A 282,681-nucleotide genomic window follows, 5' to 3' on the forward strand; every position below is an offset into this window, starting at 1 on the left:
AATGGTAGAATAGTCAAACGGTCAAGGATGCTATACGACCAACAAATTTAGTCAAACTTTGATTTTAAAAATTATAAAAATTTTAAAGGAATAAATTTCAAATATTTTAATATTTATAGGAAAAATATATATTTTAATCTTTTAAAAATAATTATTTGGTAACATGACATCAATGCCTGAGGCCTGAGCCCCTGAGAGGATGCTGCCAGTTAATATCATATAGATTTCATTCTTGATTTCCTGTAACTTCATAAAAGAATATGATACTTTTGTTTACTGAGCTTTGCTTTTCTTGTGGGAAATTAATTTTTTTTTTTAAAAAAAATTTGTTTCAAAGATTAAATTTAAAAAAGGTCATTAGTGGAGATAAAAAGAAGTTAATTAGATAAAAAAAAGAGTAAGACAATAATTTTCAACAATTTTAAGAATAGTTCTAACAAAAACTGTAAATATGGACATCTTTAATAGTAAATAGGTTTTTAAATTTTTGGAGGCAAATTCCAAATGATTAGGTTGTCCACTGGTGCACCAAAAATAAAAGGCAGTTGGATTTGAAATTGAGAAATATGGTAAAACACCCTAAATCTTTCAATGTGAGACCGCTGATATAGGGATTAGAGCATTTTGCTTACCCTAAACACTAAATCGCAAACTCCCTTGTTCCAGATTTGTTATAGATTTTGCAGATTTGGATTGCGATTTGTTATAGATTTTGCAGATTTGGATTTCAATTTGTTTCAGATATGGACTGCGATTAGTTACAGATTTGGGCTTCGATTTGTTTTGGGTTTGAGTTGCAATTTGACTTGCGATTTGTTTTCCGAGTCCCAAATCTCGCACCAACTACGGGGAAAGTAACGAAAACACGTTCAAATTTTATGAAATGCCAGTGTGTTGAGGATGATTAATTGAGTTGATTAAGTTAAGATTTTGGTTAATTTATTTGATTAGCTTGACAAGGTTGGTATTTGAGTGTGTTTAAGATGATGTTGTATTTTAAACCCAAACAAAGGCAGTGTTGTAGAAGGTTGTTTCCTATTTTCCTCATCGCAAAGTTAGCCCTTAACCACACCAAACACAACAGAAAAACCACTTATATTGTAGGCATCTTACATACACCTAATCTATTCTTTCAAGATTGTAACACTGTTCAACGTAAAATTCGTAGAACGCTCCCATAATTGGATTGAGTTATATGATATCTTTGTCGAATCAAAAACTCAAAAGCGTGCTATACTGCTATCAAAATTAGTTGGCACTGTCTGATCAAACCTGTAATATATTCCATATTGGATTGGATTGCTTGTTACTTGTTGTATTGAAAATATAATCTCTCTTCTTTTTTATTTTAATGCAGGGTCTTTTTTATCTCGATAAAAAAATTAGAGATTAATTCATTTAAGAATTAGAGATTTTTTTTTAATTTATTTATAGAAATCTAACTCAGGTACAACATGTTTACAACCAATTGAGTTAAACATTTTTAGTATGTTTCTGAGTGAATTATGCGCTGTAAATTTTCTGGACTATTTTAAAATATAATAAATATTAACAATTTCAATACGTTTCTAAACTTTGTAAAATATCGATTTTTAATTTTTGAACAAAACTTTAAACTCCATTGAATAATTAAAAAAACAACACAGGGCAGTCATTAAGATCACAACATCACCATTTAGGGAACAAATGGTTGGTAAAATAAGTTATGAAAGAAAAGATTAAAGATTAAAACTAATTAAAAAAACTTTTATTTAAAGACTAAAAATTAAATTATTAAAATTTATCAACTAAGAATTTAGTTAATCCTACATATAAATAAATTTAACTAATTTTTATCATATTTGATTATATTATCTGTAAAACACTCTTTATTTAATAATGATTAATTTTTTTATTCTAGTTATAAGTTTGAATGAAAGAAATTTTAGAAAAATATATTTTAATTAAAATTAAAAGAGGTTAATTATTTTTTAGTTAATATGAAATAAATTTTTTTGTTTATATTTGAGTTGGAAGGAAATAATTATTTAATTAGTGTGAATTATTAGATTTTGAGCATGTGTACGAATCGTCTTAAACAGATCAGACTTGGTTGGACAGTCAAGTATTGCGGATAGAAAAGGCTAACGATAATTACGATATACTAGAAAAATAGAAAATCGACTCTTTTATTCGTGGAAACCCCAATCAAAATTTTAGACAATATTATCCCATTTATCATATCCAGCCTGTTCAAGTATCATTTGCATTAAAAAAAGGTCCCGTATGATTTACATTAAATTAAATAACACGTGCATCATAATCAAATAGTTTTCTAGATCTCTCCTTCTGGTAGAACACCAATTAAATATTTAATATAATGTTCAGAGGAAAAAAAATTATATACTGATATAAAAATATTTCATGATAATTTATTATGTATTATAAATTTATTAATTTATAAAATAATTATATTAAAGTATTTCAAATAGTAATTTATGATTAGGTGACACTCTAAAATTGTACATATACATTAAATTCTAATATTTATTATATTAATAAAATTATATATCTATTCCTATAAGTAAATTAGTTTGACCTTATATACAATTGTAATTTTGGTATTTATAGTTTTCTAAATTTACAATTTTGATTTTCTTAATTAATTTTTAATTGTAAATTTGATTTCTTATTTGTATAAATTAATAATTTTGATTCCTGGATTGGATTATTAACTAACATGTGATTAGTAGAATTGACACGTTAGTTATAACTTAAAATTTTAAAATAATTAGTAATTTTTAATTAATTTATATTTAATTTTGGTAAAAAATAATAATTTGTAATTAACTTATTAACTCTATTAATCACAATTATTAATTATTACTTAATAATCTAACAAACGAATTGAAATCATGAATTTATAAAATCAAAAGATGAAATTTATAATTTAACCAAATATTTAAACTCAATAAGTCAATATGACTCAATTATATGCTTTAAGATCGATCGATTGTACTTTTGTTTCCTTCAAAAATTAACGTGGCACTAAGTTATAATTATTTTTCATGTACACAATTTGTTGGTTAAAAAAGCTTATTTATTGAATAATTAAATAAGTTTTTCTACTAAAAAAAATTAAAAATTAACTTAAATAAATTATCCAACATAATATTTGTAAAGAGGATTTATAGAGGTAAATGTGACATTTTAATGTTAAATGCAATGGGTAAAATGATATTTCAATTCAAATTTAAATAGTTATTAATAACGTACAAAGTCTAGCTCTGAAGGTGATTATTGCAACTTTCACAAGAAGCTAGGATCGATGCCCAACCATAGAATGTCATAGTCCTATCTAAGACTTATATAAAAAAAATGAATAGACCAGTGTGAAGGGGAGAAGCTGGGTGCATATGCGTCAAATAGAAACCCCAAATACTTCCTAATTATATAAAGAAACCCCAAATAGTGAATTTTATAGTTTATCTTCTGAAACACACAACTCGCACTTTAGAATAATAGACTCTTTTCTTTTTCTGGTATGGCTGCGGCGAAAATCAAATATTTTCTATAAGATCGAGTCTGGATGCGATCGATAATACCGGCCGGCAGTATATAATTTCGTGCAATGAGCAAATATTTTGCCTCTATTTTTCAGAGAAATCATGTGGTCTCGATCTAAATTATGTTCCATTATTCACCATGAGTAGCAATTTATCAATAAAAAAATCCCCTCGTGGTTCATCACTGAGCAGATAGGAGTAAAAATATACAACATGTCCAATAATAATTTTATAATCGGAACTAATTTTGACATAATAGCAACATGTTCAGCATTTATTGATTAATTAGTATGTTATCAATTTCCAATTTGACTCAAAAATCGATACGCGAAGGAATATACGAATCACTAGAAATTCTTAGCATGCTGTGAATTACTATTACTTATTATTATTATAAATTATATTTATTAAATAAAACTAAACCCTGATAATTTATACTCATTATCGTTTATGGTAGGAATTAAGTTATTTAACAATAATTTGTATTCGAGTAGTAGTTTGTAATAGAGTTATTTTCTTCAATAACTTTTCATAAATATTGAGTTTTATCTATTTAATCGTTCGATTTTTTTTATTTATAGATTGTATTAAGTCTAAGTATTTACAAAATATTAACTATCAAACGTTTTCACTAAAAGAAACTATCAAACGATTTTTTTAATGTTTAATATTTATTTTAAAAATATAAGTGTATATTAACTAAAATATAATCTCAATATAATAATCTAATTGACTTAAAATTTGACAAGCATTATCATTGAAATAATACTAAAATATTTAATAGTTATATTATTTAAATTTAATAGAAACAAAGAGTTTTTTTTTTGCTGAAAAAATGTCTTCTATCAATTATTAATTATTAAATGAAAGTAATAATCTAAACCTATTTGATAGTTGATTATATATTTTTTTAGAAATAATACACTTACAATAATTTATACAAAATCTCTCTCCTCCTTCTTATAATTTATTATATTTTAAATTCACATTTATATTCTTTTATTTTCTTTTTCTCCCTTAATTATATATTTTGTTGTATAATAAGTAAAAAAAAATCTATTTTTTATTGACATATATTAGTTTGTAAAAAATGTGAGTAGAGATTTGAATCCGTGACATTCTCTCTCCTTCCTTTTTTTACACTTTTTAATTTTTATTCCCAATTATTAGATCAATTTTATATATCTAATAATTAATTATATTTGATTTGGAAAATATACAAATTAAATCAAATATAATTTTAGGGTTAGCTACGGGTTATATTTGGAGATAGTCTAACTCAATATTAATATTATACGTTGTTTTAAGGCATACTATTGTTTAAAAAAAACACTAAATTATAAGAATTGCAGTATTAACTTAAAATAATGTAATTTCATAATATTTTTATATTGATATAATTTATTTAACTATAATTATTTTATTTTCCTAATTCTAGAAGTTTTTGAGTAGTTCATCATAAATAATTTTTAAATCTAAAAAATTGATCTGGATCCTTATTTAAACATTATCACGACAAATTATTAGTCGACTCATCATTTCTTCTTCTTCTGAGAATTAGTCGTCATATAACAATAGCTAATAAGTTAACCCCATTCAAATATGGTGTACTATCCAAAATACAATGCATATAATAAATTATTTCATAGCAATTTCGAAAGAAATTTAAGTCACTGAAGTAAAAATTAAGTGTTCGTTTAAAATATATACAACTCTCACCAACATATTGTTATATTTTTTTTCTCAAAAACAGTTGTCACGCAGTTTTTTTTCAAATTGTTTAAAAATTCCCAAAAAAATTAATTTAACGTAGCAGATGATTTCATACGGAAGACAAATTTTATCGGCTTAAAAAGTGGCAAAACATAAATTATTCACGTGTTGTGATTTTAATGGACTGAACACGAGAAGTTCTGTTTGATATAATTGGTATAAATTATTGGTTAAAATAATATAGAATGGGAGGCAGTGTGTATTTAAGGGCTGAAGGGAGAGCTTCCACTCCACACAGCAAAGCCAGCTAGGGCTTGAGATCTCATATATCATGGCTACCTCCATGGTGAAGCTTATGCTTTTCTCTGCTCTCATACTCTTGTCCTTGCAAGCAGTTGTGTCTGTAACACCACTGCATTTTCAACATCCACTAGACCCTTTAACCAAACAAGAGATAAGTCTTGTCCAAACCATAGTCCAAAACAAGTACCCAAGCTCAAGTAACAGGTTGAGCTTCCACTACATTGGACTCGACGAACCTGAAAAGGATGCCATCCTCAAATGGGAATCCATCAAACCAACTGTTATAACTGTCCCTCGCAAAGCCTTGGCCATTGTTATAATCAACAGCCAAACCCACGAGATCTTAATTGATCTAAAGGCAAGGCGCATTGTCTCCGACAATATTCACTCCGGGAATGGCTTCCCTACCCTTTCCGTTGATGAACAAGTCGTTGCCATAGAGCTGCCACTGAAATACGGTCCATTCATTGAGTCAGTGAACAAGAGAGGGCTGAACCTCTCTGAGGTGGTGTGTTCCACATTCACAATGGGGTGGTTTGGAGAAACCAAGGACAGAAGGACAGTGAGAGTGGAATGCTTCATGAAAGAAAGCAGCCCCAATATCTGGGTGAGGCCTATCAGTGGACTCACAATGGTGGTTGACCTTGAACTCATGAAGATCGTTCAGTATCACGACGGTGGCATTATACCAGTACCAACTGCCGACAACACTGAATACCGCTTTTCACATCAGAACCCACCATTCGGTCCAAGACAACATAGTCTAGCAACCCATCAACCACAGGGTCCAGGCTTCCAAATCAACGGACACAGTATTAGGTACTTACTACTTAGCTACGTAACTAATTAATGTTCTTTATTTATGCATGCAAGTATTTATTATTTCGTTAATTTGTTGATCGATCAGTTGGGCCAACTGGAAGTTCCATATTGGATTTGATCCACGTGCCGGAATTGTAATATCACTGGCATCCATTTATGATTTGGAGAAGCACAAATCTCGTAGAGTGTTATACAAAGGTTACATTTCTGAGCTGTTTGTGCCATACCAAGACCCAACAGATGATTTTTACTATAAGACTTTCTTTGATGCTGGAGAGTTTGGGTTTGGTCTCTCCACGGTCTCATTGGTGCCCAACCGTGATTGCCCATCGAATGCTCAGTTCCTAGATACATATGTTCACGCTGCTGATGGTACTCCGTTACTCATCAAGAACGCAATCTGTGTCTTTGAACAATATGGCAGCATCATGTGGCGTCACACCGAAACAGGCATTCCCAATGAATCGGTACGTGTCTTTTTTGTAGTATTATTAATAATACTGATCCTCCTTACTAGATAGCTAGTAACACATTTGTCTTTTTTCTAGTATTATTAATTATTTTGATTTTAAATAATTAATTTTACGTGTTGGCTTTTGACAGTTCGAAGAAACGAGAACGGAAGTCAACTTAGTGGTAAGAACTGTTGTTACCGTGGGCAACTACGATAACATCATTGATTGGGAGTTTAAAACAAGTGGCTCAATCAAACCCTCGGTATGTATAATTATAATTTCCTATAATGTATATAGCACGTTGGGATAACAAATTTAATCTATTAATTGAAGCCATAGCACAAATAACAAATGTTATAATCGATCTTACTATTATTTAAACATTTAAAAAAACGGTATATTTACTGTCTTGATTATTCTTTACGAAATGTTATTTTATTAAGAAAATAGACGGTCCACTAGGATCCATTATTTCTGTAGTTGATCATGTACAATGTATAGACACCACGTGATTCACGTACGAACCCCGAGGGACTTTGCCTCGCATGCCATTTGAACTGTGCATGCGTGCATGCTTGAATGTGTTTACCCGAGAGCACAGATGATTAAAAATCTAATTTTTAAAATTAAAATGCTTTGTCTAGTCTCTAATTATATTACTACTCCTCTAATTAATCCTTGAACATATATATTCAAATACAGATTGCTCTCTCGGGTATATTGGAAATTAAGGGAGTGGATATTAAGCACAAGAGTGAGATCAAGAGCGATCAACATGGTATCTTGGTGTCGGCAAACAGCATTGGTGTTTACCACGACCACTTCTACATTTACCATCTTGACCTTGACATTGATGGTGTTGCCAACTCTTTTGAGAAGACAAGTTTGAAGACTGTAAGAGTGACAGATGGAAGTTCGAAGAGGAAAAGCTATTGGACAACTGAGGTTGAAACTGCCAAGACTGAAAATGATGCAAAGATAATACTTGGGTTGAGCCCTGGTGAGCTTTCAGTGGTGAATCCTAACAAGAAAACCTCTGTTGGAAATGATGTGGGATACCGTTTGATTCCAGCAATCCCAGCTCATCCTCTTCTCACAGATGACGATTATCCACAAATACGTGGCGCTTTTACCAATTTCAATGTGTGGGTCACTCCATACAATAGGACTGAGAAGTGGGCTGGTGGACTCTACGTTGATCACAGCCATGGAGATGATACTTTAGCCGTTTGGACCAAAAAGTATATATGATGATCAATTATTTTTTAGTTATTTTTAAACTTTCAAATTAGTTTTTAGTGTCTTAATTGATCAGATATATATGTATGATTGAACTCAACAACTTACACACTGACTTTATTATATTTTAATTGAAAATGATTGCAGGAATAGAGACATTAACAACAAGGACATTGTGCTGTGGCACGTTGTGGGAATTCATCATGTTCCAGCACAGGAAGACTTCCCCATAATGCCATTATTGAGCACTGCATTCGAGCTCAGGCCAACCAATTTCTTCGAGAGGAATCCGGTTCTTAAAACACTTTCTCCCCCGGATGTCCAATGGCCTGGTTGCCCCAAGTAAAACTAGCTAGCCAGCCATTTCCATTATATTAGTGTGCTTCGAGTGCTACAACTAGATGTGTTCCTTGGATAATGTGAAATGCGATCTGCTTATTGCATGTGCAAGAATAATGATTTGATATGTATTGCTTATTATTATATCAATGAGAAGTTTACTTGAACTTGACACCGATTTGGCTATCCAGTTAAAAAAATACAGTATTTATTTTACATAACTAAATTTATAATAAAAAATGTTTAAATATATGTTTGAATATTCCTCAAATAATGACTTTTTTTATGTTTTAATACTCTTGAATTAGACCTTTTTATGACATGATCTAGCAATAAGAATAATTTTTAAAATGAAATTTAAATTCAAAGAAAATACTTTATATGAAATACCACGTATATGAAGGTGTGAAATTCAGGTATTTAATTGTTCCTTAAATAAACCACACTGATATGATATAATATAAGATTTTTAGGTACTTTCTAAGCAACTGCTAGCAAAACCTTTTTCTCACCAAAGCATCAATAACAATATAATATAAATTGCTCTAATATATGCAAAATCAATGAACACTTGAAAGCATATATGTTCAGATTTTAATTTCTTAATAACGAGCTTTTCTTCCTGGTTACTAACCAGAAAATCGGCTCGATCTCTTTGGTTGGGTTATAGATCTCCTAGCCTCTCTTTTGCTCCTATTAATTTCTCTTATATACTACAAATTTGATTGTAGGATGTCTAATCTACTTGTGATCTGCTAACACATGCATACCGATATGCTATATAGCATCAAAACAGCATTGATCAAACCGTGATAAAAGTAGGAAGAAATCATGGGTAGCTCCAACTTCTTTTTTCCCCTTATCTCTGTCGATGCATGTAGATGAAGCTACAAAACTACCATTAATAAAATTAAGAGGGAAATGATAAAGCATAAAGATTAATATTCTTCCTTCATATCCCTTTAACAATTGCTACACAATGTTAAAAAGTCTCCAACCAAAAAAAAAAAAAAAAGAAACCAAGAGGAAAAGAGCATCAACCAACCATGCATCCATGGGTCAACATCTAGTTTAGGAAATTCAAAATTAAAAGAAAATACATAATAATATTAAATATCTAATAAAAATAAATTGTTTATAGCCTTTTGGGCCTTTCTTCACCATCTATTTGGTCCATTGCATTTAGAGGCCTATAATTATCACCAATGAAGAACCAGAAAGCTAGACACAGACTAAATGCCAAAAATGGATATATGAATAGCATTTTCCATTTAATAATTAACTAGCGGAGAAGCTGAAGCCTTGGTGTCCTTCAGCCGCAGAAGATCATCAATCAGGTTCGGTAAATTGTTGTAGGATGAAGCCCCTTCTCCAACAGCTTCTCTGGCCTTTCTTACAAACTCTTCTGCACGCCGTCTGATTTCTAGAGCTTCATCACCACCGTCCATCAACCGCCTCACAGCCTTCTCAATACTATCTCCGCTCACCAACTTGCTTCTTGAGCTGTGACTCCAGCATCAACTTCAGGGATCATGCATGTCATCATGACCTGCTGCAAGGTAATGGATGAAGTAGACTTTGAGTTTGAGTGACTCCATATCATCGTGCTAGACAACTCTGATTCTGAACTTAACAGCCACTCACTCAGATTGCATTGCTTTATTATAGGACCCTGTAGCGTACCGGAACCTGTCCTGTCATCTGGGGATGAGAATCGAAGCTCAATTTATCGTTTTTTAGATGCTCTTCACCTACCAGTATTTACTACTACAAATTCCGTTTCATACGTGTATGTGAAAAGGTTTTTTTAATACTACTATAAACAATCAAAATTATTTTTTGTAGTATTACGTTAAAAATTAAAATGATCCTTTTTTCTGATGTTTATTTATTTATAACTGAATACTTATTAGTTATTATAGATTGGGGACTTACTATTACTTTCAAGTTCACACTTACACAGTTTTACTTTTGGATTGAAATATAAGTAAAAACTAGTATGATATCCTTCTGTTTACACGAGTTACTTTCATTTTCATGCATATTTGAAATATATTTGTTTTAAAAAATATTTTTATATTAAGATAAAATAATTAGTTATTTATATTCTCTAAAAAATAATAAAAGTATTCAAACAGATAAAGTAATTCATTCAAATCCTGATTTTTTAAGCAAGTCAAGTCATGAACTATTATAGGATATTTGAAAATTGGAGACCAATATTCATGTTCCTATCCGTTTCCATTTTAATAGAATTTATATTTATTATGTATTATGTAAAAATTAATTATTTTATATTAAATTATTAAAAATTTATTTGTTAATAATATTAACATTTTAACAAAACTAACAGCTAATATGAGTTGATAAAAAACCTAAAAATACATTTATTTAAATAAAATATCATATAATAAGTAAGGACATGCAAATAGATATATATCCAACCAAATATTTATTTAAAAAATCAGATAATGTTTACATCTAATCAAAGTACATATTTTTCGTCAAAGACAAGATAGGTTCAGGTAGACTGCACGGGTTTGTGTTTTTTGTCTGGCATAATTGAAGATTTTTTATGTAATAAAAAAATTTAGAAACATTTTATTTACAATATTAGTTGAATTTATTTTTTAATAAATATTTTTAAAATAAAATTTATTTCAATACATTTCTAATGCATTCATCTAAGAAAATTTATCATTGTTATAAAAATATTTGTTTTTGACAAAAAAGACCAAAAAAATCTTAAAAAAGAACAGCCGTCAAAATTTGAATAGAGGTTAATATAGTTAGTAATTTAAGTTATATATTGATTTATTACTTAGATAATAGAATGTGCGGAGAGGCAAGGCCAAGATCTGTTCAGTAGGGCAAAGTCGAAAAGGAACTACACCGAAAATTTTAGCACTGCCACTTAAAAGACTATATTTACTTCAACAAAGGATATGACTCCACGAGATAGTATGTTATGAGAGCTAAGAACGTGATGCCTCGTGGGAAGTTTCTCCGAGTCAAGTTGAGAGGAATTAGTTTTTTTTTTCATGTAAATGTATTATAATGTAATTAACTTGCAATCTTTTTTTAGTTGTGTTGATTTTAGTACAATCAGAATCACTCTTCCAATTAGTGTGAAAGTTTTGTGTAGGTGTTTACAAAATTTTAATTTACAGATAAAATCGCTCTACTTATGTGATTCTATGTATTAAATGATTATCAAAATTATGAATTTATAAAGTGATTATTTTTCTTAACGTATAAAATTTTAAAATAATAAAAGATATATAAAAGAAAATTTTCTTTTGTGATATATTATGTATTTGGTCATCCCAAATAAAATATTGCTTGAGGTACTGCAGCCTGAAGATTACTAACACAACTCTCGCATGAAATCATTAGGGAACAAGAATAGGATTTTCAAATTGATCCAATTTTAGTACTTCAAGGAAAAAAGGGCTGTTAGTGGTTGTTACAGTGGATGGATCAGATTTTTTTAATAGCAGAAGCTTTTCTTCCTCCACTTGTACTTGGTTACCAACCAGAAAGGTTGGCTCTCTGTTGCTGTGTTATAGATCTCCTTGTCTTTCTTTTTTGCTCCTATTTATTACTTCAAATTTAATTCTAGGAAGTTTAATCTACTTGTGAGCTGCTATACGTACGGTAATGATTAGTTAGTGTCAGTGTCATAGTACTGAAAAGGTAATTAGGTAAGGTAAGATAAACCCAAGAGAAAACAAAACAGATCAGAGTCTGACAAATGTAGGAATAAACCATGTTTAGTTCTAACTTCTAACTCTCAGTAAAAACAGGAATGTTATATTAGAAAAGGGCAAAGCTATATCAGACATTAGAATATGCTTGCTGAGAAAGAATTAGGAATGAACTTTCTTACGTCGCAAAGTTCATCATGTCTTTGAGCTTCACCATCGTCCACTTCTGACTTCTCCATCCTAATGTTTGAAAAGCCGGAAGACATTTCAATTGCCAAAGGTACAATAGCAACAAAGAAATCTAGAAAAATTCAGCAATATAGAATAACAAGTGTTGTACATCAACCTTATTATTTTATTTTTCTGGTCTGGTTCTGGCATCTGTTAAATGATATCAAGCAATGGATATCAGACTCTTTAAGTAATGGGTAAAATAGATCAGAGTGTGTATAAACAAATGGGAAACTGATTTTTTTTTTTTAAAATAGTTTCAAAGATTAAATTAAAAAAGGTCACTTAATATTTTCCTTTAACCATGTCGCTATCTACCACAAAATGTTAAGTGACCTTTTTTTAATTTAATCTTTGAAACTATTTTCTTAAAACAAAATTCAGTTTCCCATTTGCTTATACACAGTCTGATCTATTTTACCCTTTACTTAAAAGACTTTGATCCATTGCTTAATATTATTTAACAGGTGCCAGCACCAGACCAGAAAAATAAAATAAGATTTTCAAATTGATCCAATTTTGTTCAAGAAATAAAGGGCTTTTAGTGGTTGTTAAAGGGGATAGTTCAGATTTTCTAAATATCAGGAGCTTTTCTTGCTTGTACTTGGTTACTAACCAGAAGGTTGGCTGTGTTATATATCTCCTTGTCTTTCTTTATTGTTCCTATCTTAATCTTAATATATATAAAGCAAGAATCTTCTCCAAATATTAATGCCAGAAGTTTATGTTTTCGTGTTTCAAACAATGACAATGCATATCTATTTTGTTGGTTACTCATTATCTCCGCAATCAAAGGATGAGGCTTTCGTTAATTAGTCATGCTATTTATGGAAACAACTCATAATTCTGCATGAAATCTATGCACATCATACATGATTGCACATCTTAAATAAATATATCTGACAAGTTATCTTTCTAAAAAAAATTCAATTTTTATGATTTGACAATTTTTAAATTATTTTAATTATGATGAAATAAAAATTATGATTGCTGCATTTCACTATAAAATTATACATCATTATATGAACATAATATATATTTTTGTAAAATGCCTCTTACAACAAGCCCTTGCAACGCAAGAGTCGACGATCTAGTTTATCTTATATACTACAAATTTGAATCTAGGATGTCTTATCTACTTGTGGTCTGCTAATACTGATATGAGTACTGAAAAAGTAAGGGAAGATAATTAAACCCAAGAAAACAAAACTGATCCCAGAACGTGATAAAAGTAGGAATAAACATAGTATCTCTGGAAAAAACAGTAATGTTATCCTAGATCAGAACAAAGCTAAATACATCAGAATATCCTTGTTGAGACAAGATAGGGAATGGACTTTCTTAGGTCACTAATTAAGGCTCATCATGCCTGTGAGCTTCCTCATCATCCACTTTTCCATGCTAAATGTTTGAAAAGCCAGAAGACATTTCAGTAGCCAAAGGTTTAAGAGAAAGAAAGAAATGTAGACAAACTCAGCAACATATAGAATAACAAGTGTTGCACATCAACCTTATTATTTTACTTTTCTGGTCTGGTTCTGACACCTGTTAAAATGATATCAGGCAAGTGAAATAGACCAGAATGTGGATAAGCAAATGGGAGGAATACACCTTATTTTCATCCTCCTCGTATGGGGGTAAAAGTCCCAATAACCACAGTTGTTAGGCAATGGGGGTTGGAACATGCCAACAAATTTTTATTGTTTTTATCATTAATTTTATTAATATCTGAGAAAGAGGCAACCATTACTAGCAGATAGCACAAACAACACAGTAATTTGAAAGAAAGGTCATCTCGGGTTACTGGTGAACTGTGTTTCTTCTTAAAACTGATCGAAAGATACTTTTTGCTTTGTGTTTCTTAGGAGAAAAGAGAGAAAACCTGTTGCCTTAATGTGCTTAACTGCTTATAGACAAAGAGAGTTGAGAAAATTGACTATTGAGTATATCTAAATATTCAAAGCTTTGAACTCACCAAAGTAGCTACGGTGCAAATATAGCAATAGATAGGTATCTGCCCAAGACCACACATGCTTTTTGCGAGCTCAAACAAGTATCACCGTAGGAAATAAAAAGAAAGACAATACTTGAATGAAAAATTTAGCAAAACATTTTGCATTTGAGTAAAGCAATCTATATAACTATTGAAGTCCTTACCCAGTACGTACTAGTATAATTTTGTGTAATTTTTTAATTTTTCCATTTAAATATTTATAAAACATCAACATCGAAGTAAATCATAGTAAGATTTGAATGTCCCGACTGACTAGACGGGGTCAACGCAGCCAAATATATTAACGAGCAGGGCAACAAACTTAGAAATTGTGTCATTGACGTAAGAGACTTTGGTAACAAAGAAAAATACGTATGTTTCTTTTCTGATTAATGAAAAATACGTGTTACAATCAATCAGTAATCATATACCAGTTTATTTTTTTAGGTTTTCCTTATCAATGTGGATGCATTTATGACCATTGAAGAAGCAACTAAATGCGAAAAATACATATATTAATGAGTATTTGATTAAGCGAGAAGCCTGGCGTGCCTGAGAAGTATAAGATGATGAATCAGGGCCGTTAAATTGTTGTGAGATGAACCTCCTTCTAGAACAGCTTGTCTGGCCTTTTGGGCAAAGTCTTTTGCTCGCCGTCTAATTTCTAGAGCTTCATCAGAAGCGTCCATCAAGCGTCTGACACCCTTCTGAATATGATCTCTGGTGACCAAGTTGAGTCTATCACCAATCCCAATGGGGGTCCACTCCACAGCTCCAACCTCCACCCCAATCCCCCTAACCTCTGTTATCAGCTTTTCGTTGTAAAACTGTTCTCCATGCACAGGCCAAGTCAGCATCGGAATCCCCGCACTCACCGCCTCCACCGTCGAGTTCCAGCCGCAGTGCGTGAGGAAGGCACCAATGGCCGGGTGCCCAAGTATAATCATCTGTGGGGCCCATCCCCTTATAATCATCCCCTTGTCTTCATTTGTCTCTTCAAAACCCTTGGGCAGCCACTTCTCCTTCTCTTCCTCCTTCTCATGCTCTTTCCCTTTCTTCTCCGGAACCACCCATATGAAATCATGTCCCGATGCTTGGATCCCGCATGCTATCTCGTATAGTTGTTTATCCTGGAAATAGCAAAGGCTTCCGAAGCATATGTAGACGACCGAGTTTTCTCTCTTTGAGTCAAGCCAAGCCACACACTCGTGCATACTCACCACGCTCTTCTGTCCCCTCTCTGCTTTCTCTTGAGCGGTTCTGCCTATTAGAGAGGCAGGGCCAAGATGCCAAGCCTTGTGGCCCGTGGTTTTCTCGTAGTAGCGGGTGTACTCTTCTCCATCGAGTTCCGTAAAGCTGTTGACGATGAGGCCATAGCTTTTGAGCTCTGTCTCCAGCACGGTTTCAAGGAATTTGGTCAATTCCTTTGGCGGTGTTGCGTTGAGGGTGATGGGGTGAGGGAGACTCTGAATGATGGGAGAATCGGAAGACTCGGAGGAGGAGTGTATGGCGCAGATGGTGAAGAGGGAGAAGCCGTTGAAGGCAAGTCTGGGGATGCGAAGCTTTTTGGCCAAGTCATCCACCCAGGGGAAGAGAAAGTCGGCGACGATGCAATCGGGTGGCTGCTGCTCCACGAAGTCCTCGATGGGGGGTTGGAGCATGGCGGTGGCACTGAACACCTTGCCGAGGCTGTCCAAGTCGGAGACGGCGGAGATGTTTTCGATGCCGTCGGGAAGACCCACCTCATGGGAGGGGAACTGAACGGTGTGGAGGCGGAGGAGAGGGTGGGAGGGGAGGGATTTGCGGAGGATTTGGGCGTTGGAGGGGGTGGTGATGATGGTGACGTGGTGGCCGCGAGTGGAGAAGAGTGTGGCCATGTCGCAGAGAGGGATCATGTGACCCGCTGCTAGGAAATGAATGAAGTAGAGTTTGAGTGGCTTTCTTTCCTCCATCGCCCTCACGCTTCAGAAGATAATATAACTCTTAATTGCATTTGTCTTCCTCATACTAGTACTGTTTTATACAAGAGAATATTTTGCTGTAGCATAGTGCTCCAAATGGAAAAAATACAACCAACAATAGATACTGACGCTTATACAACATTCACTTAAGAATTATCGTATTCGTATTTAATTTACGATTATTAATTTACAAAATCTAGTTATACTTGTGCCGTATACGGTAGGAGAGGATCTGAATTCCTAAACAACTGTGGATCGAGGTGTCAATAGTCTAATAGTAAGAAACGAACTCGATCATGTCTAAAAAAAATATATATGTTGGATTTTATTATCAAATATGAAAGATTTTGTTCATAGACAATATGTTATATTTAAAAAATTCCTTCACAAAAACAAAATTTAAGTCGAGAGGTGTGATTTATCTAATACAAGTAAGTTTTTAAAATAAATATATGTACTTTAATAATTTTAAACATTGTCAAAATATAAGTCTTATGACCCAATCAAAGTAGTTAAATTTTTGAGAAAATATATACTTAAGTTTGATTCTTACATAATATTGGAAATGAATAAAAAATTTAAATATGATTAAATTTTAAATTAGTCTTATAATCCTATGGAAAAGCCAAAATTTTTAATTAAGTGATTAAAAAAAAGTACAAACCATATATACATATATTAAGAAAGTGACTAATTTCAAACATGATGATTTAATAGAAATTAATTTTTAAACATTGAAAAAGTGTATATACCTTGAGAAAAATAAGATAAAAGAAAACATATTTAATTGAAAAGATCCATTATATAATGTAATAGAAAAAAAAATAAAAAATATTTATTAAATGTTAATATTTTGTTGAAAATAGGACTCTAATACCATCTAAGAGTTTATAATGTTAGAGATCTAATTCAACTCCAAAAATTAATTTAAGGAATAAGAGTTGTCTCTCATTTATATATTTTAATGTAAGATTAGTTTTAGTCGTGGGACTTGAATTATTTTTATAATATTTTTTTTGATGTTCAAATATCACACCACTATCTTAAGCAACTTTATATATACTTGATGAAATTTAAGTCAGCAACTCTGGATTTGACAATTTATTTGAGTTTTTGTTTCATCAACAGCACATGATGTTACTTTCCAGGCCATTGACTATAGGAAAAATATAGGGACTATCGAACAGTAGGAAGTTGCCACATGGCTGTGTCGAATAGCACTCTGGCTTATTTTCTAGCCGCCACCATTCTTAATGTGAACAAACCAAGTCAGCTAAATCACAGTAAACCTTTTGACCCCAAATAGCAAGTTTGATTGAGTTGCCGATCTATTTGGATAATTAAACAATCTTTTAAACCAATAGTTCAAGGACGATGGCTAGGGTGTCACAGTTGAAAAAACTTTGGCACCGTGCCATAGTTGATATGAACGGTTCAGATGTTGCACCCACTATTCAAGGACTGATTAATTTTATTGGTTTATGAAAATAAGAATGATTTTGTAATTTTTTTAATCCCATATAATATTACACGTAACTCAATTCCATATTGAAATCTGATTTACAAACTGGCCGCCAATTACAAGGTGGTGAAGTTACAGCGATATTTTTTTGCAAAAATTTAGGAGCTAAGAAGGGTGCATGATTGGTAAGCCATTCAAAATGTATTGCTATAACTCAGCATCAATATTTTTCTAATAACCACGAGTACTCTAAGGGAGCATATAAAATTAAAATATTTTGTTGTGAAAGAAGAAGTTTAGAAATAAAGGGTATAAATATAATATATTATTACAAACCTTATGATAGATGACCTTTTAATAAAGGAATTAACGTTCAAGATATCTATAAAATATACTGAAAGTATGTGTATTATTGCTATTATTATTATTAATGATCATGAAGCATAATTTATCTTGTGTATTTAGATACATTCTAAGCTCATTTATGATATGTTTTAAATTACCTGTACTCTGTGTTTGGATGTATATCTGTATTAGAGTAATATTACTAGTTTTTGCCTTTAATAAAAACATTATGTTAGACCAATTATATATTCCTAACTAAGGATTATATTAAGGGAAAATTTAATTTGTACTACGTAAAAATGACTATATTGATTAAGTGATATACAATCGTTATGACTCGAATTAGTTTTTATTCTTAATATTGAAATTATGATATACCTAATATATAAAATAATTTAGTCATTTTAATGTGTATTATGTTAGTTTAATCTATTTATTTATTTAGTCCATAATGTTTAATAATATTATATGACTCAAGTGGAAGAATGTTAGAATTAATGTTTCAAAGACATTTGATTTATGTAAGGACTAATAAATAAATAATTAATAATTAAGAACTAAATTATAATTGAATTAAATAGGAAATTTTTTTACAAGTAATTATTACTTGATGGAAGTAATAATTAAAAAGGAATCAAACAAATAAGTATTCTATCTCATCTCTTCTCAATCACAATCATAAATAAACAGAAAAAATTGTCAAGAGAAAAATTTATGAAGAAATATATACAATATTTATTCATTATTTATGAGAATAATGGATTTAAAAATCCAGTTTATTTCCAATAACTATTAATATAGAAAAGCCTTGTAATTTTAAGATTTACGGTCTCTGAATTGTTTAAGATAATGAATGAGGGAGGTTAAGTTATTGTATGATGAGCCACCCTCTTGAACAGCATTTGCAGCCGTTTTCTGAAAGTTTAGTGCTTGGCGTCTGATTTGCTGAGCCTCAGCAGCACCGTCCATGAGCCTCCTCACAGCCTTCTCTATGCGATCTCTTCCCACCAGCTTCTGACTCTGGAAATAAGCACTGAGGGTCCACTCCTCTACACCCACCTCCACCCCAATACCCCGCACCTGTGTTATTAACTTCTCGTTGTAGAACTGATCGCTGTGCACCGGCCACGTAATCATGGGAACCCCAGCACTCACCGCCTCCACCGTGGAGTTCCACCCACAATGCGTCAAAAACGCACCGACAGCAGGGTGCTCCAGAATCAGCACCTGTGGGGCCCACCCCTTGATAATCATCCCCTTCTTCCTCTCTTCAAAACCCTCTGGCAGCCACTTCTCCTTCTCTTCCTCGCTCTCGTCTTCCTTCCCTTTCTTCTCCGGAACCACCCATATGAATTCATAACCCGATGCTTCCATCCCGCATGCAATCTCGTAAAGCTGTTTATCCGGAAAATAGCAGAGGGTCCCAAAACTTATGTACACCACCGAGTTGTCTCGCTTGGAGTCGAGCCAACTCAGGCACTCGTTCGCACTCACCACGCTCTTCTGGCCCCTCTCTGCTTTCTCCAGAGCGGTTCTGCGAACGAGGGACGCTGGGCCAAGGTGCCAGGCCCTGTGGCCCGTGGTTTTCTCGTAGTGGCGGAGGTACTCTTCACCGTCAAGCTCGGCGAAGTTGTTGATGATGAAACCGTTGCTCTTGAGCGCCACCGTGAGAAGGGGTTCCAAGAAATCACGCGCGTCCTTGGGTGGGGCTGAGTTGATGGTGATGTGGTGAGGGAAATCTGGAATGACGAAGGGACCATCGATGCGGTGCGTTTTGACGGACTCCATGGCGCAAATGGCGAAGAGGGAGAATCCGTTGAAGACCAGCCTAGGGATGCGGAGCCTGTTTGCCAAGTCATCCACCCAGTAGTACATGAAATCGGCGACTATGCAGTCCGGTGGGTCCCGCTCCACGAAACTCTCGATGGGTTCGCGGAGCAGTATGGTGGCGGCGACGTAGATTCTGTAGAATTTTTCGAGGTCGGTGACGGTGAATATGTTTTCGACGCCGTCAGGGAGGCCTGCTTCTTGAGAAGGGAACTCGAAGGTGTGGACGCGCAAGTTTTTGGACTGGTGAAGGATTTGGGCGTTGGAAGGGGTGGTGATGATGGTCACGTGGTGGCCACGTGAGGCGAAGAATTGGGCTATGTCGCATAGAGGGATCATGTGACCCGCTGCCAGGTATGGAATGAAGTAAAGTTTTAGTGGCTGTTCTTTCAAGTCCATTTTGATAAAACAGAACAGAAAACTCTTTTGCCTTCAGCTTTTTTCCTTTGCATGCTACTTTATACTTGAAACTTTTTTGGAAACAAGTTTTGATAAACCATGGTTCTTGTCGTTGATCGATCCACCTTCGCTCCATCCATATGTGATAAACACTGAAGTTCTTGTGTTAAAGACACTTGTCCATTTTATTGATGCATGTTACAGACTGACTTACAGAAAAGGTGAAGTTAGGAGAATTCGTTTCTTCCACATATGGAATTAGGTGGAAAAACAGTTAATTAAACAAAGTAAACCCAAGAAATTTGAATGAGTCAATTTGGAATTCATTTATCAACAGATTTTTTTTTTCTTCCATATTGAATTAATTTCAATAATCCTTTTAGTTGTTTTTTGATAGATGTAACTGTGGTGGCTTGCTAATAAGAAATTTTTAGAATTAAAAATATAAACCAAAATTCAAATTTTTTTTTTGTTAGATTTTATCAAATATTTTTTGTTGTTGAATTCTATGTGAATGAAAGCTAATATTTTTTAAAACAGGAGGACAAGACAAAACATGTAAGTTGGCTAATGACGCCTTTGTTTCTAGAATCAATGGAGACTGTGTCTACATTAACAATTTAGAGTAGGCGTAGGCTAGGATGGTCAACGAATCAAATTTGTGTTGGGTGGTGAGGTAATAAAAAATAATTTATTGACCGTTGGATTTATGAATATTATAATGGACAGTTAAATATATTTTAATAGACAGTTGTTTTTGTATTGTTTTACCCCTTAACTATTTTAAATATAAATAGTCATGAACATAAAATTGTCTTAGTATCTCGACCTTTTGTTAACATAAATCATTAATTAGAATGACTGACAAATGATTAAAGAGTTAGTTTTTTGATTTAGTGGTTGTTGTAATTCCCTTTCATCCGATTGTTGCGTGTCCTTCTCTCTCTGCTATCAAATCTGGATTAGAATTTTTAATTTTCCCAAAAGAGAACAGAAGCTGAAAGTGAAGATGGGCAATGGGGATCGGGTGGATGATGAGGTTGCAGGACTTCTACGACGTAAATCCACATATCCCTTATCAAGTCAAGATCAATATAATCTATCACTGTAAACCACCGCAATCCTAAATAGAGCCAACCAAAAATAACAAATATTAAAAGGAAGGGTACAAAGAGAATAAAAAAAATCCCAAATCTTGAAAAAGACTCAAGGAGGATACGGCCAATTAGTACTGTAGAGGAATTAGGTTAAAAATATTAATTTAAATTCACTAAAAAAATAATTTAAATATATAAATATTAACGAGTACAATTCTCTTTCTATCTCAATGGGCAAAATAGTAATTAAATTACACAAAGAACAAAAATGTCTTTAAAAAACTCAAAATACGAACAGAATTTTACAACTGGATTACATTTCTTTGTCCTTCCTGAAGAGCCTGTTTTGCCTTTTGAGCGGCTTCTGATGTTGTGAGCTTCATCGGAATCGTCCATCAACCTCTGAATGCTATCTCTGCTCACCATTCACCAGCTTCTCCCTCTCCCCATAACTAATGCCAAGCCACTCTGTGGCACCCACCTCCACCCCAATCCCATGCATCTCTCATCGGAACCCCAGCAGTAACAGCCTCCAAGGGCTGGATTTGCGAAGGATTTGGGCGTAGGAGGGAGTGGTAATCACCGTCACGTGCTGCCCGCGTGAGGCGAAGAGTGTTGCTATGTTGCAGAGAGGGATCAAATGCCCCTGTGACAGGTAAGGAATAAAAGTGAAGTTTCAGTGGTCGTTGTTGAAGATCCATGGCTAACACACCAATTTCACGCTTATATATATACTTTTTTGTTTTTTTGTAAATGAGGTTGAAAACGATAAGAGAACTAGATTTTATTTTCAGCAACCCATTGTAGCGGACAAGGTTACGGTATGACTCAAGCTAAAGCTTCCCACCGAGCAAATTTACATAACTAGGGTAATTTTTAAAAAAAAATTATAAAAAGTAAATAAATTTTGAAAATATTATAAAATATGAATAAACTTATTTTAAATCACCACTTCATATAAAAAAAAGTCGTCTTTTAAAATATGATCTAAAACTGTAATTTTTTTTTTAATATTGAAATTGTAATTTGAAACACAATTTCAAGTATTTTACATTTAAAAAATACTGAAATTATGTTTCAAATATGACTCAAAATATTTTATATTTTATTTTTAAAAAATTATGACATTGTATTTTAAAGCCCAACTTGAAGTCGCATTTTTAAAAAAATTACCCAGTTATGTAGGATGCGTAAGCGTGAAACTCGCTATCATTTTGGATGGTATTAGAATTCAAAAATTTAAATGATATTGTCGTAGTTATAATAGGATGGTGAAATAAATAAAAAATTGTTTTCCAAGAAATAAAAAACTTTGGGAGTCGTGTTCAACCTTTATTTAAGAAAAATATCAAAAAAAAAAATAGTCTATGATTTGAGAAAAAAGATTCAGAAGTTGTTTACACACGAAGAAAATATTAATATCCCACACTTTGGTCATGAAGACGTTACCTTTAAATTAAGTGTGCTAAAAAAAAAATGATTTTCAAAGTCAAAGGATTCATTTGGAATTAGTCAATTGATAGAGTACTGACATGGTGAGTCTAGTCACCATTCTAAGTGACAGAAATGCACATATAAAGAAGAAGGTGTAACCATTCATTTTATTTTGTTTTAAATTTTACAAAATAAATAGATTGTGTCCAAAATGAAAAAGGTGCATGTGTTAGAAAAAAGTGGTGTAAATAGTTGTGTTCATTTTATTTCAAACTAGGCCCAGAACAAAAAAGGGGTGCATGTATGAAAGACCTGGTGTGAAGAACGTTTCTATTTTGTTTCAGATTTTGCTAAAACCGACCACGCCCAAAACGAAAAGAAAAAGGTGCATGTAATAAAAACAAGTTGTAAACATCAATTGTTTGATGCTGCAAAGCTTTAATAATAATGTCACACAACTTCAAATCAAGCCCCGACAATGGTGGCTTTCGAACAAACAAATAAAACCCCTTTGCTCAATGGCGCATTATTCTTAATAAATTCGAAAAAAGAAAAAAAAAAGTAAGAGGTTACTGTTTGAGTTCTTGAAAGAATGCTGCTGCGTAGAAAGGTGCGTCTGCAATGAGAGAAGGGATGAGCTATTTTTTTATATGGGTGGAGAAGAGGGAGGAACCTTGGAATTGGGAGAGGAGGGGGAACAGGTAGAGGGGTCTCTCCCTTCACCTCCATGCTATTCCTTTTTCTTTTTACTTTTATCTTATGTTGTCTCATGATCTAATCAATTCTCTTTAAGAGTTTAATAGATTATAAAATGTATTTTTTTTCTTTTATTAGTTATTATTTTTTCTAAAATTTTAGACTTTTTCTTCTTTTTTTTTCTTTTTCATTTTTTTCTCTCTTTTACGTTTTCTTGTTTCCTTTTTTTTTTTTTGCTTCTTACTTATTTTCCACTTTTTTTTTACGTTTTCTTTCTTTTTTTCCTTCTTTTTCTTTCTTTCTTTTTTTCTTTTCATTTTTTATACGTTTTCTTTTTTTTTCTCTTCTCATTTCTTTACGTTTTTTTTTCTATTACGTTTTCTTTCTTCTTTTTTTCTTTTCTTTTTTATCTCTTTTTTCTTTTCTTTATTTTTTTGTTTTCTCTGTTTTTTTTTTTACTTTTTTTTTAATCCAGATAAAATTAGAGTATGACAAATATGGTTAATATTGAACTAATAAGATTAAAATGATTATGTTCATGAAAATGTTACCCTAAATTTAAATATTATATTTTTTATGTAACATTTTTTCATCTAATTTTAACTAACATATGTTGATTTTATATGTACAGTGATACAATTCATATATCTATAAAAAAAATATCAATAAATTTCGGAAATTACTTAAAGAAAAAAACACGTATTTTATCTAAAAATGATTTAAAGTTCAAGTTTATAAATGACAAATGATTTTGCAAAGGCCGTTTCGGATTGTAGAGACCATAAACCATGCTCTGCCATAGTTCATATGATTTATCTAACCTACTACATCACTCCTAAGACTATCTTTTATTTACTAAGGTAGTTTTGTATTCTGCCTCTGGCATGATTGTTACGTCTGCACTGATAATATATATGGAAGGCATTGATGTGCATTACTGGCATTGAATCTCCTACTGTTGTTCTTGTTTGATTCATATTAATACATATTTGAATATAAAATGGAGATTTATGGAAAATAATTGGGTCATAGATGGCTAAGGGAAAGCTAATATTATATAAATGTTGGTAAAAAGCAGATTATCATGGTCTGTGTAAATTTTACCATCTGTTTATAGATAGCTGTTTTTGTGTTTTTGGTTATATTAATATCTTTCCTGTTTTCTCATCATGCAACAACAATGATAGATGAGCTTCAGTTGTGACATTCAAGTGGCAACTATTTTTGATGATGCAGGGATTATTTGTTATTGAAGGGGCTATTTTCTAAATTTAGCTTTCAAATTATTGTCTTGTATTTTGGTGTCTTAAATTTTACTTTGTATCCTGTGAGATTTAATTTGGTATACATTGGTTATATTAGTGAGATTCAATTCGGTAGACTTGATAAAGTAAAAAGAAAAGAAAAAAAAGAGAGAGAGATTCAATTTGGTATATGGTTATATTAGTGAGATTCAAACTAGTTTTTTTTTTTTTATGTGAACATTTATTATAGTTAGCATCATATCTTTAGGAATTACTATAGTAAAATTATGTTTTTAGTGGTAGTTAACAATCTGTGATCTTTGTTACTTTGCAGAAATTCATGGCATATATGGAAGGCTTAGAAAAGTCATTTCTTTCAAGGACTACTTTTTGCGGAAAAGTCATTGTCTTTTTGCCAATGCAGGTACTATTTTTTTTAAACTATTATATTATGTTTTGGTGTCTTAAATTGTACTTCGGATTTAGTGAGATTAAACTTGTTTGTTTGTGGTGAGCTTATGGTTACATGAGATTCAAACTAATTTTATGTTTCAATTTTCATTTGTTGGAAAATATATATATTTCATGTTTAGTTCTAAATTTATATTTTTAAAATATAATTGGAGAAAAATATATTTATAATTGTGAAATTTGAGTTAATTTAATAGTCAATTTTGATTAATAATGATAATAATTTATTCACTTTATTATCGATTTTAATAAAATAACAAATAAATTAATATTTTTATAATTTTTTATTAGCATAAGTCAAAAGAAAAAGATTTTCAGCACTTTAAAGGAAATTAATAAAAAATCTGAAAGAAAAAACATTGAAAAAGGATTGAACAGCAAGCAATACAGGCTTAGCGTGCACCCTTGCTTAGCGGACAAGTTTAGGCTTAGCGCACACTCTCGCTTAGTGGGCAAGTTCATGCTTGGAGTGCAGTCTCACTCAGAGCGCAACCCAAACTTAGCGCGAGAAAGTCCACGAGGAAGCCCAGATACGCACTTAGCACGAAAGTCTGCACTTAGCACGAGGTTAGCGTGAAAAGTAAGTTACCTCAGACCTATAAAAGAAGTATGAAACATAAGGAAAATACACAGAGTCTCAGAGTTATCCAAAGTCTGAGTCTATCCTTTAGGAGAAACTCTCATCCTTAGTTATTTCACTTTTTTTTAGCTATTAGTCATCCCGTCTCTTCTTCTATTAGCCCTGAAATGTAAAGCCTATCATCACTATAAGAAGCTAAACCCCTTTTGTTGAGAGTCTAGAAGCCAAACTCTTGTAATTCTTTCCTATTATCTATTTAGTGCAATTCTGTTTCTATTATTCTTTTATGTGTTTTTTTGTCATTATGGTGTGATTATCCATATAATGTTTAAAGGATAATGAATTGAAAAATAATTATTTTCTAAAAAACTCGGAAAAGGTATCTAAATAAATTTATTATTAGAAATAGATTGACATTTGTTTTTCCTACAATAATTTTTGCATTTCTTATCTTAATGTGGTTTGTTATTATTGTCCTTGCATAAAAATTTGGGGGAAAATGATAAATAAACTAGATCTTTCGTGCGAGAAATCAAAGATTATTGTATTCTAACTTCATCTTTTCGTATTTAAACTATTATTTCTTTTTTTTTTGTTATCTTTCTTCTTCTTTTTTTTACCCCCAATTTTCACACTTACAATTTTTTTTCTCTTATATTTTTTCTCATTGTTTAATAATTAAGTTTACATTATACAACCAAATTCTCACATGTGAATTCGACACTTGGACTTTTATTTTAATATTTACTACTTGTAATAAAATTAGTACGTTTGCCATAAGTTAACATATATAAATGCAGAAAGTGTAATTATTTAATTTTGAATTAAAGATTTTATAAATGAAATATTTCTAATTATTTGATTAAATTACAAATTTTAGAGGAAATTTGGATATTTTATAAATAAAAAAATTATATCTATTCTCTTTTTTCGGTTGTTTTTTTTTTGGAAAATTTTTAGAGCGAGGAACTTTTACCAAAAAGTGAAAACAATTTGATTTTTTACATTTGAAGTGATTTTAAATTATTACTAAAGAGAAGATATAAGTCGTAATAGATGTTACGATAGTAAAAGAAAATAGTAACATTTGTTATTTTTTTTAATTGAACTTGTAATTTTTATTATTTCAGTTTAATTTTTTATTTTATTCATGTCTTTAAAGTTGTAAATTTTTTTAACTTAACACTTTGAATTTTTCTTTTATGACTTTGAATTTTTATTGTTTGCTGTAGGAGAAAAGGAAGGACATGAACGGACAAAAGGTGAAGAGAATTTGAGAAGTGAGATGAGAATGAAATCGCCTCAAGTCATAAGTATTTCGTTTTACGTTTAATTATTATGTGGACTGATTATTTACTAAATTTTTAATTAGATCTATGATTTATTATTAAATTCTTAAATTTTTAATTATTTTTTAATTAGGTCTCTACGTTAAGGATTAATTAAAAAATACAGATTTAAAGATCTAATTAAAATTGTAAAATAGTTAGACATGCAATCAGATTAATCAAACTTTTTTTATTATTTTTTTCATATTTAATTTAAAAGTATATGAGAAGGGATTGAGAGAAATCAGTTTGGGTTGGGTGGTATACATGATGAGAATATTGAGATGTCTGTAGTGTTTGTCTTCGGGCATATCCAATCCAGGTGGATTTGCTTCGTAAGTAACCGAGAATATATAAAAAAAATAAAACAAAAATATCAAATGACTCCAGGAGAATTTGAATTTTTGCAATCTAGATTTCATTGTTTGGATGTTTATCGTAAAGAATTTAAAATTTTGAAATTTTAAAACAGAATTTTAAACAACTTGAAATCGAGAATTTCAATTTCTTTCTAGTGAGAAATAGCGTCTTGAAATGAAATATCGTTCAGGCCTGCGAACATAGAGGAACACGTATAACTAGCACATTAATTATATTTTTTTTCATTCATTTTTTTTTCACCCTCGTAATTTTAACTTTTTTTTATCCAAACACAAAATTTTAAAAGAATTTCAATGGAAGTATTTAAAATTCTTAAAATTTAAAATCCAACCCACACAATTAGTTCTTTATACAAAATATTCGAAGATACCCTATTCCTCGACAGTGGTGACAAGGGAAATTGTATGTTTACTGTTGGATAATAAGTGTGCTATATCCATTATCGGAATTCTTCTTACATTAATTGATCTGGTTATTTCAATTTTTTTTTTTGTTGAACTATCTTCTAATTTTAATATTATATGGTACTTCTTTTTTATTGGAAATATTGTAAGGTACATAAATGACGATGCGTCTGCCTCCTTGATATTGTATGCACTATGGCACTATGCCGGGAACCCAGATATAACAATGATTATATCGTGCAATCTATTATGAAAATCATCACCCAATAAGGCGTTACTATAGTATTCGCATGGGTTTCATTTTGTAGTAAAATATATATTTTTACATTACATAATGGGTTTGATCTGATATTTATTGAAATGAAAATGTGGTGATGCTATTGATGAAGCGACTTACGGTCCCTGAATAGCTTGAGATGATGAATGAGGGCTTTGAAGTTGGTGTGAGATGATCCACCTTCTTGAACAGCACGTGCAGCCATGATCGAATAGTGATTGGTACGACGTCTGATTGCGAGAGCTTCATCACCACCGTCCATCAACCTCCGGACAGCCTTCTCTATGGAATTTCTTGGCACTAAGTGTTTCCTCTCCCCAAAGCCAAGGATGCTCCATTCCTTGGCCCCCACCTCCACCCCAATCCCACTCACCTCAGTTATCAGCTTCTCGTTGTAGAACTGTTCGTCATGCACCGGCCACGTGATCATTGGAACTCCAGCGCTAACTGCCTCCACCGTCGAGTTCCACCCGCAGTGCGTCAGGAACGCCCCAATTGCCGGGTGCCCCAGTATAACCACCTGCGGTGCCCACCCCTTTATAATCATCCCCTTCTCTGCATTTCTCTCTTCAAACCCCTTCGGTAGCCATTTCTCCTCCTTTTTCCCTTTCTTCTCTGGAACCACCCATATGAAGTCATGCCCTGATGCTTCCATCCCGCTTGCAATCTCGTATAGTTGTTTATCCTGGAAATGACACATGCTCCCAAAGCATATGTACACCACCGATTTCACTCTCTTCCCGTTGAGCCATCTCATGCACTCGTCCGCTCCCACCACACTCTTCTGTCCCCTCTCCGCTTTCTCTTCAAGGCTTCTTTTGCACATAAGAGACGCTGGCCCAATATGCCACGCCTTGTGACCCGTGGTTTGCTCATAGTGCTCGATGTACTCTTCTCCTCCGAGTTCCGCAAAGTCGTTGACGATTAAGCCGTAGCTTTTGAGCTCTGTTTCCAGCAGTGGCTTCATGAACTCGGTCAATATCTTCGGTGGTGTTGCGTTTAACGTGATAGGATGCGGAAGATTCGGAATGAAAGAGGAATATTCCTCAGAGTTAGTATTGTTAGACTGTAACTTGTCAATGGCGCAGACGGCAAAGAGAGAGAAACCGTTGAAGGCCAGTCTGGGGATGTTAAGCTTGTTGGCCACGTCATCCACCCATGGGAACAGAAAGTCAGCGATGATGCAATCGGGTAGGTGGTGCTCCACGAATTGCTCGATGGGGCAGCGGAGGAGGGCGGTGGCTTGGTGGACCTTGGCAGCGTTTACTAGGTCGGAGACTGCGGAGAGGTTTTCAATGCCCTCCGGGAGGCCCACTTCATTGGAAGGGAAGGGAACGGTGTGAAGGTGGAGGCGGCGGTGGGGAGGGATGGATTTGTGAAGGATTTGGGCGTTGGAGGGAGTGGTGATGATGGTAACTTCGTGGCCGCTTGAGGCGAAGAGTGTGGATATGTCGCAGAGAGGGATCATATGGCCAGGTGCAGGGTAGGGAATGAAGTGAAGTTTCAGTGGCCGTTCTCCGAGGTAAGTAGCACCCATATTGTACGTGGTAAGCAAGAAAGACCTCAAATTACTCTATTTTGACACCGATATCAGCCCTTGTCCTTGTCACGTTCAAGCACTGTTATTTATAGACAACTTCAATTATTATAATCTCAACTCAATGTTGCATTTTCCTTTTTTATTCTCTTTAAAACCAGATAGTAAAAATGTCTGAATGTACAAGGAAAGGGAAGCCTAATTTTTTTAAACCAATAAATTGTCAACTTCATTTCTTATACAATTTTAAAAGAGACATTAATATTTAATACACCTACTTATGCGTGCTGTTCTTTATTGAATTGTGGTTTAGGTCTCACATATGGGCGGAACTTTTACTAAAAGGTATAATTTTTATTTTTTTATTTATTTGGGGTGAATTGTAAATTGCATTAAGATTTATCCCATTTTCAACAATAATTTAAAATTAATCCTTAAATGATTTTTTCTTAAAAAAAAAAATTAACCCTTTTGATAAAAGTCCCCATATTGGCGGCTGGACTATGGAATGACGTGGAATGTTCTAATGAGATGGTATGGGGAAAACTAAATGCTCAAGTGCTTCGAAGCAAAAAATAAATATTAAGTGAATATATGCAATTGGGTATGAGAAACTGGCCAACGCCCATTAACTACAGGAGTCTAGCAGCAGAAATCTTATAAAAATTTATTCGCATGATTAATTTCCCTAAAATCTATTATGAAAATCATCACCCAATAAAGCATCATTATATTTGTGTGTGTGTCTTTGGGGAATATGCCTTGGTTATTGTCGGCTGTAGCATGAGTTTGTGGATGGATATTTGCAAGTTTTGTCTGTAGGCCTGTTGTCCTCTCTTGTAGATGGTTTCTCCCCTCTTTCACCAATGCTCCTTTTGGGTTATGATTTTCTTTGGTTATATTGTCTGCGACGCTAACAACCTGGTCAAAAGGGTTCACCTATGACGGTTACATTGGGGCCTCAGTCACTCTATCTAGATTATTTGATATACTTATTCCTTACATTGGGTTCACCTATAATTATATTTATTTGTAATTTTAATACTTAATATTTTTAACTTATTTTTACAAGAAAACATTTAGTTCTTTTATAAAAATTACTTTTAAACTTTTGAAATTTATATATAAATTACTGTAAAATATAAAAAAGTTTCATAAGGTTAATATGGAATTACACATAGAAAGATCAAATTAGTAGTATTTCAGTATATATTTCAGCCTTTTTTAAACTACTCATTGTAAATTGGTTTTTTGAATATATTAACCCATATGGGAACTACCTCCTTTGTAGCCTCACTAAATAAGTAGGAAATATTCGAAGATACCCTATTCCTCGACAGTGGTGACAAGGAAAATTGTATGTTTACTGTTGGATATAAGTGTGATATATACATTGTGGGAATTCTTCTTACATTTTTCTGGTAATTTCATTGTTTTGTGGAAATATTTTAAGGTACATAGATCGTGACACCTCTGCGACAAATATACGAGTTATGTTGTTGGCTATATCCTACAACTTTCGGCCTTTGAATAGAAAAATTTAATTAGAATATTTACATAAATTGTTTCTCAGACCAATATAAGGTAAGGAACTTGTTATCCTTCAATAAATCCAACTTGCGGACCTGGATGAGATAATCTTTTTCTTTTTTGACTTGGACATGAATGATAGTTATTTTTTTTAAGGAGACATGAATGATAGTTACAATAAAATTTTCTTTTCATAATTCTTATGGGACAATTTTTGAATTCTTGAATAAGTTAACAAGAGTTTCACGATTTCATGTTAACAATCAAAATGTTAACAATCAAAAATTTTTGAATTCTTATGGGACATGAATGATGGTTGTATTCTTGCTTTACTTATGAATAAAAAGTCATAACCTTTCGTTCTTTAAAAACAATGTGTGCTATTTTCTTAGGTTTGGAAGTTTTTTTTTTCAAGTTCATATATATAAAAAATGAAACAAAATAAAAAAAAGATATAAATATAAATATAGTGTCTAATATAATATAATCATTTTATATTTAAAAATAAAGAATTTAATTTTCATTTAATGTTAGTATAAATATTATTTTTAATTTACATTGTTAATCAGTTAGAAATATATATATACTACGTTATATGTTTTACATAAACACTTGGAACTATATATGTTTCTTACATTTTTAGCCAATCAGCAAATTGTAATACCACCAAATTCAGTCTTTTTTTATCAACCCAAAGGCAGTCTTGGACTCCCACATCTCAATGTATATATGTCACGGTTCAGGCTTGGGTTTTATTTCGTAGTAAATAACCACGGTGAATATAAATGAAAAATGGTACTAGGAGATGAATAATTAATTCACATTGAAAAGAAACTTTGTACGGAAATTTGCTTCCCATAAAAATAGCAACCGAAAAATAGAAAAAGAACTGAAAATTGTAACATTTTTCCATGTGGTTCATCTAATCCAACATTAGTTATTTTGACCAGGTTGCGGCCTCATAAACCTGAATGGAAATCTGATGTCATCTTAAATCACATATAAAAAAGAAAATCAATTCCAATATGATTTTTTATCTTTATGAATTAAAACCTTCAAAAACAGAATGTTCACATCTCAATAAAACAAAACAAGGTATGCTTGCCAAAACAAAAGCAAAATAGAGGCAAAGATGACTTTGTTATAGACCTTTTTCAGCTTTTACAGTTTTAGTTTTCTAAACCTTCACTCATTCAAACTAAATGATGTGTTTTATCTAAAGAGTTCTAATAGCAGATAATTCTATTTATAGAGTTTTATCCATCACAAAACTCAACAACTCAACAATGGTGAACATGGGTATATTTAAGATATTAAAAAAAGATCATGAATTGTTGCTAAACATGGTTAGAATGTGGACAAAAAATGGACTATGTACAAAAACCAGAAAAGAAAAACAAAATGTGCAAAAAGAAAAGAAAATTCCAACACCACTCCCTGATAATCATCATCTTCTCTGTGTTCCTCTCGGTAGCCCTTTTCTTCTCTGGAACCACCCATATGAACTCCTGACCCGATGCTTCCATCCCGTCGAGTTCAACAAAGTTGTTAACAACGGTGGTTTCATGAACTTGTTGAAGGTCAACCTTGGAATGTTAAGCTTGTTGGCCACGTCATGCACCCATGGCGGAGTCGCCGTTGATGAAAAGGATAGGAGAGAGAATGAAGGAAGAAAGGGGGAAAGAAAGTAATGGGCGTCGATGATTGGTCACAACGGGTCTCCATCTCTGGCAGCGGTTCTATTTCTTCTCTAGCAACAAGGGCTTTCATGATGAACTTGTGTCCAAGCAGTGACAGTTTTTTTTTTATTGATAGTGTGACCATTTTGTTTGAAACCAGGTCCCCAGTAGTGTCAATTTTTATTGAGCCCATAGTCATGGCAGTAGCAATTAATGGGTTGTGTTTATGGTCTAATGGCAGTGAAGATTCAGACATTAGTGGTGGACTGGTGGCGAGAGTACTTGAGCTATGATTGGGTTCTTCTTATTTGAAAACTTAGAAAATAAAAAACCACCCCATAGGGTCCGTAATTTTTAGTTGTAGGTTTCTAAAATTTTAAAAAGACTTAAATATTTTGAATCCATGATAAATTAATAAATTTTTATTTGTGTTCTTAATATTTTTTTTTTTGCCTTAATTGTGCTAATATATTTATTTTTTCATTTCAGTATGTTGATTTTGTATTAGTCTTTTCGAAAATTATTTAATTGAGACTAATAACAAATGTTACTTTGATTGTGACACCACAAAACATTCTAATGTTGAAATAAGAATCTAATATAAAAATAAGTTAAGCCAAAATCTTAGTTGAGGTAGGAGTCCTTGGATATAAAAATATTTTGGTCACAAAAGTTGTTAGGTTGATTAGATGTCAGGTGAGAAGCCATATGGCTAGATATATGTTGAGTATTTGATTGCTTGAGTTTGTTTATCACTTGAAATCCGAGATAGCAAAATTGATATTCTCATGTTTAGGGGTTCTTAAGGTGATTTTTGATGGTCAAAATCGCCTATGTAAAATGGGGATAATTTGACAATATTTGATGGTGTATTTAGCACATGGTGTTGGTTAGAGTGAAACCCGAAGGAATGTGGAGCAGGGCAGATTGGAGTGGAGCAGGGCAATTTTAAGGCCGTTGTATTTGCTGCATTCTATTATTCTCTTGTGAATGAATTACAAAACCAAAAAACACCCCTTTCTCTAACATATCCATCCTCTCACGCAATGCGAGGCCACGATTGGATCAATTCCTGCTTTCCCGACGAGTTAATCGTTGAAATCTTCTCCCGCCTCCACTCCAAGTCCACCCGCGACGCTTGCTCCCTCGTTTGCCGCCGCTGGTTCCGCCTCGAGCGCCGAACCCGAACAACCCTCCGAATCGGCGCCACCCACCTCTTCCTCCACCGTCTCCCCTCCCGTTTCTCCAATATCAGAAATCTCTACATCGACGAACGCCTTTCCATTCCCCTCCACCTCGTCCGTCCGATCAATCTCCTCCCATTCTTACATCTCAATTTGAATTTGAATTTGAATTTCATTTTCATTTTCATTTTTTTCCAGGGGAAAAGACGCCCGAACGACGAAGAGGGCGATCTCGATTCTCTCTGTTTATCAGATGCTGGTCTATCTGCTCTTGGCGAAGGCTTCCCCAAGCTCCACAAATTGGGCTTAATCTGGTGTTCCAACGTCTCTAGCGATGGTTTGACATCCCTAGCTCGGAAATGCACTTCTCTCAAAGCCTTGGACTTACAAGTAAGCTTAATTAATCACCACTGATATTTAGTTATGCATTGTTTGCCTTAGCATTCCTGAGATTTATCTTGTAGGGTTGTTATGTTGGGGATCAAGGTCTGGCTGCTGTTGGACAGTGTTGCAAGCAGCTTGAAGACTTGAATCTGCGATTCTGCGAAGGATTGACTGATACTGGTCTGGTTGAATTAGCCTTAGGTGTGGGGAAGTCGTTGAAATCTCTTGGTGTGGCAGCTTGTGCCAAGATAACTGATATCTCAATGGAGGCTGTAGGGTCACATTGCAGGTCCCTTGAGACCTTGTCGTTGGACTCTGAGTGCATCCACAATAAAGGGCTGCTTGCTGTGGCACAAGGATGTCCAACTTTGAAGGTTCTAAAGCTGCAATGTATTAATGTTACAGATGATGCTTTGCAAGCTGTAGGCGCTAACTGTCTGTCTCTGGAGTTACTGGCACTATACAGTTTTCAGAGATTTACTGATAAGTGAGTTGCTCTCCTTCAAATTCATTTTTAGACTCATTGAACTTAGTCCTAATTGAAAATCCTTGTCTAAACTGCAATATGATTGTTGCACACACGGGAGCATAAACTATTGTCATATGTGTCTGATCATATATTATGCACACCCTTTATAATTCTTTCAAGATTTTTTTGCTTTATTCAGTAATTCTTTTATAATAATGTCTTATATCCAGGGGGTTGCGTGGCATTGGGAATGGATGTAAGAAGTTAAAGAATTTGACTTTGATTGATTGCTATTTCATAAGTGATAAGGGTTTGGAAGCAATTGCTAATGGTTGCAAGGAACTTACACATCTTGAAGTCAATGGATGTCACAACATTGGAACTTTGGGGCTAGAATACATTGGGAGATCTTGCCAGTATGTTTTTCTTTAAGCTAAATTACATGCGGAAATGTTATGAATAGTGTATGCATCTAACTTAGTGGATGCCTAGTAATTTATCAGGTTGAAAGTTTCCCTAGAATCATATTAATGCATTTGGTCTCTCTTTAAATGGTCACTCAATAAAGCATCACAGCAAGTAGAAGTTTTGTTTTGTAAGGTGAATGTGCCAAGACAATTGTTTGGCCATAGCATGTGTTTCTTGATGCTCCACCAAGGTCTGTTTCTGCTTGTTCTGGTTGATGAAGGATTGTTTTAACACGCATGTAACTTTTCAGTAAATTTAGTGGAATAATGATATTACACATTTAGGCTTCCTAGTGTAAAAACATAAAAGCACAAAATGTAATTTAAACTAAAAAGTGAAAAACACAGTATATACACTTGCAATCAAGCATTCCTAATATAAACAAAAAATGAACCTCTCGTTACCTCACTAATATAAAAGAGAGTGAACTGCTTCTAATGACTTTGATGTGGGTTTTGTTGGGGCTTCTATCAGGGTCACATTAATGCACAGCGGTAAATTCTTCAAATGACACGCTTTTGAAATTGGTGTAAACGAGTAATATGCAAAATTGTTTTAAACAGCTTGCTAAAATTAAAAATTTGTCTTGAACTGTAGGATTTTGTGCATTTAACTATTAATCTTGCATGCACTTCAATCAATTCATCATCTCATCATTCATTTTTTCTTTGTCGATCACCGATTTCCGGTTTTGAAGAAATTGCTAAATCTGGCAGATGAATTCATGCTGTGAACCTTTCACCTACATGGGAATGTTAGCTCCTGATATTCGGGTTATCCTTGATGGCACTAGTTGCAAAAATGATGAATTATTTCCATTGGTCTTCCAATATGGTGCTAATCCCAGCTTTTTATTACGTACAGGTATCTCACTGAGTTAGCATTGCTTTACTGCCATAGAATAGGTGATGTTAGCCTTCTTGAGGTGGGAAAGGGGTGCAAATTCTTGCAAGTTCTTCACTTGGTAGATTGCTCAAGCATCGGAGATGATGCCATGTGTAGTATAGCTAATGGCTGCAGGAATCTAAAGAAGCTTCATATTCGTCGTTGTTACAAGGTAACAAATCTTCAGGATTTTGTAGTTTTTATGAAACTGGCATGAATGTCACCATTTTTTTGGGTTCCAACTCCCAAGACAGATTATAATCAATTAATTGTACAAGCTAATTAATGTACTGTTTCCTTTTTTTAAAAATAAATTTTAAGACAACATACTATCCTTGACTGTTTTGCATCTTAGCTAACTGTTTTTCATTATTTACTCATTTTTAACTCTATGTCCATCATAACGACTATGATATTGTTGCATTATATACTTTCTTTTTCCCTCCTAAGAAAATTGGAAGGGTAGTAATTGAAAATGAATGTCAATGATAGATCCCTGTTATAGACTGGTATATAAGTGATGTAACCTACTTTATATGGTTGATTAATTAACATTTTTAGGATAGAGTCTTTTATGCTTATTGCTTGCTCTCCTTTTGTTGTTACTAGATTGGGAACAAGGGACTCATTGCTGTTGGCAAGCATTGTAAGTCACTAACAGATCTTAGCATTCGATTCTGCGATAGGTAAAATCTTATTCATTTCTTTTATACTCTTCTGCGAAGAATATATTATATATTATATATATAGAGAGAGAGAGAGTTTTAGTTCTTTAATTTCATTTCTTATTCACTGATTTTATACTCTCCTATGAAGAATATGTGTGTGTGTGTGAGAGAGAGAGAGAGACTTTTAGTTCTTTTTTATCTTCTGTAATTTTTTTTTTCTGTTGATGAGAAATTTCTGAACTCTGGATTATTCAGAACATACTAAATATTGTTAATTGTTCAGAATGTCTGTTTTAATGTTTGTTATCAAATTGCTAGGGTGGGAGACGGGGCTCTTACTGCAATAGCTGAGGGCTGTTCCCTTCATTATCTGAATGTTAGTGGTTGTCACCAAATTGGAGATGCTGGAGTGATAGCCATCGCAAGGGGTTGTCCTCAACTCTGTTACTTAGACGTGAGTGTACTGCAGGTACGTACCTTTCTATGTCTCTCATTTTGTATACCAAAAGCACATTAGTTTTTTAGTTTTCCATGTTTTTTCTCTTTTAATTGTATGGCATGGTTTCCTGATTTTGTCATTGTTGTTTCACTTAATATCGTACATCACATATATTCACATGGTTAGAGACTGCATATATATTCCCCATATATCTTGCCATCAACCTTTTGCTTGTGGCATATATATTAGTATGGATGTTACCTGTCAAGGGTTTAAATTGCGGTCGTAGTTTTGTTGCAATCCTTGATGTTGTGGACAAATGCAACCACAATTGCGGTTGTGATGAGTCAAAGTCTTGACATTGTGGCTGAAATTGCAGTCACAAACCTTTTTTTAAACCATGTCTGCTGTAAACAGTTTTCTGAAATACATTACGTAATCATGTAATATCTATATGGAAGAGCTTAGTATTTCATATTTTCTTTATACATACGAAAATTAGTTGTGGAGAATCTCTAAATTAGTCAACCTTCTAATAACTATAACCTTGCGAAACTTTATTTGCTTTTCATTCTACTTTCCCTGTCTTGTTTGATTACATTTCTCATTATAATTTCAGAATCTGGGTGATATGGCAATGGCTGAGTTGGGAGAACACTGCACATTGCTTAAAGAAATTGTGCTTTCACACTGCCGTCAAATTACTGATGTTGGACTGACACATCTTGTGAAAAGTTGCACATTGTTGGAGTCTTGTCAAATGGTTTATTGCTCAGGTATAACTTCAGCTGGGGTGGCCACCGTTGTTTCTAGCTGTCCCAACATGAAGAAAGTCCTGGTTGAGAAGTGGAAGGTTAGCCAACGGACAAAGCGACGAGCTGGCTCTGTAATTGCCTGCTTGTGTGTGGACCTTTAGACCATATACATTTATATATATATGACCTTGAGCCTTTTTCTGTTTGATTTGTGAATATACAAAAAGCTGCCGGCAACTCTCAATCTAATCTTATGGGTATGAAAGATGAGGCAAAGTAGGGTGCCTGGCTTTATAGGAGTTGTAACATGAGTATCAAGAGTGCAGAAAGCAATGGTTTAGATAAATAAATGTTGTTTATAATAGCATGGTCTATAGGTAGATATAAAAAAAGTATTAGGACCCTCATATTGATTTAACACGTTAGGGAGAAATCTTATTAAGCAAAACTACTTTGTTTATATCTTATTGCTCCAAGTAAAAAGCCACAATTGTTCGAGAGATCTTGTTCTTTGCTTGGAACTTGGATTCTTTGTTGAAGTAGGGATTTGTGCATGGTTTCTGTAATGTCTTCCCTTTCTGTTGCTCCTGTCACCCCTCCAATTCCTGCCCCCTTACCCCATCCAGACACTGCAGTTTATCAGATGACTTACATGAGCAAGTCAGTTTTCTTTCTGGTATAACGAGAAGGTCACTGCAACCTGAGCCACACTGTTACTCGAATATAGTTTATCTTATCATATAGAGATTGTTGCAAATTGTTCTATGCAGGTCATAAATATTTGGTGAAAAAAACAATTTGTGATGTTTATTTATTTCCTTCTGTTCTTTATAATTCATTTATCCGTGTAACCCATCTCGCTTAGTGAGATAAGACTTTTGTTGTTCTTTATAATTTATTTATTTCTGTAATCGGCACCACCCTGCGTTCGGGGTCTCTGTTCTTTTATCTCTTCTGTTTCATTCAGTTGAATGTGGGAAACTGGGAATGCAGTTCGTTATCTTATTACAGAGGCAGCTGCTCTACTATATCATGGAAAATAAATAAATAAATCATAGGTGACTTTTTCTTCAAAGATTAAAATGACTGATTTTTTGACAATTTAAAGATTTTTTTAAAGATTAAAATGACTAATAATTGATTCAATGTTTTTATAACATATGAATATGCTTTATACAAAAACTTATGAAGATATAAAACTCCATGTTAATATCTATGATCATTTCATTAATTTCAGTAATTACGACTAATAAATAAACTTCAATGCTTAATTTTTTTAATATATTTGTAATTATACATAGGGTATCGAACATAAAATAACATCTTAAATTGAGTAGATTTAGAGAAGTTTAATGCACAATAAATAAACATACTTTACATTTAAAGATATATCATAACATTGTTAATTAATTTAGATATTTTATTTTATTAATCTAAAATAAATAGTATTTTAGAAAATAAATTTTATAACTATTAACATTAATACAATTTCAAAATTTGTATTTACAGCATATTTTTAAAATTAACAACGGTAACTTTATTTTATAAAATATACAATTTATTTATATATAAATTCACTTAATAAATATAACTTAATTAACAATATACTTTAAATTTATGAGAAAAATATTGAATTTAATTCTTGAAAAACACATACTTAGAAGGATGAAAAGTTTAAAATGTATGGTAACTTCGAATCGAATATTAATCTTATGGTTATATAAGCCCTAATTATAATAGTAAAAAAGACTTAAATTTTTTTTAGTTTTTATAATTTAATTTTTTATTTTATTTTTAGTCATTACAAATTATTTATTTTATTTTTCACATGTATAAGACTTTAGATAATATTTTCTTTTGTTATTCAAAACATTATTTAAAATACTTTAAAGACTAAAAATAAAATCAATATAATTTGTAAAAACTAAAATAAAACCAAAAAATAATCTTGCAAAAACGAAAAATTAAAAAAATACTAATTGTAATGAATAAAAATATGTTTAAAACTAAGAAAAATCATAACACAGCATCATAAAATAGAGAAATAGATTTCTATGAAAAAAGATAGAGAAATAGATAACAGCCCAATCACTGTGAATAAAAGATTTTTCGTAGTTAAATAAAACAGAGAATTGAATTGGGAAAAGATAATTTGAATCCATCATAGAGGAGCGGTGCGTTATGGAGGAATGATCGGAGTAGCAGCCATGCCCAGTGGATGTAGCATCAGAGCAATATGGATTCTCAACAACCTTGACGGCGTCGTTTTTTCCCGGTACCTTCTTCTCCTTCTCCTTCTCCTTCCTTTTTCCCTCAACAACTCAAACTTATTATTATTATTACTCATTAGGAGGTTTCCGGTGGTAGAGAAGCGTTGGCGAGCTGCTTGCAACTCAAACGCCCACAATGATACCCATCAAATCTTCTCTTCCTTACCCACTGACTCCGACCTCGCTGATGCTTTTCTCGACCGAAAGCATAGGTTTGTTTTGTTTACTTTACTTTCTCACATTTCTGCTTTCAATTTCATTTTTAATAGGCCAAAAGCGTTTACAGATCCCACGACCAAATCATTTCCACTCACTTTTTTTTGTTTTGATTTCAATATTTTTTTATTTCTCCTCGATGTTTGATTAATAATTATCTGATGAGTTAAGGAACCTTTGTCTTTTGAAAGTTTTTTCGTGGTGACTTTCCTGCTTCTGTTTAGGGAGGGATCTGCACGAGGATTTGGCATACGAAAGAGTAACTCAACTCTGGGATCGGATTCTTGGGTGGATGATCCCATTACTCGCCATATCATCGGTCTTTACATTAGCAGAGAAGGGGAGGAAAATAAGAATCTATTGTGGCCTTTAATCTTGCACACAAAGGGCCTTTACAGTATTCTTATTCTGCCATTGGTTGAGCCTATCCATTTAAATGCATATGCAAGGTTGTGTAAAAGACCTGATTGTGGAGCTGCTCTTGGTATGGATGACGGCCTGTCTTCCCTCTTACTGGATCTTCCATCAGTAACAGGGTATGCTAAGTTACTTGTAAATGCCACTAACATTTGGGAATCATACCTAACAAGAAAATTATCTCTTACTTGTAGGTTTAGATTGGTTAGCTGTTATTAGTATTATAATTTTGTTTTTAATTGGATTGCTCATTTATTTTTTGGGTAACTCGACGTGGAAGAGATTTTGAAAACATGTACGAGAATATTACCTCATTTTGCTACAGAATGCTATGTAGAATGAGGTTTTGTTCAGTTTGTATTGGCATTGGACTCCTTTCCCTTTAAGGTTGGGGTAGAGGGGGAGAATATAGCTTCAGTTTTCATTTATTTTGCATATACGCTTGCTGTATTGTTTGGGAATATAGAAAGCCCCTAACCATTAATCCTCCTTACATTGCACTTAAAGTACCTTCTATGTATTTTGTTTATTTATTTACGGAATTAATTGCATTTGCACTGCCATTGCTCCCAAGAGAGCTTGTTTGCAGTAGTGATGGTACTGGGGTCTTACTTTGTAGTATGTACTTTTAATCATATATCCCATGCTATTTCACAGGGCATTTATGATAGCGCATGCCATTGGTGACATAATTACTGGCGACACAGTAGAACCTGAAGTGATTGTAAGTGCAGCTCCCTCTGTTGGAGGGCTGTTTGATTCACTCACTGGTAGTATAGGCATCTCTTCCAGGGCAAAACCTGTGGCCCCACCTGTTGCTTCTTCCTCCCCTTCTAGTGCAGCTGTACCAGGATCAGTTACAGCAGATGCTCCAAAAATGGGGTCTAGGTTATTGGATAAAGATGCACTCAGAACATTTATCAGTAGTTCAATGCCCTTTGGTTGGTACCTTTTATTATGGTATTTTTCATCTCATATTTTTGCAGTGGATTTTCAAGTAAACTGTCAGTTACGCATTGCTTGTAAATTTATTTTATTAATGTATACTTTTGTACAGGCACACCCTTGGACCTTAATTATTCCAATATTATTACCATAAAGACCAACGGCTTTTCGGCAACAGATTTGCCTCCTGCGGACCAGAAGCAGCCAGCTTGGAAACCATATTTATACAAAGGAAAGCAGAGAATGTTGTTTACAATTCATGAGATTATTCATGCTGCTCTGTATGATAGAGATGAGATTCCGGATACTATATCAGTTTCTGGTCAAATAAATTGTCGAGCTGACTTGGAAGGGTTGCCAGATGTGTCATTTCACTTGGCTGGATTGAACACAGCAAACCTTGAAGTTTTATCGTATCATCCTTGTGCTCAAGTTTCAGATCAAGGTTTGGATAAGCAAGGAGTGATGTTTTCTCCGCCATTAGGTAATTTTGTGTTGATGCGTTATCAGGCAGCTTATGCCCTTGGACCCCCCATAAAGGGATTCTATCAGTTGTCAATGGTTTCTGAGGATAAAGGTGCATTTCTATTCAAGTTGCATTTAATGGAAGGATATAAGGCTCCTTTGACAATGGAATTCTGTACTGTGACTATGCCCTTTCCTAGGAGGAGGATTGTATCTTTGGATGGGACTCCTTCTGTGGGAACAGTTTCAACTTCAGAGCACTCTGTTGAATGGAAAATTGTGACAAGTGGCCGAGGGCTTACTGGAAAAAGTATTGAAGTGACTTTCCCTGGAACAGTTAAGTTTGCACCTTGGCAAACCCAAAGGTTGTCTTCCTCTAGGTCATCCTTTGGAATCACTGCTGACGAGGATAGTGATAATGAGGCAGAAAATGCTAGTAACATGGTTAATGAAGAACATTTGATGGGGAAAATGAACAAGGGTCTTCCTCCAGTCGATTTAGAGGAGCCATTTTGCTGGCAGGCATACAATTATGCTAAAGTATGTGCCTTTCTGTTCTTATTTTTTATCTTTTAGTAAGACATCTACTTTATCTCTTAATATTTTATAAATTTGTATTTTTTTTATTGACTGAAGTTTGCTTTGTTTTTTCTGTTGGTTTTTTATCAGTTGATGCTTTTGGTTATGTCATATAATCAGATTCTTACTGCTGAAATTTAGGGATTAGATGGTGAATAGAAAAAAAAAAGGAATATATTTCACTAATAGGACTTCGAATAACTCTGCTGCTGTGATAATGCAAAAATGTTGACCCAATATTCCTATTTCTACTAATATTGTAGGCCACTAAGGCCAGATACAAATAGTTGGACCTCTAACATAACTAGACTTCTTGCACACTAATAATGTTAACATTCTAACATATTTTGAACAATTTTTCCAATTTCCTAAATATTCTATCTGTTGAATTTGTTACAAGATTTATCCAGCCTTCAGTATTTGAAGTTTATAATTTCTCCTATGTGATCTGATCACCATAGGAATATTAGGCATTTAAGAATTTGGTTTCTTCTCTAATATCCCAAAGCAAATAGCTGTTGGCATATTGTATAATCTAGTGCTATCTTATGTAATAGTTTACTCGTTTATTATTTTTTATTTTTTTATCTGTTGAAGTATTTTTTTCTCTGTTAGCTTTTTATGCCAGTCTTGGCACTCCTTGATGTTTTGAATTTCATTCATAATCTTACCATGTTTACCAATTAATAATTATCAATTAGTTCATGCCCCCCGGTGTGTGTGGTTGGCTTCTTTTTAGCTGGTTATACTTTTATGTGCTTTAGATTGAATGTTGTTAACAGATTGAAAAATGTATCAATTTTATCACAAGTAGTAAAGATTAAAATGGAAGTCCAAGTGTCGAATCCACAGAAACTTTGGTTGTACTTAAGTAAGTGATGCAAATCCAATTATTAAACAATGAAATGAAAGAGAAGGAGACAGAGACAACAAATTGTAAATGTGAAATTTGAAGTTAAAAGGACAAAAGGAAAAGATAACAAGAAAATTAAACAATAGCTTAAATGCAAAAGATGAGTTCAGAATGTGATAATGTTGAGGCCTAGTATGGCTAACTACCCTTGATGCAAGATTCATGGTTTTCTCTGTTAAATGCTTTCTCAATCTCCACCCACATCTACTAATGTGCTCAACCCGGATTCCTCATGCTGAAGAGCCTAATTTATGTATTCTCTCTCCCAAATCCCTTTGCAAAGATGGGATAATAAACAACATTAAGTACAAAGATGTATGCAGAGGCACAACAAAGTAACTCTATCCCTAGAAATGCAATGTTGAGATGTTTTTTTTCAGTTCGTTAGACATTATCATTTTCCAATGAATAATCCCTAAAAACATATGCATGGATGGTCAAATCACACAATAACAATGAAAACCAAGAGAGAACAATAGAAATTGAAATTGCATTAATAGATAAGAAGAGTCTTTACATTACAAGGGGGCTTTGGCTGCTAGGCTCCAACTGAGGGGGTTTAGCCTCTCATAGTCATGAGAAACTTTACACTTCAAAGGTTAATAGAAGATAGTGATAGATGACTAGTAACAAGCCAAAAGGGGAATGACTAAGAGAGAGAGGGTTTCCCCTAAGGGATAGACCCAGTGTGTGGGTTGTGGGTCTTTTTCGCGCTTAGTGTGTGTTGTGCGTTGAGCGAGAGTGCGCGTTGGGTCTGTCTTGCTCCCTAAGTTGGCTTTTCAATTCTTTCAATTTTTCTTCAAGGTTTTTTCTTTCAGTTTTTGCATCAATTTTTCTTCTAAATCACTTGAAATCTTCTTCTTTTGAATTTTGCTAATAAAAAATAACAAAGATGTTAATTTCTTCATTATTTCATTAAAAACAATAATAAAGTAAGAAATTATACCCACTCATTAATCCAAATTGACTATCAAATTAGCGTATACTTAGTAGTTATCAAATGCACTGATCCTAGTTAATTACTATTTTGGTTGGTCAGTTAAGCTTTTCATGTAATAAATATGCACTTGAGCTGTGTTCTATCAAAACTTTTGAGAAAATAGACATTGTTTATGCTGCTTAAACTATCTTTGCATGGATTGAATATATACAAAATTAGTAAATTCGATGAATATGTATTCGATTAGATTACAATACTACATATCTTGAAAGTATGTTAAAGTCTTTAATTCCATAAAGATTAGATCTTCCTATATTAATATTTTCATTATTATAGGTATCGTTCAAGATTGTTGGGGCATCAGTATCTGGAGTTGCCGTTGATCCTAAATCTGTGAGTTTACCAATCTATTTTGGCCGACATTTCTTTTTAGATAAACAATTTAGATTCATATAATATTGATTCAGTATCTCAAATTTATGCTATTTTAGTACAATGGATTATAAACTTATGTTTCCATGTCTTTTGGTTGTTGCACAGCCATTTCTTGTAGTTTATTTATCGTACTTGTCCTCTTTACTCCACGGAATCTCTAATTTTTACTTCAAAGGATATATATCAAGAAGAGGACTGATCGACCATGCTGAATTCTCTATGCTTTGAAACTCTCTTCCTATTCCGTATGTTGTCTATCTGATAATTTGCATATTTTGTAGGTGAGCATCTATCCAGCTGTAAAAGCACCTATGGAGTTTTCAACTCAGGTATTTGTTTGTGTAGGATCAGTGATTCATACTTCAAGCGAACCCTACTGAATAAGACAAATTTCCTAAAATTTTCTGCTCCTTTCAGTTTCAGTGTCAATGATATCTTTTCATGTCTTTTATTATTTCTGGTCATAACCAGGTTACTTCTGGGGACTACATTCTGTGGAATACTCTTGGTAAGTGCCCACATGTTGCCACAATAAAAAGGTGAAGTATGAATGGCCACCGAGGGATATCTAAATGTGACGGGAACACCATCAGATATCTGATGGAAAGAAAACTCTGGAATGATGTTTTTTATTCGTTGCCAAGTATTGTGGAGACACATGATTGAATCTTGCTCCCTAGTGGCTAATTTAGAAAATAAGAAATGTTTTTGGTATTGTAATTAGTGACGGGATTCGTTGCCAAACATTTGCACATTTCATTTGTTGTAAAGTTTACCATAGAAGCATAGCATTTTTGTTAAGTGTTTTTTTTTATTCCTTAGCTATGATTTGGGAGCACAAAATAGGAAATACGTTTTTATTATTCCAATTGAGGCATTCATGGTTAGTATCGGAAATAAAATTGTATTGCTTAATAGTTTTTTCGCCCACGTTATGAAATTCACGTTATGATTTTGAGGGACTAACGTTTCGGTAGGGTTTGAATTTGAATTATAGGTAGGTATCTTCTATTAGTAGATTTTTTTTATTTGTATTAAAATTTATTGCCTGTCTATTAAGAACAAATCATTGTTGAATAATAATAAAGAAAAAAATTTCGGTTGATAAAATCTTTTAATTCAATTTTTAATGTAATTACATAAATTTCTTATAAATTTTAGTTATTAAATTAATTATTAAAGGTTTAAAATATAATAAAATTATTTTTTAAAAAGTGTTATCAAAATAATTTTATAAAGTTTTAAGAAATTTATCATGTTTGTTTTCATGGAAGTTTAAATAATGATAACCGTTTTATTATTAAAAATTTAATGAAAATTATCATGATAATTTTATATAATATAATGATATACTGTATTTAAAATTTTAGAAAAGCATTATTAAATAATTACTTTTTTATTGTTGAAAAAGTAATTATTTTATAAAAATTAAATATAATAGTGTTTGTTTAAATGTTTTTTCTGAAAAATAAATTTCAATGTATAAAAGAATATTTTATTTTGAATGTTTTTTATAAACAACTTTAAAAAATGTTTTTATTTCTGTACCCAAAAAAAAGGCTTTTATTGTAAAAATTAATTATTATTTTAGCTTTTTATAATCTACTCAAAATGAATTTTTGAAATAACTTTCAAAACTTTTTAAAATTTTATTTTAAAACAAAACTTCTAAAGGAAAAATAATATATTATCTAAAAAAGTTAAAATAAACCGACTCAATGTGCTATGTCCTGCATCCAACACGTGTTGCACATAAATATCTCATGAATTAAGAAAAATAATTAATTTAATTTATAATAACAAATTTATCCTCAATTTATATATTTTTTTAAATTAACATTGTAATTAATAGAATCTTGGATATATAATTACATTAAATACTTAAAAAATATTATTATTTACAATAATTTTATTCATCTGGAACAAAATTATCTAGGATAGAAAGTACATTAAAAAATAAACACTACTTTTACTTTGAGTCTTATAAATAAAAATAAATAATATTTTGAATTCTAATCTTATAAATAAGAATGCAGGTACCTTCGTCCCCAGGGATGGACCGATGTATGCTGAATTTTTATTTCTTTAAAGTATATATATATATATATATATATATATATATATATATTATTTTTATTTAGGTTTTTTATTATGTAAATAATATAAGTTTAATTATTTTTTTTTTATAAAAAAGGCTTAATTATGTAAATAATACCATTTAAATACTACATAAAAAGAATTCATTAAAGTCTTATTTATTTATTCTACTTTTTAACAAAATATTACATTCTTCTATAGTATTTATTGTAGATATAATTGTATTTTTCTTATTTTAGATTAAATATTTGAGTATTATATAATTTTATTTCTAACACTTAATATGTTGTTATTATTTTAAAAGTTATAAATAATTTGAGAATTAAAGATTATTTATTATCCTTTCTCAACAACTGAAACTTAATCACTAACACCATATAAGAAATTGATAAGTTAATTTTTAAGAAATATTCTATCTTCTAATTATCACTTATTTATATTCTATTTTTTCATCTTTGTCTTTATTCTTCTTATTCATGTTTGAGAGGTTCCACCATGCTTTTACTAGTTGTCAAGTGCAAGAGTGTGTTATCAAATATCTACCATAAAGTTGTAACCTTTTTCATGATACAATATTTTTCTTCTTCCATTTTTCAACCATGACAAAATAAAATCTTCTATTCAACTATATGAAAGTAAATTATTCTTCAATGTTGGTGGCTACTATTTTTGTAAAAGAAAATTTTGTGAACAACATAATTTATTATAATTTAGTAGATTTGTTGAACATAATAAGATTTTTTGTTTAAAAAAATGCCTAACAATAATATCAATTTTGACTAAAATTCATCAGGGTTCTTGGTGATATATGAAATTAGTGATTGTCATTTATAATTTTGAGTCTTTTAAAAAATATTTAATTTATTTCCATAAATATATTTTTTTACTATATGTTCTTAGATGAATTTTAAAATCACATCATTATGAATCCATAGTATAAATTTTAATGCTAGTTAATATATTTTTAAGATGAATTATAATTTTCATATTTGGCACCCTAGTTGTTAAATCTTGGGTTTACCCGTATTTGTTCTTATACAAGATCATTTCAACCCATTCATATCCGTTAAGAAAAATAATTAATTTAATTAATTATATTAAATTTGTCTAGCTACTCTTTCAATACCATCCATTATTTCTCTATAATTAATTATTGCTCAACCTAATTAATTAATGTGACTTCTTTTATTATCCAGTCCTAATAAAAGAAAGTGTAATTAAATAAGGGTATTATAAAAGACAAATAATTAATTTACCAAAGAATTTAAAGAATGCCTTATAAAAAAAGGACAAACAATAAAATAAAAATGATCTTATATACTCCCTATGTCACTCTCTTTGTAAATGTAAGACTTTCTTTTATTTGTTTCTTTTTATAATACTCTTTTTACATTGTCTCTTGCATTAATTATTTTTTACTCAAATATTTTTTATTAGTTTATAATAAATGCTATATATTTAAAAGATAAATACATTATCTATTTTATAATGATTGAATAAGAAGATTAACACATATTAACTAATTAAGTGTGAAAATAATTAAGTGAAAGAGATTGATTACGAGTGTCAATAAACTTAAGAATAATTTTAGTAAAATAATATAAATTATTAATAAATTTATTGTTCCTAATTATATAAATAAACTTTCTTGAAGGAAGTTAAAAAAAAATCTTATATTTATATTTAGGAAGAGAGAATATAGGAACCAAAACAAAATTTGGGTTTAATTATCAATTTAATCCTTGTTGATTTTTAAATTTATTCTTTGTAGTTCTTAATATTATTTAGTAGTTAAAGTTTATATTTTAATTCTTAAAATGTTTTTGTTATTAAAAAATTTTAACTAAAAGATTTAAAAAAATTTAACCAGAGGAGCCTTTTGGTATTTAAGATCTAAACTTAAAAAATTAAAAAAATCACTTATTAAATTTTAGAGACTAAAAAATTTATATCAAAAAATAAAATATAAGTTTAAAACTATGTAGTATTTATTTATCTAAAACTAAGTTGAAGCTAGGTCGAAAAGACGAAAACAAGGCTGAAAAACTAGGGCTGACGTGATATGAAGCCTATTTATTTTGGTGTTATGTGGATCTGAAAATCAAGAAGCCGAACGAAGGAACACAAATTTATATTAGATCTGAAAGAAAAGAGAAGAGTTTTAGGTTTGTGGGAGAAGAAGAAGATGAAGAAGATGAGGCGCAGTTGTCCTCTTCACTTGAAATCAAATTCAAGACCGCTTTGCCTTCCTTTTCAGTACATTCCATTTCGAATGGAAACAGTGCTTTGCTATTTTCATTTTTAAAATAGACATTGGGCTTCTTCTTGTTCCTCTTTTTTCCTTCCAATTCCGATTTGGTCCTAATGCCTATTTTAAAATGAAAACAATGATACACTGCTTTTGTTTGAAACTATTGTTAAGGAAGATAACGCCGACGAGTTCTTCAATTTGATTTTAGCTGACGAGGACTTTTTTATTCATCCACAGTCTCTGAATCTGTACGACTAAACAAGGTTTTCTCCATTGACTCCTAATTTTATGAGCTACTCATTGAATTTGTGTCTGTGTGTTTTAGCGATGCACATTTCAAACATAATTACAGTCTCAATTGATTTTCTCTGCTCTGATGGACTTTAGCCCAAGGGAGCTTTTTAATTGTCCCTCTTTTCTATCTACCTTCCCCTATATACCCAAAACTTAAGAACTGCACGCTTTTTGTCTTTTCTTTTCTGCTTGCTCCTCTTTCTTCTTTAACACTTTTTAGTGTGAAACAAACATGCTAGTTTAAGGAAATACTATTTGTTGAAAATATGCATGTGCTCAACCACTATCTTGTAATCATGGAGCAAACAGAAAAAAAAAAGTTGTAACGTTCGAGATAATTTCTGGGGAGTGAACACTTCCTATCATGATTCGCTTATACCTTTGCAGATCAACGGTATTGAAATTTCCAGCTCTCATAATGTGTTTTGTAACCACCAGTGAGATTAATTATCTTTCTATTGTATCATAAATCACTTTTTAAAAAATTTACCCACACAAAAATTAATTCTAATTATAATCGATTTATTGAATAATCTAATTTTCTCACACTTAAAATGTAATAAGGAACGTTACAAAAAAAAATGTAATAAGGAAGGATATTTTATGTACTACAACAAAAGCCTAATGGAGTTTTTTTATACAACATGAAAAGAATTCTGTGTCAAAAGAAGGGTATAAGTGTAATATGACAACAACAAAAGCTTTATGGAGTTTTCTGTAAATTGATCTGTCTTGTGCGGTCATAATTTAAAAGATAGTTTTGATTTGATTACAATTGTTTTGTTCTTCTCTAAGGACCTGTTTGTTTATTGTTTTCGAAACTTTATTTTGTTTTTAAACAAACAAAAAAACTCGTTTCATAACCGTGTCCTGTGAAGCTTCTAAAATATATACTTTTCAGTTTTATAAATTAAAAAACATGACTGAGTTGTTCTTGTTCTGCTTTTTACCTCTTTGTTCCCAAAGCAAAGAAAAACACGGAGAACAAAGGATGGACATCCTGTATTATTGGACAATAACATAACATGAGACATAGTCATCTTGGCTTCTCTCCTCCGCGCCCTCTCTCTCACTGGAACCTGACATCTATTACCTGCTTGTTGCCACCTTCGTTCAATCGTTCTGCTCAACACTATTCTTCTTGGCATGTGTTGGCAGTGTTCGATTTGCAGGGTTTATGAATTTGGTGGCGGGATGGCGTATTATAACATGTGGACGGTAAATGAAATAAATGTACTATGCCATGTAGTAATATAGTATATTAGAATTCATCTATTACAAATTTCTCTCTTTAAGTGTGTTGCTAACTGATGATAAAAATTGACATTTATTTTATTGTAATTGATCACTCAGCTACGAATGCAGAATACGTGGAGAACATGTGAGAAATTTCAGACATCTGTGGAATTTCAAAGTTGGCCGGATTTCGTTTTTTGAACTGGTTAATATTTGTTGTCTTTTGGAGCAGAGAAAAATAAAGCTGTGAAAAAAGGTTAAACATTATCGGGGTAAGTAGTTCAAGTTGACTTGAGTTTAATCTTAATATGCAACCCAATTCAATTATGTTTGATTGGGTTGAATTGGATAGTCGCAATTAAAAAAATACTACGGAAATTTTTAAAAAAATAATTGTCTTGTTGAGTGAAATCAAAATTAACTGCTGATCATAAAATTTTATTTTTTATTTTTATTATATATATTATTTTAGTTGGATAGGACCGAATTCATTATGTTTGAAGCTTATGAACCTTGTTACCAAACCAATTATAATTGGTACACTTGATAAAATTCACCGTATCTAATGCCTAACCCAACTTGTTAAAATGTAGTTGGGTTAAGTTGGACGATCCGCAGGTCGAGCGCTCAGTCTACTTTCACTCTTATTGTTAATGGTTGCATGATTAGTTTTATTATTTATTTGGTGCATTGGGCCCTTTCTTCAAAACAATGTTTGAAGAAACTTGAGAAATCTAGAAAGTAGAGAGGTTCATTGACAAGAATTCTGATATTATTTTCAGAATGAACATAACAAAAAAGAAGATTACATAATAGGATATGTAGAGACAAATTGCTTGCTCAGCTAGTTGATCAGGCTCTTACCCAACAATGGGAGAGCAACTACCAACTATTAGAGTTATATATGGAAACCAATAACAGAAACTAATAGTAAACTAACAGTCACATAGAGTCAGTAGTATATCTACCATTCATCCCTCAAACTCAGGGTGGCAATGAAAATATGGGTGCTTCTAAGGTGAAGAATCAATGAAGTGGTCATGGTGAAGTAGAAAAATATCGTAAAACTGATTAAAATATTAAATTGTTTGTTATTATATTTTATTTGGAAAAATTGAAGTTACTATTACACCCTTTTAAAAAGAACGAAAATGACATCTGTGCCCTGTGAATAGAGTTGCAGGTTTAAGGGCTGATTAAAAATAATAAAAAAACTCAATCTTTGTTGTCGTTGTGTTCTTTTGTTTGCGCCAGGAAGAACTGGGTCGTGCGGCGATTCCGTAGTTGAGGGTGTGATTGTCGGTGGAAGTTACTTTTTTGGGCAGATCCGTTGGCTGAGGAAGGTACAGAGCAATCGTAGAGGAGGTGGCGGCGCAACTGACGGAGTAGTAGTTGGGTGGCGGGCGCGGATCTGCGGCGGAGGAGGTGACGGTGCAACTGATGGAGTCGTGGTTGGGTGGCCCGCGTGCGGATCTGAAGGAAGGAAGTGGTGGCGCCATAAGGAGGAAAATGGGTTGCCGAATTCTTAAACATTCAAGGAGGGACAACACAGTCTTTCAAGCTTGAGGCAAAAACGTCATTTCATATTTCTTATTAATTTAATAAATAAACAAAGAAATACGTCACCATCAAATGACAGTCCAATCTTTTTTACCGTTCACATTTAAATACTATATATCCAACGGCTGATAACAAACTTCCTCATCCATGGACCACTTTCAACAAACTTCAGCAAAGTTTTCCACCTGTTCACCACTTGGTTGGTGGTTCACCCTAGATTTCCACAAGAATATATTGCGGTTGTGATGAGTCCAAAAGCCTGAACATTACCACGCCTTGAGTTTGTCTCAAATTTGTTGAAATCTTAGCTTAGAGGTTTGCTGAGAAATTTCATGTCATTTGTTGTGGCATTTTAATTTGATAAACCTTGTGCCTAAATCTGATAAATTCCATGTCGTGCCATTTGGAAAATATATGGTGAACAACTTTATATTTATATTCGTTCATTTCTTTCTACAATGCTCTCACAAAGTCACAGCTAGATTTGATTTGTGCTTCTCTTGAGAAATCATTGCAAATTATTCTTGTCAGAGATATCGTATGGTAAAACTTTCTGGGATGCTTCAACTGATACCATATAACCAAAACAAGTGAAACACCATTGATGTATTAAGAAAGTAGCTTTCATATTTGTGACTTGGCCGAACCCTTTAGGATTGTCTGCAAGTTAATTTTTATATATTTCTTGTGTATTGCAGAAATTTTCACTAAGATTTTTTCATCAAACAAATGAGATGATTGATGTCTATAATACCTCCTCTTTACCTTTGGTTTCTTAAAAGATGATATTCCGACTGAATTTATAGTCATTTCAGTTGTCTGTCTCCTCACAAGGGCTGCTATTTTTTTGTGGATAATGCAATTGAATCTGGAATGTAACTTCTGCTCTGTGATGTATTTCCTTGGAGATAGTCCTGTTTCTCCCTTCTTGAAAGTGTCGGTGGATGAAAGCATGCATGACAAAAGTACTCGTGGAAAAACTGTTGTATCTTTTGAGAAAATTTCATGCATCCATGTTTTCTTAAAATAGTTCGATCTTTGAATGTATTGCTGCAGCGTATTTTTTCATTTCCCATTTATGTACAATGGGAATCTGTCCTTGGTTCCAGTTTTACTTTTTTAGTGATTTAAAATATTTGATTTGGCCATTAATATACACTTTTTCATGCCAAGTTGACCTATTCTGATGCGCTATTTCTTAGAAAAAAACACTACTAATCGCATGACCTATTCTGATGTACTATTTCTTAGAAAGAAACACTTCATTAGAATCATCATCACCTTAATTCTCTGACCAAAACTACATCTACTTTGTCCTGGCATATTCCACTTGGTTGATAATTGGATCCTAGTCTTAGCATATTCAACTTAGAACTTGGTTGATTGGAAAGTAATCACGTCAAAGTGCATATTAAAGTCTCTTGGTCTTGGTATAATTACAAAATGTTTTTTTTGAGTTTGGTAGGCAGGGAACACCTCTTGCAACTAAGGGTCAAACAGACCGAAAGCCTGCCAGCTCCTTCTGGGATGTAGCCTAATTTAATATTTATTAAAAAGTTATCTATATAAAAAATCCTCCTTCTATCTTATATACAATAAACAAATTAAATATCTAATCCACGGAAAACGAATAAAACAGTTAAATTAATTAATTTTAATTAATAATATTATAAATTTAATTTTTATTCCAAAAACATCCTTAAAATTAAATAATTCAAGTGTTTCGTGTAATATTAAACGGTTTATTCAAGTCAATAAGCCTGTCACCCTAGATTTTAATCATGTCAAGCTTTTAAACCAAATCTTCAAACAAAGCCTATCACAAACAATAGGTTAAACTCTTTTATCTTTTTAACGAAAGTCAGGTTCAAGTCTACCAACGTCTGTAATGTTTCCATTCCTAAGTTGCATCCTAAAACTTATTCAAATATACAAAATTTTATTTTATATTAATAAAATCTACCAAAATCACTTGATATTTTTATTTTTAAAAGCTGTTAAAAAAATTGACTTGTTCAAATCAGTTATAATTATTTAATTGGTTTCATTTGTAGGAAGACCCTTCCCCAACTACTTCTACCCTCATGTTGAGGGATAGCTCCCTGTAATCTTTCTTTTTATTATTCCAATGAAGTAAAAAAAAACTACATAAAAAATCATTTATAAAATAAAAATTCCTAAATCAAACGAGCTTTATGCAATTATACTTGTAAAACATTCTTAGAAATTTTCAAAGTAAACTTTTTGGGTTCTTTCTAGTTCTTAAAATTATTTTAAACAATGTTATTAAATTGTTTTTTTCCTTCTTTTCTTTTAAAATATAGTTCTTTAAATGACTTTAGACAACGGTTTTATATATATAAAGCATAATCAACCCCACCTAAGCCAGTCATAGGATCGATATAGATAAGAATAATGCTTTGTGAACACTCATTGCATATAATTGATATAATAAGTTGGAGGCTTAGTTATATTTTTTCTTTGTAATTTTATATTTTTTTCATTTTTGTTGCTACAATTTTTCTTTTAATGTGTTTGTCTTTTTTTCGTCCATAAAGTGTTTTAGATAAATTTTTTTACCGTTCAAAACATTTTTTTATTATCCAAAATGTTATCTAAAACACTTTTAGGATGAAAAATAAAATAAACATATTTTAAAAAGACTAAAATGAAGAAAAAAAATATAATTTGCTGAAATGAAAATGAAAAAAGTGCTAATTTACCGGAACCAACAATTATTTAAATCCAAGTTATATGACATGGTAAGAAAAGAAACAGAAAGAAATAAATACTAAATAGGTGTTTATCAACATGTGGTTAGTTTGAATAGAATATTAGATCAAATTTTTCAAACAAAATGCCAAATTGGAGTCTTGCATGTGGATGAATAAATGTGATTGAAATGAAACATTCTACTTGAGATAATTTGTTAAATTACTTGATAAAAATTAATCATGGTTAAGAAAAGATATTTATGATATCGAATGTCTATCTTTGTTACAACTTTTAACATAATGATTATAAAAAGGAAAAGAGTGTTTGTAACACTGAACTGTCCACTTATCAATGTTATACTCACAGTATAATGACCTATAACATGGAACTTGTGCATTACCTGATTATATATTTGATTGGAGTATACTGCTCGCGAACTTGAACTTGTATATGAGGGCGAGCCTGATGTAGCGGTAAAGTTGTGCTTTGGTGACTTGTTGGTCATGGATTCGAATCCGGAAACAGCCTCTTTGCATATGCAAGGGTAAGGCTGCGTACAACATCTCTCCCCCATAAATTTTTTTATACTGCTCGCGAACTGATCCTGTGCACTAAGAAGCAGAGGAACTTGAAACCTGTTAGTATGATCAGATAAAATCTAAATTGGAACAATGGGACCTAACAAGACTTGGCAAGCTACGCCATCAGCCAGAGCCACGGGTTTTCATGCGGCAAAATAAATTTTTTTTTTTATCGGCGTAGCAATTGTATGTTATGTTAGCAGAAAGATTTGAATCCATGACTACGTCCATCTTATCACTTCAATTCTTATGTTCCTCCTCCAATCACTTAACCAGCTTATGACTCCCAAAATAAAACTCGGTGCTACATAAAAATGAAGAAATGTCATAATATATATTTACAGACTAATCAGCATAATTTTATATTGTGATGCTTCTAAGATGAAATTACAGTGAATCATATCACACCAAAATTGGGTACGGACGTACTGTTTTGCAAAAAGTTGAACTGTTAGCATTAACCCAACCAATACACAATTTTCTGAGTTTTACACTAATCAGCATAATTTGTATATTATTGTGATGCTTCTAAGATCAATACGAACCAAAAAAAAAAAAAAGAATAAAAGAATACTGAACCAAAGAAAGGAAAAAAAATGAATTTACAACTCCACTGCTTCCTACGATGATGGAGGTTTTAGCTGGTTCCTTTCTGGTCAGCCAAATTTGAGTTAGAAAACTGAAAAAAAAATAATGATGATATTATCCGGCAGCACCCCTCTCTCTCGATCTCTCTCTCTCTGATTGAAAGAAATACTTGAATCCCCTGGTTTATATATGGATGGTTGGTTCTATTCTTCAAAAAAGTGTCTAGAGGATCGATATAGATCATAAGGAGCCCATAGATGGTCCACTATGCATGGCTTCCTAGAATCTAATCTCAACCAGGGTTTACCCTTCCCACTCCAATGCAACAAACTAATGGGCCCAGGGTGCAGGCTTCTACATTTTCCTTCGAAGTTATCTCCACCCAAACCATGCTGGTTCCATCTATGATCAACCGCTTTTATGTTCCCCGCCAAAACCAACAGAAACGGCGGAAGAGACCCCAAATGATAGATCCTCTTCTGCTGTTTCTGCACCGCCATCCACTCCTCCACCTTCTCCGTGTACCTCTCCTTCCTCCACGTGTCCACGTCCATCACCATCACCCCCGTGTTGAAATAGCACGGCTTCCTTCCCCTGAACGTCTTGGCAAGAACCGGGTCCGACCAAAAATTATCCGTGAAATACAGCGTGAAGTTTGCATGACAATATTCCGGCGCAGCCACGACTTTTCCTTTCATATCAACACCATAAAGCTTGGCTATGTCGTCAACCACCACCAGGTCAGAGTCCAAATATATCACACGTTTCACGTTTTCTGGTATGGTATCGGCCAGGTATATTCTGGCGTAATTCAGGGGCTGGTCCAAGGCCTGTCGAATGGACTTGGATATCTTGCCGCGGACCCTGTTGGAGTCAAACGGGTAAATCTTCATCTTGAGGTAAGGGAAGGTAGACAAAATGCTGGAGAAGAGTTCGGGAGGGTCGTCATGGGAGGAGAGGAAGTGGAAGGCCAGGTTCTCGGGACACGTTGAATGTTGAAGCATGGAGAGCACCGCGGCCATGGTGCCACGAAGATAGTTAGTATCCAGGGTCATGGCTACGTTAATGGTGGCGGAAGGCGAGGAGCCGCAGTCCTCGCCGTTGCGGAAGGCAGGGGCCTCCCGGAAGAGAGGGAGCTCCGGGGAAGGACGGCGGACAAGGCCGAGGCGAATGGCGGAGGAGACGGAGAGGAGGAAGAGGAGGGACAGGAGGCCAATTAGGGAGGTGGAGCTCCGAAAGACCATCCTGTCGGAATGTTATATGTTTGTTGTTGTGTTTGTCCTCAACACAATCCTCCGGGGGGTGTCAGAGAGAATATAGCGAACAAGATATGATATGATATGAATTTAGAGAGGGAAATGAATGAGTCATTGCGTTGGGGATCAGATGAATGAGATACAAATTCTGAGGATGGGAGCAACTCTCGGGGCTATCTTTGACTTGGGATGGACTATTTTAGAAACCTGCACCTCAAATCTCTTAAATAACTCTTTTCTTTTCTTGGAATACTCTTTTTACAATTTAAAAGGTCTTGGTCTGCATCACAGACTAAAACAAGGGATCCTCCAATTTTCAATTCGTCAATTGTTGACTCCCCTAAGGCTGCTGATTGCTGAATATTGTCTGCGCGCAGTATTCCGGAGGAAACATAGTAAGACACAATACTGACTACTACTTTATTTGCACACACACAAAATCACTTTAATTTTTCACTTCCAAAATTTTATACTTATTTTATTTTTTATGTTTTTTCCTTACATCTATTATTTTCTCATTCTTTCCCTCTTATCTCTCATATTCACCCTTTAAAAAGAAAAGAAAAAAAAGTAAGTTAAGCATAAAATTAAAATATGAAAAAAAAAATGAAGGATTGTTATTTGCACTGCAATGCAAGAGACGAAAGTTCCTTCTAAGTTATAATAGCCCCAAGATACAAATAAGTTTAAAGATGTTTTTTTGATTTTAGATCAGTGTTTTTTCATTGGTTTTTATAAGTATTTTATTAATTTTAGTTCTTGTAATTTTGCGTATTTTTAATTTTAATTTTTATAAGATATTTTACTTATTTTTAATTTGTTTGTTTGTATTTTTTTCAATTTTGATTCTTCTCAAGGTCAAATTTTAAAAAAAATATTACATGAACCAAAATTTTAAAAACACAAATTTACAAGAGAAAAAATAAATAGAATATTTTACAAAAACGAAATTGGAAAAACGACATCTTAAAATGATTAAAATTGATAAAATAAACTTACACCAAAAATAAAAATAAAAAGTATTGACTATTAAGATTTTAAAGTTGCTTATAATATGGATCAAATAAATAATTTTATGTCATATCATTAAATTTGGTCTCATCAGATTAGTCTCTAACCCATCAATATTTTGAAATGATCAAAATCATAAATTTTACAAAAGTAAAAACTAAATGTCTCTATTTAAAATAGAGGTATTAAATCTATAATTTTTTAAAAATATAAGGACTAATTGTTTTCATTTTAAAATAAAGAAACTAAATTTATGGATTTTAAAAAATAGGAGATCTAAATTACATTTAAGCCAAAGAAAAATATCATAAGCTTTTATAAAATACATAATGTCATGACAAATAAAATCCAAAATACTTAAGTTTCTATAAATCATAATTACCATGTATGTATTTTTATACTTTAAAAATATTCTATAACTTTTTTCATTTTTAATATTATATAAAATTAAAAGAATAAAGTAATAAAAGTAGTATCAATTTATTCACTTTATTTTATTTTTTATTATACAAATACAGTTGGAAAAATAATTGGACAAATAGTATTTTTGTACCTAAATGTGCAGAGCACCGACAAATTTATCACTGAAATATGAATATTCAAATTTTAATCCCTGAAAACAATAAAAGTAAAACAAATTCATTTATACATTAACTTTCATATGTTACCGTTAATGAAAAAGGCCATGTGATACATTCAGGGACAAATTTGTCAGTGTCCTACATATTCAAGGACAAAAATGACTATTCACTCAAAATATAATTTAATCTTCATCTTCTCCTCTTTTTTAATTATTGCAAGCATTATATTACAATAAATACTTAAAAAATAGAAAATCAAACATAAGTTAGAATAAACATAATAATAAGCATAACATAATATTGATTAATAAATATAATTTGTCTGGTGTTCTGAAATTTATATTGTGACAACATTAGATAGTGACAAAAGTTTGGTTTCATTTTTTTGTATGGAATGACTTATGGTTATGTATTTTTGTTTGAGTCTCATATTTTGTTTAAGTGTCATATTTTGGGTAAGGGAGAAAGATGAAAATTAAATTATATTTTGGATAAATAGTTATTTTTGTTCCTAAATATGTATAACTTTGACACATGTTCTTTCATTAATGTTAATGGATAAAAGTTAACAGGTAAATAAATATTTTACACTTTTTTAAGTTCGGAGATTAAAATTTAAATTTTTATTTTTCAAATTTTCTTTTATCAACACTCCATATATTAAGGAATGAAAAATGACTATTATCCAAAATAATTTATTTGAGCAATTGTCATTGGAGTCAAATTCAACATGCAAGTTAATAATTACTTTATTAATTTATGTGTATTGAAGAAGCGGACTAGTTATGCTTTCGCTGTTGCATGCATGTATTTTATTTGTACCTTCCCGTCCATGGGTGATTGTGTGTCTATTGCGCTTTCTCGGCTCGCCGCTGAAAGAGGAGATTTACTCTAATATGGCTCTATCAAGATAATTAAATTCAAACATTAAGTGCAAAAATAAAAAATCTTATAGAATTCATGCATCGAGAAGTTTTATTCCTAGAATCTCAATACAGGATAATCAAGCTCAGTTCCAACATACATACACAAGATCCCTCATTATGTTTATAGCTCAAAATCAGTTTTTAAGAAATTTAATTAATAATAAATAGTGTATTAGAAGACTTTTTATCAAACCTAATATCGAACTCTCTTTTTTTTTCTCTCTTGACGTTTATTGAAATTGATCAAACAATTATTTTTTTTTAGTTGTTGTTCAAACAATTACTCTAAACGCTACAATGCAACTAATTAACACAAAAGCTTTGCGTGATTTCATAGGTCAAATTGAGTAATCGAATTGCATTGTTCTTTATAACCTATTTTGCTTCAAACATGAAATCTTCATACTATAGCAATAATTGCTTAAAAGCTTCTAGTTATTGTATAGTCAGTTATTATTTTTCTTGAGCTTTGATAATTTATAACTATTAAAATTTATTTTTCTTATAATCAGAAGAGTTTTTATTTCTCAAAATATCATTAGACTGTCAGAAAATGGAAGATGAATTATTGATGCATTGTTTGCTAGTATATATTAAAGAAATTACTAAAAAATTTAATATAGATTCAATTATAGATGACTTTTGTAATATGCAAAAAAGTCGTTCTATGTTTTGATTTGATAAAATATTATTGTAATTAATGTTTTGAAACATGGACTTATCAATATTTTTCATGATATACATGTATTTTGTTTTTTTATTATTGTTCCCCCCTCATTTAAGCTTGTGACCGCCCTTGCCGACTAGTTTGACCTATTTTATCACCTTTATTGAACCACATCTTAAACTTTGAAGAATAAAATATTATTTTCTATCTAAAATTTATTATTGGATATTCAAGGTAAATTGTAATTTTGTGGTAATGACTTTTGTTAGGTTAAAAGACGATCTAAAGTCCTATGCTTTAATGACATAAAATGTAAGAGTATGTGTGGATGATAGAGAAACATAACAAAAACACGACAAGCATATATACAAGTATAAGACTTTAGAATGCATCAAAAGAATAAGATATAATTTTGAAAATAAAATCATGAAAATATATCTATTGTACTTCATAAATATAAAATTATACAAGCACGAATATAATATTAATTTTATAAATAAAATTATATATGCGTGTGTGAATAAATTTAAGAAAGATTAGAACCATTTTAAAATTTGAATTTAATAAAATATTTTTTTTATTTTTTATTATACTTTTAAGAAAAATTTAGATGCAATTGTGCTTTGAATATTGTTCTCTTGTTGAGTTGAAGTTTTATTTTCATAATTCTCCTAATAACTTTTTACATTAAAATTTCAGTGCAGTTAGAAAATAACACCAAAAACTAATAAGTTGTTAGTATGGGAGGACTGATTTCTTGATTCCCCTAATGTCTTATGTTGTTTGAGTTTTAAGAATAAAAAAATATGATTGATATAAGATATTTTATTAAAAATAATCAATTAATTTTTTTGGTAAAAACTAGTCACTAATAAAGTCGTTAAATAATTCAAAATGTCATGGTGGAAAAAAAAACATCAAAAACACTTAAACAATTGTATATAAGTTTTTTTTTCAATAAAAAAACATTTTTCCTCCATATTTTTATGAATTGCATTAAATAAGATAGATTTATCAAATTTCCTAAATCTCACCTAATAAGTGTACCTCAATTGATAATAAAGAGTTTGTGAAAAATGACCATACACAATACACTTTTGATAAGGAATGAGAAACCTTAAATGTGATTAAGTCTGCATTGATTGATTATCATTGTGGTAAATAAAAAATAAATACCCTGATCAAGTTGCAGCAAGTTCAAATCATGATCAGAACTCAGAACTCAGGAGAATACAAACACAGCACAATGTAGCCACTAAACAACAAAGTTGCAATATAAACTCTCTCCTTTATAGTAAAAGCATGAAGATCAACCTTGTGAAGTGGTAGTGGCAAGGTCCTACTCCTACCAACCACTTGAAAATTGAAATAGTTACATCCATGACCTCCATTCCAATATCGTAGACACCATGAAATGGCTGTGCAAGATTTGTATCCTTTCAGCACGAGGGCCACACACTTCCTTGTCTCTATAGCAACTCCAAAAAAATGCTTCCTCTGCCTCTCTCTGTACTTAAACGGTTACAACTCCAATCACAAAGGTCAAACCAAAGACACAAGCATGACAACATTCGAAGCTTCTCCGGTCTCCACCCACTTCACATACAAAGTCTCCCATCTGCAAGGCCGTGTGGTTTTGTCATGGTAACATGTGATGTCATGTCATGTCCCATGTAAGCGCCACGTCAACCCCTCATATGGCCACTATATCCTCTTGCTGCTGCCACCTCAAATATTGCTTAGTGGATTTTGTTAATTGTAATTACTTCTGTAATCAAAAGTGGAGTAAGATTTTCCTTAAATTGCAGAATTATTTTTATGGAAGAAAACTTGGGAAATCTAAACATATCTAGCACATGAATTTGAGTGTGCAGTGAGGTGAAAGAGGCCATGATTGGGTATGACTCCTCTGTATAGCATACTTGTATTGTACGGGAAAGTAAACCAATATGAAGGACAGAGCAGACAACAGGACAAGGAGGAGAGAGAGAGAGAGAAGCGTACAGGGAAGGCAGTGAGGGTCACGCAGCAGAATGATGCTTGGGGTGAAGCAATCAAGAGAGATTCGAATTTTGCAAGAAAAAAAAAGAAGATAAAAACATGCATTTGTATTCAAAATAAGAGAGGTTTGGTTAGGTTAAAGCACGAGAGGAATGATGTGGCGTGTGTGGGAGGGGGGGATTTATCATATGGTGTATCTCTCTCTCTCTCTCTCTCTCTCTCTCTATTTGTATGGTTATGTTCATATTTCGAGATAGATTTAGCCCTGGCATTGGCAGGGCTCGAGGTATCACATTATTATTCCTTACAAAAGAACTACAATAATTTGGTCACCTTGGCTTGTGGTAAGGGACCATGGTCTCTCTCTCTATTTTTGTTATCGTTATCGTGGGACTTCCTAAGAGATCGGCCACTTAAAAGTTCAGAGAATGTCTTGTTTGCTTAAAAAAAATCTTAAGCACACCTATGAGGAATGATTCTTGTGGGAGCCATCTTTTGTAGTTCTAGATTACTAGTATTTACTTTCTTTTTTTAATTTTTGATCGGTTACTAGTATTTACTACTGTTACCCTTTTTTTAAATTTATAAATGTCCTTTTTCAATACAATATGGACCATTATATTGTCTCCTCTAATTAAGTTCATACTTCTTTAATAAATTATTAAAAAAAAAACAAGCCAATCCAACTCTGCTTCGGATGAGGCCTCTTTATTTTATATTTGCATGGCTGATTTTCCCAAAAATTTCCTTAAGCATGTTCATACAATCATCAAAAGCCTACTTTGATCACAATTGTCACAAGTCACAACTGACACCTGGGACATAATGAAAAGAATAAAAAAATAAAGAGGAAGCAATATCTAATGTCTATCGGGAATGTTTTGGGCATAGAAAATTCAATTTGTTCGTTTTCGTCCAATTGGTTGTACCACTAAGTGCACGGGATTAAAGTCCTGTTTATCCTGCACTACACACACATGATGTTTTTCTTTTCTTTTATACAACAATTGGGAAAAGTCAATGGAAAGGAATAAGACCTATCAGACAGACCCACACTAATGAAACTCTATCTATCCAATGATCTTGACTCCTCGAAAGCTTGAGAAGAATGTGCCTAGATACAAAGATAAACATGAATACAACTTTCATGGCTTCTTAAGTCTCTGGCACTAACTCATATTAAAAACATGATAAGGGAACCCTTTCCGAATTTTGGGTTGCAGCATGGTGGGCACCCTGGCAAGCATTTTTGCCAATATTTGTGCGCATGATACAGTAGCACTTCTGTGATGCTCATTAGTTATGCTTTTGCACACTCAAAAAATAATTCCCAAACCCATATAGACATATACTAGTACTATATACGAACCCGTTTGTGTGCCAATTCGCCGCATGTGTGCCAAAATCTACGCGTGCTAGCAACTATGGCGGCTTAAGCCCGCTTGCGCCTTGCCAACTAATGCCACTGTCTCGCAGCTTAGGGCATGGTGGGGACCACATGTCTCCCAAATCTAATTAACACTTGAAACAAAGATGGGCCCCGGTGTTCCATGAAGTTGGACACACACTAGATGATGTGTAGTCCTATGGGACCATCCATGGTGCTTGTCGGGGGGCAATTAGTGGGACCAATCATGGGTTTGGGGTTTGTATTATTAGGATGATTTGGGCTAAGGAATGAGAATTGAGAATTAGTTGTAGGATGGGGTGATGTGGAGGAGGACGTGGCATTCAAGCTTGCTGAGCTTTAGAAAAGGTGTGACTATTTTTAGTGGGGTCAAATTTTTGGATTAAGGAGGTTTTGTTTCGAGTTTCAACTCTCCAACTTTTAACTCTTTTTTGTTTTTGACATATCCTTTTCTATGTCTCTTTAAATTACCAAAGTCCTCCTCGCCAACAATTAATTCTGAGGTCTAAGATATTCGGCATGAAACTTTTTTATGTAAAAAGGTGGGTTGTTTGTTTGAGAGTTTTAAAGAAAGATATGATTCGGCAACTTGGTTGACCATTTTCTTTTCTTTTCTATTGTGATGCGGGGATGTTGCGAGGGAGTGACTGTATATGCAAAATTGTAAAGCGTGTGTGACTTGTGTTAGTGAGTGTTGGTATGTTGGGGTTGGCTACCTTGCGTGTGAGAGTGACAGTGTGTGAAAGTGTGGGCTTAGGAGATACTAGTGTTTGAGTTTGGTGGTGCGCGTGCATTACCAAGAGGTGGATTGTGGTCATAATGGAGGCTGCCAGCCACACCCATAAATTTTATTCATGTGGCCATACATTCTGCATCATTTCTACCTCTCAAAACTGAATTTTGATTCTGAACTCACAAATTTTCATCATTGCCTTGCCTTCCCCCAACCTTTCTCTACTCCTTTTTACCGTCAAGTTTTGTTTATTCATTCCCCTCCTACCATTTGGTTCCAGTGTACAAGCTTTATGTATATTTTCTTTTCTTTTTAAAATAATTAACTCTTGCTACGTACTTATCTTTACACTAATTGAGGGGAGGCTTCTGTGATAGTGATTATGCTGAATAATTGATACTATAATCTTGACAATACTCTTAAATTGGAAGTTAAGGAGACCACTTACATGATGAGGAAGATAGTTTTAGGTATAGGCTGAGACCGGCTAGCAAAACTTCCTCTAAAAGACCATAAAAGTACTAATTACTCCCTTTTACTTCGCAATTACTGTTCCTCCCTAATCAAACTAGTTAAACATTATGATCCAAATCAACTTAAGGCCCGGTTTTTTGGAAGAGAGTTATTATAATTGAATAGGGTTGGTCAGAAAAAGAAAAAAAAATTGCAAACTGAACAGCGTTTGTAAGCTATGTCCAACAGAAAACAATAAGAATTAAAAATAAAACTGTTAGAATCAGATGTATCCCATGGTATATTATCATAATTCATAAGTCACCAGAATATTTTAAAAAAAAATTAAAGAACATCAATTGTTTTCTATATCTCACGCTTTTTGAAATCGATCACTTGGAGGATACAGAGAATCCTTTTTTTAAATTTCGATGCTGATATGGTTGCATGCATGCTTGATAAATACAAAAAACAAGTTGATAAAATAGATAAAATAATGATAATGCCACTTAGCTACATGAAATTGCATGAAGAATAAAAATGATGTGAGTGCCTTTTCATTTCACGTACGGGCCTCCCTCATTCAAGGATATTCTCATTATTTGCATGCCACGCCTGATTCCTTTTGTTTTTTTTTCTTCTTCTTTTTTCTCTCCTTTCCTTTTTTTTTTTTTTTTATCTTCTGCATAATAATAATAATAATTATAATTCTAACCCCAAATATGGATGACATTTTGGGCACGTCAAGTTTTTTGTTAATTGACGCCTGCTCTCCTGGGAATAGACAATGTTGTCTCCATCATCTGAGATGTTTTCACCTTTCCATTATGCAGTAGCCATTATATTTATCGGTACTAGCTAGGGTGTGCTCATATCAAACAAACTCCCCAAGTGATTGGTACTTTTATTTCCAATTTCACTTTTTGGTTGCAATTTAACAGAGTTTTGCTGTGTTTTTAACCTCTTCTGCTAGTAATGTAGCTCTAATTAGAATGATCTATTACCTCAACAGAGCCAATAATTATTGTCCTGCAGAACAACAATACAACATCTAGCTCTAGTTTATGATTATGTTTCAATTTTATTGGAACTATCATTCAAATAGTTATGTTTGAATGCTGAATTTTGACTCATGAATCCAAATTCCTTTGAATGACCACGATCTAGAACACTTACTAAATTTGCTTTGTCATTTTGAAAAGAATTTTATCATGTGGTTTCAATGCAGTTATGCTTGGCCTGACATTTCCCTGCATCACTTCAACCAATTATTATCGTCAAAACAGCTCCCCCCCCCACCCTAACCTTCAAATTTAATTAAATTTCCTCCCTAGATAAAATTCTTAATAACAAGAAAGAGAACTAACTTTACACACCCGAAAGCCCAAAATGTACAAAAAAAATCGATCTTTAAAACGTTAACTTTTTTCTTAAACCACTAAAAAGACAGTTAATTGGTAATAATGTTAGACTAACATATCATGAGCAAGTAAGTTGGAGAACTGTTTGAAGTGATGATTGAGCATCTTTAAATAATTTTAATTGAATCCTAAATCTATTTGGGAGAAAGAAAAGACAGAAAAGGCACTGTTACTAAGTACTATTGGTAACTAGCTAGAGGGAGAACTAGAAATCTAGAACAGTGAGAGAGGTTAGTGGAGAATAGAGAGATAGAATAGTAATAGTGAGTGACAAAGGAGCAAAAAAATGGTAAGCGTGGGCTTAAATTCCGTTGCCTGTTGCTTTCCCGGATGGAAGAGAAGATTGCACTAAAAAAACTTAACAAATTGTAGCACATCATCATCCTATTCACTTCATTATGCCTACAATCATGATTCTTGGTTCCATCATCCGCATGCTTTCTTCCAAACACCCTCACTAGTCACTACTACATCCTACACACTCTCATTCTGATTCGCACACACCTATAAATCCCATTGACCCCCCAATCCTTTCTCTCACCTTAACCTCAACCTCAACCTCCCTCTCTCAAACTACTTCCTTATCATATAGTATCTTTTCTTTCCCCTGTTACATCCCCTTCCTCTTAGCTAGTCCTAACACACACACACACACACACATCCAAAATTCCAAAATTCCAAATGGCTGTCTCTGGTTTTGAAGGGTTTGAGAAAAGATTGGAGCTTCATTTCTTTGGTGATGATCCAGCCATGTTCCCACTTGGTCTAAGGAAGCTTGAGTTCGACTCAATAGAACAAGTCCTTGAAGCTGTCCAATGCACTGTGGTTTCAGCAGTTGGAAACTCATACTTTGATGCCTACGTGTTATCAGAATCAAGCCTCTTTGTTTACCCAACAAAGATCATCATCAAAACTTGTGGCACAACCCAACTTCTGAAATCCATTCTTCCCTTGATCCACTACGCTGATCACCACTTAGGCCTCACCCTCTCCTCTTGCCGCTACACCAGAGGAAGCTTCATCTTCCCCAAAGCACAACCTTTCCCTCACACCAGCTTCAAGGACGAAGTCACCTACTTGCAAGACACAATACCTTCAAGCCTCTGCTTCAGAAAAGCCTCCATCATGCCCTCCAAATCCTCCTCTCACTCATGGCACGTTTTCACTGCCAATGACAACACACACACACACACCCACTCTCCCATGCCTTATGATCATGACAATGAGTTATTATTCACCATGGAGATCTGCATGACCGAGCTGGACCCCATCCTGGCCCGCAAGTTTTTCCGGCGACCGGACGACGAGAAATCCGGAGACTCTGCCGGGAAGGAGATGACGGAGCTCACCGGAATAAACGAAATAAACCCGGACGCACTTATATGCGACTTTGCGTTCGACCCATGTGGGTATTCGATGAATGGCATGGACGGGGACTGGTACTCCACCATCCACGTGACTCCAGAGGACGGTTTCAGCTACGCGAGCTTCGAGTGTGTGGGCTCCGTCGACAACGGCAACATAGGACACGTATTGATGAAGGTGGTTCAGATTTTCCGTCCTGGGACTATGTCCATATCGACCACGTGCAATGGCTTCAGCAGCAACGACGTCATGTGGACGGAGATGGCAAGCGCGGTGGAGCCTCTCGGCTTCAAATGTAGGAGTTGGGCAATGGACCAATTCCCTAACGCGGGTACCGTTGTGTTTCAAACGTTCACTTCTCGCCGGAAAAGTGTTTAAAGCCGGAGAAATTAAAATAAAGCAGAGCGACGGTGGCGGCGGCGGTGAAAAAGAAAGATATAATAGGTAGGAAGTTAGAGTTAGTTGAAAATTGTAGGGGGTGGTGACGTGACAGAATGCGATTGGTTGTGAAAGATGATGAATGTGGGATTGACTGATAGAAGTGGGTGGTAAGTAGAGGAGGATGGAGATGGAGGAGGGATTCATTCATCTTTGGAATATAATCAAAAAAGGGTTGGGATACTGGGATGATCATGATAATGCACCCCACTTAGGCTTGTCACGCCTAAGATTTTTGGAGATGTGTAGTGGGTGTAAAAGTGCTCTTGTTTCAGCTTATATTCAACCTTTTTTTTCTTTTCTTTCCTTCCCTCCCCTTTTTCCGTCTACCTCTCTTGTCTTTTATGTTTTGTTTGTAGAGTATTAAAGAACAAAATCACACTTTTTTTGCTACATTTTTTTATTAACTAATATAAGTGTGTATATTTATCATTTCTATTTGCTCTGCTACGCTATGTTCTGGGATCTCAGCAATCAAAAAGAGCATAGGTGCATGTGGCATTACCAGAATTATACGTGATAAAGTTGCGTTGTCATATCGTATCACTTTTTTTTTTAATTTTTTTTATGGCTTTTGTCATTATACAAGTGCACAAGCATAAGATCAGCAAGGTTCAATAAAATCTCAAACAAATAATATTATAGAAGCCGGGTGGGTGTCTGTATTTTTAGAAAATGTTCCTCATTACATACATAAATAAAGACATTTTATTATATTCTGAGGAATTTGAAGAAGTTAACAGAGCTACGTATGCATTGTGTAGATTTAAGATCTAGCACGTAACAAAGGTTGGTGTGATGGTGGTGGCATTTCCTGAGCGTTATGAAACTTAAAGTGCATGTCGCCATAATTGCATGCCATATAGAAGGCAAGTAGATAATAAAAGTAGGAGACAAGTACAGAAACCACAATAATATGCTCCAAATTCATGGTTCCCCTTTTATAAACTAGGAGATCCTACGAAAAAGTTTCATAAGTATACCTGTTTGGTATAATATACAAGTTTGAAGTTACTCAATGAAAGCCTGAAAGCACAAATACAATTCAATGAATTGACGGTATATAATTTAAATGCTGCATTCTATAATCTACCATTATTCTTTTACATTATTATTCAAACAGGAATTATGTATTTTTTTTGTTGCATAGATTGTTATGTATGATATAATTATTGAATTTTATAATAATTGTTTTAAAATTTATAGTTATAGTGATTTTTAATTGATTGATAATATTCTTTTTACAACAGTTGATTGACCATGTTAAAAAATATATATTAAAAATAAATAAAAAAACAAAAAAAAACTCTTTTAACAATTATAATTTTTGGGTCTGATTTTATTTGATTCATTTTTTTAAATTACTTATGTATTAATATAATTATGAGTTTAATTTTTATATAATTTTAAAGTAACTATTATAAAGGTCATTAATTTTATTATATATGATAATTTATGATTGTGTGACAATATAAAAAATATTATATTGTTAACATAATATTTAAACTCGATCCTATCAATTATATTGTATATAATTAATAATTTTGTATTTAAATTGATATGTATTTATATTAATACTAATTAATGGATAGTATATATCATACATTAAATAAATAACCAAAAATTTATTAATGATATAAAATATTAATTCAATATTAAACATTTTAATAATTTTATATTCATTTAACGTATTATATGATTATGTTCATAATCTTATACATTAACTTATTATTATGTATTATACTAAATATGTTAAAATTTTATTTATTTATAATATAAATGAAATATTCTAAATTTTAATTTTAATATTATTTGTCTTTTTTGTTATGTATTATATATAATTATGTTTGAATTTCAGTTATTTATTTTTTAAAGATGAAAAATATATAAAATAAAAATTTTGGCCAATAATTTAATAGACAATACCCATATCATACAAAGGAAATGTCAGAATAATCCAAGAAGGATTGTTTCCCATGAAAATACATGTGACCTCTGAAAAAAAAAATTACAACACATTACTCTATAAACCTTTAATCATGACTAGACGAGTGAATTGTTAGTAAAGTACTCATGTGTAATTTTTAGAATTAATTGAGAATATTTTAAAGCTTGTGATGTTAATTTGTAAAACAGTCAAATTTGAGATTGTATACTTCACTTCCAATTTTAGGACAAGTTTAATTGTGTGGAAGAAAAAAGAATTAAAGAAAATTAAGAAAAAAAGATTTAAATTAAGATCTAGAGGAAAAAAAATGTGAGATCCATTTAAAAAACAAAATCCTTTCTATTTTTTCTCAACAAAACAAACACTTCATTGGATATGCAATGGTTTGGTTAATTTTCTAGTCAATGTTCTTTTGTTTATAAATTATAAGGGCCAAGTCAAAAACTTTTTTGGATTGGTCCAAGTTCATCAGTGTGAAAATTAAGAACCCTCCAAAAATCCACCCAGAAACTAACCCATTATATCCAGGGTCCATCACGCGCTCAATGCATAAAAAAATAAATCTCCTAAATTTCACACATCTAAATGCTAATTAATAATTTATTATTAGATTAGTGTATAAACTACTATTGCAATTTGTATTTTCATTATAATTTACTTTTTTAATTTGAGCAAATTCATGTTCCGTATTAAATTCAGCCCAAAATATTATGAAAACGATTCAAACAAATATATTATTATTATAATTATTGAGATTTTTTAATTTTTACTTTTCTTACCTTTTTATTATATCTCTCATTCATTCTTTTTATGATGAGTTACGATTAGATGAAATTTTTTAAACGCAGTAAATGTCAGTGTATAATTTTTTTTCCGTATAATCCTTTTTCTGGAAAAAAAAATCTTTTTTTACCTTCTTAGACCTATATCTCTTGATATAAATTTTACAATGAAAACTCATAACTGCTGCAGGGTATTATTTAATATGTTAAGAAAAATGAGCGTTGTCCCTTTCTGGTCTTTGATAATTAATTAAAAATTGATTGTGCAAAGTTTCATGGAGGGTGGGGGCACTGAAGCAAACGCAGCCATACCCATAGAGTAGAAGAATAGAATCTCAATTCAATTCCTCTCTGTCCCTCTCAATCTCTTTTTGTAAACTTGTCTTTGGACTCTTCCTTTTGCATCCGATGCTCCCCCCTTCTCTGCACCCAACGAAAAGCACGATTCTTTTTCTCCTTTTCGATAACCCCATCACACATTTTTCTGCGTCTAAAATGCTAAAATTAAACCTTCTTGCTGGACTTCTCCCTTTAGACTTCTTTTCTCCACACCAATCGCACAAGACAATTCCCTGCTCAAAATCCTGACTATGTCTCTAGGTTTTGTGAACGAACTATCCTCAAAATCTGTTTCCCACGTTGTGGAGGAGTTCCGGAAGCATCTAACACTGTAGTTCTTACCTAAACATTATTACTCTTTGAACTGCTTCAGTGAGTGCTTTCTGTTGTTGTTGTTGTCGTTGTTGTTTCCAAGATGGGTTGTGTCCATGGCAAGTGTTGCTGTGGTGACAGTTCTTCATCAGATGATGGTTCTAGGGATTACCGAGAACTTGACTTCATTAATGGCCACAGGAAGAACGTGCTCGCTCAGCGGTCATTGAAGCATGTTCCTGTTCCTTCCCACAACTTCATTTTGGAATACACTTTTCTCACTCAGCGGGGGTACTACCCTGACTCACCTGATAAAGAAAACCAAGATAGTTTCTGCATTACTACACAACTCCAAAGTAACCCCAATGTCCATTTCTTTGGTGTCTATGATGGGCATGGCCAATTTGGTAGCCAGTGTTCCAATTTCGTTAAGGATAGGTTGGTAGAGAAGTTGTCAAATGACCCTGCATTGTTGGAGGACCCTGCTCAGGCTTACAATTCTGCATTCGTGGCAACGAATCAAGAATTGCGTAGTACTAGTGAGATTGATGATTCTATGAGTGGCACCACCGCGATTACGGTGCTTGTTATTGGTGACACTCTTTATGTTGCTAATGTTGGTGATTCAAGAGCGGTGCTGGCCGTTAAGGATGGCAATCACATTGTTGCCCAGGACTTGTCCTCTGACCAGACGCCATTTCGGAGAGATGAATATCAGAGAGTGAAACTTTGTGGGGCAAGGGTGTTGAGTGTTGATCAAGTGGAAGGGCTAAAGGATCCAGATATCCAGCATTGGGGTGATGAAGAGAGTTGGGGTGGTGATCCTCCTAGATTGTGGGTTCCTAATGGGATGTATCCTGGAACTGCATTTACAAGGAGTATAGGGGATAGTTTGGCGGAGACTGTTGGTGTCATTGCTATTCCGGAGGTGAAAGCGGTTCAGCTTACACCTAATCATCTTTTCTTTGTTGTGGCAAGTGATGGCATATTTGAATTCCTGACAAGCCAAACTGTTGTTGATATGGTATGACTTGCTACCTGTTTTCTTTCTTAGTTTTTTTTCTCCTTGCTCTTTTATTGTGTGATAATGTTTTCACTGGTTTAACTAACTGATTGAATGATTTAATTTAACTTAAGTTGTAATGAATACAGAATCTATCATCCACTTCTGTTGATGGAAATAATGATGTTATCTGTTATAGGTATACAAGTTGCAATTAAAGACTGACTTGAAAATCTGAACAAATTTATGTTAGTTTGTGTGGAAGTTGTGTTTGTGGCTTATCTAATGAAGTGCTATTATAATATTATATTTTAATTCCTTCATTTTCCACATGTCTACACAAATATAATTGAAATAGAAAGCATAAGAAAAATTACTGGCCCACTAGTTGATCATATAGGAGTGTGGTGTATCGCTTAAGCTCACTTCACATGCTTTAGTTAGGTTTTTCCACTTACTATATATATTAACTGTCATAATTATGTGAACTTTATACGGTTCATGGTAAAAAAATGCTAATTGGAATAGTTCTTTTGCATCCCAAGTGTTTACACAATCCTTGTAATAGTAAGTTAGTTGTTCAGTAGAGAAACTTCAAATTTTGGTGCTTGCTGCTGATCAAACTTGCAGCACCATAGATAAGCTTGTAACTTTGATAAGATTCCCCTTTTTGAAAAATCTGTGATTTATTTTATGGTGTAGGCAGCAAGCTATATGGATCCTCATGATGCATGTGCAGCTATTGCAGAGAAGTCGTATAAACTATGGTTGGAACTTGAGAACAGAACAGATGATATAACAATCATCATTGTTCAGATCAAAGGTCTTTCTAATGTATGGATTCTTTATATTCCTTTAGTTTCATTTGCTTTTCATTCTAGTTTGTTTATAGATTTTAAATTTGTAATATTATATGATCATCTTATCCCTTGAAAAATAATAACAACAAACTCTCAATACATAAAGCGGGGTCAGTTATGAATTGATTAATTGACACCATTAGACTTTATGAAAAACCTTTTTTTTGTAAAATCACGCATTGGTCTTCTCACAAGATGTAAAATCTAAATTTTGCTACTGATGGTTCAATAAATACGTTTATCTTCATTGAATGACTTGTTTATCTAATTGTTAGTCCAATGCTGTAGTCAGGTACATCTGGAGTTGGATCAGATGAGATCAATGGTGGTACTGTAATGAATTTCAGGACAGGAACTCCTGAGATATCTGCTACCCCTGGATCTAATGTTTATTGTTCAGTCAGAACCAGTTTCTCTGATTTGCACTCCGGTCAGGATGCGGCTTCAGTGACGAGTGCAGTCATAGAGGTTCACTCTCCAGCATGTCCAAGACCAATTGAATGAGTATGATATCAATCTCAAGAACACTGTTGATTTGTTTTATATTAATCATTTGATCATGACCTATATAATTACTTCTTCTCCCCCCCCCCCCCCTTTTCTTTATAGTGATTGAAGAGAGAGGCTTTACTGAAGCTTCACCAAGTCTCTTTGCAGTTTCTACCAAGTGGTATATTTCCACGTTCCATCTTCCTGAGCATTGTGCATTACTGTTGTATATTTACTGGTCCCTACATTTTAGGCTGCCAACTTGCCAGTTTGAGGTGCATTATCTTGGCAGCAAAAAGAATTTGTTCAGAATTTAAAAATCACAGTTGGTATTTGGTAAAAAATCACAGAGGAGAACACTTGTGCTCATCTTCCTGTGACGCCATTGCACCTCCACTCTACATATTTGATCTTCGGAAGGGAATCAATGATGAGCTTGAAATAAAACGAGATTGAATTGTGACTATCATTTGCATTGAATCCTGGAAGAAACTCATAGGATGGTCGCTGGTCAACTTTGGAGGCAGACAGATGCTACTCAGCATTTAAATTCATTGCCCTCATTATCATGTAGATGCTGGATCCAACCTTTGTCTGGATTATTGATTGATAGAATTTCAAGATTAATTTCATATTGACAAAAAACAGAGTAATTACGCGTCCTTACTTTAAATTCATGACTGGATCACGGGTTGAGACAATAGCCGATAAGACTTGTAGTTTATTTTCATCTGTTATGCTCAGGACTTCGTTAAATGTGGGGAAAAAAATGAAATGACTGGTAAGTATATTTTCATCTGCTGACCACAGGACTGTGTTTCATTCACTATGGAACTATCAACAGTGCATTGGATTGGATTGTTTGAGAGAAAAGTCATCATTTGATTAAATGCTATGTTTTTTCCCCGTCTAATTAGTTTTGATTTCAAATTCAATTCAACACAAGTAATTAAAGCAAATTCTAGATATTAGTAAATAAACTATATAATACATAGGAATGGAAATGAGTCAAGCCAAACTTTACTAGGGAGTTGAATATATAAGGCTTGAGTTGAATATGTAAGGCTTGAGTTTTACTCATTACCTGTCATAGCCTTTTTTTTTTTTTTAAGGTTCGACTCGGCTTACATAAAAGTCTGGCTTGGCCCGAGTCTATTTAAAAACTTGCTTAAAGACGTCTTTGATTAATTAATTATTTTAAAACCTAGTGAAATACTAACTAAAAAAATAAACTTATAAAATTTCGTACAAGTAATGTACAAATCCAAAAATAATTGATAAACAAAATTATATTGAATTCAAGTCCTTAAAGCATAAAGTATATCAAAAGAAAATAAAAAGAGCATAATATTAAAAAAATGTATGGATTAAGTCCTCAACCCCAAAGCTTACCGATCTATGTTAAGTTCAAGCTCATAAATAAAATAAAATAAAATCTAGATAAGATAAAAATAAGATGGGATGAAATAAAATCTGGACGAAATAAAATCTAGATGGAATAAAATCTAGATAAAATAAAATCTAGATGGAATAAAATCTGAATAAGATAAGATTTGATAAAATAAAGTTATTATTATTATTATTATTGTTAGTTAAACAGACCGGCTTATCAAGTTTAACAAGTTTTTTTTATAGTTTGGGCTTGACTTTTTTTTTTATCTAAACAGACGTTTTAAAAAGCTTCAACTTGACTTTTATAATAAACAAGTCGAGCCGAGTCGAACCTTACATAGGCCTGAACCAAAGATCCTTGACAAACTGCTCGACTCATTTCCACCCCTAATAATACACCATGAAAAAAATATTTCAAAGTATTTTTATAATTAGTGTTTTTAAGTTACAAATTTATTTTTGTTATAATTTATTTTACGGCTTTATTAAAGACATCGTATCATATTTTATCTCTTATTCATTTTTATTAAAACTTATCTTCTAATATAAAACAAGAGACAGTTAAAACTTATCTTCTAATATAAAAACAAGAGACAAAAAAGTAGGTAGAGTAATTTGAAAAGATGTAAAAAAAAAATATAAAACATAAGTTAGTATAATAAAAGAGATCAAGAGACAAAAAAAAAAATCAAACTTAGAACTTACAAAGAATATTAAAATAATAAGGTGTAAAATAGAAATAAGGTTAAGGGAAAAAATAGGTAGAGTCTAAATTAAATTGGGTTAGTTTCAAAATTAGATTTAATTTTAAAAAATCAGTTTTTATTTCTTTTGTTTCATGATATTTGATTTATTTTCTGTAATTTACATTAGATTGAATTGATGAAGAAACATTATTTTCTTTGAGTGCTTTTATACTTTAGATTTTATCTTCGTCACTTCAATATTCATCTCAATCTTTGTTTAAACTTTCAAGGTTTTATTTATTTATATTTATTACAAGAGTACTTATAAATTACTCACTAATAAAATTTTCACATGCATTAAGATTAAACTCATATTTTCATGAAATATGAATTAATTTCTTACTAATAATATTTATTGGTGTATTATTTACTTTTGAATCTCATAACAATTTATACAACATTTTTTTTAACGATACTAGTAAATTAGGAGTGCATAAAGGTAAGATAGGCATCTGGCTGATGGGTACATGAGATTGAGAATTAGAAATACGTTCAGCCCAAAATTACCATTTATTATTATTATTATTATTATTATTCGGGAGGAAGAGAGACGTTCAATGCTTAAAGCCTCCAAGCTCCCAAGCCTCAGCATCTGCAGAAAGATAAACAAACAAATAAATAAAGGAGAAAAAAACGACGACAAAAAAAGTGTGAATTTTCTTTCTGATTCTCCAATTTTCTACGTCGATCGTATCTTTGGTTATTGGAAAAATTGCTCCAATCGGGTACGTATCGATCATCTAATACTGATTACAAGTCTTGTATCTGGGATCTTCTGCGTATCAGTTGCTCCGTTTGCTATTATAATATTTGAAACGTTTTGTTTTCATTACTTTTGTGATCCGTGGATGTGTTTTGAGTATTGATATGTATTGCGATTCATTTGGGTGCTTTCAATTTCCTATTTTTTCAACCGGGTATGCTCCTTTCGCTGAGATTACTGCATATATGTTTTCGGGTAGTTGATTAATTTATTCATTGCTTTTCCTCCTTTATCTGGACCATTCAGGACGTTTAATATTGCTTGTGGCAATACTGAAATTCATAGGTGATTAAATGCATGCCAATCTGCAATGCCACATAATACAGTTTATTGCAAATTTCATTCATTTAGGAGAACAATATTTGCACTCTTTTCTGAATTTTCCTCATCAATGTTATTCACATATACATATTTTTGTTTTCAAATTCATGGAATTTGATTCTGGAATAAGTAAATAATGGATGTTTGTGAATAGATGCAAGATAAAACTTAACAAGTGTGTTCATCCTCTATTTTTCTTCTTATTTTTGGATTGCAGCTAAAATAATTTCTTTGCTTGCCAGTTGTAGCAGTCAAATGTCTCCTTCAGTTTCTTCTCAAGAAAAAGGAAGTAGGAATAAGCGAAAATTCAGAGCTGATCCACCTCTAGGGGAGCCAAATAAGTTTATTCCTGCACCTCAACTCGAGTGCCTCAGTTATGAATTCTCTGCTGAGAAGTTTGAAATAACCCCAGGTCACAGGCAAGTCGCTGCTTGTGACCTGTGTGGTCTTAGCCAAGATCATTCTGATGGACTGAAACTTGGCCTTGGATTGTATAGTCCTGGAACATCTGAGGTCGGGCCTAGTCAATCTAAGGACAAACCTGAGACAGATGAAATTAACGATGCAGATTGGAGCGATCTCACAGAAGCCCAGCTGGAAGAACTTGTCCTGACTAACTTGGACATCATTCTCAAGAGTGCAATTAAAAAAATTGTAGCATGTGGCTACACTGAAGAAGTTGCCACTAAGGCCATTTTAAGACCTGGCATCTGTTATGGATGTAAAGATACTTTGTCTAATATTGTTGATAATACTTTAGCATTTCTTAGAAATGCCCAAGAGATTGATACATTACGAGAGCACTATTTTGAAGATCTAGTGCAGCTTGAGAAGTATGTCTTGGCTGAATTAGTTTGTGTTCTTCAGGAGGTTAGGCCATTCTTCAGTGTTGGGGATGCAATGTGGTGTTTGTTAATTTGTGACATGAATGTGTCACATGCTTGTGCAATGGACTGTAACCCATTAAGTAGTTTAGGTAATGATAATACTACTAGTGCTGGTTCTTCTAGCCAAGCAGAACCACAATCAAAAGCAGAAACCAAATGTCCTGAACTGAGTCTTCTAAGTCCCAGTAAATCAATTCCTGCAGGTTCTCATTATTCTCAATCAAAGAAACCCTTTGTGACTGGAATTCCTGTTGTGAACAACTTGAATTCTCAAATTATTGGTGGAACCTCAGAGAAGGAGGGCGCCAGTTGTGGATCTGAGTGCATTAATAAAGCATTCAGTGCTGCAGGAACATCTCAATCTGGCCTGATGGAAGAAAAGCGTGGAACAGTTAGAAAGGTTCATTCTGGTAGCACCATGAGAGACTACGTTCTTCGACACAAGTCATTTCACGTAGAAAAAAAATTTCGTACTTATGAATTAAAAGGATCTTCAAGAGGAGGAAAGGTTAATGGCCTGAGTGGTTTAGTCTTGGATAAAAAACTTAAATCTGTGTCAGAATCTTCTACCATAAACTTAAAGAGTGCATCCTTACAGATAAGTAAGGCAATGGGCATTGATACTACTCAAGACAATATTAATGTTAACTTCTCCAGTAATGCTGGGACTTCTACCTCCACTGCATTTAGCCCGGTGGATTCTTCTAATGCTGTTTGTAGATCAACCAATACTTCATTTGCAATAAATGCAGCACATACTATACCTTTATTCAGTTGTCCAGCTTCATTATCAGCTACCAATACAGATCTTTCTCTCTCATTGTCTTCAAAAATCAAGCCTTCTACGGAATCTGTCTGCAGTAATAATGAAGCACCTAATAGTAGTTATATGGGAATACCGTATAATAATATTAAGTCCCCAAGGCAGTGGATACCACAGGATGGAAAGGATGAGATGCTTTTAAAACTGTTTCCAAGGGTTCAGGAGCTGCAAAATCAGCTTCAAGAATGGACAGAGTGGGCCAATCAGAAGGTTATGCAAGCTGCTTGTCGTCTGAGTAAGGAAAAGGCTGAGCTTCAGACACTAAGGCAAGAGAAAGAGGAAGTTGAACGTCTAAAAAAAGAGAAGCAATCTCTAGAGGAAAATACCTTGAAGAAGCTTTCTGAGATGGAAAATGCCCTGTGTAAAGTTAGTGGGCAGGTAGAGCGAGCTAATGCCGCTGTCCGGAAGCTCGAAGTGGAGAAGGCTGCATTGAGGAAAGAGATGGAGGCTGCTAAGATACATGCCACAGAAACCGCTGCAAGCTGTCAAGAGGTCTCAAGGAGGGAAAAGAAGGCACAAATAAAGTTTCAGTCATGGGAAAAGCAGAAATCCTTCTTTAAGGAAGAGCTAACGATTGAAAAACAAAAATTGGCTCAGCTGCTGCATGAATTAGAACAAGCTAGAGTGCAACAGGAGCAAGTTGAGGTATGCTATTTTAAGTTTATTCCAACTTCTTTCTCATGTTTCTTTATATCTTGTAAGCACCCACTTGATATCTATACCAATGTAATATGGCTCAGGTTAGTTTGGTCTCATGGTATTTGTTTTTTTTAAAGGCATTTGGTCTCATGGTGTATTCTTATGATCTTATCAAATCGGAAGTTATGACGAGTGAGTAGTTCGTTATGTAAAGTTTCTTAGCTCTTCCACTCTCATTTTATTGCTACAATTACAACTACAAATAAAACCTGTTTTCACTAGATGGGTCAGTTACATGGATCAATGTCATTGTTTTTGTGTCAAAACTCAGTTCTTTAGAGAGACTGCTTAGGTTTAAATTCCTTTTAATGATTTCACCTTGAGAGTTTTTCTGGGCTAAACTGTCTGATCAACTCTCTTGACTGGGGCATTTATTGGTATTCAGTCTTCACTCCCATTTTATTCTCGGAATAAAATAAATGGATTGGTATGCTCTTGACACTAGTACTTGTTGTCCATTTCTATGCATCACTTGACTATGAATCTATGATATGATCAATTGATTCTAACGTAGAACAAATGGACCGTGCCTGTATGTTAAATGATATGGGTCTCAAACCAATTTCCTCCTTGCCAAGAGTGTTAGCTAATACCCATGACCATGGTAATAATAATATTAGCTTATCACCTTTTTAAAAGTCATGAACTAACCCCCAAGGCATTAATGTTCATTTGATGATCTATTTTATAAACAGTTGCTCAGACTCTATGATGACTCAAACTTTGCTTTGTTCCCCTACACTTTTATTATTTTGTTTTTCTTTGAAGCTTCTATCCGTCTTGTAGTTGCAACTCTCCTTAAACCTTTGACATCATCAGAACTAACATGAATATAGTTGTACTGAACAGAAACATGATAAAACAGTTATGGTACTTGGTAATCTTGTATCCACCAACAAGAAACTTAATAAACTTTTAATCCATGATACACGTGCTCCACTTGTGAGATTCCACAAATGCAACCATTCTTGTATCTAACATAGGTGCTAAATGAGATATGTTACTGGGTCTGTTCTCATTGTTAAGGGAAAATATCACAGGGTAGATGGCAGCAGGAAGCAAAGGCAAAGGAAGAACTTATCCTGCAGGCCAGTTCTATAAGAAAGGAAAGAGAACAAATTGAGGAATCAGGAAAGTCCAAGGAGGATGCGATCAAATTAAAAGCAGAGAGGAATCTGCAAAGTTACAGAGACGACATCCAAAAACTTGAAAAGGAAATTTCCCAACTAAGACTGAAGACTGACTCTTCAAAAATTGCTACACTGAGGATGGGCATTGATGGATGCTATGCCAGAAAATTCTTGGACATAAAAAATGGCACTGCTCAGAAGGAACCCTGGGCTTCTTTCATCTCAGAACTAGTCATTGACCACTCAGCAACTGGCAGTGTAAAACGGGAACGAGAATGTGTGATGTGTCTTTCAGAGGAGATGTCTGTTGTATTCCTCCCATGTGCTCATCAGGTTGTTTGCACACCATGTAATGAGCTCCATGAGAAGCAGGGTATGCAAGATTGTCCTTCTTGCAGGAGCCCTATCCAACAGCGTATTGCTGTGCGCTTTCCACGCTATTGATTTATTTATTTGCTTGAGTGAGTTAGGCATTTTTTAATAATAATAATAATAATGTCTATGGGATTCATGCTATGAATAATGCATTCATGTCATGCTTCTTGAGCTGAGACGCATTACTTTACTTCAATGGCAAGGTTGGTGCTGCCATTTTCTTCTGCTGTTTTGATGTTTTTCAGAATTTGTTTTGTTGAAGTTGCATTTGTCTTCTTTGCTTGTTTGATAGTATGTAATGGTCAGCTTCCCATGATGACCCTCTTAGTATTTTTTTTCTTCTTCTCGTAAGAGGGTCAAAACTGCTCAGCTCCATTACGAACAGTTGAAGTATGTGAATAGAATGAAGATATCTAAGTATCTTCCTTTGTCAATGATCGAAAACGTGTGGAACCTGAATAGAATGCGCAACTTGTTATCATCAACATCAATCCTTGTGAACACGATACACATCCACGCGACGACGAACATAAGTAACCAATCACATGTGCCATGTAATATTTTATTGAAGCAACAAAATCATGGGAAAAATGTAATGATCACTCTAAAGTTAAGAATCATGTTTGACTTAATCTCTAAACGTTAAAGAAAAAATCCTGTATTTTGATTCTTCAGATTTCTTACATGAGCAAATTTTCCTCCCGTTAAAATCAGTCTGTGAGAAACTTGATCACATGACTAGCAAGTGACTTTTTCTTTTCTTTTCAAAATTATAAAGATAAATGCTAATCAGTGTACAGTTAAAAAAGTAAAAGTATTTTAGTGGAATGTACAAAAATGTACTCTTCTATTATTTTTAAATGCTTTTCTATATGATTTTTAATAAAAAAAATTCTCTTTTAAGTCCTTAACCTTAGGAAACTAATTAGCAAAACTCAAATATAAATTAAAAATCTAAAGTACACATCAGTACTTAAAGTTTTAAAAATGTTTGTTTAATTTTTCTATTAAAATTTGACAAAATTTATTCGGTGATTGCTTTGGTAACGGTGCATTTTTTTATATCATGAACCAGCAAAAAAAATAATTGTGTACATTAAAATCACATTACAAATGAAATATTCTTTATTTTTTTTCTTTTTTAAAAAAGTGACATCTAACTCACTAATTTAGCAATTGAATTGAACAAAGTATATAAATTATTGTAAATCTTTTAATGTTTATCTTCAATTTTTAGGATGTAAAAAATACATAAGTAAATGGAAAGCAAATAAACACAATTATAATAAAAACACATAATTTTATAAGAATAAATAAAGAGTTTGATTTATATACATTTTTTTGTGTAAAACATTTTGTACGGATGGCTATTAAGAATTAATATCTGATCGTTTACTTCAATTAGAATGTGTGTAAATACTTTTTATACCATCATCTAATAGCATATATGGTAATGCTTAGAAATATCCAAGTATTTAAAAATATTTTAGCTTAATAATGTATATAAATTAAAATGATAAAACACTATAGAAGATAAGATTCCCAAAATAAAGGATGGTAATAGACTAGTAGTAGTTATGCTTTTCCATCTCCAAAAAAAGTCGTGTTTTTCTGTGTCTTCAGTCTTAGCCACGTGTCATCCTGTACTTGAATCCAAAGTATATTCCACTTGAGCTTCATGGGTCCCCATAACACTTTTCAGTCATCATCGTTGATATTATCGACCTAAAATTGATAGTGAAATCCCCACAATACTCATTATCATTATACTCTCTCAGTAGTATTTCTGTAAATTATACAATAGTTAAAGGCTAAAAAGTTTCATTAAATAGATGTTGTATTTCTGACTCTAATCTTTGGTATTTCTTATGCCAAGTTTTTTTCTGTGAAAAAATTTTCGTTTGGCCTTTAATAAAATTAGATAAATAGATGTGAATATTTTTTTTTTTGGGGGGGGGGGGGGGGGGGATTAAAGATAAGTTCGATAACTATCTAGAAGATTCCTCACTACGACATGTTACATGAGAATTCTTCAAGCCACATTTTATTCATTATTTTATATAAAATATCTTCAATACTTTTTTGATTTTGTATTTAATAAAGAAAAACTTCGGCATCTTGTATTTTCTCCTTTCTTTCTTTTTTATTTTTTTCTTCTTTGTAATTCTCCCGGCACGCACTTAAAACACACAACAAGAGTTTCATTTCATTACGGGCAAGGAACAGATGGGTACCTTTATCCTGTGCTTCGATTTGTGTGCCACGTACCCTTATCCTGCAGAAAGACAAAGGGCAAACTTGGCAATTCCGAAAAGAACAAAAGCTCCTCTCCTTTCTTCTTCTTCACATAATAACAAAGACAAACTGTTTTCATTGAACAAATTTTTATAATTTTTTTTCTTATAATCACCAGAAAGATCTAAAGGGAACACAAGTGTGTTTTGTGTTTCATATTAAATTTTATAGAGTTATATTAATTTTAGGTAAATTTTTATATATTTAATTTCATGTTAAAAAGTTCATTTTCATAAAATAAAATATATTAAGAAATTGAGTGCGAGTTAATTAAAACAACTTTAAGTTTTTTTTTTATAAAAAAATTCACAAATTCATTTATTTAAACAAAAATCATATAACTTCAAATTAATTTTAAGAAAAACCAATTATTAGAAAGAAGGCGAGTGATGTGATAAATAATAATAATAATAAATAAATAAAAGTTAAAAATTATTGTATGAATAACATAATCTAACAAATAAGCATTCGGAAGTCAAAAGTTAAGTTATGAAGACGACTTTGTTCCATAACCGTATTTTCGTCCACTCATTTCTCATCATACCCATTTCATATTTGCCTATTAAAACATTGAAATATAATAAAAATAAAACATAGAGAAAACAGGGAGGGAAAAGTACAACTACCATTTCCATTTTGAGAAGCTGCACTGTATATTAACTATTAACAAAGCTCTTCTTTCTCGTTATTTTCTATCTTCAGGTATTTGAATTTGATTGAATAATCACTATGCAGCTAAGTGACTTATTGACAATCTGTTACCCCTTCTTAGTTATTGGTAAATCTTTTTTATTTCGTCATTTGTTTTGATCGATCAAGAAGGAAAATATGGCTTGCTCAAAGTTACTAATATTTTTTTTCTCTCCCTTGTTTTTGATTATTTTTTCTTCTTTTATGGGTGGGGAGGCAGGGATTAAGTTAATTGAAAAACCGCGCATGTGTTCTGATGAAGTGAATATGAATATCTAATCTGATATGATGATTTTGCTTATATATGTGAATATGAATAATCACAACTAAACTTTGATGTTGTATGCATGAAACCAAAAATTGTTGAGTGAATAAAAAAAGAAGAAGAAGAAGAAGAAGAATGAATGTATTGGTGTGATTGTTTTAGTGTATAGCAGCAGGAAGACAGATAAGAGATGTCTTCCATAGTGAAAGGCATATTCATAAGGAGCACAGCGGATGTGTGCAAGAATAGCATGGTTTTGAAGAAGCAGAGCGAAATTGTAGGGAGGAGAAGCACAAGAGTGCAGTGGCAGTTGCATCTTAGATCAAAATCAAACACATGGAAGAGAGGTAGTAGGAGATCATATCAGCCTCCAATACGTGGCCAGGCCATCCTTACCCCAGCAACACCACCAACCACCAAAAAGGTATACCCATTCATTATTTACGCTAAACACCATGATTGTATTGCTTTTAATGGTCATGTAAACGAGTGTCCTCAGAGTTTGGAAGGATTCAAATCTAAGTAACCAAGATGTTTTCTTAAGGTATAAAACGAATAGTAATTGCTTATGTATTAACTACTATCACATACATATGATAATAATATGTCAAAATATGCTTACTTCGTTATAAAACTATGATTAAAAAAATGTCATTCAGTATTCACTGCTAAAAAAAGCTTAGGAGAACTATTTGTGCCAATTCGAAGCATGGGCGCATGGCTCAACTTGGGTCATCATTCATTAGATTTTTGTTTTGTTCAAAGTTGTTGACAAGACACCTCAATAAAAAAAAAAAACAAAAAAAACAAGCTTGTCTTTGGACCACGAAAAGTATCTCAGACCTCAAAATATATTGTGAGGCCCAAAGGTTGTTAATAAGGCCGAAGTCGGTTCGCATCACCAAGAAAATTTAAGTGGACCAAGAATTCAAAGGAGGTTTCTCAATTTAATATTTACATTTTTATTGAATATAAATTAAATAAAAATGGACCAAAAAATAGAAATAAAATAATAAAATCTTCAACAATTTAAACCTGATAAATTATTCATCAAATTTAGAATGACTCTGATAAATAATAAACTTTATAACCAAATTTATGAATAAACTGTCATAAAATAAGAGATTAATCAAGTTGTTTATTTAAATGCATGTAAAGAATTAAACAATGATATATATCATAATAAAAGAGAAATTGCCCCCTCCCCCTTCCTCACAAGTCACATCCTGTTAGGCGTTAGCTATGAATTAACACATCCAGTGAACATAGCTCTAAGTTGAAACTTTTTAATGAGGTTATATCACATTTTTAAAAGTCAACTTGCCACCATTGTTTTAAAATTTGCATATGTTACTGTAAGTATAAATAGTTATAAGAGTGATCTGGAACTATGATTTCCCAACAGCATTTGTACCGTAACTTCTCTGCTTTTGTTTAAACAGCGGGTATTCACTTTTGGCAAAGGTAGAAGTGAAGGAAACAAGGCCATGAAGTCCTTGGTAAGCATTCTTTGTCTTTTCACATTTTTAAAAAAGAACAACATGGAAACTCAAATTATTTTCTCTTTGTTATGTTCTTGTTCATTAGAATTTTATTATTCTTCTGACATGATAAAACATTTACACATGTTAAGCTAAATAAGGTTGTCTGCTTTTCATGTGAGTGTGGCCTACATTTTCCCTTTGAATTGATGAACAATTGCATGTGTGCTAAATACAGTTGGGAGGAAAGGGAGCCAACCTTGCAGAAATGGCAACCATTGGCTTATCTGTGCCTCCTGGACTCACTATATCAACAGAAGCATGCCAAGAGTATCAACAAAATGGAAAGAAGCTACCAGATGGCTTGTGGGAGGAGGTACTTGAAGGCTTGCAATTTGTAGAGAATGAAATGGGAGCCATTCTTGGGAATCCTTTAAAACCTCTTCTCCTCTCTGTGCGCTCTGGTGCTGCGGTAAGAGGATTTTATATTTGGTTTTGTTTTGTTCTGTGTTCTTGTTAATTGCCTCAAACTAGGATCACCTTTGGAATTTGGAGTCACGTTTAGTAAGGGCATACAGAAAAATGGTAATAACCATACTGCTTATTTTGACATTGCCATCAGTTTCCAATGATGGAAAAACCATGCAAGAAAATGAACTTCCATTGTTGCTAGCATTGATTCAGCTCAATTTAAGTACTTAGCAACCTTTTCTTTTGATCTTCGTTCATAGTAAGATAATTTGAGTTGTAGGTGAGGAAATTCACTTGTTATGGTTGTTGAAACATTCAATTCTATTTATAGGTGTACTTTGATTTGATTTACATTTGATTTCTTATGTGGTGTGTATAACATGTTTATAGTATAAACTTACTTGTTTCCCTTACATTTACAAGATTTCCATGCCTGGGATGATGGACACAGTTCTCAACTTAGGATTGAATGATGAAGTGGTTGCTGGGTTGGCAGCAAAAAGTGGAGAGCGGTTTGCTTATGATTCTTATAGACGTTTCTTAGACATGTTTGGAGATGTTGTAAGTGGTTCTTTTACACCCTATGCATTGCTTGTGTTTGCTTACTTTTGTAGGTTGTCAACATTTCTTTAGAAACAAACTATCCAAATTGAAAAACTAGAATCCCTCATTCAACGAAATATGTTAGTATCTATTTCTAGAAGTAGAAAACCAAACTAAAATAGTTGTCTTCCATTGCTTTTGTTCTAACTGTTCTTTTATGTTACATTGAGGTTATGGACATTCCACACTCGTTATTTGAGGAGAAGTTAGAAAAGCTAAAGCATACAAAAGGTGTTAAACTTGACACTGATCTAACAACTTATGATCTCAAAGATCTAGTTGAGCAGTACAAGAATGTCTACCTTGAAGCCAGAGGAGAAAAGTTTCCCTCAGGTGCTGAAAGCAATACACCAACTTCTTCACGTTTTGTTTACTTTCTAGTCGTCCTAGCCATTGATCCATGTTCACTCTCTTGACCAAATTGTTTATAAGAACAAATATATATCTTGTTGTCTTTCTTATTCTTTTACCAATTACAGATCCAAAGAAGCAGTTAGAACTGGCTGTTAAAGCTGTTTTTAATTCTTGGGATAGCCCAAGGGCTATTAAGTATCGGAGCATTAATCAAATAACTGGGCTAAAGGGAACTGCTGTAAACATTCAGTCCATGGTGTTTGGTAACATGGGGAACACTTCCGGAACTGGCGTCCTTTTCACTAGAAATCCAAGCACTGGTGAAAACAAACTTTATGGCGAATTTCTAATTAATGCTCAGGTTACATATGATTTACTAGTTATTTTTCTTCCTTGTCATTGTCATCTCTGTTAATCTATGCTATGAATGTTATCAATTACTTTTGATGTTGATGTTTCTACAAATAAATGCCGAATTGTTTTTGTTAGGGAGAGGATGTAGTTGCTGGAATCAGGACACCTGAAGATTTGGAGGTCATGAAATCTTGCATGCCAGATGCTTATAAGGAACTTGAGGGGAACTGTGAAATTCTAGAGAAACATTACAAGGATATGATGGTAAATTTCAATCATAGTATATATTTTTCTGCTTTTATAGTTTATACTATTTGTACAAATAGACCGATAGGCAAAGCTTCTGAAATTGCTATTATATTTTAGGATATCGAATTCACTGTCCAAGAAAATAGGTTGTGGATGTTGCAATGTCGAAGCGGAAAACGTACTGGTAAAGGTGCATTCAAAATAGCTGTAGATATGGTTAATGAGGGGCTTGTTGATATTCGTTCTGCAATCAAGATGGTAGAGCCACAGCATCTTGATCAACTTCTCCACCCACAGGTATATGACTTCCTTTTGTACAAAAGGAAATGTTGACATTGGTTCTAAGAGTTCATTTTAAGCATATAAATCAATAATTTTTTATTAGAAAAGAAAGTCTTCATTACAGTTTTGTATTGTAATGAATGCTTTCTTTTCCCATAAAAGCTTAATACTTCATGTGCTTAAAATCAGTTCTAAGGGTTGATGTTAACAAAACTGATATATATATATATATATATATATATAATGCATTAACGGAAACAATTTGAGAGCATTAACTAACTTGCACAATTGTATTTAGAAGGATAAACAAGACTAGAGAAAAAATATAAAATATTAGTGATCAGAACCACATACATTATGTGTTTAATCAATATGTAACTTTATTTTCCATTTATATTTCTCCACGAACTTATCAGATTCAAATGTCTTGACTGCTCTAAGTATATTTGGTTAGTTTGAGGATCCATCTACTTACAAGGATAAAGTGATCGCCGTTGGTTTGCCTGCATCCCCTGGAGCCGCAGTAGGGCAGGTTGTATTCACTGCTGATGATGCTGAAGAATGGCATGCACAAGGAAAGAGTGTCATCTTGGTAGTCCATTTTTCCCTTTATAATTAATTTTCTTATCTTTTTGTTCCCTTTCTTGATAATCTACCTGTCCTCTTTTAGCTGGGAAAATCCAGAGTTGACTTAGGTGAAAAGTTCTTTGCATAAGATAGGAGTTTTTATGGTTTGGAAGTAAATGCTGTCCATGATTTAGTATCATTCATGGTTGGGTTCGCATTAGCAATCATTAAATGCTAATGCACTCTTGAACTGCTGAAGGTGAGGAATGAGACTAGTCCAGAGGATGTTGGGGGTATGCATGCAGCTACTGGAATCTTGACAGCTAGAGGTGGTATGACATCTCATGCTGCTGTTGTAGCCCGTGGATGGGGAAAGTGTTGTGTGTCTGGTTGCTCTGACATCCTTGTAAATGATGCTGAGAAGGTAAACTTGGATTTTCCATTTATTTAGTATACATACTAATAAAAGATCTTCATGTTGTGATTATGTATATTCTTAATTGATAATGTAGGTGTTTGTAGTTGGGGATAAGGTGATAGGAGAAGGAGAATGGATCTCACTGAATGGATCTACAGGTGAGGTGATACTGGGAAAGCAGCCACTTTCTCCTCCGGCTCTAAGTGATGATTTGGAAATTTTCATGTCTTGGGCTGATGAAATAAGGCATCTGAAGGTGCTGCATGTTCTTTATCTGCTGCAGAAGTTGAGTTGAATAAAAGAAAACTTGTTTTCTATAAATTCTCTCTCATGTTGTCTGTCAGGTTATGGCGAATGCTGACACACCTGAAGATGCAGTAACAGCTAGACAAAATGGTGCCCAAGGAATTGGACTTTGCAGGACAGAACATATGGTACAAATAAACATTCAACTCCTTGTTATATCAATGAGAAATGTGGATAGTGAATACATTGTTCTTAAATTGTGATTTTGCTGTAATAACATAGTTCAGCGATGTTCTCCTTAAAAAAATATGTGGAGCACAAGATAAAATAAAAGATATCATCCTTATAAGCTAAATATTGAATTAATGAATTTCATTTAACCTTTCTCCAAGGAATCCAAAAGCAAGAACACACATTCACTGGAACACCTGTCTAGTCATATGCATGAGCATGACACTTAAATGAACTTTTTCATTCCTTTTTTTAATAATTAACACAGAGTAGTTGCAAATTATATGATTTTTTTTGCATGTTTTGGTGTGTTGTAGTTTTTTGCTTCAGACGAGAGGATAAAGGCTGTGAGAATGATGATAATGGCAGTTACACCGGAGCAGAGAAAAGCTGCACTGGACCTGTTGCTACCTTATCAAAGATCAGATTTTGAGGGGATCTTTCGTGCAATGGATGGTCTGCCAGTAACAATCCGATTGTTAGATCCTCCACTTCATGAATTTCTTCCAGAGGGTGACCTTGAACACATTGTCAGGGAACTAACTTCTGACACAGGAATGAAAGAAGAAGAAATCTTCTCAAGGATAGAAAAACTATCAGAAGTGAATCCCATGCTTGGTTTTCGTGGCTGCAGGTTTGACCCATCTCATGATGTTTGTGTTCTGACAGATAAATTATAAATTTATAATTAGTGTTTGGTTGCCATTTCCTCATGTTTGGCAATTGAAATTCTTTGAATAGGTTGGGAATATCATACCCAGAACTGACTGAGATGCAGGCCCGTGCAATCTTTCAGGCTGCTGTTTCAGTGAGTAACCATGGCATTACAGTTCATCCAGAGATAATGGTTCCACTTATCGGTACACCTCAGGTCTGGTCCTTTTTATTGCTTATTTCTTCTCTTGTTTTTTGTCCTTTAATTTGCTTCACATGTATCTGATCATTTATGCATATATAATTTATGAGGAAAATAATCATTGCCTTGTATCCCTTTTTCCTTAACTATATGTCTCTTGAATTACGATGTGAATCACTATTTTAGGTTTTGATCTTAATGAAGCCACTTTGATGTTAGGACTACATGATATAAGCCCCCGAATTTTTAATTGGCAGGAATTAAGGCATCAAGTGAATTTAATAAGGAATGTTGCTGATAAAGTGTTGTCTGAGATGGGTTCTTCTTTAAGCTATAAGGTTGGAACTATGATTGAAGTTCCAAGGGCTGCACTAGTTGCAGATGAGGTAACATTTGTATCCTAATGTCTTGAAGATTCACTCTTAAACTCTAACAAAATATTTAAGGATGTGACAAAGAAAAATAGTCTTCTTTTCCCATTTCGCTCTTGTTATTTATTCTTTTTAATTTTATATTCGGTTAATCTAGATTGCAAAGGAAGCAGAGTTCTTTTCGTTTGGAACCAATGACCTTACTCAAATGACGTTTGGATATAGTAGAGATGATGTTGGCAAATTTCTTCCTATATACCTATCTGGTGGGATTCTGCAGCATGATCCATTCGAGGTTAGTTGCATAATGTTTCTCTGATCATTTGGTCATTATATGAAGGACGCTTGCTGAATTTGAATTGTTGACAACAATTGCAGGTACTTGACCAAAAAGGTGTGGGTCAACTCATCAAGATATGCACAGAAAAGGGTCGTGCTGCTAGGCCAAACTTAAAGGTAAGTAGCAGTTACCAGTAGAAATTTAAATTAATTTTTTTTGTTACACATCAAAGTTATTCTTACAAAATCAAATATGGTGTTAAAACATTAAATTGATTATCAGGTTGGAATATGCGGAGAGCATGGCGGGGAGCCTTCTTCGGTTGCATTTTTTGCTGAAATTGGACTTGACTATGTTTCATGTTCTCCTTTTAGGTCAGATTTTCAGTTCAACGTCATCTGAAAATGAAAATATAGCAATTTCCATTGACAAACTGAAACTCCGAGGACTCTTTTGCAGGGTTCCAATAGCTAGGCTTGCAGCAGCTCAAGTTGCAGTTTAAGAGGCAGTTACCAATGAATGGCATGTGAGAGGATTATTGACTCTCGACAACCGTAAATAACTCTGGTTCATCATAAGCCCGTATACATCAGAAATGGAACTCATAACATATAATTGTAAAAGTGAAAGCAAAGGAAAATTAATTTGCAAATGTTTGTTAATAAAAAAGAGAAAACATGGTGTACATGCAAATGTTTCTCTTATACCGTGTCTCGTCATAAAATAAGACAGATTCTTGTACATGTTGTATTTTATCACAATAAAATCTTTAAAAGATAGAAGATTCTTGTACGAAGAAGAAGTTGAAATAGCTGCTTTAGCATATGCCGTTTAATTTAACACGTATGTATGTGCTTGAATGCGATTGAACGTAGAAAAGAATGAAACACGGGAATATTTCTGGACTGGGTTGGGTTGGGTACAATATAATTGGGCCTGAGGGGAGGCGGGGCAATTGGGCCCATCTAGTAATTTCAATTTAGTCTGTGCCGTTTCGAACCCTGGGCAACTACAGCGGCGTTTGAAACTGAGAAAATAATGGGGTGGGAGAGCTTCGTGGTGGTGCACAACATAGCAAAGAGGCACAACGTGGGAACACTTGCTCGCAGTGCCACCGCGTTCGGCGTATCAGAACTCATCCTCGTTGGTCGAAGAGATTTCAACTGTTTCGGGAGCCATGGGTCCTCCTCCCACCTCCGATTTCGACACTTCCACTCCCTCCAAGACGCTCGCAAATTCCTCAAAGACAAAGACTTTGATATTTGCGGCGTTGAGATCACAACCGATTCTCTCCCCGTAAATCAACACCCTTTTACTAAGAGCACTGCATTCCTACTCGGCAACGAGGTACGCCTCTTTCTCTTACTCTTTTGCTTCAATTTCTAATTCCACTCTTTACTCTTCTACTCTCACTTTTTAATTTCTCTGTAGGGCACTGGTCTTTCTCCTAAGGAAATTGAGATATGCGACTTTTTCGTCTATATCCCTCAATATGGCGGTGGCACTGCTTCCTTGAATGTTACTGTAGCTGCTTCCATTGTTCTCCATCATTTCGGAGGTTCCTTTTCCCCCTCATTAGTCTGTATTAAAATAAGGATTGGCTTATTTTATTTATTATTTGCCCTTCTTTGCTGCTTATGCCAACCCTATTTCCATTAGTAGGTTAAACTATTTATTTCATCCTTATATTTCTTTTCCCATTTTAAGTTTTAGTCTCTATATGAGAATCTGCAAGTTTATGCATGTCTAACTAAGTTCTGGTCCCCTTCGCTAATATGGGGAAAACTTTCCTGCAGTATAAAATGGCTACGAAAAATTTCTGGGTGATAAACCACTACAAAAAATTGTATAGAAACTAAATTTTACAATTTTCTTTATTGGGACTGAAATTTAAAATCAAGACAATTGTATTAGAGACCGGTTTAACTATTGTAATATACATCTTCTGATGACTCTCACAAAATGATTGCTTCAGTGGTACTTCCCGTGCCTATTTTTTTAGTTACCGTAAGCTTTTGGAAAATTATATTTCACCATCTTTATGGAAGGTTCATTCCAACTCTAAACATTTGCTTCTGACAAAGAAACACAGACAGCAAGGCAATTAAATCAACTAAAGTATCCGAAGTGCCTTTTGTTACACAATCTAACTGATTTTCGTTATGATATTTAGTTCTGCATAGTACTGTAGTTTCTAAATTCTTTTTTTATTTTTGCCAGTTTGGGCAGGTTTTACTGAGAGATCTCGTGATGGAAATAAATTTGTTGTGGCTGAGAGACCCGTAAAACAGGGTGGACGTAATTACTGCACTGAAACAGAGGATTCTATCATTGAAGAGCGGAAAGCTAGAAGAGAAAATGCTGCCAATGGTTTCTTTGATGAGACTGAGAGTGGCAATTCATCTTCAAACCTCCTTGATGCATTATTTGTTGATGGTTGATGGAAAATGTGTGATTACTTTACAGTAATGATTAATTGATCTTTGGGATCGTAGGTTGAGGGCTTAAATGCTTAAGTTGCAACAGAGGATAACGAATAACTTCTCTACTTATTGGGGATTGGAAGAAAACTGATTACTGATTATTACATGGGCTGGCTTTATATATGTATGTACCATTTGAAAAAGAGCTATTAGCCGGGGGAAGGTTGCTACTGAGATTAGGTGTTTATATTGTAACTTATCAGTGAGTTTGCTGCAATTGCCACCCGTGACAGGGCATGAAGTTGTTAAAGCCAATATTGTTCTTGTAACATCAACACGGTACTGCCATTTGCTTTACTGATGATGATTATCAAAGCAGCTTAAATGATAAATTTGTCCTCCTGCTAGGTATGGATATTTCAGTCTCTCACTTTCTCTACCTGTATTATTGACTTCTATAGTTTCTGTGAAAATTATTCACCATACTCAGTGATACCTTTTTATAATATATCTCAGGATTAATAAAAAAAAGTAATAATGAAAAAATAATGTATCTCAAGAATCAGTATTTCTGGCTTACTGTGATGGATAATTCTACTCACCTAAATTTTATACAACAAATTTTAGAATTTAGGAGAGAAAGAGAAAAGAGAGGAAGTATTGGATAATTAGAGTGATGCAATCAAGATACAGAGTAAAGTGAATTGAGAAAAACTTATTTCAAGTGTAAATATTATTTCATATATATAAGACTTCCTCAATGTCGACTCTAGAAGCTGGGTCTTATTAGAATCACTTGTGGTTGGTTAGCCAGCATGTTTTAAAGTACTACAGTTTACCTTTTCGTGGTAGCTAAATTATCAATTTGTATTTTTTGTACATTATTTAAATGAGGTTATTACTATCGTGGGATGATAATTAAGTTGGATTCAAATCCCTCATTATTCCTCAAAATATTGATTATTAAAAAAAGTTTCGATCAAATGATTTACATATTTATATAATATTAGTATACAAAAAGTTGGCTACACATAGGAGTGCTCATGGTTTGATTATTTAAATAATGAGATTATAAGTGGTTATAATGATTATAATTGTCTCCTCAATGAATGTGTTTGACATCAATCATAGAGGTTATCAACTTCCCCTATTATTCACCAAATAAGCAGGAAATATGGTAGTGGACTAGCTTCTTTAACTTTCATGAACAATACTGGATAGAGGACTATCCTCACCAGATTTCTTTGTTAGTGTAATATGATATAATTACCTTCAATGACACCCTTTCATCTTAATAAAATGTGCTATAATCCTAAGAAAATACTATAATAATAACTAGTTATAATATGGTATAACTAGTTATTATTTTTACAAATAAATCATATAATAAGTTATATCTAAAATAAGTTATATAACTGGTTATAGATAAATAAAAATAAATTATTTGAAATAACTATTTCTATAAAATTGGTTATGATTTTATGAGTACTTTTATATAACTAGTTATTAATTTGGTTATTTTTTTAAAAAAATGGTTTTTTGAGCAGCGCTACCCTAGCTACACAAAATGATTAACAAGACCGGCCCAGTTTTAATCGATAAACAGAGCTGTCTAAGTCCAAGTCCCACCGCAGAAAAGCAAAAGATCATTCTTGACTTTGCAGGCAATAGAAAAAGCCTAGTACTATAACATTTCATACCATGCTGATGCAGGTACATACATAGCAAGCAGTAGCAGCATGCGCCAATATTTTCGAAGGCGCAAGTTGCTATAAGCCAACAACATCATTACCAGAAAAAAAAAGTAATGCCAAACAGTGTCGTTCAGAATTTGTGGAGGTGCGGTATCATTGAGTTTTGGGGAGGTGGTGTTAGAATCAGAAGTTAAAGGGTATCGAATTCCATGACGATTAGTGGGGGAAATAACGAAGTGTCCAGCCGCTAATACCCCAATAACTGTGGGCAACACCTGAAGCAGAAGCCTCTGAGTGTTGGTATCCAATAGCCCTAATACCGCAAACACTAACAAGGATAAAACGGCATGCACGAAATCTCCAAACTTGAGTCTGTCAGTTGCAGATTTCCAGGTACACATGCACATACGCGTATTATTCGCTTGTGTACACAAATACGGAGTTGGTGTAACAAATAAAAAATAAAAGAAGAGATAGGGGACTTGCTCGATTCTAAGTAAAATGGCTTCATTTCTCATTGTATTTGAATGATTCAGGCATTCGGTACCTTTGAACCTTCTTCTGCATTGTTTTCAAAGAATTTTTATTATAGCAAATCGCATTATGCAATGTCACGCCTATTGAACGATTCCAAAAATAAAAAATATAAAATCAGACCAGATAAAAGCACACACAAAAAAGTCTAACGAAAATCACGCTCACGCAAAGAATTTAATTGGTAATTTTTTTAGTCTTTCAATTTTGATAAATTATTTTTTAGTCTCTAACATAATAAATTGACATTTTATGTTTATTTTTAGTACTTTATGATAATTATTTTAGCACTTTGTAATAATTTTAAAATGGAAATTCAAAATAAATTAGTATTATGATTTAATTTGAAAAATCAATTCATTTACTTGTTAAACTAGTTTTAACAAATTTAAAAATAAGTATAAAAATTGATCTAAGGTATCAAAATTAATTTTAAATAAAGCTTAATTATTATTTTAGTTTCTGAATTTTGGGTGTGTATTTATTTTAGTCTCGAAAATTTAAAACTATTTTTTGTTGCAGAATTTTGATAAATTATTCTTTTTAGTTTTTTGGAATAATAAATTATTACTTTGTGATAATTTTTAATTGTTATAAATTAATTTTTATTTTTCAACCACTTGAATTTACATTTTAAAACTATCACAAAATATTAAAAACTGTCACAAAATGATAAAAAACAGTAATTAAGTGTTGTTTTTCATTTAAAAACAAAATATCTCTTTGTCATCAATTTAACTTTATTTATCCTTCTACTTAATTCTTTTGCTTCTACACGTTAATTATATATTTTCCTCACTATCACTTCCAGTTCCATCTATCTTTTAACTTAATGGAAGTAGCGTACAAGATAGTATATATTTAGCATCATTATAACTATATATATGTCATAAGTTTAACATTATTATTTCAACCACTTCTCTTTTTCCACCTCCACAAAACTTCGGCCATGAACTACTAGTAATACCCTATACAATCATAGTGTGTGAGATCTAAGACTAGGTTATGGCTTCGTTTTGGGTACAGAAAGAGAAAGGACATGTTTCTAAATTGCGTGAATTTGCGTTCGAGTCTTTGATGCTGATTGAGGTCGTATAGCAGCGATGGAGTATGGCTTAAGTGTGAGGATAGTTTGACTTGCATTCAAAAGCACTTATAAGAAAAGAAAAGAAAATGTAAAAATAAAATAAATTTCTCTATAAATTAAAATTAACGTAGACATAAATTAATTAAAGATAAACTAATAAAAAAGTCTTACAAATTGAGAAAATATTTTACATTATATCATAGATAATTTTGATATACTAAGTCTTCAACATCATTATATTCTAATTCCATCTTTTTACATTTAAATTATCGTTTACTTTTCTTGTTATCTTTTTTTTTTTTTTTTGTCTTCTTCCAAGACTCACACTTATAATAAGACATGTTGAACTCTCATATTGAATAAAGATAATGCTGAGATAAACTATATAAGTGAGAAACATGACTTGAAGTTACATAATAATATATTTAATGTAATTATTGATTAAAAACTTAAAATTAAAAATATAATAATATACATAACAATTTATAAAATTATTAGAATCTTAACTATTTGATATTTAATCAGTCTAAACTCGACAATTTTTTAAACGAGACTTGAAAAGTTTTAATCACTCCTCTTTTGTTCAATTTTCAAGTGCCTCATATGATGATGATCTTTAAAATCCGCAGCTAATCAGCGACTAGGTTTTGTTTTCATCTCAAGAAATATTCTTTTATAAATATTAAGAAGTTCAAGAAATGAAAATTTGTCTTGTAAGATTAAAACAAGTCACTGTGTGATCATTTTATCAGTACTGTTTAATATCTCCAAGTTCAGTCACGCTGCAGTATCATAAAGGAAAACTAATATGTATCAAGGTAAGTACCATTGCATTCAAGGATATAATTGTCAGCCAATTTCAATTAAACTTTAATTAATCCATTGATTGAAGTAATTAGTTCCTGAGAAAATCTCCACTCCTTGAATATTTTCTGCCATTTTCTTATTAGTTTTGAACTGAAGCATGAAACAACCAGATCTCGTATATTAGTTCCATGACGATTTAAGCTTCAAACAAATTAGGTTAGTTAATAGCCAGAATAGAAAATCATACAATTTCAGTTAGGTTAAGTTAAATATATATAAATCTCAATTTTTCTTCGAAGAAGGGGTGTTAATGACCAGTCCACTTTTTAAATCACATTCATGCACTTTTTTTTTTTTCCATCTTATTTTTCTTTTTATTTTAATCACATCATCTATTACTTTCTTTTTTTATCTTTATTCTTTTCTTTCTATCTTTCTCTTCACCCATTCACTCCAATTTGAAATTGTTCTTGTAATTAATTAAGTTTCATCTCAGATTTATAAGACCTAACCCAAAAGTACTCAATTGAGATAAGTGTAATCTACCTTCTTTGTTGGATTTTAGGGGTTCTTGTTGAGGTTGTCTTCCCCTACTTAGTAATCTTCCTTTTAACTCTTCATAAATCAATATTATTGAGTACCAAGTACGTTAATGTTATAATGGAATTCTTTGGACAATCATTACCATTATACAGGGGAGAATGGATTACTAACGAGCAGAGTTGGACCATGACGCGGTAATAAAGGCATTGACCTAGTCAACAAACAAAGGGTACTGTACACAGTACTCTCTAGTATCGAGCGTGTAAGCGTAAATAGGCTAGAATCGTTGAATCAACCAACGAACGATCGGTAGTCATCCACCCTCGAATGTGTGAACACCAAGAGCCTACAAGCATTAATACTGTCCATCAATTATTACTCGCGACTCTTTCTCTCATATTGGTGCCCACACATAGACTTTGAGTATTTTTCTTTCTTACTACAAATTTAGGGTATGTTTTTTTTTCGTAAGATAAAGACTTTTTGCTAAATTTAGGGTATGTTTATTTGGAGAGGAAGAGAATCTAAAAGAAGAGAAATGAGCAGTAAAATAATGTAAAATTTACACATTTATATTCTACTTTAAATTTAAAAAAATTATTTCAATTTATTTTCTTTTTCATTTTTCCTCCTCTCCCAAATGGTTCCTTTAGTAGTATTTCGTTCATTTTTTATTATAAGACTTTTTTTAAAAAATTGTTTATCATTTTTTATTAAAAAATTATAATTTATAGATACATTAATTATTTTATTCTCTACATAACCTTATTTTGCTATTTTTTTCTCTAAATATTAATAAGAAATAACTAAGTGAACAAAGAGAATAAAAGGATAAATTTAAAATATTAATATAAATAATTAATAAATTTAATGTAATAATTATTTTTTTAAGAAATACAAATTAATTAAAAGAGTTTTGATAGACGGAGGAGTATTAGAGAGGAAATTTTCCCCTTGGAATGTTCCTAAATCTGAAACAGATTAACCTGCTATGAAATAAACAGCAATACACAGTCCAAGTCGCTGCAAAGCAAGCAGGACAAACACACAACGCCAACCCAAGTTTCAACCAATAAGCAGTAGTTAATTATCATAGCCAAAGTGGCTGCAAAGCAAAAGACGATTCTTCACTTTACGGTTATAAGAAATAGAAAAGACTACTACAACGACATTTCATGCCGAGCAGGTAAATTATTTTCAGAGGCCCAAGTTTCTGCAGCAACATTAATTACCAAAAAAAACAACAAAAAGGAACAAACTATTTTGTTTATGAAAAGAAAGGATAATATCACTAAGCATTGTCAATCGGGGCGGTTTCATCAGATATATTAGAGGTGTGATTAGAATCAGAATTAGAATTCAAAGGGTATCCAATTCCATTTCGCTTGTCGGGGAAAATCATGAAAACCCCACCTGCAAAAACCCCAATAGCCGTGGGGAGCACCTGAAGCAGACTTTTCTGAGTAACCTCAAAGCCGGGGTAGAAGCAGTGCACAGTGTTGGTGTCCAACAGCCCCAACACCGCGAACACTAACAACGATAACGCAGCACGCACGAAGTCACCCAACCAGAGTTTGTCAACGGACTTGGACTTTTCTGGTTCGGAAAAAGGCCACAGTCCCTTGGGGGTTACGATGCCGTAATGCCTCTGGTTGTCGCTGCCTATGTAGCTATCGGTGAAGGAAGAAAATGCGCAACTCAACCCGCATGCAACGAGAACAATGCTGCTGAGCCACTTGTTGGTGGCGTTGCATTCACCGCTGTTAGTCACAACGGGGTTTAGGAATTGGAACACGAAGACAGTGCCTGTAGGGAGCAGCTTTATGAGGCTGCCAAATGCTGAGAATGTCGTGTTTGTCACGCCTTTACCTCCGTTTTTGCTGGTACTATTTGTTTTTCTAGTTGGATTGTCTGCGGCCATTTTTTTTGCTTTTCTGTTTTTCTAGTTGAAATGTCGTCTTTGTCACACACAATTTAGTGTATTCGCTTGTGTTTTTTTTTTTCTTGCTCTGCCTGCTGCTTGTACGTTTTGATCTTTATAAAGAAGCAGGAATTGGCTTATTTCTACGCAAAATGGCTTAAAAAGACCAAGATCTTTTATTATAGTAAGTTGCATTTGTGAGCTTTGAAACTTCTCCATAATTAATTAAGCTTAAAAAAGACCAAGACCTTTTATTACATACAGTTAATTGCATTATTATTCTATGTCATGCTCGTTGAACGAGTCCAAACGTTTTCAAAATGAAAAGTCTGACAAGGAAAAAACACACGTACACACACACTAAGTCAAATAAAAATTACACATACGAAGAGTATTAATTGGCATTTACAGTAACAGACACATTAAAGGTGGTTGTTTTTCCTTTTAAAACAAATATATCTTTCCTCAAGTTTGTAAATTCTCTTGTGATAAAATTTGTATTGTCTTACTCATAAAAAAAATAGTATTAATTGTCTCTTGAGCGATATATTAAACCTGACTATTTAATTTAGACTAACACATGAGACTATTTATTGGCTTCACTTAAATAAGGTGGGTAGGTATCACTGATTACCGTCGACGATGAAATTTGAGTAAGAAAGTGTTCAAACTTCAAATGACAAATCCAATAAAAATGGAGAAAATGACGATTCACGTGTGAAAGTGAAGAGAAAAACTAAACACAATAGAAGAAAAGGAAACCTGATGAAAATGGGTGACCAGTCCGCGTCTTTTTTTCTTTTTTGTGAGCTTCCTTCAAGTTTCCTCTCTTTTGCTATCTTCATAAATGGAGTTTGAAATAAAGCTAACTGCTTGAATTGACCATTTTGCCCGTATGAGTTTGGTAATTTCTTCCTAGAGGGAGAGGAACCTCCTCCTGGCTCCAATAATGAAGAGAAAAACAAACAAAATAATAACAGAGAATGACAAGAAATTAGAGGTGTGAAGGTCTCAATATTTTCCACTTTCTCTCACCCAAAAGTGGAATTACATATAACGCTTCTCAAAAAACAAGTATTTTCCCGGTCTTGAAATCAAATTTAAAAAATCACCCTAATTTAAAAAATTAACTAATGTCATTTATTTGTATTAATTTAATCTGAAAATGATATTTTTTTAAAAATTATCCTTCATGTATTACCAAAAAATTATCCTTCATGCAATCTTGATATCAAGAAAAAAAAATCATTAAAAAGAAGATCTTAATTAAATGAAGAATATATTTGAAATGATTTCCTCAAATAAGATAAAATTAATTTAAATTTACTTTATATTTGAAACTAAAACATAAGATTTTTTTTATATAAATTCGAGATAAAATACTTACTAACCAGTGAGCCCATAAATCAATTAGTATGGAGTTAGTTTAACTTAATGACTTCAAAATTGAATCTTGATATATAATATTTTAAATACTCTATAAAAAAAAAGTTTTTCCGGCCATAATAATTTTTGTCTCCTTATCATAATTGACTTTGATGAAAAATACATCTTGTCTACACATTTAAAAAAAAAACTATAAATTCAGACAACATGAAGTGCTAAAAACAAAACAGTTTTCATTGTTCACCGATAACATTGCTTCTCCCTCATACACTCCATGACATTTCAGTGTCGATCTTATCCACTAGGCTTGACATAATTCCTTTTGGGCCTTGCTTGAGGCATTTGTTTTCAGGTATTATGATCCATAAATTCTTCCAATACATGGCTCCCCTCAAAGCCCAATTATGGGTCAATAACTTATCAATTCGAGTAACCTTTAGATTGCTTCCTTACTTGTGATTTGTCGGGTTGTTTATTTACCAAGAAAATAAATTATTATTTTTATTGACTCTAATTACTATCTTTGACTTTCCGACAAAACTGCTAAGTATCTCTACAAACTTCAATCTGACCATTGCATTAATTCTCAATTCAAGATTGAAACTCAAATTTTCTTCACAAGTGTTACTACTTGACCTATGCGAACTACTATATGAAAATAAATTAATTACTTGTTTCTGACTTACGAAACTAATCAGAGATTAATCACACGATGATTTTAGCGGCGATCTTACAAACGCCACAACCCGCAATTTTTTTCGACCACAGATATATAGTGTGATAAGGTTTAAGTTTGTCAGAACATTTTATTTTTCTCAAATATATATCTCTTAAACTATTAACTCTGAACTATTTAGTCTTGATTCCTCAAGAATACAGTTTACCTTTCAACTTTAGTTTGTCCATATTTATTATATATGAACTAAAATAACCATATGTTGATAAATAAATAAAATATAATCAGTAAACTTGTCTTCATTCATAAATTTTGTCAAATAGAAAAAGTATTATTATATCTATAACTAAAATTTGGACATCTCATACTTAGAAAAATAATTTCTTTAATATTAAAAAATTATATACTATCGATACCACATATTACTGCATTAAATAAACAAACATAAAATGAAATGTCTATAATAATTAATCGATTTTAATTAAAGTTTAAGATCAAAACATTATTAGTAATATAAAAATATAACAAAATATTCTCACATGATAATGTAACATCTCACTTCATGATTCTTGACGTAAGATGCCTAGATACACTACATATTATTATTTTATTTTTATATATATTATGCAAATATTAATTGACCTATATTTCAAATTTACGAAAAGTAATTCCGAATAAAAATTACGAAAAGCATTTGTTTATTCTTCTCCAGATGCCCTTGCAAAACAAGAAAAAACTTAAAATGCATTTGAATAAAGAATTTTAACAAAAGAGAGTAATTTAACACAGAATATTTATTGTTTGGATGTTTTCTTGAAAAGAATTTAAAATTTTAAAATAAAATTTTAAACAACTAAAATATTAAATTTCAATTTTCTTTTAAAAATTAAAAAATTAAAATTCTCTTCTTAAGAATAAAAAAGATATCAATCATATTTTCTTTTTTTTCACCTCATAAGTTTAATTTGTTTTATTCAAATATATAATTTTAAAAATAAAAAAATTTCAATTTAAAATTCCTAAAATTTAAAATTTTTTAAAATTTTAAATTCTCCCATAAATTAAATCTGCTGAAATCTCCCCGAGTTAATAATTTACTCCACTTTACAAAAATAGCGTACAAGAAGCTGGCAAATTCACAACAGAACAAGAACCATTCACTTGTTGATCACTTCACACTGTTCATGGCTGAAACTGAAAGCCCAACCCACACAAAATTCAAACACTTTCTGGATTTTACAAAACTACGTTCCAGTTCCTCCTCTAGTTATCCCCCCTTCTTACTCAATTTTTTTTCCCACCCCTTTGAACTACAAAAACTAAAATTTATTTTAATGTTTTAATAAGCAACCCTAGAAATATGTTACAAGTTACATGTTACATCATCAAAGCCTCACGGCTTCAAACGCTACTCCAAACCTTTAAACATTTCACCCCCTAGTTCAGATCATCCACCCTTTCGTTTAAAAAAATCACAATCGGGTCAGAACTTCAAACCGGGACGGGCTTAAAGTTAACGGTTACGGAGAGAAGACGAGAAAGAGAATATTCTGGATAATAATAAGGTGAGAAAGAGAGACTGTAATATGGATCATTTGTCGGGGTCCGACCCGATCCAAATCCGGGACAGCAACCCGACTCGTTTTCATTCGAGCCGGAGCAGACGCCTCAGATCTCGCGTGGCGGAGTCATCAACCGCCGCCGAGGCCTGCTTCTTCGTCGAAAAAGACGGCAGAGGAAGCGCTTCCGGCGACGGAGACACAGCGAACGCCGATCCGGCGTACACGTCGCTCTTCACAGCCGAATCGAGCGACTGGCCCCTCCGTAGAATCGTCACCTTCTCCAAACCATTGCTCCTCGCCACCCTGGAATCATCACTGCTCGGTCTCCTAAACACCGCCGCCGAGGTCTCCGCCACCAGCGGCATGCCAGAAGCCGGAACAACCCGTTTCTTTTTATCGGGTCGGGCAACCGGCTTCCGGCACGACCTGGAAGTGGCAACATGGTTGCTGTGGTAATAATAATTACAGTAGTTACCGGAACTCCTCCGCCGGGAAAAGTCAGCGGGAGGAGACATGATTCGTTCTACGAAACAGTCCTGAGGCCGCAAAATCTGGGTTCCCATGGCAAAAGATTTAAACAATTTTTATGTTTAAAAAAAAAAAAAGAATAATAGTTATATACCTCCAGAGAAGTAAATGAAAATGAAGGAGGGAGAGAAGAATAAAACACAGTATGGTGTGGTAGGTGGTAGTGAATTGGAGCAAGGGGTTGATATATAGCGTATGAGAAAGGAGACAAGGGTGGGGTAGGATTGCCACCGACCTAGCAATAAACCAAAATGACGCGTGAAATAAATCAAGAGAGAGAAGAGAGACAGGTGTTGTTGGCTGACCAGACTAGCTCTTCGTTTGTAAACGGCGACTGTTACTCCTTGGTGAGGAGACCATGATTTCTTTTTTTTCCTTCCAGCTTTAGCTAATTGCTATTGGTAACGTCGTCAGGTTAGTTGTCCTCTTCCGCCTAGATTATTTACTTGCCTCATGTTGCCTACTAAAATATTCCTTTTTCTTTTTCTCAGTTATTATTCACCAATTTATTTTACTAAAAGAACAAAAAAAGAAAAAACTGGGCCCTGTACCAAAAAAGAAAGCTACTTTGGCTTAGTATAAAAGAAGGAAAACGACACCTGCGCAATGGAAAATTGTCTGGTGGCACTCAACAGTTTTCTAAAGTTAAAACCAGGTCACGGATTATCAAATAAAAAAATCAGTACATCAAATATTTACTTTTATTTTAATTATAAAATTTATTTTCAAGAAGAAGAAAAATCCAGAATTTTTTATTTTTTTAATTTATCAATTTTACCTGCAATTTTTTTAATAAAATCTTTTTTCTGTTAAACGTATTACGAAACCTGTCTGTTAAACTAACACAAGAGACTGCATGTTTGGCTTTCAAATATTTAAGTGACTTCAGATACAGACTTTTTTTTATCTTAAGAAATGTTTTAATGTTAAATTTTAATTAATTTAAATTCATACTCTAATTATGTTCAACAACTTGATTAATTCTATTAAACTTCAGAAGAAATTTTCGCATATTGTTTTCTTTTTTTGCCATGATTTGAAAGCAACTTTATCAGAGTGATAATGGCGAAATCCCAATTATCCTGTGAGTTAGAGCGCACTAATACTTTTCATTTCCCAGTTGTCCCTCACCTCAAAAGTTGCAACTTGCCTGGTACCCTGCGAGACTCAAAATGCTTAATTAAGGTAATTAATTATTCCTTGGAGCTAATAATAATTGAAAGCGGTACAATCTACTCAAATATAATTAATATAAAATGAAAAATAATATAGGCAACGATTTTGTATAGATCACGTGGCTTGTTCTTTCCAAATACCGAACCTTGAATATTTCTTATAGTTTTTCTAGAGCATATCATATGAAGTTGCCTGTTTCTTGGTCACACGCCCACACCCGTTTGTTTTTTAACTTAAGACATGCTCTAATTTTTATTCGTTCAATCAATTATTAATTATTATAATCAACAAAATCAAAAGAAAATCTTATTTTTCAAGGGATAAGAACTAAAATGGCCATGCAAAATAGTAGGAAAAAAAAAGAAAATAAGGGTTGAAACTTGAAAGGGATATTTACCCTTACTTTTATGTATTATCTTGGGCGTTAAAGAAATTAGTTAAAAATTAGTTGAGAATTAAAAATAATAATTAAATTATATTTTAGAAGTTTCTAATTAATTTAGAGAATTAAAAGTGTTTGACAATATTAATTATTAAACTGACTAAGAAATGCAAAATAATATTAAAAACATATTTATTTTCGGGTAATCATATCTTTTAACCTTTTTAGTTAATTTTAAACTTTTGTCACTTTTGTTTAGTAAACAACTAGTTGATTAAAAACTAAAAGCAAAATTATAATGTTAGAGAAAAAACTAAGTAAAAAGATAAATAAATGCACCGAGAGTAAAAAAAGAGTTGTAAAAATGTTATAATTAATATGATATTTTTTTATTGATTTTTTAATTTAATTATTTTACAAGTTAATTATTAATTAATTTATAATTTGTTGTAAATTTTTTAATGATTGTTTTTAATTCTTACCAATTAAAACAGTTAAAGATTATAAGACTGATTTCATAAAAAATTATAAATTTAAATTTTGATCACCAAAAACTAATAAAATAAATTTGGTGAATATAAAAATTATTAATTAATATTGACCGATAAAAAAATAAAAATAATTAAAGATAACTTTCTTATTATGTTAGCTAGTTTAGTCGAGCATTTCATCGTTACGCGCGGACGTTTGGCCCAGCTTCTATCTTGATCAACTTTTCCTCTGAAACAAAATCTTAATCGATTTTTATTATAATTATAAAAAAGATTAACTGTCGTCAGCGTTCAGATGAAAACATATTTGAACCAGTCATCATGTAATGCACGTATTTGATGTATTATCCTGCATTTTGTATTTAACACTGTAATGTTACGAGTGATTTGATATTTCATCTTACCAACAAGAGTTACGTTGTAGTGATCATAATAGATAAGATGGGTAGGGATGTATAGTAATTGTTTATATATTCATATTTTTTTAAAAATATGCATATTTCGATTTTATATCTATAGGGATAATAATTTTAATTTTCATTCCATATCTATTGGGTACGTATATGCTTATATAACCGCATTCGTGACTTATATTTTATTTATGCATAAAGTTAATAAATTAAAAAATTAATAAATAAATTAAAAATTCACTCTTAAATAATTTAAATATAACATTAAAAATATTTACACATAATATTAAAACAAACTATAATAACATTAAAAATATCTACGTATAATATTAATGCAGACAAACATAAAATATTAATCTAAATTTATAAATAAACTACATTACATAGAAAATTATTCGGCATAAAGATTCTTCAAGATAATTTTCTAATTACTTAACAAAATTTTCAATTAAACAACATGTGATGATAATCTTCTCCAAGACCTATTAACAAAGTCATAAATTTATACATAAAAATAAATAATAATTTAATATTATTAAATAAAGTGAAATAAATATAATATAATATATGTTAAACCTAATATCATTAATATTCGAGATTTGCAAGTCAATCAAAAATCAAAATATTATTTAAAAGTATAAGGATAGTATTGACTTTAATATAAAAATGCTAACATGAAATTTACATACAAAAATCATAAAAATCATAGTTGTATTTCACCATTCTAACTTAAAAATACTTACATAAAATAAAATTAATATGACACATTCTTAGTCCAATAATCTCAATTATAACATCAATACTTTAATTGGAAACCATGAAATATGACTTTAAAATATCAATTGAATTATAAAAATACAACTAATTTTTACATAAAAGTATAAATATAATATAAATTATATACTTCAATATCATATTTTTAATTACATAAATATATAGTATATATCATATGTGCGGGGCAGAGTGGGACAAGGCAGGATGGATACTATAATAACTGTGCCCGTACTTATTTTTACAAAAAAATATGGATAAATATTCATCTTATTCGTAATCTCAATAAATAAATAATCATTCTCTTTGCTTGCGAATATTTTTGCAGATTTTCATAGAATCTAGGTCCATTTTATCATAAAGTTATATTCATTCCATATTCACTCTTAGACTTATTCAGCTCATTTAAAATTATTGAATAAGGTTGTCTCTTTTTTTTTTCTTTCATGTATACCTGTTCAAATCGTTTACTGAACACATAAAGATTCGTTAAAAGTTCTCTTGTACTCGTTGTATTGAGAAATCTTTTGAGTGATTATCTTCAATGCAATTTTCCAAGTTGGATCTTTGTATTTTCTTAGAGATAGCGTAAGTTTTTTTTTTTTTTAAATTTGCAACGTTAATTGAGACATAGTGTAAGTTAGTTATGATATAATTAATTAATCATTTAAACTTAATACGTGTATGACAATTATGACTTAACTAAAATGAATTTGAGTGATAATATATGAATATTCATGTTTTTTAAATACCTAATAAATATTTTTTATTTTTTATGTCAAATCATATTATCTATAAAATTTATGTTTTTCTCACTATGTGCCTATTAGTATATTGGGTGTCCGTATGTGATTTTTCAATGAATTTACAGTCGTTAATCTTGTGCCTGTTAAAAAAAACTATACATGTCTGTTTTTTCAATTAATTTACTTGGGTGCATTTGTTGCAATACAAGGGATAACATAAGCAAACTGTGTATATGACTAATTGAGTCGCAATATAATTTTTATTTTTATTTTTATTCATCATTATGTTCGATGGTTGATATATAACACAAATAATTTTATATTATATAAATTGTTGTTGTGAAATCTTATTACTTGTAATGTCAACTAACATAAGCCGGTTTTTTTAGCTATTATTTGAAAGAAGAGACTATGTTTTTTTTTTATTTGAATGGATTTTTGGTTTATTCCAAAAAGTTTTTAAGCATATGTATTTTTTAGATTTTTATATTAAACTACTCCTAAACAAATTTATGGCTTTGGAATGTTATGAATGGCTAAAGTAAAGTGCTTGAAAGTAAAAAATGTATATTTAAAGACAATAAGAACAATAAAAGAAATTATAAAATTGAGCAAGTAGGATAATTTAATTTCTGAAGGTCGTAGACTTGTTTTACATCATCATAACTCTTTTTTTCTAGGAATAAGAATGGTTACATAGCATATTGGACTCCTAATCACTATCTCCAGGATCTAGGAGATCATGGTTTATAAGGTTTTAATTGTCAATCCTTTTGATCATCGCATCTCACTATTCTTGAGGCTTTTACACATTCAAATAACGAGCTCTATTCAATTATTTTTACACATTTTCCCTTTATCATTCTTGTTAGCTAAAATAGTGGTTGTAATGTCGGTTAATCCTAAATTGATATTTTTTGCCTATTAAAATTATATTTGACAATATATTTTTTAATTAATTTTTCATTTTTTTATTATCTAAAAAAATTATTTAATTGTTCAATAAATAATCTTTTAAAGTAATTTCTAACATTTCTTTAAACGTTACTTGAAGTAACATTTTTTAAAATATTAGTTTTTAGTTTTTTATATTTTATTTTATTTTTATCTTTAAAATATTTATTCATTTTTTTATTAAATTTTTTAATATATCAATTTATATTTTTTAATTATTTTAATAGTTAATTTTATATAACGCTTGTGATTTCATAAATTGACTTAAAAAAATTTAACTACCAACTAATTTTTTAAACTTCTAACTAAATCTCGAACTTTCAGTTGATTTTTCAACTCATTTTATCGTAACATCTCATAACTAACTATTTTAGTGTCAATAAATATCTATCATTTTCAATTATTTATTGAAAGCAAAGTTTTCTATTCTTATTTAATTTATTTTTATATTTTCTTTTTCATTTTCACGATCGCTTTTAAAATCAAATAAATAATAATAATTTTTATATTGTTGAATAAAAATCAAACATCACATTTTTATAATATAATTATATAAGGGTGAGAGAAATGGGAGAGAGAACATGGATAATAACACATTTTAGAGAGAAAAAAATGACATTGTCAAACATTAATACTTGATCATTGAACTCATAATCAAATCAATTATTATTATTATTACTATAAAATCTGTTAACTTTTACACATAAAAGTTGTTATTAACTCCGTGTTTTTTATACAAGTAAATAGTATACGTAATTCCCTGCACCCACCGGTGGACTGATTCCTTTCAATAATTTTCCACTAAAAAAGTAACAAAAAAGAAAAAGAAAACAGTGGGAAGAAATCTAGTATGCTTTTGTCCCATGTCTCCTTTTTCCTTGATTAAAAAAATTATAGACATGCTGAATTTTTCCTTGATTAAAAAAATTATAGACATGCTGAATATACCTCATACTTTTGGGTTCATATCCACAACCTCCCTAAAAAAAATAATAAATAAAACTATTTGGAAAGGAGTAGTGGAAACACCCTCCCAGACAAAAAAAAAAATGTTGCTGCAATAAACAATCAGAGTCTAGTTGAAGAATCATGGAAGTTACTTGCGCGCAAAGGAAGACTGAAGTTCCTGACCAATAAAAAGAGAGTCTCTGAAGTTGGGACTTAGTTGCCTTTTTTGACGTTTCTGTTTGATGAGCTACTTCAGAGTTCAGATTCGGTTGACCTAACACAAAAACATGATACTTTTGACTTTTAATTAAAATTAAAATTAATTAAATATACGTCTTTATGAAAATCAATCTTGTAATATTTGCTAAAAAAAAATCCTATTTTAATGTCTCATTTATTCAGGATATGCTGAGAAAACATTTTAGTTAATTTTTAATTTTTTTTACTAATTAAAATAGTTATTTGACTATTTGATATAATTTTTTTAATAATTTATGGATAGTTTCTAGTATTTTTTAAAATATTAAAAAAATTAGTTTCTATTTTCTTATATTTTCTTTCACTTTTATTCAACTACTTCAATAACTAATTTTATTAAATATTTTTAATTTAATAAAATAACTTTTCAACTTCCCATTACCCGCTAAATCAAATATATATGTGCACATCCAAAATGTTAAACTTCTTTATTTATTTTCATATTTCATTAAACTAATTTCGAATCTTTCCAAATTTAGTGAGTATGTTTAAATCAAAATAATAGGTTTTAAAGTTAATTTTTTTAAGTTAACTTTAAAAAGAGCAACCAACTGATAGAATTGAAGTGAGTTAAATAGGACTAAATTTTGTTGGCTTCTAAACTTTCGAATCCATATTGTTTTTAGCAGGTTAAACAACCTAACTCATCAAACCCAACCTATTTTAACAGGTCAAAAAACATTTTATGACTCTCCATTCTAGGATAAGAAACACTAATTGTATGGTTTAGAATTGTACTACTTCATAGCACGCAGCTTTCAAAATTGCTACCATTATATGAAATAATGTAGATCGTTAGACACCACATGTACCTGCAAAAGTTCCACCATGAAATGAAGGAATCTAGTTGGTTTCACACCACACGCACTTGCTAGGGACGCCAAGATCAGCAAACTAGCTACTACCATGATATTAATTCATTGAGCTTTTTTTTTTCTTCCAAATACTCGCCTTAAAGTTATGGTTGTAGCAGTACTCACTAATTATCTTTTGTGGTGTAGTTTTTGAAGTAAACCCAACGCGTATCATTTAAGATGTATGTCATGCATTGAATTATAACTATCATTTAACCATATCAATAAGTCGAATGGACGAAGAATTTGACTCTCAAATACATGAAGAGAAATATATATTTTTTTGTCTAAATTTCCAGGTGACAAACCAAAGTTGAAAGTTTGTATATATCTATTTTTTGATATGCATTAAATAGTTATTTAGGTCAAAGTATGTATTAAATATTTAACAGGCATGAAATAGTTAGGTTAGGGATCATGGTGCCTACCAAAACTTTAGCCCAGCCCACCTTAAAATAATGTTCAAGACCCATGTCGTGCAAAATTGCGGTGCTTACGATGGGCGTGATCCAATTGTAGTAGGAAAAAGATGGAGAACACTTATAACTTTCTTTCATCTACATTTACCCAATCCAACTCTTTATGTTTATGGACGATAATCAAATTAGTAGTACTAACTCTTTTGTCATCCCATATTTTCATTATTTTGAGTCAAAGGTGACAGATGTAATAAGCCAGCAAATCAGTAATCTCCTTTGTCTCTTCTCCGAATCCAATCCTATCCATCCTCGAACCTTGCAAAGCCACATATTTTGACATCAAATTAAAGAATATAAAAAACTTCATTATTAAAGGGGAAATAAAAAACTATATAGAACACCCCATCCATGTGATGAGACAATTCTTCTACCACCAAATCAACAATCTGCAAAGATAAAATAAACAAAAAGAACTCGAAAGAAGGAGGAAAACAAAAAGAAAAATTTAGTAACTACCGATACCATATAATAATAAGAATAGTATTATTAAAAGAGAAAGGGAAGGGAAGGTAACACGCTATGGCGGCGGAATCGGGTGGTACGCCGACAAACTTTGATCTTCCCGAGGAGGTGGTGCAAGTGCTACCGTCCGATCCCTTCCAGCAGCTCGATGTGGCTCGCAAGATCACTTCCATTGCTCTATCGACACGTGTCAACACCCTCGAATCAGAGCTGTCCTCGCTTCGCGCCCAGATCGCCGACAAAGACAACCTCATCGCCGACCTTCAATCTCAGCTCGACTCCCTCGACGCTTCCCTCTCCCAAATCGCCGACAAACTCCTCCAAACCGAACAAGATAAGGTTCCAATCATCTCTCTCTCTCTCTCTCTCTCTCTCTCTTATTCATAATATAATACTATATTTTGGTGGTTGTGGTCATAGGAGAGCTTGCTCCAGGAGAATGCTTCGCTTTCCAACACCGTCAAAAAGCTCAATCGAGATGTCTCCAAGGTAATTTAGTTATTCTAAATACTCAATTTCGATTGTAACCCATTTGTAGATGAAGTGAGGGCCGGATTGTTAAATTTAGTTGTTTTGGACTTACTTTGTGTAAATATATGTATGTATGCAGTTGGAGGTTTTCAGAAAGACGCTTATGCAATCACTTCAGGAGGAGGATGATAACTCTGTAAGTTCTGTGTTGGTTTACTTTTTACTTTCAATTTGATTAGGAGACTTCGGTATTCTGGTGTGAGTGTCATTGACTAGTTTAACCCATCAATGCCTTCATCATATCGTACTGAATTATAGCCATTGTCTTGTATGAATTGAATTATTTATGATACTACTACCTTGTGCTATTTTCTGTTTCTAAGGGTATTTACTTATGGAACATTTGGCTTTTACTAATATCTGGCTCAGGGAGCAGCTCCAGACATTGTTGCTAAAATACAGAGTCAAGCAAGTTTGACTTCCACGTCGCAGATTGGAGGTACTTTTAACTTGTATGGTATCTACCTCTACAACATTGCATTTCTGTTGATTCTTTGTGCACTATGTATATTGCATTTTCTTAATTCTTATAAGTTTTGTTTGATTTATTTGTTGTTCTTGTAAAATTATTTTTTTGTTTTTAGTCCTTACAAATTACGTTTTTTTTTTCAGTCCCTATAACGCTTTAGATAACATTTTTTTAAGGACTAAAAATAATAATAAAAAATTTACAAGGATGATTTTCTTTTTTTTAAATTACAAGGACTAAAAAGATATTTAAACCTTTATTTTATTCCTGCAATAAGTTTTAGTTCTATTTGGCAGTATAGACTTACAGGCAATGTAGCAACTTCAAATAATTGCAAGCTCATTTCCTTATCGTAAGGACTATATACATACACTTCAGAAAACTGCTGGCCAAAGACTCTGAAATATCGTTAAATACAACACTTTTATCCTTTGAATATGTAGTCTGCATCTTATTATTTGGATGTCTGCACTGGCACATATTGTGTTTCCAGTGGTTTAAACTCTTAATAATGGCAATGGTTATCGATTAACTGTTAAGATTTGGATCCTCTCCTTTTCCTTGGTGACCATGATAGTGCCATGTTTTGAGGGAAAACAACACAGTTTTTCCTGTACAACATTTCCTATGCAGGTGGTCACAAATCTTGCATAGGAGTTGTTTGCATCTTTCCCTATTTGGACAACACATTATTGTCACGCTGCTAAAGAAATTGAGAGGATCAATAAAGAGTGAAAATGGTTTATTGTGTTGTTAGTCTGGTTCTGTCATTAATGTTGTCTGACAATCCAATGCATAAGCTGTGTAAGTAAACCATTTGATGATTTTAATCAATCTGACCTCAATAAATTGTTTAAATTTGATGTACAGAACACGAACGGAAACAATTCAGGTTCTATTTGGAAGAGGGGGGAGAGAGTGATAGGGTCATAGGGAGATGAATGGAAGGAAACCTTTCTATTTTTAGTACGGACTGTAGCTTTCACCTTTCATAACCCTCCCCCTCCTGGTCTTGCACATAGACCCTCACAGTTGAGGTCCTTCAGCAGCACTTTTCTCATTTCCACCTTTGAGAGATTCTAATTTTATTGCAGATAATGATGTTTCATTGCCACCGTCTGTATCTTCTTCAACAGGAAATTCTTTTGCCAAGGATCATGAATCTGATGGTGAGTACTATAACTTGTAATGAAATGGATATACATACATTTCATTTTGCGTTAACGAAGACCATACAGTATGGTGTCTGTTTTTATGTTGCTGAAAAATGAACTGCTATAATTTTGTATGTGTACCCTGACCTTTCTTGTATCTTTTTTCTATTCCATTATTGCAGCCATAAGACCTAGAGTATCACAGAATCTCCTCTTAGCATCTCAAGGTTCCACCCCTCGGATTACTCCCCCTGGTTCCCCTCCTAGTTTGTCGGCATCAGTATCACCTACGAGAACATCTAAACCTGTATCACCACAGCGACATTCAATTTCCTTTGCAACCACAAGAGGCATGTATGATGACAGGTCTTCAATGTTTTCCTCAATGTCCTTAACTCATGGTTCAATATCAAGCTCTGATGCAGGAACAGGATCACAAACTGGTGAGTTTTTCCAACTCTGCTGTTGTCGTACTTGTGTAAATACATTGTATTTAGAAATGTTTTCATTAGATCGATCCGTAGATTTTCTTGGATCTTGCATGTATTCTAGGAATGAGATGCTTAATTAATATTTTTCAACATTGCAGCCCTATAAATAATGTTTTCATTTGACTACAGCTTTTTCCCTCATTTTATATTTTCTTACTGGGTATTATAGGACGAACACGGGTGGATGGGAAAGAGTTCTTTCGCCAAGTCAGGTGAGGGATCTTTGAAACTTTGAAAATTATGGAAAAATAACTTTTGAGCTAAATAGTTGAGTCCTCTATTTTTATCTCCTGTTTGTTATTGTTAGGAACCGTTTGTCTTATGAGCAATTTGGTGCATTCTTGGCTAATGTTAAAGAATTGAATTCCCATAAACAAACAAAAGAGGTATTTCCTCCTGCCTTGTCTCTTCTCTCACAATTGATACATATAATTTACCAAAAAAAAGTTAATTGATACATATCTGTCTGCTTAAAAATTACAGGAAACGCTACGGAAAGCTGATGAAATTTTTGGGCCTGAAAACAAGGATCTGTACACTATATTTGAGGGATTGATTAATCGCAATCTCCATTGACATTGTGCTTAAGAGATTCTTTCCAAATTTGTAATAACGGATACTATCGTGCATGTCTCCTTATTTATAGCAACTTTTTTTTCTCCCCTCTGTATAATACAATACTTTTTTTTGAACATGAAAACCGAATGACAGTCTTGGCAGGACTACAAGGTTGCAGTTGGTTTCCTTGCAGTAGGGATGGGAGGTACTCTAGTTTTAATGTTCAATGCTGAGCATAGGGTAATTCATTCTTCTCTTTTTTCCTTTTTTCCCCTTTCTCTTCTTTATCCAACAGCTACAAGTCGTATCGATAAAGGAAAGATTACTTCATAACCATTAACCAACCTCATTTTATCCTAACACTTAAAAAAAGTTAGAAGCATACCGTATGAAAAGAAATGACTTAAAAATTAATTATACTAACATTATGGGTAAGAGGTTAGTTACGTTGGTACTTAGTATTTGTTTACTTTTAATTTATTCCGTTATTTATATCTTTTTAGTTTAATTGATATTACTTTAATTTTTTAACCAGTCAACATGTCAATAGACCTTAAAATAAGGTGTGTTATTATTTTCAACCCATTCTCAAGATAACCCAACTCATTTTTTAATGGGTTAACAGTATGGTGGGATAGATCTCGGATCCATCTGTTATTTATTTATTTTGTCAACCCTGACATTTATCTTACCAAACAGAGAATTATGATTTTTAATTTACTTTTTTGAAACGAAAAATTCTTTCTGTGGCCTATCCTTCGCTTGAAAACCTTTGTTGAGTCTTACAAGTGCAAATATAGCTAAATAAATACATTTTTATATTTAAGTTTTGCTAACAGGCATGGTAAAAGCATTGGTTTAGAAGTGTGTAATATACTTAGTTAGATATTTTTAATTATTTAAAAAATAAGTTAATTTTATTTTACAAGTGATTAATATGTCACGAGGTTATTGACTACTAAACGCCGTTAATTACTTTGTATCATAAGTGATTAATAGTATTATGAGGTTATTAATTATTACATACTGTTGACTACATAAATAAATATGATTAACCTTATTTCACAACTCACAAGTACCCACATATGATTAATAGTAATAGTAATATGAAGTCATTGAAATATTTAATAAGGGTTTCTGTAATTCACCATGAGATTAATTAACCCATTTTTAATGACTAATAAAAGTTAGACATTTATTCTATTTTAGATTCTAACATCAATGATTATCATATTTAATGCATATATCCTTAATTTTTATCTCTCTTTTTTCTTATAGAATCCTTAGTTTGTGTAAAATATTTCTCAACTTTATAATTATACATGCAATATATGTGTTATATATTTTCCTTTATCACACACGCCTTTGTTATTTTTATTTTATTTATTTTATGACTTCTAAGTATAGTACTTTTTTTTCCAAAAAGTATAATACTTTTAAATCTTTTTCCAACATTTTTATTATAATTGTTAATTAAAAATTATAGATAAAGAGTATTATATTTTTTTAGAGAAGATAAAGAATATAATTGTGAATTAAAAATATTATAGATAGAGTATAGCTTTTAATTAAAAGTATAAAAATATAAGTTGTAAAATAAATAAAAAATAATATAGGGTGTGTATGATAAAGGAAAATATATAATATATATTGTATGTATAATTATAAGGTTTTAGGTTTTACAAATAAATAATGCGAGAGAAATTAAGGATTTTGTAAAAAAATGAAAAAAATTAATATATATTAAATGTGATAATTACTCTATTAATGACAGAATTTAGAATAAGATAAATGTATGATTTTTATTAGTCATTATTGAAAATGGAATCAATTAACTCATTTTCGGTTCAATTAGACAATCACATTTAATAATAACTAACCACAGATACAATTAACCACATATATTTTATATGTTATGAACCAAGTTTATCAAATAAACTGAAAAACATGAGGTAGATATTTTGGTACATACGAATATGATTACTCAAAATTAATGACAATGATTAAAGAAATTAAGTTAAGCAACCTGGTCCCACAGAAAAGTAAGAAAACAAAAAGCAACCTCCCGCTCGGCAACCTGGATTTGGAGTAGAAAGAGAAAGAGAAGAGAATAATAATTTTTCCGGGAAAATTCAAGTTCCAATCGGAATCGGAATCGGAATCTGAAATGAGTAGTAGGGTTTGGTTTCTACTATTCCTTCTGCTGATCTCGAAATGCCATCAAGTGTGGGGCTCCTACGCGGGTTCCGCTAGCTCCATCGTCAACCCTTCCAAGGTCAAACAGATTTCCTGGAAGCCAAGGTAGTAACCTCTCTTCTCTTTTGCACTCTTTCTCTCTGATTCCATATTTTAACTTCAAATCCTTATTATATATGCAGAGCTTTCGTTTATGAAGGTTTCCTCACGGATTTGGAATGCGACCACTTGATCTCTTTAGTGAGTATTCAGTCATCTCTACCTCTATGCAAAAACTATGAGGCTGTTTCTGTTAAGCAACTTAACTTACGGTTGTTGCTTTAGGCCAAATCGGAGCTTAAGAGATCTGCCGTAGCGGATAATCTCTCTGGAGAGAGCCAGTTAAGTGATGTTCGAACAAGCTCTGGAATGTTCATTTCCAAGAACAAGGTCTTTTCCTCTCTATCTTTCTCTGTTTGTGAATTAATTGTTCATTCTTCATTATTTCTTTTATTGAGTTTTTTTTTAATCTATAGGATCCTATTATTTCTGGTATTGAGGACAAGATTTCGTCATGGACCTTTCTTCCAAAAGGTACTACTCCGTATATAGAAAATCATCATGATATTCTTGTGAAGTTGGTATGAACTAATGTTTTCTTTCCTCCTACTCCAGATGCGTTTTCTTTTTCACTGTTTGCTAGTCGATTGGTAGTCGATCATTATACTACTTGGTGTTTATTAGCTTTCTCTAGTTCTATAATGTTTGATTTCTCATGATCCTGTGTGGGGAAATCACAATATATGAAAATAAATTTCACGATTTTCTGTGATCATCATTCATCACTTGCTGTTCTTGTAATTGCCTTCCTTGGCTTTAAAAGGAAGTTCGTTAATAAAAGGGAAGTAATAGATAAAAAGTAGATTGCTCTATTATAATCAAGTAATCATGACTACGCTCAGTTGTTCATCTGAATGAGAAAGTTAGCAATATTCGATGAACTGGTAAAAAAAGAAAAAAAAATCTGTTATGATTTAATTAAGAAAATTAAAATAGATGATCCACATTGAAAGTGATGCATTATTTCAGGATCAGAAGATTAATATACCCTTGATAACGTGTATCTGTATGACCAGTTGAATGATGAAAATGGTCCACATTCTTTTATAAACACACACAAGTGTGTATATATGTACAAACAAGCACTAATCAGTGTCCTTGTTATATTTTGTGATTGAATTTCAGAAAATGGGGAAGATATACAAGTACTGAGGTATGAGCATGGCCAGAAATATGACCCGCATTATGATTACTTCACTGATAAAGTTAACATTGCTCGGGGTGGACATCGCATTGCGACTGTTCTCATGTATCTCACTAATGTAACCAAAGGTGGTGAAACTGTGTTCCCTTCTGCCGAGGTTTGTATAGTAAATCAGTAGTAATTGATGCATGCCTTTCTCAGAAAATGAAGTGTATCTTTGAAAGATCATGTCATAGTTTGTCAAGATGTACTTTCCTTCATCGAATGCCCTAGTGTCCAGCTGGGTTCATTTAGTGTTGTTATATTATATTTTATCAGAATTATTGAGTGATTCTGTTTTCCATATGATTTTTTGCTCATATTTTGACTATATGCTGATATATTATGCTCTATTTCTGACACAAAATAATGGAAACCTTAGAAACTGAACAAAAAAAATTGGAGATAAAAGTTTTGTGTGTTTGACTAAGGGAACCCTTGGCTGGATACTCGGACAGGGAGTATATGGTTTAACTATACATGTAGAAGTACATATTATGCACACTGGCACTGCACATATTCATTTTTTGGTTGTGAGTGAGATACAATCTTTTGTCCATATGATATTCTCAAGATCCTCTTCTCTAGTTTCTTCTTGTTCTGTGTCTATCTTTTATTACCAATATCTAATTTTGCTTCTGAATTTTCGTTTTGCTTACAGGAACCTCCACGTCGCAGAGGTACTGAAACAAGTAGTGATCTTTCTGAATGTGCCAAGAAAGGAATAGCAGGTGAGCAACTGGATCAGTAATTACTTTTATGGGTTTTCCTCTGCATCATACTTTCATGTCATGTTTTCTGCCATTCAATTTGTGCTAAGTTGTTGTTCTCCTCTTCTTGCGTGGCATTGTATAGTGAAACCGCATAGAGGGGACGCACTTCTTTTCTTCAGTCTTCACACAAATGCTACCCCAGACACTAGCAGTCTCCATGCTGGATGCCCTGTAATCGAAGGTGAGAAATGGTCCGCAACGAAGTGGATTCATGTAGACTCGTTTGATAAGACTGTGGGAGCTGGAGGTGATTGTTCTGATCATCATGTAAGCTGTGAGAGATGGGCTTCACTTGGAGAATGCACTAAAAATCCTGAGTATATGATTGGATCTTCAGACGTTCCTGGCTATTGTAGGAAAAGCTGCAAGTCGTGTTAGAAATTTTACTGAATGCTTCCCAAGATACTACATGTTATCTCTGCCACGGGTTTCAAATTTCAACTAGTTCTTGATTATTTTTTCTTGGACTGTAAAGTAATTCTGCATTATTATAATGGTTATGGTTATTTTCTATGTATAAAACGATATAACAAATACAAATTAATTTTTTATTATCTCAATTTCTTATAATAATTGGAAGTTATTTGCAATGACTATTTGTATGTTTAAAAAAACAGAAAATGTAATTCACTTTACAATGTGAAACTAATAAGAGGAGTATTTTTCAACACCAGGCAAAAATGTTTACAAATTAAGTGGCAAGTAATGGTAAATGCAGTTACAAGCTTACTTTTTGGAGCGGCTATTCCAATTTTTTTATTTCTAAACTTAAACAAAACAAAACCAGTTTAAATAAAATGGATTTGAAATAGTTTTTAAATAAATTTCAAAATCATTTTATCTCATTTGTAAATAAAAAAAAGTTTTTCTAGCTTTAAATTTTTAGATGTTTTGTTCATTTTGATCATTTTTTCATCCTTCTCTCTACTTCCTTCTTGGTCTTCACTCTTTACCGTCTCCATTCAATTTTTACTAGAGGTGACAAGATGGGCTAAGATGGATCGATGATTGACGCAAGTTAAACTTGCCCAATGAAATGTAGGCTTCAACTTTAATTTTTAGCATTAATTAGTTTTGAACCTTTTAGCTCGATTTCATCATGTCTTAACTTGGGCTTAGTCTAATAAACCTCACTATTGAAATGTAGGCTTCAACTTTAATTTTGAACATTAATTAATTTTGGATCTTTTAACTCGATTTGATCATGTCTTGACTTGGGTTTAGCCCTATACACTTGTATAAATTGAGCTTTTATTTGGTTGGAGTCTCATTTTATAAGCTTTAATATAAATGAGTTATTATTGATCCCATGCAAATCACTCTTAGCTCCTATCAAAAGGTTGAGAATTTTTTTTTTTTTAGAATTATCCTTCTCACGGAATTATGATTCTATTGAATAAAATACACAATGAAATCATGATTCCGTCGTTATACAATTTTTTACCCGCTTTATTACACCAAAATCATGTTTTCGTTTTTATATTTTTTAGCACTTCTCTTAACACAATGAAATCACATTTCTTATAATAATTAATTTAATTACCTTTATAAATGGTAACTTGTATCCAATTAATTTAATTTTAATTAAAAAATATTGAGTGCTATTAAAAATGATAAATATATCATAATTAATTTAATTATTTTAAAAAAAATAACTTGCATTTATAATTAATAAAAAAATCATAAAAAAATAAAAATACAATAAAAATATAATTTTGTTGTGTATTTCAATAAAAATTACTATAAAATTGTGTTTCGGTTATATACTTAACACGAGATAAGGAGAAGAAGTGTGCAGGGGGGAAGAGTGCTGGAGCATTTGAATTGATCTTTTCCAGTTATTTTAAAGTTTTGTAAGAACCAAAAGCAATTAATTATGTAGGGGTCAACAGTAGCACCCTTAATATAATGCGGACATTTTCAGCCTAACCCTCTATATCCTATGATATGCATCGAGTAGCATGAGAAAAATGGCAGAGAAGGGACAAATGTGGTTGCGTCTTCTACTTTTTATCGTTAATCACATTGATCCAATCTCCACCGTTTCATAAAAACACACATTCATTATCTCGACCCAATCTCCATTGCTCCATGAAAGGATGGGCGGATTAAATGAGATGAGTAATCAACAGTAAACAAATATCTTCTACTCCTTTATGTATACTATCGACCTTATTGCACAACCCAATTTCTACCGTTTCACAAAAACACACATTCACTTTTCTCATTAATTGTCCTGACCCAATTTCCACCGCTTCACGAAGGGATGAATGGGTCTGACAAGAAGAGTAGTCAACAATAAAAATGCATCAGAAAAGTACTAGAGAAGTGACAACACTTATACCTATAATCGATTTTGCATGATGACATAATTGATTTTACATAACACTTTGTTAGTAACACTCACTTGCATCTTGAACCGTTGGATCAACCCACAATTCGTAGATCTTATTTTGACCTAATCTTCACGGTTTCATAAGAGCACACATTCACCAATCCCATCAATTGACCCGATCAAATCTCCACCGCTCCATGAAAGGATGGATGGATCAGACAAGAAAAGTAGTCAAGAATAAAAAATAAAAAAAGCATGAGAAGAGTACTCGAGAAGGAACAATAGTGATCGTGTCTTCTACTCCTCTCTCTCTCTCTATATATATATAAGAATTATGCTACATGATAATCAAGTGTCCTAAAATGAAGAGATACAGTCAAAGAATGCAGAAGACTGTGATTCTGCCACAGGATCTGGTCATTCAAATCTTACTAAGGTTGCCGGTGAAATCTCTTGTCCGTTTCAAATCTGTGTGTAAGTCATGGCTTTCCTTCATCTCTGATTCACACCTTTGGTTGTCACATTTTAAACTAGCAGCCGCTCCCACGGAAAGACTTGTGTTCTTTGAGTCTTCAACTTCGAAAACGCACGTTACAAATATGATTACTCTTTAGGGATAGCAAAATAAACCTTATTAAAACCCTTAAATTGATATAGCCAAGTTAAAAATAGTTTCAACAATAATAGTGGGATAAGGTTGGTGATTTTTATAAGACTTGTGAGTGATGCAAGACCAGACCAGGCAAAGTGTTTCGGTGGGGCTAGATCCAAGACTAGTGACATTGTTGTCATTACGTGGAAATGTACCATAAGTCATTAATTGGCATGAATTCATCGGTTAAAAAATATAGTGGTTGAAGATTGTGTTGTGAAGATATAAAATCACTTTATTTTGGAATATGAAACTGGGGAGGGACAACAGAAAATTCTTTTAAATTCGAGTTCAAAGATAAAGGGGAATCTGTAAAAGATATGATGCTTCACAAAATCAAACCAGTGTCCGGTGGTATTACCGTGTATGACACAGTGACACCTAATGGAGGAATACATGATTTATTATTTTTAAAATCACATGTATTTTTAGTTAAAATTATTACAGATGATAAACTTTTCTCGTTTATTTAATATTAAATGTAGCTGCATATATGGACCTGAATTCGAAATTATTGATTGAGTTGAAACAATTTAGGTCAGTGGATCTATGAATTATTTGAAATAAGAATAAAATTAATTTTAAATTATTAAAAAATAAAACAAAAGATCTATTTGATAGATAAAAAATATTTTGAGTAGTTATAATTTTATATTTTTAATTAATTTCAAACTTTTATTTTTAAAAAGAAATATTTTTATTAATTTAAAATAAATAATATAATAGCTAAAATAAATAGTATACTGTTAAAGAGCATTTTTATAAAAAAAAACATAACTAGTATACTATTATTGGAAAAAATGAGTAAATAATTTTATTAAAATGTTGAGGGAAAAAATAAAGTCATAAATTATGAACTTAAACATTACATAAAGTAGTGCACGGATAAATGGAATAAATTAATAAGATAAAACTGTTTATTAAATAATTTATTTTTGGTAAATATACTTATTAGCTAATTAAATAAATTGTTAAGTTAACTAAAATAATTTGCCAAAATATACTCTTAGGGAAGTTAGACACTATAGCAAATGAAAAATTTAATCATTTGAGTACGTAGTTTATTGAAGGAAAAGTTAAAAAGAATGAAATTAGGTTTTTCTATAAACTAAATTTAACTTATGCATAAATTAATTTATGCAAGTTCTCTTATTTAATTTTTCCATAAAATTATTTTAACTTATACATAAGTTATTTTTTCCAAAAAAAAAGGTTATTTTTAAAGTTATACAAGTTATTTCACAATTGGTATATATGCTCGGAGATCAAACGTCAAATATTAAATATATTTATCAGCTCTAGAATTCTAAATTGAAGGGGAAAGATATGACAGTCATTTGAGAAAATATTTTAAGTTTCAATAAACAATGTTTCTTCAATACAATGAAATTACTCCGTCGGATATTTCATTTTAGATGATAATTTATAGTATTAATACTAACAAAACAAAATAGTCGTGGAAACCATAAATAATGGCTATTGATGTAAAAAGTAGAATCAACCAGAATACGTGAAAACCTTGCTCTAATAAAGTGTCGGGATGATGAAAGGGATCATAAATTGAGTAATGATTCATGAATCACATTCTAAGTGAAGTGATCTCTAATTTATAATGTGAGGATGACTCCATTTTCTCCGCTGTTCCTCAAAGCTGCCTATCTTAGCTGATTGGTTCTCATCGCCAAGCTTTTTTGCATACAAACTATGATAAGCCTTTGCATCCACACTGCTTAAAATTCTCATTAGTTTTCCACCTTTCTCATCTACCACAGTTTTTCCATCACTTGATTCATTGCCATCAGCCAAAACTTTAACTGCCTTCGCCTCAAATTTTGGATTAAGACCTGAATGGCTCTCAGCCAAGACAACTGCGCCTAGAATTTCCCCCAAGAATGTGTCCTGCAAACACAAAGGCCATTAAATAATAGAAACAAAGCAGAAATCCTAATCTAGTTCTGCCTAATGCAATTTCTTAATTAATATTATTCTAAAGTTGGTTATTTTCCTTTTTTGTGTCACAAGTTATAGTTAAGTTTAAGAATAACTATTGAAGTTAAGATGTGAAAGAGGACTTAAAGCAAGGGAAAAAGAAATAATAGCTGTGGACAGGAACTCATACCATATGCTGATATCTGTTATGGGTTTGCTTTAAACGGTATAGCCTTGACAGCAGACGCTCAGAAAATACAGCCTCGGGTGTTCTTGGTGTTCTACGCAACTCGCCTATAATGGTTGAAAATGATCTTACTCTGCGCTGTGTGTTGAGTGGGATGAGTGTGATGTTAACTTCTGATTCAAACACTATCTTGGCTGCTAAAGGATCCAGGAACATATTGAATTCTGCATATTGGTTCGAAGGAACTGAAAAGATATCTCCTTTGTCATTGACATTGCTGCTTATGTGTCCCCCCACTACATATACCTCCTGCAACATTTGGAATTGTTATTCCATGCTATCAGTAAAATATGCATATTTTAATCATCTGCAGGCAAAATTTTAAGTGCAGAATTAAGTGTGTCCTTTTGGCTAATTTTACCAAAATGACTAGAAATTTTTTCTGGGGTTACTCTCAATTAAGCCTCACACATAGCAGCTTAATTATTGTTCTTGCGGATATACTATAACTCACCTGAATTCTTGAGCGTATGTTTTTCACCGATACAACCTTTGCCAGATTAGTCAAGGGTCCATTAGTCAATACTGTAATCTTAGACCTTGGTTTAGTTCTTTGCAATACAGAGTTCCAAACTTCCATGGCTAATGGTTGTCTGAGCTCAGGGTGATCTGTATCCCGAGGAGCCCCAAACTTCACAGAGTTCTCTGCTGTATACCTGAAATGGTTCATAATGTGTTTGTCAATTGCTGGTTACAAATACTGGAAATTTTTAAGCGCAACCAAGCCAATATATAGCCTTGTTACAAGGTGTCTAAGTTACAGAATGCATGGAATACTTTACAAAGTATAAGTAGCAATTATTAGTGATAAAGTTAAAAGAGTTACTTTTCACAAATTGAAATATTATTATAATACTACTACTATTCAAGAGAAATAATTCTTTCACATTTTTCCGTCTTCATGCCACTTTCTTTGCATATGAATCTGTTCTCATGGTAGGAAACACTTCTACAGTTCTAAACCAACAACACTCGTATACAGATGCTAAGTCGTTGATTTTTTTATCAGATTTTGTGTACCAACATGGCGTGGTGCATTTTAGATTTATCTAGTGGATAGTTTCAATTTCATTATGAGATAATCCCAGTCTAATTCATTTCTGAATAGCTTACACGATTTTAATAATAATAAGCCATAAAAGTAACTGAAAATCACCTTCTTGGACTGCGCGGTAGATCACGAGCAAGACCATAAAGAGTGTCAGAGTCCAGTAACCCCCCACTTCCATGGGGAATGGCTTTTACATACTTGCATTCTCCAACAGGTGGGAATATTGGATCTGACTGGTTCATTGCAAAAACATCTCCTAGACCAACTGGGATATCGTCACGACCCATCATGTGTAGTAAGTCATAGATGACATCTATTGTTGCTGAATTAGTCCATCCAGTAGGGCTCACAATGATTGCCTAAAGTGAAAGGTACAAGGAACCCGAATTAAAGGTGCTGTATGTTTAATAAAACTTGGATTGTCAAGTGTAAGGTGGTAAGTAACTAAAGTGCCCAAATTAAAAAGTATAAAGTTTCCTGATTGAGGTAAAGTGTAAAATCAATAAAAGTTTTTCATTTGGGTACCTTTCCTATCTTGGTTTCTATATTGGACTTAATGTAGAACAACAAGTAAATCAATAAAACAATAAAAAAAGAAAAGTAAGATTACCTTAAGGTCGATTACTTGAACAGGCACTTTTAGGAGGTAAAATAGAGCCAGAAAATCGCCTGCACTCATGTCCATATCAAACACAACAGGTTTCCCCGGTGTTTTATTTTCAAAATCTGGCTTGTAAGTTACTTCTTTGTAGTAAGGAAACTGTGTGGTGAAGTTGAACCTCCCAGTATTTTGTGGATGCTTCAGAACCTTTTTTCCCGACAAAAGACAAAAGGTCAGATTCATATACATTTATCACTTACAAATTTTCTAGTGTACTTATCACATAAATGCTCATTTTATGCCATATATATATATATAAAGAAAAAAAGTACAAGGGATTAATCTTCAAGAAGTTTGAATAACAACATACTGAAAAAGTAAACATACATTCAAGAAGCTTATGAAATATTCTCTGTCAAGTGAGCTCCCAACATCCTTGTTAGGCTTTGCTTTTGTGGCAACAAGTACCCTCACTGAGTCTGGACCACTCACCTCTGCTGTGTAACCATCCTATAGAACATGTTGCAGTACATGCATAGCACGTTAACATTTACTATATGTTGGTGTGAATGTGTACGTAACAAATTAAAGTTGGGAAAGTAATTAGCAATTACCTGACATTTCCCTTTCCCATTATTCACAAAGCAAAGTGGATCTCTAAGTCCTTGTTGAACATGGCCACTATGCACCCCACCTTTTTCTAGATTGAATTTAGGAACTCTTCGGCCATCAAAGAAAGGGTTGGAGCCATCAGATACCCCATATGGTTTGTTTGAAGTGATTACAGTTATGTTCATATATTCCATTTCTGCAAATTCATTTTCACCTTTTTGGTTGTTGGGCTTACTCATGATTGAGACGGCTATACCAGCTGCGAAAGAGTCCCACATAAAATAACTCTGCCACCAATGAGTTATTATGAATATTAGTTACTTTGTAACTTATCAAACAAAGTGGATTTTAAATTGTTATTAACAGAAAATAATTAATATGCATAAATAAATTCATAAAGAAATTAATTACCGAATAGAATTCGTTGTCAAACCAAGTATCACGGGCCATTTTCAAGGATTTGAAAATGTACTGTGCCTCATATGTGTCTTGACTCTTTTCAAATGCATCAAAGAATTGTTCGTTGATGGGGATTGTGTTTGTTGCATCAAGAGGAACAAGGGTGATAGGAATTCCAGAATGGATCACCTGAAAATCAGGATATATTTATTTTTTGTGATGAACATATTTTTTTGTCTGATTCAAGGTGTATTTGAATAAACTTAAAAATAAATAAAAATTTTATAATACTTTTTTTCAAATGCTACTTTACTAACCTTTTAAAAACATGTTGAAATAATTTGAGTTTTTTTAAAAAAAATTAATTATTATAAATTTTTAAAACGTGTTTCAAAATTCAAATTATTTATAAAAAAAAACTAATTCCGTAAATATAGGGGTGAGAATAGGTCAGGCCAGGCTTTAAAAGGCCTGAGCCTAGTCTATGATTAATTTTTGAGGCCTGAGCATGGCTTATAGCCTATCAAAGACTTTTATTTTGGCTCGGCTTGACCTTTTTAAAAGCCTAGTCTGGCCTGGTAGCCTATTTAAAAATCTTCTTCACATTAAATCTTTAATATTCCTAGTTATTTTTACCAAAAAAAATAAAATAACACACCTTCTACTTCTATAATAGGCTAAACAAGGCCTTAATATATAATTTGCCTTAATTTTTAATCTAACGTTAATTTAGTTGGTGGTCCTAAAAATATATTAATAATATAAACAAAAATCACCAAATGATATAAAATAATCTAAAACAAAAGAAAACCTCATACTTGAGGTAGTATCATCCAAGTCTACCAAACCAACATATTAATTATTACAATAAAAAAATAAAGCCTACATCTCCATTCTATTTGAACAGAATCGGTGCATAAGAGTAACGTGATTTATTATTAGCTCCTCCATATCCACTATAAGATAGGAGGATATGATAGGATATGATTTTTGTATAGAAACGTAATAGGATATGATAGGATATGATTTTTGTATAAAAATGTAGGATATGATAGGATATGATTTTTATTTGCTCTAGAATAAAGGAAACCTAATAAGAAAACTAATAAAAATAATAAGAAATATAAAGAAACTCACACCTTGTAATTAAAATTTTACTTAATTATAGGAATGAAATCTGCTAGTTTTTTTAAAAAATAATATTAATTGTATCCAAAAAATAATATATATATATATATATATATATATATATATATATATATATATATATGTGTCACCCTATCAGGCTTCTTATAAGGCTTTTTAATAAGTCTAAACCTGGCCTGTTTAATTTAATAGACTTTTAAAAAAGCCTGAGCCTAACCTTTTAATTAAATAGGTCAAGCCAGGCCAGACTTTATATAGGTCAGGTCGTAGGCCCTTGTAGGCCGACCTAGCCTATTCCCACCCCTACGTGAATATACACAAATAAACAGGTGCCAAGTTGAATGCAGATATCAAGGATAAAGTAAGCATTATTATATAGTTAGATATTTCAAATGAAATTTATTACTTAAGTAATATCAATAAATAGAACAATAAATGTACAATTTACAATTTGCAATATCTTAAATTTAATGAAATTAAAAAAAAATCATATATATAAAAGTAAATGAAAATGTCCTCAAAAAGTTGGAGAAAAAAAATAGCACAATTATCTGATTACCAACTAATAAGGTGTGTTAATAATTTACTTTTGAAGCAAGGATTTGGTTTTATGCATATCGAAATGTATGTCTGACCTGGTATGCTGCAAAAGGGTCTCCAAATATATTAAATTCTGCATAAGGGTTAGTATTATAATCTGTGAACATATTGCCACGGTCACCACACTGCCTTGGCACGCAGGTAGATGAAGCATTTTTGGGGCAACAACCTGTTGGGTTGCTTGATCTTACACCGCCGCCCATTATATAAATATGTTCCACATTTTTCTTTAGGTGTGGATTATTCATTAGGAAAATTGCAATGTTTGTATGCGCTCCAATCACAAGCAGAGTTATTGGACCTGCAGATATTTTTTCAATCAACACTTCCTGTGCAGTTGGCTGCTGTAGTGGAGTGTATTTCCTAGTTCCCTATTTTCATCATAAATTTTTAGCAAGCAAATGAGTGTAAGTAATTAGGCTATAGACAATTAAAACAAATGAATGAAGTGAATTACAAGCAAGCTTCTATAGAGAATTCAAGGTCAATAAAATATTAAAAGAGTACAATTATAAAGCTAAACAGAAAAAGTTATGTAAACGAAATGGGAAGCTTGCAATTAATAACAAGGTAATGGAAAAAAGCTTATTTTAACAGAAAATTCATTTCTTGTAAAGGGTAAAAGTTAAAATTAGTCATAAAATACTTATCTCAGTTAATTTAACTTGCAAACTAACTTGAGACACTGCCTTAATTAGTAGGTCATATATCAGTATTATAATTATATTTGTACTGTGTACCTGTGGTAGGAAAGCTTTCCTGATGCCATAATTGGCATCGATGTCTAAGCGCCCTCCAAGACCAACAGGAATGGCCCGCCTGTATCTGCAACCACCTACTGTTGTCATTCCCTGATTCAGTAATCAATTCACACATTAATATCATTAAATATTTTTTCTAATATGTTTTATTTATTAATTTAAATTTATTAATCTATAATTATTATATTTCTTTTTGGTTAAATTCTTCATTTGATTCTTATAGTTTTGTGATTTTTTTCCTTTTTAATTTTTATAGTTTGAAAATAATCTTTTTAGTCCTTATAATTTACATTTTAATTCTCTTTCAGTTTATGTAATTTTGAAAGTAATTTTTTTAATTCTTATAGTTTTATGATTTTTACCTTTTTTAATTTTTATAATTTTTAAATTACAAAAATTAAAAAATAATTAAAATGTAAATTATAAGGACTAAAAACACTTTTAAACTATAAATTATAATAACTACAAAAATCACTTTCAAAGTAAGAATCATGAACGAAATAATTTAACCTTTTTTTTTAATATTTTTATTCTCAATCATTATAAATTCTAATAACAATTAGATCTCTGGAGATAAGTTACATAATTTAGGACAAGAATATAGATACCTGTTCTATTATTGGAAGATATCCACCGACGTTAGGGAGTATAGTACCATTTTGTAGTATTCCACCCTCGCCTCCAACTCCAACGGCAACGTCATCTCGACCCATCATGTAAAGTAGATCATATATTTGATTAACAGCATGACCAGCACTCGTCCAAGCATTTGCACTGATGCTGATGCCCTGAACAAACATGCATGTGGCCATAACTAGTTAATAAACAAACTCGGAAATGGTTTATTACGTACCATAAAATATCCAAATTCCAAACCAATAAATCTATATTTTACCGTGATACTTCCTCTCAACTCTCAATGTTTCTTTCTTTTACTTCAAATTTATAACTTTTTATATTTTAGTATATCACTTTTTAAATAATTTTCTAACAAATAAATAGGAATTTGTGCATATTTTTTTTAATAACTAGGTACAGACAAGTTACCAAATTTAATAACTAGCTAGGTAGGTACACAACCAGCCCGGAAGAAACAAACTCTTCCATTCAAAATATCTAATATTTCCACCAAAATAACCAAAACACCATTAATTTTTTAGTGAAAAAGAAAATGAGCAACAAAGTGACGTGTGATAAAATTATGTATAAATTTTTCTAATATATATAGATTAGGGTTTAATGGCTACAACTTTTTAACCTTTTTTTTTAAAAGAAAAGTCTCTTACTTTTTAATTACCTTTTCATCTCTTTTTATCTTTCTTTGTTGGAGTGCTTTTCTCTTTTACTCTCCTTTATCTATCATTATATTATATTACCTTTTTCGCTTTCCGCTTATATTTTTCTTTTAATTTTTCGTTAAAACTCATCCAAAATATGTTGCTTACGTTGTATAAAATTAACTACAAAATTTATAATATAAGTTACAATATCTCTGAAAAAATTAATTAAATTTCCAACAAATATATGTCAAGATTTGAGTTATCTATAATTTTAAATTTCCAAAAATTTGCAGTAATTCGGTAATTCCTTGTCCACAATTTGTGGGATGTATGACTTCCATTGCACGTGGAGACACAAGCCCACACGGAGGAGTATTGACAACTGGGAAGACACACCTTTTGTTTTTATTATTGCTTTTATGATAAAAAAAAACGAAAGAAATAAAGAAAAACTTGTCAATTTAATTTGCTAGAGAACAATTGTATTGGTTGGGAAGTAATTAATAATATTAAAATACACAGCTCACTCAGTCGAGATAAAGTTTGTATTTTGTATAAATTTATCTAATGAAATTAAAAGAACTTTTTTATAAACTAAAATTAGATTATATATAAAGTAATAAAAAAACAGAGAAATTATTTTTAAAAAAAATCTATAAATTATCTTATGTATAAATTAATTGTACCTTACAAAAAACTTATTTCATTTTTTTAAAAATCTATTAAACCAGATTCAAAGTCTAAGCAATGATTCACAATAATAAATTAATAGGAAGGAGGAGGAGAGAAAGAGATGAAAGAACAGTATTATTGGTTAATATTGAATTAATTGATTGAAGGATTGGCAATTGGCAATTGGCAATTGGCATGGCTTACCTCCAATTGAAATTGTGAAGTGTTGAGCTTCAAGAGGTAGAGAAGAGCAAAGAAATCGTCAGTGTCAACATCTGTATCCACAAGAATCCGATGAGGCGCACAACCTCTACCTCCTCCTGTAATAATCAACGCTGTTACTGCAACTGCTACTGCTACCCAACACCTCATCGCCAACAACGTTCAAACATCAACAAGCTCTCTCTATCTATAAATTCACGTGGAGAATATATTTTTAGTAATAGAAAGAAAGAAAGAAGAATTAATATTTAAGCAGAGACTGTGACCAATTACCAAACAGATTGCTGAATAAGGAGGAACCAAATTACCGCCGCCTATGCACTCAGATCTGATGTGAGAATGAGAATGCTACGATACACAAATAAAATATAATTCGCGTGCTTACTGCAGGTACTTCAATTTTCACCACACACGCAAAATGTACTCCCACATCGAGAAAAAAAAAAACCCGGTGAAAGTGACATTAGATGCATGTGACTCGTACTCTAATCATCACATTCAAGAATTGAAAGATTAATAATACCTAAATATTTCTATATATTAGCATTTTATTATTCTCTCTAGAAATCGATTACTATCATTTGCTGTTTTTTTTTTTCCAAATTAGAAATACAGTAATTAATCATTTGGAAATAAAATAATGTCTTATGACTTTATGTACAAATAAGAAATTGGATTTCAAATATAGTTAAGGAATTTAAATATAGAACCGCTTGTATAATAATTTTTGGTATTTGCTGTCTATTTTCAGGCAAAAAGGATTATGCTCAGCCGCATTTACGTCCTGTACACTTATTTATTTATGAAACTGCATGGATCTAATTCACCCTTCTGTATTAAGTTTCTTTTGTAAACAAAATTTAAACAATTATGGGTAAATTAATACAAACCATTCAATACCATAGAAGATCCATAATTGAACTCCGGAGGCTCCATAATTCTTAGGGTAAGGAGAATGTTTTATGGATTTACAATGCTATTTTATATCTATAGTAAGAAAGAGAAAAAGAAAAAGAAAATATACAGGAGAATTGTTGTTGACCCAATGTCACATTTTGTTTTTTGAAAAGCATTTCTGAAATAACCTTGAGTTGTGTACAACTTCAAAGGAAACAAAGAGATAAAAAATAAATAATTAATTTGATTGATGATGTAATACGATAGAAAGAAAAAAAAATTATTGATTAAGTGTTTAAATTTTTTGTTATCAAAATATAATCGATCCATTTTTATACACATGGACAGTGGGCACAACTGCCAGTACATTAAATATACACTCTTATTATTATTATTATTATTATTATTATTCATGAATAAAAAACTTACAGTGGGTTTGATTGCATATTTTAAAGAAGATTTTCAGAAACTAATCATTATAGTTTTTATTTTTTTACTGTATAGTTTTGTATTTTAAACACTATTCATTCTTCTTAACGATATTCCAGATCATATGCTATTACTCCGATTATATAAAAACTTTACAAATTAGACACGCGCCTTAAACAAACACACGACACGAACTATGCATCGCTCCATAAATGGTGGTATGTCAAAGTCGAAGCTGTCAAAATTGACTAACTGAGACGTACTTAAGTTTAGGCTTTTTGCAAACGATGGTGTCGATCATATTTGGACGTTGGGTCCCACGCATGATTAAATATAGTTGACGTTGGGTTCCGTGCATAATTAAATGAAGGAGTAATTCGTTGTTTTTTTTACCGAAGAGTAATTCGTTGTAAAATCTTAATTAGTTCAATGTTTAATTTCAAATTATCTTTTAATAATCAGTAAAGAATTTATTGAAATTCCAGTATTTACTAATTAACTTCACTATTAATTCTTTTAAAAAGCAATTAAATGGAGATCAACAAGCCCCTACTGTGGTTGGGTTGCATGGACAGCAGCATTTACAAGAGCGTCACTCTCTGTTACTAAACTATACTAATAGATGTTTAAGGTTAGTGTACATCCACTACAAAATATTAATTGATATTTTGTTTAGATTAAAATATTTCTATTTAATCAAGTTATTGAGATCATCATTAATCATCTATATTTGGATAATGGAGAGAGTCTATAAATTATGTTAAGTAGATATTTTTATTGATGAGTGGTCAGCTATTGACCTGAATACTAGTATCTATTTTGGACAGCAATAAAAATTTAATACACTAATAATTGTAAACAAGCGAATTACATGTCTGTATATAACTATTTTTATTTCTTTCATGAACCTTTAAGATGTAACTACTGTCATTTTTTCCTAAAAAAAACTATCACTACTTTTTTTAACTACTTTTTTTTTTTTTTTTTAAATAAAGATAGAAACACAAAGTACCTCTCTTTTTCACCTAGTTATATGTAAAGGTAATTGAGTATTTTGGTGTAAATATTTTTATACCCATTTCATCCATATAACTACATCCATTATTACTATTTTATCCCTATAATAACTATTATCTTCACACACCATCATTAACTTTCATTATCTTTCTTTTTATTTAAAAAATACATAAAAAATCAGTTAGGCACGAAATGTGTTTCCCCTAGTATTATATAATGGAAACATATCTCCATGAGAAATATTAGTAACTCTTTGTCTCTCTAAGACTCTATTTCTAAGATTTTCTCTAACGTGTTAATAGGTTTTTCTAATTTGATAATTCTTCCTAATTTATATAAATGAGAAGTAAAACTCATCAAAATTAATGATTTTCAATAAATTTTAACCAATCATAAAGTAAATCTCTAAGGAAGATTGTCATAAAAAGTATAGCTGCTGACGTACCTCTATTTCCATTATGCATCTAAACCAGGTTTTGTTTTTTGTTTTTTTGTTTTATATAGATTCAAGCATTCTCCTGTCCACAACTCGATCAGCACACCATTCGAGTATATTTTATTTTTATGTTAAACTTGACATGAAATGAATGATCCATTCCCTAACAAAAACCAACAAGACAGCAAGATGGTTGCCTAACCAGATATTGATAATTACATGTCTGTATGTACAAAAAAAAAAAAAAAAAACTCTCTAAACCAGATATTGATAATCATGGGCCACATATTCGTGGATTCACCTTAAACTATGATGTATTTTACATGAACCCCGTCTCCCCCACCAACAACGTGTAGTTAGTTTGTGGGAGAAAATAAGGTTAGTCAGTATATCCTATAAAGTAACACAATATAATTGCAGCAGTCCAGCAACATCAGCAATCTATACTCGATTATCATCATTGTCAGCTTCTGTTTCGTATGGAGGGAAATTGGCAACGTGTTTAATTTATTGATCAGAAAATTAGCTTGTGGTGGCACTCCTAAGCCATATCAGCCTCTACCAACCATGCAAGAATGCATAGCAGAAGGCTAAACAAGATCAAACTTTGATTGCCTTGGGCATGCCACCAGATCCAAACCCAAGCCAGCGTTCAAGATAGCTAAACATATTCCATTTATGCCACCACAGGCAGAATATAAAAACCCAGTAATGCAGTGATAATAGATGACAGAATCTTAGATCTCTGTCAAAAATCCTAAACGATAATATCCACATTTAACAGACCCTGACATCAAGCTGCTTAAGGTATAAGCCTCTTTTACATCCTGGGACATACTTCTCCCTTCTAAAGGAAAGGAACCTATACTTATAATGTAAGTTTTGAGGATCTGAATGAAGCAGAAGAGACCCAAAAAATTGTGAAAACCATTTAAAGGAAGAAAAAAAAAAACACCTCATCCTAGGCTAAATAGATATTCTAATGCATAAGCCTGAAGGAAACAATTGGTCCATGAGATGGACTTGCCTATTTCCATCTTACTCCTAATCCTATGAACCAAATCAACCTTTCCCTTCCCAAATTATTGAACTTTAAGAAGTCTCAATCTAATAAAGTTCATGGGTATTCTCAGTAATCTGGTTTTAGTCATCCAACCACACTAACTCCGTAACTCTTAAGAACTGCAACAGTTTGATGGTTTGATTACACTGAATATTAAAACTTTAAGCCAAGGTTCAATCAACAATCTTGCAATACTTTGAGTGCATAACACACACGAAGTTAAACAATCAGTGTCAGTGAATAACTGATGCCAATTTGATGAACAATTTGACTGAACGGATTAACTTTTTCATTGATTCATTACCAAATCCAAATTATTCACCCTTTCCCCCCCTTGAAAAAGGATAAATTATAACCCAAACACGTCATTACCCTTCCTTCCCAACACTTAAAAATACAAAAGAGGAAAACCCCTAAATCTAGAATATGATGGTCATTATGTAATTGAATAAGATTCGATTCGTCTACCTCATTATTGTCCGTATAAGATACAAACCAGATAAGCAAATCACAGAATCATGAAAGGAAAAAAAAAAGAAAATCTGGCTTACATGTATTTATCTAACTAAGCAAAAACTGTGGAAAGGGGTTTATGAAGAAGCAACTTTCTGTTATTAGCACGAATCCCTGAGTCAGACTCGTCGTGATACCAACCCACCGTTTTCTGAGCCTCCATGACGATTTGGGAAAGACCTGAAGTAGAGAAAGAAGGGTAATTGGAAGGAAAAAAAGAGAAGGGGAATTAAAGAGAGAGAATTTGGAAGAAAGGAGCCTAACCTTGTCTGACAGTTTGCTTGTTGTTGCGGATGTCGTGGACGGTGGCAGAGATTTTCCAATACAGAGGGCGACCGATGTAGAAGAGAAGAAGAAGCAGAAGCGCCACCACCACAATGCGGAACACAATCCTTGATGTCGCTGAACCCATTCCTTTCTCTATTCTCAATTAGACAACACAATAAGAACAAAACAAACCCTCTCTATCTCTCTCCTTTTCCTGTTTCTGCTGTTATACTTGTTACCACGTCACTAGTAATTATTTATTATTATAACTTATAAAAAAGGTAATCTATAACTATATATCAATAATTTAAAATAACATTATTATAACTATATTTTTTTATCTTTAAAGATATTTATGAATTATAAATTTTAAGGGTATAAAATAAATATTTATCCTATGGAAGAGAACTTTAGTTTTATCTAAATTTAAAATTATAAATTAGAGGAGTTAAATTTCTAATTTAACGTACTAGTTTGATTTGTAAGTATAATGAAAAGTGATATTATAAGTATATTTGAAAATTATTCTTATTTGTTTGCTCAACTCTTAGTTGTCTAAATTGAAACATTTGGGTGAACCACTACAATGACTACATTAAAAAACTGGACAAAACTAAATTTTTGCCGAAATTAATCTAAAAGAACTTGACTAGTAGTAATTGCACATGATCCTCCTGCTGGGACTTTTGGCACGGGCTGCGATTTGGGAACAACATTTGGAGGCAATTGCTGAATTTATCCATCCAAGCTTTGTTTCTCTATTTTCCTTCTATGAATTGATGCATGCCTGAACTTCTTCCAGTGTTTTTCCTTTGGTTTCTGGGACTAACTTTGCTACGAAAAGAATAGTCAAAAGAGAACATCCAGCATACAAAAATAAAGTACCTGGCCAAAATGATTTGAAATATATGTTACTACCAATTATTATTAATGTCATATGGAAAGTTGAAATAACTATGTTAACAAACTCTTCTTACCAGGAGAACTCCAACTCATTAGAAAGTTGAAAGTATATGAAACTACCCAAGATCCTAGCCAATTCACCAAAATCACCAAGCTTCCTGCAGTTCCCTTGACGTGTATGGGAAAGATCTGCAATGTGAAAACTAGTATTAGAACATTGCTTGAATTTTCCTATCAAACACCATCAACAGGAAAAGGAAAAAAAGAATGTTCATAAAGATATGCAAAATTAGTACTCAAAACCATTCAAATGTGTTTTGCCAAATGACTCGTACCTCAGAGATTATTATCCAAGGAACCGGTCCCATTCCAATTGAAAACGCCCCTACGTAGATCTGATTACAAGCAGTGCCAAAAAGGTGATGGAATTTCAGGTTAAACCGGACTTTGAGTTTAAAGATTACATAATTAACTACTGAATGACCCCAACAACATCTTCAGAAGAAGACTCACCAGCACGCCAGCAACTGCTAATATTGGTACCCAATCAAGCAATCAGCTCTGATCCTGATCCATGGAATAATAAATCAAAATTTTAGAATTGAGATATTCACACTAAATATTTGGAGAAAAAAATTATTATTAAAAGCTTGCCTTGAGAAAGAAAGCAACTCCAGTGATAAAGCAGCCTAAAAATGTCCCACTTGCTGAAGCCTACATGCATAAAGGCACTTGTTATTAGGCATCAAACGTCTTACTCCCCTTACTTTCTTTAGATGGCACTATTAAAAATTCAAATGCATGAAAAACAGATCTACCGTTATAAGTGGTCTTCTTCCAGACTTATCCATCAAAGTGGCTCCCAATACAGTGAATGGAACCTGGCATTCATTTTATCAGATGAAGTTGAAACCGATAATTGAGGCTATATAATTATACCATATATGATTATTAATTGTCTGTGAAATCCGTAGAAGGATCAGATGCATACAAGCATATGCTATGGAACCAATTTTTCCTGAAGAAAGACCTGCAAATCAAGTAGCAGCGGAATAAATAAGACAGAACAAGGAGCTATTTTGAGTTTTCAAAATCAGTATGTGATTTTCCTTACTTACCAGCTGCTACAAAAGTCTCGGCTGTATAAAACCCAATTCCATTAATTCCAACAGATTGTTGGCATACCATTAATCCAACTCCAATCTGAAATCATTACAAACTGTTAGAAACATCTGATTACTTGCACGCTCTGATTGAACTTCTGCTAGAAAAGTATGTTACTTACAACTATTGATCGCACATGTTTGCTTTGGAACAGGTCCATAAGCTTAGTTTTAGGAAGGCTTTGAAGAGTTTCAATATAATCCTATTCACAAAAAAGAGTCATCTCAGCTTATTAAGCATGTCAAATTGATTAGGGAACATTTTAAATATGCTCAATCAGTTAAGGGAGTTTAGGAAGTACAAGAATTTCATCAGCTTCTTGAGAAATATCAACATCTTTTCCCGAGTTTTCTTAAAGCTACTTGAAATTCTTTCTCGAGGTCAACCTTTGCCTGAAAGTAAAATTATTTTTAGTTTATTTGGAAGAAGAAAACAAAGGAAATGTTTGGTTTTAGATTCTAACTTAATGTTTACCAGCCATCTGGGAGACTCTGGGATAAAGTGCAAACCAATCAGCAACGAAAGGCAAGGCACAAGCCCTTCAAAGTTCAAGCCAAGACAACAGTGTGTCAGACCTTATCCCTCCATAACTGGTTAAAAAGCAACAATCAAAGCTAATATCATAACTTACCTGCTAGAGCTATCTGTCTCCAACTTAAGAAACTTCCTAATAAGAATGAGATTGATGCTCCAATAACAATCATAAGCTGCAGAACAATTAGAGTCAAGGTCAAAATGCATCTCAATGATACTTAACTTTTAGTCAAAGAAACAAACATGATGATTCTTGTTAGTCCCCCACCTGCTTTGTTGTTGCAAGTCCACCACGAAGATTTTTGGGTGCTATTTCAGCTATATATACAGGCACCTGTTCCATTTTGGTATTTTTTTACAACTTTGAAATATTATAATCAAGAAGCAACTTTTTGAACAAAACTAAACAAAATTTTATGGTTATACTGTTATAATTAGTTACCACTTACCACGAATGAGATAACTCCAATTCCATATCCTGTGCAAAATCTTCCCAGGTCAAGTGAGTAAGGATCCTGTAGTTGATAGAATAACACAAGTGAAACCTCAGTTCCATTTTCCAACATTTTTCTAAAGATGAATTTGTTGCAGAAGATGAATACCTTCGAGAAGAAAACAGCTAGCCATCCTGTTATGCAAAATCCTGTTGACATTCTCATTGCCTGTTTCTCAATAAAAATCAAGGCTTATGAATACTGAAAGGCCTTATAAAGTGCATAAATTAATCTAGAATTTATATTTCACATACCCCTTTCCGGCCAATGAAATCCATAATCCGACCACTTGTTATAGCCCCAAGCATTGTACCAATTGTTACTAAAGAACCAAACACGGAAAACTGCATCCCCCGCAAAACAATATTAGTTGTCTTTAATTCAGATAATATGGTATAAATCATTTGTCAATAAGAAGAGGAAACTAAAATATTAACCTCAGCAAGAGATAGATTAAGATCTTCCCTGATAGCTGCTTGAGTGGAAGCTGAATAGCCCACCCACCAAAATAATAATTTGAGCTAAAGATACAATCTTTTTTTTTTTCTTTTGATTTTTTAGTGTAACTTTGGTTTGGTCCCTACCCAGAAAACAAACACAAAAAATATTAACCTCAGCAAGAGATAGATTAAGATCTTCCCTGATAGCTGCTTGAGTGGAAGCTGAATAACCCACCCGCCAAAATAATAATTTGAGCTAAAGATACAATCTTTTTTTTTTTCTTTTGATTTTTTAGTGTAACTTTGGTTTGGTCCCTACCCAGAAAACAAACACAAAAAATGAAACAGACATTTAGTGCACAGTGTTTTCAGAAATTTTCTTTCTTGAGCCTTGCACCGCACTTCAGTATATTGTTTATCACTTAGAAAATAAAGAGACTCGCATGGTTTTAGCGATCATATACAATTTTCAGAAAGCTTAAAGATACTTACACAAGTTCCAAATGAGAAAGAACCACAAACAGCAACAAATGTGCTAAACAGAACCATTCCGATGGATCCCTTTTCCACTATTGTATTAGATTCAACATCTTTACAGGCAGCAGCAGCATCCTTCCCATGTTGAATGAAGGGATCTTGCAAACCCTGAATCCAATTGGCTTCTCCATTATCAACAGCCTTGTGCTCCTCTAACACAGTGGACATGCAAAAACATGACGAGTTTGAGGTGGTATTTATAGTACGTGTTTGGCTAAAAGATAAATTATTTTAGAAATCTTATATCTAAAATCTAAATACTGGTCTTCTATTAATTTATGAAGTTAGTGGTTTGAATGGTATTGATAGGAACGAAAACACTACAGGATCGAATGCCGTTAGAGGTAGACCAGCTGGCAGTGAGGGAGTGGGTAGCATTTAATAGGAATATGCTTGGTAGAATAATTCTGTTATAGGAGTAGTGCGTGTGTCTCTGTAGCATCTCGAATGCTGTAACGAAGGTTATATATTGAGCCATGATTGTATGAAAAAGGCAGAAAGAAATACAACTTCCTTTTCCATTTCTTCCTTCTTGTGCTCTGGAGGTTCCTAGGCTTTTCTCTCCCCTCTTCTGTTTAGGTTCCTAACATGTATCTTGATTGTTTTGAAACATCTATCCTGTAATTAATTTTTATTATAAGGTAAGTGTATTTGAAAAATGCAATATAAGTTTAATGAATTTAAAAAGGTTTTGCTTGATTTCTTTCTCACTCTTTAATCTCAATTTTTTTTTTTAAAAAAATTTAATTCTATACTACTCAATAACTAATTTTTCGTCCAAAATTTATTGTTTTAAAAATTGTTTAATCATTTGTTATTTGTATTTTGTAATAATTTTGGTTATTAATTTTTGTCAATAAATTTGAAAAGGTTGGTAAGCGGTGCGGGGAGTGTCGTGGAATGGGCCTAAGGCTAAGATTACCCGGATTTAATTAGACCCGCAAGAGGTCAGTCAACTAAACCGGAGCGGGTCGAATACACTTATTTAGTTATTTTAATCCAAACGCTAGTGGTTTCCTTTTGTCGCATCGCTTCGCTCCCTACCCTTGGGCTAGGGTTTTACTTGTGCGTCTTCTCCGAAAGCAAGCTAGGGTTTGTCCGTGTGGCAGAATGGGAAGGTATCGAAGCCGGAGCAGGAGCTATAGCCCCCGGCGGCGAAGCAGGAGCCCACCGGCACCGCGCGGACGGAACCGCTATGTCGACGATCGCTACGGTGACAGCAGGTCTTACAGAGACCGCCGCTCACCTCTTCCTTCCGGCTTGCTTGTTCGCAATCTTCCCCTTGATGCCAGGTCACCTCCTTTCTCACTTTCTTTTTTTCCTTCTTTCCACTATCGCATTGTACTTGCTTGATGAACTCTTTCTTCTATTTCGTCACACTCTGTTAAGTTTATTGAATGTGAAGGAAATAAAGAAATCAAAGTCAAATTTTCGATTTGTATTGCAGGCCTGAGGATCTTAGGATCCCATTTGAGCGCTATGGTCCTGTGAAGGATGTTTATCTACCTAAAAATTACTACACTGGGTAATTTCTGCTTTTCTATCAATACAACCTGCTTCTGCTAGGCTTGTTGCTCTCTCACCTATCTCGTACATTGCTTTTTTATAAATGCATTTTGCTTTCACAACTTTGAAATTCAATTGAATTGATTTTGTAGTGAGCCTCGCGGCTTTGGATTTGTGAAATATCGATATGGTGAAGATGCAGCTGAGGCAAAGCAACATCTTAATCATACTATCATTGGTGGACGTGAAATAAGGATTGTTTTCGCTGAGGAAAACAGGAAAACTCCTCAAGAAATGCGTGTTAACACTCGAGGAAGGTGTGACTAGTTTGATTTGCTAATTGATTTCAATTTTGCAATATTGGAAATCTACTCCGATGGACTTTTTAAAATTGAACCTTTCTTTTTGTGTTTGTTATAAGTGGTCGATATGGAGGTGGTAGAAGGAGGAATCATACTAGATCCCCACGACGCCGATATCGTTGTCAGTTTAACTACCCATCTCTATTTCATTTTCATATTGTAATAATTTTCAGTTTTTATTTTGGGTTTTAATCTTTCTACTCGAAGCTATTCCTTGTTTATCATACATGTTATTTTTGCAGCATATTCTCGGTCTCCATCACCAGCTAGGGATGATTCAAGGTATGAATTTTACACAATAAATAGCTAATTAATTTAAATTGTGAAAAATTCCAAATTTTATTACTGAGCAATATCATAATTTTTGGGTATTATGTATGAATCAATGCCTAGTTTTCACTATAATGACGGTGGTGCTACATTTTCTAGTATTTAGGTACTGAAATATTATTTATAGAACTTAAGAAAATACGTGCATTTTCTTAGCATTGAGTGTTTTTATTTGAGCTGCAATATGACAGTTTTCTAATCGCCACAAGTGATTGATGTATTAATGAGATGTTTGGTTGAATTATGATCAAAGTTGCTCAGAGAGCTGTAGGTGGTGAAAGTAGATCTGCTGTTTGTACCCTTTTCCTGTTTTCTTAGTGTAAATAAAAACTATCCAATTGGAGTTTGGTAGATGCTAGCTGATTTTATCACACTATTATTTTATAGATTTCTTGTTTCTGTTGCAACTTATTTGTCTGTTGAAGTTAAGATTATATGATATTCTTACTGACCTGAATCTGTTTTAGGCCTTTGAGTAATACATTATCTGTAACATACACACCTTAAATATCTCTTTGAACTGGATGTCTTCTTTTTTATTGTAAATGGTGCTGGTGCATTGTACCTTACTTTTAAGCTGTTTATGTTGCTGCCAGTGTTGTCAATAGTGGATCGCAGAAAATAGCAGAAAGCTGAAAATCTGCTATAGAATATAGCGGAAGCCACATAGCGGTTGAAATAGAATATATATAACAATTAAATATGTATAAAAAAAGCATGCTATATGCAAAAAAAAGAAGCTGGGCAAACATTAACATAATATTATCTCAAAAGTTAAATTGTTCAAGACAAAATATGTTCGTTCTCCTCTGCCCCTTTCCCAATATAATCAAAAAATGCTATAAACAGCTGAAAGCTAATTAGCTAAACAAGTCCTAGTGAGGCACATAATTAAAATAAGCTAATTAGCTAAAAAGTCCCAATAAGGCATATAATCAAAAAAAGCTAAAAGTGTCAAGAAAACATCTATTCATTGTGCTCTGCCCCTGCCCCTGCCCCTGCCCCTGCCCCAGCATCAAGAAAACAGAGGAAGAAGAAGAAGAAAGAAGTTAAAATGCTGGACGAAGAAGAAGAAAGAAGTATTAAACAAAAGAGAAAAAAAGTTATCTTACCTGTAAAAAAACAGAGGCTGGACGAAGAAGAAGGCTACATCAGAGGAAATGGGAGGTTCTAGAATGCTCTTGAAAAAACTCGTGAAGTAGAAGTAGAACTGAAGTTGAAATGGTAGTGTTGGGCCCAAGTCCATGAGTAAAGGTAAAAAGAATAGAGTAAAAAGTAAAATGAATTTTAACTTTTAACAAAGTCAATAAGTAAGGCTACTGTTGGGCCCTTGTGTGCATTCTGCGAGCCCAAAACCACTGCAATCCGAACTGCCCCAATTCCGCATCTGCTCCGACCCTGTTTCCTCTTTCAGCAGTCAGCACGATGAACCCTAAATGTGCAGTTGCCGTCGCTGTTGATGCAGTTTCTCTCCGGATTCATCCTTGTCGGAAACTGACTATGTACAGCCGTGACCCAACGTGGTTCCGTGACGCCATCACGATTGCGTTTTCTCCAAAACCTGCTACACTATAGCATGATAGCGCCGCGATAGCCGCTATTTGACAACACTGGTTGCTGCACAATGGAATGAAACTAATGTCTTTTGGTGTGAGTCATAGATGTATTTCATTTATATTGTTTTGTTGCCAACTTTCAATCTTGTCCTTTGCTAGACATTCAAAGTGACTAGCTGATTTATGTTGATGTTGATAATTGTGCCATTCCCTTGTTCAACTAGAGTATACTTTGCAGGTTTACTTACAATTAGAACGGCTTCCAATCATTTGACCTTGACAACAGTCCTTGAATGTGTTTTAATGAATTGAATGATATCTGCTTATGGTCTTCTTTATGCAGATAATAAAGTGAAATTGGAAGACTTTAAAGATGGATTAATAAAGATTAACGAGTAAAGAGGCTTAAAGTGATGCGCTACTTGCTTATGTAGCTATCAAAGACTCCATAAGAAATATCCATATCAAATTTGCCTTTTTGTGCCAGTGGCATGGGCTTTCCCTACTTTGTGGTATTTGGTTTGTGGCTGAAGAAATGGTTCAAATGAGTACTCTTTTCCGATTCCCTTTATAAAATTTCTGTGAGGAAGATTTTATTTAGTTTAATATCTTGTTTTGCGTATACTATCCAGTTAAGAAAGAATATAAAGCTTATAGTTGGCCAAAGAAAATCACATCTTCAAAGAATGGAAGCCAAAGTTTATACGGGTAGAGATATGATGACATTGTGCAAGAAAGATAGTTGTGATTTTAGAAAGTTGGACAAAGAGAGCTATGAAGTTACCAGATGCTGATCTTGCAGTACATCATTCATAACTCTCAGTGTTTGGATCCAAGTGTCATATATTTGTCCAGAAACTATGGAAAGAAAGGTACAGGTACAGGTCATATTTTGGCTAATTAGATTTTGAAGAGGAAGTAAGTATTAGTTATCACTTATGAAACAAATTAAAATTTTGGTTTGAGTGATTGTGTGCTTAATTATGTGTATTCTGTTGAAAACTTGTAGTTGCACATATTCAGATCTCTATTGATTTATAAGATGCTTATGGTTGGTATTCTCTCCCTTTTTAATGTGTGGTATATGTAATTGTGTTGTTTTAGCTATTTTTATTAACTTTGGTTTGGATAATGATGAATCCTCACTGACGTGATGACATATAGGGACGGCAGGGGTAGGGATGATTATTATTCTCCTGAGCGATCAAGATCTTATTCTAGGTCTCTCTCTCCCAGTGGTGGGAAGGACTACAGGAAGTCCCCTCGTCTTAGGGAGAATGGTCGGAGTCCTAATGACAAGAAGGATCAGACACCCAGCAGATCCGAGAGTCCTAGGGGCAATGATCGTAGTCCTTCAAGGTCTCGTTCACGGTCATACAGGTATGAATTTTATTTTTATTGATTGAATATATGGCATAATTCCAATTATAGTTACATCAAATTTCTGTTAGTCAGAATACAATCTTTAAGAGTTTGAAGCAGTTAGAATTCTGGAAATATAATCAGGTAGTAGGGTCACATAGTTACAAATAAGACTCCTCAACAGTAGAGATGAATATAATCATTAATTAATCCTTGCACTTTAGATTTTAGAATCAGACTCATTAACTTTTAAGTACTTAATCTCAAATATTGGAGACTACAGCACTTTATAGTTGGGGATTTTAGTACTAAATGTAAAACATTTAAACAAACAAACTAACAAGTGTCATTTCTCTTTCCTTCTGAGGCTAAACACTAATAATTAACTCTTTTATAAGTTAAAGTTTGCTGTTAGTATATTAGTAATGAATATTTTGTCAGAATGTTGTACATTAATCACTCATCAGGAAATTCATGTTCTGAAATCGGACATGTATTTTTTAGATTGGTTTGCCTTGAAGTTCAAATATGCCTATTCTATTCTATTTTTGAAGCAAACACTATTTTTTTGTTTGAATAAATGATATCTTGTAGAATTACACACGGATTTGTATTTTAAGCCTCATTGAAATTGAAATCAGTCTTTGATTAGTTGTTTCTCCTTCTGCAGTCCACGCTGATTTGTGAGCAGGCAGAGATTGGAATGTGGAATGTGGAATGTGGTTAATTCGGTCTTTCCTGTGACCACATACTGTAGCTAAAACTCAGACATTTTGAAAGATACAAAAATTGTAGCTAAGCAAAGTCTGTGATGTTAATATTAGTATTCCGTAGGTGACAGACACCCCCATCAGAAGGTAGTTTGACTTGGTGTGTCATTTTGGATGACTCAGATTAGACTTTTTCATCAGTTTACAAATTTTCGGATACTTGTTCATGGATTATTTCTATATTTATTTATATGGTTGGTTCATCGTTATAAGCTTAAATGTTTCTACTTCAAAGTTAACGTTTAAAGGAAGAGTTTTAAAAATAAAATAGAAAGTATTTCTTATTCCAAAGTTTCTTAGGAGTTCTCAAGTGTGCAGTTTTCTATTTTTATTTCTTTCTTTCAAGTTATTTCACTTAGTTTTGAAGTTACATTTTTTCCATTTTTTTAATAAAAATATAAGATTATCAATTTTTAAGGTTTATTAAATGTGTTTGTTTGAGTTTTTGTTTTTATGGAAGTAAAGAGTTTAATAGATATGCACCCTTTGTAAGGAAAATTTTAAACTATTAATTAGTCCTGGCATGCATTTTAAGAGATTATTATCAAAGTCAAATTTAATATATATGATGATGATTTGTAATTGAATGGTGTTTTTTTTTAACAGGCTGCTTTTGAATTTTTTTGAAAAAAAGCTTGATCATAAACTAAATTTCTAACTTGTTATCTATTTACGCTGGGAGTTTGGAGAGCACAAATGTCCTGGTTTAGCAAGTGGCAATAGTGCATGACTTGTCATTGTTCATAATAATGTTAAAAAGTAAATTTTAATTTATCAATCGTCCTATGTTACTATGTATTTGTTGGTTTTATACTTCATTATTATTCTTGCAAGAAAATGAAAATACTTCATTATTCTGCTTACTCTTTTTCCCCCTTGATTAACTGTATTTGTTTTTTCCGTGCATATGCATGGGATTTTAGACACTCTATTGGTGTAAGTAGTGTTAATTTATGTTGAACTTAGTCATATTTAAGCGAATTACAAACATTATGATAGGTTTAATCTAATTGGGTGAGTGGAGTGAACTTTATAATTCGTACGTAGCCACGATGACTAGAGTAGTCAACCTTGCCTAGTGGACAAGAATTTTCAGTTTGACTCTTTTAGACACCTTGCCGGAAAAAATAAACCGAAATCTAGTTTTTTTTTTTTTTGGAATGCAAAAGAAGTGTTTTTATTTTTTATTTTATCAAAAGCACAGGTGGTTTCACACTTGTCTCTTTGGAATTTGATATTTGATTTGAGAATGGAGTTGTGATGGAAGGTACTACTTGATCCACAGTGAAAAAAAAAATAGGTGAATGTCAAATATAAATCAAAGATATATCATTAAATTTTTTTTCTTTTAATTATACTAGTCAATATATATTAATTTATTTTCTTTGTTTACATTTTATGTATCCATCATTTGAATTGTAATTTATAGAACTGTGATGAAATGTTTATGATAATATAAAAGAAATTAAGTATAATATTAGTATTTTGGAAGCGTAGGAGTACCTAATAAGAACATGTAAAATTAATTCCACTAATATAAATTAATGATTGATTTTGTTTATCGTTTTTTTTACATTTTTATGAAATAAATTTTATATTTTAAGAGCGCAATTATTATCGAATTAGATATTAAAAAGACAAATAATTTTTTACTTTTATAGAATATGAAGAGTTGAACGTACACACGACATATAAGAAAAGAAGCATTAAAAATGGTGCATTGTGAGGAAAGGAACAAAGAAGGACGGTGAGTGATGTGATGTGTTGTGTAGAAACGCGGCATGGGAAATTGGCATACCCATTATCCGTCTATCCAATGAATCTATCCACTTATGATTTCCGGTGGCGTGGCCCAATGGCCCAATGACACAACACATCACATCACTACTCAGCACCACGCTTCTTATTTATTTGTTGCAGCAAACGTAGAATCAAATCAATCCCTCCTGCGTTCTTCAATTTATTTTCTTTCTGCTTCTCATGGATCTCTCCTCACTCTCTTCATACCGCACTGTCGGAGTAACACCTTCTGATCCTCGAAAATCACTTCCTCAATGGGGTCTTCATTTCCTCTCCTACACTCACAGGCTCAACCAGGTTACTGCCATTTATGAATGCAATGCCTCCTCTTTTATAACTACCTTTGTTTATTGCTGAATTAGTCAATGGGTGTATATATATTTAGATTAAGAAAAGGTCAAGTGGGGTATATGCATCACTATCCGAGAGAGAGAGAGGAGAGTATTATTCCCAGAGACCGCCAACTCCGCTACTAGACACCGTCAACTATCCTATTCATATGAAAAATCTCTCTACCAATGTACGCTGCTCACTCTAACTCAAACCCATCTACATTATAATATTATATAATGGTTATGTCAAAGGATTGATTGATGCAGGAGCTGAAACAACTCGCAGATGAACTGCGTTCTGATGTTATTTTCAGTGTTTCTAGAACTGGGGGCCATTTGGGCTCAAGTCTTGGTGTGGTGGAACTCACCGTTGCACTCCACTATGTCTTTAATGCCCCTCAGGACAAGATACTCTGGGACGTTGGTCACCAGGTTGGTTTGGTTGTCAACTTCCTGCTACTTTTGCTTTACTTGTTCTAAATTGGACAACCTTGTTTGAATTTTGCAGTCTTACCCGCATAAGATACTCACCGGTAGGAGGGACAAGATGCATACCATGAGGCAGACAAATGGCTTGTCTGGCTTCACCAAACGTTCCGAGAGTGAATTTGATTGTTTTGGCACTGGTCACAGCTCCACCACTATTTCAGCCGGACTTGGTACTCATTCTGTCTGCTCTCTGTCTTTCAACTTTCAATTAAAGAATTGCTTAAATAAAAAAAATGAGTAAGACAGTTTATGTACTATCATCTAATTACAAATTGTGATGTAGGATAAATTTATTGACTTTTATAATAATTATTTTTAAAACTCATACTTATCATCGTGTTTTTTGACTGGTTAACTGTGTAAAGACTTTTACATTAATGGTGCATACAAATTAAATTCAAAATATTACATGAATGATATAATTGGAAGATGGTATTATGGGCTTGTTCTTTCCTGTTTAACATTGGGAGTTTGTGATTTGGCTTTAACTTTTGAAGTTTTATCGAATCAACAGGAATGGCTGTTGGGAGAGATCTGAAGGGAAGAAAGAATAACGTGGTTGCTGTTATAGGTGATGGTGCCATGACAGCAGGCCAAGCTTATGAAGCCATGAACAATGCTGGATATCTTGATTCTGACATGATTGTTATTCTAAATGACAACAAACAGGTCTCTTTACCAACTGCTACTCTTGACGGACCCATACCACCTGTAGGAGCCTTGAGTAGCGCTCTCAGTAGATTACAATCAAATAGGCCTCTTAGAGAATTGAGAGAGGTTGCCAAGGTGAGTGATGCAAGTTCATGAGTTTATCAACGAGGGATGTGCAGCCACAAAGTATTATTGATACTGAGTCTTGACATAATGATATTTTATAGGGAGTTACTAAACGAATTGGAGGTCCTATGCATGAATTGGCTGCAAAAGTTGACGAGTATGCTCGTGGCATGATCAGTGGTTCTGGATCATCACTTTTTGAAGAGCTTGGACTCTACTATATTGGTCCTGTTGATGGTCATAACATAAATGATCTTGTTGCCATTCTCAATGAAGTTAAAAGCACTAACACAACCGGTCCTGTATTGATCCATGTTATCACTGAAAAAGGCCGTGGATACCCATATGCAGAAAAGGCAGCTGACAAATACCATGGTAAAGGAAGAATTACTAAATTTTTAATTTTCATAATCTGAAAAAAAATGTTTGTTACCTATAGGCTTTGACTTGCTGTATTCCTCACGGACATATGACTTGGTTTGATTTTGCAGGGGTTACCAAGTTTGATCCACCAACTGGGAAGCAATTCAAATCCAAGGCTACCACTCGGTCTTATACAACATACTTTGCTGAAGCTTTGATTGCAGAAGCCGAAGCTGACAAAGACGTTGTTGCAATCCATGCTGCTATGGGAGGTGGAACTGGCATGAATCTCTTCCATCGCCGTTTCCCAACAAGATGCTTTGATGTGGGGATAGCAGAACAGCATGCTGTTACATTTGCTGCAGGTCTGGCTTGTGAAGGTCTTAAACCTTTCTGTGCAATTTACTCATCATTCATGCAGAGGGCTTATGACCAGGTAGGATAACTACTCCTCTCCTTACATAGGAAAAATTTCTGCTCTATGATCTGTTAAATGATAAGACAATGAATTTTAGTGGTCAAGACATGATCAATATACCACCATAACATTAACTTAAAAATCAATTCTGAAAGCATGTGTTCCATCTCCATTCTACAGGTGGTGCATGATGTGGATTTGCAGAAGCTGCCTGTAAGATTTGCAATGGACAGGGCTGGATTAGTTGGAGCAGATGGTCCCACACATTGTGGTTCTTTTGATGTCACATTTATGGCATGCCTGCCTAACATGGTGGTGATGGCTCCTTCTGATGAAGCCGAACTTTTCCACATGGTTGCCACTGCAGCAGCCATTAATGATCGACCTAGTTGTTTCCGATATCCAAGGGGAAATGGCATTGGTGTTCAACTACCAACTGGAAATAAAGGAACTCCTCTTGAGGTAAAGTCAGGATTATATCCCCATACACATCCTCGTAGAGACTATTAGGAATAGTTTTGCAAATCCATTTGATGTTTTTGTTATCATATTGTATCAGATTGGGAAAGGTAGGATATTGATTGAAGGGGAAAGAGTGGCTCTCTTGGGCTATGGATCAGCTGTTCAGAACTGTTTGGCTGCAGCTTCCTTAGTGGAACATCATGGTTTGCGTGTAACAGTTGCTGATGCACGTTTCTGCAAACCACTGGATCGTTCCCTGATTCGCAGCCTGGCAAAATCACATGAGGTTTTGATTACAGTTGAAGAAGGATCAATTGGAGGATTTGGTTCTCATGTTGCTCAGTTCATGGCCCTTGATGGCCTTATAGATGGCAAATTGAAGGTAAGGAACCAAAAAAAAAAATTCATTGTGAACTATTAGTATTGTGCATCTTTGAATTTTCTATGAACATTTTACTAGCTGCCCAAAACTCATAAGCTTTGCATGACATCTATGCAGTGGAGGCCAATAGTTCTTCCGGATCGTTATATCGACCATGGATCACCTGCTGACCAATTGTCTTTAGCCGGTCTTACACCATCTCACATAGCAGCAACAGTGTTCAACATACTAGGACAAACAAGAGAGGCACTAGAGGTCATGTCTTAGAAATATTAAGGGGTTCAATTTTTCACTTTACACGATGTACAATGCATAACATGATTCACCACGTGTAATATAATATGAAAAAGTAATGTAATACTGTGAAATTTTGAAGTATATGATGCAGGTCGTCATATGGTAAAACAACTAGTTATAAAGGAGAAAAATCTGAACTTTTATGTAAGTGCAAAAGAATAGCCTTTCTGACATGGTCTAAACTGAATTTGAAATCTGACGTGAAGATGAAGAAAGCAAACATTGCTAATTTGCTGTGGAAATTGGTTCATGGCAAACAAACACTGCCTTTGTCTTTGTTGGTATAAATGTCTGCCAGAGTCAAAGCTTGACCTATAAAATTGACCTTATCGAAGTTTCAGATTTCGTCACCTATAAAATTAAATAACTCTCTTCCCCCCCACCTAAAACAAAGATGATGGAAATATTATGAGGATCTCACAAATTAAGAAGCATACTTGTCTTGCCCTCTCTTCTCTTATTTTATCTGTTCTAGAGATTGGACTCTATTTATACTTAACCCGATTAAGTTTAAAAAAAAGGCGTTTTTTTTAATTGACATGATAAATTCATTAGCACACATAATAATTTGCAAATAAATATTAAAGATAATTCTGCAATGGTCTAATTAGTTGTAATTAACATATTTCAAACTGGACCAAAATGGACCATGAGATTAGTTATTTCATCTTTGTAGTTTCTAGTACTTGAGTCATAATGTCTGTAAGTTATATTTATTATATATTTCTATGCTGACATTATACCTATGAAATCCTTTACAATTCTTTTGTCTTAGTCACCTTTTTGGTTCACGATAATTGAGTAACTTGGATTCAAATTCAAAAATTTCTTATTAATAGGTAATTTATAAATTCTTGCCGAGGCTAGAAGTTTTTCTTGACCTTAAAAGCATTCACGAGATATATATGTATGACATGATGACAAAGTGCACTATGAATTAATGTGCGGTGCATATAGCTTAATGTTCAGTTTGGTGCTAATCTAGTGCGCTTTTTTAGTTTAGTAGGAAGCGCGCGGCTAAAACTTTGCACACGTAAATTAAGAACATGAGGAGGACAAGTGGACAACCCATGAAATGCATCACATGTGTCCCAATCCTTCAATGCCAACAAAAAAAAGAAGAAAAAAAGCTACATCTATAAATAAACAAATCAAGATGTCAACTACCATGTCATATGGTACAATTAGAAAGGAGTTTATTTCTTTAAAATAAAGTCTTGGTTTGAGTTTGGTGAAAGAAAAAAAAATAAGAAGGATAAATCACCTATTTCTGTTTGAATAAAAATGGGACGACAAAATTCTTTTTAGTTCTTTCCCTAAAAAATATATGGGACGACAAAAGTAGCCTCCCTTGATTTTCATATATATCTTTTTTGATGTAGGTACATATATGAACATGATAAAAAGTAAAATGATTTTATACAGTATCACGTATATGGCGTTAATTTATTTGACTCTAAAAGTCGTAGAGATCGAAGAGGATGACCTTACAAATACAGCATTATATATCAAAGAATGATATGAATAATCGAAACTATCTAATATTAATAAACCCCTACATTACTGCACATGCATTTGGGTTCTCATCACTGAACATCATCATGGTTTGGATGTTTATGCAACTATCATTTTCAGGCGCGAACTGATGCATTATAACAAGTTTATCCGATTCGTCGTCTGGCTCTTCATGATCATCCATCTTAGACACAATCTCCACTTTCTTTCCCGTTTTCTTCTTCAATTTTTCCAATACTTTCATGGGATCAATCCGACCCGTCACCACCACCTGGTGTTCGTTCATGTTGGTAATGAACTTTTCCACTCCTAACAAAAGCGTACTAGTTACACAATTATACACACACACACACACATAAACAATAAATTAAGAGAAGATGATGAATTCGCACCTTTGCACTTGGAGATGACTTTGGCAATAGTTCTTTCACATGCATTGCAGTACATTGAAACCTTGTATTCTACAATTATTACTTTGTTTTGTTGTTCAACTTTTTTGTTCTTGCCCATGGAACTGAAACACTGTCATGCAAACAGACAATGAAAGGGATTATTTTATTTTGGTTGGTTGCGTGGGAACGGTTAGTTATGACGGTTGATACCTTTGTTATGATCACTGTTTCGGACACAGTTTTTCGGAATTTAGTACGTTTTTTTTAAATATTACCCTTTTTATTTTTTAAATTTATTGTTTGATCAATAAACAATCATTTCAGTTTGCAAAGTAATAATGATACATAGAAATTTTCTTTTATACAATCATTCAATTATAATTTATCATGTGGGATATATAAGTTTCTTGATTTTTAGAATAATTATCTTAAAATGATTTAAATAATGATGGGATGAGAGTATAAAATTATTTTATATTATTATTGCATAAACATTAAATTCATAAATATCTTAAATTTTTTTAGTATATTCTAATTAAATTATAATAATTTAATTTTTATGTACCATGCAAATGTTTTTATATATCTAATTAATTAAAAATTATTATTGATGTGATTTTTATAATAATTATTGTAAAAATTAATAAATTTATAACATATAACATTTTATAATTAGATAAAAAATATAAATTATAAATTTTTTTATATTTTTAATGCATAGACTATTTACTTAAATATGAAAAAACCTATTTACTCAAATTATAATTTTTAAAAATACTATATTATTAAATATTACTCTTTCTTATTTGTTTTTACTTTTTTTTGGCTTCCGCTTGATTGTATAATGTGGGATATTATATTTGATTTAGAATTTTAGCAGCCTTGATATATCATTTAGATATTGCAACTATATACACTTTGGATTTTCATGTTAAAGGAAAAAATATACATTGGATTTCATCTAACATATTTTTCAACCAATATGCACATGAACGCGGAAGATTTATATTGCTTTTTTCCTAAAGTCAAATTGGCTTAATAAATAAATAATTTTTTTTTAAGGTAAGAACATGATATCAGTGGGGAAAAATGGGCACTTGGAATATATAATATCTTCTACCTCATTGATGATGGGAAAATATGACTCAACTTTTAATTATTTTTTTAAAATAGGTTTGTATTGTATAAATTAATAAGTACGTTTTGGAAAATAAAATGCATAAATGATAAATATTATTGGTGTAAAATTTTATAAAGTGCAAATACTTTTAAAACTATCGATATACGAAAATTAGTTCATTGATTTTTTTTATTAATGGAAGATAATATAATGATAAAGTGGTTGGTAAATTTTCATACAAATTGAATAATAATAAATAAAATAATAGTCATAAAATTTAGTTGATGGTTTGATGAATTTTTTTTATTAAAAATAACTTGGACTTCAGAGCCGTTTAGGAAGCCCATATGACCCATCAGTTTGTCAGCCATGGCCTCAATTGATCTTGTATCTGTGTCAGAAATATTCGATCCCTTTCACAGTGACATAACACTCTTATTACATGTACACACTTTCTTTAACAAAATGTATATAAAATGCATTTTGCGGGGCACATACAATTGGAGTTGCACATTGTGAAGAGTGTTTCAGAGAAGACTACTGCTCTATTTCAGAGGAATATTGGGTACACAGATCCATCCTGCAAAAATGCACAACCCCTCCAAATCTAAGCAACGCACGTAGGCATAGATCTACTTGCTCACTTTCTTTTGACGGCCACTATTCTGTGGCTCCAAACAAAAACTAAAGCCTAGCTATTTCAATCACATATTCATACAAAATATTTTTTAAGGGTACGTTTTTCAATAGTATGTTAATTTTGTTAGCAGAAAATTCGAACTTATAATCTATTTTTCCCAGTTTTCATTTTTTATTATCAAATTAATTTTATATGTTCTTTTCTTTATGAGCTATGAATTTTGTTATTAACTACCACTCTTGAAAAAATGGTAATTTTTACTTGCATATTATTGTGTGTGTGTGTGTGCTATAGCAAGCGTCGGCAGATCCTTGCATGATAGCACATGTAAGAACATTAGCTATCCATCAATTAAACATGTAAGAACATTAGCACATGTACATTTGAAATTTGCAAGAACATTAGCACATGTACATTTGAAATTTGCAATTTCCTAACAAAATTGTTTACGAAATTATTAAACTTAATAATTACTTTTTACATAGTTTCACGAAATTATTAAACTTTTTACGAAAACTTGTTGAAGTTCTTAAATCTTATATAACATTCTGGAATTCACAAAAAATGAGTTAAACAGCTCTACCATAATTGCACCATTGAAAATGTCCAATCTAATGAGCGTAATCACCGTATGGATAGATTCTATCTTAAATTAAAACACAATCAAGGAAAGAATTGGCACTTAAAAAACGATAAGGATATATGTAAGTCTTGTAAATAATGAAGTGTATGGATAACCATGAAACCCACTATCAATTTGGGATATGTCAACCAACAACCAATTACAACAATTTTTTGTTTGACAAGAAATGACATCAATAGAGACGCATGCCAGCAAAAGATCTACCAATAGTTGTGAACAATAATACATACATGACCAGCTTACCATTAATACCATAAATCAATAGCGAGTAATTAAAATAAGCTGCAGCCCCTCATACTTAAAAAATATGCCTAGTTAAGAACAAGAGACAAATTTTGCTGTGAAGAAGAAATGAATAGTACTATGGATGTGTCAGCTTTGTTACTAATTGAGGATAGTGCAGATTCTGAAGATGACTATGGCTTTTTCACTGTGTGTCCCAGCAGCATAGCTATCAGTGATGATAATGAGGATGATGCTGAGTCATGTAGCTGTGACACGACTAGTACTCGTGGCCTACCTAAGGATAGTGAAGATGATAAAGAATTTGCTGAATTTTGTGGCAATGAAGTTGCAGCATTAGAAGATGAAGCAGAAACAAGGATCGATGAAGTTATTGTGAATGAATCCGAAGATAGACTATTTTGGGAGACCTGCATGGCGGTGGGGTATCCATGAATCCCAAATATATATTTTAGATTGCCATTAAACAATAATAAGGCATATCATATCCTGTAAGTTCAGATTTCAAAGTTTGTTCTTGAACACTAAATGATATGTATTTACTTTTGATCTTGTTCGAGTTTTCACATGTGTATGAAATAGAAGTTTGTAAGATGTCTGCAAAGAAAAATTATCCACTGTCATAGTCAAATAATTATTATTTTTTACAATGGTGACGATGAAGATCGACAAGTCGGCTTTGAGGATTGTTTTTGGGTAGCGATCACACAAGCTAGGATCATGATTAAAGAGGGTCCGATCCCAAAAAAGGCCGGACAACTTTAATGTGAGAAAATAATTATTTTCAATTTTCTTGTTAATAACTCTTTTTGACAACTCTTTCAATTTCTAATTTTCAAACTATTCAAGCATTAAAAATAATAAAATTTTAATTTCTAAAAATATTTTAAACTCCTATATGCAATATATTATATTTTTATATATTTACGAGTAAAAAATTTAAATATTTTATATGTAATATATATATATATATATATATATATATATATATATATATATAATACATGTACATGTTAGGATCCTTATTTATTATTATACCTTGAGCTTATAAAAGGTAAGGATCAGACTTAAAGATTGAACTAAGTCCTCGTATATCTGCCTCCATCGTGGTTAAAAATTTATTATTGTTTTGAACTTAATCTAACTAATAACTTTTTTTCAAAATATATATTTGAAAAATCTAGCTAATCATTAAATTATCTAATATAATTTTGATAATTACGTATATCTAATTTTTGATGAATCACTTTATATCAAGCATCTATCTATTAGTATATATATCAAGCATTTGTTTATATTTTTTTTTTAAAAAGTATTATTACATTTAAGGAGACGGAATTCAAATTTACTTGGATCAGCATATATTGGTATTTTATTTCATTGAAGTCAAAATTTTCTTCTTTATTTTTTATTACATCACTCGTTATATTTATCCCTCCCTTTCAGCAAATGGTGTGGATGTGTATACACCCTGGTTGGCCGCAAAAGATCAGATTTTCTAGCTTAGGGAAAAAAGAACATGAAGCCTTTTGCCATTTAACCTTTTGGCCTTGTCGAGGTATATTGAATCAAATCTCTTTCAACATCAAGAAAATGCTTATCTTGCATAGAAAGAAAATGTTCACGGGGGACAAAAGATATATATAACCCATATTGCATGTTTCTTAATTAGCTGAGTTAGCTCCGAGTACTGTACAGGAAATATATATAAAACTAAAAATCTGCTATGTATCTTTCATACTTTCAGCACTTACTTGTTCATTCCACATTCTGATTAGCTTTTGCCTCCTAGGTGATTCAATTGTTATATAATATCTTTGCTTCCTCTTTCAGCTTACTCTAACAGGCACGCAATTTTCTGAAGATGCATGCAAACCATATAATAACACAATGTTTGGCGCTTTATTGGACATACATGTATATATGCACATAAACCAAGTGGTTATTAATGTTTAGTCGGGGTTTTTAGGATATTAGTTAAGATATTAAAAGAAAAAAAAGTATTTATTATCAAAATCATAAAAGAGGGTTAAAAAAGTCACGAATAACATAATTTGTGCATTCCAATAAAAAAAATTAATTCTTTAACTAAAGTTTTATAAATAGTGATTAACATTTGTCTTAAAAGAATCTCTCTCTTATAAAGATTAAATAAGAAGAATAACACACATTAAAGAGAGATTGAACCCCAAGAAACTTAAGGGTAATTTTGACAAAATAATATAAATTATTAACAAATTAACTATATTAATCGACTTTCTTAGAGGTGAACTAGATAAAAAATTAAGTTTTATATTTAAGTACGGACGGAGTTACATTTTTCATCATACCTACCTGTCATAGAGGATTGAGTTTCATGGTACACATTAGTTTTGTAGTCTCTCGTATATTTTTGACAAACGGTTATGGCAGGTTTGCTTGTTGATGAGTGGAAGGAAGAAACAGAGGACCTAAGTAGTAATAGAGAAGATACACATTTTAACTATCCAATGAACTACAGAACATGCTTCAGCTTCTTAAATTTGTTGAAGAATGCTGTTAAAGTTATGAGTGCGTGAATCCTGTTTCATATATTCAGTTTGTTTTACCTATTTCAAGTACATGGCCAGCCTATGTATAACTCTTCAATCTGTTATGCTTGGTTACAGCAATAGGTACAAAACATAGTAAAGCTGGAACTGATGATGAAGAGAATCTCCCAAAATCATCCCACACCAACTATGGTAAAAACCTTCATTTCCTCTTGTAAAACCATGTTAGTGCTACCCTCTGACTCTAAACATAAATTAGAGTTTATAAACTATTGTGGAATTTTAAGTGCTGCATTTATTATATTGATTACTATTTTATTAGCATTTAGCAAACTGTTATTTATACTCCAAGCTAAGGCAATTTCTATTTTCTCATTTTCACGTACTACTATAACGCAGCATCCATGCTAGCTGCTAGTGAAAATGGTCAACTTTTAGGATGTTCTGAATAGTCAATACCCATTTTCTGACACATTCTATTTTATTTTACACAGTGCAAGAGCGAGCAAAGAAAGAAAATAAACTCTACCGATTCCCTCCGAATTGAAAAGTGTTGATCCGATTTCTGACCATTATGATGAAGGCCTTGCTAATACTTTTTGGAGTGGGTAAGCATACATACATCACCAATTCACCATGTATCATTTCATTGTCATACAATAAGTATCCACATGAGATGGACTAATTATGAGGTTTAGTGGACTAATATAATATAAACAACCAATTTCTATGTTTACTACTTCTCTAAATTGAGTGACACACGTACGTACAGGACCATCTTGGATAGGCAAAATCCAACGAAGGAAGGAGAAACACATGTGGGCTAAGCTAGTGATGGATGAATTGATTGAGAGAGCTTCTTTGTACAAGTATGACTATACTGGGAAAAACTCCTTTGTTTTTGAGCATGACAATGATATGGAAAACAAAGATAGTCACATGAACAAAAAAGCCATAGAGAAAAAGAGAAGTGTGTCACCAATTTTAATTGCAGCCTAGATGGGAGTGAATAAAATGGTGGAGAAGATGCTAGATACCTTCCCAGTGGCCATCCATGATGTTGATTCTGACAACAAGAATGTTGTTCTTTTGGCAATAGAGAACAGGCAGCCTCGTGTCTACAAGCTGCTCACAAAGAGGAATTTGGTAAAGGAAAGTGCATTTCGTCATATAGATAATCAAGGTAACAGTGCATTGCACCTTGCTGCCATGTATAGGGAACATAGGCCTTGGCGTGTCCCTGGTGCTGCCATGCAAATGCAGTGGGAATATAAGTGGTACAAGGTAAATATTCTTCATTACCAATAAGTTTGAAATTACTATAAATGAGTCAAGTTTCCACTTTCCCTTGCTCAAAAATATTTGCTGTGCCTTTTCAGCTTGTTAAGAATTCCATGGCACCAAATTTCTATGCACGTTACAACAAGGGACAAACAGCTAAACAGGTTTTCATCATCACTCAAGAACCACTGGTGAGAGAGGGAAGGAAATGGCTGTCCAAGACCTCAGAGTCATGCTCACTAGTAGCAGCACTTGTTGAAACGGTTGCATTCACAAACTCAGCAGCAATACCAGGTGGTGCCAATGAGGTAACTGGTGTGCCAGTGTTGAGTGAACAACCTGCTTTCAAAGTCTTTGCTGTGGCATCACTTGTGGCACTTTGCTCCTCAGTGACAGCCCTTGTTTTGTTTCTTTCAATACTCACATCAAGGTTCCAAGAAAAGGACTTACAAAAGAAGCTTCTCATGGGAATGACTTCACTCTGGACATCTATAGCATCAGTGTTGGTCTCATTTTGTGCATGACATTACTTCATCATTGAAGATGGAATGAAATCCTCAGTTTATCTCATATGTGCCGTGACATGTTTGCCAGTGTCATTTTTTGTGTTGGTTCAACTCCCTCTTTACTTGGATCTCATGTTGGCTATATTTCGGAAGGTTCCTCGACACGTTTATAAGGTCTTCTCCCATTAGTTTAGTTGCTTTGCTGATTCATCTCTTCGTTGGAGTTTGCTGAAGATTAGATGAAAAAACAGAGAAGAACATATATATTTTGGAAGGATGCATAGCTGTTATTCATTTGCTCTTTAAATAGAGCTAGAGTCAAATATACAAAACAGAAAATCTCTTATTTTTAGGCATGATTAAAACAGTTTCTAGTATGATAAAAAACAGAATTATACCTCCTAAAGAATAGATTCTAAGCAACAGACAATTTTAAATTTTAAAAATTAACTAAAACATCTACATATGCCGTCATTGTAGTCACAGTTTCAACAAATCTCCTTCTTGCCTCAATGGTTGTAGACACCTAATTTATTTCTTAAAGCTTCAAATCTAGCTTTTGGAAGAGCTTTTGTTAAGACATCTGTACTTATCTTCAGTTCTGCAGTAAATTAGTTTGATTTCACCTTCTCTCTGTGCTTCCCTTAAAAAAATAACTTGATTTTGAAATGCTTAGTCATGCTATGAAAAATAAGATTATTTGAAATGAAAATAGTTGCTTGATTATCAACAAGAATCTGTGTAGGCTCCTTTTGTTCCATATGTAAATCAGCAGTATACACCTGAGTCAAATAGCTTGATTCACAGCTACAGTGGTTACCACATATTCTGCCTCAACTGTGCTTTGAGCCATTATGCCTTGCTTTTTTGAACTCTAAGAAAACATACCTGAACCAAAGTTGAAACAATAACTTGTTGTATTTTTTATATCATCAATTGAAACCATCCCAATCACTGTCAAAATAACCATGATTGTGTATTAAGTGATTAGTTGAAGATATGACATTCTATTTATTAGGAAACATTAAAAGTAAAATTTAGATAATATTTTTTAAAACTTAAAAACATATTTTAGTCGAATAAAAAAGACTCAAATGTTTTCAGGTCTGCAACATTTTGACTCTATTAGCGGCTACTTTTACTTTATAATGATTCCCATTCCCAAAATATTAGGACCCCGAATGGTTTTAAATCGAATCCGTCCATTTTGTATTATAAAACATTAATCTTATTAATTGATACAAAAAGAATGGCTCTGATCCAAGGATCATCATCAATAGTTTTTTTAGTTCCAGTAGCCACCCCCTTTCGACGCTTTTCATGACGTTGGAGTTCAAACATTTTTTTATAGGTGTTAGCATCTTATTCCTCTGGTGTAGATTATAAAAAAAACATATTTTATACTTACTAAAAAAATTAATTAATTTCATTGTATCATATCTAATTAAAAATAAATATTTTTTCTAAGTTATCTATTGTTGAAATTTGATATCAAATATATAAAAAAAGGTTTTGAATCTTACCAAATAAAAAATATTTTAAAGATAGTTTCATTAAATAAAACTCAGATAATTAAAAAAAAATTATATTTAAGAAAAAAAATAAAAAAACTTTTGTTGCTTCCCAGTGGACTCATCCGAGATTAGATAAGTTTTCCAATTCTTGTAAAACAAGTACTACAAGATAAAATAAATCAAATTCTTCTCATGAATAAAAAAAACAAATTTCTTTCGTAAATTAAAACTAATGCACCTCAAGTTTTCTTATTATAAATAATCATTGAGAAATTTTTCCAGAAAGGACAGCCTAAGTCCATTTTTGTGCATTGGATTTGCTTTTCACATCATTCATTGAAAAACGCAGAAAAGAAAACGTTTATTGAGAGGGAGATGTGTTATTTATATTCGCCATGGCTGAAAGTTCCAGCAAAGTACATTGAGAAATCCAGCTGCATACATGGCAGTCAGTCTTTTCTACAAGAAAGATATCTAACTTAGGGAAGAAGATAATATGACTTGCATTTATATAATAATATAGTAAATGCACCGATGAGTAGTGAGTTGTTTGTATACCTCACTTCCGTTAGTAATCCGCAGCCTTTACCACTAACAATTCACATTTCCTAGGGGTAGTCAACACAATACCAAAATGTTGCTACTAGCACTAGTTCCATCTAATTAAAAGAAAACACAGGGATATTCAGTCACCCATGGCCTTTCATTTCAAGCCATAATAATGCATTGGTAGTGCACCTGGATCAAGTTCCCAGAAGCCCTTAAGATTGCCATGCTCTTCTGTCAGTTTGAAAGCTGGGATTTGGTGGGAGAACTTAAGCAACTCTTCTCTGGGTATTCGTAGATTGACTGATGATCCTTCATTTGATTTGCCCCTGAAAACTGAAGTATACCCACTAACAAACTCCAGAACTAAAACATTTATGGACAGATCAGTTTCTTCAACAACTTCAACTATGTCATACTCGCAATTTTCCATCTCAAAACATTTCATTTTATTTGTCCATTTTCTATATAATGCCCAAACTTCACCTTTCCTCGGAAAGATGGCATAATTCTTATTCTTACCAACAGCATCAGCATGCACTTGATGTGAAACACAAGAGGTAGTACTATAAACACTGAGAAGATCATCTGTTTTATTAACTTCAAATCTGCCACAGGAAATAAGAATATCTTTGTCATCCCAATTAATGGTATTCTCTGGTAGCCAGCAGCTAGTAAGCCAGTAAACATGCAATTCAAGATCCGGGCTTGTCGCAATCTTTTTAATCTGACCATAATATTTTGGCAATCCATCCTCATCACTGTAAAATGCCCAAATCTGACCAATCTGAAACTTTTCAAGGGCCCTCCCAGCATCAAAATCGAAGAATTGAGTATCTGGAACTTCGATGGTTTCTGAGCTTAATACTGGAGGGGCACAACAATTATCACTGTCATCAACAGAATCCTTGTTCTCTCTTGCCAAATTGCTTCTTTCCAAATTAACCTTGGGAATAGATGCATCTCCCTCAGATGTCATAAGGAGTTCTGATCTATCTGAAGGACTTGTATTCACAAGGCCAGATGAACTATGACCAACCTTCACATCTGAAGTTTCAGGAACAGCAATCTCTTCAAGATTCACTGACAGAGCTCCAGGATCAAGTTCATAAGATCCTGCTGGTACACCCACTCCTTCCTGACCAGTCATTTTGAAAGACGGAACCCTGTGAGAGAATCTAAATAATTCCTGTGGTGGAATTTGAAATGATTTATTTTCTTCATTAATATTTCGAAGGAAGAGACTTACAAAACCTTTCAACTTAGCCATGTATGCAACATATACACCCTCACCTTCAACATAATCTGTCAAGATTTCAACAATCTCATATTCATACAGCTGATGAGATTTCACATCCATGTACCATTTAATATCCCAATTTTTAAAAAGGGCCCAAGTTTCTCCTTTTCTAGGATACACTTTAAAAGTATTACGGCTAATTTTTTCACACAAAACGGGATGAGAGAACATTAGATGATCTTCAGTGATGTCAATGTCACTAAGTTTATATTTCCCACAAGCAACAGGCATTTCCTCATTTACCCAGTTGATTTCATCCTTGCAATCTGGATGTGGTTCAAACCATATTATCTGCAGCCTGAATCCAGGAGACAGAACTTTTCTGATTAAAGCGTAGAATCTAGGCATGCCTTCTGATGTATCATAAATAGCCCATATCTGCCCAGCAGTAAAACATTCTTTATTCTTGCCCTTGTCAAAATCACTGAACTCTGCATCAGGATAGACATAAACATTTGGATGATTTTCTGCTTTGGAGGTTGAATCTGGGGAATGCTCTGAAGTTCCATCCATCTGTGTTGACCCTCCCACTGCATCTTTTCCCTTATCTGTCTTAGTTTCCTCATTTCTTTCAGAATACAAGTGTTGTTTCTGTTTTACTTCTTTAAGTTCAGGAGCTAAACCATTCTGATCATTTATTTTAGTTGTCTCACCATGACTTTCACCATCACCACGTGGTTTCAAGAAGCCATTATCACTGTTTTTCACATTCTCCTTGTAGGAAACTTGATGCTTTTGCCGTGTAGATCTGCGTGGAAGCCCTTCTCTTGAAGTTGAATGGTTTTCTACTCCAGAATTACCATCCTTGCCGGCAACTATATCTTCTTCAGAATCATTGGTTCTCATAGAATCAGAACCTTCACTGGATTCAGCCACCTGCTTCCTCTTCCTCTTTCCATATGGTTTTCCAGAGACATTACTAGGTCTTTTTTTATCATAAGGCCCCATATTGGACTTCTCAGCCTGTGAATTGCCATGAGATCCAGCACCCATCTTGAAAGTACCATGATTCAAACCATCTTTCTGCTGGTCAGAAGCTTGCTGAGTTGAATTAGATGCTGGTGATGATGTACTTTGTACATTCACTTCATATGCAAAAAAGGGCCTTTTGCAATTTTGACAGCAAAGAGATTTATTTAAAATTTCTTTGTAATATTGATACCTAACAGAACAAAATGGGCAGACCGTCCAAAAAGTAGGGCGGTCACCATTTTGCTGCTGCTGCTGTGCTGGCTGCCTAGATTGCTGCTGTTGCTGCCGAGCATTTGAGCTTGTAGAGTGGGATCTTACATTGTTCCTCACTGTAGAATCAAAACGTGACATAGCAGGTTTGTTCATTGGAACTCTAAGCTTCATGTCAAAGAGAGAACGTTTTTCTCTGTCCAAAAGCACTCTTTGAGCTTCCCCAATCAACTTAAATGCAGCTTCTGCACCAGCAAAGTTGTTTTTGTCAGGATGAAGTTGGAGAGCAAACTTCCTATATTGCTTCTTAATTATTGCATCACCAGCTGTCTGTTCGACCTGAAGAATTTCATACCAATCCATCTCATTACCATACAATTTCTGCTCAGCAGAGCAGTGCACATCACAAACAACAAGCATTTGAGCTATATTTTCCAGATCAGGGTACAGCTGCTGAGCCTTTAGAGCAATTTTGCGAGCCCCAACAAAATCCCTGTTTTCCATCTTCTTTTCAGCAATGTCCTTGGCCCTTAAGGCCTCTTCTTTATTGCAGTCCATCAAAGATCCAGATGGGAAAATATTATAGTGGATGCTATGGCCAAGTGAAGCTACATTTAATCCAACATCCCACCAGTCCCCCAATCGGTATACAGAAGTCGATTTCAGATTCACCCTGCATATTTTTAATAACATGCAACAATTAGATCCTAAATCATTCACTTCAAGTCTTAAAAAGAATGTAGGAATCATTGATATCCCAAACACATCTAAACATAATAGAAACACAAGTATAGATGGTTTGGATCATTGAATCCATTATAACAGCAGCAGTGCAATCACAATAAAAACCTATCTCACAAATTGTACGTGACCACCCCTTGCTGTATGTGAATCTTTAGAATCTACATTGGCATCATCACCAAATGAAAACATGCAAACGAACACATTCAAGTAAATGAGTAACACTAAAACTCCAAAACGTGAACATACTCAAATAACAGACAAAAACCCTAATTATTTCGAGAACAAATAATTGGAAAAACAAAATTGAAAAAGAAAAAAAAATAAAGCAAAAGGTGTCAAGTAGAAAATAATTTTTTTAAAAAAACTGAAAGTTACGGTTACCAAAACATCAGTTTTGGGCTTCATGTCAGACAACGCACTAAACAAATTGAACATGCATTAACATTGTAAAAGAGACAAAAATGTAAATGCAAAACAAAAATAACGTAAAATTGGTCAAGCATTAACCGAAAAAGGATTGTGAAAGGTTAAGCGATGGAGTTGAACGGACTTTGGGAAGAAGGAAGGAAGGGAGGGAGAGGAAACTAAACGAACCGGCTATGACTTCTCGGTTCTGAAAGTGAGAGAGAGAGACAGACACCATCGTAAATCATCGTACTCATATTCATTTCTTATAATGGTTGGGTTGGGTCTTCAATTTGGACTTGTATTTTTCGAGTTCAAATTACTTTTCAATCCAACCCAACTCAAAAGTAGGATTGTATATTTATTTTTTTTATCTATAACAATCGAAAAAAAAGATACATTCACAATAATTCAGTGATTATTTGATTTTAATCTTAATCACATTCATATGATTGTATTCAAATTGTTTTTTTTTTCATTCTTGTGAAAAAATGACTTTCTCATCAAATTGGTTTTTTCACTCATTAAATCATTTGATGTGATTGAGGGTTATATCAATTATTTCCTTATTAATAAAATGATATAAATATTTTATCCCAAAAAAATGAATGACTAAGATATAATCACAAAATCATGTGATATTTTAAGTAGTCAAGTAATCATTAAATAATATTTTACGGTTTAGATTTATTTTTGTTATGAGCATTCTCTCACCTGATACACCCCATCAATTTTATTATTTATTAAAAAGTTATCGTCTCATAAAAAAATGGTATATGACAACACTTCATTCATTTTTTTCTAGTGAGATGTAATTTTTTTTCATTTTTAATTAATAAAAATTTATAAACATATTAATCAATGTTATTACAATTAGAAATATTTTCATAATTTAAGCATTCAAGTCAACAACACAACTATATATTCTTATTCAAACTTATAGTTGATTCAAATTAAGAAATATCACAAGAATTTATTTTAATTTCATAACACAATTCTATATTTAGTGATAAATTACATGAGAAAATTTTGTTTATATTTGAGTCAAAACTATTATTAATTGAAATATATTGGAAATGATAAATTATGAGTGAGGTTCTTTAAAAATTGTGATTTTCAAAAAAAAAATATTTACTTAATACTAATGACAGGTGTACTTAAAATACTGTATTGAAGAATGTGGTGCTAGTACAGAATTAAGTCCTTTTCATTGGCAGCCACGAGGGAAAGCCAGGCCAGGTGGTAGTTTATCGTTTGAAAGAATTTCTAAATTAATCTCAGGTTTGGCGGCACCAAAGTAGACAATAAAAATTGCACATGAAGTTATCTTTCCCATATGCTTCACTAATCTATAAAAGGTACTTCAATATCAAAATTAATAGGCCATATAGTATGTCTCATTTCCAATTGAAGAAAGTATAGTATCTTAGATATGTCAGGCATGTAGGGATATGCTGCATTGTTTCCAGATATAAAAGAGGTAACCAGGCACTTTCTTCTTCACCCCTTGATCCACCAATCCCTTCCGGACCATCTCTGCTTCCCTCCACTTCCCACTTGCACAACAATACATAAGCAGCCTCCTTTTCAGGCTCCAAGTTCTTTAGCCCGGTTCCTAAATCTCCATGTGCATAACATGCTCCTAGTAGAACCTCGCATGAATTGCTCCTAGTTATGCTTGTCTTTGAATACTTCTCAGCTAAACTTGTTGCTTCTGCCACGTATCCACCGCGACCAAGCATATCCACCATGCATGCCACATGGTCCATTCCATGGGAAACTCCAAATTCCAAACTCATTGATTGAAAGAACGCAAAGCCCTCATTTATAAGCCCCAAGTGGTTGCAAGTCATTAACAGCCCTGTGAAGGTTACTTCATCAGGTTTCACACCAGACGCCACCATTTCCCAGTACAAGCATATAGCCTCATTAGCCCTCCCGTGCAGTCCAAATGCAAACAACATTGAATTCCAAGAAACCAGATCCTTCTCAAGAATGTCATGAAACAGCAACCAAAGCATGTAGGGTTGCTCCAAAACGAACATGGGATGCACCGGCGCAAGCGCATGCATTTAAGGCCGCAGAGAATGAGAAGTCGTCGGGTTTGGAAGGGGAGATTCTCATGCTACCAAAGAGACTAAGACTCTGTTGGTAAAGTCCCACGTGGGAATAGGCGGTTAGCATGGCTTTCCAAGCAACAGAGTCTTTGTGGGGTATTTCATCGAACAGTTTGCGAGCATCGGAGATTTGACCTGAACGTGCTAGCTCTACGATCTTGGACGTAGTACAGAACAAATAAGAGCGCATGCCATTCATTCATTCGAAGCAGCTATGCCACAATTGACTATTACTCACGCTACCTGCAAACACCAAAACGTCTTGTCGTTTATGAGACCAACCTAATAATATGTAGCGTAGCAGGTGGCAATTCCAACGTTTTACAAATAGCTAGCTGAAAGCCTGAAACGTAGGTGCCCGTGTTTTTATATTGGTCAAAAATGCCCTTGTTAAAAACAAGGCCATTTCTAGGCCCACCGAAATAGGTTGTTTTTCAACACATTATACATTAAAAATTCTAAAATCTCAAGGGAGACCCATTCAATAAATGCTAGAGCGTAAAATTGTAGAGAAATTCTAGAGACTTTTTTAAATACTCTTAATTGATTGAAATTTGTTAAAAATTTTCAGATTCTGTGAATCACACTTATATCTCCTAATTTAAATATGAAAACCACAATTTTTATGATTTCAATAAATTTCGGTCAATTAAATATAAAATATTAAAAAAAAGTGTTTAAAAATGTTGCTAGCATTCCTCATGATTCTACAATCATTCAATCATAAGGTTTAATAATAACTATTTTAAAATTTTCGTAATAACTAGTATAAAATTCGCACAAAAAGTGATTCCAGTTGATAATATAAAAAACTACTACATTAACATATAGTCAATGAAACTATTAAAAAATATAATGAGATATAATTGATTTGATTTAGAGTAATGCTACATTCATTTTAAGACAATTTTTTTGGTCTTATTTGCTAAATCAAATCTAATAAAGAAAATTCTTAATTAACTATTCAACTAAAGAAGATTTTCACCTTTTAAATTTCTTAATTGAATATCTAAATTTTCTTTCTTACGTCTTTAGATTATGTTACATAGCGCAGAGAAAAGGGAGATAACAACCTTGGCCACAATCTTTTCTTATTTTTGTCAAACAATTTCCTCGCTCAAAGCCATGAACTAAGTCGTATCTTGATTAAATTCACTCAAGAAACCTTTGTTGTAATGCCTGTTCAGCAACCCAATAAAAGAGAACTCCACTATAATTTGTTTGATGATTAACATTGAAATATCCTATTCAAATATATGTAATGGGTTACCGTTTCAACAAATCGTCGGTAGCAAAAATAACCAATAATTAGACAGATGCTGTTGGACCCTGTAACCATATGCCAAGATCAAGTAATAGGATAAGCAGCAGGACTAAAAAGGAAAATTACAACATATATGTACAAAAATCCCTACATATAATATAATATATACAAGGTCAGATTTCATTATTACTTGATTTCATATTCTTGGCCTTTTCCATCCACTTTCTCTTCTCATCCAAGCTCTTTAAGGTGCCTTTCCATTTACAACCTGACTCTTGAAAAATGTTTCTTCAATCCTTAACTTCATATTCTTTTGATTCCTGATGTATTTCTGAGCAGGCACTGAAAATCTTCTAAGAACAGCCCTCTGCTGCAGAAGGAGGGGACTTTTCAATGTCTTTCAATGCATTTTCTTGTTTTTCCTGGTTACTAACACCAGCTTCAGATTTATTGGTGCTAAGTTTTGCTACGGCGTTGCCAACTAAACCCGTCTCGGACAAGTTCTCCTCATGTTCCATATCTTCCAATGCATTTTCTTGCACTACTTGATTTTCCTGGTCAGAAACACCAGCTTCAGATACTTTAGTGTCAAGTTCTGCTACAGGGTTGCCAACTAAATCCTTCTCAGACAAGCTGTCCACATGTTCACTCCCTTCTGCTGAAGAGCACAAAGATGAAGCCCCATCATTAGTTGCCGTTTCTGGCACAGCCAAACAATCTGGAGTAACATCAATTCCACCTCCCGTAACAGCTTCAGATTCTTCTGATACCTGCCTTTTTGCTTGGCTGCCAATTATACCTTTCTTAGACAAGTCTTCCCCCTTCTCAGCTGATACTGAGGGCTTTGGGACTTCAGATACATTTTCCATCTCAGCAGCACAGCTTTTACTATCTGTCCCATCCTCAATGTCAGCTAGTCCTCTTGATCCATCCTGGGCTTCCAATATTCCTTGTGGACCCTCATCAGGCAATGTCTCCACCTCTCTTTTTCCCTCTGATGCTGTGACATCTTCCACAGATAGCCCACCAATCTGGGATGCACAGATGGAATCACACGCCAGAAGTAATGGAAACAATAGATCACAGATATTGTTTTAATGCAAACAAACCCATGAAAGCTGTATGTGTAATATAAAATCATCTCCCAATTTGTCTAATGTGCTAATGCCTAATACTGATTCCATATATAGAGCATCAGAAGAGAAACAATGCAGTCGTGATTCTTGCAAAGTGGGATGTTGCAAATAAGTGTACAATCATAATAAACTCATCCAGATAGCTTAAATTTTAATTTGTTTAACTTTCAACTAGAAAAAACTTCTTACCCTTTCACAATATACTTTTAAATAGAATACAACAAAAATTGTTCGAATTGATTACCTTAAAAATGAAGCAAACCTATTGACTGTAAAACCAAGATAAAAGGTTTTCGCAGAGTCTAAAGGGGTAACCAACCTGTGTCTTGCCTTCATTACATGTCTCAGCTTCAGAATTAATAATTAATTCCTGCAGCAGTACTGGATTTGTAGAGGGACCCTGAAGAAATGCATTCATGAAGGAAGTTAAAGGGAGAATCATGGCAGTAGACATAATATAGGTGCTGTAAAATGACTAACCTCAGTGGCATCTTTACAGCTCCCCTCTTCAGTCTGACAATCTTTCGATTCCTTGAGTACTTGCATACTGCATTGTGGACCATTGTCAGATGACACCACAATATTATCATCCTCAGTCATCAAGGAAGATGATGGCACAATAATGCTACTTGATGAAAGCTGTGTATTAACCCCAGCTACATCAGATGCATTCATTTCATTACCGATCTCAGCTTCTGAAGGATTTGGTTCCTGTAAAGTTAATGGTTTTGTAATGGGTTACAGAAGAAATGAATACAAGAGTAAAATTGAAAGGATAGTGACTACCAATAAACTAATAGGTGCCAAATGCCATACCTCATTAGCATTTTCACAATTCTCTCCGGTCAAACAATATTTTGGTTCTGCAGCAGCCAGTGGGCTATCATATGATGCAGCAGCTTTATCTTGCTCCATCACTAAGGAAGAAGGAAAATCTGCGATTTTGGACTTCAGTCCTGGATCAACCCTGACAACATCAGATGTTTTCATCTCATCAACCTTCCCAGATTCAGAACATTTTGATTTCTGTTGTGGTAATGGATTTGCAACAGAATCCTGCGTAAAAGAAGTCAGTTCAATATTGGAGAAAAAATACAGAGCAAGATGTGCTAAATATGTACAAATAACTTACCTCGATGCCATCTCTACTATTCTCAATCAAAGGATCTCTTGGTTCACTAGAAGCAAGGGAACTGCAAAGAGGGCCCTTGTCAGACAACATATCAACCTTATCTCCCTCCATCTGCAAGCAAGAAGGTACATCCATGCATTTAGAAGTAATCCTTTCTAAATCATTCTCAGAGACATGAGAAGCATCCATTTGATCACCAATTTTAATTTCTGAATTATCTTCTTTCACAAATGACACTTGACCCTCCACAGAGTGGCTAACAATCGTTGAGGAATCTGATGACATTTTATTGATTTCCAGCACAGGGTTTTCTGGCAAAAGACCAGATCCTTCCATGTCATTTTCAGATACAGACCTCACAACTAATTTACTGTCAGAAGATACCCCAATCTTTTTTTCCTCTTTCACTTGGGACGATGAAGACTCGACAGCATCTGGGACAGTTATTAATTGATGAACATTCAGAGACATCGAAAGGCCTTCAGAACCATCAATATCAGATGTAGAACTGATCCCTTCTTCCTTCCTAACGGAAGGAGATGAAACTAAATCCAAGCTCTTCAACATATTATCTTTAGATTCAGTCTGAAAATCACCAACCGGAGATATATATTTATCACCTAGTTCAAGTTCAGAATCCTTCAATTCATGTGATGGAGATGAACTGATAGATAGGGGCCTTGAGGATGAGACTTCTATGTTTTCTTCCTTCGCCATCAGATGGGAGGGCAAATTCACATTTGCTTGAAAAATTTCATGTTTTACTTGCAAAGTCTGACTAATGGAAGAATCCATTTGAACATCAGTTTCTACTTTATCAACTTTTGCTTCCTCCTGAACTGCAGAGTTGTTAGCCACACCCTTCTCCATTGACTCCTCCAAAGGTTCTGAACTCCTAACTGGGCATGTTACAGCTGATCCCCTATTTTGTTCTTCTATCAAGGTTGACGGGGGCAGAACTGCAGCTTCGGATTTACTTCCCTCTAAAAGACTGCCAACACCAGAAATATCTACTAACTCATTCCCTACAGCTTCCAAACCAGAAGAAGGTTGTGGCAACACTGACCTGTCTGATGTGTCCATTTCCATATGGCAAGCCTCGGAAGAATCAGTCTTTGGATTGTTAATAGGATTGGATAATACTATATTTTCTTGGGAAACAGGGTCAATATTTATAGGTTCAACAACACAAGACTGAAGCTGTTCACATTTGGAAACCCTATCATCCCTTTTTTCTTCACAGAGAGATTTTGGGCAACTCTCAATCAATGGAGTACCATGCAAATCAGCAGGTTCTAGTGCATCTGGATGCTTCTGAACTTCAACAGCTTTAGGACTCACAGGAACTTTCATTTCAGAAGCAGATTCTAAACACTGTTTCGTGGAGGGTTCTAATGCCATTTGAGAATTATGTTCAAATGCAATCCGATCCTCGGGCTCCAGCAACTGAGAAGCAGGAATTTTATACCCAACAATCCCCTCATCAGATGAGAGTTCAGTAGAAGGTTTTAAAGTAGACTCAGTTTCATTTTTAACTTCAGTATATTCTGAAATACTAGAAACTATCATCGCCATTGGAGGAAGATCTGTTGCAGAACATGATGGGATCACTTGTGGTTGATCACCCAAATTTTCAGTCTGAACCAATAACCCAGAGCCGTCAACACAAGCAAGAGATGAAGATTTCAAAGATGGTTGCAAGGGTTCCAATTTTTCATTAGAAATGTGTTCTGTGGTATCAGGAGGTTTGTTTGAGGATGAATGGCTCCGAGTGCAGGTATCAGCCTGACTAGTTACAGGATTATTGCTAAAACTGTCTGGTTCCAATGGAGTTGGTGGGCATCCTGTGCCACCAATATCAAGAGGAGAAGATCTTGAACACTTCTCTAAAGAGTCGGATTGGTTTTTAAGCTTACGATCAAGTACTGCAAGAGGTTCAGCACCTGAAGATGAACACATCTGATGGCTAGAACTATCTATATTTAAATCATTGAGAGCAGAGCCAGTTGGAAGTCTCTCAGAAGAACCATCGATCTTTTGGACAGCATTGAGAGTTGTATCTAGAGCTATTTTACAACTCGTGGTTGAGCTTTCAACAGAATGTTGCATCTGTTCAGCCTTTTCTTTAACATCTGATGTCAGGCTATGTTCTCCAGTAGTTGGCATATCTAAACTTGCTTTACCCTCCAAATTATCCATATTGGATGCCATTTCTGGTTGTTTTTCGCTAACATTCACAGGAACATTTGAAGCAAGGCATGCTGCACCAGTAGCTGCTATATTAGAACACGCTCTATCCTCCAAACTCTGGTTATTGGAAGCGACATCCACTGCAGCTTTAGTCAGTACAGGTACAACAGGTGTGTTCCTATCTTCACTCCCAGCAGAATCATGAGCTTTAGGCTTTGGTAAGCAAGTTCCAGAGAAAACTTCCTTCATTACCCGTGCAACATCATGCACAGAAATCTTATCTGTGGACATAGGTGCACCATCAATCCTTGTTGATGCAACTTTCTGTAGCTTATTTTGGGTAGAATTGGTTGCCCTCTCTTTTCGTTTTGAATCATGACTAACTACTCCACTGGGTAAAAGGATCTCCAATGCTTGGGTTTGAGTGATATTGGCAGTGGCTTTCCCCGGCAATGAATCTACTGGTGAATTTTGTGCATGATGACTTAACTTAGGATCCTGACCAGTAACAGCATCAGGAACAACAGGTAACACTGCAGCTGATTTTTTTCCCTTACGCCGTGGTGGCTCTGCTCTATTTTGAGTTTTACGACCTTGCCTTTTGGTGGGAATGGATTCAGCCAAGCCTGGATGAGTAGATTCAGAACCTGGCGTGGGATAAACAGTAGTTAATGTACTGGGAACAATCGTTGGAGTCACAGGATCTAAAGACTTGTTGATGCTTTGTGTAGTTTCATTGTCAGTCAAGGAATTAATTGGAGTATCAACAACTGAAGGGATGGTTTTTGAAATTTCAACAGTTTGATTATGAGTTTTACCACCTGAATGTTGATCCTGTATCACCCCAGTAACAGGCACTGTTGTGCCAAGTAAAGTTTCATTCCCCGAGTTATTGCAAACTTCATCAATTTTCGATGAGGTAATTTCAGAAGATTTAACAACCTTTACAGAAGAATCATGAGCATCAGGATTTTTAACCGTGTCAAGATCTTGTCCTGCAAAAAAAAAAAAAATATCTTGAGTTTATATCCAAGATCTTTTCTAATACAAATGAAAAGGTGTTAAGAACTTCAATACTGCAATGCACAACTCACCTGGAGATTTAATCATACTATCTTGACATGAAGACATGATCACTGTCTGTTTGGATGAATCATCTGATCCTCCCAGTGATTTTAAATCCTGATCACCTACGCTCTGTGATGCTTGATCCAGGACAACACATTTTGATTCTTGAACATTGCTCTCTTGCAAGCTCTTTAATTCAGTGGCTTTTTCACCTGATATACTGCCTGATGAAATCGGCAAATTAGCAGTTTGATGTAAATCCTGATGTAAAAGATCCGGAACCGGTGCTAATATTGTTGCCTGTTTCTTTCCCCTACGACGGGAAACTCCAGTTTGTGACTTCTGATTTTGTCCTTTACTTAGCATCTGTACGGACGGATAAGTGGGTGCAGTTTGAACCAAGGTTGTATTAGAGGGCAAAGGAGGGGGTGCTTGAGAATTCAAAACAACCCCAACACCCAAAGGATCCTTTCCACTGCTCAAAGAAGCAGAAGGTGGATGGGGCTCTGCAGCAAAGCTGGGAACAGTTTCACTCTGGGATATAGCTTGACCTGAAGGACTGACCAATTTATCTTCCAATTTATCATTAACCTTTAGATCAGGACCAACAGAACCAACAGGGATTGCAGGTGAAATCATGACCTGCTTCTTCCCTCTACGTCTAATCCCTTCCCCACCATGACTTTTCCTCCCTTGCCCTCTTGCTTGAATAGGTACAGAAACAGGAACAGCAGCTACCTGAGAATTTGGTGGAATAGTAGGCATAGGAATGACAGACTGTGAGTTAGGAGAAACTACTGTGTCAGACTGCTGCACAGGTGCATTCACACCTACAACTTCAGCAGAATGAGCAACAGAATCAGGAGTTGACGATGCTAAATGTCCAGACCCAAATCCTTTCTGTAACTGTGTGTCTACTTCAACAGTTCCAGAAGTTACTGGAGAGACCACTACAGCTGGTGACTTATCTGAAGTTATTCTTTTAGGTCTTCCCCGACCACGTTTGGCGGGTGGGGTTATCTCTTTAACTTGCTGTACCACTACCGGCAAACTCTCCACAGCTGGCAATGTTGGGACCGCTGGAGGCACAGGCACAGGTTGTAAGTTAGAAGTAGATACCACAGAGCTGGAAGTATTTGTTGGACAACTCTTTTCTGCCACTTCTTTTACTTTGTTGGGTGAATCTGGAGTTTCAACCTGACACATCTTCTCAAACTCCTCTTCTGTCCATTGCTCTTCATAGGAACGTACCTTTGAGCAGTATGAAAATGGTGATAAGCAATTAGATAGTATATCCAGCACACAAGGTAGTACGTGAGTATGTTTTCAATTAACTTTTTATTTTCTTCTGCTTTTCGCACATCACATGTTATGTATGTAAATCACAATTATACATTAACCCTGGGGAAAACTGATAATATGAAGGTACGATGAAGCAGAGCATACTCATACAGAACAAAAAGCAAGCAAGGAATACAATTTACCGCACAGTCCAAATGAATAAAACACATAGACAAACCTCTCTAGCACGTTTTCCCCTGCCATAGTGTTGAGTATCAAGGCCCCCAATATATCCACCCTTTCTCTTTACTCCACTAGATTCTACCTCAGCCTTAGGCACATCAGATATCTTCATTGCTTCATAGAACTGTTTCAGGTCTTCATCAGTGACCAGACGAGCAGGAAGTTGAGGAATATCGGAACCATCAGCTGCCTGTCCAAGCATCAATTTCTTCCATGTAGCCTGCAATAATTTTTTTGGAGTTCCAGTGAGGTTCTCCCCTTCACAAAGAGCACTTAAAAAGATATTATACTATACTATAAATATATGGGGTTGCTAATGTACACCCACTCAAAATTTAGGCGTATGTTAGCACTCAACATCTTTTCTGTTGAACAAAAAAATCCATTCTTCTGTCATTAGAACTTGTTCTTGATTACCAAGAATAGAATAACCGCTTAGAATAAAGAAACAAATTATATTTGTCGAGAAGTGCAAAATCGTATTCATACGATCTTCATTGTGCGTTTTGATTAATTATGTATGTATGTTTGTATGCTGATGAAAAGCCTAAGCAAATACATAAATAGAATACCAGCTCATCTTCCTTCCTTTTTTTGTCAACAGCCTCAAATATATCCAACTCTGATTCACTGCCAACATAAACAAAATTCACGTCAACTCTCTTTTTTTTCTCTTTAAACACAAAATTTAGGTGGAAGGAAGAATAACCAAAGTGGGAAAAACTAATTATAAGGTATTTATAATGTTATTTTAAATACAATTACAATGGGCCAACAAGCAGTTGTAATACTTAAAAGATCTTATCAACAATCAAAAGGTTTAGCACCAAATGGTAGGAAGGAGGTAGAATGCTGAAATGACAATAATACATCAGGAACCATTTTCTATAATTCATTAAAATGAAAGTAGTAAAGAGTCAAATGCATATCTTTCCAGAATTCCCATTAATTCCTACTGCACTCACCAAGTTGACATTCTCAAATTGACACATTAGATATACAAAGTCCAACAACCCAATTAATCAACAGAAAATAAGCACATATACCAGGCTGTGGATAATAGACAGATAGTAAAATAATTTCAAAAAGAACCTGCGGGCTAAGACATCGTTTAGAGCATCATCATCCAAAACAGGTGCAGCCTCTTCTTTCTTACACTCACGCAGGAGTGCTTCCAAGTATTCTCTTCGATCTTCAGCACTGCAATAAACACAGATAACAGAAACTTCAGAGCTGACTCAAAAAGTTTGTAATAAACAAAAGGTGAAATATCATGGCATCACCAACCTTGTATTATTGTCGAAAAAACCAGCAGTAATGCTCTGATTAGCAACTCCAAGTTTGTGCTCAGCCGAAGCCCTGACTTGTTCTTCAACAGTTTGAACCTTGTTACATTTAGCAGAAGAAGCAACTTTAGCATATAAGAAAAAATAGAACTACATTTGTACTAAAGTTATAGCATTAATGCCTAAAAAGCTACTATCAATCCAAAGAATTAAGCAGACAAGCTAGATGCAGGGGCCAGCATATTTTGCAAGATAAACATCACCCACTCCCCAAGAATAAAGGGATAAAATATCAATGCCGTGACCACAAAATGAAAAATTCCCAATGCCTTCAAAGAGCAAAATAGAAGTTTTTTCCAAAGAAACAAAGCAATTATATTTAACAGCAAAGAATCTTGAGCATAAAGCAGTACAAAATTAAGCTGAGTTCACCTCTAGTACTCATCACCACAGGCTATCCCTATCAATCAATACATGGATCACAAGGTCCATAACATAACAGCATTAAAAACTATTCTACAGGGAAAAGATAACTCCCAAATCAAGTATTAATAAAACAATTTGACATTATGACTCCCATATTATGAATTTGTAAAAAAGCACATTTTATGACCACCACACAACAGGTACAGAAGATGCATTTCACATGACGTGAGATTTGAATATTATTTCAGTTCTTAGTTCTCACTGTAGAGTAAGGAGCACAACGATAATATGGCAAATTGTTTAAGAATCAACAGTGTGGCATGGACCAGACATCCTAGCTAAACTTTCCTTAAAACTTATTCTCTTCGTAATACAATTTTTTACCAAGAAAACATTCATGTTGCTTTAACGTAGCATATATATAAGTATATCAATGAAATTCCCACCCATGACAAACCACAATTTAAAGGGAAAAGCACTAACCGTTTCAAACCGAAGAACAAGAACATCCCTCTTTTGACCAATTCTATGAGCCCTTGCTTGAGCTTGCAGATCAACCTGAAAATATTCCAACAAATGAAGAGATCATAACAATTAGCCACAAAATCCAAAAAAGAAAAAGAAAAAGAAAAAATATTTAGAAAAATCATATAAAAAAAAAATTCTTTGCCTGTGGATTCCAGTCAGTGTCAAATAAGATCACTGTGTCAGCAGCCTGAAGATTCACTCCAACACCACCAGCCCGAATGCTTTTTTTGACAATAGATGAATGTCAGCAATAAAAAGATAATACAACTTCAAGATTATCAAGTACACAAAATGAACTAGGTCTGACTTGCTAAGTACTTGTGGTTATATCTAAAAATCATGAAAAAAGATGTGGGGGAAGAACAACCAAACAAATTTCAAAACCAACTCCCTCCAAACAATTACAAGAAAGCAAGAAATATTTCTAACTTGTATCCATTTATGTGCAAGTTTTCAATCACAGGAAGACACTTGACAACTTCAATCCAATCATTCCCAACTTACAGCAGTGAAATGGCTTTCATCAAGAGATATCTAGAAGTGAAATCAAGAAAAGTCTTAAAATTTTGGCTTAGGGCCTTATTCAACCCCACAAAACTGGCTTGTAAGGCAAGGATTGCTCAAGCTTTATAAGCTCTATTTAAGCCCATATCTTTAGGCGATGTGGGACTAAATGCAATCCCTGGAAGCTGCAATTAAGACAGAACCCTAAGAGTCCACAATTAAGCCGGGCTAGGGATGACTGCAGTTACGGTGGCTTTTCAACATTAAGCATACAGAAATCTTGAAAATACTGCATCTGGGAGCAGGATCAGGATTGCAATTATCATAACATCAATTATATAAGTTACCACTCATCAACAGTTCAACATTAGTATTCATTTTTGGCTACAGGTGCAACTCGACAATTTTCCAGATTTCAGATTCAGAAAGGCAATGCACACCTAATTGTTGATGTTTCTGATACTCTACAACTCTCATTATTTTCATGAATTTCCAGCTGATCAGCTTCAGTTTAATCATCACAATCCTTTAGTTATAAATAAGCCATGTAAATGTGAGGCTTCTTTTTTAAAACAAGAGTACTTGCATCACCCATCATTTGCATGTGTGTGCTTGTGCCGGGGGGGGGGGGGGGGGGGGGGATGAGTCAGTCTCTATAAGTCTGAATAGAAAATGTCTATTTGGTTTGCCTCTAATTTCTATCTCCATAGGGTGCCTAAGTCCCACACCAAGTAGTGTGGATGCTCAGTGAAGTATTTAAGTGTTTCTTTCCCCCCCCCCCCCCCTTTAACAGCTAGCTTTTAAGGGAGGGTTCCACAAATGGGGTGTTTATCATTTACTAGCAGTCACACGCAATGATTCATGGGAGCTGGTGTGGATGGAAGCTGGTAGGAGTATGGTTGGTTCCAACAAGGACTGGCAGTGGGAGTCAATGAGGTAGAGGGAACATCAGTGTTTACAATGGCAAAGTTGGGGATGACTACTATCCTTCTAATTTGATGGTGAGTCAATGGTTTTGAAGGTGAGGAGTCGGGGATGACATTGATGCTTTCAAATTGGTGGCAAGTCAGTGGTTGTCTGGGCTTTGATGGTTTTAATTTGGCAACAAAGTCTGTGGCTACAGTATAGTGACTGTAACAAGGTATTGGGTGATGGGTTGGGTAATGGTGCTAAAGATGGTTACCAAACCAAGAAATGAAAATACAAAAAAAGATCAACATCCTCTAGATCATGAAAATTTGAAAATGTACATTGTTTTCAGAAAATGAAAACAAGAAATGAAAAAATAGAAAACATTTCCTCAAACCAAACAGACCCTAAAATTCATTATGTAATGCCAATCATAAAATATAGATTAAAATTTGGACAAGGGTCCCCTAATTTAACAAATAAAGGTATGTCAATAGGAGGAATTCAGCCAAATTTCCTGGAAACCCCCCACCCAAATAAAAAAAAAATCCCCACAATTCAATGTTTTAATTGACCTAATACACTAGTAGACATTAAAATTACCTGAGCAAGAAAATAAAATATGGGGAACCAGGTTGGTTAAATAGATCAATCAGAGCACCACGATCACCTCCTGATGTATGCCCATCCAACCGGAGGTACCGATACTGTTTCAAAGTTAAGTATTCCTCCATAACATCCAAAAGCCTAGTCATTGTCGAAAAGAAAAGAACCTGAAAAGGCATTGACAGTATTATATCAGACATTAAAAGTTAAATTTCCAAAATAAATCATTAGTAAGATACTCATTAAATTAAGAACCAATTTAGTTTCATAGATTTAGCAAGGGGAAAATGAACTGTAAACACATTCAGCGTCCAAAGGAGCAACTATCCAACTAGACAACAACTTATAAAACAAACTGCATGGTAAATAAGTTTACAAAATATCTTCACAGTTATAACAAGGTTTAATTACTATTTTGGTCCTCTAATTTATTTTTTAGGTTCAATTTGGTCCTCTTAATATTAACAGGCTAACAGCTTCGATTAGATATTGTAATTTTTAAAAATGATTCAATTAGGTCACTTTACTTTTAAAATGTTCAATTAGGTCCTTTATATTTTTAAAATGGGTTCAATTTGGTCTCATTTTTCTTCCACCTATTTCAATTTTTTTTGTTAATATGACTAAATTTGGTTTTAAATGGGACCAAATTGAATTCATTTTTTTTATCTGCAAAAATAATAGTATATATTAAGCAATACAAGGGGTACTTTTATATATTCAAACATTAGTCTCCCATGCAGAGGTTTGGTTCCCTAATGCAAACTATTCAGCATGAATTAAGGAACCAAATTCCGACTGTATAGGTTACATAGATCATCCCAGCACCTAATCCTAATTCCCCCCTGATTACAAAACCCTCTCTGAATTCATTCTGATAAGTAAGGGACCTAATTGAATTTTTTAAAATAAAAGGACCTAACTGAACCAATTTTAATGATTACAGGATCTAATTAAACATTTTAATAACAAAATGACTAAATTGAGCCTAAAAAAGAAATTAGAGGACCAAAAAAGTAATTAAACCTTATAACAACTCACATCACTACCGACACGAAATAAGTCAAATGTAGTCATCCAGCAAAAATTATATACTATGTTTCGTACCCGATGATCTGTCGCCTTCAATTTTGGCAATAAACGGTCCAACATCTCAAGCTTCCCACAAAGTCTAATAATTGGTGGCAGATAATGTTTAGGTATGAAGTTATCCACCTGCAGTAAAAAAGTCAAATTGTAGCATAACCAAAAGTCAAGAATAACAAATATACATAATCACATAAAACTTGACTGCTTGCTAGTAGTCAAATAAACAAAGTTGACTACTTCAGACAGATAACATGCCCATTTTGGAAGTGAAAGTTATGAACTCTGCAAAGAAATTTATTACTTTCAGGCTGCATCATTGAAGTTGGAAAGTGATAAAAACTATACACAAACCTTACATTGTAACTGGATCCGCAAACATACAATATGAAGAAGACAGAAGAGCAATAAACATAAAGTTAATGTGGTTCAACCTACACCAAACTATTGGCCTACATTTGCACAATTCCTTACAATCATTGAACATTACTCACCGCTCAACACACAAAACCTAATTCCAACACAATAATTCCAATCACTCATGCTGAGCTTTTTGCTCACTCTACAGGTCTCCATTTCATACATACAACCCTCCACTTCCACCACAAATCTCCTAGAAAATTCCTTGTCAAGTCACAACAGAATTCCTGGTTGAGTCTCATGTCAGGGAAACCCAAAATAAAATGCAAACTACTTTGTAGTTTATAAGTTATACAACCATGTATGACTGTTTATGATCTTTGTCAGCTTTTACATATTTAGAAAATGATCCTGCGATGATGCTTCATAATTTATATAATAGAACACTACATTTTTCAATCTTTCAGTTTCACATAAGAAAGGTATCACACCGTAATTTAAATCTCCTAAAATCCATTTTCTGACTGAGTAGCAGTTAAAATCACTCACAAAATGCATTCATTCAGAAAAAAACCATTCATAAGATTGGAATATACCTCCTCTGCATGAAGCTGACTGAGATATGGATGATTGCATATATTACGAAGCTCCATGACAGAGTTGTGTACTGATCGAGCCTAAAAATTATAAATTTTAAATAGACCAGCAGAGTAAGTATATATATGTAGACTATGCGGGGAAGCTACTTTATCTAAAACAAAAATAGAAGGACATAAATTCTTAGTGCAGTATCAAAAGGTTAAGAAACATCATTCAACACAGAATAAAGTACTAGAAAAGATACCTTTGAATTGCCAATAGAACCAAGATTTTCTTCCACCCTCTTCATCAAAAGTTTTTGATATGATGAGGCCTCACATCTTATTAGTCTCTCAATCTTCTCAGGCAACTCATTTTCAACCTAAAATAAATTGATAATGCAAGAACAGTAACACAATTGATTTCAGAAGCTAATATATCTTTAAGGCAGACAAGCTAGGGGACTATTTTGTTTAAGAAAATGTTTTCTAATTTTACTTTTAATTACAAAACCTTGTGTATTAGCTAATATATGCTTTAATAAGCTTAAAGTTGAGTATTAAAAACCTTGTGTTTCAGCCTCCTAAGTACAAATGGTCTCAAAACTTGGTGCAGACGATTTATAATCAAGAGATTCTCCTCCTCGGACAATAAAGCCTATTTATAGATAGAAAATAACACAATAAGTACATAAAAATCAATGAGGCTTAAATTAAAACTCAAGACTACGTAAACTTAATAGATATAAACAGAAATAATCCAAAACTTACTTCATCAGGCGAGCTATCTCCAGCACTCTCAAATGGCTTATTAAACCATTGAGAGAAGTCCTCTGATGAATTGAATATGTTTGGTAACAAGAAATTAAGTAGTGCCCATAGTTCTTCAAGATTGTTCTGCATATAAAAATAAATTATAAAATAATGAAACCAGCAAGCATATAGCATTAATGCTATAAAATTAAGTGCAAAAGTGAAACAAAGGATATAGCATGAGCCTCCAATAAGGGTTAAGAAAAAACTCAGTTATTCCCAAGAAAAAGCACGTGTATATTTGAAAAACTAAATGGCAAAAATAAGAAGAAAAAACCTGTAAAGGTGTTCCAGTTAACAGCAATCTGTGAGAGCTCTGATAGTGTTTCAAGTCAGCATTCAACTTGCAAGAAGCATTCTTTATGCGGTGGCCTTCATCAATTATTATATAATGCCAATGTATTTTGCTCAGCTTTGGTCTATCATGCTTATTCATCAAATATTCATACGTAGTCAAAAGAACATTGAATTTCTGTTGAACAATCCTTTCCCTAAAATATGAAAAAACTAATAAGGAACACACCAAGACATATGCATCAAATAGATGAAGGGGGTTGATATCTTGATGTCCAATTACTTGAATAACCGACGCCTTTCCTCTGGTGGACCAGCATAGACAATTTTATGAACACCAGGAGCCCAAAAGTTTATTTCCGAGTCCCAACCAGGTAGAACTGAAGAGGGCACAACCACGAGAAACGGTCCTCTATCATTTTTTGCCTCCATCAGATAGCAAATTAAAGAAATAACCTATAAAAAAGGGCATTAGGATTGTATAGATAGAAAAGTTCTTCTAATATTTTTATTGCAAAATTTGGTCAATGATCTTCAGCATGTATATATTTACTGTAATAAACGTAAAATCCCAAAAAAAGCACAAATTATTCAGCAGTGATAAAAACAGCAAATAACATACTACCAAAAATGCTAATTAACAAAGACAATGGAACTAAATAGGAATCCAACTGAGTATACTATGTTCCTCAGTTCACAAAAATTGAATACCTGTACTGTTTTACCCAGTCCCATTTCATCAGCAAGAATTCCATTCAAATGATTGTTGTATAGGGAAACCAGCCACCTCAGGCCATTCATTTGATATCTAAGGACAAAACATGCAATCAGAAAGAATATAAGTCCTTATATTCAAAATAATAGAGAATGAAAGTCCAAAGTCCTTTTGTGACAAACAAGATTTAGGAAAATTGACAAAAAAGCATGTAAAGTGAGAAGGATAAAATCCCAACTGAGACAAAGAAAATGCATAATTAAAAAAAAAAATCCTACAGCTCAACTAAATGCAATACAAAAACTTGGATTCATTGCAAGACACAAGCATATGAGTCAACTAAATAACATGCATTATAAAAAAGGCAAATGTTTAACTTACTCCCTCAATTTCCCGCCTTGCAAACTAGATGGCTGCTCTGCAATGCTCTCCTTTATACTGCAGGAGGGAAAATCATAGAATGAAGCAGAGGGACTACTCAACACAGTAGAAATTTCACATACATATTTATAGATTAATGGAACCAATGGACTATGAACACTTTTGATTCTTTGAAACTAAAACTAAACCAGTAAACTCCCCATTATCCTATGCTGCTTTTCCTTTCATTAATAGCAAAAATACAAGATAAGCAACTTACAGTACCAAGAAACCTTTTTTAAAAGAGTACATAAGTGCAGAACTAATACCTGTGAGCCATCTTGTAATACTTTTCATTGCTTTCCATATAATGCTGTAAAAAAAATGGAACAAATAAGTCACAAACTGAACAATTTAAGGGGTAGTTTGGTTTGCCCATTTTCTGTTTTCATTTTCAGTGAAAATAGAAAACAGGGTTAAAAATATGTATGGTTCAAATTTTGAAAAACAATTTATTGAAAATATTTAAAAAAAAAACAGTTGGATTTTGAAAATAAAAAATCAACGTTTTCCGCATTTTCACGGAAATGGGAGCTACTATATTGAAAACGCGGTGGAATTGGATGTAAATATTTGATACTTCCATTATTCGCATACGCATATTGTTACAGCAGTTTCAGTTGTGCCACTGCTGCACTTTCTCGAATTTGTTTCCTGCAACGTAGTGGATATATCTTTTCACTTTTTTTTCACTTATTCTACACCTAATTTGCTCAATTTTTTTAAATTGTGGGAGACGATAAATATTATTTCTATTTACTATATAATGTAACTTAAAAAGAATTTTTTAAATCTGTGTAAACTTTTATTATTTCTATTTGTTATATGAAATAGTAAATATTACTTTTGAGTTATTCAAAATATTCTTATCTAATATGTATTTAGTGATTATGTGTATATTTGTTTTGTTTGTGAGACTTCAGATACAATATTAATTTTATGTTTTTTTAGAAATTTTTTTTTTTATCAGCGAAGATAACTATATATTAATATAAGTACCAGAGGTACAAAGTGTACAAAATAAAAGAGCAGACAGTTGGTTTCAAAACAGACTTAATGTAGTCTTAGAAGAAACCAAATGCTGAATACAGTAATGAGTATATTTACTACTGCTGTTATATTGTTCTATCCTCCATTAATACATAAATCCTGATCTAAGATTGCTCGACCAGTGTTGTGTTTTATCCCAAAATCCTTTTCCCAACTCCTTAACCATGTCCAGAGTAGAAAAGCTGCATCATCCATCACTTTGTTGTTGTTGAATGTTTCATTTGAAAATATGTTTTCTTAGAAATAAATAGTACAATGATTTTAATAATTATTATTGAGGAAACATATTATAATTTTTTTAAAATTATTTATAAAATTTATACTAAAATCATTTCATGAGCTTTTTATTGAAAATAGTTAAACCAAACACATTTTTAATAATTTCATTTTCTGAAAACAGAAAATAAGAAATTTAACCAAACACATTTTTCAAACTTTAAAATTTTGAAAATGAAAACAAGAGAAAATAGAAAATGTTTTCTCAAACCAAACAACCCCCTAAGATTTAAACGTAACAAAGAAATGCGTGAAGAGAACTTGCCTTTGCCTGATCACTTTCATCCACATTTTCTGTTTCGCTATTCTCAAGAAAACTGACATTTCCTGTCTCATCAACATCCTGCCCAAAACGTCCTGCTGCAGTCTTTGCTTCCTGTAGCTTGGACCCAAGCTTTTGAAGATACTTCTCGGTCTCTTTAAGTAGTTGCTTTACACGATCTGATTTTGCATCCTAATGTACCATTGAAAATTGCATTAAGCATGCAATACATCAGCCTTGTATCTATTTATATAAAATAAGAAAATAAACCTACCTGCACCATTCGAAGATAGCCCTCCACATCATTTATTTTCAGTAAATTAATCTTTTCCCGCTGGATTCTATCAATCTTCTCACGATGAATACGTTCTTTTCTTTTATGGAACTCCTTCACATATCTATTGAAACCCTTCCACCGTTCCCTCTTGATTTTGAATACATCATCAAGTTTTTCCCTAGATTTCAAGGAATAGTGCACATGTTTGAGGAAAGGATTAAGGAGAACACCAATTCATAGTTATCTACTACAATACATTGGAAAAATTGAAGAGGTAGAAAAGGAAAATAAAAATAGACAGAAAGAGCACATACTTGTGAACCTCTATCTCACTGAAAAACTCCTTCTGCCTCTCACGAATCCGCTTCTGACGCTCTTCCTTCATTTTCTGCTCAAACCTTTCAAGTTGTTTGACCCTCCTACCATGCCTATGTTTCTTAATTGATTTTAAATGTTCCATCTCGGTTGCAATTGGTTTGAAAAAATCATTCAGAAAATCACTGCCCACAAAGGGAGAATATACTGTCAAACTGATAATTGAAGAAAATAACACATTTATTCACACAGGAGCACAAATTACCTCCGGAGACGACGTTGAAGCTCTAATAGTTGAAGTTTTTTCAACTCTATGACACTTTTGGTCTTAGCAGAAATATCTTCAGAGGAGCTCACATTTTCCTACAATACATGGAATGAAGCTCAGGCAATGATTTTTATGCAGCATGTAGTCATTACCAGAAACACATTGTGTATGTATGGGGTGCAAAAATAATTTGAATGCATAAGGAGAACATAGTATGCACTAAACTAGAAAAAGTGGTAGTTGAAAGTAAAACAAACCTTCAACTTGTGAAAACTTGTAGCCATTCTTTGCTTTGTTTTCTGCTGTTTTAGCATCCAATTTTGCTCGAGTAGACGCCTCTTTTTCTGCTGATCCATGATCCATCTCTCTGACATTGTATATTTTGGAGAAGGTGGAAAATCAGCTGATACCAACCTCTCATTCCCATCTTGCTCTGTAGCAAAAGAGATGCCATGCTTTGATGCATTATCAACTGGAACTGTTTTGAAGCCATCTGAGAGTAATCCCAATTAATATTCAAAAAGCCATCAATTATTGACACTTGAAATAAGGCAAAAAACATGCTTTAAAGAGACTGATTGCAATAACATGTTTTATTGAGTATGGCTTTTACCTGGAGAAACATGTTTTATCATTACATTTCCATCCTTCATCATGGTTGCTCCATGAGGATCACTGTCCATCCCTGGAACAGGTTTCCATTGCTCTTTTAAAGAAAAAGACAAGTGATTAACAGAATTTTGATTCCGTGAACCACAATTGTTACCAACATTTTGAAACTGACTAGGAATATTCTCTCTTCTTTCTATAGGCAACTCATGTTGAATAGCAGAGACCTGAGGAGGTCCCTTTGAAGCCTCATTAGCACCAGCAAAACCGGCCCAGTTATTTGGGCCAGCAACAGAAGATTGGTTGGATCTTCCAACCTGCATATTACCAATGTCAACATCATCTAAATGATTATTACCAACTAAAGCACCCCTTGTACTTGAAGAATCTTGCTGCTGACATGAAGTGGCTGAGGAAGCTTGTGAAGCCACTCTTTCTTGAATTCGTCTATCAACCTCTCCTCTTTTTGTGACATGTAGGTTACCTTTGTCCTCCAACATTCTTGGGCTCTCAGTTCCCTTTGACAAAGAATCAGCCTCCACAATTTTGCCAACTGAAGAGGACCCCAAAAGGTTTTTATCCGTCTGTCTGGCATTGCTGGGACCTCCAAATGGCATCATGGCCCCAGATGAGTTACCTGGTTCATTAAAAGATTGTGATTTTCCTTTGAGGTCAATTAGATCTTTGCGAGAACCATCTGTATTACCATCACATTGCTCATAAGTTAGTCAATGAAGATCTTTAATATGTTAAATAAAATAAATATAAAACCAGTCACCTTCTCTAGAAAAGGCAGTTCCAAGTGCAATTTCAAGATGTAGTTTTTTTGGTGCTAGACCATTTCTGCACATTGAACAACAAAGTTTCACAACAAAATATTATTCAAGTACATTTTTTACAAATCCAAAAAGGTGATAGCAGAACTTTCTACCTAAATGCTAGGAAAACAAGGCACTGAGCTCGAAGCTGTTTTAACTGTTGTTCCTTGAAAGGCATGGCAGGAACAGTGGATTTTCCCGTGTCTCTAGGAGAAACACCTTGTCTAAGCATATTCATTTCCGAGCCACTATTTTGCCTGCCAACCTGTCAATAAAATTACCTGGTCAAATAATCAAGTGACTATATACAAGTCACATAGTCAAAACAGAAAATACAAATATAATAACTTTAAAGTTTGATGAGTATAGCGGGGGGGTGCAGAGCTTAGAGATAAATGCATAGACAAAATTTAGTTAATAGAAAGTACCTGAACAATTTTATGCCCATCAGATAAAGTAGTAGAACTTCCCCTGTCACGCTCAACTGCACCACCATATTGCATTGAATTTGAGAAAGCTTCAACCATTGAAGATGCACCAGCTGCAAGCGACATCCCTCCATGAACATTTGCATAAGCACCTGAAATTCAATATGAATTATTTTCTATCAATAACTGTCAACAAGAAATTCAAATTTATAGTTGTTTTTGCTTTGACTACATCTAATTCTAAGTAAAATTGATATTTCCTCAGTCGTTCTCTCAATAATGAGCTAATCATTGTGAAGTGTCCAACAGCAAAGTATACTCAAAAATAATTTAGTAACAGCTGTGACTGATATAAAAACTAATGTCAAAGAAAACCTCTACACAAATAAATTTTTCCATTCCAATGATTATATTTACACATAAGCTCTTCTAGAAAGTCTTTTGTCAAACTTCACCGGTCAAATATTAGTCAATAGCATTTTAGTATAAATATTTCAAATTGTTTGCCGTTCTCAAACCCAGGAGTTGTCAAACTTCAACACTCAAATATTAGGCATTGGCATTTTAGTAAAATTAATCCAAATAGTTTGCAGTTCACAAACCATGGAGCATAGTTGGATCAAGTCATATCATGACTTATCTTAAAATGCGGGTTTGGGTCTAACTCAACCCTACAAAACCGATTTGTAGGTGAGGGTTGTCCCCCATTTATATACACTATTTTTGTCATATCACTACTCGATGTGGGACTAAACCACTAAACCATCACCCTCAAGGTTGTACTTCAGACAAGCACCAAAGTGGTCACAACTAAGGCGTGCTAAGGGGTGTCCACAATTAAGGCAGCTTTTCCAACACTCCCTCACACCCAAGACTTCCAACCTGACGTGTGTCAAATGAAGGTGGCCCAACAATGGATCTAAGATAGGTTATGATACCATCTTAGAATGTGGATTTGAGCCCAACTCAACTCTACAAAACCGGCTTGTAAGGTGAGGGTTGCCCCTCACTTATTTACACTATTTTGGTCATATCACTAGCTGATGTGGAACTAAACCACTAAACCACCACCCTCAAGGTTGCACTTCAGGCAACCCCATAGAGACTGCAATTAAGGCGGCTTTTCCAACAACTTATGGTTGAAAATTCTCCAAATTCCTTACTAGGACCAATGGATGGAGGTATTAATGGATGCATTGGAATTTCTGTCATCAAATTCCTTACTAGGACCAATGGATGGAGGTATTAATGGATGCATTGGAATAAAATGGTAATCTGTCTTTATTTTGATTACATACGACCTCTAATCTCATTGTGTAGAAGGTAAGGAAGTACCTTGCTGCTTCCCTGAAGCAATATGTGCAGAGGAAACTTCAGTGTCTTCTGCATACTTTGAATTAGGTGCTCGCACCATCGGATTGCCAACCTTTGTCAAATCAGTTTGTTTTGCCAATAAATGATGGCCTTCTTGGTTTGCTCTAAGCATTGTCCTCATGCTACCAGACAAAGCCGAAACATTCTCCATTTGACCACTATTTGGAGTCATGTTAAAGTTGGTTAGTTCACCATTTTTAACTGGAAGACCATCTGATGATTCAGCCTTGGTTATTTTCCCCTTCCTTGCATTAACACCAGTATTGCGAGGATCCAGCTGAGAAGGACTGTCAACATGCAGTTCCACAGGTGATGATGTATCTCCCCTCTTTCTCTTTGTTGTAGCTTTCTTGCCATCCTTTTGACTCACCTGTTTGTCCCAATTGGCAGTATCACGTCTATCTTGTGACTGAGAGTTAGCAGACCTAGAATCCAAACTAGATGGACTTCCTTGATCAAAAGACTGACTACTCCTCTGTGCCACAGATCCTTGATAATAATCAGGCGCTCCACCACTTGGGGCAACCGGTGGCCGACCTGAAGCAAACGGGTCCATTTTGGACACCTCATTTTCAGCCAAACCCACTCTGGAATCTTTTGTTACATTCACTGACTGTGAAGAAGATCCTGCATAAATTATCAAACAATGAAATCAAAATCACATAAAAAAATATCTCAAATATTCAGTTCTGCATTAGGTAAACATGCATAATTACCTATTTGAGGACCACCAGTCAAAGGAAGACGTGATGACTTCAATGCTTCAATATCAAGACCGTGTTGGTTGATGACAGTCTCCATTGCCCTATAACAGACAACATCAAGTCAGAAGAAACACCATTGTGCATGAAACCAAATATTGGGTCAAATTACCTACACTAACAAAGTTTCAGTGCTAACAATGACACGTATTAGCTTCATTACAATCACTAAGGCACCAGAATGAAAACTAGGTCCACAAGATGGGCCTCATAAATACCTTGAGAATTAAGTTTATGATCCATTTGCAAAGTCAATCAAATAAATGTATTTACAAGGGAAGTAGCCAACAGTTTCAAGCATATATTACCCAAGCCAAATTACACAAAACAACTAAATAAATCCAACCTTTTCTGTTTGTCGAGACGGAAAAAAAAACCATTCACCTTTCTATAAAGTTCAAACCAAATATGAAGCAATTAAACAAACCGGTCCCATGATTATTTCATTTTCCATCACACAAATGGCAATGCTGGTTAATATCTTAACTACCATGAAAGGAAGAGTTCAAAAGTAACCATGTGTCCTGATGAAGACAATCAGATCAGATATTCAATTTTGTTATCTTAGCTCACTTCAAGAGAGCAGGGCTAAACAAACAAAAAAAAATTAAATAACTGCATATGAATGAGTTTGAGTGCTAAGCTGCAGACGTTTAACCTTGATATCACTTGATATGGCATTGAATGCTCCTTCCCACTTGATTTCATGTGTTGTAGTATCTGAAACATTCATCAAGTTAGTCACAAGTAAACCAATTCTTTTATAAGCAGAAAAAGAACAATTAAAGAGCTTCATTAAGAGAAGACAACACATACCACATAGAGTTTAGTAGCCAGCTTGGCTGGTTCATCTTTAGAATCTTGAATAAGTTTATGCAGAAACTTAGCAGCCTCCAATTCAACATTATGTGAAGAGGCCATCTCCTCTGAACTGCACAAGCAAAATATCGTGATTGTGATATCAAGATAAACTCTGACCAGCTGGAGATTTCAGGATAGTCAACCTAACATTTCACGCTAATTATGAGAAGCTACAATTAGCAATGATACAATTTACCCCAAGAAAGGACATTGGGGAAAGGTCTCATGGTAAACAATATGGTCCCATACCAGACATGTGATCCATGTAGCGGACCTCACCTCATGGAAAAAGGCTTTTGTTGTTAAGTGACTCTTTACAGCCTTCGAAACCTAACACTGGGTATTCATTTCATCCCCAAACCCATCATGGTACAGAATAACCCCATTTTCGTTCCTTACCCCAAAATACAGCGCCTATTTACGAATTTCTCGGGAGGGGGGGACACAAACACGTCGTTGACACTGCGAAACACATAAAATCCCCTAAAACCTTGAAATGCCAGCTGAACCCTACACGGCCACGCTTTGCAATCATCGAATCTAAACAAAACGCAGAGGAATTTCGCGAAAAGGAAAAAAGTAGGTCGAGATTTGAAATTGCGTTGCGGTGTGAGAGATTGAATTGGAAAGAGGTATGGCTTGAGAATCATAGAGGATTACCTGAGGCTCGGATACGCCGAGAAGTGAAGCGAGGTCAGATGCACCTACATAGATAGACTCACAGAGAAGAGAAGTCGTAAAATCTCGTCTTAACTCTCACGCTGCCTATGAAGACGAAACCCCTTTTCTTTCTCGTGAAACAGTGAGAAGAAGAGCCCCCTATATTTCACACGAGTGCCAAGGCCTTTTCCGTGTGAACTCCACGACGTGTAATATTACTCCAAAAGAAAAAGGAAATATACACCTGCAAGTGCAACTACATTCTTCTTTTCTTTTCTTTTTTGAGGTTACATTCTTCTTATTATTTCATTTAGATGGGGAAAATATCACTAGCATTTTAACATGCGGAATATATAGGATAAATAAAATATTTATTTTCTATAACACTAAAATTTATTATAAACTAATAGCAATTAAAACCAAAAAAAGTCTTCATAATATGCCATGGTTTGATCGATCCAATGTAGAATATGGTTTGTGGAATTCTAACAAGTAGAATGGCTAAAACTAATAGCAATTAAAACCAAAAAAGTAAAAAAATTACGGGGGCATACACTTTGTAGAGAGTTAGTAATTAATAAGTATTGTGAAAATTTGTATGATAAAATAATAACTCATATATATATATATAGTTAAAATTAATAAAAATGAAAATACCGTGTCAAGAGAATCAGCTCCAAGTGCATAAAATTTGGAGTCTCCGGTGACAGCAGATGCATCTGGTAGTGCCAGTTATTTCTTGACTATGTCACACACCTTCTTTACAGTTTCTGGTTTGGCCTGATCAATGTACATTGTAAAAATTTAGGACATCAATAACACGTGCACCAATCACAGCAGAAAATGAAAATTTATATATGATAATTATCTATTATCATGAAAGACTTACTGCACATGTAATTTGAAAGCGAGGCACTCTACGCCGCAAAGTAACAGATGGAAAAGTTCTCCCCTTAATTGAAAGGAAAACTGAACTGTGGAGTTAGAGATATTCCTGCAACCAGGTACCTGTTTTTTTCATCTAACAAAAAAAAAATGATTAGTGTGGTAAGTGAATATAATTAATTAGAAATAACAAGGAAAACATAAGGGATTGGAATGAATTACGTACCAGTGTATGAGTTTGGTTGAATGAGGTTACAGTGATGGACGCCATAAGATTAGAGTGGAAGAAGAAGAGAGCAAAGGGCGGAAGCCACGAAGAGTATGTGTGGGAAATGGGTGACAGCGATACAAGTGGGATCTTTTATAGTAAATGCGCCGTTAGGAGTGCGAGAATTATGCATGTGACATCCCCAGCAAATTTGCATTATAGAAATTCAAATTCGTATTCTCATTTTCACATGTTGAAATTTCGTACCCCTTCAAACCTAATTGATATGTTATTTGGTTGTTTCTCCGCATGAACGCGCGCGCAACCCCTCTTAATCTCTTCTGAATAAAGAAATGATAAGAAACTTATGCTTGTTCACTAAACAACATTTGTTGGAACAAGTATGATTTGTCTACAATTTGTAAGATGTTATCTTTCGCGAGAATTGAAATGAAATATAATTGAAACATGAAATATGGAAATCAAATATGGCGAGAGAGATACTGTGATTCTCAATTTCTCATTCACTTACTTTGTAAAAGATTATGTGGAATAAAAAAAAAAGTCGTTAAAATCATAACTAAAAATCAAAAGAAATCAATTAATAATCTTTGTGAGATTTTTGTTATTCAATCGATTAGCTGTCATGTTGTACACAAAATTACAAATCGAATAAACGAAAAACAACGAGGCATCTAGCTTGTGTTCCCTGCTTTATTCATGATTTAATTTACCCCTGCCTTTTTTATTTTCTCCGTTTCTGATTTTCTACTACGCGGTTACATCAGTACCCACCATTAACGAAAGAAAAGGAGGAGTGACAAAAAAGGGTAATTACTTTTTAAATGCCAAATTCTTGGTGTTTGATTCTTAAGAAAAAAAAATTGAGCAAAAATATTTTTGTTTTGTTATGAATAACTTTGTGGTTGAAACTATTCTGTTACTCTTGTATCCATGAATATGTTATTCCTTTTGGGATGAATAATTATAATTATTATTTTCTCTAAATTTTTTCTTTATTTTTTTATATTTATCATGTTATGAACATGATTATTTTATTTTATAAAAAAAAATATATTTTTCAAATTAATTATGGACGTACTAATTAAATGATTGTGTAAAATTTTTTATATCATCAACGTATAACTCTTTTTCTTTCAATAAAAAACAAATTTTGTGTATAAAGTAAACACAAAAAATAAAATATGTTTTTAGTTCATAATTTTTTTATATTTTAGGTTTTTCAAAATTTTTCTTTTACTCGTCAAAATTTTTAACTTATTTCCATACCAAGTTTTAGTCATTTTATCATCAACTAACAGAGTAACATTAAATTTATTATTATTTTATTATGCTAAGACGGTTCAAAAATTGTTTAAAAATGTTTGGTAAAGTTAAACATGCATCAAACAGAATTACCAAAATTTGTTTCCTCCTTAATTCCAGGAAAAGAACTCAGGAAGATCCTACGCACTCCTCAAATCAACAAACAAAATCTCCATATCAACAACCCTTTCTCCTTTTTCTCTGCCACTCTCAATTTCATTCCGCCTACCTTGAGTATGTGATGAATATTTTAGATTTTACACGAAAAAGTAAATAATAATGGTGGGGAATGATCGATCGCCTTGCGCTGCACTCGAGCAACGTGATTCTGGCTGACATTGTAGGACTCGTCGTGTTCCCCTTCGCTCCATGCAAATTTAAGTTTTGAATGAACACCATCTTACTTCCTGGGGTCATATCTCCAAAGTAACTCTTCTTTAAAACCAAACTTATATATTGTTGTTAATTTCTCAAGTCATTTGTATCTCTCTATATAACTTATTTTATGCGCTATTTTAAAATTTTATATCATTTTAAATTTATCTTGCCTTTTTTTTTTATGGAAAAAGTTGTTGTCCAGGTAAGTATTTTTTAATACTTAATATTTTAATTATATGAATTTAGTTGATATATTATATCACTAGAGTATAATTTATTTGACATGTAATTTTATTGAGAAATACCGGAATTTTTTTTACATGGAAGATGGATACTAAATAAAATTTAATTATATATACAGTAAGTTTATATATAATAGTTATTTAATAAGAAACTAATTTCTCATAACGTAACAACTAAAGTTCAAATGTTTAGTGGCCGACGACGGTGATCTCATGCCTTTGTGGGAAAATACGTAGTATCGATTGATATCTGTAATGTGACCTTTTAAATTAATTGACAGTTAATGTTGTCTTAAATATTTTAAAAATTAATTATATGATTACACACGTATTATATCAATAAGCAATTGCATTGATATAGGATTTTTTGCCTCATAAATGAAAAAAAAACACGAAATTAATTAAACGGAAAGCAAGACAACTAAAAACTTCGAGGGAAAGAAATCTCCATGTGATCCACTTGAAGTCAGTGGCTTTGTGAAATGTGAATACAGCGGTCAGTGGTTGCATATATATTGAAGCTGATATATATAGGAATTTGATATCAACAAAATGATAAATCACATGCATGTTAGCATAAACAAGCATTATTATATTTATATTAAAAGATTATATTAGTGAAAATAAGACTAATGCTTTTACAGCTTTTTATTAGTCAGTGTATGGCACTTTTATAATGTAAGAACTTTTTATTTATTTGTAGTAATTCTGTATTAGGCTATTGGGTTAAAGAAGAGTTTTAATATATACAACAAGTAAAGTTCCTTTTAATTAAGTGCCCTGAAAGTGTTCTTGATATCAAATCAGGAGGAGTATAACGATGATAAATTTGTTAGATGGTTAACATTTAGAGGGATGATAAGCATGGTATGAAAGAAAAAATGACGTGTGAGGATGGATATAAGAATTAAGAAAGGGGAAAGGAGCAGAGTGTGAGTGTGTGGCCCACTTGCGTAACCGACGACGCCAACCATCCCATTCCAAAGTAACAACTCAACGACACTTGTTTCTTCCCTTCTCATTCTCTTTCTCTACATTTCATTCATTCTTCTCCAATTAGGGCTTTGCATTTTGCATTTCACTTTCTCATTTTCCCATGGCTACTCACCTTCTTCATATCGAACCCGCCGAGCTCCGGTTCGTCTGTAAGTCACTCTTCTCTCCTTTCTTCTTCTTCCCAATGATTTGCCATGATCACATCATCACAATGTGCTCTCTCTCTCAGTTGAATTGAAGAAACAAAGTTCATGTTTGGTTCAACTTGCCAACAACACTGATCACTTTCTTGCCTTTAAGGTGCCTTCTTGCATTCTCCCCTTTCTTTTCTATCTAACAACCAAAACCAGATGAATCTAATGCCAATGTCACAACACAACTCGCAGGTAAAAACAACTTCACCCAAAAAATATTGCGTCAGGCCCAACATAGGCATCATCAAGCCCAATGATAAATGTGATTTTACTGGTATTTTTCCGTTACTGCATTCAATTAAACATTTTAACGCACACATATATATATGCATGCACTTTCTACATTTTTAGTGTCCTTTTATATGTGTGTGTTGGATGCAGTTACTATGCAAGCTCAGCGCATGGCACCGCCTGATATGCTGTGTAAAGACAAATTTCTTATTCAGAGCACAGTTGTCCCGGTTGGAACCACAGAAGATGACATCACCTCTGATATGGTAAGGTTATATTGATTGTTTATGCAAATTGTTTGGTACACAATCCCTTTCGATGTAGACACCACAAGAGAAATAAGGAAGAGAGAGTGAGAGATGAAAGGTCTCAAATGGAATGACAGATAGGAAATAAAAAGAGAAAATAGAAAGAAAATTTGATAAATATTAATATATTATGTATTAAAATTAAAAAAAAGAAGAGATAAGAACAAAATGAGGTGAAAATGAGATGAATTTGTATTTTGTATGTTTATAATACAGATACTCAAAAGGTGTAGATGTCGTTCTGAGTGTCTATAAATCAGAGTTCATTATTTATCTATTTTCTCCCTGTTTTGAGATGCCAGGGATATATGGGAAGGAGAAAGATATAATTCAATAGTCCAACTCTCTTGTTTCTGTTTTTTTTCCTTTAAAATATTTATTTTTTGGGTAGGTTGAATGATTTTAGACCTTTTCTCTTTCAACAGTTTGCAAAAGACAGTGGAAAGTTTATTGAGGAGAAGAAACTACGGGTAGTCCTCATCAGTCCACCATCTTCTCCGGTGTTGCTTCCAGTAAATGGTGATATGAAGCATGATCCATCCAACGAAATTAATGTGCAAAAAGATAGGTTGCCCAGTGGAGTTGAAAACATACCTCCCCCTCGTAAAGTGAGCTCCTCTCCTTCATCATTCCCCTTTCAAACTTCAATCTCTCTCTTTCTCTCAATTTGCTTTGATATGAAGATACAGTATCTATTTTTTGTGGATATATATTGTAGACTTGCAGTTGTAGTATACTATGCATGACAATGTTAATTTTGATTGTGTGTGTCAGCTATCCAATAACCACCACCCTAATGTAAATCTGAAACATTTTAATTTTAGTTCAACATGGTGGTAGCATTTGAAGTTCTGTTCCATTGCTTGATATATAATAAATCTATACCATTTATTATTCCCACGTATCAGGTTTCCGAGGAGGTTAAAGGTTTGGAACCAGCCCAGGATATGAAGGAGGATAGAGCAGATGAGGATATTGTCCCAAGACAAGCTGAGAATGTTGGTGACATGAAGCCAGCAAAAGATGATGTGCAGTCGAATTTAGCCAATGAATCTGAGGAATTGAAGTCAAAACTTAGTGTAATGGATTCAAAGCTAAGAGAGGTTAGAGCTCATGAATTTAGATTAGACTTTGTTGCAGTCACTTTTATGTCGAGTTTTCTACTCCATGTTCCACTTATACTTTGTTATATTTCACTCACTATTTTGCTGCCAAAATATCTGAACTTGATTACTCTACTATCTTAAATGGGAATTGATGGAGTTATAATGTTTGTTTTCAAGGTGTCTAATATATTTGATTAACTGACCATGTTACTATTTTATAAAAAATAAGGCCACGGCAATAATATGATAATACCATTTTGTTTTAGTTCTCATAGAGCCAAAAAAAAGAGAAAAAATGTCAAACCGTCTTCAGTATCATTGAAGTTACCATCTTTTTCCTGTATTCTAGTTCCATAAGTTGGCACTAAAGGTTGTAATATGCTTATGCCATGTCAGTTTAGTTCATAAAGATGTTGTCTCAGCTTATGGTACCTGAAGTTAGTTCCTTAAGAAGTTGCATCTTTTTTACTTTTTTGTTTTAAACTTCAAAGATGGAAGCAATCAACATATGATTATAATCTATGCAGGCTGAGGTAACCATCACGAAGCTGAATGAGGAGAGGCGCAGGAACACTCAAGAAAAAGATTTGCTTAAGAAAGAGTTGGTATGTTTTTGTTTTTTTATGTTCCATGTTATAAGTCTAATGGAAAAAAGATCCGCATGAAAATGCGTTTTCAGTTGTGGGATGTTCTTATACAGATAATCATTTAAAATTTTCTGATTAATAGTATTGTATTGTGATTCTTATTGGCATTGCATTCCAACAGTGGGTTTCATCTCCCGTCTCTTTAAATCAATGCAATTAAGTATTGAGCTATTTATTTAGTGATATCAATTTTTTCATGTTTTGTAGGAGGTGTTGAAGAGGCAAATCAATACGAAAGGAAATCAGGCTGGTTTTCCATTTCTGTTTGTTTGCATGGTTGCTCTTATCAGTGTGGCAGTTGGATATTATATTCATCCATAAGGGAGATAACTGCGTGTATAGGATAGCTGATGGCAGACGTTCTAAAATCATGGGTTTCTCCGTAATGACTAGATAGAGGATGGTTCATTTGTTTATTGTGATGGTTTTACTGGACAGATGTTAATATGTGATGTGGGAAGCTATGGAATTGCATGTGAAGTGAACTAAGCCTTTCAATAGAAGTATCACAAGCAGCATTCTGATTCTGATAAGCCTTTCAAAATCATTGGCCTGTTCATTAACTTTTTTAGAAATGTTTCCTTTAGAATCCGCCTGAGAGAGACACATCAGTGGAAGAATATTCTTCCAAATACCTTTCTGAATTTCTAGTTTCTGTTTCTATTAAAGGAAATCACACGTAAGACGTTGCAAAACTAGCACATAAATTAGCTGAAAGTTAGAATTTAAGAGCTGATAAATTAATTGATTGAATTAAGAGTTTGGTAAAATTAGTTGTTAAATTAGTTAATATATATAATTACATAAGAAAGATATCAACTATTTGGATATAACTTGAAATTCAATGATTATATATATATATATATATATATATATATATATATATATATATATATATATATATATATATATATATATATATATATCCAAAAAATAATTACTACTTTTCATATTTTAGTTTATTTCATAAATTTATCATCTTAAATTAGGATTTTTTTTCATATTGCATGTTATAGTGAACGGATAAAAATAAAAAAGCTCGATGAAATTCAATTCCTCAAAAAGTCTTTTTTTTTTGGGTTTTTATTGGCTTAACTCAGGGTCATGTTGGATTGGACTAAAAAGACCGACATTTTATTTGAATTTTCCAAATTTTAAGCCAAAATCTTACATTTTATGTAGTGAGTCCTAGTTCGACCTATTTTATCACTTTTAGTTATCAGAGTTAAAAAGATTATCTTGTCAATAAATTAGAAATAATAATTAGTGATAATGTTTAGATAATAATTATAAAAGTTCATAAATTTATTATAATGGATTGAATTACAATGTAAATTTTTTTTTACTCTATTCATGCATACATTATAAGGGTAATATATATAAAGTAAAATAGACTTTAATGTTGTATTTTTTTTATATGCATGCACATTGCTGCGTTATTGGCCCAAACAGTTATTGCTCCAAACAATGAAGGGTGCTGATACCGTCTGAAATTTGCGGGTACCACTGCAATTACCTACTAAAATTATGACATCATGAGTTCAGTAGCGCTTTATTTTGAAACCTTGGTAATTTCTTGCTATGGTGAGATTGAGTCATGAAGTTGTGCAAACTATTCGGATACTTTTTTCTTTCTCAAAAATTATAATGGTATATCTCTTTCTAGAAGAATATATGTATACCATTGTTGCGGCTAAAACCATACAAAACTGGCACTTGAGTGACTATGCACTGATAGCTAGCTAGATCTATCAGCATTCTGTGCGTACTGTTATGAGAAGAATCATGCCAAGGAAAACATCGAAAGCTTAATCATTCGTATAATATTGCTTGTGCCTTAGAAGCAAATAAGATCGTACTATGATTTAGTATATGATCGCAAAACAAGTGTTCCAAGTTCAAAGCCCACAAAATTATCCTTCAAAAAATTGTAACAATAAATACAACCAAGCAACACAAAAACTATATTAACTGTCAAGAATTTCCCATCCATAACATGTATACACACAAAATTAATTCGAATCACCTTAACAGAGCATCAAGTTACAACGTAACACTAAAAAGCAAAGCAAGCAACCCCCTCTGTCTATGTCAACAAAATGAGGGGGACAAAAAAAATGCCCTGCGTTGACATAAATTCTTCCCCTAACACCTTGTCTTCTCTTTTAGTATCATGTAATGAAGTTGAAATGTTGTAACTATTGACAAAAGTGCACACAACCAAAGCCAAGCCAATTTTACACCACAACAACACCATCCATCACATAATCAATCAGTATCTGTGTGTGTGTGTATATATATATATCTTCTAATTAAGTGCAATGCCACTGATGAACACTTTGTTCAAGGGGTGACCCGGGAACGTAGGGTACAAAACCTCGTCCACCAAAGACGGGTCGCATTACAGAATCATCAAACTTGCGCCAATAGTGGTGAACTCCACGAGTAGGAATGCAGCTTAGGAGCATCCTCAAGGTGCTTGGTGGAGGCCCATTTTGACTGCCAAGAAGTGGCACAGTGAATGATTTTGGTGTCGATGGTGGGGACGGCAAGCTCATTACGTGTTTAGACCAAGGAAGCAATAGTCTCACAAGTGGCTTTGTCATCAACCCAAACGCCTGTACATTATTCATTTCGAAAACCATTATTGGTGGCTTTTTTTACTTTCCCATGTTATCATGGGGGAATTACACGTATCAAACAACCATTTCCTTTACATAATAAGAAAATGACACTTCTCCAAATCCACCAACGAACATTGTTTTTCCATGTCTAGTTAGTGGGGACTTTTATCACACTGGGAAAACATCATATCACTAATTGTTTATTTGGGTTCAAGATCATACCAACACTGTCCTCGAGGAGAAATTATTGCATGGAGCTCCACCACCTCATGGTTTTGATCAATTTCTATGTGTCACGTAGCTGAATTTGTTAATTTCTTTTTGTAAATTGAAAAACTCAACTATGTGTCACATGGAGATCAGATGAAATATAAATAGGCAGTAGTTCCAGACCATGTAATTATTTCTCGTCCTCAAGCAACCAGTGGTATGATAATTGAACATCTGGGGCATGGCATAATCACTACAAACCGTGCTTATCAAGAGAAGATTAGTGTCTAACCAATGTGCTGAAGAGTACAACAGTGATGGTACTAGTGATCATGATGGCATTCTCCCGCAGTTTAGTATGGCCCAGCCTGGTAAACTGCGTGTGAAAAAGTAGTTTATTAATACTAAAAGACTAAGGACGCGTTTGATTTTTATTTTAAAAGCTGCTTTTAGTTTTCAAAATACAACTAAACAAAGTTGCCTAGCCAGCTAGTAGAGGGTGGTGCAAGACAGAAAGAAGAGTGTGGCTGAGGGAGCTGTTGAACAAGATGAAAACAAAAGAAAATGATGAGAAAACATCTCTCAGCTGTTTTTTTGTTTTTAAAACACTTGTTTTGGAAGCAAATTTCAAAATTTGATAGATTTTTCATGAGAAATTGATTGTTGAATAGTGTGAAAATGTTCTAGAAAACAGTATTTAAAACTTGAAAGTGGCAAGAGATGAAGAATTAAAAGCAATGAAGTTTGATTCTTTCACCTGATTGTAAGCAAGTGCGATAGAGACAGCACCACGCATGAGACCAGCCCACCAAATTGTTACCTGTGAAACAAGATCATCGCAGGAATGTAACACCTCAGTTATCAAGAGCTCAAGACCCTGACAAGGAAACGGGAGGAAAGCACATACTTGTTGTTTTAACTCAATTTTCTCAGATTGAGACTTCTTAAGCAAGTTGGATAAGAAGGACAAAGGGAAAACAAATGCAGCTCTTCCCACTAAGATAAGTGCCAACAGCAACGAACTGACCCCAATTGATTTTCTTGGGCTAATAAAGACATCAAATCGTCAAAATGTTAATTTCACAGCTAAGAAAGTAGTTTCAAGGCGGTTTAATTTCATCTTGAAATCTTTATACCTTTGACTTACAATTCGCCACTTTTCTATATCTAATGCATCCATCCCCACATAGAGGAAGATAAAGATTTCAGCAATGAATGACAAAGTGGCAAAAACATGCCTGCAGCAGGGAAATTAATCAGTTAAGTAGTATCATTAGTAGCAATCTTGTACATGTCTCATGAATGTGTTGAAGAATTTCACGTACTTGGTTGTCACTCTTGAACTCTCTGTCACATTATGCCACGTGTAGTGAGACATAACAATGCCGCAGAAGAAAACAGTCAGAATGGCACTTAAAGAAAATAGCTGCCAAAGAAATAAATTGGTTAGCATTGGAATTTTTTACACTACAAAGGTGGTGGGTCGAGTTTCAGAGAATTTTCTTACTTCAGATAGCATATATGAAAGGTATGCCATGAGTACCATGAGAGCAACCTCACGGTCTGTAGAATGCCTGGGATTTGTCAGTAAAGGAATTAGGGAATAATGGCCAACAGTGTACTGGGATATTTCATTGTTGTGGTTAAGCATATTCAAAAGTAATGGAATTTAGAATTAACCTTATCAACTTGCCAAAATAGAGCTTCTTAATAATGAATGCACTGAGCAATCCAGCCTGAAAAACATAATTATACCAAAAAAATATATATCAATAATCCTAAGCAAATTGCAAGAACATCAGAAAAGAAGAAGGGACAGAATTAGAAAGTGGCATGAAAACTTACAAAGATTCCCAACACAGTGCTTGCAATGAATAAATACAAAAAATTCCCTAATAATTGCAAGGCAGTGGTTAAGTCAATGTGAGAAAGGTCAAAATTCTGAATTGCTTTGAAGAGAACTACGGAGGTAGCATCATTTACTACCCCCTCCCCAAAGACCAGGCTATATAGTAAGGGAGTCTCATCCTGATTAAGAACCTGAAGCATCCACATACACATCATTATTTTCAGTACAATAAAGGGAAAATTAAAACAAAAATTTGATGTGTTTGTTTTGAGATCTATACCTGCAACGTGCAAACAGAATCTGTTGCTGAAAATATTGCTCCAATTGCTGCATTCAATTGACTCAGGTAAGTAGAGATAGGAAGGAAGAAGGAATTGTTCCAAGTTTGCATTTAAGTCCAACAAATTACTGTAAAAGAAGGAGGTAATTTAAGCACACCTAGAAAATCTCCAATCTTCAGGGAACCAATGTCCAATTTCTGAAAAAAGTGTATGGCACCTATTCAAAATAAATAAGATTTATAATCAAATTGGGACACAAAGGCACTGAATACCAAATACAAATTGTTACTACTTTGTAATGTAATTTATAAAAGAAGCATTAATTGATGACTTCAATTACCTAGTGATATTATGCAGAATGATATCAAAGTACCAACTGCACCAAAGAGCATTATAGTCATAAAATTGAGGAAAAATTGTTTCTTCTTCACCTGAAACCTGGAACGGTTAAAGAATAAATTGAAATTAAAGTCAGTCTAAGAGAAGCAAGCATAGCCATTCAATTAAATCCATTTTGATTGAAGTATGAGTTCATTTTCCTAAACTGTTGGAATCATTGTTTCCAACAAATCATAATGCAACTTATATTATGCAGTTTAGCATGTAAATGAAAGCTAAATAAGAAAAATAATAAAAAAGAAGCAAGAGTAGTGAACTAACCCGGCATTGAAGATGATGGGTGGAAGAAGATAAATGAAGAAAAGATCTTCACTGAAGACAAGTATATGAGAGCTTTTTCCTCCAGTAGTAAACAATATAAAGACCCCAGTACAGAGACCCTAGCAAAGAAAAAAATGCTAGCTACTTTCAAATTCACGTTCTTGATATTGAAAAGGCAAGTAATAGAGATAAAGAAAGTGAGTGAGTCACAATGAGAAGGGCAGTGATGGATTCATTGATCCATCGGTTCTCCTCCAACAAATGACCGATGATGATGCAAGCGCAGAGAAGAGCAACAAAAAGGTTCATTGAGACGACGGAAGCATGATCAGAGGTCATGACTGTGGTTAGTTTATCATACAAATACAATGCTTCCACAGCCATAGAAGTGAAGAAACAGAAGAATGATTGTTTGCACGTGCTCCCCCCACCTATCTATTTCTCACATTCCAATTTCCAACTACTGTTGCATGTGAGAACTGAGAACTGAGATATGGTTGCTTTGCTTCGTTAGGACTTACGATGGAGAAGAGAGTAGTACTGTGTGTGTGAGTGGAAAGAGAAAGGTGGGAAGGGTAACCATTTATGTATATATATATACTTACGGAATCGTGTTGATAGGCATAGGTGTGTGATGAAATGAAAGGGTTGATGATGAAGGTTTGCAACGTAGGGAGCACTTGCTTTTTGGCATGCCAAAGCCAGTAGAAGAGGGGGACATTTGTTCGCACTTCACCCCTGCCCCACCTCATCATTCTGTCGGATTTTACTTTTTTCGTTACCCTTTCTTTCCATCCTTCAAATCTAGTATTACAATCTGTTACTACAAACGTGATTACGTGGGATGGGATCCATTAGTTACTATATAATATTATCACTAGTGAAAAAAATGTATTTTTGTTCATGTATGTTTTCTTACCATTTGAGTCTTAAAGATTTACTCAATTTTATAAAATTCTACAAAATTGATTTATAAGTTGAGAATTATTTTTATTTAAATAATATTATTATTCAATGTAAGATTTTTAATATATTTTTTTAGACTTGCATTAAAGATTAAACATTTAAAATATAAAATTTGTAAAACTAAAAATTTGTGAGTCATTTGATAACGGTCTAATAACATGTAATTTAATAAATCCAACAACAACTAGTACAATAAAATTTAATATCATATAATTTAAATATCTGATCTAACTCAAACTGTAAACTCAAACAACAAGGTGATGATTGTTAAACTTTCATATATATATATATATATAGAACATATTTTACAAGAAAAAATATTTTCTATGTCAAGTAAAAAAATTAAAATAAAATTTTAGAATAAATATAAACGATTAAGATTTAATATTAGTAATCATTTATAAAGTCATGGAGTTTTTATAAAATCATGACTTTTATTATTAAATTTAACTCTCTATTTATATAAAAGCCTATTGACTACACTTTCTTAAGCTACTATGGAATGAAAAATGTTTGTGTGGGACTTGGGTGGTTTTTTCTTTCTCCGTGCTTTTCTTCTATTCCAAATTACTGAAAATGCATCCAATTTAGCACTTTTGCACTTTTAATTCTCTTTTTCTATTTCCTTCTATATTTCGAACGAAGCATTAAGTATTGATCAAAGAATAATTTTTTATGGAAATAATATTAACAACACATGCACTCTCATAATAACTTTCAATAAAAAATGATTAATTAACTAATTAATTAATACACTTAAAAGTTCTTATTGGCAAGGCTTTAACTTTTTAAAACTAATTTGCACGAGACAGGTTGAACTAATACGCAACTAGAAAGTTAATTTAGCCATGGGTTACCACCTTCTTGACTTTTTGTTGAATGTGATTGAAGTTGACATCCTATATAGCTTGAAGCCATTTGAAACTTGCACCTATTAGGATGGCTAGCTAGATATTGCTGGTGAATATTTTCTTCGTACTTAACCAACAGGATAACCTCCCAGGATTCAATTGCCCCTCACTCAGAACACAAGTCCAGACATACTTACTGTCGGTTAGATTTGAGTAATGCATTATATATATATATATACTTGTCTAGCTCACTAGTTATTTAGCAAATTCAAACTTTTATTTATTTTAAGGTGCATGTCGTGATCTTTCTTTCTTTCTTATTTTTATTTTATTTATAACCACCTTAATTAACATCTTTGGTTTCCCTCTTCTATAGGACTCCGAGGTGGTTTCAACTTAAAATTTCATATAAATGACCTAAATTCTCAATTACTAATGATTTCGTATGCATCATTCCTGGTAACCTATTACGATATATTCCTGCATGATATAACTTTTAAATACATGGATGCATGTCAAACAACAAGTGATCGATTTGCATGCATGGTATTTTATATTTCCGAACTTTTTTTTTTTAAAGGAAATATATTTCCGAACTAAGTGCATATAATTTCTATGAAAAGAGAGAAAATTGAAATCACTCCTTATCGTTATTTGTGCACCTGAAATAAAAATTGATTTGGCTCTTATGAATTTATTAGCTAGTGTACACAATTTTCAACTATTTTATTAAAGGAAAAAATGTATTTTCCTGTACTTCTAATCAAACGTGATCAAAATCCCTATATTTTCATATGTATGAAATTGGCGGAAATTAGTTACTTTTATAATTAAAAATAAAATATAATTATCAATTTTTTATGTTTGAGTTTTTTTTCATTTATTAACTTATATTATTTAACTATCATGTAATTAATAATTTAATGAACAGTAATATGAACAGTGCTAATTTTCATTTAATCAATAAATTATTTTTTTTATTTTTAAATATTTTATTTTCATATATAATAAAGAGCACCGTACTGAACAGTGAACATGGCCGTGACTCGTGAGAACATCATGACATGATGAGTAACTGTGATGACAATTTTTATTATTTATTTATTTTACATCACTTGACGTATTGAGCACGTGTGGCACATCAGCAGTGAAGCATTAGGAAAATTATATTCGTTGCTGTATGTGACCAGATGTTTTCTATTTTAAATTTATCCTGTTAATAATGCCATGCATAGTTTTTATAAGCAATTATATAAAAAGAAATGATCGCATAGAAAAAGATAAAAAAAGATGATGAGTAATATATAAGTAATTTGGTATAGAATAAAACTATATGAATAAGACTGTGGATGCAACGTTATTTTAATGTTAATAAACATATTTGTGAAGTTATGAGGTTTTATCCTCTGAAATAATATGAGCATACTCCATTCAAAAAAATAATATTAATAATCATATTTTAGGCATAAGAATTAATTTTAAGATTGACTGTTTTATTATTAGCTAGGTAATATTGTATTCACCAAGGGGGTCAATAACATTAAATTATGTCTTATTATGAAATCAAATTTTAAACGATTGTTGAACCTTCTATTATGATTTTTGTAGTTATAATAAGTGTAGTTTTGCAAAGTTTTATACTTGATGGTTAATTGTATGAGTTATAAAATAAGAAAGTTTTGCGTATATTTTAGAAATCAAATAGAATTTGTGTAAAAAAGTAAAGTATGAAAGGGAGCTAGACTATAAAAAAATAAAAATCTCATGAATTCGTGCATTGCCATCAACAAGATCTCGATGCAAAAGAAATTATGTATCCTTAAAATCGCTAAAATTTAAATACCCATAGTACTAGAAATGACAATGGGCAGTCGGGTATGCGTTATTCGCTACCTGTCCGTTAGAAAAAATTCTTGCTTGTTATTTACTCACTATTTGTTGAGTATCTCTTTGAAAAATATCTATGAATTTTTTTTATATCGATGGATATTTCAATTTTTTTTAAAAAAAAGTGATTTTCAACCTTAAGTAAAACTAATGATTTAAAAACCAAAAGTAAAAAAAAAAAACATTAATACAATAGAATTAAATGAGATAAATATCTCTTAAGCTAAATACACATAAATTTAAATTACAAACAAAATTATAATATCTCAAAGCATAAATTTAACAAATAAATTAAAAAATACATTATATATATAAGGGTGAATGTGAGCATGAGGATGAAACCTGAAACAATATCAAAAATAGATTTAGGAATTATGATTCTTTCCTTTGATAAAATGATACTCTTATAATTTCGGATATAGATCCTCTCCAACCGAATCTAGCAATAGAGTGTTCAATTTAACTATTATGGGTCATTCATTAGATTAAAATGAACCATTGACATCTAATTTTTAAAATTCACCATTTCATTAAACTAAGCAAAACTCTTAATCTTTTGTTTTTTTTATCCTTTTCTTTTACTGAATCAACACGGGCGAAGTCTTCACCTTTAGGACCTTCACTTTCGATGACTACAACTTGGCTGGAACAATATCTTAGACTTTGATTTGGACAAAAAATTTCCAGTTACGTTATAATGCTTTTACTTTTCTTCATTTTCTTGATTTTTGGATTGCAAATTTGTTTTTATTGCCATAAACAAATAACCATCCGAAACTAGCTTAAGTTAACCTCGTGTTCTTTGAATCTGTCACTGTAAGTGCAACTGAGGTCACCCTCTAGCTTTGATTTTGATTTTTGTTCCTTCTCTTTTGATTCGCATTTCTTTTTTATTGTAGACCGTGAACATGTTATTTATGCACATGTTTTTTTCACAATTTCCTTCTCATCCCATTATTATCACTCACATTATTTCTTTATTTGTTTCACCGATGAATCGAATGACAAACGCTTGAGAAGAACAAAGAAACCAAAGCTTTAAAGAGGTAGTTTGAGGAGGTTGAGAGAACGAGCAAAAGGGTGGAAGAGATCTTGAATTGGACACATGACCAAATCTTATCATTCAATTTAACCAACAATTCATGTTTTTTAAACTGGACACTCTCCAAATTTATTTGATTGGAGAGGATCTATAGGCTATAATTTCATGAGTAGTGAGTATCCACGATTAAGATATTATGATATTCATGTCCTATCCATTATTGAATGAATAATGAATAAAAAAATATCCGTATTCATAAATAATATATATCTATTTAAAATATTTATCATTTGTGCATAACAAATTTTATTCACGAATATCCATGGTAAGGATTTTTTTTTTTAAGTACTACATAGTACACGACATTTTAGTACACACAATATTCCCGTATCTGTAACAAAAGATTGTAGGATATGATTAGTTACGAGTATATTAGGACCTTAGATTGTCTGCTTATTGCTTTGGGTTATTAAAATTTTTAAATGAATACTAATTGACAACTAATAAAGTCTGATATAAAATTGATAATTAGCTGAATCATTTAAATACGTTGTTGATTGTTTTTTGAATTTAATATGTTGTTGATAAAGGCTTAATTCTTAGTCAAGTATATAATTTTAATAACTTAAAGAAAACAATCTCTGAAAATACTTTTGATGAAAGAAAGAAAAGAAAAGAAAAAACACAAGAATCTCAATAGATGAGTGGGTCCTCGATTGGCTTTCTTTTTATCGATTCTATTTTATTCTCCTCTCCACCTCTTGAATGGATCGGAGGGTTTGTTTATACAGAACAGAGTCCATTATGCTTTCCAGAGGGGCAACTTCATTATGGAAACAATCCCATTATTGCTGTCGAACTTAGAAACGACAATATACTTGTCCCGTTTAATCGATTGTTGGGGAATCGTCCACCACCATCGCAAGCAGGTACATAAATATTTGTTTCAGATATTAAAACCTAAACTCTAAAGTATTATAAAATATCAACTTTATATTTTTTTTTATTGTTTACAGAGAAACTAAGATATGATAAAAGGAAAACATTACAACTCAAGAAAAAAAGAAAGAAAGAAAAATTATCTTCCCGTTGTAATACTTTTTCCTCTTTAAATAAGCAAAAAGACAATCCTTTAAAAACTCCTAATCATATTTTAACTTTTGGAAACCCCCAAACATGCACTAGCTGAGTGAGCAGGACCCACCAGGCTCATTGGTGAATGCCAGGGACATGAGGACATCCTCATTCCTCCACCAAAATATATACTCGGTTTTCTGTGGTTGGTTTGAAATCCTCCTCCACCAAATGTTTTATTTTGTCATTAACGAAATTGAGTTAATTATGGTGTTGGGGCATATGGTTTATGATACAACGAATCTTCTTTGGCTTTGGTTAGCAAGGATGGTAAGTCAAGATAATTACATGAATTCAAAGGAGTATGTAGGCCTCATTTGTTGGTCAATTTATGACATTGATCTCTTTTAATCATGAACAAAATGTTGGGTCTCTTTATTTTATTTTCTCCCCTCTAAATATAAATTAAAAACCTCACTTTAAAAGTTTGTAATTTTTATAAAAAAAAAGTTTGTAATTAAATGATTTTGCAGAAATCCGTTATAATCTTATTACTAGATCAGATTGCTTCAAAGTTTACCCTTTTTTGGTGAACTTTCAAAGTTTATCCTAGTTTGATTAAATTATTTTGCATCAATATATACGTTTTTTTGCTTTCAATATATACTTATTTAACATGGGTCATCAATTGATATGGGATTTTCTAACTTAATTAATCAATTGTTTTAAGTTTAAGATTTAGATATTCAACTATGTTAAATATTCAAAAGAATTTTATTACTCATAATAGTTTTATCTGGTTAAACAATATTGCTTCTATGAAAAATTCCCGTGATTTATAAAATAAAAATGATATATTTATTTAACAATTTTATACTAGGATTGTGATGTTTGTTTTTAATTTTTGAAAACAAAAAATCTATAGTAAAGGTTAGACAAGTACTATGGGAGGAAAGTAAAACATCACGGAGTAGTATGTTTAATTTCAATTCATGAAAGCCAAGTAGCTGCTTATTGTTTTTTTTTTTTTTTTTTTATGAAGGTAGCTGGTTACTGTTTATTACATGAGTAGCGCCATGTAGTATGGATTTTTTAGTTTAATTTATAAGGGTAAAGTAAATAATAATAATTGTTAATGAAAATTATTAATTGATATTCCTATATATACCTTTATTATTTGTCACGCAAATGTAACTATGTAAGTAATATTGACAGTTAATTTCCTTAGAAATAATTGCAATTACTTATTTTATCTTGTAAAATGAATTACTCGTTTTAGATGAACAAGATCCAAAGTTTTTATATATGAAATGGTACAAATTCAAGTGAGTGTCTTTTTTCTTGGTTTAGCAATGAACAAAAGTCATTCGTGCGTTAGTTCCAACTTCCATCTCAATATTTCGAAAGAACCAGCAATATATAGTCTTATTATTATTACACATTCAGAAGTCAAATAAAGCTTTAAAATTGTATTAAAGAAAAGAGAAAGGAAAAAGCTGCTTTTTTATTGCTTGCTACGTGTCTCCAACTAGGTATATATTGTGTAAATTCAAGATTTAGATTGTAAGTTTAAGGAAACATGTGGGGTAAAATTCTTGAATCAAAAACAAAAATGTTAAAAGTTACTACCTTTTGACCATATTCCGGTTTCAACGACATTAAGTTCCCTTGTTGCCGAAGTAACTCAGCATCTTGTTCGTTTTAACTTTTACTTTTAATATAGGTGATTCAATTAAGCATCGTGAATGGACATTTCACAATCTTAGTATGGAAATTCTTTTTTAGAAATTAGTATGGAAATTCAAATTCTTATTAACTGCTATATCAAGCTTAAAAAATATTATTAAAATATTTTAACAAGTTAGTAATCAGCTTTTACCAAATGAGTGTGTGTTTGGAAATATGATCAGTTGAATTTAATGTCAATTTATTCTTCTTTTTTCTTCTACATTTGTGCATTAGAACGTGCGAAATATCTATTTAAAGAAATCATAACTCGATGTCTTTCCAAAACTATGTTTAATTTAAAGCCGTCTCAAAGTTTCTTGGTATCCAAAGTGAATTCAATTGCTCTTGTTACAGCTAACGATTTAGCGCATGTATGTTTGTGTAGCTGTTTGAATTGTTAATTAATTATGACAATAATTCCATTGCATCTTTAACAGATAAGTAACAACAAATATTCTTCTATAAATTACGTAACTTCATGGCTTACAGACGTAACTTAAGCATGAACTAACAATTTTGGGTTGTCTTTGTGAAGAAAAATTTAAAGAATAAAGCACATATGCACTCGAAATTAGGATAAAAATACACACCACATTAAGATAAAAAAATGTAATAAGAAATAAAATGCACCGCTTTGACCATACACTCCATACATAGTTTAATGATGTACATCATTTGTAGTTTTTTTAAAAAAATAAAAATCTAACAATTAATATTTTTTTGATAAAAAAAATGATAATATTTTGTTGACTGAAAACATGTTTAAACAATTATTTCTTCTAGTTCAAATGGTTTTTTTTTTTTGTCTAAATGTTTAAAAGATTTTAAAAGTACTTCAGATTAAACATATATAGCTCCAGTTGGCCCATGGGTTTATTTGGTGTATAAAGATGTGTCTAAGTTGGTAATTATTTAACGCCCGTCTTTGTTTTGGTGCATCACAAGTACATTATGAATTGGACAATTTATAATACACTTGAGGTGCATCAAAATAAATAATGAAATGCATTAAGTAATACCCGTCTAGGTTCGGCCATATATATAGGTCCAGTTAGCCCATCAATTTACGCACAAGTATTATTAGGCTTAAGACAGAGCCTGGCTAACGATAAACACTAGTAGGCCTGAAAAATAAAAATCCAACTAAACAATTGATGTAAGCAAATTCTCAACAAAAAAAAAAAGTCAATGTAAAGTAAACAAAGCTTTTATATTATTAAGTGCATATTTTGATTAAAGTTAAAATAACACATAATTGATTAATGGATTCTTTCAAACAACACATACTAAAATCAAACATAAAAAATATTAGATAATAAAATAAAAAACAATAGTTTAAGTAATAAAATAAAAATAAACTATTTTACAATTATAAAAAAACATATTTAAGATTCTTAAAAAAAAATTAAGAAAGAAAAAAATAAACCAAGATTGCGGCATACAACGGGGAGGCGTTGATTGAGAATTGAGATTGCAAGTGGGTCAACGTTTTGTTGGAAGAAAAAGTAGTTTTTAACTTTTTTAGTCATCACATGTTAACGACAAGCCTTGTTGGCTTGATGAAGCCTTGAAATAAAATACTTGTATACTACTCTTTCAAATTAAACTCTACCTCCTTTAAAAAAAAAAAAAAAAACTCTACTCTTTTTTTGACTGAAAATTAAACTCTACCTAGAAAGTAGAAATACAACATACATTGTATTTGTTTCTCAAGACATTCATTAATTAAACTAACGAAAAATACTAAACCTACGTCCTATTTTAGGGTGAAGTGAGTAGGAAAAAAATAAACAAAAGATAAAGAAAAAAGTGATAAATAAATTAGGGATGTAATGAAAAAAGTGTTAAAAGATTAACTAAAATAAAATAGATGTATATATATTTATAATAAAATGTTTAATTAATAGAAACAATTTGTATGTGCTGTATTTGTTCTTGTTTGAAATACATTCGGACAACAAATTTTAGTTGTTAATGCGAAGTTTCTCTTTCAAATTTAACACTACTTAGAAATACAACCCTCATTGTATTTGTTTTTCAAGACGTACATATCCATTTGAAATAGTTGTTTTTCAACACACATATGTTGGTGCATTCAATTGTCAGATTTTTAGTTTATAGAGACACTACTTAGAAATACAACCCTCATTGTAATTTATTTTTTTTATATTACCATTCACTTACAAATTGTTATATATAAAAAATTATTTACTTTTATATTAACTGCTTTAAAATAAATATTTGAGATAAATTGTAATTGATATTGGTTAACATTGTCAAATTATTTACACTAATTTTTGGTTTTATACAAGTTTTCTTTTTTGGAAGTAATTATGTTCAAGACATCGCATGAAATTAAACGTGGGCTCACTTCACAACAAAGATTCAAACCTTTTTAGTAGCGGCATGAAAATTTATTTTATTTTATTCTTACACTAAACTTATAGGATAAATGATTTTCCTGATATGATTTTTTTTCCTGGAAAAATATGATAAAATGGCATAACATGTTTGATGTTACATATCGACATAACTTAGTTTAACGTTAAGATGCTCTCAGTTGATGGAAGAGAAACAAGTTGGGACCCTAACTATAAAGCAAAGGGATGATGAGATGACAGACATCATTGACAATTTTGAGTTTTCAAAAACATACTTATGATTATGCAGCATAATTATCAATGTGCGGTTAATAGAATTGGGTATAAACGCTTCTTCTTCGCTGAAAGCTATTGTTTTTGGTGAGGTGAGGGTTAAGGATGATCTCCATCAACTTCTATTTAAAAGTCTGAATTGTGGTAGGTACCCTAATAGTAAGAGGGACCAATAATTCAACTTCCGCCAACCCATTTGGATAAGGACCCTGTGATAGTTTCCTTGTTCTTTTTCACTATTACGAGGACAAATATAATTTTAAACAATATTTTTTCAACTATATATTTTTGCTATTACATAAAATATCATCTTACCTTATTATTAAAAATTGTGACTAATTATTTAATGAAACTTAGATAAATTTTAGCGAATAAAAAAAATATAAAAATATATTACTAACATTCTTTATCTTGCTCCCCATAACTTTATACATCAACTAAAAATTATTAAGCTACTAAGGCCATTGATTTGACATTTTGATTATATATACCCGAGTGATCAAACATTTGGAGACAGACTCTAATGCTCGGCGAAGGGAAAGAATCAACCAAAAACTAGGTTATATAACAAATGTCTGCTGATTTAAGTATAAGGATTTTTATTTTTATTTTAACAAATTAAAAGTGTTAGTATGAGTTTTGTAAGGGATCAGTGAACTAAAATTTGAATATATGTTGAGACAAAAGTTTATATTTAGTATTTAATCGTATCTGAGTGTCAGACAATATTGCATCCAAAGAAAAATATATGTGAGAAACTAAAATAACTTACAAAATATTGTATTTTATGTGCTTTTGCATTCTATTTAAAAGAGTTGAATGTTTTATATCTCTGTCTTAATTTTTTTTTTGTGATTTTTTTATATATTTAAAATTATAGTAAGTTTTGGTTTTTATTTTTTTATAATAATCATCGTAATTAAGACCTTTAGTTACTTGATGGAATCTCAAAGTATCACCATATATATATATATATATATATATATATATATTAATTTTCTTTTTATCTTATTATAAAATATAATAATCTCTATATTTAGCCTCAATAAATATTGCACTTTTTTTATTTTCGAGCAAAATATGGTGATTTGTTTTTATTTTAAATTTACCAACATATAGCGAAAACCAAAATAAATAAATAACAATGTATGGGTTTTGCATGGATAAAAAAAAAATCAAAGAACTTAAAACAAAAATATCTATATTTATATGAGAAAAGTATTAATAATATATCCTTTAACAAACTTTTTCTAACACACTTTTTTTATTTATTAAAAATTATAAAATTATGAAAGATATTCAATATGTGAACAAAAAATGAAAAAATATTTATTAGATTAAATATAAGATCACATAATTTTATATTTTTCAATAAATTTTATCAAATAAGAGTGATATATAATATCAAAATAATAAACCAACAAATATATTTTCAGCATTTCTCATTTATATAAAACTATAAATTAAAACAACTTAATTATATTTTTAGTCCCTTAAATATTTCAATTATATAATTTTAGTTTCTAAGATTTTAATTATCTCAATTAAATCCTCCAACTTTCATCTAATTTACAAACAAACTCCTCAATTAATTTTCTATAAGAAACTTAAGAGATTTCACTAATGATGTGATATTCATCATATTTGATATTGAAATGACAACTGACATCTTATTTTACATAAAATTGGGTATGATTTTTTTTTTCCCCAAAGGTGAATATAAAGATGAATACTATGGTTAGTATCTTGCCCTGAACTATTGATTATCATTTCTAATTATAATTCGCCTTTCCTTAATATTACAATTTTGATATCTTATTTTACATAAAATTGGGTATGATTTTTTTTCCAATGGTGAATATAAAGATGAATACTATAGTATCATGACCTGAACTATTGATTATCATTCATAATTATAATTCGCCTTTCCCTAATATTACAATAAAATTGTAGATAAATATAATAGGTATGTGTATGTGGTAATATGAAATCGTAGTTATCAACCGTTTTTTAAAAATTGTGTACGTGCCTGGCTGTCTGCACGTTGGCTTGTTTGTGTGTTTACGTGGTAGAGATGTTGACTTAGCTTATTTCCTTTCCCAATTATCAATTATATTATTTATTATATTAATGTTATATTATTTTTAATTATTGTTATTGTAAGAAGATATTAAATCTCATCATGACTTGCATGGAGATATTTTGGTGAGTGCAATGTCTCTTGTAGTTTGAGGTTCATTTCACTTATTCAACTTTTCTTAGTTTTCGTTTAACTTAAAAAAACATAGCAATTGGTTTTAATTTTTTGTTTATTTTATCTTAAAAAAATTGTTTTATTTAACAATTAGATGAAATTATCTTTATATATATATATAGACAATGTAATTAACTCGATAATGTTGTAGTCTAAAAATTAAATTTGATAATTTGATCACTTTAAGAGATATAAGATTGATTAAATAATTAAGAAGGGAATAAGAAAATAAAAATGACAGATTTAATTGCTTCTCCTAACAAAAATTAAACTATTAACCTTCGATGATAAAAAAAAATAAGTTAATCACTTTGAATTTAATCAAAATTCAATCTGACTCACTACCGAGTAATTGTTAAATATTTGATTCAGATATAAAAATAAAACTTTAATATTTAATTTTTAATAAAAACATGCATTTGCAAAGAAAACAGGTATGTTTATAGAGTAAATTGTGAAATTAGTCTTATTTGGCTGTCATATTTATTCTCCGAAATTAAGGAAATCTAAAATTCGTTTAAAAAAAAGTATGGAAAGGGTGGAATTGCCTGCTACTATCTCCATCTAAATCTAATCAATTGATCTCATTTTCCAAATTTTCTGTCTCTGACATTAACAATAAGTGGCTCTCAAAAAAGAGAAGATATTTTGGTGGAAAAACACTCAATCAACACACATGATTGAAGTGCAAGCAAATGCCATGGAGCAGAGTTGGTGGGCCAATATGCCTCACGAGCTTCTCAGAGAGGTCCTCCTCCGAATTGAATCGTCGGAGTCCACGTGGCCGCTGCGGAGGAGCGTCGTGGCTTGTGGCGGAGTGTGCCGCACCTGGAGGAGGCTCATCGTCAAGGAGATTGTCAAGCCACCTCAATTCTCTTCCAACATAACCTTCCCCATCTCTCTCAAACAGGTTCAGTGCTCTTTCTCTCTATTCAAATTAAATCAATTTTGTTTATTTTCTTGCTTTAAATTTGGCAGCCTGGCCCGAGGGAACATCTACTTCAGTGCTTCATTAGGCGCAACAGTGCCTCACAGACATATTATCTGTTTCTCAGTTTATCTAGTGGTTAGTACTTAGTTAATACTACTTGAGCTTATATTTTTTTTTTCCTTCTTTTTGAGGCTTTGTTTGTGTTACTGTTAATTGCAGCCCTAGTAGCTGATGATGGCAAGTTCCTTCTGGCTGCACGCAAGTTCAGACGCCCTACCTGCACAGATTATATTATCTCCCTTGATGCAGATGATATGTCCAGAGAAAGCAATGCCTATGTTGGGAAATTGAGGTCCACTCTTAATCAGATACTGTTGCTAGCTATTCTTCTTTTCTTGTTTCTTAGTGCAAAGACTAACCCTTTATCTTCACATTTCATAAGATCAAATTTTTTGGGAACCAAGTTTACAATCTACGATAGAAAAAGTTGTTCCACTGAGCTGGTGGTGAATTCAAAACAAGTTTCACCTAGGCCCAGGGTCCCAACAGGCAACTATCCAGTTGCTCACATCTCATATGAACTGAATGTACTAGGCTCCAGGTAATGTTGTTGACTTTTGCAATTCTAAATTACTATGACAGTCATCTATAATTTCCTTTCGGTTGAAGAAAGCCGAAAGCATGTTAGCTTATTGTGTATTTTTCTTATATACAAACTAAACAATACTTATGGCGAGCAGGGGCCCAAGGAGAATGCACTGTGTCATGGATACCATTCCTGCTTCTGCTATTGAACCAGGAGGGGTAGCCGTAGCAGCCCCATCACAGACTGATTTTTCTGTTAGTAACAGAGATACTTCATTCCCATTTTTTCAGACAAACTCAACTAGTCTGGAAAACTCCATATCTGGAGACCAGAGCAATAAAAAAGATGATGTGCTAGTGTTGAGAAACAAGGCTGCCAGGTGGCATGAGCAGCTGCAGTGTTGGTGCTTAAACTTTCATGGGCGAGTAACAATTGCTTCAGTTAAAAACTTTCAGCTGGCTGTTTCACCAGAAAATGGACATGCTGGACTGCAAGAGGATGAGGTCATCCTCCAATTTGGAAAAATTGGGAAGGATTTGTTTACAATGGATTACCGGTACCCTATCTCAGCATTTCAAGCATTTGCAATCTGCCTCAGCAGCTTCGCTACCACAGTTGCTTGCGAATGATGCATGTTTGAACAGGTATTCATCTGAAAACTCAAACATTATAAAATTAGAAACTATCTTTGGACAAGAAATGGATAGAGAGAAAGCAAATGAATGGTCACGGAAGTAAGAAAGCTTAGATTAGTTCATTAACTATTTTTCTTTTTCTATTAATCACATGAACATCTTGTTACTGTTGTTGGTTTCCAACTATGTTGATAACTTTTTGATAATCCCATTTCCTTTAAAAATCAAACAAGAAATATAATTTTTCTGGCTGATGGTTTGTTGAGTGCTTAGTTTTGCTGTTTTTTAACTGTCATGTTTGCTTCTTTGATCATGTTGGCTTTCATTCAAGCGTGGCCTTTAGCAGTATGGTTTGATGTGATGATGACTTGGTGGGAAGAATCTAACCAAAATCGTTTCCTAAGGTAATTGGAAATTTGGATAATCGTCATCTGAATTAGAAGGACGGTGCTGCGGATATGTGGGGGTTCTGTTTGTTTTTCTGAGATCATTTTTGACTTCTGGGAATATCACACGAAAGTGGAATGTAACCTGCAAAGCAACTTCTGTTACATCTCCTTATATTTGTATCTAGCACTCTATTGTGTGCGTATATATATTTTATTCTTTCATAGCTTTGCTTTGTTTTTCATTTGTGTCTAGTTTCCCATATACAGCTACAAGTTCCAAAGACATGTTATTCTTAACGTGATGAGGCCACGTTATCAATAACGGAATTAATGTTTACACAAACATTTTATTGAATCCTCACAAAATCCAGGCATGTATCTATAATCAATGCTATTCTTGTCTTACTGGCCATGTTGTAGCTTAATTTTATTCAAAACAGGATATGATTAGAGGTAGGCAGTAATTTAAATTCTAAATCAAAAAACTATGCAAGAGCTAGGAGCTTATCAACCAAATGCGACCAATTAAGGAATGTTTGGTATTAGAAGAGATATCACCTTGTTTTTTACTAATACAAATAAAAAGCTTTCAGAAAAAAATGAATAAAAAAACCTTTTAAAAATTAAATACTTAAAAGAGTAGTAAAACATTAGAAACCGTCACGTTTATATTTTTCTCCTCAATCTACCTACCAAGAAATGTTAAGTCATACTATTTATATAAGAACGAGTGCATTGAATTTTCCTCTGCTCTTAAAATTCATTTTCGATAAGGCCTGCCACACCTATGCTGCTGTATTCATAGTATCTATTATCTTAATAATAATGCTTGTACATTATGTTCCACAATAGAAGCTTATGTATTTTTACTTACTCTACAAATTTAATGATGCCAAATCCAAACTAATCTTCGAGACATGGACATACTATAGCCATATCTTAGTGAAAAGAAAGAACCATATGCCAGATCCAACCTCATTGATAGTTTAAGTGAAAATAAATTCTAAAAGAAAAACCTAGATCTATCTATATCTGCGTTTCATTCCCAAGCATTCTGAAGGAAAATGTCACACTATGGCAATCAGTTCAGGAACCATTTCATTATTCATTTATTTATTCCCAAGTCCCAACTGCAATAAGGCTTGAAATTGATAAACATAACCGACTAGAAGTTGAATAATGAACAAGACATGATATTCCAAAGTTTAAAAAATAAAAAATAAAGTCTGTAAAATTCTACACAATTCCCATGATTAAAGCAGAGGTTGAAGGGAGGAAAATTATGGGTGATTGTTATACAAGATAGAAAATAAACCTTTGACAATTGAGAAAGAAATCAGCAGCATTTTTGTAGCTTCACCAATGCTTGTGATAAATAATTGGTGTTATATTGCAATTCTTTAGTTATTTTCTAATACTCTTTGACACATTCTATCTATAAGAATCCTTCTTTGATTGTCTGTGCCCATTCCCTGCCATGTTCTTCTTTCTCCTTGGTGCATCCACACTAGGTTCCACCAATGGGCCAGACCAGGTCTGGAAATTTGCTTTAGGATATGACAAGTTTGTGGAACTAAATGGAACATCAGGAGGATCGAAAATTGGATCCATGTGATGTGAAGAACCCAAAGGATAGCCAAGAGTTCCATCTTCGTGAGGAGGAGGAAACTTCTCACTCTTGCTCTTAGCATTTGCATGCGTTACCAGTCGCCATCTCTGTAATAAGAGTTAAACCATTACTACAATATTAAGACATAAAAGTAAGTTGAGATATGAACCAACTCCATGTATATATATATATTGATGCCACTTTATGAAAACCGGAAAAATGCTTTATTTTACAGTTAACTGGGAACATATATACCTTAGTACAGATCATGTAAGCCACAATAATAACATAATTTTTTCATTGGTAGGTCGATTTGCCCACGTGTAAGTTTTTTTTCATTTTGATCATTGGGAAGAGATGAGAAGATAATGGGAAACACATTTCAAGAGTATTTGAGAGAAATGAATGCAACTAAAGGTCTAAGTTTTCTGCAATTGCTTTTATCAATAAGAGGAATGAAGTATTCACTAAGACAAAAGTATTTGTGTAAATGAATGATGTGCCTTATCTGACATACATCAATATTTGCTTGCAACTCAGCATTGGAATCTGGAACTGAAATTCCCCTTCCACCTCGATCACGTGGACGTGATTTCTTGACACCAGCAGCATTAGCTTTGCCAGCAGCTCTCAATCTACAGTAATGAAACATTAAGATTAAAGTATTGAAATGTTTGGATCTTTAGTATTTTCTTTCAGAAATATTTTCTGCTCCCTCTAGTATCATTGAGAGGTAGAGAATAAGAGAAAATTCCCAAGGAGAGGGATAACTAAATAAATTTGATCAAGTTACATACATGCGTAATAACTTCTTCAATCAAATATAGAAAAAGAAAGAAAAAGAAGTGAATTGAAAGGCAAGACAACCTTGTGAAATTTTTATGCAAATAAGAATTCTTAAGATAATTGAGAGTTCCATTTAGAAGTTCAGAAAAAATCCATCTTCGGTATTTAAATATATTGATGAAATTATTGTTCAGGTGTCAAAAGCAATTTAAGTTATCCACCTTCTAGCTTCTTCATCCCGTAGCTTTGTATCCATCTCCTTGCTGGGAGGATATTTTGGAAGGCTAGAGGGTTCACAGGCATAAGGTTTTGATGTAAAGAACTGCAAAAGAGAAGCAATTAACATTAAACTTGGATTCTTATATTAAATTGTTGGAACACTAAGGAGTTCAAGCATAATTCATCATACTTAAAACTAAATACAACCACCAACATATTATAGCTATCTCTGCCATTTCCCATGAGTAACAAGCAATCCTGTCTCTCTCAAAATATAGAGTAAAAACAATCAAAGAAAAAAACAAATTCAAGTGAAGTTCAGTCATTCATCCACCAATAGGCTCAATTTAAGTGACTTTATTTTTAACTCATGTTCAGGATTTATTTCTTGATATGTAACACTGTGACAGTCCTGGCAATCCAGAACTTAATTAAAAAATAGAGGATTGTATTATATACAATGAAAGTCAACAGTTGCTGGTATACGATATAAACAAACCAAAAGTAAAGATGCATGTATGAGTTACATAATTACGACAGAAACACACTTGCAAAAGCATAAGCAGCCTCCTACTTGGTTAATTGACATCAATATAGGGGGAGAGAAGAGGAAGAAAAGTCATCTAACTATCTTAAGATGGTCCTTGCTAATATGTGATGAAAAATTGGGGATAGAAAATTGAGGGAATAAGTAATTGTTTTTTTGGTCTTTGTCCAAGGTATCCCCTTGGGCGTTGCTGTTGAGACTAAAAAATCAAGCCCTTAATGACTCAGGGGGTTTCCCAGCAATTGCCTTCTCAAGGACTTGAACTTTCAACCTAACATCAAAATGTGGATTTCTTACCACCACACTCATCTTTGTTGGCAGCGAATTACTTATTCTATTTATGAATTAAAACATGACAATAAGGGAACTGTCAAGTAGATGTAGCAATTCTATTTATATGTATTTAAAAAATAGCATAAATAAGTGATTCACAGGATTAATTTAGTGATTAAATTATCATCTTACTTCACTATGCAAAGCATCTGTGGCAGTTTGACGTTCAGCTGGATCGATTGCGAGAAGGATCTCAATTAGTGGCAGGGATGATGCTGGGAAATTCTTAAATGTCTCTGCTATGCACCGCTTGTATGATATTCGGGGCTTAAAAATGGTAGCATGTGGCAACTTTAATTTTTTCCAATACTCGTCAGAAGGAGAACCACAAAGCTTAAATATCTTATGTAGCTGCTCCACCTGTGAAGCACAGTGGATATATATCAACCAAATCAGAAGCACAAACCTTCTAACACGAGCAACAAAATCTTGCACCATTGACAAGTAAAGTGAATACATCTTATGCTCTTAGAGAAATTATAAAATGAAATTAATCATTTAAAGATTACCTCGGTTCGACCAGGCATAATAGGCTTCCCAGCCAACAATTCAGCAAGAATGCAGCCAGCACTCCAGAGGTCCACTCCTACACCATAGTCAGTGGCTCCAAGGAGAAGTTCTGGAGGTCGATACCATAAAGTAACCACCCTGCTTGTCATAGGGTGCTTGTGATTAGGATCGAAGAAGGAAGCTAATCCAAAATCAGCAATCCTAAGAATTCCTTCACTGTCAATGAGAAGATTTGACCCCTTTATATCACGATGCAGCACATGACGGTTGTGACAGTGTTCCAATCCAGAAAGTAGCTGATGCATGTAACATTTAACCTAAAATACCCAGCTATAGTAAGGAAAAGAAGTTCCAAATCCAGAAACAAAAGATTTTTTTTGAATCATAAATTTCAACCAAGTCTAGTGCTAGATTTTACACTAAGCAACGTAAATATGTAAAAACCTGAGACTCTGTGAACTTAATTGTGGGGCTTGTAGCAAGTCCAGCCAAATCATGATCCATGTATTCAAAGACAAGGTACAAACTGCATGACATCCTTGAAGTCACCAAACCTTCCAGTTTGACAACATTGGGATGATCCAGATGGCGCAGAATAAGAATCTCTCTAGCCATGAATTTCACACTCTCAGGCTCTAAATTGTCAAAGCGGACCTTCTTTAGGGCAACAATTTTCCCTGTCAAAGTATCCTTTGCTTTGTAAACATTGCTATATGTACCTTGTCCAACCTGATTGAAAAACAGTCCAGAAGCCAAGCCAGTTAGAGACCAAATTTTTGTTAACTTTACAAGAACAGAACGGAAGTAGACATTTCAATGGAAGGGTTTTCATTTCAATAAATAACTTCCCAAGATAATAGAAAAAATCACGATACCTTAACTTCATATTACTAATTTTAGATGTTGCATACATTTGAAAGCAGAAGAACATAAGCAATAAGTTGTTGAAACTTGAAATCAAGATAACCAAGTTCCACATACTTAAATTGGCAACTGTAGCAAAGAAATCATTAACTGCCTTACCTTATTAAGCTTCTCAAAAGTGTCAGCTCTTCTAGGGACCAATCCATTAATAGCTTCCCCAGCAACCTTGGAGAGCCAAGAGGGCCACCCTGCAGCTACTTGCTCACCATGTACATGGTTAGGTGGATTGCTCAACCTCGGATTCGGCTTCGAAGATCGCCTTCTCTCCCCTTTTGGGCGCTTGCTCTTCTCCTCTTCTCCACCCACCTTCACATTCCCACTGTTCTGAGCCACACCATCTTCTGCTCTTGCAACTTCCACTTCCTCTTTCTTCTTTGATGCTTCTTTCCCAAACACACACCCCATTTCTCAAAATACTCATTTACTCAACCCCTTCTTACCTTCTTCTTCTTTTTCCTCTTCCTCCTCCTCCTCCTCCTCCTCACATTCCCTCACTTGCCACAACCACATTTTCCCTCATTTTCTTGCAATTCAAACATCACAGGGAATCAGAATCAAGCCCTAGTAGTAGTTTTCCCCCAATCTTAAAAAGCTGAAAGAGGGGTTTTAAGTTTTAGCCAAAGGAATGTGCAAATGTTAATTCAAAAGACCCTAACTTTTCCAGACAAAAGTGGGAGTGCAATGATTTGGTGTCACCCACAACTTGCAATGCAGTCAAAGAAAATGAGCTTATATCAGTCAGACATGCACAACAGAAAAAGAAAAAGCAGCAAAAAAAAAAAAAAAACAATAACAGTAAAATATGACTAGCTTTTCCCCCCACTTGTGAAGTTCCTTTGTTCTTGTTGTTGCTGCTATGTTTTCAGAAGTGGGTTTATTCTTTTAACCCTTTTGGAGTGTGGATATGATGTTGAGTAAGATCAAGGTTGAAAACAGTTACAATTCTAGGAGTTTGGGGCATCCCAGATTCAAAGAATAATGTACACAAAATAATGTCTTGGAAACTAGGAAGATAAAATAATAATGTGGGGTGAATCTGATATGCTTTTTCCCACTTCACTCTCACACATACGATGTTGTAGTGTCTGTCTACGTACAAGTCAGTTTCGGATTTTCGCAGCACTGGGTTTGTATCCACTAAGGAAACTTCCATGGGAAAATATTATAGAGAGAACAATCAAAGACACATGCCGTGGACATAGTTAATTATTTATTGAGAAATGCTGATCAATTACTATATCACAGTGAAGTTTTTATTTAACTTTAACATGAAAAAATAGGAAAAATATATTTGTACAACATATATTGATACCTAGGGAGAAAGAGAAAAAAAAATATAAACATAATAAGTGATATAATTTGCTAATAAGATAGAGATAAAAATAAATGAAAAATGATAAAAAAAAAAGTGGTTAGAATAATAAAATGTTTTAAATATATTTGCAAAAATATGTTTAGTTGAGTTTGTTGAATGGTAGGATGGGTCCTACATGCACTTGAAACTAAACTAACTTTACTTGCTGATGGCTTCCTCGGCTATTTCATATTTGCTTTGCTTTGCTTTTTTCTTTGAATTTTTTTGTTAGAAAAATTGTTCATTCATAAATTGCAAGTGAACACAACTGAATTCGAAAATCGGAACATAACAATATAGATATGCTACCACAAAATTTATGTGGATAAAGTAAAGCATTAAAGAGATAAAACTCTAATTTTAATTAGAGTAGAATAGTAAAAATACTAAAAACATCATATTGTATAAAAAAAATAGTAAAAATATTACCCCTGCTTAGGTTTCGTTGATTTATTTAGCAAGCGTCTTATTGTCAAAGGAGACAGTTGGCTACTATCGTACATTCTGTGTTGGTTTGGTTCTTAGTCATTGGTGATAAATGCGTACTTTATTACACTCTTCGGTTTTGTTTGGACCTTTTGTTTGTGCTAACGTTGGGACATTGTCGGGTTCTCAAAATTATAGTATAAAAGAAAAAAAAATAGTAATTTTGTTTTTGTATATATATATTTTTTTAAAAATATGACTACGCGTGATTAAATAATAATGTGAAACTTTATATATAACTAACAACATTAAAATTAAACTAAATGATAAAAAGTCAATAACACATGAACAATCAAGTAAATATTATGAAGATTCGTAGAGTAGAAGGTTTTGATAGCAGCAGCTGCGGGATCCACCCATTGAACAACAATTGATTGGTGCATGGCAATGCCATAGGATATATCAACAGTTTTCTCAGCCACGCTTATTCATATTGGATAAAATCATAAAAAATCTGGGCAAGTAAGAGGATTGTTTTCACATTATAGTAACCCACTATATATCTTCTGGGCAAAGGAATTGACACGTTGAAATATAAAGGACAGCCACAACAAAACAAGGTTGTTAAGATAGGTGAGCTTAAATTGACCCTAGACATATTAAATTGCCCCCTTCAATTATGTTATATATATCATGAGATAGATTAGACAACAACATTTTCCAAAAGTAAGAAAATTTCGTTAGCTATGAGTTGCTGCATGGAATCAAAATTGTACCAAGTACTAATATATCATGATTGGGAAGCTACAAACACCTATGTTTAGTTGTTAATTTGTCTGCTATCACAGACTGAACTTTAATATTTTTATATACTCCACGAGATTTGGTGAGTTCTGTTCATCTTTTTTCGGTGCGTGGGAGTTAAGTTTTGTAGATAGTTTTATATTCATATTATAAATTATAATTTGTTAAGGGTTTTGTACTTTTGTGTACATTAAGTCTCAAATAAAATGATATTAACAGACAATATATATCGCTCAATATACCATAAATTTATTTCTCTACAGTTATATTTATTTTTAATTTATTGACGATCACATCAATATTACTAGCAAATCAAATTGCAAAGTGATTAGTTTCATATTAGTTAGGAAAGAGTAATGACTCATATACCTAATGCTAATTTACAGTTTTGATCAGTAGAGACGTAGTGTTGGTACGTTGTCTGAGTATAATTCTTGCCATTAGCTCGATAACTTTTCTAGATGGTCCCCGTCCAAACTCCTCAACAAGTGGTATCATTGAGATCCTTGTAAGTTGTATGGAATAATAGTGATTTCAAACTTAAATATAAGATTTTAAAAAAAAATATTTGTTCATTTTTATAAGTTTTTTTTTTTAATTTTAGATGCATTAATTTTTTTCCTATATATTATATTATTATTTAATTATTCTCTTTCCAATGATAAACAAGTAAATGAATAAAGAGAAATTAAAAGAGTAATTTTTGAATAATAATACAGATAATTGACAATTTTAATACAATAATTATTTAAAAAAAAACATAAATTAGTTGAAAATATTTTATGATTAAAATCGAAAGAAATAATTAGGATGGATAAGAAGTAGAGCATAGCAATGCGGAGATTCGCACTTAATATTGGAAAATCAAGTGAGTATGTAGTTAGCCTCACAGTAATTAGGAAATGGCGGAATGAAAGATATGTAAAAAAATGTGAGTTGTATACTTTAATTAGTAGTAATATTTCCTAAGATTTTGAGAGGAAATGTGATATCAATTTCACTTGGCCGGTGATCCTTGTCTCCAGTAACTTGTTAACTCCTCTAGGTATTCCCCTAAATTCCCTAATTAACGCATACCGATCGAGTTCTGGGACTCTTCTGCATCTAAATATTTTCACGTCAAACTAAAGAAAAACACCGAAGTTATAGCAGCTTAAGATTTGATGCGGATAAAATGTTTTGAGATATGTAACTTATTCGTGCACATATAGAGCGTTACATGATCACATCCAGTGATAAAAACGAGTCCATAGTTAATTAATTGGTTATTATGCTGATATAGATTGTATGTTATGCCTTTTAATTGAAACTTGTAGCCAAAAAATTTTCTAACATTAATAACAAGGTAACATATTTAACTTTTTTTAAAATAAAAAATTATCAGAATAATTGTTGTTCAAAGCATTAGTATTTAAGAAATTTTAGTAACATTGGAGTCTGGAGAATATTAACTAGTTGTGTGAAGTGATTAATGTTACTAAATTTGACGGCATTTTTCTAGAAACCATAGTCCTTTTACTAGTGTAGTTTGAGCATTTCTTATTACCACTGTGACTGTGACTCTTGGGATGCCTTGTTCTAAACCCCAGAAAATAGAAATTGACAAATTGTTAATCTCACTCTCTTCATGCATGTTCCATCCAATCGGCTAAAGTCATCACCTTTATAGATGTCTGACACTCATTTACAGGTGTCAAAGGTACACGCAGTGAACAAATGGCACTCTAAATTTGGAGAACTGAGAACATGATCTCCGTAAATTTACCTCAAAGAGACTCTTTTAGTAACTATTTACTAAATAGGGTCCCTTTTGAAAATATTTGTAAAGGGGATTCCTTTTTACAAAGGGTGTCGTCATCACCAATGACGAGACACTCCCCAATGGAAGGGGCGATACAGGGTGAGGTGGAGGCAGTCTCGCTAATGGGAGGGGCGAGACAGGCTGATGTGATGGTGTTGCCAGTGTTTGTGACAATACATGGAGAAGGAAGAAAATATTATCGGTCTGTATAGCAAAACAACGGGCTTAGTTTTGCATTTTTTTTTATTTTTTTAATAAAAGAAGTATATGTTATTTATATTTTTTTCTCATCTTTTGAAACTGGGTCACGAGAAACACATATGCTTTGCAAAAGATTATTTTCCTTAGTCTTATAGTCTTCATTTATGTTTATATAATTAAAGAAAAGCATATGTGCCACTAGTACTTATGGCGATATTTAATGTGACAAATAAAATATTTTTATTTTATACAGTTTGATAATATGAAGGTATATTAAATATTTTTATATAATAAAAAATACAGTTTCTCTTATTATTTCTCTTGTTTTTTATAAAAAAATATTAATAGAAGTGATTTATAATTACAACTAAGATTATTTAACTATTAAACATATTTTTAAAATTAAAATGAGAATTATTATGAGTAAAAATGTAAAATGAAATTCACTAATTAAGTTAAGAATTTTAATAATGAGTTGTTTGCTACACATATCGATAATATTTTCTTCCTTCTCTATGTATTGCCACAAGCACTGGCGGCACTATCACATCAGCTTGTCTCGCCCCTCCCATTGGCGAGACTGGTGTCTCGTCATTGGTGATGGCGGTACCCTTTGTAAAAAGGAACCCCCTTCGCAAATACTTTCAAAAGAAACCCTATTTGGTAAATAGTTACTAAAAGGGTCTTTCTGAGGTAAATTTGCCACATGATCTCCTGGGTTCCTTGGTTGTTAGGTTACTTTTTAATTCATATACCACTCTAAATTTGTTGTATTTGCAGTTCTGACTTCTGAAGCCTGTAACGCATTTATTGAAGAGATTCCTTGTGTGTTCTGTGTTGATTTTGAGGAAAATATAGCATGTGAGAGCGTAAAGAGGACTATTATAGATTATGTTTTAGGAGACACGAAGAATAAACGAGGAGTAAATCTGGTAAAGAAAAGGAATAAGAGAATAAAAAAAATTAAAAAGAAAAAAAAATCTGAAATTAAACAAATCTAACTATTAATAGACACTTTGACACATACACAAACATCATTTGCTAGTGCACGCTAGAATTCATCATATTTTTGGCTCATTTCTTTTTCCTATGAACCAAATAAGGTAGCATTTCTCTTCCCTTTCCGTGCATCTCCTTCTCATTTGAACCAAACCAAACACCTTGTTGCCGTGCTTCTCTAGATCATCTTCAAAGCTTTGACAATGACCTCTAATATGATAAGTGCGTGGGTAACTATGAAACAGACATTAATCCTCCACCAGACTTCTGGTTTAATTAATTAAATCAAATTCCTACGGTGGTACAATTTTCGTTGCTTTATGCGTAGCTTGATATTTTCAAAATCTGTCTGGAAAATTTCTATAATCTTTACTGAGTAGCATACACTTCAAAGTTTCAATAATAAAATATAAAAATTAATCCAAAACTTCACAATACATTTAGGGGGAGACCTATGCTATTTACACTCTTTTTTTTATCTTTTTCTCTTCACACTTCCACTTTTTCTTATTCCTAAAATACTTATCTTCTCTCCTTCTTTTTCACAAATCTTACTAAAATTAGTTTTTGAAACGTAGTTATGTTTTAACTTTTAACATTACATAAACTAGTTTCTATAAAGTAATTTTTATATATATTATAGAATTTATTTATTTAATATATTGAATATGAATATTTTATGAAAAAAAGACACTTTATAAAAAAAATTAAAAATATAAACAGACGGTGCAAAAAGAAAAAGGAGAGTATAAATAGAATGGGCTTAGGGGGCTGTAGCAAACTAATGTTTGTTTTTTTTAAAGGAGTATCAAGCTAATGTTAGGAACTTTTATTTTTTTGGAAGGCAAAAGTGTTATATTTATATATGTGGGTTAGCAAGTCTGGACAAGAAATACAGCCGCAAGATTACATACAAAAGGCCTAACCAAAATATAGAATATTATATGATAGTAATCACAAAAAGAGGATCCTGTAATATATTTTAACTATGTGAGGAAAAGCAGAACAAAGGGTTGATACTCCATGAAGAAAAGAAAATCGCAGATTTGTTTCTTCTCTTGTACAAGAATCACGGCCAAGAAGTGATCTTGATCTCTTCCAAACTGTTGTTCTCGAAAGCCAATGCTGTTTCTTTTTGTTCCACATACACCAGCAACTGACATGCCAAATTGAATGCCTCCACATGCCGAATTGTTCATGTAACCGGTTGATCTTCTTGAAAGGAGTAGCAAGCTAATGTTAGTAACTTATAACTCTTCCCCAAATAAAAATTATTTTAATATCATTTAGGTCAATGACTTTCGTATCAGATTTTTATTTTTATTTTTTTATATAATACTTAGGTATCATATATTGAAGTGATGAAAATACTAAAATAAATATACACTTCAATCTTAGCCAAAGGGCAAAGAAAGACATGCTTTATTTGACTTCACCTTCAATTTCGCTTGATCCATATGGGACTAATATAGTGCTTCACGCAATCACACCCATCTCTGCACATTCTTCTATTTACTTATTACATGTCCATGTGTTTTCTTGAAAGTTGGCATTTAATATCTATTCTTGTAGAAACTATATTTAATTAAGTGCTATAAAAGAAACAAAACTTCAACTAAAAAATTGTTTTAAGAGGTAGGAGGTAGAGAGTAGAGACCAACACTCGACTCCATCACAGGGATGACCATAAGAGAACATAGATGTTCCTCCACCTTCTTATTTGACATAACAAAAATCATGGGTGTTGTAATGTTCTGATTTCTGATTTTATTTACGGCTTCGTTTTCAACCAAATCAATATTCACAATTTATAAACATTATAAATTAAAATAAATTATGAGATTGTATAGAAGAATAAATTAAATTTCAATCTAAAGCTTGATCAGATTTTAAACCACACCTTTATCTTTATAGTACTTTAAAATTGAAGAATACACATTCGTTTATTTATTATTTATTATTTTAAAATGATAACAAAATTGAATAAAAGTGAGTTTATTTTTTATTCGTTGCAAGTGTAATTTTTTTATATTGTCAAGTAACTAGAAATCATGTTAGATATTATTTTTAAGATCATTTTATAAAATTCAAGAAACTTATTTAATCTATAATTGAATAATTTTGTAAATTTAAATTAAACTTTAAAAGTAATTATAAACATTCAATAGATAATTTAACTTCAAACCATAATTATGAATGCCTCCTTTTCATAACTATAAGATGTTTTAGCTTTATTTCTTATCTTAAAATAATTGATATTTTAGAAATTCAAAATTTAATTAATATTTTTTCCAATTATATCCTTATTTATTATCTCATTATTAATGATGTAGCGTTAAGAATTAAGATATTAAATAAACACGTTTTAGTTTAAACATAGTACTTACATCTATTAAATATTCTTTAAATTAAGTGCATTAAGTATTAACCCTTAAACTTCATGGAAAGGAGGTCATAGATGTAAGTAACAATAAATAAAATAATAGCATATCAAATTTAAGAAACACTCAAATAATATTAAAAAATAAACCCCAACTTAAGGAGGATAGTTAGAGATGCCTTAAATGAAAGAAAGATGATCGAGGATGCATATCTATTTGAAATTAAAGATTAAACAAATCAATCTCATTACGTAAACATCAACAAATTAAAACCACTTTTGCGGTCACAAAGCATTTTCCCGAACAAGTTTAAGATAGTAGCAAAGTCCTTCATTAATTTTATTTTCTAGAAAGAAAGAAAAAAAAAAACTCAGTCATCAGAATGATTAGATTTGACAAAGTGGTGGTTCACTGACGCCATGTAATAGAAGTTAGTTTAAATTGGAATAAAAAGGACACATTCCTTCTTTTTTCCTTTTCATTGTACCATTAAATTAACACCGAAATCGCCGAATACGACTAAAATCAAAATCACAACACTGATCCTTTCATTTGCAAATTGCAAATGCAGAAAGGAAAAGCGGATTCTATCTCCATCATCAGCTCCCTTCCTGAAGATGTTGCCCTCAAAATTGCTTCGCTACTTCAGGTTCGAATTTGGTTGGAAACCCTCTTACAATTGTATTGTGATCACGAATTTCAATTTACCTTACATAGAAAATCTTTGATTTTTTATTTACCCTTTTGTGTTGTTTTCAATTTGGTGCAAAAAAGGTGCGGGATTTGTGTGCCTTAGGTTGTTGTTCGATGTTCTGGAAGGAACTCTGCTTCTCAGATTGCATTTGGGAGTCTCTTGTCAGAAACAGATGGCCCTCACTCTCTTCCTTCCATTTCCCTTCTTCTTCTTCCACTCATTCTCCCAGTTTCGAGGTATCCACTGATTCTCCTCTTTTGGAGGAACGCCCTATTTGTTTTTCAACCTTGTTTAAACAAAGTTTGGTACTTTTCGAATTGGAACTCTGGGTAATCATCATCTAACTTCTAAGCCCTAAATTTGATTTTTTATTCTTTTCTTTAATATTCAATATTTTTTAACCTTTGTAGGAAAGAACTTGGTCCCCTGTTAATAAATTGAGTAAATAGTAAGTACATAAACAAACTAGGTAAAAAAAATGTATACTGTCAACGAATTAGAAATTGTCACGGATGGTAATTTTGTTAGCATTGGCATTAATTACCTTAATACTGTCATCCTTTGCATAATTTCTAATTGGTTAAGATGTAAAACCCATTTGTACTGTCACTGCATGGAAATTAAACTGTATTAAATTCTGGTTATATGGTGCTGATGTATTGGTGGTTGGATGTATAGTACAGAAATTGTTTGTTTGGAAAATTGGGTTACAGAAGTGGAGGAAATTGTACTTGGAGAGGCACGTGGAATTGGGAGTTAGAGCTAGGTCTGTTGTGAAGTTTCTGGAAGCTTGTTCTCGTTCTGAATCACTTGAGGTTGGGGACTATCTGAAAGCTGTTGACACCTTGATTGGTACGATGTTTGGGTTTGAAGACGTGCAGAGGTTCTTGTTCAACCCTCAAATGAATGTGCTGATTAACTTGGTTGGGGTACACTACTGCCTCACAACCCTTGGGATTCCGGTATTCCCATTCTTTGACACCCTATTTTGATTTGTTCATGAGTCTTAATAATTAGTGCCCTTAGAACACTGATTAAGGAATGATAAATAGAAAATTTTTATGAAAATTACATTGCATTGGAAATCATGGGGGAGTGCATCTCAATAAAAAAAACTTTTCACTTTTGATTCCTTGATCAATACCCCTTTAGGGAACTTAACTAGTTAGCATTTTCGTTGTTTTATTTACAGTTTAACTAGATAAACACCTGTTTCAGATCCCACATATTTTTTGTTCCTTTCAAAAGGTAATTGCTTCATCATTGGTTAACTTGGTGTCGCTTGGTGATGATTTGGATAATTACTATGCATGAGTTTATCAAACTGTCTTTGGCTTATTGGCAATGGTATATATGCTACTTTTATTTGCTGCAAGGTTGCAACTAGAGAACATGATTAAACATGGTTGGACATTTGCCAATTGTGAAATCCAAACAGCTGTTTGATTGCATGTAATTGAGTTTATTCAGGTTTATCTCAGCTAACCATTTGTGCTGAATTTCTTTTGCTTGTTCGTTTCACCACATTTAATTAAGAAAGTTTATTTGTTTGTTTCCTTAATGCTTCAATTTTTTCGTAGTTATTCTTAATCTTTGGCCAATCAAATAAAATATCTTTTGATCAGTTTTATGTAGGGTAATAATATCATGGTAAACTTAAAAAAAATGACTAAAAAAAATCCATGTGCCACATGCTCAAAAAATACTTGTTGTGTGCGTGTGTGCTTTTCATGTTTCTTGAAAATAAGAAAACATGCCATCTAACAGTACCTAATCTTTTGTCATTCATTGCTTTGTTCCCAAGTTTGCATCTTTGAAACCTTTAGAAATAAGTGGTGTCTTTTCATCTTTTACCTGTTTCCTCTTCCTTTGAATTTCATTTCTATCCTTTATTCTTTGATCCTTCCTTAGAGAAATAAAAAGGATAAAGGTGAACCACGGCCTGTAATATATATTTTCCCGCTTCTTTTGTCCTCTTCCCCAGAAGGCTTTTACATGGAAATTGTTCTACAAGATAGTGCAGTGCATCACATATTTAATTGAATAGATGTTTGCCTCATAATTATGTGGACTTGGTTCTGGGCACTTAAGTAGGTAAACAACTGGATCAAATTATGTAGATGCCTGTTAGCGGGTTGATCTAAATTGGTTTTCTCATTCTCTGCTAGACATGTAACGATCAAATCTATTTAACGCTTAAGTCTTCAGCCTTGGTGATGGAAAGCATATGAAAACTTTTGAAGGACTAAACCAGAGTGATATGTATTTGATGTCTTCATTGACAGGGTGACAATCTTGTAGAAGCCCTTCGGATTCATGAGATCTCAGATCGGCGTGTCTGCGTCAGGTGGTGGAAAGTTGGTAGATGGTACTATGGCTTCCGCATGAGGGATGAGTCACATTCTCGGTGGGTTTCTTTGGCAGATTTGGCAACAGAAGATGATGAGCATGTTTTGGGAGTGCTTCGCCGAGGTGCTGTTCATGAGGTTTTACGTGTTCAGATCTCTGTGGTTGGTCGTCCATCAAAACCTTGGTCTTGCAATAGCTATACGGAGATAAACTAAAGTATTGATATCTATCTGAGTTACTGTGTATAGTTATGGTTTGTAAAGTTCTGTGGTAATAATCCATGTATAGTTTGCCATCAAAGATAAGACAATAATAAGTTCATAATGCTTGTTATATTATTTGAACTCCGTATCTCGTTGTATATAGCTGAGACTTGTTAACTTGATATATGGCAGCACCTCAATGAAAATAAGCCTTAAAGGTTTTGGTAATTGGTAATGTTACTTGTTAGACAGATTTTGGAGTTTTGTTGTTGTATACACATACTGCAAACTAGACCTTTCATGTGAATGATTCTCAAGCTTCTAGTGGCAACTGACCACAAAACATGTCCTTTCAAATGCTGAGGCATCGCCTATATCCACTGTTAACAATTTCTCTTCACTCTTGATTATTAGATTTTAGAAAGTATCCTGCAAAGTATTAGATGCTAAACAGAATTAGTAGTGTTTTATTCGTTGCAGCAAATGCTATAGCTTGCGTGGGGAAAATGCTCATTTTTCTGGTTGACTAGTATTAATCCCTAGTAATTGCAGCATTGGCTTCCAATTCCAATGACTTTAATGCATCAATAACATGGTATTCAATATTATTTTTGTGGGAACATATATAATTAAAAATTTCAATTTATGTCACGAATGTCATGTAGTAAAATACAACTGAGGTACTTGGAGGGGAAAACACTGATTTACAAAAAATAATCAACACAACTGAAGCAATACATTAAACCATCTACACACTCTTAACAATTACTGAATTACTGAGCACGCTAACTTTATAAACAATAAATGAAGATGTGTGAATGCATGATCCATGTTCCTTCCATCTACTTGGGGACTCGGCTATGAATGCTGTAAGCTGAAAGCCAAATGAGCAAGACTGTGACAATGCTTCCAAACAAAGCCACTGCTATGGAGGCACCAACATGCCTACAGAACTTATCGTAAACATGGCAAATTTTATTCCAACCCACCACATGGCTGTTTCCCTTCAAACCCAAATATGCTACACCCCCAGCTGTGCCTGTTGCTGAGGCTATTATCCCCAATATCAGCTGCAAAAGAGTCATCATGCTAATTTATTCATTTGTTATGCTTTCATGTTGATATATATAAATTAAAGCAAGTTAGTTTGAGAAGAGAAGATGAATAGCAAGGTGAAAAAAACGGTTTATTGGATTAATTACCGCATCCCATAAGATAAAGTAGAGGAGCAACTTGGTTTTGAGGGCTGGCTTGTTACTGGCAAAGAGTGATGCAAGTGTTGTAATGATACTGTAGAGGCCAGTAACGGACAATGCAGCTACAAAATACCTGCATGTATATCACATTATATGTCAATTTGCAAGTGGACAATAACAAGTAATATTGAGAAGACTTGTTTGACAAAAAATAGATATTGGTGAGAATAAGGCATTTTAATAAATAAATTAATACTAGTTGTATGTAGATGGTAGACTTTGAATCTATAAATGAAATAAATATTATATATATATATATATATATAAAGGAATGATTAAATTTAAAGATAATGACATCAGGAAATTAGAACAGAGGAAAAAAAATACACATACAAGAAAATAACACGTATTAAGCAAAGCCATCATGGACGACTTTTCCTTCAAAAGGGATTTTTAGCTTGCAACTTGTCAAGTTTTAGATGCTACAGAAAGTAGTCCAAAAAGTACTACTAAAGAAAATCAACTAGTGTTGATCTGAAAATTGGCTCTGGCATCCTTTAAGCACGTAATCTTAGATAAAACCCCAAGATTCATATATATGGGGGAAAATATGAGATTGAAAGGGTTTTAGCTTGCTTCTGACCATACTTCTTGGAAAAAAAACAGTTAGATAAAACCCTTCACATGGGAAGCAAGTCATAGATAGCGTTCTTCCTTTGAATTTGAAAGTTGAAACATCTAATCGCTGAAACATGGAACCTATCTGTCTTTTTGTCGTATACAACTAATTAAGGTACGAGTATCCCTAATTTGTGTCTACCAATATTTCATTTGCTGGAAGCATAAAAACAAAGTTGGATAGTGGATATACTCCTATATCCCTAGTTAAGTCTCATAAATTACGGAAAATTTTTCGATCACATAAAGAAATGCTGGTAAGCTTAATATACTAATCGAATTTTATAATTGATTCTTCATGACAAGAAAATTGTCATTTGATGTCACATGTTGCAAATAACCACATAAAGAGGCATATGGCAAAATACTTGCAGCACCTTTTTGCTTGAAGAAAAAGGTATGTTTCTTGATAAACTTCTTAGTAACCACTACTAAGAGAAAAAAAAGAAGCACAGTGAATTAAGCTTTTTTTCCAAAGTTAAAATTAGTCTATACATAAGTTAAAATCAGATTTTGGAAAACTTGTACAAATTAATTTATATATAAGTTTTGGTTTTTAACCAAGTCACATGAAATAGTGTGATCCATATTACCAACCTTACTTAATAAGATAAGGCTTTATTTTTAACTTAGGAGAAAAAATATATTGTTTTTCTTAACTTATCTATATGATAGTTACAATAAATGTAGTAAATATGCTAAAAACTTGATTAAGTATCCAACTTACACAAAGGCTGGTGTGTATCTGAACTTGGCTGGCCATGGCACAGGCTGTGGCACAAGAATAACCTCTGTTTGATTACCAGTGACGATCACCACAACAGCTACCAGTGATGCTGCAAATAACACAAACCTTAGGATAACATCAAATTTAAAGTAATCAACACCCGCAGGAGCTGGAGTTGAAGATGATGTTCTGTATTCAGTGTCGCCATGCTTGTCTGTAGAAGCCATGTGTTGCTTTGCAAGGTAGCTTGCTAGCTTTTGGTTTTGATAATAATAAACTTAGTGGTGAGATATAACAGATAAGGATAGTTGAACAAAACAATGATATTCTGCAAATATATATAGATGGATATGGACTTGGGGGGAAAGCCAATGGAACCAGAGAGGTGTAAAAACAAATGAGTTGGAGTTTCCTGCACGTTATATTATATGGTTGGTTTGAACAGTTGCTTGTTAGTTGGTGTGGACGTGAATGTGATGAGCCTCATACATATATACAGCTAATAGTCTGTTAGAATATTTGATATGCGTAATCTCAAGTCTCAAGGTTTACATGGAAAATTAATATATCAGAATATATATTTGACATGCTTGATTTCAAGGCTTACATTTCAAACGAAATATATATTTGGTTGCCAGCTAAATAACTTGGTAATTGTAATCTTAGATTCGGATAGTGTGTTTATTATATTTATATGGAGCCACAGGCAAGAAACATAACATAAGTGTTACATCCATGACTCCTTAAAAGACGTTTCTTGTAGTGCTTTTCTAGCTCTCCCTTGGCAATTTCTGGTTTGGAGGATAAGAATTGAACTAATTGTCTTATGTGGCATTGATGTAGAAAATGTACGAAAAAATCATATGTCGTTGATTTCCCCCTAATCATGATTGAATGAATTTCCAGAATCAAAGTTGTAGTTCATTGTGGTTGGTAGAATAGAAGATCAGAGGGGGAAAAAGAGCAAATAGCAGAAAATATGCATATCTGAATACAATATAATATTACTCTTTGCACGGCCCATTTTTTACACTCATTTTCATGTGCACTTCTATCAATTAACTACCTCTTAAAAGTGTAGAATTTGTAAGTTTTGCTTCCTTTTTTTCTTCTACATATCATAGTGTTCGGTTCATTTGTTTAATACTTTTCTTCTCCAGAAAAAAAATAATCAGAAGTTTAATTTTTATAAAAGAAAATTGAAAAAAAAAACTTAAATAACTTTTAAATTAAATTATATGCATTACCCTCTCGTGTTAAACTAATCAATACTTTAAAAATATGCTACTTACTTAGTCTTTCTCTTTTCTTTATCCTAAACTAGACAGTAAAATGAATCTTTTAGGTTCAAAAGGAACTTCTAAGCTAAAAGTTTCAAAAAATTTCCACTCTATTTTAAAGCTCCTACTTTAAACTTTAATTTTAAAGGGAATATTATTAAACAAACAAAAAAATATGTTGAGTTTTACTGATAAAAAAAGTAGGAAAATTATGTTAGAAAGTATTAACGTATTTATATCATAGGTCAAGAGAATCTAATTCTAGTTAAGTAAGATACGTAAATTATTATAAACTTTCGGACATTATTTTGATTCATACAAAAAAAAAAATATACTTGTATTATAGAGAAAATGTAGAGTTATTAGCCATGGTTAAATTCAATTGCACAATTTAATCTCAACTTAATTACTGTAGAAATTATATAGAGAATAAATTGTGTGTGGCTGCTCCACATTCTTGAACTTTTTCTTCTTTTCCTTTGAGATATTTTTGGTGGGTCATATAGAGGAAGGGTTAGCCGGAGCAATTGCGGGATACTGTACTCTTTTGCTTAAATTTATCAACGTCATATCCTTTGACTATTTTTATATCTTATCTTTAAATGAAGAAAGGGTCCAATATGTTCAATCAATCACACAAAACTTTATGTGAAACATCGGAACCTAACTAAAGCTAATGAGGCTGCGTACTCTGTGATTTACCACGCTATCAATCTTCTACCATTCTATGGTTCTTTAAATATATAATTAAAAAAAAAAAAGACAAAAGAAAGGGAAACCAGACTATACGCTGCTCCAAAAAAAGTGAAAAAGAATCTCCTTTGTCTTCTTTCAAATTTTCTTATTTTCCTTCATCATAAATAAATTCAAATATGCATTCAAAAATAGTTTCTGCCAATCTTTGAGTTCAGACTTGGCCAACTTTTGTGTACATCATTTGTAGACTTTCAATTTGAAATACGGAGTGTGACCATTTTTCCAACAGAACATTCACGAATTCAATTATACGGGCGTAGTTCAAATCAAGAACATTGATGAGTGTCGTATGCATGATGTCACACTGGGATAAGTTCTATATATATCTTCCATCCATGTACATGTCATGTATATTAATCCTCGTCATAGTTGTACGACAACGCAGTTGAATTAACAACTGGTTTTGGTCATATTCAGCCAAATGACCAAGTCTCCCCCTATCTTAAATAATCATTCTATATAATATAAGGGCACGAATTAATCAATTAATTTACCCGATGCGTTCAGATAGGCAAGAAAGTTGACCAGGAATTTGTATTCACATTTCATTTGTTTGAGTATTCGGGTTAAATAACTCCGCAAGAAAAAGAAAACAAAATTATTTAATTTGCACATCCAGATTCACAATCGCTTTCCGTATCAAATGTGTATATTCTACTTCTGTGTTCGGCTTCCTTTTTTTTAGGATTTTCGGTGTCTCGATGCATAATAGTCAGAGAAGAAGTTAATTAATTATCATTATAACATGATTTTTGGATTTTGTTTTGCTACGTTCCAGTGATCAATTATGAAGAGCTTCAACTTATCTAACTTGCAGGTAAACTGGAACTGGAAAATAACGTTAGCTGTGCGTCTTAGTCTTTCACCATTGGTAAGCAACTGAAGTTTCGTGAAGGTTGAAAATTTGACACACACTAATGATACTACTATTGGACTTAGAACACAAATAGGTGCAAAATCATATTATTAAAAATTAATTTGAAGACAATAGATCTCACGGTAGGTAATATTTGTATTAATAAATTAAAATTGGGTTTCACCAATGAATTTTCAAGTACTACTAGTTTTCTTTTTCACAAGTATCTTTTTTTAGAGTAAATCTTGTTCTAGATACAATTTGACAGTAAATTTAAACACTTCTAAAAAACTGGAACCTTAATTAATCATGTTATAGGAAATTAGTCCATTTTGCTAGACTTAATCCCACCGGTTCTAATACTAATAGTTAGTTAAAAAAATAGTAAACAAATTTTTTTATTAAACTAATGTAGGGAAGAAAAGGATTTTCTTATTTCTTTTTAGCCTTTTATTTAGAATAAGTGTATTTACACCTTTTTTTTTAAAAAAAAAATAGTCTTTTGTTACTTTTTAAATGGAAATTTAAAAATAATCATTTGAGCTCAGTTAAATTAAAAAACCTGACACAGAGTGAAGAAACCTTATATTATTTTCCAATACCCATTCTCTCTAGACTATTTAATTAACTATATGTTAATAGAAATTGTGTCAAGTTTTTAGTTTTCAATTTTTATTGTTATTGAAAAATTGTTTTACGTTGAGTTAAAACCTAAACTTATATACTAGAGCAAAGGCACACCTAGCTCTTATGTCACAATGTGACATGGACATCGGCTTGAGCCCAACCCGAGGAATGAACAGCTACAGTCATTAGGTTCTACAATGGACAATTATTATTTCTATTTATTTATTTTTTCAGAAACTAAAGTATTGTTTATGTAATTCTAATCGAGTTGGCCCAACACCTAAAAAATGTATTACCCTAATATCATAAAAAGAAATTATAGTTGAGTTAGATGAGTCTTAATATTCATTTGAGTATCTAACCTTCTGTTAATTTAGAATTTGAATTCGAAAATCACAAGATAAAAAATGTTATTAATTGATTCACGTATTGGATAGTTATAAATAATTATTTTACATCATATTAATTAGTAAATAACAGCAGGGCTCATCCCCTTGTATGGTAATTAGTGAGAGGAAATGGTAGGGCAAATCATAAAGATCTATTGACCTGGTCTATTCAGTTGATGATAAATGCGTGTGATTACCCAGGATTTGCACAAGATTGGTATATCAATCTAAATTTGTGGAGTTTAATGATGCTAGCTACCTTGCAATTGCATGCAGTTTGAATGTATGGTTTAGCCGTTGCTTTTGCCTTCGCTGGCATGCCATGGTATTATTGTCTGCCAACCCGCAAGTGGCCTGTTTAATAAAATATTCATGTTATATTACTTCGCTCCATAAAAACAACTATTTATAAGATTTTTTTTCCAATTTTTTTTGTATTAATTTTTTTATCAAAATGTTTTAAATTACTTTATATTTTTTAGTCAATAGACAATAAGTTTTATAATAAGATGGTTTTTTCTCATTATGAGAATTGAAGAAAATAAATTGACACAGATTAATAAAATCAACTGCATAATCAATATTTTCTCTCTGAATTAATTGATTAGATAAAATAATGAATTAGTGAAATAACTCAAATTAGTGAGATGATGAATTTCAATAATTTCATAAGAATTGTATTACGTATACAGTAATTTAAACAATAATATTTTTTTTTACAATTGTATGTCTCGATTACATTATTTATTCAATCTTATATTTATCTCTTATTCTTTTTTTTTAGTTGTAAATTTTTTTGTACAATTTATCATACAAATGACATTTTTCTAATAGTAAGGACAATTTTTAAAACTGATAAAACTTTTTAATAAATTTAATATCTTAAAAATACAAAAAATGAATTTAGTAACCTTTTAGCTAACATATAAGAAGATTAATAAAAAAATTATGAGTTTAACGATAAGGTTTTGATGATGTAGAATTATTTTATGCTTGTAGTAGTGTTTATTTCATTTTTTTCGATAGCACTTAGAAATTAAAATTATTTTAGCTTTTGATAGACAGAGAACAAATGCAATAATAAAAAATGTGTAGAGCAGGTTTTGGTACCAATCACAAAAAGAAAAAAGGGTTACGAGCAGGACCCTGATCTCGGGCTATCCTTAAAACAAGGGATCATGGATACAAACGAAGCCACATATGAAAGATCTACACAACATTTAAATGGAGTAGTTGACAGGTATATATTATTATTTCGGAAAACTTAGGTGATGCAATTAAGTCACCATGATTTCGTATCATGCAATTTTTTCTTACTAAATTATAGAGCGTCGCCACCTTCAGTTTAAATTTGTTAATCTTACTAATAATAATAAAAGAAAACAAAACATTCATTCAATTTGTAAGACTACCTGCACCACACACAATTCTTTCATGGATTTGAGTCTCTAAATTTAATTAATGATTGAGAATTTTGATAATATCAAATGCTACCTCCATTTCAAATTAATTAACGTTTATACTTTTTCACACATATTAATGATTGAGAAATTTTCTTTGATATTAAAATACTAATATTTCAAAAGAAAATATTTAAAATTATATTATATTTTATTTAACCGAAAACATGGAAACAAAAGTTCTAGGTATAATAATTGAACTGAAGTTGTTATTTGTGTAGGTAAACTACACAGGGCATTTTTTTCACACGAGTCAAGATATACGGACCCAAATATTGTGATCACCGAACCCCAAATGTTCAATGACGAGTGAAATTAAAGAAAATAATACAGTTACAAGAAAAAATAGTGTAAACATTGACATGGTGAATAAAAAAATTAAAAAATGGAGTGTGATTATTTGGGTGTGTGTTATGGTTGGCAAGTTGGAAATGTTTGAGAAGCATTTATATTTTTTTTTATTTCAAGAAGCATTGATATTTGATATCATATCAGTTGCTTGGCTTGTCTACTCTCTCACGCTAATTACTGCTTGTCGACAGCTACAGCCTACAACAACGTGTTATAATTATTGCATCATTTCCTTTTCGTCTTAAATGCCTTTCCTCATTAGGCCCAAGTCGCATTCCTCTCACAGTACGATTACACTACCTGACAAAAATATAACCAAAATTTTAAACATATTCAATAGAATTTAATTTTCATATATTTTTACTGTAAATTTTCAATTAATTATAAACCATTTTAAATATATTTTGTAGGATTAAATTTTATAAAAATCAACAATTTAAGTACATATTAGTTTTAAAAAATTGCACCATCATCAGTACATTACAATTTAATTCCACTAAATATAGACAAGTATTGAATGAATAAAGTGATAAAGTAATCACTAGCACATACTTATATAGATTTTAAAAAATGTGTTTAAATATAGTTAAAATTTAATTATATCTAAATTTCAACTAAAAGTTTTTTTGTCTTCTTATAATTGAGTATAGAGAAAGCACTTATACCTATCCAAAATGAATGACCGTACCCTAACAAAAATTTGAAACGGTCAACAGCGCCTACCTGTGAAAATAAAAAAAAAATCTGCGGATATATATTATTTTTAATACCCAATATTGGCAAAGTACTCTTTAAAGATTCCCCGAGTTTTATTAAACTCGATTTTAAACGCGCTCATGAAAATTTATAGACTCTATTCATAGATTAATAATATTTAAATAACTAAATCTAAAAATAATACATCATTACTAAACAATAACTCATAGAGATTATAGTAATGGTAGATCATTTCTATCAAGAATTTGATGTTATTAGAGAATAAAAGTTTGATATTATTAAAAGTGAGAATTTTGCATTTGAAAATAACATGCTAAATGAAAATATGTTAATTGTTAAACAAATAAAAAATAATTTATATTTTGATCTAATTTTTTTAACTTACTAACTCGTTGATTTGGTGGTAAACTCTCGAGTTTACTTAGAGTTTATAAAATTTATTCAAAATATACTAAAAAATGAATTTATTTAATACTTAACTCAAAAAATATAAATGGACTCATAAATTTATAAGAATTAAACAAATAATTCAAAAATTTGATAATCATGATGTTCATTTAATTTCCTCGAGCAAGTTAGTGGGAAAATGGAAAATGAAAATGCCCCTTCTGTAAGGCACGTGACATGAGTAGTATTTAAGATGTGAACACCCCGAGATTTGAGAGACATAAATATTAAGTAGTTTGTTTTCTGCATGTTAGGAATAGGATGGAGGGGGTTGAGAGCAAAGAAAGAGAAGTGATGGTGGCAAAACCAGTTGCAGTGGGTGTCAGTGATTTGCTTCTGAGGCTGTTGGCCTTCACAGTCACTCTTGTCGCTGCTATAGTCATTGCGGTCGATAAGCAGACCAAGGTTGTTCCCATTCAGCTTTCAGATTCCTTACCACCTTTGGATGTTCCTCTCACTGCTAAGTGGCATCAAATGTCTGCCATTGTGTAAGCTCTCTTTCTTTCTTTTCAAATTAACAATCTTCTTACATTCTATACTCTCCCATCCCATGCATGTTTCTCTTTTTACGGATCTTACCTAGGATTTTCCAAATATCCTACTTAATATGCCGTACGTTCACTTTTTTTTTTTCTTTCTTTTCGGTGAATCACACCAATTTATTGTCGAAATTGTTGCCACTTTGTCATCTATATCAATCACTAATTAACGCTTCATTTCGTGAATCTATATATATATCATTGGTCAGATTTTTTATTCATTATATCATTAATCAAATTATTTCTCTTTGTTAATTAATACAATCTTTCTACTTCTTTTAACAAACATTTTTTTTATCTATACTCTTCACTCTGTTCTCTGTATCTCTATTATTATTAGCAAAAATGAGTGGTGAACACTAATAAAAAGTTGTTTGATACTTAAAAAAAAAAAGAAAAAAAAACAAGATAGATGATATAATATATATATATATATATATATATATATATATATATAGAAAGAGATATAAAGAAAAAATAATAGATGTTAATAAGATAATCAGAGTGAAGAAATTTTTATTGGCCTATCAATTTTAATATATCTTTTTTTCTATTCACCGTGACTTGAAACTGAACATTCTAATTAAAAGAAAATAATCAAATCTTTTCTCACTTTCAATCACCAAACGATGGTGATGTATAACTAAACTGATGGTGTCAATCTTCAGACGATTATAACATGACGCTAATATGTCAATTTACAAATTATTATCATAAAAAAATACAGTAGTAATTTTTTTAATCATATTCTTAGAAATACGTATGTTTTTGGTACCTTCCTTTTTCTTTTCTTTTTTTCCTTTTTTTATCTATCCGCCTCAACTAGGATCCATTTTTTCTATCTTAATCGAAGTTAATTCTCCAAGCAATTCATTTACACGTCATATTAAATTTTTAGAAACCAAGCTATACTTTTTTTTTATTTGGAAGGCGAAAACCAAGCTATACAAATACAACCCTTTAATATATATGTAGCCTGATGTTCTTATAAATGTACTGGTGTATATACTTTGGGAGGAAAGGGACAAATAAGAAATTGGAAGAAAGAAAAATAATAGATGTAATTGATAATATAATAGGAATGAAAATGAAATGAACAGGGGTGTAAGATTAGTATGAAAATTGAGGTGAACAAAAGAAGAATAACAAATATGAACTGTGGAATTAATGGGAGGATTTTGATATTTATTGTGTTATTATTTAGTAATAAAAACTAATTACATTTATTATATTATAGTTTATACTTTCAAACAAAAATAATAGCAAGGTTACTATTAAAGAAAACAAATAAATATGTCGTATTTCATTTTGTCAGTAAAAAAAGAGAGTCGTACTTCATTTTCAACTTATTTATATTGGATAAATATAAATTACATACAGTTTTGTCATCTTAATCCGTTATTAAGCTGAAAATGTTCGTTATTACTATTAGCAAATATGGTAGCTCCAACCCTTAATGTTCTGTGCGGTACAAAAGATAATTTCATTCAAGAAAAAGGAAAGAAATTAGTTGGATACAATGTATTATTATGCTAAAAATCTTGTCAAAAATACTAGTTAGAAAGTATAATAGAATCTATTGAACACATTAAATACTATACTTTTAAAGTCTTGGTTAGTTTTTGCTTTAATTTAATACTCCGTGTATGATACTTGAAAGCTTCCCATCTGCCATTTTAATGCTGGCATTTATGGTTGCAGGTTGGCCAATATGATTGACTGTGACCTCAAACAAATTAATGTCGAAGTTATCATTATTAAGAAGTTTATATTTTAAAAAACAAATCATAATAAGATTATTTTTCTTCAAATTAATTAAATCACCAATTATAGGTGCATGGATCATGCATTGAAATTACGAAAATCCAGAGCGCTTAAGTTTATAACAGTGATTAACACTATATGTACAACAATATTTTGACGTACTAGGTACTTTCTGGTGACCAATGCAATAGCATGCACGTATGCAGTCCTGTCTCTACTCCTTGCCCTCGTGAATAGAGGTAAAAGCAAAGGCTTGTGGACATTGATCGCTGTCCTCGACGCATTCATGGTGGCTTTGCTCTTTTCCGGCAACGGAGCCGCCGCGGCAGTTGGTGTCCTTGGCTACAAAGGAAACTCTCATGTGAATTGGAACAAGGTGTGCAATGTCTTTGGGAAATTTTGTGATCAAATGGCTGCTTCAATTGGTGTGTCACTGATTGGATCATTAGCATTCCTCTTGCTCGTGATTATTCCTGGGGTGAGGCTTCATCGGAGAAATTAGTTAATAAATTAATAAACCTAGTGTTATTGATTATCCAATTTAAAGTTTATCTTGAGATATTTAATTGTTATTGTAACATGTGTGAGAACATTAATCGTTGTCGTGAGTCCTCAAATCAGGTTCCAGTCTATTATGTACAAGACACGTGTTTTATTCCAAATTAACTATTTAGTGTGTGCGGCAAAATTTGGACTTATAATAGGTTTGATGCAAAATATTTCTCTAAATAGCTATATAAAATTTGTTAAATTATCAGATTGAATGAATATAAAAAATTATTTAGAAATATAATTGGAATATTATGTTTGGTGTTTTTTATAAGGAACAAATAATAATATATTTTAAGCTGTAACTTTTTTATTAAGAGATAATACAGTAGTACTATAATGTGGATCTAGATCTCTTCTCCAGCTCGGCCTAATTAGATGGATTGATGGAAGGCACTAAAAAAAAAGGGTTGGCACATATAAATGATTTAATGGAATTCACAGACTAAAGCTGGATCCCTAGCCCAGGAGGCCACATACTAACCCCAATCTGAAATATATATATAATATTTTAAAAACTAAAATAGAGATTGAACTCTTAAGGGTAAGTCTGTTTTTCCATTAATGCAACCTGGCTCATTTCCCACTTTCTATGAAACTTAACGTGACTGAAAAAATTCTTAGATTCCAGTACAGACACACTAAAGTCTAATACCATTCTCTGATTGTGTTTATTATTGGCTTTCTAACTCCCATCGTTGAGACTAAATTGGTCCAAAGCTTCAAAACGGAACTCAGACTCCAAATAAAACCTCCCCTTAGAATCTTCAACCCAAAATCTCATCAAAGTTTCTCTTGTATATTTTTAATATTATATCACTTCGCTACAATATTACATCACTTTTCTTACTTTAATGAATTCATTCAAATTTTTACTTAACAAATGCCATGGACCCACCAAATAGAAGAGCATCGAGTTATATGCAGAGAAATCTGAAAAAGCTATGGAACCTCTACCAGTTTCTCTCCAACGATAGCTTTTTGCTTCTTTCACACGTCAGCAGATAAATTCTCGTTGAAATTTTTAGAGTACAAAATTATGGAAATATTTGACACATCTTCTCTCTTTCATTTCACTTCTACTCCATATTTTTTTATTATTTCTATGCTCATTTCTCATTACATAATTTATCATATTTATTATTTTCTTTTCATTCTTTTATTTATTTTTATTTAATTAATCATTTAATTCCTATACTCGTCATCTTTATGTTCTAGACTTTAGTTTCCATACCTAAAAATTCTTCATTTTTGTTCTTACACGTATTTTTTTAATCCATTTTATTCTCTGCCAGCCAAAATCTAGAGATTAAAACAATTAAAAAATATAAAGACTATTTAGATATAAAGATTAAATAATTAATAAAATCTTTATTTATTTTTCTCTATTTCTATGTTCTTAAAAATAAAATGGAGTAAATATTTACCATTCCTCCTGGATATTGAGAAGGTTACAAAAGCATTAGCTAATTAGCTGTGAACAAACAAAGTGAAAAGAAAATTAAGTTTGTGCTTGTTGTGACAGATCAGCCTTACATATATATTCCGAATGCTTGATGGGACAGACAGGTAGGTAGCCCGTAGACGCCTTCAATCATAAAATTCTGATACAATATTACGACACACAAAGTATAAGGAATTAAAGCTTGAGCATGAAAACGGATTTGTTTACGTTCATAAACATGACTGACTGAAATCCACTATTATAAAACAAAAAATCAAGTGACTGCTAAATTATGACGGTTTGTGAAGTTGATAATTACTAGTAAATGGTGCAAAAAATCAAGTGTAGTACTAACACTTAACAAGTAACCAATGATAATATAATAAATGACCATTGCTTGTGTACCCAACTTCGTCCTTAGATGATGATATTGTAATCATAGCAGCTCCCGACACCAGCGATTGCTCTATGCGTTTCCTTGACTTCTATTCCAAAACAATTCTTCTCTTTTCATTTTTAATGTTCATCACTTTGTGGGTCCCAACTTCTGCACGGCAACAAGTCGGTTATTTTAGTCTCTGCTCCTTTTTCCCTCTGATTCGGTTACTCTGCCATGCATGAATCATAATATATCACGATATGGGAAGGTGTCACAATCACAAGGCCATGGCCACGGGGAATATAATCAATTACCCACTACCTATTATTATTTTCCTACAAAATGTAACCATTTTGTGCAAGCTAGTGTAGCCCTTACCCATTAGAATCATAGAAATGGCATCATCAATCCTCTTTTCCTTAATTAGTTTGACTTGAATTGAGAAAAATTCCTTTAAAGTAAGTTTAGATAATGACAATAAACAAGATAATAGAAAATATATAAAATCAAAGTGCATATATATAATTGGTTTAGAAGAAGTACAAAAAAAAAGGCACAATATCTCCCAAGAGGAAGCATATATCTTTTTTCTGCAGTGGTGTACTGACAGTTTTTTATGTTATTTTCTCTTTCTCTGAATTTCCCTTGAGGAATACAAAGACACAAGACGATCGAGTGAGGAAAGTATATTGACCAAGATGCAAGGCCACGCTGAAACTAATAACTCTATCATGGCACCGCTCTCTCAAATCCCACCTTCTTCTTCTCTTCACCCTTCAAACATTGCTGAAACGGGTAACATCTACACCACCACCTCCAGAAAGCGTGTTAAGAAAATGGACCACACCAATTGCGAGAGCCTCAACGTGGAACGTGAAAGAAGGTCGAAGATGACTCAAATGTTCACTCAGCTTCAAACCACTGTCCCTGGTGTCTTACCTCAGGTTCATCATCAATGATCATTGATCAATATACCCGTTCCAATGTTCTGTGTCTTTTCAATAATCTATGCTTCATGTTTTGAGATTTTGGTTATATGGGTTTTGAATGTTAATGTCAATATTAATGTTTGTGAATGACCCCTTTTTTTTGTGTTTTGGGGACACAGGCTACAAGGGAAGTGATTATAAACGAGACAATTAAGTACATTAAGGAGCTTGAGATGAAGATGCAAAAGCTGGAGGAGTTGAAGGAGTCAATGAAAGAAGGGTCCATATTGCTTGCATGTGGTAACAACAACATGAATTGCTCCGTCACGGTTTCTGTCTCTGCTAATGTTGCATTCTTTGGTATTCAATCCCTGCCTCGATCCGGTTTGGTCTCGGTGATCATGAAGGTGTTCTGCAAGCACCGAGCTGAGATTTTGGCTGCAAATGTCTCAGTTAATAATGGGAAATTGATATTGGCAATCACGGCGATGGTGCAAAATGGTGGTGTCGTTGAAAATATTAGAAGACAAATTTTGAGTTTGTAGGTTCAAACTCTTGCTTTTAATTTTTAAACGGAGGACATTAATTGCACGGTGTTTGAGTTTGGTACCATGTGTGTGTTTTGTTTACACACACACAAGGGGAGCTAACCCAATACTATATTATAGAGAGCAGAGATTATGATTCGTGGGAGAAGAATTAGCAGGAGGCAGTGATTATTCTGTTAAGTCAAAATAGTCAGATTATATGGTTCATTGCATTCTGTTAAGTAGAAACTACTTCCATTTTTCTCAAATCTAATGTGAACAAAAAAAAAATAGTAAAACTCGAGTTGGAGATGTATATCCAAATATACGTTAAGAGACGTTGAATGGCTAGGTAGATCCACCCAGACACCTTGGGCATGTACAGGCGTTGAGTTGGAGTTCCTGTTTCAATATCCCTTCAACAGTAATTAGACTGGGGCATGTACATGCGTTGTAACTTTTACTTTACTGAGAAAATTTTCTCTCCCGAGACTTTTTATCCTCAACTCTACATTTTTCTGTTCCTTTCATTTTCTTTCTTCTATCAATTATCCACATAATCCTTTTACCACACATTCCCTCCCTCCTTGTCATTACCCAATGCCGATCATTGTTGGTGGGGAGTTAAGCTCCGACAACATAGGCACAACGGCAGTTAACATAGTGGTTCTCTAGAGTCCATAACAAAGCATAGTAGGCCATAACTACAATTGTTTTCGGGGTGAAAACTTTGTTTGGATAATGGATAAATTATATGGTTTCATTGAGAAAATTATGGGTGTTATTTTGAATTGTTTAGAGGAAGCGTACATTGTATAGTGTCATCAAATGGTGTATAATTATATTTCTGAAATCTAAGTTCTTTGAGTGTAAGTATTGTTGGGTTGCCCTTTGATCTTTTCAATCCAAGTTCTTTGGCAAAAAAAAACTTGGGTTTGACAGAAGAGTGCATATGTAGTAGGTCACTATGCACACAGTCATTTAGCATTTAAATAAACAAGTTAACCCATATTACCTACAATTCGTGAATAAAAAACAAACATTGGTTCAAGACTTCAAGTAGAACAATTGAATGTTACACTTACACCGGACCTTCTGCTCGACCAGTTGACACAAATTGCAACTATTAGGCCTTAGCATTCCTTCGCGGTAGGGCCCACTTGAACTAGAGGTTAAAAAGCCACGATTGTATCTTTCACTTGAAGAGAAACAAAGCAATTTCTTGCAGTTCAGAGTAGAGGACATGTGCTAGATTATTTTTGTCCCAACATAATCTACTGATATCCAAATTTCAGTTCTCAAAACACGTACTAAATCCCACTACTATGCTACCAAAACCGTAAGTACTTGTTGTACAGAAAATAAGAAATAGTAAGAATTGAAGCAAAATAATAATTTTTAATTTAGTAATCAACGTTTGCAATGTTCGCAGACTCAGTATCTAACCAGGGCTAGGAAGCATCCTGGTAAGGAGATACTCTGCAAACAAGCACATTCTGAAACACAATGTCATCAAATTCTGAACTCCATGCTATCGTGGAATACATTCCTTTCTGTCCAGGTCTTCCAAACTTACATTTGCATCAAGACCCACGCTCAGTAACTCACTAACCATGACAAGGATATCAGATTTCAAAGAGGCTGATAATGCCTGTCAGAAAAGCCAACAAAAAGTATAAAACAACTGTAAGAGTTATAGCACTGCAACTGAACCAAGACGTCAAAAGAAATCTTCATGACCAAGATAGTATACCTTTCTGTCCTCTTCTTTTTGGTGCTTAATAACTTCCAAAGGCCACTCGGATACAAGCTTCTGAAGTTCACCCTTGATGCCTGATTTCTTTGTATCAGACAAGGTCTAGTAACGGTTGAGTCAAAAGAAGGAAGAGTTATTTATACAAAACCATGCAAAGACAAATATGAACTTATTATGCTAACTGTCATTCTAATCAATACAACTGTCACCACAACGAACACAACATAGGTGAACTTTGAAGGCTTAACATCATTAAATCAACACAACACCTCACATCCAGGTCATACCTACTCAATTAAATCACAAGTTCATCACCAGCAATGATCATATTCATATCAGATAAAACAAAGCAACAAAAAAACTTTTTATCAAATATAATTGATTATCAATTAATTTAACATATGTTCATATCTAAACTGATTTTTATTTTAATCAATATTTTCAGGGTAATATCCTTACAATTTTATCTCCCGTTGTTTTATTTCCTATTGCAGAGGCATTTCTTAGTTTTACTCTTTGGCAAAGAAATTTACAAAAATGAAACGTGTACAAGAACAAACAGTCCATACCTGATTTAGAACTTGAATGACAGCAACTGCATCACTGGGTTTACGTTCCAACAGTAGACCCTGTAAAAGTATAAAAATCAAGCTTACACTTACTTTCTAGGAAATCTGGTATGACCCAACCCATTACTAATTCTACTGGAAAGTGGAAACAAGCATCAACATTGAAATGAAGTTCAGGCCACTTATATTAGACGAATGAATTAAGAAGCATTTTTTTTTTCAAGAGAAGCTAAACTATTTTTACGGACAACATATTAATGAATCAAAGCAGGCCCAAAACACAAGCAACTCTGCATTATGGATGTTTTCACAGAGTACGATATCTACTAATCAAAATCATTGAGATTTTGTGTGATATAGGACACTCATAGCATATAAACTTGGTAACTGCAATATAATCAAAATTAATTGTCAAATCAGACAATGGTGTAGAATTGTAGATAGATTTGCTACCTTGACACAAGAAAACCCAGTTATCAAAGTGTGCTGCTTCATTGATTCAGATCTCAACTTTTCTATTTTCCATAATGACTCAGTGTGTCCTACAAAAAACAAAAAACAAAACGAAATACATAAATGATTAAAAAATCAGCATAGGCAGAAATGATTTTAGAAGGCACCAAAAATATATAGCATGACCTGGAAATATCATATTTACATACTTGAAGTGTTTATTAATTTAGTTGATCATAGAAGTTTGGAAAAAAGATATAAAAAGAGTCACAATAATTTTTCCTCAGCATGATTTTATCTGGGACTATTTTTCTTAGCATGATTGCTAAATCAGTGATGGTGCTATTTTATTTGGGACTATGCAATAAGTCCCAGTGTTCTTCACTACTAGAAGACAAAAGCAGATGAACACAATCAGTTGATCATCATCCCTCAAAGCTCAAATATTTTTATTTTCAGAAGAGTTTATCATGTAAACCAAATCTACTATGGATATTTTATATTGGTTTTGTATACAATCACAGTTAGCAGCCAACATCATTACTAAATTATTAGATTCCAACTGCCTATACAGAAGACAATACAATATTATTAGGCCAAAATGCAAGCTATCAAATAAAAAAAAGTAAGTGGAAGAATTCAAATCATTTGTCTAAAAATATGACGTATCCCAGATTCCCAGACCAATTAAACAAAGTTAGCACCTACCTTATACTGTCACCAAATAACAGCAAAAATCAGTTATATAAATTTTTCTAACACCAAAATCCCCAAGCCACTTGTGCTAACTAGAGGATGCGCATTTGAAGAAAAATTGTGCGAGTACAATTCAAGTGCAACAGCCTCCAGTGAAAAAAAATATCAATGGTAGAGCCAGTTCATAACCTTGATTTTCTCATTTTATGAAATTACATTTACTACCAGATCTATGTAGTCTCTTGGGCTTCTTTCAATTTTTTTCAGGACTAAGAAACAACAGCTTTGCCACCACAGGAGAAGATGAAAGTTAAGAAAAACTAAAAACCAGCAGAAACTAGACAATTTATAAATCTCCATGATGTATTAAATCTTAATTAATGTTCAATAAAAGAATCCACTTTGACAAAATGCTATTGAATTAAAGCTGAAAAAAGCTCACAAAATTAGGCAGACAAGAAAAATATGAAATCACAAAAAAAACTCAAAAACATGCATACCTCTTTTGGCAGCAAATTCCATCCATGTTTCAAATGAGGTTTGTCGTAGTTTTACGCCAGCCATGACAAACCTTTTTGCATACTTATTAATCAACTCCCAATCATCTGTATTATAACAAATGCTGCAAATGATCAACCCAGGTAACAGGTTAGAGACATATGCAAGAGAACGAAAAGATCATAGCAAAAAGGCTTAACCCAAATAAGGATAATATAAGTTCCTCTATTTATATGCTTTAATGTCATATCACAATAGTGGCAATACTAAAGACAACCTTTATAGGTGTAAAGAAAAAGCTAAGTTGTCTCTTTTTGTCCTGATTTGCTTCACTTTCAGCTTCATAGAAAGATTTGGGATACCAAATACATGTTATAATGCATCCCTACATTTGCAATCTAGGAAATTTATACAAACCAATGGTATTTTAGACTTGTAGCCTTACACATAAACAGGAACCAGTTGCCTTCATAGTCATACAATCAATATACTAAAATAGGATTTGAAATGAGTCTGCCAGCCAGCAACTAAGAATAGTCATATCTACTAAATGTCTAGTTACTACTTTTGGAGGTAAAATCCAAATTCAAATTTAAAAGACCACTCTGCACTACAAAACAAAAATGAGAAAATGTTAGAATTTCAATATACCTAAAAATTATATCTGCTGTGCCTGGTTGCAGTGGTAAATCATTCTTCTTCAGAAGCTTCATTACTTCCACCAACAGTTTAGTATCATTGTGGTTCTTAGCATACGTCTGCAGCAAATTGACAGAAACTCACCAATTAAAAATTGGAACAGAATCAAAGAATTCAGAACATTAATATGTCAAAAATACCAGTAAATGGTGAACAGATGCAATATTTGGAGTCAGTCCATAGACATTATGCTTCCACAAAGCCTTCATTCCTGTATGCACATTTGCCTCAATATCTCATATCTTTTAAGTTTCACAAATGAAAAAACACAAGTGGAAACACCAGTAAAGTGCACAAACCAAAATCAAGAGCTCCTGCATGAACACATGCCTTAGCAACTTCTCGGCAAAGATTGCAATTAAAATTGTCATGAATTCGAAGATTCGACAACCTCTGCTTACAAAATATGTTAAAAATCATCACCATAAACAGCAACAACAACAACAACAACAATAATTTGCAACAGAAAGGAGAATGAATAGAAACTAACAAATCTGCGGAGGTTCTGCAAAATGTCGAACAGAAGTCTAATATCGTGCTGCTGTTTGCAATTTGCAATCATTGACCATAACCAAGCATTTGGAGGCATTGATCGTTTAACTTTTACAGAGTCAAGCATTTTATCGTATAATTCCTTCACATCCTCTACATTCAGGATTCAATAATATAAACCAAACATCGAAAAACGAAATCTGAAGAGCAATTAATACGAAACAAACGAATGAAGATGAACCTGATGGAGTTGCTTCAACGGTATCCATTCCGGAAGAGAAAAAAGCCTTCGACAAACAGTGTACCGGATCGGTGTTCACTTGCCGGGAATCACGTTGCGCGAGCCCTGTCTAATTCAACAGCTACGAATCGTTAAATAGATCAATTTAAACACTGATTTTAGGAAACGTTTCTTCGATTTCTCTAACGGACCTGAGAAGAGAGAGAGCGCGGTGGAGTGAGGAGCTTCCGAGGTTCGGAGATGAGGAAAGAGGAGAAGCCAAGAGGCTCGGCGAGCGTTAGAGAAAACTTGCATGGTTCAGTGTGAAAGAACCGAGTCACGACTCAGTTGTGGGTTCCAGGTGGCGAACTCGGTATGTTTAGGGAGGAAGAAGCTACAAACGAACCCTTTGGGTTCAGGGTTTTCGAGACAACAACAGAGAAAGACAGAGAGTGCTTCGGTGGAACAGTCTACACCTTTGTTAACATGAACTCGTATACAAATTAAACTTTCTTTCTTTTTTTTCCCCTTTAATTTGTTATTTCAGAAATATTTTTTAACTAAAATGTGACTTCTAATCTTTTATAAATAAGAACAATAATATAATGTTTTAAAAAAACTATAATATATTGATTTTAAAAAAATCTAAAAGATTTGAATTCGATTCATGCATAATCCATTCGAGGACCAAAAATTCTAAAAAAAACTTTTGATAAACAAAAAAAATTTACTTTTTCATGAATCTTAGATTAGGAAATTATGATTTTCATATTTGGTATACAATTAATAAAAAAAAATCATTGTGAAATTATGATTATGTTTGAAAAAATTAGTTAAAAAAATAATTGATAAATTATAAGTGTTTAATAAAATTAGTCGTTAAAATAATTGAAAAATATAAAATGATAAAAAATAGAAATATTTATATTCTTATTATTTTATGTTATATTTTTACATGTTACATATTTTATTATTAATCTTATATTATTTCTTAAAATATTTTTAATCAATTTAAAATAATATAAGAAAATACAATTAAGTAGATATTATATTTTTATTATGTTAATTAATGTAATAATTAAAATAAATCATCTAATATAAAATTATTAGAAAAATAATAGAAAAATATAGTGTTGAAATAATAAATTAAATATTGTAATATAAAAAATGAAAAATATAATAACAAAAAACAAATAACCCTATCATCTATCAATATCAATGTCTTGAACTTGATTTCTAATGCTAAAATATTTAAATAAATAGTATAATCATTAAACTAAGAATGTAATATGAAAAATAGAATAAACCTATTAAAGCACCACCATAATCAACCCTTGTGTTTTTTTTATTGTTTCTTTTTTTTACTTATTCATAATGAGAAATTTCACAATCAAGATATTAGAAAAAGAACATATCAAAATATTACATGGGGAGTGAAAAAAATTAAAAATATCATTACCCATAGTAACAAGGTCAATGTGAAGGTTGTGAAACAAAATGAGGGAGTGTGCATGTTGGAAGAAAAAAGGAGACAACAAATATATAAATGAGTAAAAAAAACAATAAAATTATATTCTATTTAAAAAGGATAAGCAGAAAATTTGAAAAATATATTAAAGATAAAAAAATATATAACATTCTAAAAAACGTTATTTCAAGTAATGTTTAAAAGAATACTAACTTCTAAAAAAGTTTACTTACGGAACAGTCAACTAACGTTTTAGTTGAGATGTCTTGTCGAACATAATTTATGATTCTCGAAAATCAATTTTAACTTATTTTCCTACAAAAACATTCCCAACGAGAGAGACAAGAATCCAACTTTCCTCAATGAATGAAAAGTTTTAATTACCCATTCTACATTAATCTTTGATTTACAAAAAATATTAAGACTAACAAAATGTATTTTACACATTGTAAGAAATCACATTTTCTCAAGAATCAACTTTCATGTGAATCATGATTTCCAAGTATAAAAAACCTATCTCCCACCAAATGTCCCCTAAATGCAACTAAGTCTGATATCGGGATTAGGCTCATAACCAACTCAAAGGGATGATGAAGGTTACCTCAAAGTTCCATTGGAAAGTCAAAAGACCTAATTAGGATAATTAAAAAAAACTTGTTTGCTTGTTTTCCTTTTTTGAAGAATTATTTATTTATTATTATTTTTAGTCTACTACAGTGAGAATGGAAGATGGAAATAGAAGATTTACTCAATTTCTATACATGTTTTTCAGGTCATCTACCCCAAATTGTTTTATAATTCATAGTTTATTGGGGTATTTACAAACCCATCTAAATTGTCTTAAATTACTAAACTAACTAAGAACAAAGTTAATTAAACCATTAACTGAAATAGTAGATTTTTATGTGGTTGAGTTTTCGATAATATGTATAAAATCAAAGCAAATCACATACTTCTCATTATACTTTATGTAGCATGACTTGTCCAAATTTTTTATGACTTGATTTTCTCTCTATTTGTCATGATAAGTACAAGTTTCAAGCATCACATGTTTTTTTTATTTTTATACAGGAATCACATATTTATTGTTATGTATACATTGAATGTGCATAATCTAGAAATATTACATTATATTATAAATATAAATATAAAGTAGTTGATGCGTTATCCCTAAAATAAACTCCAAAATAAAATAACTGATCTAATCTAAAAATATATATTTGATTTGAAATTACATTCAAAATAATCCCCTATTTAACTGCAGTTCATTTTTATGATTGAATCAAACTATTTTTAATAAACTAATCTAGAGGGAAACTATGAACGGGATCCCTGTTAAAGCCATGGGATCTACCCATATTGCAACAACTTCTGTCGTAAATTGCCTGCTTGTAAACTATAAAATCTTAAAAGTAGATTGTTAAAAAAACAATTTATTTTATGAAATAGAAGTATAAATGAGTAATAATAAGAATAAAAAAAAGAGGAACTCATTAAAAATAATAATGAGTTTCAATTCATTCAACTGTGTAAGGAATGGCCAATTTAACCTCAAAAGACGACTATTTCTACATTTGTAATTGAGAATAGAATGATCAAAACTAACAATCACAGTTTATCCCAATGTGCGAGACAGACTACAAGGATCAAATAACATCAACCAAATTATAGAAAACCACTATGGCCGACAATGCAATCAATCATCAAGTATCAATGCATCACTATTACCAGCAATTCATGACGGGAAAAATGTTTTCCCTCTATTACAGTATAAAGATGTTTATACCTGCCCAATAAATAACCAAGAGACAACAATCCCACTCCATATGTTGGAGGAAGAATAACCTAAGAAAACTATCTAGGACACAATACACCAATCACTTTTGATGCTCAATTAATTCAATAACCCTCCATAGTAATAACAGGGTGCTAACTTTAACTTTCTGCTGACAGTGTTCCCTTCTTGAACCCAAGAGATCTGGTCATTGGGGAAGAACTGGAGGTGCAACTGTGCGGGTATTATATGATCTGCAGTGACCACATTTTTGGCCAAGAATGTGGAAGTAAACTTCTGTTGTGTCATTGCAGTCATTACATAGTATCCAAACCTGCAATGGAACCTTCTTAGTCTTTTGGTAAGAAGATGCTTAGTTATATTGATATATACATGTATAATTGATATGCACAAGAGGATTCTGTTTGGTTTCAACACATCCTATAAAATGGCATCATCCATATATTACATGGGTAAGCTTTCTCGTAAATATCAACTTAATTGTTTTTTATATAGGAATAAAGGACAAAAGGTGTATTCATGCTCAAAAGGTAAAAGGTATTTTTTATTAGAAGCATTTCAAAGAGTGAACCTTACCTTCCTGTTTCGATAATCTTGAGGCATGACGGTTGCTTCAATCTAATATCACAAGAAAATAAAAAGATCAGAAAAAAATCCTAACTCAACTGAAGCAGAATATTTATGTAAGCAATATTCTTGACTAGCTAATTGCATGATATAAAATCTATAAATCAATTTTAAAGGAAAACATCTATGTGCTTTAAAATCAGCTACCTCTTCATCAATTCTCTTCCATGTCTTAGACATGTCAATCACTGACTTGGAGCATATGGGACAACAATATCTGAGCCATGTACCAAAGCAAGTTACTTGTTAAGCAGATGTCATGTCTATAGACCAAAGAATTTTCAAAGATTTAAGAAACTCACTTGTCATTTTTTATCATCTCCAGGTAACATTCATGGTGCATTGTGTGACCACATTTCATAACAATGACATCTTTCAATGAATCAAAAAGGTACTACACAAACATAATGAAGTCCCATCACTAGCATGTTAATCTAAAGTTTCCAATGACACAAAAAAGAAATTCTATGTTTGGCTGAGAACTTAAGCCAGGGAAAAGGAAGGAATGAAGCATGCACCTCGTAACAAATGGGACAGTGATGCCTCATGGAGTTCTCCACACATAAATGATTATCATGCAGACCAACTGCATAACAAGACCCTGCAGATCACAAAATGTTCATCACTATAAAAATCCTTGCACAAAAAAAGTATTGAACGATTTATTTCATTTGTTAGTTGTCACCAAAAGAAATAAAAAAAGAAATCCATTCAGTAACTAATGTGACATGTTATCAGATCAGCCTCTAGATTCATACGTCTCGAATAATCCACCATAGAAGAATGCAGGACAAACTATTCTTAGAGAGGGTACTCTGTTCAAACTCTAATCTCATATGAGCGGATGAGCAGTAAGAACATGTGCTTCACAATCACTGAACCAAAATGAAATTTAATTTTACAGAGCAATTAAAACTGAAAAATCTAAAAAATTTAAATGATAGTATATATCAGGGGATGGATTTAAAATGTGTTCCTTGATATTGACTAGCCAAAGTTGTCGACTTTAGCCTATACCAAAATGAGGTAGATCTGTCTAGTATCATGTCATCAACTTATGTACTTCTCAAAATAAAAACTTTGAGTCTGCCATTAATATGCATACAATCATTTTATAGGGCGGGGGAAATGCCAAAGAAACAATAAATAAGCTACAATAGTGGCCGCCTTGGTGAAAATGCCTACCGCACTTCTTGCAGTGGAAAAAATTATCTCGACCACCAACCCTGTTTCCAAATTTCATCACTAAATTAGTTTGCATGCTAAAAATTTAGGCAACTTAATTGTGAACATGACATAACAGATGGATATACTCAAACACAGCATGGTCATCAGCTAACGCACCTGCAGATCCCACAATCATCACAGTGAAACTGTTCTTTCTCAACCTGCATATTCAGTAAACGCATGTCAGCATCATCAGAAAACACTAAAACAATAATTCACAATCAAAATCCAGGAGGACCATACAACATGTTCAGTCTAGTTAGTCCATCTCTAAAAAGTAAAATAAGGGCCAAAGTAGAAATAGATCAATCACATTCAAGAAGTATAAAATAATCGGACACTGCAGATTTATTCAGTTCAGTGAAGCATTACATCATCATCGAAGAATTTGCAGATGTTGCAGAAATATTCTCCCATTTTGACGCCACAGTTTGTGCAAACTTGAGCAACCTTCACAAGGAACAAAAGGGAATGTGAAATCAGGAGCTTATCCAAACCACCCCTCTACCAAAAAATAAGTAAATGAATAATTGAAGTTTAAAATCGAAAAAAAAAAACATACAGGTTGCTCAGTGTCACAAACTGAACAAATAACCTGAAACGGCAAAAAGATGTAAAAAGTGCATTAGTCTCACTCATCAACCCCAATTCATCACTTACATGAATAGATATATTAGAGAAAAAAAATGAAAAACAGTGATTATCGTACTTGTTTAACATCTTGGCGAACGAGCTCGTGGCGATCAAAGGGATTCTTCAACAAGCTCTGATTGGGAAAACAAGACCAACCCAGATGAGATAAAAGCAAAAAGGCAAATAATTTGAAGTAAAAATAAAGGAGAAAGAAAGAAATACCGCGGCCTCGTTATGACAGTGACGGCATGAGTAGATCTCGTTGCAGCAGGGAGCACGAATCCTGCATCTTCTCCTGTAATGATTGCATCTGTCATCAAAACAAAAGAGTGAAGATATGGAAATGAATGGAAAGACCAAAGAAAAAGAGAATACCCATATCCAATCTTCCCAAAATGAAGACGTTCGTTGACAGAGCCTTCCATGAGGTAGGGTGTGAAACTGGGAAAGGGAAGATGAGAAAGTGTTTCCTGATTTGGGAAGATACCCAAAAGAGAAAGACGGCCATTCCATCATGTTCAACTTAAAAGGACCACACACTCTTGCCCTTTTTTTTCATCTTTTTAATGCAATATAAATATCTTTTGTTTGCAGGCAGCAGTGATAGAGAAAAAGAGAATGACCACTTGGGATGAGATAAGGCGCATAGGAGGAGAGAAGAGAATATCGCTGTAGGATCGCCCACTTGGGATACCAGAGATCTACAAAACCAAGTCACTCAATTTCACACACATTGGAGTAATTTCTTAATCATTCAACTTTAATGGAACATCTGTTAGTTTCAATGGAACATCGTGACACACATGCCATGAGTTCACATAATTAACTAGACACATTCAGACAGTCTACTGCCTAATATATCTTTTCACATATCTTCTTACTATTTTTTAATGGTAAGTTTTTAATATATTTTATATTTTCAAAACAATAAAAGATTTTATTTTTTTCATTCAATACTTATGATAAAAAATAGGCTAATATATATATTTTTTCTTTTTATTTTTAAAAAAATCACAATTTTAAGAGATACATTAGATTATGATTTTAAAATATTATTTTAGCATTACAAAATCTTATAAATTTAAAAATATTTTGTAAAAATACAATGACTTTTGAGATTTTTGAAAAGAATTTATGATTATGATTTTGCCGTTTGAATTTATTAAATATGCATACATAAGATTTAAAATAACATTATGGATTTTTAAAATTTTAAAAGGCTCTATAAATTTTTTTTTTAAAAAAATTCTAAATTATTGATAAAGATTCATAAATTTTACTCATCTAACACTTTAGATAAAATTCATCTTATATAAGAAACTCTAAACATGCTACATAAGAAATCAATTTCCCTTTACATGTTTACAAACACAATAAATTTATTCCCCTTCAATCATCAATCATATTAATTATATAATAATTATATAACATAATGTTTGTGAGTAACATGGATGCTTGAAATCATTTCCACAATAATGATCAAGTCAAACAAAAAAATTCTCAATTTCAAATTTTATTTGTATATTTATTTACTCATACATGAATTAATTTCTCAGTGCCATTAAAATTATATATTATTCATATTCATATATATTCACATTGATTTATATGTATAAGTATGAAATCAAAATATCATAAATCCATCGAACTTATGAGATTTTACATATCTCACATTCATTGACCATTGGTCGAAGAAGTAAAACAAAAATTATGAATGTCTATCACTTTCAACAAAAAGACAAGGGATTTTGTGAGATGAAAAAATAAAAACATGTCAATTGACAAAAAAAGAAAGGAAGTCTCATAAAATCTCAAGGATTTGGCTATAATTGTTTAATGGGTATTTTCTACTAAAAGAAATATTGAAATTCATTAAAATCTACCTTAAAAAAGAATTCATTGAAATTTATATATTTTGAAATATTAGAAGACTTTTTTTAAGTTATACAAAATCTTAATTGAATACCAACCAATTTTATTGGATTTTTAAAAGTCCTTATAGAATTGAATGAATACCAAAAGACTTTTTGTATTATTTAAAAATCTTGATTGAATATCTTAATATTTTTTTCAAAAAGAAAACTTTTAAAATCCTTTGAAATCTTAATTGATTACACCCTCTTTAATTTCTCATTTTTTTAATTGAGATATTTCATTTTCATTTTTTAAAAATTCACAATTTTAATCCTTATAGTCAATTTCAAACGTTAACCTATGTTCTTTGTATATATTGACTAATATGCGTTTGTTCATTATTTGGATGATAATTTTTTTTAAATTGTTTAATTATAATCAAGTTTAATTTATTAAAAAAGTATAAAATCAATAAGTTTGAAATTGATCAAGAGACTAAAATCATATATTTAAAAGCTGAGGAAACAATTTTTTAATTAAAAAATAAGAAAATTAAAAGTATAAATTTAAGAAAATAAAAAAATACATTTTTCCCTAAATAGAAAAAAAAGTTTAATTTTTTCCTAAAATTTAGAATGATTTAACATTACTCATCTACCTATAGAGACACTACTATTTTAAATAGTTTTGGGACCAAAACTAGAAGGTTGTAAAATCCGTATGGAGTGATTTGGCAAACAAGTTGCGAAACAACTTTGATACGGGCATTAAAATGCAATCCGTTTTGATAACCTTCTTATTTCATTAAGTACAGTATACAGTACTATCTTTAGTTAATTATCAACCTGTCATCCACTTTTTGTTTTGTACACCTGAATAATTGAATATTTTAAAATTATCAATAACGTACGATTTAGCTTAACCAGTCTGCATAAGAGTCCAAAAATAATTCATCTTTGATGACTCAAAACTAAAAGCTAGACTTGCAGAATAAATAATCTATCAAGATAAATTAAATAAACGGCTGTAACCATGCCCCGAACAAATATTTTATTAACACCATCAATCTCCTGGATCTAACTTACCTTTTTAGTAACGTATTTTATCTATAGATTTATGACAATGACAATGATCCCTTACTTCAAAATGCCAATATTACCCGATCTTATGTACCAAGGCATTGCTAGCTTGGAAGATTTTAAAAGGAACAAATGAAATAATTTTAGATCGAACAAAAATAAGAAGGTTAAAATAATAATACCGTTTTTATAAATAATAAAATAAAATGTGATTTATATATTTAACTTCCAATATCACATTTTCCCCTCCGTGTAAACTATCTCTAAACATAACCTAAAAATAACTCAAAAATATTCTCATAATTATAATTCAATATTTTTCATCATGACATTAATACGAATAAGATTTTATTTAAGGATGTTAATCATTTGTTATGGGTGAGCTGTAATCATTAAAATGACGTGACGAAATCTTATTGGATCAGACGGGAAATGAGGCATGAGACGGGTGATTTTGATGCTAAATTCCACAAACAAGGACACACGGGAAGAATTTGTAGCTCCTACTCAAATCTTGAAGTAAAAGCACGTTGAAGAGCAACACTGTCTCGAAACGAATGGATAAAAAGAAAAAGTTAAAAAAACTAGTATATGGTAAATATATAACTATAACAATTGAAATAAGAAAAACTGTTATGCACCAACTGTAAAAAGAAAAACTGTTTTGCACCGATCCCTCAAATTGAACTGTACATGAAATATTGGATTCTATATATTTAAACTGGATTGGATATTCCTTAACCATTCTATCCTATAACTTCCAAACAACCAATATTCAGTTGCCATTCATACGACTTTGGTTCATTATTAACTAATTAATTAACCACCGGACTCCATGCATTCAAGCGTACCCAGTCGGGGAGTGGAATCGGAACCGAAAAAAAAACATTGAAATTGTTGCCAAGGTTGCCTGTTTCCTAGTTATCATCATTATATAATAATTGTATTGGTCCAAAATAATTGTCATTCGATGATAACAACTAAAGTTGCTTATACAAGACAACGAGAAGAACGGTTTGGATCCAATTGACATCAAATTACCCCATGCAGGCCATAGCTCCACCTCTAAACCATAACAACAACATAAAAACCATCCCTGTCCCAAACCCTTCATTCATATAACGCCAAGAGGGATTAATTCCAACCTTCACATCAACCTTTCCTTGCTTTCTCTCTCTATTCGTGTTTTTGTTTCCCACAAACAAATTCGTTCACACAAAAGAAAAATGGGTTGTGGGAAATCTAAACACGATGTAGCTTCTGGAAACACCGTTCTCCAACGCAAGAAATCCACTGTCAATTCCAAGGAAAATAATGAGACTCAAACCGTGGACAAAAACAACGACGCTAATGTTGACAATGTAAGTTTAGAAGTGGAAGAGAAGAACAAGGAAAATGTCAAGGAGATTGGAGTTGAAGGCAAGGGTGGTGATGAGTCCAACGACGTTGCTGGGATAACAAAGGTACAGCAAGAAGATAAAGCATTGGAGAAGAGTGCACAAGCTGAAGCTGAAGAGAACGAGGCACCGGAAGTTGTTGTTGCTGAAGGACCAAATGACGAGTCTCAACGTGGAAAAGACGTTTCATTGTTGGAAAAAAATGAATAGGAAGTGAAGGCTGTTGCTGTTGCAGAAGAGAAACAACCAACGGAAGAAAACAAATATGAAGGTGTGTAAAGATGATCCAACCTTTAGGTCTTTCATTCTTGTATTTGCCTAATAAACATCTCAATAACTATTGTATAAGAAGAAAATAATAACGGCAAATTAATTAAACTTCATTCACAGGTTAAAATTATTTAATTAGCTTATGAACATGCTAAACGAGAGAATTTCTATCAGTTAATTTATGCACGAATTAGTTATTAGAATATTAGTGAGTGTTTATCTAATCAAATTTAATTTTAATCACAGATAACCCTCTCATTGGATTTCTTTTTTTCACTTGAATTATATTATTAAAATTAATTTGTTTATAACCCTAAAAAAATGTTTTTAATTGTACGTGTCCAGTGGATGTGAGCATAAAGGAAGAGACTTTGCCTTTGGTGAAGGAAGAAGAAAGCAAAGACACAGATGAAGAGGCTTTGGTGAAGGAAGAAGAGAGCATAGGCACAAAAGAAGAGACATTGGATAAGGAAGAAGAAACCAAAGAAACAACAGAGCAGGAAAAGACTTTGGTCAAGGAAGGAGAAACCAAAGGTGCAAACTAAAGTGAACAGAAGGATTTGAAAGTTGAAAAGGTTTGTAGGGTCAACAAAAGTTCGCATGTTAATTAATTAGTTAAATCATAACTAATTGTGATGAATTAACCAATATATATATATTTGTGATGCAGGAACCACGGAGAGTTAGACAACCAGAAAAACAATAAAATGTGATTAGAGAGGTGACACACAAATTATTCTGGTTGCATTGCAACTTGCAAAGTCCAGGGTGTTTCTAAAGCTAATTAAGTTGGAAATAGCTTGGATACAGTGTCGAGTATGTATATTTATGGGGATATGACATGAATTTTAATCAATTTCTAATATTTTAAAGCATTGAAACTCCAGCGACTAGCATCCTTAATTTTCCTTAAATTAACCCTGTACTGATACATATTATTTGAGGGCTTTTATTTTACTTTACTTTTGCTTAAACCCTTGCTATCCCAAATTACTTTGAATCTAGTCTACACTGATTTGAGTTAAGTTGATAAAGTTATTTTATACGTTCAAAAATATTTATTTATCATTATTTTCAATTATAATATAATTTATATATTAAAAATATTATTTGTTATAAATTTTAGTTATATAAAAATATTTATCTTGTGTATTGTACATATTAAATAAAAGCAAGTTGTCGTTTATAAAAAAAAGTTAAATACTTTATAAACAAATTCAGACAAACTTGTTAATTTTAAAACTCATGGAAAAACAAACGTACCAACATAATAAAAAAAAAATTGAAGTCTAATTTCTATGTGCACCATTATTATTTAATTACAAATCATTATTTAAATTACTTTAAGATATTTATTTTAAAAATTGATAAATTTATCATATATGATAATTTGTAATTGTATAATTATGAAAATAAATCTACATCATCAATGCATAACTTTTTTTTCTCGAAGTAAAATATTTAAATTTTTTATATTCAAACTTGAAGTGTAAGACTAAACTAAAGATTGAATGTCATGTATGAGCTTTCCTCTACATGTAAACACAATCAAGTTTGAGCTACAATATCTTCTCTTGATTCGTAGGAATATGGGTACGCAAAAGCATGGTGAACTTAATATACTTGTAAAGTTTTTGTTTTTTTTTTTTGTTTTGTTTTAAGAGTACTCGTAAAGGTTTAAATTCAAGCTACAGGATCTAACTCAGTGGTAAGATGTGTTATGTTTATGAAAGAAAATTGAATTCAATTATTAAATAATTCATTTTTAGGGAGAGATAAAATTTTAAACGTGACTAAGATTTAACTTGTAAAAATATATTAAGTTTCACTGTCAAATCAAATATCCTAACTAATTGCAGTGCTTATAAGAAAAAATTTAAATTCTCCATCACATCTTCTAATTCATTTAAAAAATACAAAACATAAAAGATACCATTTGAACAAAAACACATTATTTGTCAAGTTAATAAACACAAATCAAGTAAGCAAAATTTTATTTTTTGAGTTTTTTTTTAAACTCAAAATAATATAGCAATATAAGATAATTAATTTTCATTAATTAAAAAAGTTAAGATTTAATTTATGCCATATATTACTTCTTATTACATTTGGTCCTATATATAAAAAATAAATGATAATATTTTTTTTATCATAATTATGAAAATGATTTTTCTAACTTGCATAAGTTAAGATAAAGTTATGTTCGACAAGATATTTTAACTAATTTTTAATTTTTTTTATTGACCAAAAAAACTCATTTTTCTTTTTGATAAATAAGTTTTTTAACAATTTTTCATTAGATTTTAACATTTTTTAAAATGTCACTTGAATTAATATTTTTTAAAACGTCATTTTTTAGTTTTTTTTATTCTTAATATATTTATCAAATTTATTGATTACCTTTTTTGAATTAATAATGATTTTATTGTTTTTTTTTAGACTTTTCAGTTAGTTCTATTGAATATTATAATTTAATAAACTAATTTTTTAATTTACAATTCTTTTTGCTGACTTTCTAACTTTTAGTTAACTTTTTAATTAATTTTATCAAATGTAACCCAAGTCTCATTAATTATCCACTATCAACCAATTTTAATTAGCTGATTAATAATATATTTTAGAAAAAATCAATTATTTCTCTCGTATTTATTTGGTAACACTTACTTCTTTAATCCTTACAATCTCTCTTTTCTCACAAAAGTATCAATCTCTCTCCTCGCTAATTAATTATTTTTGTATTTTATTTTAAAAGTGTTTTTATTTTCTAAAAATTGGTAGTGTCATACCTTCTTGTGTGTTGATTTTAAAAATGATTAACATTTTTCTCAAAACATAATTCATTCAAATCTTGAATCATTTGATTATGGAATATAAATTACTATCATCTATGTTAATCATTGTTGGTCATTTATTTTATTTTATGTTTTGCAATTTTTTATTTTTAGATTATTTTGTGTAAATAGCACCTATTTATTCTGTGTAGCAAAAACACTAATTATTTATTATATTTAAGTAAGATAATTTACTTTATAAAGACAATTGTGTGCATAGACGGCGATGTAGATCAGTCCCTTCTAACACTCATGCTAACGCAGCGGCTATTCTTTTGATTTTTTTTTTCTAATATTGTAATTAAGAGTAGTAAAAAAATGTAACTAAGCAACGTCCAAATATTTATTAGATAAAAATCAAAATCGTATAATTATAATATTGGAAGAATCTAGTTTTCATGGTTAAAGTCTCAAAAGACAAAAATCGTACAATTACTTTCTCTAAGAATTAAGGGAAAAAATAATAATTTGTATAAGCATTGAATATTTGAATCACTGAAGAGCATATAAAATACCACTGACCCAGGTTTTTTTTTTTTTTATTCTCTGGATATGAAAAGTGGGCGAAGTAGAAAAGGTGTGGGCCAGCGACTCTGGCCCAAATCTAACCGACCCATTTCCATGAAATGCAAGCGGGAAAATTACGTTTCCCCAAATCTCATTATTGGCGCGAAATATTCGGTTCGCTTCCACTTTGTTGGAGCCGCAGATCCCACTTTTGAAATCCCACGGTCATAAACGTCTTGACCACCCCACGTACAATTTTCATCACGCTTTAAAATAAAAACCTCGCTCGCGCTCTCTCTCTCTCCTCACACCTAAACCAAAGGACACTCTTTGCGAAACCCTTGATCTGAAAAAAAGTACCAATGGGGAGGCCCTCCAAGACGCAGGTTTCGAACGAATTTTCCTCCGAAGAGGAAAAGGAGGAGGCCTCCGCCGCCGCCGCCAACCACGAGATCGAAGATGACGACGAGGAGCTCGAAGCGGTGGCTCGCTACGTTAGCTCCGATGACGACGATAATTCGCCGGATGAAGCCGCTGAAGACGACGACGAGGATAAACAGGTTAAACCTTACCTTACATTTTCGTTTTTTTCATTTGTGTTTCTCGGATTTAGCCATGTACTGCTTTTTCACGTTTTCGTTTGCGATAGTTTTTGTGCGCTACGTTTTGATGTTTTCATTTGCTACTCGTTCTGATCTCGCTTTGTGAGCTGCAATTTTGATGTTTTCGTTTGCCCTAGGTATTTCGCTTCATGCACTGTGTTTGTCCGTTGAAGTGTGGTTTTAATGTTGTGTTGTGTTTTTTTAACTGTTTCGGTGTAGGATGAGAGTAATGTTGATCCGGAAGTTAGCAAGCGTGAGAAGGCCAGATTGAGAGAAATGCAACAACTGAAGAAACAGAAAGTTCAGGAGATATTGGATGCACAAAATGCGACCATTGATGCTGATATGGTGTGTGTGTGTGTTAATTATTTACTGTAAATGTGATGACTGGGTGATTTTTCTTCTTTATGGTTTGTTCATTTATTTTTTTAAAATAAATAACTGTTATGTTTGATGCAGAATAATAGAGGAAAGGGCAGATTGAACTATCTCCTACAGCAAACTGAGCTGTTTGCTCATTTTGCCAAGGGTGACCAATCTTCTCAAAAGAAGGCAAAGGGAAGGTACTTTCAGAAAATTCATGAATACTGGTGGTTGAAATATTCATAATTATTTTATGCATTCAAATGTTATCCGAGTGTTTGAAAAATGTTACCAAGTGGCTTATAATAATCACAAGAAAAGGTGAACAATGAATTTTGTACCTCAATTTCTACTGGTGGTTGGCAAGGTTCAAGCAATCAATAAAGAGTTGTGATTAATCTGATATTGACCTTGTGCATTTTAAAATAACTCATCGCATTAAATCACCACCTATTTTAGAGGTCGCCATGCATCAAAAGTAACTGAAGAAGAGGAAGATGAAGAATACCTTAAAGGGGAAGAAGATGGCTTAGCAAATACACGGTTGGTGACTCAACCATCATGTAAGTTTTCTTTCCTTGTTTATGTGCATACTTGGATGGGCACATTACTCTACTTTGGTTACTTACATTTGTGGCTATGCTTGTGCCTCCTCCCCTTACTTCCCCTGAATCTATAATAGCACCTGCTCATTTTCTGGATATTAAGATGTCAGCTTTTTTGTCAATAAATAAAAACAATATTATAAAACTGGTTAAGGTTGCATTGGTTGGCCAAATATTTAAGCTGGTTCTTTTTGCTAGTGGTAGAAGGCTTGCATTCTGGTTACTGGAGTTTCCATAGGGGCCACATGTGTCCAAAATTGGATACATTCTAGAAACTTTTTCTTAAGAAAAAAAACTCTTATATGCAAGGTTTTTCTTCCTTTTAGTTGGTTTCTTGTTTGTTGCTTATAGCTATCCAGTATCTGATGGATTGCCCTTGATTTTTTATTTTTTTTACTTTGGGGATTATTTGTCTAACTTGTGGATTCTTTGTATTCGTATCTAATGTTTTTGTCACTTGAATTTGACATTGCTTGTTCGTTCAACAGGCATCCAAGGGAAGATGAGGGATTACCAACTTGCTGGGCTAAACTGGCTCATACGATTGTATGAGAATGGCATAAATGGTATTCTGGCAGATGAAATGGTAGGTAGCAGATGCTGGCCTCAGATAAATCACATTCAAGTAGCTGCATATGAATACAAGTACCTGTTGACATGTAATTTGATGGAATATGAGTTGATTGTTAAAAGCCATGGTGAAATATAAATAAATATATTGTTTTTCAGGGGCTGGGCAAAACATTACAAACAATATCTTTGTTAGGCTACTTACATGAGTTCAGAGGAATAACAGGCCCTCATATGGTGGTTGCTCCAAAATCTACTCTTGGAAATTGGATGAATGAAATTCGGCGCTTTTGCCCTGTTTTACGTGCTGTAAAGTTCCTTGGCAATCCTGACGAAAGGGTAAGACTAGCCTTGCTGAACCAAATTACTTGTTTTAAGATTACAATTAATGCTTGCTTCTGATGCTTTTGTCTAATGGTTTCAAATAACTTCAGAAGCACATAAGAGAGGAGTTACTCGTTGCTGGTAAGTTTGATGTGTGTGTTACAAGTTTTGAAATGGTAATCAAGGAGAAGTCTGCTTTACGGCGATTTAGTTGGCGCTACATAATTATTGACGAGGCCCATCGAATCAAGAATGAGAACTCACTCTTGTCCAAAACAATGAGGCTATACAATACAAACTATCGACTCCTCATAACTGGCACACCATTACAGGTATAACTTGTTTATGATACACAATGGTGTTGTTATCTTAAGGAATATTTTTTAATATTTGCTGTGTTTAATTCAAACTCAATGTAGGGTTGTTAGATGAGTAGACTTAGAAGTAGATTACATAAGAGTAGGAATGAGTGCATCAGAGGAAAAAGCTGGAGCAGCACCTATTGTAGAAAAGATGGTTGAAACTTGCCTTGGGTGGTTTAACCATGTGTGGTGAAGACCTGTAGAAGCCCCATTGTAAATGATTAGAGGTCAATAATTTGTTTTTAGACATACTTATGGCAACATTACTGCTTCGTTTGTTCCATGTTGCCAACCCCACTTAATGGGAATTGGGAAAAGGCTTTGTTGTCAACTTGTTATTATTGTTATAGTATTTTATATTTAATTGTTGGACTCTTAACTTAGAAATGTCATCATGCCATTTCTTTCATGTAATTGAATTATGATCTCATTAGATATAAGGTTGATAATTTCTCAAATGAAAGGGACTGTTCTATCTGTTTTCTAATAGAGGGTGGATTGAGTTGTAAGTTTGTGATCTGTCTGTCTTATATGTTTTTCATTGTTTTTGGTTGGATGGACAGATATGGTTTTTTCCCTAAACATATTTGTTATTTTGTTTTCCTATTTTTGATCTTAAGGTCCTTTTTAATTTCTAAAATGTATTTGGTATATATTATTTTGAAATCTGAATCTTATTTCCCTTTCATTGGTTGCATGTGTAAGCGATAATGTTAATACACTTAAGTAATTAATGTGATTTGTTTCTTTTGATATTGCAGAACAATCTTCACGAACTCTGGGCTCTTCTCAACTTTCTTTTGCCTGAAATATTTAGTTCTGCTGAAACTTTTGATGAATGGTTTCAAATCTCTGGTGAAAATGACGAACATGAGGTTGTTCAACAACTACACAAGGTAAGCCTTGAAGCTTCTTCATTGTTAAGGGTCTATTGTGATAAAATGTTGTATAATAATGTTTTCATTTTCTGTGTGTAATTAAGGTCCTCCGTCCATTCCTCCTTCGAAGGTTGAAGTCAGATGTTGAGAAAGGTTTGCCACCGAAAAAGGAAACCATTCTCAAAGTAGGCATGTCGCAAATGCAGAAACAGTATTATAAGGCATTACTGCAGAAGGATCTGGAGGTTGTGAATGCAGGTGGAGAACGGAAACGTCTCCTAAATATAGCAATGCAACTACGTAAATGCTGCAATCACCCATATCTCTTCCAGGGTGCTGAACCTGGCCCTCCCTTTACAACAGGAGACCATCTCATTACAAATGCTGGTAAACTTTGTTTACAGTAAGAGTACTTCAAAAGTCCTTTTTAGGCTGATCAATTAGATCTGTGATTATATCATTTTTTTCTACTTAAAAACATTTCATTTGCAGGTAAAATGGTCCTACTGGATAAGTTACTTCCTAAACTAAAAGAACGTGATTCTAGGGTCCTTATATTTTCACAGGTCAGTTCTGTGTAAGAATAAGATTCTTGGCACTGATAACTATGACTGTGTTATTTCAATCATCCTAGTGTACTTGTTCTATTCTTGCTTAATTTGTGGTTCTTCTCCAGATGACTAGGCTGCTAGACATACTTGAAGATTATCTCATGTTTTGTGGATACCAATATTGTCGCATTGATGGCAATACTGGTGGAGATGATCGAGATGCTTCCATTGAGGCTTTCAACAAACCAGGAAGTGAAAAATTTGTCTTCTTGCTATCTACTCGCGCTGGAGGCCTTGGCATTAATCTTGCTACAGCTGATGTTGTTATTCTTTATGACAGTGACTGGCAAGTATTCATATTGATTGTCAGCAGCCTTCTAACTTGCAGCGGTGCCATAAGTTCATGACTAATTCTTTTTGTTGATAATTGGTGGTTATAACAGGAACCCACAAGTTGACCTGCAAGCTCAGGATCGTGCTCATAGGATTGGTCAAAAGAAAGAAGTTCAAGTTTTCCGATTTTGCACTGAGGTTTACAATTTTGTACCTTATTATTTGTTATTCTGTTCATCATAGTTAGGCTTCTATCTAGAAATCACTAATACTAGCACTGGACACAGTTATAAGATGTCACTTGGCTGCAGCTACAGAAAATTCTAAAAAATATATTACTCAGCCTAAGTACAACAGATAAAATTAATACTTTTTTGGCATAAATGGCCAATACCAAATTAGAATAAGGACACCATGTTTCATAAGTAAGCACATATCACTGTAGATACAATAAAACACTTCTAAGCATTGTGGCATCTTGTATTGGCACAAAATCTCAAAATCATTAAAATATGTAAGGTAGGAATATTCAAAGGTTTTCAAGATGTGTTTGACACTGGTTTGGAAGTCATTTTGAAGTGTTGTGCTTCCTAGTTATTTACTATTTGTGTCAATGTCTCATATCATGGTAATTACACAGTATACGATTGAGGAAAAAGTCATTGAAAGGGCTTACAAAAAGCTTGCTCTTGATGCTCTGGTGATTCAGCAAGGGCGATTAGCTGAACAGAAGAGTAAGGGTTTCTGGATTTTATCTTCGTTTTTATTATTTTGTTGCTAGATTTATGGATTATATAACATGGTACACAATCTATTTGTGTATGCAGCTGTTAATAAAGATGAGTTGCTTCAAATGGTTAGATTTGGTGCTGAAATGGTTTTTAGTTCCAAGGACAGTACAATTACAGATGAGGATATTGACAGAATTATTGCTAAAGGAGAGGAAGCAACAGCTGAGCTTGATGCTAAGATGAAAAAATTTACTGAAGATGCTATCAAATTTAAGATGGATGACAGTATGTAACCTTTGAATATAATTTCTGGCTTTGCTAAAGTTGGTTTGATTGATGATGTTAAAAATCTATTTTGTTGTTTAAATTTCTGTATATCCACAAGTTTTATGTGTTGCTCTGCACCTTTGAGTCATAGTGGAGGAGCCTTGTTGGGCCATCCTTGTGTTCATCCTTTTTAAACCTTATCCTATGATGGAAGAATGAACTAGTTAATATGTCATTATCCTTGTTTGTATATTTTGGTTGTAGATACTTAAGTGCTACAAGTCACTTGTTTCTACTCTTTTGGAAGAATGAACTAGTTATTATGTTTAGTGAAGCTTATTTGTTATTAAACATGCTTAAAAGCAAAAAATTGACTCCTGGTTGTTTAGCTAATATAGGCTTTTAACTTGTAAGGAAGTTTGAAGTTACTAACATTAATATTTTTCATTTTGTAGCTGCTGAGTTGTATGATTTTGACGATGAGAATGTAAGTTGACACATTATCTTTGCTAACTATGGACTATATGTGTTTTTATTGCTCAATTTTGCATCAACCTCCCTGCCCTGCCTCTTGTGTTTTTAACCAATCTCTGTATGCATTTTTTCTTTAAATGTAGGAAGAGAACAAATTTGATTTCAAAAAAATTGTGAGTGAAAATTGGGTCGAGCCACCAAGAAGAGAACGGAAGCGCAAGTAAACATTGGCCTTCATTCTGTATCTTGAGTTATTGAAATTTTCCTGCTCTGATGTATATTTTTGCTTATTATTTATTTATTTATTTATTTTTTTTGGGGGGGGGGGGGGGGGTTCTGACTCTAGTTACTCAGAGTCTGAATACTTCAAGCAAACAATGCGCCAAGGTGGTCTTACTAAACCAAAAGAGCCTCGTATTCCTAGGATGCCTCAATTGTATGCTTCTCATACAAACCTTTTTTTTTTTTTTTCCTTTTTTTTAATGGAGTTCTATTTTGATTGAGTTTTTAATTCTGTTTCCTTCAGGCATGACTTCCAGTTTTTCAACACACACAGGCTGAGTGAGCTGTATGAAAAGGAAGTTCGATACCTCATGGTAGGTAACCTAAACTTACTGATTAAACAATTTCAGGTTTAGCTTATTCAATGTGATAAATGCTGCTGCTAATATGCTGTTTTAAAAAAATCAGCAAACACATCAGAAGAATCAGGTGAAAGATTCCATAGATGTTGATGAACCAGAAGGTATGGAAGTACTCTCAACAAACTGTAGTCTTTTCCCTTATTTGTATATAATTAATTGGGTAAATTACTCCTCTAAAAGATGCTTTGGTTACACTACTCCCTCCCCCCATGTTACACTTTAGTGTATATTAGGTTGAATAAGCCTCGTAGGAATGTTCTCTCTCTATAAGATAGAAGGGTAAAAAAGGGTATTTGCTTGAAAGATGGTAGTGAAAGTAGCTAAGAACAATTATAGTGATTGGTTAATTAGTAAGATGGTTAAGTTCGATACATAAACATGATGATGTGAGGGGAAAGACAGCATTCAAGTTAGTATTTGTGAACTGGAAATTATCTCTGTTGTGGGGAGAATTCTATTCTTTCTGTAGAATATTTGCTTTATTGATTAAAAAAGTAACAGCAGGGTAATACATTTTAAATAGGAAAATATAGGGAGACAAATTCCTTAATCATTGGGAATTATAATCAAAGGTAAATCCCATGACTTGAGATTTGACAAATCCTTTCCTTAATCCTAGATTTTATATTCCTAATTTATTCAGAATAACAAAGTATAAACTTTTCTAATTTATCAACACCTTTGTTGTCATTCAATATTAACAAAAACATTCTGTTCTCATGCTGTTCTAGGGTGTTCCCAACACTGACTCTAGCATCAACCGTGACTAATTTTGAACTTCTATATTCAACTTTGGAATTTCAATAGATGAAATAAAGGTTTAGGGGTAAAGCTGCAAAGCTGATTGTTAGGATGTTTGGAACATCTTTTTGTAGTCTTAAAATTGAATATAGATAGTATGGTGTGCAAATTTAGTTTTCAATGGCATTGGAAGTTGAAAGATGAAAAATGTTTCTAGGAGGGTCATTCATAATTGTTCATCACTGCTAAAAGGATTGTTTACATTAAACTAAAGTGCAGCATATTTCATCCTTTAGAAGAGGCTGAGTGTAATTTATAAAATTAGAGTGGAGTAGAATGTAATTTAAGCATCCATAGGATGGAAGCGTAGCATACCCTAACTACTTCATTAACTGACATACATGTTGAATGTTTAGAGATGGGAGTTCCATTGACTGCCGAAGAGTTAGAAGAAAAGGAGCAGTTGCTAGAGGAGGTGAGCAAATTTCTTTATAATTTATAAACAAGGGTTATACACTTCTATTTATTTATTATTTTTTAAATTCTGGAATTTGGTAAACATAGGGATTTTCATCATGGAGCCGGAAGGATTTTAATGCTTTCATTAGGGCCTGTGAAAAGTATGGCCGAAATGATATAAAAGGTATTGCTTCTGAGATGGAAGGAAAAACACAAGAGGAAGTTGAAAGATATGCAAAAGTCTTCAAAGAAAGATACAAGGAATTAAATGGTAAGTTACACCCAATATGAAAATGTAATCTCTTGTAGAACGTTGTAAAAGCTAAAAGTACTTTTGCAGAATCCAAAATGAGAATCATAACAGTAATTTACATTCAAATTTCTCACGAAAATTAATTTGCTTGCTTGATATTGGGTGATAACTAAGGGTTTGATATATGGGCAGTGTAGAGTGTTTTGAGTTAACTACTGTGCATTTTGTCTTAATTCTTTTTGGTTTGTTGTGTTGATTTGAAAAATGAAGCCTGAATTTAGTTTCTCATTAAAATATCAAGGGTTTGATGTGTGTTGATTTGCCAAATGGCTTGAATTAAAATATAAAGGGTCTGTCTGATTTGTGTACTTTGGTTTATGGTTTGTAGATTATGATAGAATTATTAAAAACATTGAAAGAGGGGAGGCAAGAATATCCCGGAAAGATGAGATCATGAAAGCTATTGGGAAGAAGTTGGACCGCTACAGGAATCCTTGGCTTGAATTGAAGATACAATATGGACAAAACAAAGGAAAGTTATACAATGAAGAATGTGACCGATTCATGGTGTGAATTTTATTTCCTTTTGTTTTTATTTTTGCCCAAATTCATTTCTTTTTGTTCATGTTCAGTTCCTTGTTTAGTCTGGTGTTTTCCGAACAGAATTCTTGTGTTGTCTGACTTTACTTAAAACTTGCAGATATGTATGATTCACAAACTTGGCTATGGTAATTGGGATGAGTTGAAGGCAGCTTTTCGAATGTCGCCCTTGTTTCGATTTGATTGGTTTGTCAAGTCTCGCACAACACAGGAAATTACAAGGAGGTGTGACACCCTCGTTCGGCTGGTAGAGAAGGAAAATCAAGAATATGATGAGAGGGAGAGGCAAGCTCGTAAAGAGAAGAAAATTGCTGCTAAGGTTCGTATTTTAACCTAAAATATCCGACTTAAATAACATTTATTTCAACTGTTGCTTTAACCAAGTTTGGCGAACAACAGAGCATGACCCCATCGAAGCGTTCCATGCCTAGACAGAGTGAGAGTCCATCTCTGAAGAAGCGGAAGCAGTTAACCATGGATGACTATTTGAGCTCGGTATATATCTTGCTAATAACATCGTTATCTTGATTTCGCAGAAGTCACATTGCGATTTTCCTGAAGCTGACTTTATGGTATTGTGACAGGGGAAGAAGAAAAAATAAATGGACGTATGCCCTATATTTTTCTTTGGGAAAGTGGGGTTGGATGGTGTGGCGATTTTGATATGGCCTAGCTGACATTTCAAGTGATGGCCTGGTGTGACTTCCCAAGTCCAGCACTACTGGCCTCGTGATTTTTGTGGGCCTGAATATAATGTTTGATTATTGAAATTTTGTAAATTTACTAACAAACCGATAGATTAGATGCTTATTTTATTTTAACTGCAGCCAATTCAACATATTTAATGTTGTAATTCTTCATCCTAGTGTTTTTTAGTCATACTTTTTGTTTGTGTTTTTAAGGCTTAATTATTGTTTGTCTTTTAAATTGGTAAAAAAATTACAATTAAGTGACAATTATTGAGGGATTAATGACTAGAGCAGTTTGTCAAAATTTAGGAATTAAAATGAATTTAAATTTAGGAGACTAATAAAATAGGACTCTCAAATTAGAAGATTAAAATAATAATTAAGTCTTTTTTTAGACAAACTCATAAGGTTCTGCAGAGTACAAGATGTATCTAACAGTGGTGAAATATATCTAACGATTATGTACAATTGTTCACAGGTGGTCTACAATTTTTAATATCTATTTGAAAACTTTAGAATCGTCCAAAAGACCAAAACCTTCTCTTTTTATAAGTCTCTCTTCTCCTTCCATGCTTCCTTCTCGTCAAATCTGTTTTATTTTTTTAGATTTAGTTTTTTTTGTTAGTTTAGTGTTTTCACTAAAAATCGACAATCACTTGTGGTGCCTCCCAATCATAGCGAAGCAACAACCATTGCATGCCAAAGAGGCTCTATTGAGGGTATTGCACGACAACACAGGTGGTGGCACTGAGGATGGGGTTCAGCGTCAAAATTGAATCCCTTCTACTAGCATTCTAACAAAAACATACAACTATCATTTGCGGAGAACACGCAGGTTGCGTTTGCATGTGTCAGGTAGGTGGTAAACTGCTTTAATCGACATGACATGGCAAATCATTATGCTAAGGCTCAATTTAGCATCGAAGGCGATGACAGTGGCTC

The 282,681-nt window shown here is 32.7% G+C and overlaps 34 protein-coding genes, 2 long non-coding RNA genes and 2 pseudogenes across 48 annotated transcripts; 22 read left to right on the forward strand and 16 right to left on the reverse strand.

Annotated features, from left to right (window-relative positions):
- The first annotated feature begins 5,538 nt into the window (after positions 1-5,538).
- On the forward strand, positions 5,539-8,594 carry LOC114394257 (primary amine oxidase-like). Its single transcript, XM_028355932.1, has 5 exons — positions 5,539-6,380; positions 6,469-6,850; positions 6,987-7,100; positions 7,541-8,079; positions 8,225-8,594. Exons 1-5 carry the CDS (start codon positions 5,590-5,592, stop codon positions 8,421-8,423), a joined length of 2,025 nt encoding a protein of 674 aa, XP_028211733.1. The 5' UTR covers positions 5,539-5,589; the 3' UTR covers positions 8,424-8,594.
- Positions 8,595-14,676: 6,082 nt separating this feature from the next.
- Positions 14,677-16,435, reverse strand: LOC114393699 (UDP-glucose flavonoid 3-O-glucosyltransferase 7-like). Its single transcript, XM_028355102.1, has one exon. It carries the CDS (start codon positions 16,297-16,299, stop codon positions 14,878-14,880), a length of 1,422 nt encoding a protein of 473 aa, XP_028210903.1. The 5' UTR covers positions 16,300-16,435; the 3' UTR covers positions 14,677-14,877.
- Positions 16,436-18,801: 2,366 nt separating this feature from the next.
- LOC114393830 (UDP-glucose flavonoid 3-O-glucosyltransferase 7-like) lies at positions 18,802-20,625 on the reverse strand. The gene has a single exon (XM_028355290.1). It carries the CDS (start codon positions 20,339-20,341, stop codon positions 18,932-18,934), a length of 1,410 nt encoding a protein of 469 aa, XP_028211091.1. The 5' UTR covers positions 20,342-20,625; the 3' UTR covers positions 18,802-18,931.
- A 991-nt stretch (positions 20,626-21,616) lies between these two features.
- LOC114393831 lies at positions 21,617-27,285 on the forward strand. Its single transcript, XR_003662612.1, has 3 exons — positions 21,617-22,093; positions 25,147-25,236; positions 27,096-27,285. It is a non-coding gene; the product is annotated as an uncharacterized LOC114393831 (long non-coding RNA).
- A 912-nt stretch (positions 27,286-28,197) lies between these two features.
- On the reverse strand, positions 28,198-29,890 carry LOC114393078 (scopoletin glucosyltransferase-like). The gene has a single exon (XM_028354341.1). The coding sequence runs from the start codon at positions 29,788-29,790 to the stop codon at positions 28,354-28,356; it is 1,437 nt and encodes a 478-aa protein (XP_028210142.1). The 5' UTR covers positions 29,791-29,890; the 3' UTR covers positions 28,198-28,353.
- A 2,842-nt stretch (positions 29,891-32,732) lies between these two features.
- On the forward strand, positions 32,733-39,189 carry LOC114393629 (F-box/LRR-repeat protein 4). 2 transcript variants are annotated; one of them, XM_028354994.1, is made up of 8 exons: positions 32,735-34,297; positions 34,382-34,573; positions 34,648-35,054; positions 35,267-35,452; positions 36,369-36,561; positions 36,999-37,075; positions 37,376-37,526; positions 38,116-39,189. In XM_028354994.1, the coding sequence occupies exons 1-8, from the start codon at positions 34,046-34,048 to the stop codon at positions 38,410-38,412; spliced, it is 1,755 nt and encodes a 584-aa protein (XP_028210795.1). In that variant the 5' UTR covers positions 32,735-34,045; the 3' UTR covers positions 38,413-39,189. The 2 variants fall into 2 exon arrangements, with proteins under 2 accessions (XP_028210794.1, XP_028210795.1); XM_028354993.1 differs by having other exon boundaries at positions 32,733-34,573.
- Positions 39,190-40,354: 1,165 nt separating this feature from the next.
- On the forward strand, positions 40,355-46,348 carry LOC114393611 (AP-5 complex subunit mu). Its single transcript, XM_028354966.1, has 8 exons — positions 40,355-40,526; positions 40,602-40,733; positions 40,962-41,273; positions 41,812-42,095; positions 42,212-43,104; positions 45,333-45,389; positions 45,713-45,760; positions 45,903-46,348. Exons 1-8 carry the CDS (start codon positions 40,441-40,443, stop codon positions 45,972-45,974), a joined length of 1,884 nt encoding a protein of 627 aa, XP_028210767.1. The 5' UTR covers positions 40,355-40,440; the 3' UTR covers positions 45,975-46,348.
- Positions 46,349-49,596: 3,248 nt separating this feature from the next.
- On the forward strand, positions 49,597-54,140 carry LOC114392699. The gene is made up of 4 exons (XR_003662373.1): positions 49,597-50,042; positions 51,040-51,291; positions 51,427-51,581; positions 52,564-54,140. It is a non-coding gene; the product is annotated as an uncharacterized LOC114392699 (long non-coding RNA).
- A 2,407-nt stretch (positions 54,141-56,547) lies between these two features.
- LOC114392051 (probable galacturonosyltransferase-like 4) lies at positions 56,548-58,056 on the reverse strand. The gene has a single exon (XM_028353088.1). The coding sequence runs from the start codon at positions 57,995-57,997 to the stop codon at positions 56,957-56,959; it is 1,041 nt and encodes a 346-aa protein (XP_028208889.1). The 5' UTR covers positions 57,998-58,056; the 3' UTR covers positions 56,548-56,956.
- Positions 58,057-67,712: 9,656 nt separating this feature from the next.
- LOC114393040 (S-adenosylmethionine decarboxylase proenzyme 4-like) lies at positions 67,713-69,319 on the forward strand. Its single transcript, XM_028354296.1, has one exon. The coding sequence runs from the start codon at positions 67,892-67,894 to the stop codon at positions 68,951-68,953; it is 1,062 nt and encodes a 353-aa protein (XP_028210097.1). The 5' UTR covers positions 67,713-67,891; the 3' UTR covers positions 68,954-69,319.
- Positions 69,320-71,991: 2,672 nt separating this feature from the next.
- LOC114392107 (probable protein phosphatase 2C 35) lies at positions 71,992-75,541 on the forward strand. The gene is made up of 4 exons (XM_028353142.1): positions 71,992-73,418; positions 74,100-74,231; positions 74,546-74,761; positions 74,867-75,541. Exons 1-3 carry the CDS (start codon positions 72,498-72,500, stop codon positions 74,759-74,761), a joined length of 1,269 nt encoding a protein of 422 aa, XP_028208943.1. The 5' UTR covers positions 71,992-72,497; the 3' UTR covers positions 74,867-75,541.
- A 1,864-nt stretch (positions 75,542-77,405) lies between these two features.
- On the forward strand, positions 77,406-82,317 carry LOC114393981 (putative E3 ubiquitin-protein ligase RF298). Of its 2 annotated transcripts, none has more exons than XM_028355513.1 (3): positions 77,406-77,609; positions 78,211-80,323; positions 81,404-81,861. In XM_028355513.1, exons 2-3 carry the CDS (start codon positions 78,224-78,226, stop codon positions 81,476-81,478), a joined length of 2,175 nt encoding a protein of 724 aa, XP_028211314.1. In that variant the 5' UTR covers positions 77,406-77,609; positions 78,211-78,223; the 3' UTR covers positions 81,479-81,861. The 2 variants fall into 2 exon arrangements, with proteins under 2 accessions (XP_028211314.1, XP_028211313.1); XM_028355512.1 differs by having other exon boundaries at positions 77,408-77,609; positions 81,418-82,317.
- A 2,440-nt stretch (positions 82,318-84,757) lies between these two features.
- On the forward strand, positions 84,758-92,674 carry LOC114393782 (pyruvate, phosphate dikinase, chloroplastic-like). 3 transcript variants are annotated; one of them, XM_028355221.1, is made up of 20 exons: positions 84,758-84,879; positions 85,295-85,556; positions 86,575-86,631; positions 86,852-87,085; positions 87,508-87,645; positions 87,858-88,020; positions 88,167-88,402; positions 88,531-88,659; positions 88,762-88,941; positions 89,381-89,518; positions 89,753-89,917; positions 90,006-90,167; positions 90,256-90,345; positions 90,706-91,022; positions 91,130-91,259; positions 91,502-91,630; positions 91,773-91,910; positions 91,994-92,071; positions 92,178-92,269; positions 92,355-92,674. In XM_028355221.1, exons 2-20 carry the CDS (start codon positions 85,323-85,325, stop codon positions 92,395-92,397), a joined length of 2,853 nt encoding a protein of 950 aa, XP_028211022.1. In that variant the 5' UTR covers positions 84,758-84,879; positions 85,295-85,322; the 3' UTR covers positions 92,398-92,674. The 3 variants fall into 3 exon arrangements, with proteins under 3 accessions (XP_028211022.1, XP_028211024.1, XP_028211023.1); XM_028355223.1 differs by having other exon boundaries at positions 84,763-84,879; positions 85,305-85,556; XM_028355222.1 differs by lacking the exon at positions 84,758-84,879 and having other exon boundaries at positions 84,897-85,556.
- A 129-nt stretch (positions 92,675-92,803) lies between these two features.
- LOC114393783 (putative TrmH family tRNA/rRNA methyltransferase) lies at positions 92,804-96,112 on the forward strand. Of its 2 annotated transcripts, XR_003662598.1 has the most exons (4): positions 92,804-93,242; positions 93,327-93,453; positions 94,116-94,726; positions 96,032-96,112. XR_003662598.1 is itself a non-coding variant. In XM_028355224.1 (3 exons), the coding sequence occupies exons 1-3, from the start codon at positions 92,934-92,936 to the stop codon at positions 94,334-94,336; spliced, it is 657 nt and encodes a 218-aa protein (XP_028211025.1). In that variant the 5' UTR covers positions 92,804-92,933; the 3' UTR covers positions 94,337-94,746. The 2 variants fall into 2 exon arrangements, 1 of the variants encoding a protein (XP_028211025.1); XM_028355224.1 differs by lacking the exon at positions 96,032-96,112 and having other exon boundaries at positions 94,116-94,746.
- Positions 96,113-99,949: 3,837 nt separating this feature from the next.
- Positions 99,950-101,867, reverse strand: LOC114393784 (protein DMP2-like). Its single transcript, XM_028355226.1, has one exon. The coding sequence runs from the start codon at positions 100,902-100,904 to the stop codon at positions 100,275-100,277; it is 630 nt and encodes a 209-aa protein (XP_028211027.1). The 5' UTR covers positions 100,905-101,867; the 3' UTR covers positions 99,950-100,274.
- A 2,177-nt stretch (positions 101,868-104,044) lies between these two features.
- On the reverse strand, positions 104,045-105,229 carry LOC114393875. The gene has a single exon (XM_028355351.1). It carries the CDS (start codon positions 105,089-105,091, stop codon positions 104,612-104,614), a length of 480 nt encoding a protein of 159 aa, XP_028211152.1. The 5' UTR covers positions 105,092-105,229; the 3' UTR covers positions 104,045-104,611.
- Positions 105,230-112,819: 7,590 nt separating this feature from the next.
- On the forward strand, positions 112,820-116,360 carry LOC114393285 (uncharacterized protein At4g15545). The gene is made up of 9 exons (XM_028354562.1): positions 112,820-113,326; positions 113,408-113,476; positions 113,598-113,654; positions 113,888-113,957; positions 115,082-115,156; positions 115,324-115,584; positions 115,802-115,844; positions 115,940-116,018; positions 116,116-116,360. The coding sequence occupies exons 1-9, from the start codon at positions 113,045-113,047 to the stop codon at positions 116,206-116,208; spliced, it is 1,029 nt and encodes a 342-aa protein (XP_028210363.1). The 5' UTR covers positions 112,820-113,044; the 3' UTR covers positions 116,209-116,360.
- A 1,879-nt stretch (positions 116,361-118,239) lies between these two features.
- On the forward strand, positions 118,240-121,014 carry LOC114393286 (probable prolyl 4-hydroxylase 4). The gene is made up of 7 exons (XM_028354564.1): positions 118,240-118,491; positions 118,569-118,626; positions 118,711-118,815; positions 118,902-118,959; positions 119,611-119,786; positions 120,330-120,399; positions 120,524-121,014. The coding sequence occupies exons 1-7, from the start codon at positions 118,358-118,360 to the stop codon at positions 120,817-120,819; spliced, it is 897 nt and encodes a 298-aa protein (XP_028210365.1). The 5' UTR covers positions 118,240-118,357; the 3' UTR covers positions 120,820-121,014.
- Positions 121,015-124,764: 3,750 nt separating this feature from the next.
- LOC114393882 lies at positions 124,765-133,372 on the reverse strand. The gene is made up of 13 exons (XM_028355360.1): positions 133,222-133,372; positions 132,931-133,135; positions 131,383-131,562; positions 130,754-130,864; positions 130,049-130,384; positions 128,280-128,456; positions 127,871-128,155; positions 127,644-127,766; positions 127,266-127,463; positions 126,761-127,014; positions 126,059-126,260; positions 125,548-125,853; positions 124,765-125,327 (listed from the first exon to the last, which is right to left on the reverse strand). Exons 2-13 carry the CDS (start codon positions 133,096-133,098, stop codon positions 125,031-125,033), a joined length of 2,637 nt encoding a protein of 878 aa, XP_028211161.1. The 5' UTR covers positions 133,099-133,135; positions 133,222-133,372; the 3' UTR covers positions 124,765-125,030.
- Positions 133,373-137,185: 3,813 nt separating this feature from the next.
- LOC114392719 lies at positions 137,186-137,802 on the reverse strand. The gene is made up of 2 exons (XM_028353938.1): positions 137,568-137,802; positions 137,186-137,483 (listed from the first exon to the last, which is right to left on the reverse strand). The coding sequence occupies exons 1-2, from the start codon at positions 137,713-137,715 to the stop codon at positions 137,356-137,358; spliced, it is 276 nt and encodes a 91-aa protein (XP_028209739.1). The 5' UTR covers positions 137,716-137,802; the 3' UTR covers positions 137,186-137,355.
- Positions 137,803-138,331: 529 nt separating this feature from the next.
- LOC114392826 lies at positions 138,332-142,244 on the reverse strand (annotated as a pseudogene).
- A 397-nt stretch (positions 142,245-142,641) lies between these two features.
- LOC114392825 (serine/arginine-rich SC35-like splicing factor SCL28) lies at positions 142,642-147,743 on the forward strand. 2 transcript variants are annotated; one of them, XM_028354054.1, is made up of 7 exons: positions 142,642-142,934; positions 143,090-143,167; positions 143,301-143,465; positions 143,570-143,631; positions 143,753-143,792; positions 146,570-146,776; positions 147,429-147,743. In XM_028354054.1, the coding sequence occupies exons 1-7, from the start codon at positions 142,753-142,755 to the stop codon at positions 147,436-147,438; spliced, it is 744 nt and encodes a 247-aa protein (XP_028209855.1). In that variant the 5' UTR covers positions 142,642-142,752; the 3' UTR covers positions 147,439-147,743. The 2 variants fall into 2 exon arrangements, with proteins under 2 accessions (XP_028209855.1, XP_028209854.1); XM_028354053.1 differs by having other exon boundaries at positions 142,643-142,934; positions 146,561-146,776.
- A 1,706-nt stretch (positions 147,744-149,449) lies between these two features.
- LOC114392810 (probable 1-deoxy-D-xylulose-5-phosphate synthase, chloroplastic) lies at positions 149,450-152,996 on the forward strand. The gene is made up of 10 exons (XM_028354034.1): positions 149,450-149,625; positions 149,714-149,848; positions 149,928-150,092; positions 150,169-150,319; positions 150,664-150,935; positions 151,028-151,301; positions 151,418-151,725; positions 151,888-152,169; positions 152,267-152,551; positions 152,669-152,996. Exons 1-10 carry the CDS (start codon positions 149,509-149,511, stop codon positions 152,816-152,818), a joined length of 2,139 nt encoding a protein of 712 aa, XP_028209835.1. The 5' UTR covers positions 149,450-149,508; the 3' UTR covers positions 152,819-152,996.
- Positions 152,997-159,806: 6,810 nt separating this feature from the next.
- Positions 159,807-161,988, forward strand: LOC114393465 (annotated as a pseudogene).
- Positions 161,989-163,593: 1,605 nt separating this feature from the next.
- Positions 163,594-167,643, reverse strand: LOC114392205. 2 transcript variants are annotated; one of them, XM_028353258.1, is made up of 2 exons: positions 167,600-167,643; positions 163,594-166,934 (listed from the first exon to the last, which is right to left on the reverse strand). In XM_028353258.1, the coding sequence occupies exon 2, from the start codon at positions 166,817-166,819 to the stop codon at positions 163,937-163,939; it is 2,883 nt and encodes a 960-aa protein (XP_028209059.1). In that variant the 5' UTR covers positions 166,820-166,934; positions 167,600-167,643; the 3' UTR covers positions 163,594-163,936. The 2 variants fall into 2 exon arrangements, with proteins under 2 accessions (XP_028209059.1, XP_028209058.1); XM_028353257.1 differs by having other exon boundaries at positions 167,556-167,643.
- Positions 167,644-170,693: 3,050 nt separating this feature from the next.
- Positions 170,694-194,520, reverse strand: LOC114393351 (chromatin structure-remodeling complex protein SYD-like). Of its 4 annotated transcripts, none has more exons than XM_028354658.1 (37): positions 194,326-194,520; positions 193,621-193,735; positions 193,463-193,524; positions 192,760-192,848; positions 192,005-192,670; positions 190,670-190,821; positions 190,355-190,506; positions 190,202-190,266; positions 189,428-190,120; positions 189,072-189,307; positions 188,812-188,909; positions 188,546-188,731; positions 188,229-188,409; positions 187,958-188,146; positions 186,636-186,679; positions 186,328-186,384; positions 185,943-186,039; positions 185,515-185,687; positions 185,215-185,428; positions 184,896-185,021; positions 184,693-184,782; positions 184,391-184,507; positions 184,143-184,223; positions 183,208-183,315; positions 182,098-182,267; positions 180,224-180,302; positions 180,037-180,111; positions 179,129-179,226; positions 178,934-179,041; positions 178,414-178,471; positions 177,837-178,061; positions 176,344-177,568; positions 173,060-176,244; positions 172,744-172,953; positions 172,408-172,638; positions 172,247-172,327; positions 170,694-171,822 (listed from the first exon to the last, which is right to left on the reverse strand). In XM_028354658.1, the coding sequence occupies exons 2-37, from the start codon at positions 193,723-193,725 to the stop codon at positions 171,145-171,147; spliced, it is 10,404 nt and encodes a 3,467-aa protein (XP_028210459.1). In that variant the 5' UTR covers positions 193,726-193,735; positions 194,326-194,520; the 3' UTR covers positions 170,694-171,144. The 4 variants fall into 4 exon arrangements, with proteins under 4 accessions (XP_028210459.1, XP_028210458.1, XP_028210460.1 ...); XM_028354657.1 differs by having other exon boundaries at positions 172,744-172,983; positions 193,621-193,730; positions 194,326-194,519; XM_028354659.1 differs by having other exon boundaries at positions 172,744-172,983; positions 189,428-190,060; positions 194,326-194,519.
- Positions 194,521-198,261: 3,741 nt separating this feature from the next.
- LOC114392156 (vesicle-associated protein 2-2-like) lies at positions 198,262-201,390 on the forward strand. Its single transcript, XM_028353199.1, has 8 exons — positions 198,262-198,509; positions 198,590-198,660; positions 198,747-198,828; positions 198,936-199,051; positions 199,519-199,701; positions 200,002-200,196; positions 200,727-200,804; positions 201,054-201,390. Exons 1-8 carry the CDS (start codon positions 198,461-198,463, stop codon positions 201,165-201,167), a joined length of 888 nt encoding a protein of 295 aa, XP_028209000.1. The 5' UTR covers positions 198,262-198,460; the 3' UTR covers positions 201,168-201,390.
- Positions 201,391-202,743: 1,353 nt separating this feature from the next.
- LOC114392155 (sodium/hydrogen exchanger 2-like) lies at positions 202,744-207,116 on the reverse strand. Its single transcript, XM_028353197.1, has 14 exons — positions 206,681-207,116; positions 206,471-206,589; positions 206,151-206,248; positions 205,968-206,027; positions 205,810-205,856; positions 205,526-205,720; positions 205,361-205,416; positions 205,188-205,254; positions 205,006-205,106; positions 204,817-204,918; positions 204,588-204,726; positions 204,438-204,500; positions 203,973-204,056; positions 202,744-203,464 (listed from the first exon to the last, which is right to left on the reverse strand). Exons 1-14 carry the CDS (start codon positions 206,852-206,854, stop codon positions 203,159-203,161), a joined length of 1,611 nt encoding a protein of 536 aa, XP_028208998.1. The 5' UTR covers positions 206,855-207,116; the 3' UTR covers positions 202,744-203,158.
- Positions 207,117-219,481: 12,365 nt separating this feature from the next.
- On the forward strand, positions 219,482-221,872 carry LOC114394157 (tubby-like F-box protein 3). 2 transcript variants are annotated; one of them, XM_028355773.1, is made up of 6 exons: positions 219,482-219,836; positions 219,905-219,992; positions 220,077-220,209; positions 220,300-220,458; positions 220,598-221,087; positions 221,410-221,872. In XM_028355773.1, the coding sequence occupies exons 1-5, from the start codon at positions 219,603-219,605 to the stop codon at positions 221,070-221,072; spliced, it is 1,089 nt and encodes a 362-aa protein (XP_028211574.1). In that variant the 5' UTR covers positions 219,482-219,602; the 3' UTR covers positions 221,073-221,087; positions 221,410-221,872. The 2 variants fall into 2 exon arrangements, with proteins under 2 accessions (XP_028211574.1, XP_028211575.1); XM_028355774.1 differs by having other exon boundaries at positions 221,397-221,481.
- A 743-nt stretch (positions 221,873-222,615) lies between these two features.
- On the reverse strand, positions 222,616-227,510 carry LOC114394083 (probable serine/threonine-protein kinase At1g54610). Its single transcript, XM_028355649.1, has 7 exons — positions 226,495-227,510; positions 225,916-226,200; positions 225,471-225,788; positions 225,094-225,321; positions 224,084-224,184; positions 223,594-223,711; positions 222,616-223,183 (listed from the first exon to the last, which is right to left on the reverse strand). The coding sequence occupies exons 1-7, from the start codon at positions 226,798-226,800 to the stop codon at positions 222,899-222,901; spliced, it is 1,641 nt and encodes a 546-aa protein (XP_028211450.1). The 5' UTR covers positions 226,801-227,510; the 3' UTR covers positions 222,616-222,898.
- A 7,203-nt stretch (positions 227,511-234,713) lies between these two features.
- Positions 234,714-237,842, forward strand: LOC114393308. Its single transcript, XM_028354597.1, has 4 exons — positions 234,714-235,010; positions 235,136-235,291; positions 235,739-236,017; positions 237,341-237,842. The coding sequence occupies exons 1-4, from the start codon at positions 234,927-234,929 to the stop codon at positions 237,617-237,619; spliced, it is 798 nt and encodes a 265-aa protein (XP_028210398.1). The 5' UTR covers positions 234,714-234,926; the 3' UTR covers positions 237,620-237,842.
- A 389-nt stretch (positions 237,843-238,231) lies between these two features.
- Positions 238,232-240,782, reverse strand: LOC114393309 (CASP-like protein 1D1). The gene is made up of 3 exons (XM_028354598.1): positions 240,209-240,782; positions 238,810-238,936; positions 238,232-238,677 (listed from the first exon to the last, which is right to left on the reverse strand). Exons 1-3 carry the CDS (start codon positions 240,433-240,435, stop codon positions 238,450-238,452), a joined length of 582 nt encoding a protein of 193 aa, XP_028210399.1. The 5' UTR covers positions 240,436-240,782; the 3' UTR covers positions 238,232-238,449.
- A 6,521-nt stretch (positions 240,783-247,303) lies between these two features.
- On the forward strand, positions 247,304-250,129 carry LOC114392230 (CASP-like protein 1E2). The gene is made up of 2 exons (XM_028353282.1): positions 247,304-247,579; positions 249,560-250,129. Exons 1-2 carry the CDS (start codon positions 247,353-247,355, stop codon positions 249,894-249,896), a joined length of 564 nt encoding a protein of 187 aa, XP_028209083.1. The 5' UTR covers positions 247,304-247,352; the 3' UTR covers positions 249,897-250,129.
- A 2,269-nt stretch (positions 250,130-252,398) lies between these two features.
- On the forward strand, positions 252,399-253,859 carry LOC114391851. The gene is made up of 2 exons (XM_028352845.1): positions 252,399-252,710; positions 252,875-253,859. The coding sequence occupies exons 1-2, from the start codon at positions 252,465-252,467 to the stop codon at positions 253,238-253,240; spliced, it is 612 nt and encodes a 203-aa protein (XP_028208646.1). The 5' UTR covers positions 252,399-252,464; the 3' UTR covers positions 253,241-253,859.
- Positions 253,860-254,202: 343 nt separating this feature from the next.
- LOC114391850 lies at positions 254,203-259,089 on the reverse strand. The gene is made up of 11 exons (XM_028352844.1): positions 258,818-259,089; positions 258,627-258,731; positions 258,384-258,538; positions 258,193-258,286; positions 258,034-258,104; positions 257,846-257,952; positions 257,197-257,318; positions 256,001-256,089; positions 255,548-255,607; positions 254,976-255,080; positions 254,203-254,873 (listed from the first exon to the last, which is right to left on the reverse strand). The coding sequence occupies exons 1-11, from the start codon at positions 258,918-258,920 to the stop codon at positions 254,754-254,756; spliced, it is 1,131 nt and encodes a 376-aa protein (XP_028208645.1). The 5' UTR covers positions 258,921-259,089; the 3' UTR covers positions 254,203-254,753.
- Positions 259,090-261,617: 2,528 nt separating this feature from the next.
- On the reverse strand, positions 261,618-265,076 carry LOC114392086 (E3 ubiquitin-protein ligase MIEL1-like). Of its 2 annotated transcripts, none has more exons than XM_028353120.1 (12): positions 264,731-265,075; positions 264,578-264,665; positions 264,432-264,488; positions 264,285-264,317; positions 264,095-264,172; positions 263,840-263,883; positions 263,681-263,721; positions 263,014-263,096; positions 262,798-262,889; positions 262,643-262,712; positions 262,445-262,486; positions 261,618-262,181 (listed from the first exon to the last, which is right to left on the reverse strand). In XM_028353120.1, exons 1-12 carry the CDS (start codon positions 264,778-264,780, stop codon positions 262,056-262,058), a joined length of 804 nt encoding a protein of 267 aa, XP_028208921.1. In that variant the 5' UTR covers positions 264,781-265,075; the 3' UTR covers positions 261,618-262,055. The 2 variants fall into 2 exon arrangements, with proteins under 2 accessions (XP_028208921.1, XP_028208922.1); XM_028353121.1 differs by having other exon boundaries at positions 261,716-262,181; positions 264,578-264,650; positions 264,731-265,076.
- Positions 265,077-268,487: 3,411 nt separating this feature from the next.
- LOC114392087 lies at positions 268,488-268,950 on the forward strand. Its single transcript, XM_028353122.1, has one exon. The coding sequence runs from the start codon at positions 268,515-268,517 to the stop codon at positions 268,893-268,895; it is 381 nt and encodes a 126-aa protein (XP_028208923.1). The 5' UTR covers positions 268,488-268,514; the 3' UTR covers positions 268,896-268,950.
- A 3,608-nt stretch (positions 268,951-272,558) lies between these two features.
- On the forward strand, positions 272,559-281,936 carry LOC114392085 (ISWI chromatin-remodeling complex ATPase CHR11-like). The gene is made up of 25 exons (XM_028353118.1): positions 272,559-272,853; positions 273,115-273,243; positions 273,355-273,458; positions 273,718-273,821; positions 274,352-274,449; positions 274,593-274,772; positions 274,868-275,089; positions 275,881-276,015; positions 276,102-276,384; positions 276,490-276,563; positions 276,674-276,894; positions 276,992-277,079; positions 277,522-277,615; positions 277,709-277,897; positions 278,335-278,366; positions 278,497-278,573; positions 278,700-278,789; positions 278,880-278,949; positions 279,044-279,098; positions 280,155-280,213; positions 280,303-280,468; positions 280,839-281,017; positions 281,151-281,369; positions 281,450-281,545; positions 281,635-281,936. The coding sequence occupies exons 1-25, from the start codon at positions 272,656-272,658 to the stop codon at positions 281,650-281,652; spliced, it is 3,180 nt and encodes a 1,059-aa protein (XP_028208919.1). The 5' UTR covers positions 272,559-272,655; the 3' UTR covers positions 281,653-281,936.
- The last annotated feature ends 745 nt before the right edge of the window (positions 281,937-282,681 follow it).

The sequence above is a fragment of the Glycine soja genome, chromosome 17 (genome assembly GCF_004193775.1).
Source record: "Glycine soja cultivar W05 chromosome 17, ASM419377v2, whole genome shotgun sequence".
NCBI classification, from domain to species: Eukaryota; Viridiplantae; Streptophyta; class Magnoliopsida; order Fabales; family Fabaceae; genus Glycine; species Glycine soja.

Excerpts from the sequence above, each read along its gene's own strand:
- LOC114392051 (XM_028353088.1), bottom strand. The coding sequence starts at position 57,997 with ATGGTCTTTCGGAGCTCCACCTCCCTAATTGGCCTCCTGTCCCTCCTC.
- LOC114393309 (XM_028354598.1), bottom strand. The coding sequence starts at position 240,435 with ATGGCTTCTACAGACAAGCATGGCGACACTGAATACAGAACATCATCT. Across the intron at positions 238,937-240,208 it reads AGATACACACCAGCCTTTGT|GTATTTTGTAGCTGCATTGT; the intron begins GTAAGTTGGATA and ends ATATACATGCAG. Across the intron at positions 238,678-238,809 it reads ACTTTATCTTATGGGATGCG|CTGATATTGGGGATAATAGC; the intron begins GTAATTAATCCA and ends ACTCTTTTGCAG.
- LOC114392205 (XM_028353258.1), bottom strand. The coding sequence starts at position 166,819 with ATGGACTGCAATAAAGAAGAGGCCTTAAGGGCCAAGGACATTGCTGAA.
- LOC114393285 (XM_028354562.1), top strand. The coding sequence starts at position 113,045 with ATGGCGGCGGAATCGGGTGGTACGCCGACAAACTTTGATCTTCCCGAG. Across the intron at positions 113,958-115,081 it reads TTCCACGTCGCAGATTGGAG|ATAATGATGTTTCATTGCCA; the intron begins GTACTTTTAACT and ends ATTTTATTGCAG. Across the intron at positions 115,585-115,801 it reads AGGAACAGGATCACAAACTG|GACGAACACGGGTGGATGGG; the intron begins GTGAGTTTTTCC and ends TGGGTATTATAG.
- LOC114394083 (XM_028355649.1), bottom strand. The coding sequence starts at position 226,800 with ATGGGGTGTGTGTTTGGGAAAGAAGCATCAAAGAAGAAAGAGGAAGTG. Across the intron at positions 225,789-225,915 it reads TTAAGTTCACAGAGTCTCAG|GTTAAATGTTACATGCATCA; the intron begins GTTTTTACATAT and ends TGGGTATTTTAG. Across the intron at positions 223,712-224,083 it reads CGGGATGAAGAAGCTAGAAG|ATTGAGAGCTGCTGGCAAAG; the intron begins GTGGATAACTTA and ends TCATTACTGTAG.
- LOC114392719 (XM_028353938.1), bottom strand. The coding sequence starts at position 137,715 with ATGGGTTCAGCGACATCAAGGATTGTGTTCCGCATTGTGGTGGTGGCG. Across the intron at positions 137,484-137,567 it reads CAAGCAAACTGTCAGACAAG|GTCTTTCCCAAATCGTCATG; the intron begins GTTAGGCTCCTT and ends TCTCTACTTCAG.
- LOC114393611 (XM_028354966.1), top strand. The coding sequence starts at position 40,441 with ATGATCGGAGTAGCAGCCATGCCCAGTGGATGTAGCATCAGAGCAATA. Across the intron at positions 41,274-41,811 it reads GATCTTCCATCAGTAACAGG|GGCATTTATGATAGCGCATG; the intron begins GTATGCTAAGTT and ends GCTATTTCACAG. Across the intron at positions 43,105-45,332 it reads AGGCATACAATTATGCTAAA|GTATCGTTCAAGATTGTTGG; the intron begins GTATGTGCCTTT and ends TCATTATTATAG.
- LOC114393882 (XM_028355360.1), bottom strand. The coding sequence starts at position 133,098 with ATGAGGTGTTGGGTAGCAGTAGCAGTTGCAGTAACAGCGTTGATTATT. Across the intron at positions 128,156-128,279 it reads TTGACAACGAATTCTATTCG|AGTTATTTTATGTGGGACTC; the intron begins GTAATTAATTTC and ends CATTGGTGGCAG. Across the intron at positions 125,328-125,547 it reads ATAACAGATATCAGCATATG|GACACATTCTTGGGGGAAAT; the intron begins GTATGAGTTCCT and ends TTGTGTTTGCAG.
- LOC114393782 (XM_028355221.1), top strand. The coding sequence starts at position 85,323 with ATGTCTTCCATAGTGAAAGGCATATTCATAAGGAGCACAGCGGATGTG. Across the intron at positions 87,086-87,507 it reads CTGTGCGCTCTGGTGCTGCG|ATTTCCATGCCTGGGATGAT; the intron begins GTAAGAGGATTT and ends TACATTTACAAG. Across the intron at positions 91,631-91,772 it reads CTGCACTAGTTGCAGATGAG|ATTGCAAAGGAAGCAGAGTT; the intron begins GTAACATTTGTA and ends CGGTTAATCTAG.
- LOC114392810 (XM_028354034.1), top strand. The coding sequence starts at position 149,509 with ATGGATCTCTCCTCACTCTCTTCATACCGCACTGTCGGAGTAACACCT. Across the intron at positions 150,093-150,168 it reads TCTGGGACGTTGGTCACCAG|TCTTACCCGCATAAGATACT; the intron begins GTTGGTTTGGTT and ends TGAATTTTGCAG. Across the intron at positions 151,302-151,417 it reads GGCAGCTGACAAATACCATG|GGGTTACCAAGTTTGATCCA; the intron begins GTAAAGGAAGAA and ends TTGATTTTGCAG.
- LOC114392086 (XM_028353120.1), bottom strand. The coding sequence starts at position 264,780 with ATGGAAGGCTCTGTCAACGAACGTCTTCATTTTGGGAAGATTGGATAT. Across the intron at positions 264,173-264,284 it reads TTTGTGACACTGAGCAACCT|GTTGCTCAAGTTTGCACAAA; the intron begins GTATGTTTTTTT and ends TTCCTTGTGAAG. Across the intron at positions 263,884-264,094 it reads GCAAATTCTTCGATGATGAT|GTTGAGAAAGAACAGTTTCA; the intron begins GTAATGCTTCAC and ends CTGAATATGCAG.
- LOC114392230 (XM_028353282.1), top strand. The coding sequence starts at position 247,353 with ATGGAGGGGGTTGAGAGCAAAGAAAGAGAAGTGATGGTGGCAAAACCA. Across the intron at positions 247,580-249,559 it reads CATCAAATGTCTGCCATTGT|GTACTTTCTGGTGACCAATG; the intron begins GTAAGCTCTCTT and ends TTGACGTACTAG.
- LOC114394157 (XM_028355773.1), top strand. The coding sequence starts at position 219,603 with ATGATTGAAGTGCAAGCAAATGCCATGGAGCAGAGTTGGTGGGCCAAT. Across the intron at positions 219,837-219,904 it reads TCCCCATCTCTCTCAAACAG|CCTGGCCCGAGGGAACATCT; the intron begins GTTCAGTGCTCT and ends TAAATTTGGCAG. Across the intron at positions 220,210-220,299 it reads GCCTATGTTGGGAAATTGAG|ATCAAATTTTTTGGGAACCA; the intron begins GTCCACTCTTAA and ends ACATTTCATAAG.
- LOC114393308 (XM_028354597.1), top strand. The coding sequence starts at position 234,927 with ATGCAGAAAGGAAAAGCGGATTCTATCTCCATCATCAGCTCCCTTCCT. Across the intron at positions 235,292-235,738 it reads CTCATTCTCCCAGTTTCGAG|AAATTGTTTGTTTGGAAAAT; the intron begins GTATCCACTGAT and ends TGTATAGTACAG. Across the intron at positions 236,018-237,340 it reads TCACAACCCTTGGGATTCCG|GGTGACAATCTTGTAGAAGC; the intron begins GTATTCCCATTC and ends CTTCATTGACAG.
- LOC114393629 (XM_028354993.1), top strand. The coding sequence starts at position 34,046 with ATGCGAGGCCACGATTGGATCAATTCCTGCTTTCCCGACGAGTTAATC. Across the intron at positions 34,574-34,647 it reads TCAAAGCCTTGGACTTACAA|GGTTGTTATGTTGGGGATCA; the intron begins GTAAGCTTAATT and ends TTTATCTTGTAG. Across the intron at positions 36,562-36,998 it reads ATATTCGTCGTTGTTACAAG|ATTGGGAACAAGGGACTCAT; the intron begins GTAACAAATCTT and ends TGTTGTTACTAG.
- LOC114392156 (XM_028353199.1), top strand. The coding sequence starts at position 198,461 with ATGGCTACTCACCTTCTTCATATCGAACCCGCCGAGCTCCGGTTCGTC. Across the intron at positions 199,702-200,001 it reads ACATACCTCCCCCTCGTAAA|GTTTCCGAGGAGGTTAAAGG; the intron begins GTGAGCTCCTCT and ends CCCACGTATCAG. Across the intron at positions 200,805-201,053 it reads ATTTGCTTAAGAAAGAGTTG|GAGGTGTTGAAGAGGCAAAT; the intron begins GTATGTTTTTGT and ends CATGTTTTGTAG.
- LOC114392087 (XM_028353122.1), top strand. The coding sequence starts at position 268,515 with ATGGGTTGTGGGAAATCTAAACACGATGTAGCTTCTGGAAACACCGTT.
- LOC114393784 (XM_028355226.1), bottom strand. The coding sequence starts at position 100,904 with ATGGCCGCAGACAATCCAACTAGAAAAACAAATAGTACCAGCAAAAAC.
- LOC114391851 (XM_028352845.1), top strand. The coding sequence starts at position 252,465 with ATGCAAGGCCACGCTGAAACTAATAACTCTATCATGGCACCGCTCTCT. Across the intron at positions 252,711-252,874 it reads TCCCTGGTGTCTTACCTCAG|GCTACAAGGGAAGTGATTAT; the intron begins GTTCATCATCAA and ends TTGGGGACACAG.
- LOC114392107 (XM_028353142.1), top strand. The coding sequence starts at position 72,498 with ATGGGTTGTGTCCATGGCAAGTGTTGCTGTGGTGACAGTTCTTCATCA. Across the intron at positions 73,419-74,099 it reads GCCAAACTGTTGTTGATATG|GCAGCAAGCTATATGGATCC; the intron begins GTATGACTTGCT and ends TTTATGGTGTAG. Across the intron at positions 74,232-74,545 it reads AGATCAAAGGTCTTTCTAAT|TCAGGTACATCTGGAGTTGG; the intron begins GTATGGATTCTT and ends CCAATGCTGTAG.
- LOC114393875 (XM_028355351.1), bottom strand. The coding sequence starts at position 105,091 with ATGGGAACCCAGATTTTGCGGCCTCAGGACTGTTTCGTAGAACGAATC.
- LOC114392085 (XM_028353118.1), top strand. The coding sequence starts at position 272,656 with ATGGGGAGGCCCTCCAAGACGCAGGTTTCGAACGAATTTTCCTCCGAA. Across the intron at positions 279,099-280,154 it reads AGATGTTGATGAACCAGAAG|AGATGGGAGTTCCATTGACT; the intron begins GTATGGAAGTAC and ends TTGAATGTTTAG. Across the intron at positions 281,370-281,449 it reads AGAAGAAAATTGCTGCTAAG|AGCATGACCCCATCGAAGCG; the intron begins GTTCGTATTTTA and ends GGCGAACAACAG.
- LOC114393351 (XM_028354657.1), bottom strand. The coding sequence starts at position 193,725 with ATGGCCTCTTCACATAATGTTGAATTGGAGGCTGCTAAGTTTCTGCAT. Across the intron at positions 183,316-184,142 it reads GTCAGCTTCATGCAGAGGAG|GTGGATAACTTCATACCTAA; the intron begins GTATATTCCAAT and ends TTTTTACTGCAG. Across the intron at positions 171,823-172,246 it reads GTAATGAAGGCAAGACACAG|ATTGGTGGGCTATCTGTGGA; the intron begins GTTGGTTACCCC and ends TGTGCATCCCAG.
- LOC114393783 (XM_028355224.1), top strand. The coding sequence starts at position 92,934 with ATGGGGTGGGAGAGCTTCGTGGTGGTGCACAACATAGCAAAGAGGCAC. Across the intron at positions 93,243-93,326 it reads CATTCCTACTCGGCAACGAG|GGCACTGGTCTTTCTCCTAA; the intron begins GTACGCCTCTTT and ends ATTTCTCTGTAG. Across the intron at positions 93,454-94,115 it reads TGTTCTCCATCATTTCGGAG|TTTGGGCAGGTTTTACTGAG; the intron begins GTTCCTTTTCCC and ends TATTTTTGCCAG.
- LOC114392155 (XM_028353197.1), bottom strand. The coding sequence starts at position 206,854 with ATGGCTGTGGAAGCATTGTATTTGTATGATAAACTAACCACAGTCATG. Across the intron at positions 205,417-205,525 it reads GCACTGTGTTGGGAATCTTT|GCTGGATTGCTCAGTGCATT; the intron begins GTAAGTTTTCAT and ends TATGTTTTTCAG. Across the intron at positions 203,465-203,972 it reads TTGTACTCTTCAGCACATTG|GCGTTTGGGTTGATGACAAA; the intron begins GTTAGACACTAA and ends AATAATGTACAG.
- LOC114393286 (XM_028354564.1), top strand. The coding sequence starts at position 118,358 with ATGAGTAGTAGGGTTTGGTTTCTACTATTCCTTCTGCTGATCTCGAAA. Across the intron at positions 118,816-118,901 it reads TGTTCATTTCCAAGAACAAG|GATCCTATTATTTCTGGTAT; the intron begins GTCTTTTCCTCT and ends TTTAATCTATAG. Across the intron at positions 120,400-120,523 it reads TGCCAAGAAAGGAATAGCAG|TGAAACCGCATAGAGGGGAC; the intron begins GTGAGCAACTGG and ends GGCATTGTATAG.
- LOC114393040 (XM_028354296.1), top strand. The coding sequence starts at position 67,892 with ATGGCTGTCTCTGGTTTTGAAGGGTTTGAGAAAAGATTGGAGCTTCAT.
- LOC114393981 (XM_028355512.1), top strand. The coding sequence starts at position 78,224 with ATGTCTCCTTCAGTTTCTTCTCAAGAAAAAGGAAGTAGGAATAAGCGA. Across the intron at positions 80,324-81,417 it reads TGCAACAGGAGCAAGTTGAG|GGTAGATGGCAGCAGGAAGC; the intron begins GTATGCTATTTT and ends AAAATATCACAG.
- LOC114393830 (XM_028355290.1), bottom strand. The coding sequence starts at position 20,341 with ATGGACTTGAAAGAACAGCCACTAAAACTTTACTTCATTCCATACCTG.
- LOC114393078 (XM_028354341.1), bottom strand. The coding sequence starts at position 29,790 with ATGGGTGCTACTTACCTCGGAGAACGGCCACTGAAACTTCACTTCATT.
- LOC114392825 (XM_028354053.1), top strand. The coding sequence starts at position 142,753 with ATGGGAAGGTATCGAAGCCGGAGCAGGAGCTATAGCCCCCGGCGGCGA. Across the intron at positions 142,935-143,089 it reads AATCTTCCCCTTGATGCCAG|GCCTGAGGATCTTAGGATCC; the intron begins GTCACCTCCTTT and ends TTTGTATTGCAG. Across the intron at positions 143,466-143,569 it reads CGTGTTAACACTCGAGGAAG|TGGTCGATATGGAGGTGGTA; the intron begins GTGTGACTAGTT and ends GTTTGTTATAAG.
- LOC114391850 (XM_028352844.1), bottom strand. The coding sequence starts at position 258,920 with ATGCAAGTTTTCTCTAACGCTCGCCGAGCCTCTTGGCTTCTCCTCTTT. Across the intron at positions 257,319-257,845 it reads ACAGCAGATATAATTTTTAG|CATTTGTTATAATACAGATG; the intron begins GTATATTGAAAT and ends GATCATTTGCAG. Across the intron at positions 255,081-255,547 it reads TCATTCAAGTTCTAAATCAG|ACCTTGTCTGATACAAAGAA; the intron begins GTATGGACTGTT and ends AACCGTTACTAG.
- LOC114394257 (XM_028355932.1), top strand. The coding sequence starts at position 5,590 with ATGGCTACCTCCATGGTGAAGCTTATGCTTTTCTCTGCTCTCATACTC. Across the intron at positions 6,381-6,468 it reads ATCAACGGACACAGTATTAG|TTGGGCCAACTGGAAGTTCC; the intron begins GTACTTACTACT and ends TTGATCGATCAG. Across the intron at positions 6,851-6,986 it reads CAGGCATTCCCAATGAATCG|TTCGAAGAAACGAGAACGGA; the intron begins GTACGTGTCTTT and ends GGCTTTTGACAG.
- LOC114393699 (XM_028355102.1), bottom strand. The coding sequence starts at position 16,299 with ATGGAGGAAAGAAAGCCACTCAAACTCTACTTCATTCATTTCCTAGCA.